This window comes from Leucopleurus acutus, assembly GCF_964270905.1.
Source record: "Leucopleurus acutus genome assembly, chromosome: 9".
NCBI classification, from domain to species: domain Eukaryota; kingdom Metazoa; phylum Chordata; class Mammalia; order Artiodactyla; family Delphinidae; genus Leucopleurus; species Leucopleurus acutus.
In genome coordinates, this window is record NC_139144.1 from 104154423 (window position 1) to 104442780 (window position 288358).

Here is a 288358-nt window from a genome sequence, read left to right on the forward strand (position 1 = left end):
TCAGGGACTTCCCTGGTGGTCCAGCAGTTAAGACTCCGCGCTCCCAATGCAGGGAGCCTCGGTTCGATTCCTGATCAGGGAACTAGATCCCGAGTGCTGCAACTAAAAGCCCGCATGCCACAACTAAAGATCCCACTCAGGACAATGGAGATCCCGCATTCTGCGACTAAGACCCGGCACAGCCGAATAAATAAATATTTTTTAAAAAAAAAAAAAAAGGAAGGGAATCAAGTATTTATCTTGCCTTTACAAACACGAGGGGGAAATTCTTTTCTACAAGGATCATGGCTAATACATGCCAAAGGAATGAAAACATTAGAATGTTACCACTTAGTAACCCCTTATGAAACAATCATTCTAGGCAATGATTATAAATGTCTGCTAAAACTATCAGGTAAAGTTAATGGGGGAACTTTGTAACGGATGCATCAGATTGACAACATTTGAACTCACTGATCAATTTTAACATCACTGAAACTGGACAGTTAGACATTTGTGCCTCCTGAGTAAAACGCAAAAGAAAGTTCATAGCACCACTTATAAAATATTCTTGGAAAAAAATCCAAACCTAATTCTCATGAAGCTTCTAGATTTTCCTGTGGATTTACAGAAAATATGGGGAACACATAAAAGAACACCTTGAGGGTACAATCTGCCGAACGTAGAACATGAAACTCTCTCCAGCAAATGGTTGCCTCAGTCACAACTACCTCGACTAGATCCTTGATTCATACAAACCCAAACGCAGTTTTGACGCACTGTGGAAATAGGAGCCTGCCTAGATACTGGGTGATATTAAGGAATTATTAGCTATTTTGTTGAGGGTAGTAATAGTTTTGTGGTTACACTTAAATATATATATTTATATTAGAATCATACACTAAAGCACTTATAAGTGAAATGAAGTCTGAGAGTTGCTTTAAAATACTCCGGTAAAAAAGAAAAAAAACCAAACAAACAGAGGTGGGGAATAGATTAAAAAGAATGGCAGTATGTAGAGAATTGTTTGATGGATGTATGGGCTTGTTATACTATTCCACTTCCGTGAATTTTTGAGAATTTCCATGATAGAGCTTTTTTTTTTTAATCCTGTTTCAGTTCCTCTATGAATTTCTGCTATAGAGCAGGGTTGTATAGTTCACTCCTTATCCTAAAGTATCTTTGGAGATAAAGTACTCCAAGCTTCTCAGCACAGTTTTCCAAAATAAAGATAAGCCATTGGTCCCAACACATGCCACACACAGCAGGAATTTTGCTAGGTCAAGCATCTTTGTGGAGCCCGGGACACTGGGGGTTAACAGCCCGTGCCCCGCAGCTGCGCGCTGAGCAGCCCCACAGCTGCCAGCAATTAGGCTAGCTGGCAGTCCCCTTAGGAAACTCCTGCTGCCTGATTAGGACTAATTGCTAGGCGGCATCTAAGTCCCCGATGGATAGAAATGGAAATCCATTAGGGAAAGGCCCAGCAGGGAGAGACTGCCTTCTGGTGAGTACACATGTACGAGGAGATGCAGGCGTATACACTGGGACTTACTGAGCGCTCCAAATGCACCCCACCCTGCCAGCGCTACTGGGAAACTACACTGTGAAACACTCTCATGGTTTTCTTTTGACCCCAAAAGACAGTCTTCTTTTCATAGGGAAGTCTCACTATGTGCTCTTAACTTGTTATTTACCTCAAATATAATCTAGAACAACTTTTTAAAGCACTTGAGTATTCATTTGCTTTAAAATCAGGTTCATTACAAATGATCCATTTATTAAAGAAAGTCAGACATCAACAACTCGTTGAAGTCTCTGTGCATATATGAAAGTAATAATTAACTGCATTTCTGTTAAAATAGTCTAAGATTCAGATTTTCCCAAAGTAATACTGTATTGCTGTTCAATTTACATTTGAGATGATTTCAAATGCCATAACCACATTATAAAGAAATCTTTAAAGTTCCTAGAGGGGGGGCTTCCCTGGTGGCACAGTGGTTAAGAATCCACCTGCCAATGCAAGGGACACAGGTTCGAGCCCTGGTCTGGGAAGATTCCACATGCCGCGGAGCAACTAAGCCTGTGCGCCACAGCTACTGAGCCTGCGAGCCACAACTACTGAGCCCGACCGCCACAACTACTGAAGCCCGCGTGCCTACAGCCTGTGCTCTGCAACAAGAGAAGCCACCCAATGAGAAGCCCACGCACCGCAAGGAAGAGTAGCCCCTGCTCGCCACAACCAGAGAAAAGCCCGCGCACAGCAACAAACACCCAACGCCGCCAAAAATAAAAATAAATAAATAAATAAATTTATTTTTAAAAAAAGTTCCTAAAGGGCCTTTTTTTTTTTTTTAAAGATGAAGTGCTGCAGAAGGGCACAGAAAGAGCCCAGGGGAAATGACCTGGATTATACATTACAGTTATGTCTCTAAGGTTACTGGTTATCAAAACTCTTCTCGTTTAGGAGACTGGTAGGAGGGAATTCTTACCATTGCTATGTGTTGCTGAATCGGCATGAGGTCATGCAGGAACCTGAAAGTGAAAGATAAATTTCAGTGACTGGGCTCAGGAAGTCATCATGAGAATAGAACGTGTCAGTGACTGGCAAATTTACTTTTTTTTAAGTATTATTTTTTTTTCAGAGTGTTTTCATAAAATAGCCCAATTATAGAGTAAGGAGACTGGTTTTATAAACTGCAAAGGAAAACAAATCTCATTGTTTTATGCTTAGAACTCATACTTAGTGATTTGACCCAAAGGAAGACAAGTATCTAATTATATGGGCCAGTAAAGCTGGAAGAAGGGAAGGAGAGTGATTTGCCCAAGACAACACAATTTACTAATAGCAGAGCTGGTCCTAGAATCTGATTCTCTCAGTTTCTACTCCACTGCTTATCCTTTGCTATTCTTTTGCTATTTTTTCCTAAACTTGTCTCTTTATTCTTTATTTGTTTTCCATTCCCTATTTATCTTTTATCTCAGCTGGATGCTTTTGATTTCTCCCCTCTACTTTTTCTTTTCTTTTCAATTATGTAAATTTCTGTAATCCAGAAATTGTTGATCTACCTGGAAATCTGGGTATGAGAAGGTGTTGACAAAGACATCAACAGATGTATCAGGTGTTACAGACTTTGCTACCTCAAAATTGCAGGGCAGTTTTACTCTTTAGTAACTAAAAATCCCATTTTAGGAACTAGAATATCATTCAAACTCGATATATTTGATTATGTTGAAGTTTTGTGCAATTAACAAGGAAGAACTCAAATAAAAATCTAGATCCTAAAAGGTCCTGATCTTAAACTTTCACATTCTATTTCTACCTAACTTTAAGGGAAGTCCTCGTGCTTCAGGAGCTCTGGAAATCTCAGTTTGAAGTGGACAACTCTGAAATCCAGCTGGTATTTAAATTGCCCCCTTCTTAGGAGTACTTCACCTAGTAGAGCAGGACTTGCTGGCTACTTGTTATTCTGCTTTGATTCCATTGTCCTTATTTGAACTCTTGTCATTCTAAGAATCCCAAAATCTTCCTTAAAGCCCTGGTTTCGTCTCACAGTGAATACGACTCTAGACTTAAAAACATCCAACCCAGTGTATGAGGTTAAGTCATAGCAGTAGACTCAGGAATTAATGGGAAACAAAGGATTAGAAGAATCGCACTAGATTCCATATATATGTGTTAGCGTACGGTATTTTTTTTCTCTTTCTGACTTACTTCACTCTGTATGACAGACTCTAGGTCCATCCACCTCATTACAAATATCTCAATTTTGTTTCTTTTTATGGCTGAGTAATATTCCATTGTATATATGTGCCACATCTTCTTTATCCATTCATCCGATGATGGACACTTAGGTTGCTTCCATGTCCTGGCTATTGTAAATAGAGCTGCAATGAACATTTTGGTACATGACTCTTTTTGAATTATGGTTTTCTCAGGGTATATGCCCAGTAATGGGATTGCTAGGTCGTATGGTAGTTCTATTTTTAGTTTTTTAAGGAACCTCCATACTGTTCTCCTAAGGAAAAAAAAAAAAAGGTCATGAAGAACCTAGGGGTAAGATGGGAATAAAGACACAGACCTACTAGAGAATGGACTTCAGGATATGGGGAGGGGGAAGGGTAAGCTGTGACAAAGCGAGAGAGTGGCATGGACATATATACACTACCAAACGTAAAATAGATAGCTAGTGGGAAGCAGCCGCATAGCACAGGGAGATCAGCTCGGTGCTTTGTGACCACCTAGAGGGGTGGGATAGGGACGGTGGGAGGGAGGGAGACGCAAGAGGGAAGAGATATGGGAACATATGTATATGTATAACTGATTCACTTTGTTATAAAACAGAAACTAACACACCATTGTAAAGCAATTATACTGCAATAAAGATGTTAAAAAAAAAAAAAAAAGGATCACACTAAAGTAACAAAGCAGAGAACTTGGGACCAAGCCCTGAGTGCTCTCAGACGAACACAAAGAGGATCTGAGTCCATCCTAGTAAAGGCAACTTCAACATCAAAAAACGGAAATCCTGGCAAAACACTCATCCTTCACATTTGAGTAAAGCGGGACACCGTTTAAAAATTAAGTAGTATCTTTCCACTGTTTAAACATTCTCATGTGGTATACTTTTATTTTCTTTTTTAACAGCTTTATAGAAATATCATTCACTCATTTAAAGTATACAATTCAATGGGCTTTAGTGTATTCACAGGGTTGTGCAACCATCATCACAATCAATTTTCATCAACCCAAAAAGGAAATTTCACACCCACTAGTAGTCACTGTCCATTTTCCCCCCACCTCCCACCCCTAGTCAATCACTAATCATTGTTGTTGTTGTTGTTTGGCCACACCGCGTGGTTTGCGGGATCTTAGTTCCCCAACCAGGGATGAAACCCGGGCCCTGGCAGTGAAAGCGCAGAGTCCTGACCACTGGACCGCAAGGAAATTCCCCAGTCAATCACTAGTCTCTTTCCTACCTTTCTAGATTTGCCCATTCTGGATATTTCATGTAAATGAAATTATACAATATGTGGCCTTTTGTGACTGGCTCTTTTCACTTAACATAATGTTTTCAAGGTTCCTCCAGTTTATAGTATGTATCAGTGCTATATAGGAAAAGTTCATTCCTTTTCATTGTCAAATAATATTACATTACGTGAATATACCACATTTTATTTATCCATTCATCAGCTGATGGACATTTGGGTTGTTTCCATTTTTTGGCTATTATGAATAATGCTGCCATAAACATCTGTGTACCGGTTTTTGTGTGGACGTATGTTTTTATTTCTCTCAGGTATAGTCTTAGGATTAGAATTGCTGTATCCTATGGTAACTCTACATTTAACCTTTTGAAGAACTGCCAGAGTGTTTCCCACAGCAGACGCAACATTCTACATTGCCACCTGCAATGTATGTGGGTTCCATTTTCTCCACTACAGTTGTGATTATCTACCTTTTTTTTTTTTTTTTTTTTTTTTTTTGCGGTACACGGGCCTCTCACTGTGTGGCCTCTCCCATTGCGGAGCACAGGCTCCGGACGCGCAGGCTCAGCGGTCATGGCTCACGGGCCCAGCTGCTCCGCGGCATGTGGGATCCTCCCGGACCGGGGCACGAACCCGCGTCCCCTGCATCGGCAGGTGGACTCTCAACCACTGCGCCACCAGGGAAGCCCCTGTGATTATCTACTTTTTGACGGGATGTGAAGTGCCATCTCACTGCAGTTTGACTGGCGTTTCCCTGACGGATAGTGACACTGAGCACGTTTTCATGAGGTTATTAGCCATTTTTTGGTGAAAGGTCTATTCAGATCCTTTGCCCATTTTAATTTATTTTTATTTTTATTTTCCAATTTGAAAGCAGTCACTGTTTATTAACTGACCAGATTACAAAAATAATCCTGGCAGATACTTTAGTTCATCCTTCTAATAAGCCTGTTGATCTGGTCTTCCCTGTTGCCAGCATCTCTACCTTCTACCAAATGGGCGGTCTTTTTCTTCATTCTGCTTCGTGGAGGAGACAATTTAAAGGACCACAGCAAGTTGTCTGCTTCTTTGAAATGCTTTCCAATGGTATAGATCTCATGAATCAGATCCTTCCTGCAGATGGTACCATACTTGCCAAGAGACGGAGCCACCAAGGCGTCACCTGTCAGGGCACTTCGCTTCTGTTGAGTTTGCCATAACCACGTTTGTAGGTCAGCTCACTTACTGACTTCAGGTTTGGGTGCCCCCCCGCGATGTACAGCTCCACAATTCTCAGCATGTTCATTAACATTCTGAGAATTCATAAAGATGCCATTGAGCTTCACAAAGGTGCCACTGAAGATCTGATGGAGGCTAAGAAGCTGCAACACTTTTCGAACCTTTGGGCTCACACCATTGACACCTCTGATCCTGATGACAAATGCCAACTTGGGTTCTGCAGGTACATAGAAGTTGCCGGCTTTTCTTGCCATCCTAGCCATTCGAATTTCTGTTCTGTACATCCGCCTGTATTCCTTGTAATAGTGATTAGCTTCTTCATAGATAAGCTTCCTCCTTGCCTTTCGAAGCATCTTTTGGGCAAACTTCTTTCTCAGGCACTTGGTCTTAAGCTCTGCAAAATTCTTTTGCTTTTTCTTAAGGGTTTCTGGCACAGCAGGAACCTTCTTTTTCTTCTCTTCTGCACCCTCCATGGTTCCAGCTGGGAAAGAGCTGCCCATTTTTAAATTGGGTTACTCATGTTTTTTAAATTATTGAGTTATAAGAATTTTTTATACAGTCTGGATACAAATCCTTCAGATACAGGATTTGCAAATATTTCTCCCATTTGGTGGGTTGTCCTTACGTTTTCTTGATGGTGTCTGTTAAAGCATAAAAAGTCTTAATTTTGATGAAGTCCAATTTATGTTTTTCTTTTGTTACTTGTGCTTTTGGTGTCGTACCTAAAAATTATTGCCTAATCCAAGGTCATGAAGGTATTTTCGGGTTTGTTTTCTTTTGAGTCTTATGGCTTTAACTCTTACAATTAGGTTTATGATCCTTAAAGTTAATTTCTGTATATGGTGTGAGGAAGGAGTCTACTTTCATTCTCTTGCCGGTGGCAGTCCAGTTGTCCTAGCACCATATGTTGAAAGACTATTCTTTCTCCATTGAATTGTCTTGGCACCCTGTCAGAATTCATTTGACCAAAAAGGTAAAGTACTGGCTTCTCAATTATATCTCATCGTTCTATATGTCTAATTCTAAAAATTCGTTTGTTGATTTGCAGTATTAATTCCAAAGGTTTGACATGGTGGGAAAGTAAGAAATTTCTCAGGATGGTGGAGTTGGAAGGTAATATTGCTTGGTGGCCAAGCTAAGATTTGTGAAGAATCAAACCAGTGTCCCGTTCTTTGCTCTGCATCAAAGTAAACTGTTGACAGGCAATGTTTTTACACAGGGTAATGGTTTCTTGGGCGGAGACTGAATAAGCTATTATGTTGTATTTCTGTAGGTATTTGGGTAGGCCTCATGTGGTTAGGAAGATTTTTTGGGTAAGGTTATGTGTGCCTCAGAACCAAGGAAACATGGAACAGCTGGGCCTCAGGAAGTCAAGGAGTTGTGACAGGGCTGTTCGTTGTACAAACTGCAGTTGGAAGGCCTTTTCTTTTTTTTTTTGGCCGCACCGCACATTTTGTGGGATCTTAGTTCCCCAACCAGGGATCAAACCTGGGCCCTTGGCAGTGGAAGCGCAGAGTCCTAACCATTGGACCGCTGGGGAAGTCCCTCTGGTCTCCCTTTTGATTGGTTTATTTTTCATTACCTCGAAGCTTCTCAGTTTTTCTTCTTTTTCCTTTAACAACCCCAATTTTGGACTTAAATGAATGATAGGTAAATTTCTGTCATGTTTGGATAGTTATACTTGTATATAAGTGACATATGACATTAGTTTCAGGTATACAACATAACGGTTTGATATTTGTATATACTGTGAGATGATCACCACAGTAAGTCTAGTTAATATCTGTCAACATAAACAGCTAAAAAAAATTTTTCTGTGATGAGAATTTGAGCTTTACTCTCTTAGCGATTTTCCAATCTCTAATGCAGTATTATCAACTACAGTCCCCACACAGCACATTGCCTCCTGTGACTTATTTATTTGGTACCTGGGTCTATGCCTTTCAACCCCCATTACCTATTCTGTCCGGCCCCCATTGCCATTTCTGGCAACCACCCATCTGTTCTGTTTCTTTGAGCTTGTTTGTGTGTGTGTGTTTTGTTTAGATTCCACATATAAGTGAGATCATAAAACATTTGTCTTTCTCTGTTTGACTTACTTCACTTAGCTTAATGCCCTCAGACTCCATCCGTGTTGTCACAAATAGCAAGATTTCATTATTTTTTTATGACTGAATAATATTTACATCACATGTTCTTTATCCATTCATCCATCAGTGGGAACTTAGATGTTTCCATATCTTGGCTATTATAAATAATGTTGCAATGAACATGAGGGTGCATGTATCTTTTTGAGTTAGTGTTTTCAGTTTCTTTCGATAAATACTAAAAGTGGAATTGCTGGGTCATATGGTAGTTCTAGTTTCAGTCTTTTGAGGAACTTCCATACTGTTTTCCATAGTGGCTGCACCAATTTACGTTCCCACCAACAGTGTATAAGGATTCCCCCAGTACCTGTTATTTCTTGTCTTTTTGATGATAGCCATTCTAACAGGTGTGAGGTGATATTTTATTTTAGTTTTGATTTGCATTTCCCTGATGATTAGTGATGTTGGATGTTGAGCACCTTTTCATGTACCTGTTGGCCACCTGTATGGCCATCTTTGGAAAAATGTCTACTTAGGTCTTCTGTCCATTTTTTAATCAGATTGTTTGGAGCTTTTGTTTGTTTTTTGCTATTGAGTTGTATGAATTCTTTATACATTTTGGATATTAACACCTTATCAGATATATGACTTGCAAATATTTTCTCCCATTCAGCAGCCTGCCTTTTCATTTTGTTGAAGGTTTCCTTTCCTGTGCAGAAGCTCTTTAGTTTGAGGTAGTCCCACTTGTTTATTTTTGCTTTTATTGCCTTTGCTTTTGGTGTCAGATTAAAAAAATCATCACCAAGACTGATGTCAAGGAGCTGACTGCTTATGCTTTCTTCTAGGAATTCTATGGTCTCAGGTCTTACATTCAGATCCTTAATCTATTTTGAGTTAATTTTTGTGTATGGTAATTTTTGTATATGGTATAAGATACTGGTCCAGTTTCATTCTTTTGCATGTAGCTGGTCAGTTTTCCCAACGCCATTTATTGAAGCGACTGTCCCTTACCCATTGTACATTCTTGACTTCTTTGTTGTAAGTTGATTGACCATATATGTGTGGGCTTATTTCTGGGCTCTCTATTCTGTTCCCTTGTTCTATGTGTCTGTTTTTATGCTAACCATACTGTTTTGATTACTATAGATTTGTAATATAGTTTCAAATCAGAGAGCATGATGCCTCCAGTGTTGTTCTTCTTTCTCATGATTGCTTTGGCTATTTGGGGTCTTTTGTGGTTCCATACAATTTTAAGGATTGTTCTATTTCTGTGAAAAATGCCATTGGAATTTTAATTGGGATTGCATTGAATCTGTAGATTGCTTTGTGTAGTATGTTTTTGGTGTACAGGTCTTTCACTTCCTTGGTTAAATTTATGCCTATATATTTTATTCTTTTTGCTGCAATTTTATTTTTTTAAATTAATTAATTAATTAATTTATTTTTGGCTGTGTTGGGTCTTTGTTTCTGTGCGAGGGCTTTCTCTAGTTGCGGCAAGCGGGGGCCACTCTTCATTGCGGTGTGCGGGACTCTCACTATCGCAGCCTCTCTTGCTGCGGAGCACAGGCTCCAGACGCGCAGGCTCAGTAATTGTGGCTCACGGACCTAGTTGCTCTGCGGCATGTGGGATCTTCTCAGACCAGGGCTCAAACCCGTATCCCCTGCATTGGCAGGCAGATTCTCAACCACTGTGCCACCAGGGAAACCCTGATGCAATTTTAAATGGGATTATTTTCTTACTTTCTCTTTCTGATAGTTTGTTGTCAGTGTATAGAAGATTTTTGTATCTTGATTTTGTATCCTGCAACTTTACTGAATTTACTAGTTCTAACAGGTTTTTTTAGTGGAATCTTTAGGGTTTTCTATATATAATATCATGTCATTTGCAAATAGTGACAGTTTTACTTCTTCCTTTCTGATACGGATTGCTTTTTATTTCCTTTTCTTGACCAGTTGCTCTGGCTAGGACTTCTAGCACTATGTCAAATAAAAGTGCTAAGAGTGGGTATCTTCTTGTTCCTGAAAGCTTTTCACCATTCAATTTGATGTTAGCTGTGGGCTTGTCATATATGTTCTTTATTACACTGAGTAATGGTCCCTCTATACCCACTTTGTTGAGTGTTTTTTTAAAATTAATTAATTAATTTATTTTTGGCTGCATTGGGTCTTCGTTGCTACGTGTGGGCTTTCTCTAGCTGCAGCGAGTGGGGGCTACTCTTCGTTGCGGTGTGCAGGCTTCTCATTGCAGTGGCTTCTTTTGTTGTGGAGCACAGGCTTTAGGCCCGTGGGCTTCAGTAGTTGTGGTGCGCGGGCTCTAGAGCGCAGGCTCAGTAGTTGTGGCACACAGGCTTAGTTGCTCTGCAGCATGTGGGACCTTTCCGGACCAGGGCTTGAACCCGTGTCCCCTGCATTGGCAGGTGGATTCTTAACCACTGTGCCACCATGGAAATCCCTGTTGAGAGTTTTTATCATGAATTGGATTTTGAATTTTGCCAAATGCTTTTTCTGCATCTGTTGAGATGATCATATGATTTTTATCCTTCATTTTATTTATTTATTTTTAAAGATTTGTTTTGATGTGGACCATTTTTAAACTCTTTATTCAATTTGTTACAATATTGCTTTTGCTTTATGTTTTGGTTTTTGGCCACGAGACGTGGGATCGTAGCTCCTTGACCAGGGATCAAACCCACACCCCCTGCATTGGAAGGCAAAGTCTCAACCGCTGGACTGCCAGGGAAGTCCCTATCCTCCATTTTATTAATGTGGTGTATCACATTGATTGACTTGAGGATGTTGAACCATCCTTGCACCCCTGGAATAAATTCCACTGGATCATGGTGTATGATCCTTTTAATGCATTGTTGAATTCAGTTTTCTAATTTTTGTTGAGGATTTTTCATCTATGTTCATCATGAATATTTGCCTGTAATTTCCTTTTCCTGCAGTGTCCTTGCCTAGTTTTTGTATATGAGGGTAAAGTTGGCCTCATAAAATGAGTATGGAAGTGTTCCCCCCTCTTCTGTTTTTTGGAAGAGTGTGAGGAATGGTATTAATTATTTAAATGTTTGGTAGAAGTGTTTGGGTTTTTTTTTTATGATTTCTATTTCCTTATTGATATTCTCCATTTGATTAGACAGTGTGATCATACTTTTCTTCAAATAGTTGATTTGATTTTTGCCTGCTAAATCCAATATTTGGCCCCTCTCATAGGCAATTTCTGTTGCCTGATTTTTTTTTTCCCATGTGTATGGTCACACTTTCCTGTTTCTTTGCATAACTGGTAATTTTTAAAAAATTTGACATTTTAGATAATATACTGTAGTAACTCCAGTGTTAATCCCCCCTCCCTCACACCAAAAGGACTGTTGTGTTTTGCTTATTTTTCTCAATAACTTGGCAGGGCTATTTTACTAAAATCTATTTTCCTTGGCTATGTGCACCCTCTGAAGTTGCTCATCAGGGGGTACAGCCTTAGGCATACATAGTCACCTCTTTTTCTGATCTTTTTTAAGTTGTCTGTCACTTTTGGTATCACACCCAGCTGTTAGTCTTCAATAATTGCAGGCAAATTGCTCTACTGTCTTTAGCAATGCCCTGGAGCATACATTTTGCCACATTCCGATTCAACTAAATTCAGGTCACTGCAGAAGTAGTCTTTAAGGCCAGTCTTTGGGTTTCGCTCTTATCCCAGTAGGCTCTTCTTAGCAGTCTCATTCTTTGGTTCCTTTTGGTAAACTTGCAGCTGGTTTATAATTTAACTTTTTGCTCTACTGAATCTGCCAGCCTCCTCTTCAGTGCTTACCACCAAACTTTCCTTTATTTTGGGGAGCACTCTTAGGCTTGAACTTCCTCACATTCTATTCCAAATAAGGTCAGATCCCTTTGGAGCTCTCCATTCTTTTTTTTTTTTTAACTTTTGGCCATGCCATGTGGCTTGTAGGAACTAGCTCCCTGACCAGGGATTGACCTGCACCCTTGGCAGCGAAAGCATGGAGTCCTAAGCACTGGACCGCCAGGGAACTCCCTGGAGCTCTCTATTCTTATACCTTGCCTCTGTACCACTACTCTGGAGCTTTTCTCAGAGCGACAGTGCCAGCTTCTCTTGGAGTGACAGGCATGACCTATAAGCAGGGTACTGGGTGGGGCAGTAGTCTCTGGTCTTCCTGGCTTTTCTCTCCTGGCATAAATCATCTGCACTTTATTTGAGCTGGGGTGAAGACTGTTGGAGTCCCAGTGTTCTTGGTCTATTGTGCCTGGGGGTAGAGTTTTCACCCTATGAGTGGGTACTAGGTAGAGAAGAAAGACCCAGATCTCTCAGCCACTTTTGCCAAGAATTAAGCTTCTTCAACATGTATTTGGGAGAAAATGAGAAATGCTGGTGCCTTGTCCTTCACAGAAAGATACCGTAGCTGATAGCTGGGAGGTGGGAGAGAAAGCCTTATGTTTTTGTCTGGATCTGCCCAGAGTAGAGCTTCATCGCACTGAGCTGGGCCAGGGAGGAGGGGGAAGGAAGTAGGTGGTACCTCAAGTGCTAAAGACTCTCCCTGCTCTCTTAGAAAGATTTAGATTTTCTTGGATCAATGTTTCTTCATTTGCTGTATGCCCTTAACACATTTCCGGAGACTTTAAAATAGTTGGTTTCTTAAAAGTAATTTTTACCTGTTAGAGTGGTTTCACTAGGAAAGGCTCCTCATATCATTATTCCAGAAATCATCTCCATGGATTAGATTTATTTTTATTTTTTTAAATCTTTTATTTATTTATTTTTTGGCCATGCTGCAAGGCTTGTGGGGATCTTAGTTCCTTGACCAGGGTTTGAACATGGGCCCTGGCAGTGAAAGCACTGAGTTCTAATCACTGGACCACCAGGGAACTCCCTTAGATTTATTTTTTATTTTTTGTGGTACGCAGGCCTCTCACTGTTGTGGCCTCTCCTGTTGCAGAGCACAGGCTCCGGACGCACAGGCTCAGCGGCCATGGCTCACGGGCCCAGCCACTCCGCGGCATGTGGGATCTTCCCGGACTGGGGCACGAACCCGTGTCCCCTGCATCGGCAGGCGGACTCTCAACCCCTGTGCCACCAGGGAAGCCCCTCCCCTAGATTTATTTTTAAATCTCATGTTCTATTTGGGATAAAATTGTATCTTTTATTATTATTATTTTTTTTACAACACAATGGTGTTTGTTATGTTTCTTACTTGGTATTTAAATTTTTTGACCTTTTCATCTCTCTATATATAGCTGAATATTTTTCATATAAAGAGGTATTTTAATGTAATGACAGAACTTTTATTCTTTTAAACCAGTTGTTCACCAAGTGTTTGGCAATTAAATCACTATTTTCTTCCCTCGTTCTTCCCTCCTTTATTCCTCTCTTTTTTTAATTCTTATTTTATATTGGAGTATAGTTGATTTACAATGTTGTGTTAGTTTCAGGTGTGCAGCAAAGTGATTCAGTTATATATATATACATACCTCTATTCTCTTTCAGGTTCTTCACTCATTTAGGTTATTACACTATATTGAATACAGTTCCCTGTGCTATACAGTAAGTCCTTGTTGATTATCTATTTTATATATAGTAGTGTGTATATGTTAATCCCAAACTCCTAATTTATCCCTCTTCCCCACCTTTCTCCTTTGGTAATCATAAGTTTGTTTTCTAAGTCTGTGAGTCTGTTTCTGTTTTGTAAATAAGTTCATTTGTATCATTTTTTTTTAAGATTCCACATATAAGTGATATCATGATATCTGTCTTTCTCTGTCTGGCTTACTTCACTTAGTATGGTAATCTCTAGGTCCATCCATGTTGCTGCATATGGCATTATTCATTCTTTTTTATGGCTGAGTAATATTCCATTGTATTTATGTACCACATCTTCTTTATCCATTCATCTGTCTATGGACATTTAGGTTGTTTCCATATCTTTGACTATTGTAAATAGTGCTGTTATGAACATAGGGGTGCATGTATCTTTTAAAGTTAGTGTTTTCATTTTCTCAAATTGTACCTTAAGATTTAGAAGGGACCTCTAATGTCAGTAAGGTCAACCTTTCAATCAATGAAGATATACCTAAATATCCTTGATTCATAGTTCTTTCATCTCTGCTTGCTGACAATTTATGATTTCCTACACAGGCAAATGGTTTGATGCTGGACAGCTTATGTTAAAAGGTCACTTTGACCTGAAATATGTCAGCAATTGATAACAGTTTTGAAAGCAAATAAATTGTCTAATCCTTCCTGTGTTAAACAGTTCTTCAAACATTTGAGACCAGGCATCAAATCTTCCTTTACTCTTCTCTTTTCAAAATTAATTTTTTTAATTAAAAATATTTATATATTTATTTGGCTGCATCAGGTCTTAGTTGCGGCAGGCAGGATCTTAGTTGTGGCGAGTGGGCTTCTCTCTAGTTGCAGCGCATGGGCTTAGTTGCAGGCTCAGTAGTTGCACCATGCAGGCTTATTTGCCCCGCAGCCTGTGGGGTCTTAGTTCCCTGACCAGGGATTGAACCCGCGTCCCCTGCATTGGAAGTCAGATTCGTAACCACTGGACCACGAGGGAAGTCCCTAAAATTAATTAGCCAATGTTTCATTTAAAAAAAAATATTTATTTATTTATTTGTTTATTTGGTTGCACCAGGTCTTAATTGTGGCTCCAGGGCTCCTTAGTTGCGGCACATGGGCTCCTTAGTTGTGGCATGCAAACTCTTAGTGGCAGCATGCAGGTGGGATCTAGTTCCCTGACCAGGGATCGAACCCAGCTTCCCTGCATTGGGAGCATGGAGTCTTTTTTTTTTATAAATTTATTTATTTTATTTATTTATTTTTGGCTGTGTTGGGTCTTCGTTGCTGCGCGCAGTCTTTCTCTAGTTGTGGCACACGGGCTCAGTAGTTGTGGCTCACGGGCTCTAGAGTGCAGGCTCAGTAGTTGTGGTGCACGGGCTTAGTTGCTCTGCGGCATGTGGGATCTTCCTGGACCAGGGACCGAACCCGTGTCCCGTGCACTGGCAGGCAGATTCCTAACCACTGCACCACCAGGGAAGTCCCACCAATGTTTCTTTAAATGAGGAAATTTCTGAAAGTCTAAACATCATGGCCGCTTTTAAAAAATGTCTCTTTTAAAATTGGTCTAAGTTAAATGCAAAAACCTAAGTGTGACCCAAATAATTCTGTGTATGAGACTATTATTTTCAGTACAGGGGTATAGGAAGTAAACAGATGGATAAATAGATCAATATACATGGACAGATAATTAGATTAATACCTTTCAAAAATACATTTGCTCAAACTGCAGAGGCCAGAATAGGAGAGAGAGTGAACATAATATTCAAAGTTGGAACTTGGGAAACTCGGCTCTCCAACAAACTCAATTTATCAACTCCTTCAAAAACCTCTGGGGGGCTTCCCTGCTGGCGCAGTGGTTGAGAGTCCGCCTACCGATGCAGGGGACACGGGTTCGTGCCCCTGTCCGGGAAGATCCCACATGCCACGGAGCGGCTGGGCCCGTGAGCCATGGCCGCTGAGCCTGCGCATCTAGAGTCTGTGCTCCGCGACGAGAGAGGCCACAGCAGTGAGAGGCCCGCGTACCAAAACAACAACAACAACAACAACAACAAAAAAAAAAACCTCTGGGGAAATGAAATGTGCCTCTCCCTTACTTGAGAAACGGTGTGAGGTGAGTCTGAGAGATGCCACCCACGAGAGCAGTGTCCACCTTGCACTGACACCAGCAGAAATGTGAATGTAACCTCTTTGGGTGTGTGCTCCTGAAAACTGTCTCAGTTAACAGAACTCAGACCAGCATCTTGTGGAGAGCTAACACAGGCACCATGTTGGGCAAAAGTGCTAATGTCTAGCCCTGGGGTTTGTATCCCATCAGAAGTGGACTGCCAAGTTCTTCTGGGAGGGCTTAGATTTAAATGAATTTATATTTGATTTTAACTCAATTTATTAGTTGCTGTTCTTGGATAAATAACTTAATTTCTGAACCTAAGACTGCCAACTATTAAAAGAGGGTATTGTTAGGACTTCCCTGGTGGCGCAGTGGTTAAGAATCCGCCTGCCAATGCAGGGGACGCGGTTTCCATCCCTGGTCCGGGAAGATCCCACATGCCGCGGAGCAACTAAGCCCGTGTGCCGCAACTACTGAGCCTGTGCTCTAGAGCCCGTGAGCCACAACTACTGAGCCCACGTGCCACAACTACGGAAGCCTGCACGCCTAGAGCCTGTGCTCCGCAACAAGAGAAGCCACCGCAATGAGAAGCCCGCGCACCGCAACGAAGAGCAGCCCCCGCTCGCCGCAACTAGGTTACTTTTAGCTTGGACGATGGCTATCTGAAGGGGGAAAGGATGTGAGTGGCTGCACGAGCAGGAGGAGGTGAGAGGAAGAGGTTAGAGGAGGAAGTGCAGCATGTACCAGTGCCACAGGCACAGTCATGCTCAGTCCTGGCCCTGTACAGGCCTGCAAGTAGAAAGATCTTGAACTTGTATGATGTGTCTCCACCTGTGGCAAATGCGTATCAAGCCTATTTTGTGCCAGGTCCAAGTCCTGTGTTTGGAAATGGCAAAGTAGAAGGATTTCATTTTACTAACTAATATCTTCTGGGTACTCTGTTCAATATGGCAATATGCCCCCAAGTAGTTCTAGAGTACCAGTGGAAACCAAAGAAGTACGAGGCCAGGTGAGGGGAGTTTTCTAGCGGAGAGTCCCAGTTCTTATTCAGGTGTTTCCTTATGTCAGTGCAAGAGCACTCTTAGCTTTCAATTTCTTTCCTTAGTAAAAACAAAAGAAGGATCACAGTGGAAACTACTCACAAAGTTTTCTAGGTCTTAGGTAACCGCGTAGCTCATAGGGAGGCTTAAAATTAAACCTGTATCCATGCAAGAAAGTATTTATTTAGCTGAAGGCTGTTTAGTGCTGTTCCTTCACTCTTTTGGTTTTTCTTCACTATCTCACATTAAAACATATTTGAGATTTATATTTGGAGCCAGAATTTTAAAGGGCATCAAGGAGGCTTTCCATTTGTATGTTATTGTAGTATGGTCGGAGTTATTTCCCAAATGAAAACCAGCAGATAAATAGTCCTCTGGTTACTATCCTACAAGGATTCCAATTTTCCATATGAAAAAAGCCATATTGTTGGACAAAATTTCAGCTTGATGTTTCATCCCAGTAACTGCAATTAACTTCTACTATGGGTTATAGGTAAATCCTTGTCTATGATGTAAAAGAGCCAACTGTTTTTTTTGAATAATCTCAAATACAGTGAATTCATGTCTGGGGAGCATCTGATACTTCACTTCCTAATCTTGCTCCATTTTTTCCATCACAAATAGCTCATTATTGAAAAGGAAGGGGGCTGGGCTTCCCCGGTGGAGCAGTGGTTAAGAATCCGCCTGCCAATGCAGGGGACATGGATTCGAGCTCTGGTCCGGGAAGACCCCACATGCCGCAGAGCAACTAAGCCCGTGTGCCACAACTACTGAAGCCCACGCACCTGGAGTCCGTGCTCTGCAACAAGAGAAGCCACCGCAACGAGAAGCCCGTGCACCACAATAAAGACCCAACGCAGCCAAAACTAAATAAATTAATTAATTTTTTTAAAAACAAGGAAGGGGGCTGAGTCCTATTTCGTGTTGGTGAAATAACAGGGATCACTGGTAGGGGGAAGTTATAATGGCCCTATGGGCTAGAACATGAAGAAGAGAAAAAGATAAAAGAGTTTCAGGAAGAGGGTAGATTCTAGGGCAGCAGCACTGAAGGGTCTGAAAGTCCCAGATTCTCTAAGGCAATGATTATCATAGTGCAATCCCAGACCAACACCAGTAGCACCACCTGGGAATTTATTAGACATAAAGAATCTCAGGCCTCACCCCAGACACACAGAATCAAAATCTGCATTTTAACAAAATCCTCTGGTAATTTGTATATAAAGTTTGAGAATCACTGGTTGAAAAACACCAAGAGTTTTATCCTTTTATGCCATAATATTCTTGCCTTATTTAGGACTTTTATTAGAGTCACCCTAAAATGTACTTGGACTTGGAAGAGGGTTCACGATCACAAAGGATAAAGTGGTCCCTTATGCTGTCCATGTGTTAGCTCACAGCTTACCCTAATGACTCAGTTAAGGAATTTTTAATAAACTCCTATGAGCAAAGTACTAAGATATGTGTTATGGAGGATATATACTCTTTACAAAACCTTAATTTTCATGACTGGGAGACAGGCTATCCTTAAAATAGGAAATAATCCACATATCCTGTTAGGGTCTACTCTAATTCTCTAATGTATTAGACTTTTAAGATTCTAACCAGCTGCCATGAGAAACAAGGCATGTGGCTTTAATAAATGTTTCATTCAATCAAATGTAAAATGCATGTTATTATATGGAATTAGATTTGTTCTCCCTGTGCACATCCTGCTCTTCATTAGATGAGTCAAATTTAAATACTACATTGCAAATTCAAGAGTAGTTTCATAAGCTCTCTGCTAAATAAATACAGCTCCAATTTTAAGCATAGTGCAGTATAAAGAAAACAGCAGTAATGGCTGTGGATCGTTAAGAAATGCTGTACAGCAGACTGCATGCATTACTTCAAGATCATTCAGAGAAATAAATGTATCATTTGCCAATGAATTTGGTTATCTTAAAAAAAAAAAAGTCAGGCTATAGCACTTTTTCTACCAACATTGGCCAAGAGTAATCTACTCTCCTATGAACCAACCAACAGCTACTGATTATTGAGTGGCTCTATATAACCAACATTGTGAAAGACATAAAAGTATAGGAAACAAAACTTGTTCCCCAGGAATTTATAGTCTAGACTGAGAGAAAAACTAGATGCACATAAAAATAATGGTCAAGACAGTATATAAGTCTCAAATGGGGGATACAAACAAGTGTGCAGAAGTTAACTCTGTCTTGGATGATCTCTGAAGCGTCACAGAGCACACAGGATTTGAGCTGGGCATTGAAGCTCAATCTAAGCTGAATAGGATGATAGAATTGATATTTGTCTGGAGGAAAACATTCTCCATCAGCCATAGTTCTCATAGTGCTTTTCTTAAAAGAAACATTTTCTTGTGACTCTCTCATATCAGAGGTCTGAGTCTAAGGTCCAAACGTGTTAGTCTTACTATCCATTCAGTTAAAAAAAAACCAACAACAGGGCTTCCCTGGTGGCGCAGTGGTTGAGGGTCCGCCTGCCGATGCAGGGGACACGGGTTCGTGCCCCGGTCCGGGAGGATCCCACATGCCGCGGAGCGGCTGGGCCCGTGAGCCATGGCCGCTGAGCCTGCGCGTCCGGAGCCTGTGCTCCGCAACGGGAGAGACCACAACAGTGAGAGACCCGCGTACCGCAAAAAACAAACAAAAAAAACCCAACAGCAAAATGACCATTTTTGAATGATAACTTAGCTAATGCTACATGGAACTTTGTTTATCTGGCAAAATGTTAATGTATTAGCCTCATCTCACCATCCTGGTGGATTTTTTTCCCTCATGCTTTGGCCGAGCAGGATTCTAGTTGAAAACAGTAACATGAAACTATGCAGCAACATCCCCCCTTTGACTGCATGTTCACTGTGTCCTACAGGGCCATGCTCTTCACACAGGGGGCTTAATAAATGTTGTTGGCAGATGGATTAACAAAAAGAACGGTCCTGGTGCAGCTCTCTAGTCCATCTTTCCTAGGTTACAGCAGAAGAAGCACTCAACAGTGAAAGAAGAAGGAAAAAAAAAGGCTGGCTGGGATTGGATACCAGCTGACTGGTTTCTGTCAGTAATAGTATATTTTTTTGTTTACCAAACAACCTAAACTACTTGGAAGCTAAAGTAAAAGTGAGGGTCTTAACATTATGCCAAAGAATAATTTTCAAAAGGCTAAAAACACGATCTCTCACGTATAAAATAAACGCGTGGTGAATGATTCTTTTCAACTCATTAGTTAATGAGGGAAACGGTAAAAGACTGGGTTCTAATGAGAAGTGGAGCAGCTAAGTGTTAATAAATTAAAAAGGAATGTTATGATAGGATTACTAGGTTAGCTACAAAACTAGTTAACGTCCCACAGGGCCACAACCTACAACCTCTAGGATTACCTTTGCCACTGGACAGAAATTATTTGTATCTCTAACCAGACAAAAATCTACAAGTTAACCTCTCCTCCTACAGAGGTGTCAAATAACCTAGTCAACAGTCAAAGGGGGCTTCCCTGGTGGCACAGTGATTAAGAATCCGCCTACCAATGCAGGGAACACGGGTTCGAGCCCCGGCCCCGGAGCAACTAAGCCCATGCGCCACAGCTACTGAGCCTGCGCTCTAGAGCCCGCGAGCCACAACTACTGGAAGCCCGCGCGCCTAGAGCCCATGCTCCGCAACGAGAAGCCACTGCAATGAGAAGCCTGCGCACCACAACGAAGAGCAGGCCCCGCTCGCCGCAACTAGAAGAAAACCCGCACGCAACGAAGACCCAACGCAGCCAAAAATAAATAAAATATATAAATTAAACAGTCAAAGGTGCAAGCCCGGAAGGGCATTGGAAGAACACCCAGTAATCTCATCGCTTGTGTCGACACATTTCGAGTTTTGAATAATTGTTCTGACACTCAGAAGAGGCTCTCAAAAGGCAATGGCAAAGGTCCAATGTCATGCTAGAATAGTATGCAGATCTTTATAATGCATATGACATTGTACGAATTATAAAAGAACATTGTTAGGGCAGGTATTCATTCTATACAGTTTGACGTAACATGATTTGATTTATGTAATGACAAGACTCAGAGAAGTAGGGCACAAAAAAAATGTTCCAGTGAATATTAATGACCACAGAGTTCACATACAATGGCAACCTCCGTGATCTGGAACCTAGTTGGGAACCAACCTAGATATAAATTTAAAGGGTATTTAAGTCCAATTTTAGATTTAATTCTAACAGTCTTGCTTGTCTGGAGAATACTGGACACAGTCATAATTCAGCAGAGAGGTGCCTTTAGAGAGGAATACATAATCCAAAAGCACCTAGGGGCACTTAGTTATAGGCTGTAGCACTATAAACCTCTGAAGGCATCAGTGCCTTATATAGTAAAGTCCTATAAATCATCTTCATATAAGGGTCAGTTATCAAAAACCCTAAATTGTTTTTTAATAAGCTCTGCTGAAGAAAATGTGCAAATATAGAATTCAAAACTACTTCTATGAAAAATGTTTTAAAATGTAAAAGGGTTGGTATTTATAGAGTTAACAAATCAATTCAACCCCCAGTATTGAATATATATCATGTGCAGGATACCTTATTGGGCCCTGAGTTGTACTAAAAGGAATAAGATATCGTTCCTGCTTTCTAAAAGCTTACGACAGCGAGATATCTTTGCAAACATATTTAATACAAGAAAGTCTGAATGAAGTGTTAGTGCACATATCGAAACACAGGAAAGAAAGAGTGACTCAGACCTAAATTAGAGGAAGTCATGGAAGACTTTGTGGAGAAAGGGACATTTAGGTTGGGACTTGAAAGATTTAATATTCATTTGACTGGAAAATTCTCTAAAAGGAATGACTGTGAATAAATGAAGTGTTGCTATATTTTTTCTCAAAATGACTCCAATTATGTAGAAAAATACACGTGATACTGTAAACAAAGACAAGTGATAAATTGAGATGAAAACATCACAAAAGACAGACCCGTATTGTGGACAATTCACAAAAGAAACAGTAATGGCCATGAACATCCAAAATTGTATTTGATCTTGCTAATAACCAAAGAAATGCAAAGTAAATCAGATACACTTTTGCAGAGAGCAGCATGACAAACATTAAAGCGAGAGATAGTACTTGTGGTTGGTAAGTGTGTAAAGAATCTAGTGCCCTCGTGTACAGTTATTAAGAATTTAAACTGGTATAACCTTTCCTTTAGATAAAGGATTTATTCTATGAAAATAATTACCCAGTAGTACAAAGATTATATCCATATGAATGTCACCAAAACACATAACTTTCTTTTTTTTTTTTTGCGGTACGCTGGCCTCTCTCACTGTTGTGGCCTCTCCCGCTGCGGAGCACAGGCTCCGGACGCGCAGGCTCAGTGGCCATGGCTCACGGGCCCAGCCGCTCCGCGGCATGTGGGATCTTCCCGGACCGGGGCACGAACCCGTGTCCCCTGCATCGGCAGGCGGACTCTCAACCAGTGCGCCACCAGGGAAGCCCCATAACAATTTTTAAAAGGAAAAAGCAAAGAAAGAAATAGCCAACAGTTGAGAATTGGTTAATAAATTATGGATCCATGTTATATCATGTGGCATTAAAAACCGTAATCACATAAAATTTAATGATGTGGAAAAAATTACAAAATATTAAGTGAGAAAAACAAGCATGTTATAAAAGTCTGTCAGTCAATATGGTCCCAGTTTTGATTTTTAAAACACAAGAAAAAAAGGATCTTTGTTTTCCTGTTTGTTTCCAGATTATGCCTTTAGGTCTCATCTCCCACATTTAACAATGATCTAATTCTAAGCTGATACATTTTTTTTTCCTTATAAGAAACTCCGGAATCAACTAGTGAAATAATGTTTCTTAACTATTATAATGCTTAAGAAAATCTGAGAGAGTATATACACCAATAAAGTTAATATAACTTTTAATTTTCTTATTCTGTAAAATGTCTGTGATAACATATATTACTTTAAAATCAGAATAGCAAACATACAATTATTTACAAGCTGAAAAAAATGGCCTTATTTTATTTTTGGCATGGGATCTTAGTTCCCCGACCAGGGATCGAACCCGCGCCCTCAGCAGTGAAAGCGCTGAGTCCTAACCACTGGACCTCCAGGGAATTCCCATGGCCTTATTTTAAATAGCGTTAACACTTCTAGGAATTTAGTGTAAAGAATTAATCATAGGGCTTCCCTGGTAGCGCAGTGGTTGAGAGTCCGCCTGCCGATGCAGCGGACATGGGTTCGTGCCCCGGTCCGGGAAGATCCCACATGCCGCGGAGCGGCTGGCCTGTGAGCCATGGCCGCTGAGCCTGCGCGTCCGGAGCCTGTGCTCCACAACGGGAGAGGCCGCAGCAGTGAGAGGCCCGCGTACCGCAAAAAAAAAAAAAAGAATTAATCATAGATATACAGAAGAATGTTTGTACAGCACTGTCTTAGCCTGTGTTCCCCAGAAAAAGAACATGAGGCAAAGCGTACATACTAATAATTTATTAGTGAGGGGAAGGGGAGTCAGAAGAGCATATCCACGGGCACACGGCAAGCTTGCCATGGAACCCTAACAGTCAGCTTGGTCTCACAGGGTGTCTTCAGTGATATAAAGTGCTGTGTCTAGGAGCAGTCCATTCAGGGGGAGGAAGGGAAAATAACTCATATAACAGTTCCCTTCCTTTCGCGAACTCTCATTTGTCAGTCAGCCTCAGAGGACATTAAGGCCCCTCAATTTCCAGGTTGTGCTACCTGGCCTCTCCAGGCAGTTACTGGGGAGGCCAGTGGGCAGGCACGGCAGGTGGTCTTCATTGTCAAGTTGGTGGACGGAGCTCCTTGATTTGCAGGGCTATGGTGGAGGCAGCTGTTACTGGGTCCACAACCACGGAGAACTACGAGCCACTGCTAGTGTTGCTGTGTGTGTGTGTGTGTGTGTGTGTGTGTGTGTGTGTGTGTGTGTGTGTGTGTGTGTGTGTGTGTGTGTGTAAGGGGGTAGGGGGTAGTGGGGTGAAATAGGCATGGCTGTGCAGATTTTGGTTGGCACACCACAGCGTAAGATATAGTCAACCCCTTGCACCACTTGGACCTACTCATGTCCTCTTATGATATCCAGATCTCATACGAGAGCACGATGCCCTCACTTCCTCTCCAGAAGAAAGGAAAGAGTCATCTTAATGGTAATAGCCACTCATCTCCTTGAAGCACACCAAGACCCACTCTGCCGCTGTAGCTGGCCCCAAATTTGTAACTAGTATTGGTGTCATTTCCTGCCACCTATTCCAGATTGCTCTCCCTTTCAGCCAAGCGTTTTGGCTGTTCTGAGTTGCCTGCTGGACATAGTTTGAGCCCTTCGTTATCTTGTCCACGTTGGGTCATGGATGCTTCAATTGCTCATTTACAGTTATCGGTGGCATGGAAACATCACAAGATACTCTCATTTTATAGAATAGAGTGTACCTACTCATTTTACACAAGAAAGGCATACCTATCACCCATACCAAATCTTACTACGGTACACTGCTGAGGCACCTCCCCCCCCAAAAGAAGGCAAGTCAGCGGGTGGTGGTGGGGGATCAGTCTGAAATGCTGGTGTCTGTGAGGATTCCTTTAATCAAAGAACCATAAACCCACAGCAGGTTTTCATGCTTTCCCCTCTCTTATTCATTAATGGTGGGATAGCTTACAGAGTGCGTCAGTGGAGAAAACACAATTCTTCTAATGACCTAACTAACATCTCTGATTATTTAGAAGAAGGCATCACTTCTGAAGGAGAATACCCTGTGAGCAAAGAGGCATGTACACAAAATACTGAAGGCAGAGGATGCTCACTTCATCCAGGCAATAAAATGGCAAGGATTTATGTCCTCTACCTACTACCTACCTACCTGCCTACCTACCTACCTACCTACCTATCTATCCATCCAATAATTCAAATAGTCAAGATTTATAAACATCATCTTGGGAAATCCCAATCTGTTACAAAATGCACTTTCTCTGCATTTTCTGAGTTCTCGACAAGGGGAAGGAACTTCGGCCATGTGCTTGTCTCAGTTGTCTATTTCAAAGAAGAGGGATGAATATTTCCATGGTTACTTCTGACAGATGAACTGCCAATAAAAGAAACATATATTCAAGCTAAGTTAAACTTTCATATTACTGTTCTAATTTCACTAACTTTTAGATTACTGGATTTTAAAATCCATACTTATTTTTTAAATTGGGGCAAGTCTCCTTCCTGATGCTACCCATCAACTAATTCTGTTCATTTATTCAGAACTACTATGTACTTATAAAATGCAGATTCAACTTACACAGCTTATGAAGAAATACATTTCCAGCACATTTACTTTGTGTTACCCATTATTTATCAATATTTGAAATACATAGGTTGTTTCAACCAACTGTATTCTACTAAGAGCTGTAGTAATTATTCAGTTATTTAATACTTGGAACCTTAAGATCACAGGAGAAAATTGCTTCTAATTTAAATTTATATACATATTTTTGTTGCAGACACATGTGATCAGGTCAACAGTCAGTAATGGACTTTTAAATATGAAAAATATGTTAGATCAACTTCTGTAGGGGGAAGGAATTCAGGAAACTAGTAATGATGTAAAAATTTTGACTATTAAATAGAAGCTTTACTTTTAAATCTATTTTTAATTTAAAAACCGGCGGTAGGGCTTCCCTGGTGGACCAGTGGTTGAGAATCCGCCTGCCAATGCAGGGGACACCGGTGTGAGCCCTGGTCTGGGAAGATCCCACATGCTGCGGAGCAACTAAGCCCGCGTGACACAACCACTGAGCCTGCGCTCTACAACCTGCGAGCCACAACTACTGAGCCCGCCTGCTGCAACTACTGAAGCCTGCGTGCCTAGAGCCCATGCTCTGCGACAAGAGAAGCCACCGCAATGAGAAGCCCGTGCACCGCAACGAAGAGTAGCCCCGCTCACCACAACTAGAGAAAGCCTGTGTGCAGCAACAAAGACCCTATGCAGCCAAAAATAAGATAAATAAATAAATTTATTTTTAATAAAGGTGTTAAAATACACATAACATAAATTTACCATCTTAACTGTCATTAAGTGTACAGTGTAGTGTTAAGCACATTCACACAATCTCCAGAACTCTTTATCTTGCAAAACTGAAACTCTATAACCATTAAACAATTCCCCATCTCCCCCTCTCCCCAGCCCCTGACAACCACCCTTCTACTTTCTATGTATTTGATCACTCTACAAAACCCACATAAGTGGAATCACACAGCATTAATACAAGCTGTACTTTTGTATTTTAAAAAAGGGTGGTAGGTATAAAATTGCTATGATATGTAGATTTCATTGGATATATTTAATAAATATTTTATTTTAAAGTGTTAATATGTCAGAAATCAAACTTTTTGCCACTATCTAAACTTATGAATTAAAGTTCTGAAGGTCAATTCAAAAGGTGTAAGGCAATACTTAATTTTCCAAATTTCATTTAGGGAGTATGTAAGTAGAAAAGAAGCCCAGTAATCCCAATTTACTCTGTTTGTTTGTTTGCTTTTTTGGCCGCGGCCCCGTGGCTTGCGGGATCTTAGATCCCCCATCAGGGATTGAACCTGGGCCACTGAAGTGAAAGCACCAAGTCCTAACCACTAGACCACCAGGGAATTCCCTACTCTTTTTGTTTTATACACAAGAGATTAAATGATTTGCATATAGTCAAGACCTAGTTGACTGTAATTCATGACAGAACCTAAGACTCCTGATACCTAAGAGCCCCTTCGCACCACAGATTCTGTTGTCCATACATTCTATATATTTATTTCAATTTTAACCACACTATTCACATATAATCTGTGTGAATACTTAGTATAGTCAAGAATCCTTTGTAATAAAAAAATACCTTGTATCTCTAGCATAAGTTAGATTTTTTATATAATAAACTTAAATAGACGAATCTGTATTTGGTAATATGGTATTCTGTTTTAAGTAACTGTATCAACCTATAAATGATCAGTACACTAATATGGACTTACAGAGGTAGGATAGGCCTCAGAGGTCATCTAATCTGAAAAATACAGAATAAATTAAGGCACAGTGAAGTAAATTGCCCACAAATAGCCTTCAGGAAATTCTGAAACATATTTGAAATGTTAAAGACATGAGTTATGTGACTATCCATAAATATTTCTTAATCTTTTAAAAGGGATCCTTTAAGAAATTTCAAAATAAATGAATGAAATCCAATAATTTAAAACTCAAGTGCTGTTATTTCTACGAGATCTCGGATTATATGTTCATTTGTTCATTGGAAGAAAAATCACATTTTCATTTCTTATATTTTATTTATATTAGAGAGAGCACTTCAATATTCATTCAAATATCCATTAAATGCAAAAATGTTAATGCAATATTTAAAATGAAATTTAAATGAAAGCAAGGGGATATCACATTAAGGTTCCCATGGCAACTCTCACTACACTTTTCAGCTTCTGAATTGTAATATGGTCATTTATTACAGGCTCATATAAAATATAATTTTGCAAATATTTAAAGATATATAGGTTAATTCATGTCAATTTAAGGCTTCATATGCAATGTAATATAATACATCAGACTAAGAATACTCTAAATATTAACCCATATTCTTAATTTAGACATACTATATAAAAGATGCAAACTTCCTCAATTTTGAATAATCTGTTATTAAATAATTTGTGTTTTGAATAGCACTCACACGAATCATAGCATATTGCAGTTCCCATTATGGTTGAAATCTGAACTTCATGTTACGTAAATACGAATATAGGCGGGGTCAAGTGCCTCTCTCTTTAGCTTAGCAGGAGTTTGAAATTACAGATTACACACTTTGCCAGAGTAGGCAAAATGTAAATTCATTATTTCACACAGTTAAAAGTCCAGGAACTGAATTATGTAGAAGATCAAACGATACTGTCAGAGCCCTCCTGGCTCTGCTTTTTCTACAGCCTTCAGCAGTACACAGTAACGTACTGAGAACTCAAAAAAGTAACCATCTGTTAACCAAGCAATATCTCTTTATTTATCTAAAGGAAAAAATTGGACTACTACAAAGCTATATGTATAAGGATTTAGAAAAAAATGTAGACAATCTAAACATCCATCAATAGGGTAGGTTAAGCAAACTACGGTACACGGAGCTTTGACAATGATTAGATCAATATTGACGTGGAAAGGTGTCCATAGCACATTGTCAAGTAAACAAAGTATAAAACAGCATGTACAGTAAGGAAAAACCCAGAACAAATCGAAACAAAAAGCCAAACACTATCTCACAAACAATGTGTATACATATATAGAGAAAAGTCTAGAATGATATACTCCAAATATTAATAGTAGAGATCTCTGGGTGGTGGGATTATGACTACTCTATTTCTCGATATTATTTTTCTGAGTTTTTTAAAATGAATATAATTAGAAAATAAATATAAGGTGTAAATAAAGTAAATACTGTTATTGGTGTGAAGATACTGATATTCTTCTCCACTGAGAGCAGGAGTATGAATTGGAAAAAACCTTGAGATATTTGACATCGTGAAAACGTTGCAGCAAATCTATTTCTATATTCTATTTTTTTAAATATTCAGGAAATTGGAAACCACTCACATATTCAAGAATGATTATTATATATCTATAAGAGGGAATACTAAATATCATGTTGTAGAATACTTCTATGTGAAAATACTGTTGATAACATGTCAGATCAGGATGCCCTTAGGGGCAAGTAATAGAAAAAAAACCTGACTCAACGTACATTATAAAATTTCTGGGTCACCACAGTAATCGAACATACCCGTTTACTTCTAATTCCTCCTGAAACCAAACTGCAATGACAGAAAAGGGGAAAAAGCAAAAACTCAAAAAGACAAAGAGGGGGAAGAGACAATAGCAACACAATTTTTGAAGCTAGAAAGCTGGTGGATGGGGATGGGTCTGTGGACCCGGTAAGACAGGACGTGGACGGCTCAGCAGAGCCCAGAAGCAGGCTGATTTACCCAGCAGAACTCAAAAAATACTGAAGAAATGAACACATTTGCAAAGTGGGAGCACCATGGAGGAATTTATATGAGAAATGAAAAGAACCCAGGTCTCCCCCAGAAATCAAGACCTACTGGGGGTTTTAGAGGCTAGCGCCTCCCCCACACCCAACCATTGAACTTTTACAAAAGGTTGAGGCCAGAGCGCCCTACTCCTATGTGTTCGTGCGTATATGTGATAATTACGGTAACCTATGATAATGTTATGAGACGCATTAAAAATGAACCTTAGTGAACTGATTAGAACTTCCCCAAATCTCATTCTGCTGTCCCCTTCTTCTTCTAACTTTAGCATACAATAGTTTCGCTTGTCTTTGAACCCTTTATTTTTTTAAATACTTGGTTTATTTTTTATTTTTTGGCTGTGCCCACGCAGCACGTGGGATCTTAGCTCCCCAACCAGGGATGGAACCTGCACACCCCCCCGCAGTGGAAGCGCTGGCATCCCATCCACTGGGCCGCCAGGAAATTCCCTCTCTGAACCTTATTTTTTAAAGAATCTCCACATTAAAAATGTATGAGTGTTCACAGCAGCACTATTCATAATAGACCCAAATTGGAAGCAACCTAAATGTCTTTCAACGGACGGAATTTTTAAAAAGTGGTATATATTTCCATAATAGAATATTACATGGCAATAAAAAGGAATGAAGTACCGACACTTGCTGCAACAGGGAAGAATCTTGAAAACATTATCCTAAGTGACAGATGCCTCACAAAAGGCCACCTATTGTGTGATTTCATTTATAGGAAATGTCCAGAATAGGCAAATCTATAGAGTCAGAAAGTAGATTAGTGGTTGCCAGGGGCTGGGGAGAATGACTGATAGTGGATATGGAGTTTCTTTTGGGGATGATGAAAATTTTCTAAAATTAAAATAGTTGTACAACTCTAAATAAACTAAAACCCACAAGGGTATACTTTAAATGGGTGAAGTTTATGGTATGTGATTTATATCTTAATAAAGCTATCAAAAAGGTGTTATGCTGAAAGTATTCTTCTGCAATTTTTTTTTTAATTGTCCGTGCCATGTGTGGCATGTGGGATCTTAGTTCCCCAGCCAGGGATGGAACCTGTGCCCCCTGCATTGGGAGCGTGGAGTCTTAACCACCAGACTGCTAGGGAAGTCCTTCTGCAATCTTTTAAGAAAATTCAACATTATGTTTCTAAGATTTATCTAATGTTTATGCATCTTGCAGTAGTGCATTCATTTTTAATGCTGTTCAGGGCTTAATAGTAGGGATAAACTACCATTTGTTTATCCATTCTATGGTAAGTGGATGTTTTAGTTAATTCCAGCTTTTGCTGGTACAATGCTAGTATATTCATACATCTCTCCTGCTGCATAGGAGCAAGAATTTCTCAAGGGTATATGCCAGAAGAAAGGGGTATGTGTGTTACGTGCTGTTCCACACACAGCTGGCTTGCATTCCCACCAGCACTGAACTGGGCTTCCCTTTGTTGCCTACCTTCTTCAGCACTTAGTACTGCCAGCCTTCCAGTTTCTGTCAACCAGGTGTGTATGAAATGACATCTTAAGATCTTAACCTGTATTTCCAATTACCAATGAGATTGAACCTCATTTCATGTTTCTTTACTATTCCTGTTTCTCCTTCTGTGAAATGCCTCTAAATGTTTTGCCCATTTCCCTATGCATTAATTCTTCCTTATTGATTTGTGTGTACACCATATGTATACACAATTATAATGAATTAGAAAAGCTAATGAACAGAAAAAATTACAATGTGTATATTCATCTGTGTATATATTTAATTTGGTTTGGATATTAAACATGTTGTTCACATGGGTTGCAAATATACTTTCATACTTTCAGTTTGTAGCTTTTCACTATTTTTTTTTTTTTTTTTTTTGTGGTACGCGGGCCTCTCACTGCTGTGGCCTCTCCCGTTGCGGAGCACAGGCTCCGAACGCGCAGGCTCAGTGGCCATGACTCACAGGCCCAGCCGCTCTGCAGCATATGGGATCTTCCCAGACCGGGGCACAAACCCGTGTCCCCTGAATCAGCAGGCGGGCTCTCAACCACTGTGCCACCAGGGAAGCCCAAGCTTTTCACTATCTTTTGATGAATAAAAGTTCAAAGTTTTAATGTTGTCAAAATTTTTCTTTTCTATTATGGCTATTGATTGCTTTTTGTGTCTGTTTGAAGTACTTCCCTACTCCAAGATCACAAATATATTCTCATGTATAGTCTTCTGTAGTTTTTAATGTTTTGCTTTTACATTTATGTCTTTAACCATTGAAATGGATTTTTCAAATATATATATATAAAGGTCCAGTTTCATTTTTTTCCACATGTCATCCATCCTTGCTACAATGTGAACAGTCCATCCTTCCCACATTGATTTGCTACTTCTGACACGTATTAAGCTCCATACTTGGGTGGGTTTGTTCTGCTGCTCTATGCTGTTCTACTTGCTTATCCTTGTACCAATAAGACACAATCTTAATTACTTTAGCTATATAATATCTTTCCACATAATAGGGTAAGGCTCCCTACCTCAGTCTTCTTTCAGAACACAGAGCAGCATTAGAAGTGCACCACTCGGGGCTTCCCTGGTGGCGCAGTGGTTAAGAATCTGCCTGCCAATGCAGGGGGACACAGGTTCAAGCCCTGGTCCGGGAAGATCCCACATGCCGCAGAGTAACTAAGCCCACGCGCCACAACTACTGAGCCCGCACACCACAACTACTGAAGCCTGCATGCCTAGAGCCCATGCTCCACAAAAAGAGAAGCCCACGCACCCCAACAGAGTAGCCCCCGCTCACCGTAACTAGAGAAAGCCCATGCACAGCAACGAAGGCCTAATGCAGCCAAAGATAAATGATAATAAATAATTAAAAAAAAAAAAGAAGTACACCACTCAGATTTCCTTTGAGAGTGAATCTGCCACAATGGGTGGGGTTAGTTAACAGCCTCCCACTAAAGCATCTTCTGGATCTGCTGCAGCAATTGAGCCTGTCCTTCCCAGGCAGCTAACCAATGCCCGAGCAAGGCAGGAGTCCTAAGGACTGGCCCAATGTAGGACCCTCTACAGTCTTCACACCGGCGTTCCCTGTGGTCAGGCCAAGATTTTCTGGGCTGTGCAGCCAGTCTAAAGCTCTTCCTGCCAGTCCTTCCTTCCTTCCTCCACCCACAGGTGTCAGACCTGCAGCACACTCTGAAGGCTCTCCCTGCCTACTCCTGCTTCTTCTCTTTATCCTTTACATCTCACACTTCTAGCCACATTTTTGCATCTGTCTCCTAGAAGACCTGAACTGATACAAGGGTCTTGGCTGTCCTTGGTTCCTTGCTCTGCTAAATTTAAGAATCATTTAAGTTCCAAAATGAAAGAAAACAAAAATACTTTGTTAGGATTTTGACAGGAATTGCACTGGATCAATTAATCAGTGGCAGAATTGATGTCTTTATAATACTGAGTCTCTCAGTCTATGAACATGCTACCACTCTCCATTTGTTTAGGTTTTCTTTAGTTTCTTTCAATATAGCCTTGTGATTTTCTCCAAAAGGTCTTGCATATTTTTGTGAGATTTCTAGGTATCTTATATTTTTAGTTATGATTGAAATTGTGTACTTTTAAAATTCCATTTTTCTAATCCTGTTGCTGGTATTTAGAAATATTTAAATGTTGATCTTTTAACTAACACATTTGCTAAACTCTTAATTCTAATATCTATTTACAGATGGCTTTTGGGTTTCCATGTACACAACCGTACAATCTTACAATAATGACAACTTTGTTTCTTCCTGACGCCTTTTATTCATTTTCCGTGCCTTACTGTGTGGACCCTTTCAGTACAATGTCGAAAGTGACGGCAGACATTTTTGTCTTGTTCTTCATTTTAAAGGTAATGCTTCTACTGTTTCACTATTTAGTAATGTTTACTGTGGGGTTTTTGTAGATACCTTTTATCAGTTCCAGGAAATTCTCTTCTATTCTACAGGAAGACTTAATATTGTAAAAAGATGTTGAATTTTATTAAAGGCTTCTCTGTATCTACTGATGTACTCACATTAATTTTTACTTTAATCTCTTCGTGAGAAACTTACAGTGACTTATCATGAAATAACTGAATTTTATCAAACACTTTTTCTGCATTGTTTGGTATCTTAACTTTTCCCCCTTTAATCTAGTTTATGTGGCAAACTTTACCGATTTTCAAATGCTAGGCCCACCTTGAGTTCTGGGATAAACCCAACTTGGTCATGATGCTATTTACATTTAATTGAATTGTTTGTTGACTGTCTTTAGTGTTATATATATATATATATATATATATATATACACACACACACACACACACACACACATATATAAATATGTCTTTTTTCTTCCAGTTTTATTGAGATATATTTGACATACAGCACCGTGTAAGTTTAAGGTGTACAACATAATGATTTGACTTACATACACCATGAAATGATTACCTCAGTAAGTGTAGCAAACATCCATCATCTCATATAGATACAAAATTAAAGACACAGAAAAAATATTTTATCCTTGTGATGAGAACTCTCACCATTCACTCTCTTGACAACTTTCCTACACAACATCCAGCAGTGTTAATTAGTCATGTTGTATATTACACCCCTGGTACTTGTACCTGGAAGTTTGTACCTTTGACGGCCTTCATCCAGTTCCCCCCATGCCCACCCCCTACCTCTAGTAACCACAAGTATGACCTCTTTTTCTATGAGTTTGTTTTTGAAGTATAATTGGCCTACCACACTATGCTAGTTCCTGTTACACAACACAGTGATTTGATATTTCTATACATTTCAAAATGATCACCATGATAGGTTTAGTTACCACCCGTCACCAAAGATATTACATAATTATTGACTGTATTCCCCACACTGCACATTTCATACCTGTGACTCATTTATTTTGCAACTGGAAGTTTGTACCTCTTAACCTCCCTCACCTATTTCTCTCATCCCCCTAACCCTCTCCCCTCTGGTGACCACCTGTTTGTTCTGTTTTATGTTTGTTCATTTGTTTTTTTAGATTCCAGATATGAGTGAAATGATACAGTATTTGTCTTTGTCCCACTTATTTTACTTAACATAATAACCTCTAGGTCCATTCATGTTGTTACAAATGGCAAGATTTCAGGTTTTTTTTTTTTAAATAAAGTTATTTAATTTTGGCTGCATTGGGTCTTTGTTGCTGTGCGTGGGCTTTTCTCTAGTTGCAGCGAGTGGGGGCTACTATTCGTTGCGGTGCTCAGGCTTCTCACTGTGCTGGCTTCTCTTGCTGCGGAGCACAGGCTCTAGGTGCGTGGGCTTCAGTAGTTGTGGCACACGGGCTCAGTAGTTGTGGCTCGCGGGCTCTAGAGTGCAGGCTCAGTAGTTGTGGCGCACGGGCTTAGTTGCTCCGCAGCATGTGGGATCTTCCCAGACCAGGGCTCAAACCTGTGTCCCGTGCATTGGGAGGCAGATCCTTAACCACTGTGCCACCAGGGAAATCCAAGATTTCATTTGTTTTATGAGTAATATTCCATTTTGTGTGTGTGTGTGTGTGTGTGTGTGTGTGTGTGTGTGTGTGTGTGTATACATTCCACATCTTTATCCATTCATCTACTGATGGGCACTTAAGGTTGCTTCCGTATCATGGCTACTGTAAATAATGCAGCAATGAACATGGGGTGCAGCTATCTTTTCTAATTAGTGTTTTCATTTTCTTCAGGAGTGGAAATGCTGGATCATATGGTAGCTCTATTTTTAATTTTTTGAGGAATCTCCATACTGTTCTCCATAGTGGCTGCACCAATTTACATTCCCACCAGCAGTGCACTAGGGTTCCCCTTTCTCCACACCCTCACCAACGTTTGTTATTCGATGTCTTTTTATAACAGCCATTTTGACAGGTGTGAGGTGGCATCTCATTGTGGTTTTGATTTGGATTTCCCTGATAATTAGTGAGGTTGAGCATCTTTTCCTGTTGGCCATCTGTATGTCTTCTTTGGATGAATGTCTATTTAGATCCTCTGTCCATTTTTTAATTGGGTTGGTTTTTTGATGTTGTATGAGATCTTTGTATATTTTGGATATTAACCCCTCATCAGATATATCATTTGCAAATATCTTCTTCCATTCAGTAGGTGGCCTTTCTGTTTTGTTGCTAGTTTCCTTCACTGTGCAAAAGCTTTTTAATTTGATGTAGTACCATATGTTTATTCTTGCTTTTGTTTCCCTTGCCTGAGATGATATAACCAAAAAAAATATTACTAAGGCCACTGTGAAAGAGCATCCTGCCTGTTTTCTTCTAGAAGTTTTAGGAGTCTTACATTTAAGTCTTTAATCCATTTTGAATTTACCTTTGTGCATGCTGAAGAGAAAGTAGTCCAGTTTGAATTCTTTAGCATACAGCTGTCCAGTTTTCCCAATACCATTTATTGAAGAGGCTGTCTTTTCCCCATTGTATATTCTTGCCTCCTCTGTATTGGCTTTATTGATCCCTTATTACATTTTTCCCATTTTATTTATCTCTGCTTTTGTTATTACATTTCTTTTATTTGGGGAAGGGGATTTAATTTACTATTCATTTTCTTCTTTAAGGAAATGCTTATCTAGCTCCTTTTTTAGCCTTTCATCTGATGTAACAAAAGGGTTTAAGGCTATAAATTTCCCCCTAACTATTGTTTTAACAATACTCCTCATATATGATATAAATTTCATTAGTGAATTAAATATTTTCTTTTTCTATTGTGATATCTCCAATCTATTTTATTTTGAAGTTTATTCCTTACTTTTGAAATATATGCAGATTCTCTATGATCTTTTCGTTACTGATTTCTGGTGTAATTGTATCAGCACTGGAGAACTTACTCTGGGATTTCAATCCTTTGAATTTTGTTGACACAGCTTTATGGCCCACTATATGGTCCCTAAAAAGTGTTACAAGCATGCTGAAAGATAATGTATTCTGCACTTGATGAGTGGTGTGGTGTTTGTGGATCATCCTGTTCTATTTTTAGTATCCTTACTGATTTTGTTTTGTTTACTGTTTACCAATTACTCGGGTGTTAAAATCTCCAAACATAATTCTCAATGTCTCTATTCCCCTTGTATGTCTGTATTATCCTGGTGAATTGAAAGTTTTATCAACTCCACTTTTTCTTTACCTCTAGTAAAGATACCTTGTATCCTTACCTTAGTATCTTTTGTCTGGTATTACCGTACATATACCAGCCTTCTCTTAGTTCGCATTTAATGGAGGATTTTTGTCCATTCCTTTAATGTGAAAAATTATAACCTTTTTTTTCTATTCTTGAGTGGTTATTCTAGAAACCATAAGACGCAATCTCTTTATCAGTGTCTAACGTTGATACCTTTCCTTCTCCCAGACAATGTAAGGACCTTAGAACACCCACTCCATTTACCCGACTCCTGACTCATGGCGTTCCTCCCATGTATTCTTAGTCTGCATGAGTTGTGGATATGTTGATATATACATTCATGTCTGTGGGGGCGGGGGTGGTCATTTCTTTCTGCAGTTTCTCACCCATAGAGACCTGTCTTTTTGTGTGTCGTAATACCTTAGATTGTATTTTGGACACTGCACTTAAGAATTCACTTTTAAAAATAACTTGAGGCCTATGAATGATATTGTCATCCTCCAGAGAGGATCTGTTTTGGTAGCGACATATTCTGCTATTACTGGAAGTCCCCCTAAATGACTGTGGGGAGAGTTCAAATTACTGATTCAAGTCTTGTAATGATTACAGTATTTTTCAGGGACTTTTTTTGAGATTGTTTTGATGTGTCCACTGCCTCAGTTTTCAGATTTACTGATACCGGTTGTTACTGATATAAAGTCTCCGCTCTATTTACAGTCATGCCTTCCTGTTCGCTCTGAAAACTGTCTGAGCCCTTGCTCTTGGCAGTCATTTGACTTTGTTGCTTCTCTCGTGTCTTCTATTTCAGTAATTTCTACTCAGTTTTTCTCCTGTGTCCTTTGTGTTTATTCTTTTTCTAACAATTTGTATGTTAGTATTTTCTAATTGTGAATATGATTTCTTATGTGACCTATTGATTATTTAGAAATTTAAACTTTTTTCTAAATTCGGAAACTTTCTAGTTATCCTTTTTGTTGTCGACTTCTGACAAGTGCATTATAATGAAGAAAAATGATCTCCATGATACTGACTCTCTGAAATTTGATGTCTTCTCATAGCACATGATCAGTTTTCATAAATTTTCCTTTTGTGTTCAAGATATGCATTCTCATTTTGTCTGCAGAGTTCTACATACGTTTATTACATCAAGTTTGAGCTTGTGCTTAGATTCTCTCTCTTTAACTGATTTTTTAACTGCTTGGTCTCCCAGGTATATTAAAATGTCTACCATGATGGTGACTGTCAATTTCTCCTTGTAGTCTCTAAATTTTTGCTTTATGTTTTTGAAGTTATCTTACAAAGGACATATAAACTAAACCTGCTGTCATTAACCAGTTAAGACAGAAAATATCGCCACAGTTGAAGTCTGCTTGTGCGGCCCCAGGAGCTCCCTTTGATACTCTTCTGGTCTTTTTAATCTTCAGGCTCTCAGCATTTCTGTATCTTGGCTTTAGATGTATTTCCTTAAACAGCATGTAGCAGATTGTTAAAACTCTAGCCTAATTACCCAAGATTTTTCACAGAAGAGTTCAACACATTTATAACTGGATTTATCTCTACCGCATTATTTAGTGCTCATTTGTCCTATCCACTTTTTCTGTGTTTGTTCATTTTTTGTTTTTCTCTTTTCCCTTTTGCCTCAACATATACTACTGGAGCATATATTAATTTGTTTCTTTTGGAAGCAGCTCTTCAAATTGTCAAGTTAATACTTAAGTCTAAACTTGGTCCATATCTCTACTCTCCTTCAGAATAATACAAGCTATTTAGATTGATATAATTTCAATTACCTACCTTCTATGTACTAGGCTTATAGGCAATGGGATGCCTAGAATTGCTACTTTATATCGTTTCTTCCTCCCATAAATTGGATGTGGTTTTACACCATCAATATTTCTTTAGATTTCTCCAAGTGCTTACTATTTTCTCTACTCACTATTACTTCTTACATTTCAGGCTTTGGGATCATATTCTTCCTCCTTGAAGTCCATCTTTCAGAAGTTCCTTTAGTGAGGTAATTTTGGTGGTAAATTCTCAGTTTCTGTTCATCTGAAAATGTCTGTTTCATCCTCATTCTTAGATAATCCATACAGAAGAGTAGTCTGCATCAAAGTTTTCTGGAATGATATTAATAATCCAGCATTTGAGAGCTGAAAGCTGACAACTTTATACAATGGAAGTGATAAGGTGAGCACTGTCTTGACTTTCTGTAGCATTTATCAGATGAACATCTGAAACATCTTTCATATGCATGTTTTAAATGGTCTCCCTGAGAAGTGCACCTATAAGAAATGTATTTTATGATCCCCCCTTTTAAACAAGTAAATGGGATAACTATCCTAGGATCCGTAGTCCTCACTCCGGTTATTCCTCTGGTCCCATCCAGCATCCCCATTATCCGCCACCTGTGGCTCAGGATGTGCCGCTTCTACCCCTTTAAGGTTGGTTCTTTTTACAAGTATTAATTTTTCTACAGTGTTCAAGAAATCCCATTGGTATAACTTTTAGTTTAAAAGACTTTTTATTAGCCAGGATTAATTCCTTCCAACATGTTAGATAACAAATCTTTTTAAGATAACTAAGTCTTTGGTCTGACACATTAATACATAATTGATAATTTAAGTTAATATAAAAGTTCATTATTTTTTAATCATGTTCCTGAAGAATAAGTTATAAATCTGTGAATAACAGCCCATTAAATTAGCACTTCATTTATACAGAGGAGAAATGGAAATTCCTATCATAGCCAAGGCCAGAATTCTGCTAAGAGTCCCTAAGTTTTTCATAAACACGTGTAACACACACCCAGAGCTTGACAGGGAAGGTAGCAGAATTTTCACATCTCAACAGCTAAAAGGAGAAGTCCTCTTAATTACAGCAAGAGATTGTCACTCTTACTGATCACACACTCTTATGGGGGAAAAATAAGCATATTCCCTCAACATACAAATATTTATAAATTACTTATGTGTAACATGTATTGCATGTAATAACATACAGAAAAATATAAGCTGAAAAAGGATGAACTATGGATAAAATATGTAAATATTTAAAAGTATATTAATGGCAAGAGAACATTTATTAATGGCACACAGGTTAAGCGGGTATGAATGACAGTAATGTGATCCAATGTAATTTAACTTGACAGCCAATTAGAATGCCATCATTTTAAATTCCATAATGTGGCTAAAGAGCAAATACTGAGCCTAGAGGGGCTGTTAGTCTGACGCCTGCCGACAATTTGGTTCCCCCTCAACCCACAACAAAAGTAGTTCCTAGACAAGGATTTGCTCATTAGGGAGACAATCCCAGGAGCCCCATGAGAGTGGGGAAGTGAGAGGGAAGGATGGGAGGCAATAAACAGTGAGTTAATGGACAGATTATTGCTGTACGTGACTGGGAATCAGTCCTACCAGGGCCACCCTGAGAAATGCGTCGTTGTCCTCACTGAGGGGTGAGGAAGCAGGTGCATTCATCTACCGAATCCTGACCCTCACTGCTTAAGGACTGCCAGGTTTGGGCCCCATGCAGCAGGCTCTGGCGTCCAGAGACACCTTCAGAAGCCTTTGGGTTTGGGGAACTGCAGGTAAGCTCCAAGAGCTCCAGGTATGGACAGCACATGCTACATCTGCTATGCCTGCATTATGAAGATGATCCTTTAAGCCCTTATAAAGAATCTTCGTTAGATAAGTGAACGTACAGTTAATTTTAACTAAATAGGTTACATATAAATGAACATACCTGTGAGAACACCACTGTCCATTCTTTCCACTTTTCCCACAGGATACCTCAAATATACATGTGACATAAGGCAATCTGATATATAGGTTGAGTGAGTGCCAGGGTCAATCTGAATATCAAATATTGATATAATTTAATCTTTTCTTAGATTAAAATATATAAATCAAAGTTCTAAAATTTTCTTCCTCTTCCACAATACACTACCTTGTGTGCCCCTGGAGGTGCATGCTCCCCTTTCTGGTCATTACCGGGCCAAAGTATATACAGCCTTGTCCAGCTCTCAGCTGGAAACATTTCAATTCATTTCAGAGTATGTCTGAAGTATTCTAAATGGGTAAGAAAACACAAGTAACATATAGTTACTATATAGTTTTAGCATTTATCTATCACTTAACAAGAAAGATGAAAATTTCAATATTCACAGAACTCCCTGAATGGGTATCTTATTTCCCTGTGTTTTAAAAATTATACAGAAGCTCAAGCATAATGCAGCTCCATCTTTGAATTCAGTAAAACAGATCAAAGTGCTCTGACTTTCCATCGTCTTTGGTGTGAAAGGCAGATTGGGTAGGCTCCTTGTTTTCATCCTCTTTACAGAAATAACAGCTCTACAGAAACATTTTCCAAATTTACAGCTTCTTAAAGGAGTTACATATGAAAAATCAGAAATGCATTTCAACTTTCCTAAACAAGTATTTAACTGAATTCCAGAAATGTGACACAAAGTTAGAATATTCCACTTTATTTGGACTGAAATGTATATCTTATTTACTTAGTCTTAAAACAACTTAATATAGCTTAATTGTTATTATCACTTTGAATAATCTTCAACAACCTAGGGAAGAAGAGTCTAAGGTTCTACTGTACTAGTTTAAGAAATCCATTCTGTATAGAAACACGGTTATGTTAAGTTCCCTTAGAGTTTAAGAACTTTAGAATCAAACCCTTTTGGCCTATTAAAGACGTTTTAAAATTTGCATAATATCCTACAAAAAGACTATCTTATGATACATATCAACAAAACTCAACACCACTTTCTCCAATAATAAAAAAATGCTTTTTTAAGTTGTTACTTTTTAAATGACGTGAAACTAAAGAAAACTGGTTGCTCGTTTTGGAATCATCTTGTTTGGAGAAAAATATTCTATGCTTTACCACTTGTTGCCACGCCTTACACAGATAGGGTCTATAGTCTACACCCACATCACTCTGGCGATTAAAGACACAAGAAGGCCCTTCTGCTGAGCTTGAGGTTTTCTGCATTATACTTTGTGTTGTTGCAAAAAGAGCCAATCGGTACTCATTTACCAGCTTCTCTAAGAGTTGGGAACATTTCTTCAGAGTGGACTCCTGTAAGTGAACACTTTCTCCTCCATTGACACGGTCTATCCAATAAAAAGCTGACAGGCTATCTAAAATCAAAAGGCAGAGGGAGGGGTGGCTACAGAACATAGTTTCTAGTGAGTACAGTGTGAGGAGTAACTGGGTGCTACTACTGCAGTACACCAGAAAAAACCTCCCAAGGCAGTATTTGATTATTTCTTCAGAACTTTCCGATAGTCTGTGCTCAAGAATTGTAACAAGCCGAAGTATATCAAAGTGGTAATCTGTGTCAATAAACAAGACTTCTACTTCCAGTCCGCCTTCCGATTTTGGAAGTATACATCGTGCTGTTAAATGATAAAGCATTTCTGTTTTTCCTGTTCCTTCTGGGCCATGAAATTCAAGAATATCACCTGTGTAAAATTTAAAAATGTCAGTCAAAATGCAGCAGCATTTGATAGCCTACAATAATGACAGCCTACAAAATGAAAAGTGTGCAAAAATGTTTAAAAAGACATTTACTGAAATCTTTTCCTTTTGAAAGAAAATCTAAATCCATTTGCCAAAACGGATTTGTATAAGCAAATACAAATAAATACGGAAATAAAAAGTAAATCACTAAATTTCACCTCTGTGAAAGGTGTTGGCTATTAATTAGCACAAAGAAAATTTGAAAAACAAAATGACATGGTTGAATTAGGCCTAAGGGAATCTCCTGGTGAGGGGTCCACATACACTCACACTTAAATTGGTGACATTACAGCACTAAGAATGAAGTGCCACAGATCTAGGGTCTTTAAAAGCTACTGACTACTGCACACACCATTTCTGGTAGTTAGTTATCCCATATCCAGTTTCTCATTCTTCCTTAAGTATAAAACCCCAGTTTGGGGGGAAAGCAATGTGCCCAGCTTAAAAACGATTCTTCTCAGTTTTCCTTGCAACGAGAGGCCAGCAGGCAGCACAGCTGTAGCCAATGAGACACAGGTGGATGTCTGTTGGGGTTTCCAAGTTGTGCTGTCCTCACAAAGGCGCCACTTCTGTCTGCTCTGCCGCTCCCTCCTCTGAGATGACAGCGAAGATGACAGGTATACACTGAGGAGGGCAGACCCTAAAGAAGGTGGGGCAGGAAGAGAGGAGGCACCCAGGACGTGGATGACAATAAGGAACCTCGCACACCAGCCTGCCTCCATACCTGTGCGAGAAAAATAAGCCACTTGGCTGGACTTCTGCTACGTGCAAGTGAAACAGTTCCTAACTAGGGCTTCCCAAAATTGCTGGCATTATGGGTGGAACAGTTCTTGATGGTACAGTTTCACACATACAAGGCAGTAAGGACCCACAGCTTTCAGGCCCTAAGTGCCAACTGCATCCCTCAGGTGAAGACACCCCTGCACGTTTCCAAACTGCCTTCAGTTACCCTTTGCTGTATGAGTATCGCTTGATACTGTCTTGCTGAAATGACATCTGCACCGTGAATTATTTTCCTAGCATTATAAGTCAAAGTCAACGACTCTAAACTTTGAAGACCCCAAATCTCTTTCTATATAGTTTCCAATAACTCTCCTTCATTGAGGACAGCACAGGTAAAATAAAACACCTGGGGAAACTGTCCAGCCTCCAGAGCTTTTCAAAATCCACTCTAAACAGTGGCCTTCCAATTCTTGTTTGCTTGACATTTAATTAGTTTTTTAAAGATTTATTTATGGGGCTTCCCTGGTGGCGCAGTGGTTGAGAGTCCGCCTGCTGATGCAGGGGACACGGGTTCGTGCCCCGGTCTGGGAAGATCCCACATGCCCCGGAGCGGCTGGGCCCGTGAGCCATGGCCGCTGAGCCTGCGCGTCCGGAGCCTGTGCTCCACAACGGGAGAGGCCACAGCAGTGAGAGGCCCGCGTACCGAAAAAAAAAAAAAAAAAAAAAAAGATTTATTTATTATTTATTTATTTATTTTAGGTTGCATGGGGTCTTAGTTGTGGCATGCGGGCTCTTCGTTGTGGCGCATGGGCTTTTCTCTAGTTGTGGCGTGTGGGTTTTCTCTTCTCTAGTTGTGGTGCACAGGCTCCAGGGCATGTGGGCTCTGTAGCTGTGGCACGCGGGCTTAGTTGTCCCGCGGCATGTGGGATCTTAGTTCCCCGACCAGGGATCAAACCCGCGTCCCCTGCATTGGAAGGCGGATTCTTTACCACTGGACCACCAGGGAAGTCCCTGTTTGCCACTTAATTTATGGCTGAATCACATAATTGGAAACACTATGTTAAAAATGCAGATTATTAGGCCCTAAACAAACTACAAGTCGATCTGAGAATCCAGTTACTTTATCTCCTGCTATTCCTAACAAACCATTGTATGTTGGAACATTCACAAATAATGTGTAAGAAACCTAGCAATCTGTCACCATACCATATTTAAGGTAGTATAAAACTTCAGCCAATTTCCACTATAATCCTATATACAATCTGCAATTCAAAATTTTAATTAAAGACTCCCCCAAACCCCTGCCCCCAAGATTCCAGCCTCAAGGAGTAAAACTATTTTCATATTAACAATTGTTCATGGATGCTCTTATTAAAAGTTAACACAGTGACTAAAACTATATTCAATCCAGATGTTCCAGTTACTCTCTCCTGCTATATAACTGATGAGCTAAGTGGAAATCCTCCCTGCCCCCAAATAAAAATCTTCTACCGCCCTCTATTATAGAAAGAGAATAAGCTATACGCACTCGATGAAGAAACATTAACACCGAACCAATATTAATGATAGTGAAGGAAAGCTGAAAACACAGCTTAGCAAGATTAACCTGAAAGTGGTTTGGAGGACACGGAGGACCACGCAGAAACACGACGCGGAGACCGACAAGCAGGCCACACACAAGCACCTTCTCTCCTTTCCCCAGGAAAGGCAGCCTAAGAGGCTGAGAAGCAGTAACCAACCTTTTTATAGCGCTTTCCAAATGAAAAGGGACGGCTGCGTATCTCGCTGGATCCTAGTAACAACACTCTGAGGTAGGAAGAGCAAACTGTATCATCTTCTGTCATCACACTTAACATGCTATATCATTTTTGATGATTTGCTTGACTGATTCTATTTCTTGTTCACTACTTTAAGGTGGGGACTTGAATACACTATCCCCAGCACAAAGTACGGTATCTTTTGAATGCATTTCATCAGGTTACTTTCTTCTTAAGAATTTCTTAGAAGAAATCTAAATAATGAAAACGTAAGTTCTCATTTGGTGAAGAAAGTCAATTTTGGAACACGGCATTTTGAAAGGGAGCAGGTGTGGTAGGGAGTTACAGGTGGGGATGTGGGCTTTGGTTAGCAGAGTCGGCAGGTGTGAAGGCCAGCTGCCCTGGGCCCGAGTGTGCTGACACTTCATTTCTATCAAGTCTTCAGCCTCCTTCACTTAGAAGGTAAGGGTTAAACCTAAGGTAGTGATTTAAAAGTTCTCAGAGACAGGCTTGGAAGTGCTGTGTAAAAAAAAACACATAAGCAGAGATTTTTTTTTTTCTTTTTTTTACGGTACGCGGGCCTCTCACTGTTGTGGCCTCTCCGGTTGCGGAGCACAGGCTCAGCAGCCATGGCTCACAGGCCCAGCCGCTCCGCGGCATGTGGGATCTTCCCGGACAGGGGCACGAACCCGTGTCCTCTGCATCAGCAGGCAGACTCTCAACCACTGCGCCACCAGGGAAGCCCAGCAGAGATTTTTAATTCACATAATCATGTAAATATCCTAACAAGAATTTAGCTTTCAAAAAAAAAATTTTAGCTTTCAAAATGGTAAGTTACGATGTATCTCTAGGTGTCACAAATAAATATATCCTACAGCCACTACGATTTAAGATTCACAACAGTAATAAGAGGCTGGATATAGCAATCTGGGAATAAGTTACACAGAAACAGAGAACAGAAAACTCTTTGGGGGGTGGGAGTGAACCTAAAACTAAGATAGAGGGCCAAAACTCAATTCTTTGGATAGATCCACAGTTAAGAGAAGTCAGCATAAAGACAGATAAAACAGAAATTTAATAGAAATAGTACTAAATAATACTAAATGCAGCAGAAAAGTTCTAAAAATAAAAAAATGGCAGGGGAGGGTAGGAAACAGATCACTAAACTGGTCCTGGATAGTAACCTTATAGCAGTAAATGTGTAGCCTGCAAAAGCACATTTAATGTAAACATTTTATGAACCAAACTTTAAAAACTGAGATACTCAGAAGATAGGCTGAGGGACTTCCCTGGCGGTCCAGTGGTTAAGAATCCACCTTCCAATGAAGGGGACACGGGTTCGATCCCTGGTCGGGGAACTAAGATCCCACATGCCGCGGGGCAACTAAGCCCGTGCCCTCTAGAGCCTGTGTGCTGTAACTACTGAGCCCGTGTGCCACTAGAGAGAAGCCTGCGCGCCAAAACAAAGAGCCTGCACGCTGCAATGAAACCCCCCCGTCCTGAAACTAAGACCCAACACAGCCAAAAACGAATAAATAAATATATTTTTAAAGTATATTATTAAAAAAAAAGAAGTCAATAAGCTGAAAAGGCAGCACAGGGAGCAGTCACTGCCTCTAGAGCAAGAGCAAGGAGAGAAATCAGAGTGGGGGAAGGCAGGGACACATCAGGGACTAGAAAAGAACACAATGGTTTAGGCTCATTTAAAAAGTAAAAAATTCAGTAGCAGTTCCATGTGGCTGGAGAGTCAAATGAAGATAAATTAAGCTAAGAGAAATGTAACATATTCTGAAGTAAAAGAGGAGGGACTCCACAGAGAGCTAGAAATACTTGATATTGGTCAGAGGGTAACTGTGAGATATCTCTGGATATTTTCTGGATTCTTAGAACAGGGGAAAAAATGAAAAGTTTGCCAAGTATTTTCTTGGAGAGAGGGGTGGTGCTCGTGAACATTTTTCATCATAACACAAAAGAGAAAGGCTTTCCTACATGGTTTAACAAGGCTTTCTAAATCCATGTGTTAACGAAGGACTAGCTGGTGTGGTGTAAATATGGACTCCTTAGAGCCTTGGTTCAGCACAAGTTAAACTGAGGCAAAGTGTAAGGCTGGCTAAGAGATTATTAGGTAGATAGAAACCCTCCTATCCTTTTACAGATTACTAGCAAAGTGGGGGAAAAGGTCATTTATAACAACTGGGTAAGTAAAATCTGCAAACTTGGAAACTACACATGAATACTATTATTAGCTTCTTGAACTAGATTCCCTGCAAATATGTTTAATGATGAACTGAAATCAATTTCACCGATTTTTATAAACATTTACTATCTAATCATAAGATCAAAAATAATATTCAGGGACCTCCCTGGTGGCGCAGTGGTTAAGAATCTGCCTGCCAATGCAGGGGACACGGGTTTGATCCCTGGTCCCAGAAGACCCCACATGCTGCAGAGCAACTAAGCCTGTGAGCTACAACTACTGAGCCTGTGCTCTAGAGCCCTCGAGCCACAACTACTGAGCCCTTGCGCCGCAACTACTGAAGCCCACGTACTTAGAGCCTGTGCTCCGCAACAAGAGAAGCCACCGCAATAAGAAGCCCGTGCTCTGCAACGAAGAGTAGATCCCACTCGCTGCAACTAGAGAAAGCCCGCTTAACAGCAATGAAGACCCAATGCAGCCAAAAAAGTAATAATAATATTCAAACATTATGTTCTGTAGAGGAGACACGGTCCTTTTAACTGCATCTGAATCACTATCTCGTAAGTTTCTGTGAGCTGTCAAAAAAATCTCACCCTAGTCCAGGCAAACTACTGCATATTACAACTGGTAGTTAAAGGAAACAATCCCCCCAAAAGACCCCCCAAAAAATCACCTCTACAGTTTGACATTAGACAAATTAAACTAAATCAGAAAATCTGGATGGTTTGGCCTTGATAGTTACTTTCACAAATAGAATGAGTAAGGGGTTTGGGTAACAGATTGTGGGAGTAAGTTCACGAATTTAAAGAGCCTTCAAAATAAGTAAAAGAAAGAAAAGCCAAAAAAATACACCATCTAGGTACCAACCTACTAACTGTGTAACAAATATGTTGAATTTGTAGAGTACAATCATTATAGTACTGAAGAGGTAATGAGTCTGTATATGGTACTGAATAAGTACCATTCCAAAAAAGTATTAAAAATATGTTTTACAACAGCATTAGAGACCCCTGTAACAGCTAAATCGCTTACAGCTTCAACTTGAGCTTCCCTATAACAGTCTCTGATAAACTGCTGTTGTTGATAAATTACTCTTATAATCCCAGTCTTATGTATGCTGTTGCTCCCATGAATATTCATCTAACCAGTTCTTTTTTTCCATCTAACCAGTTTTATAGCTCTAAGAGCTATCATAGTTTTAAGTAAACTTTTTTGTTAGTGACTGAACATAATGGTGTTTTTAAAGTTTCTATAAATGTAATATTCAAATGTATAAGCTGTGCTTCAAACCTATTTTTTTTTTGTTTTCATTTTATTTATTTTTGGCTGCACTGGGTCTTCATTGCGGTGCACAAGCTTCTCATTGCGGTGGCTTTTCTTTGTTGGGGAGCACAGGCTCTAGGCGCACAGGCTTCAGTAGTTGTGGCACGTGGGCTCAGTAGTTGTGGCTCTCGGGCTCTAGAGCACAGGCTCAGTAGTTGTGGTACACGGGCTTAGTTGCTCTACGGCATGTGGGATCTTCCCGGACCAGGGTTTGAACCCGTGTCCCCTGCATTGGCAGGAGGGTTCTTAACCACTGCGCCACCAAGGAAGTCCTCGAACCTATGTTTTAATGTCAGTTTCGTAAGGTTCAACTTAATAATATCCTTTCTGATAGAATAAAAAGAGTTTAATCTTTTGTCTAACATGTTTGATCAAAATTTGTCATTTATTGTTGATAGTTTAGAATTTTTTTTTAACTAACAGATATGCTCTATAGGAAATACTAAAAGGAGTCCTTCAGGCTGCATGAAAGGACAGCAGTAGACAGTAACAAATCCAAATGAGTTAATAAAGAACATAGGACTACATAGGTAAATATAAAAGACAGTATAAGTGTTTTATATTTTTAATTATTTTTTCATCTGATTTAAGATTATTAAATTATTAAATAATTATTAAATTATTTTTATATTTTTAATTATTTTTTCATCTGATTTAAGAAACAACTGCATTAAGTAATTTTAATGATTTTAACTAAGCAAAATTTTAAGTGTGTTTAAGGGCATACCGTATATAAATATGTAATTTAAAACAGCACAAAGGAAGGGGACAGGAATGGAGCTATATGGTAGCAAAGTTTTTTATAAAATATTGAAATTAAGATGGTATTTAATCCAAACCAGATTGTTATAAATTAAGATGGTAATTGTAATCCTCAGGGCAATCACGAGGTAAATAACTCAAAGAAAAAAAAAAGTAAAAATAATGACAAGGAATTAAAATGCTACACTAGAAAATATCTATTTAACACAAAAGAAGACAGTAAAGGATGAACAGAGAAACGAAAGACGTAAGACACATATAAAACAGATAGCAAAATGGCAGTCATAAACCTTATCTTAACTAATAATAGGAATAAATGGATTAAACTGTCCAGACAAAAGGCAGATTGACAAAATGGAATAAAAAAACATGATCCAACTACAGGTTGTTTACAATGGGCACACTTTACATCTCATGTCACAAGGCTGATAGTAACCAAACAGTAACCAAAAGAGAGCTGAAGTGGCTAGCCTATTATCAGACAAAGTATACTTTAAGACAAAAATTGTTATTAGAGTCAAAGAAGAACATTTTGTTTTTTTATTGTGGTAAAAGATGCTTAACACCATTAGCCGTCAGCGAAATGTAAATCAAAACCACAATGAGGTATCACTTCATACTCACTAGGAAGGCTATAATCAAAAAGACAGACAGTAACATGTTTGCAGGAAGTGGGGAAATTGGAACCATTATACACTTCACTGGAACCACTGGAACCATTATACACTTCACTGATAGTGGCAAGTAAAATGTGGCAATTCCCAAGCAGCTACTTTGGAAAACAGTCTGGCAATTTTGCCAAAGGTTAAACACAGAGTTACCATACAACCTAGCAGTCCCTCTCAGAGGTATTATCCAAGGAAACTGAAAACATTTCCCCACAGAAAAACTCGTACACAAAATGATCATAGCAGCATTAGTCATAACAACCAAAAAGTAGAAACAACCCAAATGTACACACCAACTGATGAATGGGTACAATAGAATATTATTATTCAATAAAAAGGAATGAACTACTGATGCATGCTACAATATGACAAATCTTGAAAATATTAAGCAAAGTGGAAAAAGTCAGTGACAAAACACCACATACTGTATGATTCCAATTACATGAAATGTCCAGAAAAGGCAAATCTATAGAGGCGGAAAGTAGATTAGTGGTTGCCTAGAGCTAAGGGATGTGAAAGGAAATGGGTAGTGACTAGTAATAGGCAACGGTTTCTTTTTGGGGTGAAGAAAATGTTCTAGAATTGATTGTGCCGACAGATGCCTAAGTGTGCAAATTGTACACTTAAATGGGTGAACTGTATCTCTTTAAGGCTGTTATATTAAAAAAGAAGAAAACCACCTAAGCACACTACCTTCTTTCTAGTTCTCCCTAGTGTAGAGGGGCCAGTAAAACAAGTGGGTATTATTCTCCCTCTCGCAAAAATATTAACAGAGCTACCAAGTACCGAAGGACTTTCCCGTGATTCTCAAACTTGTAAAGAATAAAAATAAATAACAAAACTCCCATTAAATACTGTGCTGGGATAAAAGGTTTTCATACTGAAGACTTAACTGCAAATAAACCAAACCCCATCTCATCTGACACAGATAATGAAGGCTTAAAAGTGTCTCATAAAAAAAAAAAAAAAAGTGTCTCATCATCATCTTTCTCAGTTTTTAATTTCACAGTGTAACCTATATAGGCTGTTGCTAGAAGTGTGTGTATGTATATGAACATACGTGGAGGAAAAACTTGTTTTATAAAACTTAATTTATGACACTATATTTTGGCTCGAGATTGTGTTTTTACCATGCACAGGTGAATCTTCATCAGCAAACAGATGTGGTTCTATTTCTTTCAAGGAACTTCTACCTTCCAGTCGGGCAAGGAGCTTGCGAAAGGGAAAAAAAAGAGAAGGAAAACTCATTGTTTAAAAATATAAAATCCTAGAAATCGACATTTATTCAATTTTCCAAAAGTCTGTAAGAGACTTTTCAGCATTTTGAGGATCTGAAGGAAATTATGAAATAGAAAATACAGTCTAGGAGAAAAGTTGTGTTCATTTATTCAGAAAATACTTTATTTTTTGTTAATGTACCATATACAGTTGGTATAAAATGAGTCCCTGCCCTCAAAGAAGCTGATAGGGTCTTTGGGACACAGCACCAAACTGCTAATTGCAAAGTATTTACCTTCCTTACTCATTATAATTATCTTTCTCACTCTGCTCACCACACTTGTTAGCAGGTATCAGCTTTTAATCTGTCTGCCCATTATATCGCCAGCTCCTTATCTAGGGGAGGGGGGGGGGGACAGAGAGAAAGGTGGAGAAGAACTTCCCTGAGAAGCTCCCAGTGAATTTGTCAATTCGTGAACAGGGCACAAGCAGGCATACCTGGCAGATGGGACATCAGCACAGTGTGTGGGTAAACTATAAGAAGATTTGAATTGCTAGAGCTTGTGGCACGAAACTGGCAGGAGATAATGAAGTCCTAAAAGAACAGAAGTCAGATCACAAAGGGTCTTGGATGTCACCTTTAGGAGTTTGCTCTTTGGCTTGTAGATAAGAGCAAGGGGTTTTAGAAGCAGTCTAGAGCAGTTAAGAGTAGACAGCTAGGTCTTTGGGCCTGAGGCTTCTCACCAGTAAAGTGAGCAAAACAAACAGTAGTTCCCTCACAAGACTGTTGAGGATTCAGTGTGTTCCGAGAGTGCCTGGCACAGAGTAAGCATAAGCTATTATTATCTGCATTTCAAACAGATCATCTTGGTGGCTACCGAGGGGACGGATTTGAGAGCAAAGCCAGATGCGGAGAAAAGGCCCAAGTCCATCACACTAACCTGGAGAAGTGCCTGTACCAAGACAGAAGGAGCTAGAACTACAGGAAGCAAAATTCCAAGACAGACTGAAATGTCAGCGTGGGAAATATAATCAAAGTTGATTCTCAAGGTTCTAAGGAAACAGTACAGATTGGACAACCCTTCTAAACAACAAAAACGCGTATCACAAACGAAGAAAAGCAGTCATCCTTTGTGGGTTTTTTTTTTCTTTTAAACAGAAGCAAAAGTTTTTGAAAGAGTTCCTGCAGTGATGAAAAGGTTCTATATATTAATTTGGCAAATATTTACTGAATGTCTACTATGTACAAAGCACTATGGCAGGTAAAATGGAGACTACAGAAATGAAGATAATTAAGCTACCCTCAAAGAACCTGCAGTTAGGTCCTCTAGGAGATGAGATTTTATCACAAAACAAGCTAAAGACTGCTAACTACACTCAGGAGTGCTTTGAGTTAGAACAGAGCTTCTGGGGGCAAACCTGTGGTCAATTATTTTCATAAATATTAAGACATTATTTGTCTTTCTCACTATGCTGACACTTGCACTGATGGTGCAGCAGCAAAGGTGGGTAACACTGCTGGCACCCAGCACAATCAAGGCAGTGGCATCAAACCATATTAGTGCACACGGTACTCTTCACCACTCACAGAAGAACAAAGAAGCAAGCGAAACTATTTTTGCATAAGAATGTTTTTGATGTGGCAGTAAATAAGTATTGACTCCATATTAAATCATAATCTTTGAGTACTGTTGAAAATATTCCCTGTGATGACGTGGGAAACGTATTAGTAGGAAAGAATGTAACCTTGACCAAAGAGAGGTCTGGCCTTTGCCCTTGGCTCCTGGGAAATAATCTCTAAGCCTCTTGGAAAATCCTGCTGATAAAAGTGTCTTTGTTTACCTGGGGGCCCTGAGCCACACCAGATAGTCTCACAAGTATCTTCACCTAAAGGTGAGGGCTTTGGGTCAGCTCAACCTCTGCATAGTGGCTGCACACAGAGGCCAGCTCATTGGGGGGCTGACCATGTCTACATGACAAAGCCGCATAAACACTCTGGACACCAAAGTTCAGGGGAGCTTCCCTGGTTGGCATACTGTCCCCCACTGTTGCTGGGGACAGTTAGCACTGTCCACACTCCACTAGGACAGGACAATTGGAAGCTCCATATTTGGAATTCTGGATTTTGCCCCATTACGTCTCTTCCCTGGGCTGATTTTAATCTGTATCCTTTTGCTGTAGTAAACTATAACCATGACTAAGCTTTCAGCGTATTCTGTAAGTCCTTCCAGCAAATCACTAAACCTGAAGGTGGTCTTGGGGACCCCCAAACATGCAATTAATGTCAGAATGAGTGAGGTCACGAGAACCTGGAACTCTGCACTTGGTGTCTGAAGTGAAGGCAGTCTTGGGGACTTCCCCCAAGTTCACACACAGACAAGGAAAGCACTTTTGCTCCGAACTGAAATACAATGGTTTTTCTCTAGGAAAAGCACTTGTGTGATTACCTGAGCTGCATACTTTTTCATAAAACACCCTTTTATTTGAAAGAATGACTGACAGACAAATTAGGATTACACAGACTTTGTTATTTGGCAGACGTTTTACTGAAAACAAAGAAAGTCAGCTGGTCACTTTAAGGAAACTGACAGTATTTGTTGCCAATGATAAAATTTGAATTTTGGAAAACTTTTATCCACTACCGTGAGCTTGACAGCATCCCAATACTTAAAGCACTGGTGAAATCACTAAGTATTTTAAATTTCTCCATTTCACTGACAGATATAACCCACATAAACAACAACCTTTTGGTTACGGACGTTAACCGGAACTGCTGTGGTGACCATTTTGTACGACATACGAATACTGAACCATTTATTACGCTGTAACTCAGTCCTCAGGCCAAAAGTATGAGAACCACTGGGTTAGAAGGTTGAGGGTCCAAAAGAAGAAGACAGAGAAACTTTCGTGGACAAGATGGAACACATGAAATGACTATAAAATGTTTTTAAAAGCATGTATACAAATGACCAACATCCTCATCAGAATGATTAAAGTGAGAAGCTACTCCAACTGTTTACCCTTACTGTCACTGCTCAAGATATTTTAGAATCCTCCTCTGGAGAATTCCTTGTAAGACAGAATTCAGAAAAGGATTAGAATTGTATTGACAGGACTCTTAGATAAAAATGGTATTACTCCTCTTATCAAACTGGCTGACTTTGCCGATTTGCATCTGACTTTCCACTATTACTAAAAAGTCAAATTCATTTTCAAAGGATGAAAACTACCTATCAATGAGAAATTTCAAAACAGTGTTTTACAATGCCAGAAGCAGAGTATACCGAATACAGAGGAAGTGAAAGTACCTCCCAGAATTTGGAAATAGATTAACTCTGACAAAAATAGATAATATTAACAATTTATAGAAGTCACTTGATGGGATGAGATATCTTACAAACCTAAGCAGAAAATACCCTAAAAATTTGGCATTAACCTGACCATTATGTAAACTAAAATGAACTATGTTGTCCAGATTTGAGGAATAAGCTGAAAGAAGCAAGGTAGAATCAATCTAGAGTTTCAGAAGGGCAAAGAGTAAATTAAGCCAGGGTAAAGGGAACCAAAGTAAGTTCTGTTTGACATGATAGTTTAATCCTTTTAGGGAAGATTAACACATCAGGCAAACAAAGCAGGGTGATGGTAGCTATTAAGATAATTCAACTATTTCTCTTGATTCTCTAAGCAACCTTTCTGAGCGCAAATTTCCTAACTGGGAAAGAATACACAGTGGACACAACAATTTTACTCTATTTGGCAGTTCACTAATATTGTAAATTAATAGATTTGGCATTTGGTTTGTAAATCAGTATCTGCCAGGTTTTATTATCATAACAATAGCTAACTAATAATAGCTACTATTTGTACTTGCTGTGGTACATAATTTATATACATTATCTCTTTAATTATCACATTAACTCTATTTGTTATCATTCTATTTTTCAGATGAGAAAACTAGTAGACGCCAGAGTTGGGATTTAACTGAGCTCTCTGGCTCCCCAAGCCTGGAATTCTTCCCCTGTGCTACACAGCCTCAGAATCAGTATCACTGAGTCTGAAAAAATCTGAGTACAGGGATGACAGTTTTTGGACCTACTCAGCCGAAGATCAAACCAATCTGAGGTCCTGTCTAGGCAATTATCTGGTCTCTCTCAACCATCTCTCTTAGCACTCCCTCTAACACCACAAGGAGCCCCAAATGTTTTCAACAGCAACATCAATACTGGAGCTAGTATACGGTCTGCAAAAGGGGTAATACTCAATTATACAGATATTATTTGGTAAAAATTTCAAGCAAGTCAAGTGTATTCCAGGAACTGAGTAAGGTGCATAGATACAACACCTGACTTACATAGATACAACAGACACAGTTCCTATCCTCAAAGAATTTAATGAGGGAGAGTCAAAGGTTTAAAAAGTATGATAAAGTATGGTAGGTGCTATAATATCAATAGAAATAACATGGGGCTCTATGAAGGCATAAAAAAGGGACAGTCGATTCTAATCTGTGTGAGAGGCAACTTTAACTCTGAAAGAGAGATTTAGCATGTAGTTCTTTCAGGCACGTACAAAATATTCATTGATAGAGCAATGTCCTTTCCCTATTCTCTCAATTAAATGCTCTAAGGCCTAGACTATTGAATGAATGAAAATTCTACACATTCCTCAGGGCCAGCTCCTTCCATGAAGCTATTCCTATACTTAGGAACACATTACCTACCAGTCTCCCTCATCTGGATCTAAGAGCTTGAAAGGAACTGGCTCACCACCAATTCCAAAATGCTTTACATTTGGCAGAAACTTAGTAGCTACCTATTAAGTTGAAGGTAAACAGGTCACAGGTAGGTAGAATTGGGGGAGGATGGAGAGTAAAAAGAACCTCCAACTACATAGATTTTCACATGTTTGGACAATCTATGCAAACTTCTACTAAACAAAAGTCCTTGACTATTCTTACAGCTTTCATCAAAGTTCTTAACACTCATTAACAAAAGTCTGTTTTATAGACAATCATATAGCTTCAATGCCTGTTAAGTAGAACATGTACCATACAGATGTTTTAAAACATCATTTGGTTATGGAAAAGCTTACACTAGAGCAGGAAGGAGAGCTTAAAGATCAAATTAACCAGAAATGAATGCCATTAAGGCAAACATGTGTATGTAATTGTCATTTGGCTAAAGGCTCATTTCCCCTGACCTTTTGTGATTAAATCTGTTTACAGATGGACCCCAGCAGCAAGGTTTCAAACCAGTTAAGTACAAGAGTCTACCTAAAGAAGCAAACACTCTAAACCAAATATTCCCACCCCCGCCCTATAACAGGCCTGGATTTCCACTACAAACTGAATACAATTCTTAGTAGTTTTATTACATATATACAGAGGAAATTCACTCCAGGCAAATCTGTGTTAACTATAACATACAGAAAGTAAGAGAGGAGTTGGAATGTGTAGGATGGCAAGGGAAAGCAGCAGCTATGTTAACATGTATGTGATCAATGCAAAATTGGGCCCTTACCATGGTAGTCCCTTCAATTCATGGACTAATTCTTTTTCACTTGTGAAATTAGGCTCCTCTGCCACTTAGAAAATTCAATCGCCCTTCAGGGCAGAGTACTAGGCCTGGCTCTTAATAAAGCTTTCGTCTAAACTATATGGAAAAGACAATTGTTTGTCTTAAAAGACAATGGAAAATTCCATTGTTTCTAAGTATAGGCCCCAAAGAGCTGCTGCCTTTACAACTAATATTTTTTAAAAAGCAATCACCCTATAAGAAGGAAAAATAGATATATAAAAAGTCAAGCAAAAATTACTATATGTACCTAAGAAGCATTCACTTCTAGCAGAATTTATAAGGACTAAAATTTAAATTTATGACATCCTACCAGTTAGTAATTTCATTAAATGCATAGTTAAGATTTCACTAGGAAGTTATATCAGACTATGCTTCAAAATGTCATTTAGACAGAATAATCAACTATATGCAAGATCCCAGAAAGAGACAATAAAGCATAGAATCAAAACTGCAGAAGCTTAACACTGGAAGGACACTTACCCCTCCCCCACCTCCCTTGTATGTGAGGACCTCTACTGGAGAATACCTCTGGTGTATGCTCCCATCCTCCTGTTCTCTCTTCCCCAGGGAAGAAGAGGTTTTTCTAATGGGTTAATTTGAGAGCAGGAACTAGACACACATTGATTGGCCCCATCCTGGGTCCTGACAGCTTGCCTGCAGGAAGTGCATATTCTGCTGTTTCTAGTGTAGGAGGAGGGGTGCTCAGAAATGAGCATTTGGCAACATGAAGTTCGATGGTAACCCTGACAAGAGCACTTTTGGTGGAATATGGAGACAGAAGCCAGATAACAGTGGGCTGAAGAGTGAATGAGAGAAAAGTAGGCTCAGGCCAGAGCACAAGGGAGGAGGGCTCTACAGAGGAGGAAGGGAATGGGGCTGGTAGGGGCTGGTGTGTAGGGAGTCTTCTGGTTTGTTTTGTGTGGACTGCTTTATGTTAGGATACTGATAGAAGTGATTGGTAGAAAGAAGACTGCAGATGCAGAAGACAGAAAAAGTGGGGATACCTGCAGGAGTGATGTCCTTGAGGGAGTGGAGTGGGGTGGATGGAATTCATATCACAAGTGGAGAACCTGCCCTTTCTTAGAAGCAAAAATATTCTACTTTACAGGAAGGAATTCAGAGAAAATCAGTACATGTACTTTTTATCAATACAGACTTGATGAAAAACCAGGAATTGCTATATTACTACCCAATAAAGTAGACTTCAGAGCAAAGAAAATTACTAGAGACAAAGAGGGACACTACATAACGATAACAGGATCAATCCACTAGGAAGACATGTGATCCTAAATGTGTACGTATCAGACACATCTCAAAATACACGAAGCAAAACTCATACAGCTGAAAGGAGAAACAGACAAACTCACTAGTTGGGACTTCAACACCCACTTCTCAGAAACCAAAAGACTTACTAGAAGATCTGAACAACACACCAACAGGATCTAATTCATATACACAGAACATTTGACCCAACAATAGCTGAGTGTACATTTTTTTTCAAGTGCCCATGGAACGTTCATCAAGCTAGATCACACCCTGGGCCACAAAACAAACCTCAACAATCATAAAAGAACTGAAGTCATACAGAGTATGGTTTTTTTTGTTTTTTTTTTTTTTTTTCCTGCGGTACGCGGGCCTCTCACTGTTGTGGCCTCTCCCGTTGCGGAGCACAGGCTCCGGACGCGCAGGCTCAGCGGCCATGGCTCATGGGCCCAGCCGCTCCGCGGCATGTGGGAATCTTCCCGAACTGGGGCACGAACCCGTGTCCCCTGCATCGGCAGGCGGACTCTCAACCACTGCGCCACCAGGGAAGCCCCCACAGAGTATGTTTGACTATAATGGAAACAAACTAGAGATGAGTAACAGACAACAGGAAAAAATAAGGGAGTTCCTGTGATTTTTTTTGTTTTGTTTTCTCAATGACACATGAGGCAAGGCAGAAAGGAGAAGGAAGAGAAGGGAAGGCATGAAATTTATCATTAAACAATTATTGAGCACCTACTGTGGGCTAAATATTGTTCTAAACACTGAGACTTAAAGGAGTAATCCCAACAGAGAGCAGTCACCACCCTTCATTGGCAGGGGTGGGAGGTGGGGAGGAAGACAACATATAAACAATATAAGATGTCAGATGTGGTAAGTGTAAAGAAGAAAAAGAAACAGAGTAAAGGAATAAAGATTAACAGTAGGAAGGACCTCCTTATACTGGATGGAAAAGCTTCTCCTCTAAGAAACATGAAGCAAGTGAAGAGGCAAACCGTGTCAATTTCTGAAGGCACTGCAAAGGCCCTGAGGCTGAAGCACACTTGGCACATTCAGGGAACAGCAAAGACAACAGTGTGTCTGAAGAAGAGTGAGGGAGAGTGGAAGAGGAGATCAGAAAGGCAGGAGAAGAGATCCGAGGCGGGAATGAAGGGCAAATCATACGATCTGCAAATCATGCATCAGTGGAGGAAACAGGATTCTGGATATTACTATAAATGATACAGGAGCCTCTGGAAAACTTTGAACAGTAGAGTCTGCTTACATTTTGAATGGATCACCCTGGATACTATGTGGAAAATATGTTAGAATAAGTGTGAACAGGGTGGAGCAGAGCCGAGTTAGAAGGTTACCGTGATCAAGCAGGTGACAGTTCCTAGGAATAGGAATGGCTGCAGTAAAAAGCAGTGAAACATGGTCAAACCCATGACATATATTGAAGGTAGAGAAAACAGGATGTGCGAATGGATGTGGGCTGATATGAGAGGAAAAGAGGATTCAAGAATGACTTAGTTTTTGGCTTGAGCGACAGGTAGAACAAATTCACCATTTGACAAGATAGGGAAGCCCTGGGAGGAAGCAGGTTGGGGCTGGGTGTACATGTGTGGTGGTAAACCAAGACTGCAGTGTAGGGCATATTAAAATTTTTTTCATGTTTTCTCTGCATCCAGGAGTCAATCATGATGAGCATGTTAAGTCTGGGATGCCTATGAGACATCCATGTGGGTATGTCAAGAAGATACTAGAACACGTGTGTCTGGAATTCAGGCGTAAGGTTGGATTTGATGACAGGTGTTTTGTAGGGAGAAAGTGAATTACTTTCTAGAAAAACACAAGTGGACTGGGAGTCCACTTGAAGTTGATGGTTACAAATTTAAAATGAAATCAGTCGGCCTGGTTGTGATTTTCTTTAGCAATATTCAGCTGAGTGGGTAGACAGTGAAAGTAGACAGCTGGGTTTAACCGCAGTTAGGAAAGTAGGTTAGGATTGAAAGGGACAGGGAAGTTGAAAGTACTCATAATGGAGGAACGGTAATGATGGAGCACTGATTCTATTCTGGGTAAGAAGGGAAGCAAAGAGAGACGGGGACAGATGTTGTTCTAAGTCTACCATGCGAGACCAGAATATTATTAAATGCTAAATATTTTCTTATTTAATATTTGCCTCTGGCAAAAAGGCCACCCTGAACCTTTTCTAAGAAAAGAAAACCAGGGAATTCTCTGGTGGTCCAGTGGTCAGGACTCTGCACTTTCACTGCCATGGGCGTGGAGTCAATCCCTGGTCGGGGAACTAAGATCCCAGAAGCCGCACGGTGTGGCCAAAGAATAAATTAAAAAAAAGAAAAGCAGTCATTATTATTAATAAATAGTTATCAAGTGTTTACCGTGCAGGGAATACTGTGCTTAGGCGAAAGGACACACAGAAATATAGGGACCCACCTCCTAGGAGTACAGCTGAAAGACAACTGAGAAATCATCATCTACCGCCCTCCTTTTACAAAGGTAGAAGCCAAGGTTTAATAACTTATCCAAAATCATCCAGCTTGCTCCCGGCTGAGCCAAGACTACAGCCATGGTCCAGGGTTCTCTATCTCAGCCCCCAAAATGATGCCATTAGAAAACCTCTGGGAAAATGTGTAAAAATCCACCCTGAGAAATGATAATTGGGATGGAGAAGTTTCCTACTTTTCATTTCAGTACTACTGGAATTTTCTGTCATAAGCATGTACTACTTTAACATAAACTATTATAATAAGGTTAAAGAGAGGAAACAGTATGTTGTGCATGACAACCAAAACTGGACACTTTGAATCTATCCATTGATTACTTTTAAACGCCAAGGCATTTTCAGCATTTTTGAGAAAATGTAAAGTACACCAGGGGTCCCCAACCCCCGGGCCTCGGAGGGGTTTGGGCCCGAGGCCTGTTAGCAGCAAGTGAGCGGCGGGGGAGCGAAGCTTCATCTGCTGCTTCCCAACGCTTGCATTACCACCTGAACCAACACCCCTACCCCCATCCATGGACAAACTGTCTTCCACGAAACCGGTCCTTGATGCCCAAAAGGCTGCGGACCGCTTTAGGACACCACTACTTAACAAGGATGCGCAAATGAAGCCATTTGGTGGATGATACCAAAATACTGCCAAAATCTTTTCTAATACTGTCAGAGGAATGTAAAAGTAAAAAATGCCATTGTTACTGTGCAAAAGTAAGGTAAAGAACAGATTATTCTACTGTAAATTGCATTCCAATGTGTGTCTTCTTTAAATCAAGGGCTCCTTATATAAGTTTTCCACTCAGCTATCTGGCCTACCCTAAATTGCATCCCTAGAATCTGTTAAAGGAAAATAATTCTTTGCCACTGTTTTCTTGGAAGACCCTGTATGAAATGTCTCTTCCCTACTACTCACAAGATGTGGGAAAGGTTAGATATTTTATAAGGTGGTTATTCTTGTGAATTGAAAATCTAAAGTAGTTTATTTCAGGACTTCCCTGGTGATCCAGTGGGTAAGACTCCACGCTCCCAATGCAGGGGGCCTGGGTTCGATTCCTGGTCAGGGAACTAGATCCTGCATGTATGCCACAACTGAGTCCACATGCCACAACTAAAGATCCCGCATGCCGCAACTAAGACCTGGCGCAGCCAAAATAAATATATAAAATAATATTTTAAAAAAATAAAACAAATTAAGTAGTTTATTTCAGCTTCTTGGGATAATTTGTGACCTCAGATATCTTCCTCAACACAATGCCTCCAGGGAGGATCCATCTAGTAGACTGATGTACAAAGAAAGACAATAGAATCCAAAGAAATTAAGCCATGGCCATACAGAGCCCAGCACTTAAGGGAAAAGAGGGCTGCTTAGTTGGTTTTGATGACAAAGAGGAAAAAGAATGAAGCGGCACCAACCGCCCAGCTCCCTAATCTTCTCCCCTCCACCCCACTGTACTCCAAAGTAATATGAGTGAGCTAATCTTGCTTAGGATCCCCAGACAGCCGTGGCAGGCAAACGATATGATGCTAAATTCTTTATTCAGTGCGTCGACTGCACTGGGCTCTCATTTTCTGGATGTTAGGCTTGTTCTGATTGCAAAAGTCATCTGAGTTTAACCTGCGTTTCAAATTATCATTTCAATCAGTAAGGTTGTAACTGTAGCAGTTCTTACAACGAGCAGCGCCTCTACTCTGAAGGCCCAAGGGTTGGCAAACTATGGCCGGTGGGCCAAATCCTGAAGTTTAAAAAATAAAAGGTTTACTGGCACACAGCCATGCTCGTTTGTTTACACACCTCTGGCTGCCTCCACATTAGAACAGCAGAGCTGAATAGCTGTGACCGAGACCGAATGGCCCACAAAGCCTAAATATAGACTATCTACTCTAGTCCTTCACAGAAAGAGCCTGTTGATCGCTTAAGAAGGTATCGCTTCCCCTCCCTCCTCTGTATAAAAGATCCTCCATAACCTGCCTCTGCCTATTTCTCAGGGCTTACTTCCCAACACTGTTTCCCCACTAGCTTTGTCCGTCTACGGAGAACCACTTGCAGTTCCCTTAAATCAGTGACGCCCTTGCTCAAGGCAGAACCCACATACTTGCAACTCCCTGCCCCGAATGCCACCCCCTCCTTGCCAAGCCACCGACCATCCAAAGGTCCCTAAAAACCTCAGCTGTCCCCTCCTCCTCCCAGTTAGTCTTCCAGGCTGCCCGCCCCTCGACTGGACGGCACGATTTACCAACCGTCCTGTAATTTGCAGGCAGCCTCCCTCACTTGTCCTGCAAAAGCAGAAGCTGTTTCTTGCGTTTCTTAATCAGCGGTTAACACGTAGTAAGTGCTTGATACTTGCTGGCTGAATTCCTGAATAATCTTTGCGGACACCACATGGCTTGTGTGGCCCCGGACGCTCAGGCTGGAAATGTAAGCTGCGATAGCGAGGCTGAAGGCCCCAAGCAAAAGATGTACAGAACAGAGGCAACAGGTGGAGCCACCTACTCAGATACCACTGTTCTAGAAAAGTCTATGAGCACTCCGCCTGGCGATCCCCTGCTTTTCCTAGCCTCTCTTGCACACCGTACCAAGTCTGACTGGTTCACGCATGACAGGTTTGGCCCGTAATGCTAGCGGTCTCGGGGGCCGGCTCCGGGGACACAGGTTTGGGGGCGGGGCTCTAGGCTCGCCGGCGTCCGGGCCCCGCGCGCCTCCCCCTCCCCGGGGCGCCCCGGCCTCCCGCGCCCTCGGGGCTCCCTCGCCCGCCCAGGGCCCTGTTCTCGTCTCCCTAGCTCCCACCTCGGCAGCTCTCACCTCCGTCCCAGACTCAGACCTATGGAAGTCACTACACATCGCCCCGGAAGCTCGGCGCAACAGCCGCTCAACTTTCCCGCCAGCGTCACCATTTACTGCGCGGCCTCGGCCCCGCAGCCAGTCAGAGACGCTAACCCGCTGACCCGGGCGCGAGCATGCGCACTGCGCCCGCCCTCGGCCGGGGAGCCGGCGGGCATGCGCAGCAGGGCGTGCGACCGCCCCCCGCCCCGCTCACTGACGTCAGACCACGTCTCCTAGGAGACCGGGAGGTAACTGGGGATTTTCTTTTCTTCCCTCTCATGAATTTCCATTTGTTTTTATTGGGTAGAACTAGAAGCATGTATTTTTTTTTTAAGTATTAACAGAACACTTACTGAGCAAACGGGCCTTTTTGTTCATTCTTGGGTTAAAAGCCTCTGGCTGGCTGTGGGTGTAGTTTATGGTTGATTCTGAATAAACGAAAAAAGTATACTAAATTTAAACGAATTTTTAGAATAAAGAGAGCCGGCAGATATATCCAGTTCTTTTTGGAGGTAGAATAATTCTATTACTGTTTGTTACCCAGTTCCTATCCATTAAGATAGATAAATATTAGATGGACAGATGATAGAAGATAGATGGATGTTGAGTATTTGCTCTATGCCAGACCTTGTGCCGAGCTCTGGGAACAGAACAAAGAATAAGAGACATGCATGAATGGGGTTTACAGCCTATTAAGCCATTTACTGGAATGTGTCCTTAAAAAATTCGCTTTCCAATAGCTGTAGCTGTTGTTTAGTTGGGCAAAACCGTGAGGTTGTCAGTGTAGGGTTCTCTTTTTCTTATCCTTACGCTTGCAGCTGTGTAAGAAACGATTATAATATTAGTAATGATAGGTAACACTTCCAGAGCGTATTATGTGCCAGGCACTGTCCTAAGGTCTTTATATATAATAATCCATTTAATCTCCACAGTCCTGAGGTGGGTATTGTTATTATCCTTATTTTAGAGATGAGAAAACTGAGGCACCAATTTTGGCCCATTTTACTTTGTTGTAGTGATTGTGGTGGGTCGACATTTTAATGGGAAATAGGAAGCAAAGACCATGAATACAGACAGTTCTTCACAGAAGCTTGGCTGTGAAGGAAGGAAATAACATATTACACAGAAAAATATGTATAGGATAAAGGAAGAGTCATTTAAGGAGGCAAAGCCTGGTTCAAGTTTAAATGCTGATAGGAAAGAGCTGGTAGAGACTTAAAGGTTAAAGACACCATCTGAGAAAGGATACTTGATGGAGCTGGACTGGAAGAGGAAAGAGGGTGCTGGGTGTAGATATCAGCTCTAGATAGGGGAGGGCATCTCTTCAACAGGAGCAGGGGCAAGGAGTCAAGAATGGGTGCAGACTATTCACAGTAGCCAAGACACGGAAGCAACCTAAATGTCCATCAACAGGTGAGTGGATCAAGAAGATGTGGTACACACACACACACACAATGGAATACTACTCAGCCATAAAAAAGAACGAAATAACGCCATTTGCAGCAACATGGATGGACCTAGAGATTATCACACTAAGAGAAGTAAGTCAGACAGAGAAAGACAAATATCACATGATATCACTTATATGTGGAATCTAAAACATGACACAAATGAACCTATTTATGAAACAGAAACAGACTCACAGATATAGAGAACAGACTTGTGGTTGCCAGGAGGGAGGGCGGTGGGGGAGGGATGGGTTGGGAGTTTGGGGTTAGCAGATGCAAACTATTATATATAGAATGGATGGACAAGAAGGTCCTACTGTATAGCACAGGGAACTATATATTCAATATCCTGTGATAAACCATAAGGGAAAAGAATACAAAAAAGAATGTCTCTGTGTGTATAACTGATCGCTTTGCTATACGGCAGAAATTAACACAACATTGTAAATCAACGATACTTCAATTTTTAAAAAAGGGGTGCAAATGCCAGATACAGTTTGGGATGGGGAGCTCAAAGAGGTTGAGGAAGTTCTAGTCTGAGGACTTATGCTTTTTCTCTGAAGTAAAAAGCAAGGTAGTAGAAATGTAAGATTTGAGTTTAAATTCCTCTGGTGAAAATTAAAGTGCGCACCCGAGTCAAATCCCTAAACAAATGTTACCCACCTACGCACTCTGCTAAACCTTCCTCAGAAAACCATTCTTGGTCCACTTGAGTACACGGAGCAGTGGGTGATAGACCTAACTACTACCCTAGATTATGGCAGTAATTGTTCTAACTAGGGAAATTGTCCTGTAATTGTCTATAATCACATTTAATATTCAACATACATTAGTACTATTCTTTCATTGCACAGAGCTCTTCCCTGAGTTACAATGTTCTTGAATTCCAAGGTGAATTTTCTGAACTCACCATGGATTTTGATGTCAAAATTTTGAACCCGGTTCTGTCACTTACTACCATCATTTAAGTTACTTGCCCTTCTGGGCCTTAGTTAGTTAGAGCTGTGATGACTAAGGGAAACTGTGTACTAGCGCAGCACCTGACACAAAATATCGATTCCCTTCCTACCTCCCTACCTTTCTTAGATCAGCGCTTAACAGAGCACCAAAGATATAATAAATACTCAGTAGATAGCTCCTGTTCACCGTGATGGTAGTGATTAGGGCCAGATTAAGAGATGAACCTGTATGGCAGTAGTTCAGAGTGGCACATGATAAAGAGTGCAAAAACTTCTCTAGGCACTAAATTGCCGCAGAAATGTGATATGGAAAAACTCTTGTTTTTTGGCCGTGCCGTGAGGCTTGTGGGATCTTTGTTCCCTGACCAGGGATTGAACCAAAATTTGCTTCCTCTGCCTCTCCCCATCCACTCCCACCCATACACGCAGGATTATGAATCTCTAAAATTAGACCGAGAATTTTTTTGAATACAGTTTTTTTTTTTTTTTTGGTCGCACCACGTGGCTTGGGAGATCTTAGTTCCCTGATCAAGGATTGAACCCCTGCTGTGGAAGTGCCGAGCCCTAACCACCGGACCGCCAGGGACTTCCCTAGACAAATATTTTTAATATGCCAAATTATATTATTTGCTCCCCCAACCAAGTCCATAAATCTTAATCCAATTCGGATGGTATTGATGATGGTGATGACTTGAGCTATTACCCCTTTTGTACTGGGGTCCTGAATTTCCTATCTTAGACAAGTGAAGTCTGTTTTTTTTTTAATTCTACAGGATGTCAAAGTCATTTGTAGAGTGACCAGAGCAAAGTCAAGTTTACGCCCATTCTAAAAGATTTGGGCTCCCTAAGCTGAAGTTTCCTCTCCTGTAATGCAGCCCATTCCATGTGCGGGTGTGACCTCACCCTTCTCCCATTGCCCTGTGGCTACGAGGGCTCTGGGAAGCAGTGCAAGAAAATGCTGGTATTCTGCCTGCTGCTGTTACTGTGAGTCATAAAATCTTCCGTCTCGGACTTGGACTTTTGTGTGGTCTGTCAGCATCCATGAAACTGTGGTAGGCTGACTTGTTAGCTTGCAGGAAGAGTAAACTCCCAAGCTCTTTATAGGTCTTGACAACCCACACTAAACAATCTGTAACAGGATAAATTAACGGTTTTGAGTGAGCAAAGCAGAGGCTCCGAGAAGCGGGAATGTAATTGTCATTGAGAATGGCAGGAAGACTATTTCAAAATGGTGGGAAAGTGCAGCCGATATCGATGTATATGTCTTTCATTCTGACCTAAAGATGTTTCATGCCTTGTTAAACTTTCTTGATAAAGTTTTGAATCTAACTTCTAGGATTTGAGAACTACCAATTTAGACCTGGCAATATGAATCCCCACTTCAAGTTCTAAGAGGCAAGAATATGGAACTAGTATCATTGGCTGTTAATATCAAGATGACAAGCTGTTTTGTGGAATGAAAAAGCTTCATGCAAAGATATATATTTTTCTGGGTGGACAAGAGCTTACTGTATAGCACAGGGAACTAAATTCAATGTCCTGCGATAAACCATAATGGAAAAGAATATAAAAGAGTATGTATATATGTATAACTGAGTCACTTTGCTGTACAGCAGAAAGCAACACAACATTGTAAATCAACTATACTTCAATTAAAAAAAGATACAGAAATTTTTCACCCATCTATTCTTTGAAAAACCTAGGGGATGTCATGTACGTATGAAATATTTCTTATAGGTAATACTGAAGTTGCTCACTGTATAAATCAGGATGTTTTCTCTTTTAAAAAAGTGTTTGGGGCTTCCCTGGTGGCGCAGTGGTTAAGAATCCGCCTGCCAATGCAGGGGACACGGGTTCGAGCCCTGGGCCAGGAAGATCCCACATGCCGCGGAGCAACTAAGCCTGTGCACCACAGCTACTGAGGCTGCGCTCTAGAGCCCATGAGCCACAACTACTGAGCCTGCACACCTAAAGCCCGTGCTCTGCAACAAGAGAAGCCACCGCAGTGAGAAGCCCGCGCACCGCATCGAAGAATAGCCCCTGCTCGCCGCAACTAGAGAAAGCCCGTGCGCAGCAACGAAGACCCAACACAGCCAAAAATAATAAAATAAATGAAATAAATAAATAAATGGAAAAAAGTGTTCAAGGCACTCTCATAAATTTCTGGTAGAAATGCGAACACGTACAGTCTTTTGGGGGGTGGAATTTGGCAGTATCTAACAAAACTATACATTTATTAACTTTTTGACACAGCAATCTTACTTCTAGGAATTTATCCTAAAATCATACCTTCAATTCCAGTCCTAGGTATATACCCATGAAATCCATTTAAAAAGATTTTTTTTTTTTGGCCGTGCCACTCAGCTTGTGGGATCTAGCTCCCTGACCAGGGATTGAACCTGCACCATGGCAGTGACAGCACCAAGTCCTAACCACTGGACCGCCGGGGAATTCCGGATGATGGATTTTAAGTATCCATATTTAAAATCTATTTAGGGAATTCCCCAGCGGTCCAGTGGTTAGGAATCCATGTTCTCACTGCCGTGGCCTGGGCTCCATCCCTGATGGGGGAACTAAGGTCCCACAAGCTGAGTGGCACAGCCAAAAATAAATAAATAAAATAAAATCCGTAATCAACTCTGCTCTTCCTATAGGATCCTGGATATGCCTCCAACTTCCATGAGATGGTAGTGTCCATTCCTTCTCTGCGAAGTGAGGGATTTGGACTAGATGATAGCTCCCATTTATTGAAAGTCAACTGTGTCCCAGACACTCTGCTTACTGTTGTATGTGTATCGTTTCCAACCCTTCTCTGCAAGGTGTTTATTACACCCTGATTTTATAGGTGAGGATTTTGAGGTGCCAAGAGGTTTAGCAAGCACACAGTCCTCCCGCCAGTAAGAACCCAAGTCTCCCTGACTGTAAACCCTGTGGTCTTCCTAACACATTAAGTTCCTTCCAGAAGATGCAAAGGATATAAGTCCTTTTACAACTCTAGATTCTGTGATTCTTTGTTAAGAAGCAAGAAGGTAAGAATTGACATATCTGCTAAGGTGCTAATAATTCATGACCTAAATGTTCATTCCCTTTTTCTATTGGAATTAAACAACAGCTGGTATCACATTCCCTTACCCTACAGTCATTTTCAGCTCAACCTCTTTTTTATGTTCCTTGGTGTTAGTTACTTTTCGGTTTGTGAGCAGGTATCTTTCGGCTCCTGCAAAGCCCTGCTCTTGTTTCATTTATTTGTTTATTCCCTTTTAGCCCCATTTCGTACTCCCTGGTTCATCCCTGCATGGACAATTATTCTCGTGTGTTTTCTATGTGTCCCTCATTTTGTAGGTTCTTTGTGAAATAAGAAGTTTTTTTTGAATGTGTATGTATTTGTAATTTACATAAATAACTATGTGCTGGCTGGTGTCTTTTTTTTTTTTTTTTCGGTACGCGGGCCTCTCACTGCTGTGGCCTCTCCCATTGAGGAGCACAGGCTCCGGACACGCAGGCTCAGCGGCCATGGCTCACGGGCCCAGCCGCTCTGCGGCACATGCCTGGCTGGTGTCTTTGACTCTCAAATCCATTTCTTGTTCTTTCCGTGCTCTGCTTGGGATCACAGGGCAGTGCAGGGTGGTGTGACGTGGGGAGGTAGAGGTGGACTGACATCTGCAAGCAGCATTGCCAGGTTCCCTGGTCAGCCTCTGGCCGAGGTTAGCTAGTGGGGGGCACGGCAGGAGCTCTGAGGATGGGCGAAGGGAGAATAGGGTGCATGCTCCTCTGTCTCTCTTTTTTAGGATCTCCTGCAGCAGCTGTGTTTCCCCATAGCTCCAGCTCCCCCTGCCACGGGTCCAGCTTCTGCCCAATGACCTCAGCCCCTGGACTCAGGTCACATCATTTCATCCCCTTGTCCCTCCAACCTTGGATGGTGGTGATGACTTCCTGCTGTTGTGAACACCTAGGCTGCCTCACCTGTCCCTTGGTGGTTTCTCAAATATTCCATCACCTGTGTAACCAATTCCCCATATTAAATTCCCTGTCTGTTTTAAAATGCTTAAAATGTTTTCTGCTTTCCTGGTTAAATCCCCAGCTAATATATTTGGTTTTCCCCTTTTTTTGTGCAACACCGTATTTTAAGGTCTGTCTCTGTTCTTAGTTGCATATGTAGCTCTCTAACTGCTGAATAGTCAACTACCGTGTATCCACCACATTTTATTTATCCGTGTCCTCCGTAACAAGTGTCTCCAACTCCTGCCCCCCGCCCCACGGCACTTTGATGAACATTCTCATACATATGTTCCTTCGTGGATCTTTTCTGAGAATTATTCTGCAATATATACACTGGAATGGGATGGCTGGGTCATAAAGTAAACACATGTTTAACTTGACTAAGTTCTACCAGGTTGGTCAACAAAAGTTACTCTTTCCTCGTATCCCCAACACTTGGCATCATCCAACTTTCCCATTTTTGCCTTATTTAATTTCATAATAATACTACTATTAGATAACAGCACTAACTAGCATTCGTTGAGTGCTTTACTATATGCCATCCACTTTACATAGTTTCATCATTTGGTCTTTATCTCACTTCTGTGAGTAGGTGTCAGATGAATGAACAAAGGATCAGAGAGGTTAAGCAACTTGCCCAAGGTCACAGAGCTGAGAAGTTGTGGAGCTGGATTACAAATCCAGGCAGATCGGTTCCAGAACTCATGACTCTGACTGTTACAGCATATTGATCTTAGATAGGTGGTGATGTCCCATTTTATAGATGAAGAAACTGAGACTGGAGAGAGGAAATAAATTACACAATGAAGTTCACATGGCTGGGAAGAGTTAGAGATTATTTTGACCTTGGGTCTGACCCAAAGCCAGTGCTCTTGACTTCACACAGCGCTGCCTAATAGATTCTATGTCCAGGAGAACAGAGAACCAACTCAGCGAGCTTGTGACTACGCATGCGGCTTCTGAATTCTCTGGATCATGCTGACAGATAACAGGGTTATCAAAATGACCTACAGAAATAAAATTTCACTAAATTTAATTACTTAGGAGGTGAAACGGTTGAGGTTAGCATCCCCATTAGAATAAGAGTTTTAGGAATTTGGGCATCTAAAACCTGAGATGCTAGAATTTGCCGATTGCCAATCTTCATTTCCCAATGAAAAGACCACGAGAAACCAAAACCACAATGAGATGCCTCTTCACACCCACCAGAATGGCTAGAATTTTTTAAAAGGAAAATAACAAGCGTTGGTGAGGGTCTGGAGAAGTTAGAACCTTTGTGTGTTGTTAGTTAGAATGTAAAATGGCTCAGCCCCTGTGGAAAAGTCTGGCCGTTTGTCAAAATCTCAAACATAGAGTTACCATCTGGCCCAGCACTTCCACTCCTAGGTTTATACCCAAGAGAAATGAAAACCCATACTCACACAAACACTTGTCCACTCCTGTTCATAGCAGCATTTTTCATAAGAGCCATAAAGTGGAAACCACCCAAATACCCACCAGCTGATGAATGAATACCTAACATGTGGTATAGTCATACAATAGAATATTAGTTGGCAATAAAAAGAAATAAAATACTGACTCATGTTACATCTGTATGAACCTTGAAAACATGATGTTAAGTGAAAGAAGCCAGTCACAAAGGATGACATACTGCGTGATTCCATTTATAAGAAATGTCCAGAATAGGTGAATGTAGAGACAGGAAGTAGGTTAGCGGTTGCCAAGGGCTGGAGGGTGCGGGAGAGTTGAGGGGCGATGGCTAATGGGTACAGGATTTCCTTCTGGGGTAATGGAAATGTTCAGAAATTGATTGTGTGATGGACGCACGATTCTTAAATATGCTAAAAGCCATCTAATTATACACTATATGATATATGAATTATATTTCAGGAAGGCTGTTTAAAAAAAGGCTATGAGATTGTGACTTTACAGAAATGGGAGTTGGGAATAGACTAGGATGACATTATCCTCTTTTTTTTTTTTAAAGTAACATTTTAATTACTTTGACACACAATTATATACACTTCAGCTCATACCAGAAGAAATTTGTATTTCTCAGGGACAGATGTTTTACTCACGGGTATGTATTTTCTGGGTTCTATGGGATGGGGCTTCCAATTCCCTTTTCCTTTTTATTTATATTTATAGACATATAAGAGTTGTTATAATAAAAGCCTATGATATAGGTGAGGATGGAAATAGTAGATAGAATTTCCTCACCTTTGTGAGGTAAAAAAAATTCAAAAGAAGATGTAAGATCCAGACTGAATTTGAATAATCATTTTAGTGCAGCAGCTTTCAGAGATCTTGGGCTGAGGAGCCCTTTACACTCTTAAAAATTAAGGACCCCGAAGAGCTCTTGTTTAGGTGAATTATATCTATTGATATGTACTGTATTACAAATTAAATTGAAAAAAGTTTTGAATATATACTTATTCAACCCATTACATGTCAACGTCTTTTATTTTATTTTATATTGTAAAGTTTTTATTTTTATTTATTTGGCTGCGACAGGTCCCAGTTGTGGCACACGGGCTCTTCATTGCAGGCTTCTCTCTAGTTGTGGCACGTGGGCTCTAGAGTGCAGGCTCAGTAGTTACGGCACTCGGGCTTAATTGTCCTGCAGCACGTGGGATCTTAGTTCCCCGACCAGGGATGGAACCCACATTCCCTGCATTGGAAGGCGGATTCTTCACCACTGGACCACCAGGGAAGTCCCTCAATGTATTTCATTTAAAAAAAACTATTTTCTGAAATAAAAAATTAGTGAGGGGAGTAGCATCGGTCCACATTTTGCAAACTCTCTGTGACAGAATCTCATACCTGCTTCTGAATTCAATCTGTTGTGATGTGAGCACAGTGCAAATGTCAGCACCACGGAAAAGGAGAATGGCATCTTAGTTCTTTTGTGAAATAGTTTGGATCTCGTGAACCCCTGAAAGGTCTTGGGGTTCCCTGGGGCTCTTAGATCATACTGTGGGAACCAGGGGTTTAGTGCTCACTAAATTCCTGATAGCAGCTCCTTTGACTAGGTTCCACATTTCATTCTAATAGGATCATCATTTAATAATTACATCTCAAAATATGTGCACAGATGCCTGGGTATATGTACAAAGATTAAGTAATGAAGCTTCTGCCTCAAAACTAAACATTTACTTTCGCTCTGTGAAAATATGGAAACCATTTTGATCATGGAGGAGGAATGGCTAGCAGAAAAAGAAAATCCTGCTGAATGACCTGATGGTTTGCAGTCAACTACTCCACATATAGAGCACACTGCATTTCTACTCAACTTTGGACATGCTTTCTAGTAGAAGCCCAGAGGCTAGAACCAATGGTTTTCAGTCCTTGTGTGACAGATTGAAAATACAGCAGGAAAGAAGCAGATTTCAGTCCGGGCTAGTTCAGATGTTAATAATATAGGAGAAAACAGTGGAAACCCTTGTTCCGGTAATTCTTGGGACAAGACAACAGGGTTTAAATGAATCCGTATCCCTGTAACACGCGATATGCCACGTCCAGACCCTGGGTACTAAGCAAAGTGAACTTGGAATACATGAATATGGAAAATGGTCTTATAAAGTCACTGAGAATGAGCTATATCAAATTCATCATATGAATAAGAAAATAAGGGAGTACACTTTGTTCTAAAAAAAACATATTAAAAGAGAGATGACCTGGTACTTTCTATCCAAAACATATACACCTGTTGGGGAAATACACATTCTAGTAGGGAAATGGTGGAAAGCATTTGGGAAAGCAGAAATGAGGAAGGGGGTGCAGGAGGTATGCACCAGGAGGGAGACTACCAGACCACATGGAGAAAATGAGTCATGTGTTCCCCAAATGAGATGCAAAACCAGCACAAGAAACACAAAGAGGATTGAATTGTCTGTTCGTTGATGAAAAGTCTCATTCTGTTGAAAGTGGAGCATCAGATATGTCCTCAACTTTCTTGGTTGGAAATTAAACTGTTAACATTTATTTATTTATTTATTTGATGTTTGTTTAATTTGCTCAGGCTGCACAGCCTGCAGGATCTTTGTTCTCTGACCAGGGATCCAACCCAGACTCCAGCAGTGAAAGCGCCAAGTCCTAACCACTGAACCAGCAGGAAAGTCCCAAACTGCTCAAATTGAAACGTTAGATGAGAGTAACTGCTACACAAAGCTTAGTCCTGACCACGTGGGAGGGATGTAGTGGAAAATGACCACACTATCTTAGAGGAAATGCTGGGTCCAGTCAGATATGTCCTGAACCTAAGAATAGTAGAATTTTAGAGGAGGGAGAAAAAGCTATAACCCTGTGGTTTAAAAAGAGAATTTTAATTTAAAAGAGAATAAGACCAAAGGAAGATGTCTTCAAAAATAAGTCCCTTAGGTCGTGGAATTGTCATAGACATAACACTTTTTTTTTTTTTTTTTGCGGTACGCGGGCCTCTCACTGCTGTGGCCTCTCCCTTTGCGGAGCACAGGCTCTGGACGCGCAGGCTCAGCGGCCATGGCTCACAGGCCCAGCCACTCCGCGGCATGTGGGATCTTCCCAGACCGGGGCACGAACCCGTGTCCCCTGCATCGGCAGGCGGACTCTCAACCACTACGCCACCAGGGGAGCCCAGACGTAACACATTTTGATTAGACCAAGCATTTACTAGTTTGTGAATAAAGTAGAGAAATAAAATCTGACTGATAAAACAGCTTTTGTCAACTCTTTATCTCTGGGAGGCTGAAAGGAGTATGATCAGTACCCCTACACCTATTAATACCCCTGTAAGAATCTGTCCTCGAAAATACCAGTTAAGGTATATTTGCAAGGATAAATACTAGAGCTTTGCTTGTAATAGAGAAAAGTAAAATAATACAAATGTCTGTAAATAGGTTGTTAATTTAATAAATTATGGTGATTCACTCATAGTGGAAGGTAGCCTATATACAGACATGAAAAAGATATGAACACAATATTGTTCAGTAGGACAGCAAGAGGCAGAGCATGGCATGGTCAGAGGGTCTGAACTCCGACATGACAGCAGCTGAAACCACGAAGGGGGGCCTAGGAGGGGCAACAGGGAGGGCAGCTGGAGGTGGAGTCTGGGGCAGAGCCCAGACCCTCTAAAGGCAGAGAGAGATGGGAAGAAGGTGGATCCTGGGTGACATCATCTGAATCACTGCAATTAGCTCACCTGAATCCAGACCTCAACTTCCTGTTACATAAACCAAGCCAATTAAGTTTTGCTTTTCTTTACTTGTAAGCATCCCCCTCAAAAAAACTTAACACACACACATACATGCACACACACATACTGCATTGCCCATGGCTTTTTTTTGTTGCTGTTATTTTTAACTTTATTTTATATTGGAGTATAGTTGATTAACAATGTTTTGATAGTGTCAGGTGTACAGCAAGGTGATTCAGTTACACAGATACATGTATCTATTCTTTTTAAAATTCTTTTCCCATTTAGGTTGTTACATAATATTGAGTAGAGTTCCCTGTGCTGTACACTAGGTCCTTGTTGGTTATCCATTTTAAATATAGCAGTGTATCTAGAAACAATAAATGCTGGAAAGGGTGTGGTGAAAAGGGAACCGTCCTGCACTGTTGGTGGAAATGTAAATTGATACAAACACTATGGAGAACAGTATGGAGGTTCCTTAAAAAGCTAAAAATAGAACTACCACATGACCCAGCAGTTCCACTACTGGGCATATACACTGAGAAAACCATACTTCAAAAAGAGTCATGTACCACAATGTTCATTGCAACACTATTTACAACAGCCAGGACATGAAAGCAACCTAAATGTCCATCCACAGATGAATGGATAAAGATGTGGCACATATATACAATGGAATATTACTCAGCCATAAAAAGAAATGAAGTTGAGTTGTTTGTAGTGAGGTGGATGGACCTAGAGTCTGTCATACAGAGTGAATAAGTCAGAAAGAGAAAAACAAATACCATATGCTAACGCATGTATATGGAATTAAAAAAAAATGGTACTGATGAACCTAGTGGCAGAGCAGGAATAAAGACACAGACATAGAGAATGGACTTGAGGACATGGGGTGGGAGGGGGAAATTGGGGTGAAGTGAGAGTAGCATTGCGACATACATACACTACCAAATGTAAAATAGATAGCTAGTGGGAAGCAGCCACGTAGCACAGGGAGATCAGCTCGGTGCTTTGTGACCACCTAGAGGGGTGGGATAGGGAGGGTGGGAGGGAGGCTCAAGAGGAAGGGGATATGGGGATATATGTATGCTTATGGCTGACTCACTTTGTTGTACAACAGAAACTAACACAGCATTGTGAAGCAATTATACTCCAATAAAGATGCATTAAAAAATATATATATAGCAGTGTGTACATGTCACTCCCAAGACCATGCCTTTTTTATGTGGCTGAAATGTTTCAGTATGACCTGGTTGGAAGGAAGAGAACAGACATGAGTCCTCAGGGGCTTCAGGTCTTTTATTTTCATGCTCAGCTACGTAATGGTAGGCCTTGGGAACAGTGATTTCTTTGAAAGCCATAGCCAGTGCACATCTGGCAATCTGCGTCCTCCTGTCCTAGTCACTCATGATACACTGCTTTTCATTTATTGCTTAAAAAGCTTCTGTGAAAATGTATGGTAATCCAGCTTTAAAAATGCACGTGCAACTTCCTGTTTCATCTCCGACTTCTAAAGTTCTTGGAAGTCACCACGCTATCCCCACAGCAAGAAAAAAGCTGAATAAATTGAAAATCAATAACTTCTCCTAGACTCATGAAAGAACTAAAATATCAGGGGGAAATCACTCTGAAATCTGGAGAAACAGGTGAAACCAGAGGCACAGGTGAGATCTGCTTACTGGAACAGAAGCTGCTAGAGCCATAAACTCTGGTAATTTTGATGATTTGCTGGAGGCTGAGTGTGGACTAGTATGAAAATTAGAAACTCCAGGGTGCTGCAGTCTTAGAGGATGCCCACAGCTTTGTGGGTCTTACCTCCAGCAATTCCACTAGGTTCTCATAGCGCAGAACCAAGAAAGATCCCTTCTTGTTTGGGGGTCACAGCGGGTGGGGGGTAACCTTGTAAAATAACATATTCTCCATTACAAAGGCTTACTTTCCAGTGTAAAAGTCTTTACCAGAGCCTCATCCAGCCTTGGAAAAGGGTATTTCCCAGTTCCTCCCAGTTGTCTCACTAAGAAGCGGGGGGAAGCTAAAAAAAGATTTGTGAATATAGGTTCACTAAAGGACTAATATTTGGGAGTTCCCTGGAGGTCTGGTGGTTAGGTCTCCAGGCTTCCACTGCAGGGGCCAGGGGTTTGATCCCTGGTGGGGGAAGATCCCACATGCTGTATGGCCAAAAAAAAAAAAAAAAATATATATATATATATATATATAACTAAATATATATTTTAAATATATATATATGTTTTTAAAATATTTATAAAAAGGAGTCTCCAGGGAAACCCAAAATCAAAGACACTAGAGGAAACTGAAGACTCAGCCATGTACAACTATAGCAAGCATTGAACGAAGCCCATTCTTAGCCAGATTAACGTAAAAACCTCAAACTAAAGGCCTAATTAGCTCCATTCCTATTACCCAATACATCATGTCTCACTTTCAATGAAAAAGTACAAGGCATACTAAAAGGGAAGAAAAAACCCACAAGGTTGGAAGATCCCAGGAATGAATACAGATTATGACAAAAGAATCTAACTGAATTACAAATGTAGAAAACATCCTCACTGAAGGGGATGAGGGGAAATGTGCTGCACTTAGTAACTCTGGAAATGTCTTTAACACTAAAGCCAAAGGGAATTGCACTTAAGCATTGCAGTCTAGTTGATAAAGTTGTTTCCACTGGGGGCCTGAGGTATTGTGTATATACAGGAATTGAAAAATTAAGCATTAATAAATGGATGGTAGATGATGGTAGCTAGTTTTCTTATTGTTGGAATGATTGATGCGGTAATGCATTAGAATTGGAGACATTAGTAAGAACTCATGTTTAGCTTAATATAGATACAGATAGTAACATAGAGAAATATGAAATATAGAGAGACAGAGAGAGGCAGAGAGACAGAGAGATTAGTATACTCAAATACGAGGGTCTAAAAGAAATGACAAGGGAAATCTCTGGCAGTCCAGTGGTTGTGACTCCTTGCTTCCACTGCAGGGGGCATGGGTTCTATCCCTGGTTGGGGAGCTAAGAGCCCACATGCCACACGGCAAAAAAAAAAAAAAAAGAAAGAAAGAAAGAAAGAAATGACACTACAGTAGCACTGATCACACATATGTTGGTTTGTGAATAACATCTCCTATAAAAGGAACCAGGGCTCCTTGGAGAAATGGCTGATTCTGCGATTCTAGCAGGAAATATACAAAATGAGCCTGGAGCGGGACTTCACTGGTGGTCCAGCGATTAGGACTCTGTGCTCCCATGCTCCCAATGCAGGGATCACTGGTTCAAACGCTGGATGGGGAACTAAGATCCCACATGCTGCATGGTGCAGCCAAAAAAAAAAAAATTCTTAGTTGGTGGAGGGGTATCAAAGGTGCACAAAAGCCAACTGAAAGAGCTCCCAATGGCCAAAACTGGAACACATTTTTTTTACAGCTGTGTTTTAATTTTATTTATTTATATATTTTTATTATTATTATTTGGCTGCATTGGGTCTTTGTTGCTGTGCGCAGGCTTTCAAATAAATAAAATAAAATAAAATAAATAAATAAAATTTAAAATCTTAAAAAAATAATAATAATTTCCAGTGGAGAAACCTGACAAACACCACCTCAGCCATATGATCAAGGTCAACACCAACCGTGGTGAGCCATGTTGACAGTATGTATCCTTGATATGATGTGATGAGAAGGGCACTTTACCTCTGTGGTCTTCCTCCCAAAACCCACAAACTCAGTCCAACCACGAGAAAAACGTCAAGGACATTTCAATAGACGGGCGTCCTTCAACATACCAGACCAGTCCTATTCAAAACTGTTACGGTTACCCAGGAAAAGAAAGTCTGTAAACTGTTACAGCCAAGAGGAGCCTAAGGAGAGATGACAACTAAATTCAGCACGAGGGGGCTTTCCTGGTGGTCCCGTGGTTAAGAATCCGCCCTCCATGGGCTTCCCTGGTGGCGCAGTGGTTGAGAGTCCGCCTGCCGATGCAGGGGACACGGGTTCGTGCCCCGGTCCGGGAGGATCCCACATGCCGCGGAGAGGCTGGGCCCGTGAGCGATGGCCGCTGGGCCTGCGCGTCCGGAGCCTGTGCTCCGCGGCGGGAGAGGCCACAACAGTGAGAGGCCCGCGTATCAAAAAAAAAAAAAAAAAAAAAAAAGAATCCGCCCTCCAATGCAGAGGATGTGGGTTCCATCCCTGGTTGGGGAACTAGGATCCCACACGCCAGGAGGCAACTAAGCCCATGCACCGCAACTATTGAGCCTGCGCACTCTGGAGCCTGCACGCTACAACTAGAGAGCCCACGCGCCACCACGAAAGATCCCACATGCCGCAATGAAGATCCCACGTGCCGCAACTAAGACCCGACGCAGCCAAATCAATAAACAAATAAATTTTAAAGTAAATAAATCATTCTCCTTTAAAAAAATAAATAAATAAAATAAAATAAATTCAGCATGATTTCCTGGGTGGATCCTGGAACAGAAAAAGGACATTAGGGAAAAAACTAAGGAAATCCAAATAAAGTATATATTTTAGTTAATGATAATGTATTAATATTGATTTATTAAATGTAACAAGTATACCATACCAATTTAAGATGTTAATAATTGGTGAAAGTGGGTGCCAGGTACACGGGAACTCTTTGTATTAATACTATCTTCTCAATTTTCCTGTAAATTTAAAGTTACTTAAAAATATAAAGTCTATTGAAAAATGTATGGAGAATTCCCTGGTGGTCCAGTGGTTAGGACTCTGTGTTCTCATTGCTGAGAGCCTGGGTTTGATCCCTGGTCAAGGGAACTAAAATCCCACAGGCCATGCAGTCCAACCAAAAAAATATATATGTATACAAAAATGAGAAGTTCATGGATAAAAAGACCCTATTGAAGTGGCAATTTAGCATTTTTATTACCTTTTGAATTAAAACCAAAGAATCACAGTATGTGTACTAGGTGTATGAGAAAATCCCAATAACTCTCATGTTAAAAGACTAAAACACTCCATATAAAGTATAAGTTCCTCATAATTTATGTTTATTTTTAACTATTGGTGGCAAAGGAATAATCTTTGCCTTGTTTAGATAAAGTATAAGTGAACTGGGAAGCTCATTTTTTAAGACTTAAAACTCAAAAGTATTTTGTTCTTGCTAGTCTCCCAAAACCTCCTGTCAACCTGAAATATAGAACTTTTTTTTCATTTTTGGTCTTAGCATATTTAAGGGATAAATAATTGATTAGCACAGGAATTCTGGGAATATATTCAGCTTATGTTCAGCACTAAACTGTTTTTAAATGTCCTTAGGCATCAACCCAAAATGTACATCAAAAAGATGTCAGTTGGAATTGGGAAGTGAAGTGACACTGTGGATTAGAATTATGAAACTTGAAATGCAACAAGAGGAATAGCAGTTGTCAGTTTCACTGCCAGTTAAACAGTCAGTGTACCTTGCTATTTTCAAAAAAATTCCTTGAATGTCTCTCTGGTAAGACCATAGCCTCTTTGAGGATAGAATCTTCCTTTGTAATTTCAACAAAATCTGGTTGAGAGCAGAAACTTGAAAATGAATTGAAGAAAAAAGTATGATTTAAAATTTTATTATGATAACACTTAACAATGAGATCTAATAACAATAAAATTTTAAGTGTACAATACAGTATTTTTAAAATAAATTTATTTATTTATTTTTGGCTGCGTTGGGTCTTTGTTGCCGCGTGCGGGCTTTTTCTCGTTGTGGCGAGTGGGGCCTGCTCTTCGTTGAGGTGCGCGGTCTTCTCATTGCAGTTGGCTTCTCTTGTTGCGGAGCACGGGCTCTGTAGCACACGGGATCAATAGTTGTGGCTCACGGGCTCTACAGCGCAGGCTCAGTAGTTGTGGTGCCCGGGCTTAGTTGCTCTGCTGTATGTGGGATCTTCTCGAACCCCTGTCCCCTGCATTGGCAGGCGGATTCTTAACTACTGCGCCACCAGGGAAGTTCCTACAATGCAGTACTGTTAATTATAGGGACAATGTTGCAAGGCAGATCTCTAGAATTTATTCATCTTGCAAACTGACATTTTATGCCCATTGATTCACAATACACCCTTTTCCCCTTCCTGCAGCCTCTGACAACCACCATTCTACCCTCTGATGCTATGAGTTTGACTGTTTTGGGTGGTGTAAGTGCAACCATGCAGCATTTGTCCTGTCACTGGCATATTTCACTTAGCAGAACATCTTCAAGCTTCATCCATGTTGTCACAGATTCCGAATTTCCTTCTTTTTAAAGGTTGAATAATATTCCATTATATCATTTACTTTATCCATTCATCCATCCTGGACATTTAGGTTGTTTCCACATCTTGGCTATTGTGACTAATGCTGCAATGCTGCAATTCTGAATTCCCAGAATTCCTGTGCTAATCAGTTACTGATGTGCTGATATCTCTTCAAGATCCTGATTTTCCTTTGGCTAAATACCCAGAAGTAGAATTGCTGGATCAGATGGTACTTCTATTTAAATTTTTTTTGTAACCCCTCCACACTGTTTTTCCATAATGACTGCACTATTCTGCGTTCCCACTGGCAGTGTACAAGAGTTCCCTTTCTCTACATCCTCACCAACACTTATCTTTTTTTTTTTTAATGGCCATCCTAACAGGTATGAGGTAATATCTCATTTTGGCTTTGATTTGTATTTTCCTGATGATTAGTAATATTGAGCATCTTTTCGTATACTTATTGGCCATTTGTATGTCTTCTTTGGAAAAATGTCTACTCAACTCTTTAGCTCATTCTTTTTAAAGCTTCACAACATTGGTCTTGGCAATGACCTCTTGGATGTGACACCAAAAGCACAGGCAACAAAGCAAAAATAGACAAGTGGGATTACGTCAAACTGAAAAGCTTCTTCACAGCAAAGGAAACAATAAAATGCTGTGTCAACCTACAGAATGGGAGAAAATATTTGCAAACCATATGTCAGATAAGGGATAAATTTCCAAAATATGTAAGGAACTCCTATAACTCAATAGCAAAAAAAACTAATAATTTAAAAAAAAATTTAAATTTATTTATTTATCTTGGTTGTGTTGGGTCTTCGTTGCTGCACTCGGGCTTTCTCTGGTTGCGGTGAGCGGGGGTGACTCTTCGTTGTGGTGCATGGGCTTCTCATTGCAGTGGTTTCTCTTGTTGAGGAGCACGGGCTCTAGGTGCGTGGGCTTCAGCAGTTGTGGCATGTGGGCTCAGTAGTTGTGGTGCACAGGCTTCACTGCTCCGTGGCATGTGGGATCTTCCCAGACCAGGGCTCAAACCTGTGTCCCCTGCTCTGTGTCCTCTGCACAGGTGGATTCTTAACCACTGTGCCACCAGGGAAGTCCCAAAAAAGGATAATTTTTAAAACTTGAATTTCTATACATTTATGAAAGAGTGATCTCTGTCTGAAAATTTTTCCTTCATAAAATTATTTATTTTAATTATTTTATATTGGAGTATAGTTGATTAACAATGTTGTGTTAGTTTCAAGTATACAGCAAGGTGATTCAGTTATACATGTACATGTATTTACTCTTTTTCAAATTCTTTTCCTATTTAGGTTATTACAGAATATTGAGCAGAGTTCCCTGTGTTACACAGTAGGTCCTTGTTGGTTATCTATTTTAAATATAGCAGTGTGTATAGAACAATCCCAAACTCCCAGTCTATCCTTCCCCACCACCCAAAATTATTATTTCTCATCCGGAGCGAAAGGTCCCGGGCCCCACTCAGCGTGTAACTGAATTAACACTGTGAACATGAAGAGCCTCAGTTCCCATATGCTCATGAGACAACTCAGCACCTTTTATTCTCCCCAGCCCCACTCACTCCCCAGGGAATTTCTGGGATCCATCAGGGCTGGGTTATGTCCTTCTGCCCGGCTTTCTTCTGAGTTATCTCGCCCTGGCCTTTGCTGCTTGCACCCTTCTTGGGTACCCAGCTCGACTGGATCCTGCTGTCCTCTGCAGGTGGCTGCAATGGTCCATGGAAGACCAAATGTGCAGACCGTAGAGGATGGACCTCCCACCAGCTTTGTGATTCAGTCTGTCACCTGGTCCTTAGAGGCTCCCAGCTCTGCGACAGAGCCTTTGGGGAGCACATCTCTTCCCCTGTGGGGCCCTACCCCCTCAGTCAATAGTGACGGGGGTGGGGGGCGGAATAAACTGGGACTGACATACACACACTACTATATACAAAATAGATAACCAGTAAGGACCTACTGTACAGCACAGGGAACTCTACTCATTACTCTGTAATGACCTGTTTGGGAAAAGAATCTAAAAAAGAGTGTGTATATGTATAAGTATAACCCACTCACTTTGCTGTACACCTGAAACTAATGACGTTATAAATCAACTCTACTCCAATAAAAATTTAAAAAAATAGTGATGGTGACATGTGCTTACCCATCCTCACTCTTTATCCTCATTCTGCCCATTCTCCTCAGGCATCCACGCATCCCACCCTTCATCCCCCACCAGCCCCCAGACCAAGGTCTCTGTTCATACCAGTTCACGCCAATAGGGCACCTGGAGGAATACCCAGATGCCCATACTCCATACTCTGAGTTCTAGTTTGAGCTTAGCCAGGACCTACCATGTATTCCTACAGCAAAGTCTTACTTTCTAGTTATGCTGGAGGAAGACAGACTAGACTAGCTCATATCAGTGACCTGTACTCACCAATCACTAAGTCTGCACTGAGCCTGCCATACGTAGGATTTCACTGAAGGCACAGGGAGAGGTATGAAGACGGGAGGTCCCCGCCCAAGGCTTTCATAGTAACCGCTCAGCTTCTCAATCTTTCAGTCACTTTCTCAGGCATTAGCAGATGCCCTGGGACAACAGAAGGCCTACAGCTGGGTGCTCCTCCTTCAGTTCAATTGTTGTATAGATCTCAGCCCTGTAAGTCCATACTGTGCAGTTAGTCCCCCTGATGCCTGTAAGCAAAGTATTCTTACATTTTGTGCAGCTTTCCTAAATCTTCTCAGTGAAAGAGTTGTTCCCCATGATTTAGCCTGCCATTTTCAGAAGATATCCAAGTCAATCCTTAGTAAAATTCTACTCTTCCCACATAATCTAATAGTAAAAAACAAATGAACAAACAAACAAAAAAAGCTTCTGTCAAAAAAATGTCATTTTCTGTTTCTTTACTTATTGGTAAAGATGTTATTAAAACACTTTCTAAACAACTGAGAAGCAAGGCAGATGGCCAAACAAGATAAGGGAAAATATCTGGTTAATTCACAAACTGTAGAGTTAGTCTGAACAATGGGGATAAAAGGAACAGTCCCCGAATTAGGTTGAATAGACATTCTCCCTTTTAAAAGGCGATCCCATTTTCACCATTGTTATATATATATATATATATATATTTTTTTTTTTTTTTTTTTTTTTTTTTTGCGGTACGCGGGCCTCTCACTGTTGTGGCCTCTCCCGTTGCGGAGCACAGGCTCCGGACGCGCAGGCTCAGCAGCCATGGCTCACGGGCCCAGCCGCTCCGCGGCATGTGGGATCTTCCCGGACCGGGGCACGAACCCGTGTCCCCTGCATCGGCAGGTGGACTCTCAACCACTGCGCCACCAGGGAAGCCCTATATATATATATATATTTTTTTAATTAATTAATTAATTAAATTTTGGCTGCATTGGGTCTTCGTTGCTGCACGTAGGTCTCTCTAGTTGTGGTGAGCCGGGGGCTACTCTTCATTGCGGTGGCTTCTCTGGTTGCAGAGCACAGGCTCTAGGCACGTGGGCTTCAGTAGTTGTGGTGTGAGGGCTCAGTAGTTGTGGCACACGGGCTTAGTTGCTCCACGGCATGTAGGATCTTCCCGGACCAGGGCTCAACCCGTGTGCCCTGCATTGGCAGGCAGATTCGTAACCACTGCGCCACCAGGGAAGTCCAGCATTTATATATTATGTCCTCCCTGAAGCAAATTTCTCTTTATGCAAAGCATAAAGTAATCAGGTATTTCATCAAGAGGGAAAGAACTTGTTTTTCGCTTCCTCGATGACAAGTGGGTGTGCACACCATTTGACTCACAGGAGGCAGAGGTAGCACCAGGCTGAAGGTGCAAAGCCAGGAAGGTGACCTCATCAGAAAGATTATGGCCAAGTCAGGGATCAGTGCTAAATCCATCAGTCAACCTGGACAAGGGCAAGTCCATCAGAGTGGACACGAGCTAAGGATGTGAGATGGCCTTGGCAGTCAGCAGGCCATGGTGCCTGGGGGGAGGTCAGCAGACCTGGAGAAGGCCACAGCAGCTGCAAGGATCTGGTGAGACCTTGTAACTGGGGCAGTCTGCTTTAATTTCCTTCTTGTCCGGAGCCAGCCTCGTTCTCAATAGGACCAGCCCAGAGGAATGCAGGGGAAGAGAATTTCACACTGGTTTCTGTGGGCAGAGAGGGAAGTGGAATTTTATCCCTCTCCTGACAGAGGCAATTACAGCCTCCAGAAGCAAAGCCCAGGCGGTATTTCCCCAGAGCTGATCCTATTTCTCTCCCCGGGTTGACAACTACCTCAGGACAGGGATAATGGTTGTTGATAATATCTGCCACTGTGCTGATTTGAAACTAAAAGAGGGATTAAATGTTCAAGCAGAAAAGCATAAGGAAAAAAAAAATCAAGACAGGCTTGCAGGCTTCTGTCTGCCTCAGATAACCACTGCTGAGTCTGGGTTGTGCAACTGAGAGGCTAACACCCCTTCTCTCCTGGAGCCTGGAAGGAAATGGGGTAGATCAAGGGCTCCCCACTTTCCCGGGCTCCCTGCCTCAATTACCTCATTTGTAGCATCTCTAAATGAAAAGGCCAGGTATTGACCCTGTCATGAACTGGGCCTTACCCAAAGCAGGATTTCCAATTTTTTTTTTTTTTTGCGGTATGCGGGCCTCTCACTGTTGTGGCCTCTCCCGTTGCGGGCACAGGCTCCGGACGCACAGGCTCAGCAGCCATGGCTCACGGGCCCAGCCGCTCCGCGGCACGTGGGATCTTCCTGGATCAGGGCACGAACCCGCGTCAATTGCATCGGCAGGCGGACTCTCAACCACTGCGCCACCAGGGAAGCCCAGGAATTCCTTTTAAAGCATCAACTCATTGACAAGACTCTGCTTAAGTACCATCAATGTCAGGAAAACTGTTAGGGGGTTCCTTTTCATTTCATTTTACTCTGTATTAAAACACATGTAAGGGCTTCCCTGGTGGCGCAGTGGTTGAGAGTCCGCCTGCCGATGCAGGGGACACGGGTTCGTGCTCCGGTCCAGGAAGATCCCACGTGCCGCAGAGTGGCTGGGCCCGTGAGCCATGGCCGCTGAGCCTGCGCGTCCGGAGCCTGTGCTCCGCAATGGGAGAGGCAACAACAGTGAGAGAGGCCCACGTACCGCAAAAAAAAAAAAAAAAAAAAAAAAACACATGCATGGAATTCCCCGGAGGTCCAGCAGTTAGGTCTCGGCACTTTCACTGTCGAGGTCGCACGTTCAGTCCCTGGTCAGGGAACTAAGATCCCGCAAGCCACGCTGATCGGCCAAAAGGAACAAACAAACAACGACAACAACAACAAAAAACGTGTGCAGAACAAAAGAGCATGCTGAACAGGGTAATTCTCCATCCTACCTCAGTCTCCTTCCTGTGGAATCATTGTTGTATTTAAAAAATATTTATTTATTTTATTTTTGGCTGCGTTGGTTCTTCGTTGCTGCGCACGGGCTTTCTCTAGTTGCGGCGAGTGGGGGCTACTCTTCGTTGCTGTGTGCGGGCTTCTCCCTGCGGTGGCTTCTCTTGCTGCGGAGCACCAGCTCTAGGCGCGCGGGCTCAGTAGTTGTGGCTCGCGGGCTCTAAAGCACAGGCTCAGCAGTTGTGATGCACGGGCTTAGTTTCTCTGCGGTATGTGGGATCTTCCCGGACCAGGGCCCGAACCCATGTGCCCTGTATTGGCAGGCGGATTCCTAACCCCTGCACCACCAAGGAAGTCCTCCACTGTTGTATCGTAGCAGGAGGGTTTTGTACATGTGTTCATATGCGTGTAGCACCCTTCCTTAAACCAGCACCATACACACCTTTTTTTTTGTTTTTAATACATATGACAACATAGTTCTATATTAAGTTCCTTTTTGAGCACTCTAACTGACAGAAAGTTGTACCTAAAATTGAACTGGAATTTCTGCAGATTTCAAATGGTTAAGTCCTTATTTGGGCTTCTAGAACTTTACAGAATGAGTTGAACTCTTCTACTCAGTGATGGTTCTGCAAGAACATCAAGACAGCGATCTTCTCTCATTTATCTTCTCCAACCCTCTGTAAGCAGCTCCTTGCCCCTTTTGTGTTTGTTCATCCCTGTTTTCCTTAGATCTTAAGCATAAAGATGAGATCATTAGGCAACATTTAAGTTAGCTCCTGATTTCTGCTTTTCTAAATATACACAACACCTTGCCTAACCTGTCGATTCCTTTCCTGGATTAGAAGGAATAAGAATAAAGAATTGCTTCCCCGGCTTCTCCCCCAAAACGTGGGGTCGTCCTTCCTAGGCCAGAGGAGTGTCCATAAGGAGAGTTTCACCTTCTTGAAGATTAAAACCTAGCAGTTCTGAGCTATTCCCAGTCCAAATGTCTGCAAAATTGAGAGAGACATCAAAACTCCTTCCACAAACTTCAGGGGACCCTGACTGCATTCTGGTAATGAAGGTGGAAGAGGGAGGGCAGGCCTGTAATATGGTCTCCAGCCGCCACTGGAGCAGCTACTACAGCTCAGAGACCTACCGCCAGCGGTTCAGGCAGTTTGACTACCAGGAGTCACCTGGGCCCTGGGAGGCTCTGAGCTGGCTCCGCGAGCTGTGCTGTCAGTGACTGAGGCCAGAGGTGCACAGCAAGGAGCAGATCCTGGAGCTGCTGGTGCTGGAGCAGTTCCTGGCCATGTTGCCTGAGGAACTGCAGGCCTGGTTTCAAGAGAACCGACCAGAGAGTGGAGAGGAAGCCGTGGTGATGCTGGAGGAGCTGGAGAAAGAGCATGAGATGGTGGCTGAACAGGTCTTTCTTGGACAAAATGAGGACATGCTTGCAAAGAAGCTACCAACTTGTGAAATCACTCAGGAGACAACACGTAGCCAGCTTAAGCCCACAAAAAAGCAACTGCAGTGGGCATCAAAGGAGCTTCACACCTTAAGACAAAATGATAGAGACACCGGAACTATAAATGTGAAATCAGCTTCAAGGCGAAAGACTTCTTCAGGCAAAGAACTGCATTACAAAGTTTCTAACACTCTTCAAATGAATGCTTCCCAGAGTTTCACATTTAGAGAAACCTGTGAACAAGATAGAAAGTTTGAAAGAAGACAGGGAAACCATCCTCGGAAAAAACAACACAAGTGTGATGAATGTGGGAAAGTCTTTAGTCAGAGCTCAGCCCTTAATCTACATCAGAGGATCCACAGTGGAGAGAAACCTTATACATGTGACGTGTGTGCAAATACTTTCAGCCGAAGTGCAATCCTGATTCAACATCGAAGAATCCACACTGGGGAGAAACCCTTCAAATGTCATGAATGTGGGAAAGCCTTTAGTCAGAGCTCGAATCTTTTCAGACATAGGAAAAAACATGCTGGAGAAAAAGTCCCATCAGTGCTGTGAGGGAGTCAAAGCATTTACTGAGAACTTTTTCAACAGGGGAGCAGATACAAGGCACCAATACTCCTTTAGTATAAATTGGTAGTTTCAGTGGGCACCAATTTCCCTTCAAAGGTTGTAAAAGCCACAGGAGAGAATGTAGAATATTTTCTGTCAGCATTGTTTGCTTTTCTGCTTTTCAGTACAGTGTCAGTTCAGATGATTGAAATTCTAAAGCTTAAATTGGATTTCCATCCCTAGTGCAACTCTTGAAAAGACACTCTCAGACATGTTCTACTGTTTCCATTATTAACACAAATAATGAACTAGTATGTTCCTTTTTAGACAAGTACATTTTCCCTGTTGAGAAGGAGTGTGTGAGTTAGTATATAAGTGGGTATTCTCCATTTCGTTACTTGCACATTGGAGTTATTAGACCAAAGATTAAATCATTTTTTTAAAAAAATTACCTGGGAATTCTCTGGCAGTCCAGTGGTTAGGACTCCACGCTTTCACTGCTGCAGGCCTGGGTTCAATCCCTGATCAGGGAACTAATATCCTCCAAGTCACGTGGCGTGACCAAAAATAATAATAATAAAATAAATTTCCTGTTTTATTTTCTGTTACCAGATTGAAAATATGAGAATAGGATTGAGGAGACCCAAAAGAATATGTACCTCAAGACCTAAGCTGAAATGTCCAGGGTCATTGTTAGGAAGCAGGTGAGTAAAGGGACTTTACTCATCTCTTACGAAAACCTGAGAACCTTCATACTGTTCTGTTTCAATTTTTAAAATTGAGGTATAGTTGATGTATAATATCATCTATACATACTGTTGATGATACTAAGTAATTTCCTGTGTAGGAAAAAAAAATATCTCCTTTACAATTTATATTGGAAATATCTCAGTGAAAGCATTAATATTTGCTCTACATGTCTTCAGGAAGTGGCCTAAATATGATGAGTGTTCTAATAATGAATAGTTATCTGTGGGTGCTTATATAAAGTTGATGATCACCTTAACATAAAGAAATAAGGAAGATGAAGAAAAGACTGATGTTACCTGGTAAGTGCAGCACATAATGGAGAAGCGTACTTACCTGGAAATGGGAACCCTTACCAGCTGGTGACTATCCTTCAGAGTTCTTCATGGCCTCTGTTCTGGCATAAATCAGCTGTGAACATGTTTCAGGCATCACAGGACAACCTTTTCAGGGTCTTATGCATTCTTAGTAAATGAGTTTCTAGACAATTTATCATGATGTTAAGACCTTGCATTTTGATACTCTTATACAAATGAGAAAATCACTAAAGTTCGATTAAAAAAAAAAAAGAAAACCCCAGGAATAGTCATGAAAAAATAAGGAAAAAAAAAAAGAAGTGATGACACCGGTGAGTTCTAAGAAAATTTGGATTCTGGGCTCTGAGACTAAAATGCTCATCACAATCAGAAGTTGGACTACGATGGGCCATGCCAGAGAAAGCTCTACTAAGTCTCAGACTTCCCTGGTGGTGCAGTGGTTAAGAATATGCCTGCCAATGCAGGGGACTCGGGTTTGAGCCCTGGTCCACATGCCATGGAGCAACTAAGCCCGTGCGCCATAACTACTGAGCCTGCGAGCCACAACTACTGAGCCTGCGAGCCACAACTACTGAAGTCCACACACCTAGAGCCCATGCTCCACAACAAAAGGGGCCAACACAATGAGAAGCCCGCACACCGCAACGAAGAGTAGCCCCCGCTCGCTGAAACTAGAGAAAGCCCACGTGCAGCAATGAAGACCTAATGCAGCCAAAAATAAACAAAGTTAAAAATAAATAAATAAAATAAAAATTTAAAAAAAAAGCTCTGCTAAGTCTCTTCCTCTTGACCTTAAAAGTGTTTATTTTGACGTCACCAGGTTTCTCACAGGATCAAGATAATTATGATGCATGTGTGGTTCTATTATTTTGTGATAATATTTCTGAATTGAAAATATTTAGTAATCTATGTACAGATGTAAAGAGGGTGAAAACTTAGAAAAAACCAAATCTTTGGTTTCATTCGATTAGTATAAATGAGAGTAAAATTTTAAAAAAGGGAGATTGTCAAAATTATGTTGAACAGAGGATATTTTAAAAGGATGAATGTAATAAAATGTATTGGAGGGCTTGTAATCATGAAAATGTTAATAACAGGAAAACCTAAATGGGATTCATATAATTGTTGTTAGGTCAGGAACAGATCAAGTGAATTAAAATACCAGAAGAGTTAGTTAAATTAGGGAAACTGGAACCTCACAGGAACTTAGGTCTGGTGCCTTTTTTAGAAGTTCTAGGAATTCATGATTTGGGATATAGAACCATAATATCTAAGTTTATGGAATTGAGCCCTATAGTGTCTAGTGACACTCTTAACAGTAATAAAAAGATAATTTTTTCCCACATATTTTCTGATGAAATAAATAATATTAAAAAAAAGAAAGAGTCCACTGAGTTTAACCCACATTTAATTCAATCAGATTCTCTTGTTTAAAAAGTAAATGACTGGTATTTTTCTAAAGTATTCTGACAATATATAACATAATGTCCCCCTTTCCAGGGATTCTTAATAAAACTCTGTATGTATTACAAGAATACATGGATTGTCGTGTCTCCCATGGTGCCACCATTACCCAATATGGAGGCAACCATGAGAAATGGAAGTCCTTAGAAGGAGAAGGGAAGATAGGCCTCATGGTGAACTTCTTTGTTCCTCATGAAGTGTAAACATTTCATTATCTGAAAATCCAGTCATATCTAGTGCTTGGAGTAACTCCTGAGACAAATGTGGGATTACATGCTCTGCTTAGTTAGAATATTGATAAATATTAGATTAGTAAGGGGAGAGGAGAATACAAATTTTAATTTTAGAATTTTCTGATAGTGATTATACTTTGTAGCTCTAGTAAATATGAATAACTATTGAGTTTTGTACATTTTCATTTATTAAAAATGTAGGAGTCTTCTTATTTGGGTCTCATTCTTTTTGTAATTAAAGAGAGGAACAAGCCATCTATTAAAACAGCAAATGCCTCAAAAAAAAAAAAAAAGAATAAAGAATTAAGTTGTTAAAGAATGACTAACTCTCCTACCCTAGCTTCCCCTAAGTAAATTTGCAGGTGAAGCCTGAGGACGCAGGCGGATTACGTCGGCAAGAGAACAACCAGTTGCAGGCAGGCCACGTGAGCAAGACAGCGTGGCAAGGAAGACTAGGAGAAGTCAGCAGTCCTGCACGCAATGGAAAATTGACGCAGAATCTGACCTCCTGCCTTAACAATTAACTGAGATTTTTTTCCCTTTAAAAATTGTCATGGCTGGGCTTCCCTGGTGGCGCAGTGGTTGAGAGTCCGCCTGCCGATGCAGGGGACACAGGTTTGTGACCCGGTCCGGGAAGATCCCACATGCTGCGGAGCAGCTGGGCCCGTGAGCCATGGCCGCTGAGCCTGCGCGTCCGGAGCCTGTGCTCCGCAATGGGAGAGGCCACAACAGTGAGAGGCCCGCGTACCGCAAAAAAAAAAAAAAAAAAAAAAAAATTGTCATGGCTGAGCAGAATCTTTGGAGTTGGTCTCTGGACATAAGTCCGCCTTCTCCCCAGATCGCCGGCTTTTCTGAATAAAGCAACTTTCTTCTCTACTGAAGCTTGCCCCTCAATTTATTGGCTGTTGAGTGGCCAGCGGCAGAACCTGCATTTGGGTACACGTCTCTCTCTCCCATCACCCACCCCTTTATCACAGGATTCATTTCTGGCCAAAATATTTTGAGTTTCTCTATCCCTCATGTGGCATTGTAGAACTAAAATAATTGTACATATTTCTTGCCAAAGAAAAACATTCATAGTAGTAAGCTTGCTTGGAATTAAATAAAATGAGTTAATTTCTTTTGTGAAAGGTTTGTTTTTGCCATTATAACTTTATTATGCCATTACATAGCATATATTATGCTATCATAGCACTAGGTTATAGATGGTTACCTTCTGAAGACTCTATCTCAATTACCTGAGTTTCACTTGCATAAATAAGTCAAATACTCATGTGATTTTTTTGCAGCTGAAAAAGTAAACTTTCAAAATCAAGATAACTTAAAAACAAAGTGTACAGTGTATCTCTTAGAGCAGAAAAAAGTTTAAATATATTTTGTTCTACAGCATGTTTATAGATACTATCAAATTTTCTTATTGAAATGCAAATCAATGGATTCAACTGAAAGACAATTTAAATCCTCAGCTATATAAAATCTCTATGAACTGGAAATCATTTAACTGTAGGAATTAATTTGGCTCTCTTCCTCAGAGTTTTGAAAATGGAGCTTCGACAGGGTCTCTGTTTATGAAAGAATTTGTGCTTGAAAGAATTTGTGCTTCGACATAAAGATCAAAACACAAGATTGCAGGAAATATTTTAGGACTTTCCCAAATTCTTAAAATGTGTGTGCAAGGAAGAAAAACACTGGGTCTGAGTTAGAAGACTTTGGTTTGTATCCCAGATTTACCTCTTGTTAGTTTTTTATCTATTTGAGCTGCAATTTCCTCACAATACCATTATCTGCATCATAACATTATAACCAGTATTTAGTGAGCATTTACTATATGCCAGCCACCGTACTAAGTGCCTCACACAGAAGATCTAAGTAATCTACACATCAACCGCATGAGGATCATACTCTTATTAACCTGTGTTACAAATGAGCAACAGGCTCAGAGAGGTTAACTAGCTTGCCCAAGGTCACACAGCCCAAAGTGAGGGAGTGGGAATTCACAGGCAAACAGTCTGGGCTTCCCCACCCCCAACTCAGGGGTATTTGGGGGGATAATATTTTTTAAGTGCTTCCTTGCTTGTGTTTCCTTCATTCTATTCTACGCATCTTCCTTTAAGACACTTATGGAATCTTTCTTTGTTAAAAATCTCAACTGGCTCTTGATTTGCACATGTTAAACTCTGCATTTCTAACCTGGCATTCAGCATCTTTCAAATATGCTCCCACTCATCTCTCTAGACTATCTCATAGAGATGTACCCTTGTGCTGCTCCTTGAACCCGAGTTGTGCTTTTTCTACTGTTCCCTTTCCTCTGACCAAAAGGCCTTTCTCGAGGGCCATGATTTTGTGAAGCGAGATTATTCCTGTCTGGAGGGATTTCTTGCCACCATGCCTGGAAATCTTGTGGCAGGGACTGTGTAATTCATATTATTTCCTTAGATACACTATCACGTAGAGTTATTTGTGTACACGAATTGTCTCCTTTCATATCCTATAAGATGGTAGAAAACAATGTACAGCTCTTTCTATACCCATCACAGGAACTTGATGAGTGTTTCCAGAAGACAGGGATTGCTGGCTTTTTTGGGAAGTGGGATGGGGAGGGATTTGTGGCCCCAGTGGGGGTGAGTGAACAGCCTTAGACGTATCACTTCTGCTTTGTTTTGCCAACAAAGGAATGCTCTTAAGCCTCAGGCCATAAGGAATCACAAAGCCAGTCCTTGGGCTACATTGCATTCCAAGTTTACCTGGGGGCGTTGGCGGAGTGGGGTGGGAAGGTTGGGGGGAGGTAGAAAACCTGAGCTCTTCTCCAGTTCCAGGACTGTCATTCACTAGAATCTCTTTCAGCCCGTCTTCAAACCAGCATTTGACCCTGTGGTTTTAGGTCGAACGGTTTATGTAATCGAGTTAAAAACGGCACCCGGCAGTCAAAAGTACCCTTGCATTTTTGTTTTTTTTGCAGTACTCCTCATAAAGCTAATATATTTAAATTGCTGTGAAGTAGACAACTGAGTGTCCCGTCATCTCTTTACAATAAGGGTTCAGAGTCCTTTAGCAACTGGAGCGGAGACAGAAAAAAAAAAAATCCTTAAAATGTGGCCTCACACAGACAACACTGCCTCCTAGTGTCTAGCATAGGTACTGCCTCACATCCGCGGACGGGAAGCCACTGTGGATTGGAGACGGAGGTTTTGGAGCAGGTTTGAGTGGGTTTTTACCCGCCAGCAGAAACCTTAAGGACAGTGAAAGTTTCATCACAAAATGGATCCCAAGCAAGGAACTTCTGACTTTTCACAACCAAGATTCAAACCAGGTCTTCCAACTCATATCCCTTCCTGAGCCTGGCAGGTAGGGGTGCGACTGCAGGAGCTGTGGCAGAGGCATGCCCCTTATAAAGGCATTCACTTTTCTCAATGTTTAAAGTGTCATGGGAGCCCAAAAACACTTCAGAGGACCACATCAGACGCTAAGTCATCAGTTTGCACTTAAACGATTCTGCGTGGGAGAAAAGAGATTTTCTTTCTCTTGGAGTTTCTGTTTGATTAAGAAGTTCCCAGAGCCAGTGAACTGAGCTCCAGAGTTTGCAAATACAGGCTACTTGTTTTCCCAGTGCCTGTGCACCGCAGACACATGGCAGGGTTAGGGATACTGTGGTCTTGTAACCAGGATGCATGACTGGTACACACAGGGTTCCACACTTAGAAGGTCCCACACTTGGGTGCACATGCTGACGCTATCTTGAGATTCTTAATACTTTCGGAACCATGGCCCCCACCTTTTCATTTTGCACTGGGACCTGCAAGTTATGTAGCTCATCGTGCATTTGATAGAATTTTCTACTTTCTTTTCTCCCCATTTCTTGCCTCTACTCTATGTTCTTGGCACCATGCTACGCCCCAAGCCTTGCCAGGAGAAAGAGAAGAGTCTCGGTGATGGTAGTCTGGACCCATCTTTTGATTCTCAACCCCAGCCTCTGAGACTAGGAGTCTGTGTCTTCTTTTGAAGTGCACCTGCCACGGTCACCCCACAACACGGACAGTGAAGCTCAAACATCACAGTTTGGACCCATCATCTCTTATTAGACCCTGTCTGGCTACCATGTTTATTCTTGCTCCCCAGCTGTACCTTTAAACAGTCAATAACCATACTGGCAAACCTAGGTATCAGGTAAAGAAGCACCTGGGGCTGAATGCTCTTAGGCGCAGGCTACTATTCTGACGTAGCTCCTTTTTACAAAAAAAACTTTTTTTTTTTGCGGTACGCAGGCCTCTCACTGTTGTGGCCTCTCCCGTTGCGGAACACAGGCTCCAGACGCGCAGCCTCAGTGGCCATGGCTCACGGGCCCAGCCGCTCCGTGGCATGTGGGATCTTCCCAGACCGGGGCATGAACCCGTGTCCCCTGCATCGGCAGGCGGACTCTCAACCACTGCGCCACCAGGGAAGCCCGAAAAGACTTTTTAAATTTTATTGAAGTATAGTTGATTTACAATGTTGTGTTAATTTCTGCTGTACAGCGAAGTGATTCAGTTATACATATATATATATATACATTCTTTTCATATTCTTTTCCACTACAGTTTATCACAGGATATTGAATATAGTTCTCTGTGCTATACAGTAGGACCTTGTTGTTTATCCATTCTCTATATAATAGTTTGCACCTGCTAGTTGCAAACTCCCTATCCATCCCTCCCCCATCCCTCCTCCCCCTTGGTAATCACAAGTCTGTTCTCTACTAACGTATCTCCTTTATTTATTTATTTGTTTGTTTGTTTGTTTAGTTTTGGCTATGTTGGGTCTTCTTGCTGTGAGCGGGCTTTCTCTAGCTGTGGTGGGCCGGGGCTACTCTTCGTTGTGGTGTGTGGGCTTCTCATTGCAGTGGCTTCTCTTGTTGTGGAGCACGGGCTCTAGGTGCGCGGGCTTCAGTAGTTGCAGTGTGTGGTCTCAGTATTTGTGGCTCGCGGGCTCCAGAGCACAGGCTCAGTAGTTGTGGTGCATGGACTTAATTGCTCTGCAGCATGTGGGATCTTTCTGGACTAGGGCTTGAACCCGTGTCCCCTGCATTGGCAGGTAGATTCTTAACCACTGTGCCACCAGGGAAGCCCTCCTTTCGATCACAAATTTCCTTGTACAACTTGTCATATCCTCCTCCCTGCCCACATCTGGCAGGTTTCTGCTCTCCTGTGTGACTGTCTACTTACCTACCTACCAACATCCTATATTCCTCCTACCTACCTGCCTATAAGATCACACACCGAACACCACCTATGTACCAGGCACTACTAATAACTTATACACACATACCCTTCAGTCTTCAAGGTCAGTAGTTTATTTCTTCATTTTCCACTTGAGAAAACTGAAGCTGACAGAGAGGTTAGGTAATCTGATGGAGTTGGAAACATCTCAGATTCTTCTGAACCCAAAGCCCACACTTCTTCCTCTACACCAGCGGTTTTCAAAGTGTGGTCCCCAGAGCAGCACCTGGAAATTGGTTAGAAATGGAAATTCTAGGCCTCACCACCTCAAACCTATTGAATCTGAAACTCTGTGGGTGGGCCCAGAGTTTGAACAAACTGTGTCTGAACAAACCCTCAGGGTGACTCTGAGGGACACTCAAGTTTGAGAACCACCATGTTGTATCCCATTCCTGTCGGCCTTCTCTACATCCTGGAATTGGCAACCAAGATTCTGGACCCTCAGATGGTCCCTAAACTGAATCCTGCCCTCTTCACTCCAGATGCATTAGAATACGAACATCGCTGCAAAGGGCACATTGCATCCTGGCTCTGGGTCCCTGCCTTTCTGCCTTCTCTCTCCCTGTGCCTTTTCAAGTAGCATATCCCAAACCCAAATCATCTTTTCCTCTCCTCAAACATGGCCCTCCCTCACGTCTTCATTCTGGTTAATTATTTCACTTCTTTACCATATACTCAAGCGGAAGTCTGAAGTTCTCTTTACCTTTTGTTGCCTTTGCTACCCCATATATATCATCTTATACCATCTTTCATCCTGCTCTTCTAGCTGTAACACCAGTTTTCTCAGCTTCTTATTACTTCTAGCCTTTTAACTCTAGAATGTCTGTAAGAGTCATTCTAAAGAGCAGTTCCGGAGCCCACCCATCAGATATAAAAAAATCTCAGTCCTGGGGCTTCCCTGGTGGCGCAGTGGTTGAGAGTCCGCCTGCCGATGCAGGGGACGTGGGCTCGTGCCCCGGTCCGGGAAGATCCCACGTGCCGCGGAGCGGCTGGGCCCGTGAGCCATGGCCGCTGAGCCTGCGCGTCCGGAGCCTGTGCTCCGCAACGGGAGTGGCCACAGCAGGGAGAGGCCACAGCAGTGAGAGGCCCGCGTACCGCAAAAAAAAAAAAAAAAAAGAAAAGAAAAAAAATCTCAGTCCTTTGGCGCCTCCCCATCCCACGGCTCTTTACGAGTCTTTTATGGTACTTCCTTGAGCTGTAATAATTTGTGTGCTTGTCTGGAGCGATGGCACGGTAAGAAAATGAGACTGCTTTCCAGAAACCATTCAATATAATCAGCTTTAGTTTTTAGGTTTTTTTTTTTTCTTAATGTAGTCAATCAGCTGGCTGATTAGACATCTGCCATTGGAAGAGAATTTGATGGGCATCACCGACATTTTTGCAGACCAATAACGAACATCCCCAATGACCCGGAACAAACCCCCAGTAACCCAGAAACCACTTTTCAGTGACCACATTAAGAAAAGCTCTACAGTTGAAAGCAGAAAGCTTTTTAAATGACCATAGAATCACCTTTGGAAAAGTTGCCTTAGGGCCAATATCAGAGGTAGACAGATTCTCAGCATTAGGGCCCTAATGACACAATTACCACCACCCTCCTCATTTAGTCTGTTTCATTAAGCCCTTGGTTTCCATTAACTAAATCCAGTCCTTTTGTTGCTGGTTGAGGTAATTAATAGTGAATGGCACCTTTCTCCAGCCACCCATTTGATTAGCTTAAAATGACCTCATACTAGTTTTACATACTAGCATGACTCACACTGATGTCATTAGATCCTGCTAAGTGACTGTTGATTCCCCATGGCAATCAGCACCTTCCCAAAAGCTTCAGCAGAGAAGATTATTAAAAGCCTTTTGCTCTAACTTTTTTTTTTCGGACGTTGTACAATAAGATTTAGCCTTGTGGTAATTGTCTCTGTTGACATATTAAGTCTTTAATTTTTAGTGTCTTGCATGCAAACAACTTGTTGAGAATGAGCCACCCTTACATTTCCAGTTTTGAGTGAAAGCCATTTTCTAAGACTAAATGGAATAAAAAATCTAAATCCAAGAATCAGTTTTCTCTGGTTAGAGAATATTAGTCAGTGTTTCAGTTCATGAATTATTAATAATAACACCTGACATATGTATCACTCATTTCATCAAAACACTCTCATGTGTATTATCTCATTTGACCTCCCAATAATCCCTTCAGGTAGATGGGTAGGCATTGTTAGCTCCCCTGCTGACAGCAAGGATGAGTGAGTTGATCAGGGTCAATTAAGTAGCAGAAGGTCAAGTAAGCAGCAGAAGGAGAACTCCAGTCTTATGTCTACTTACGGAAGAGGTTGATACTAAGAAGTCTTTCTAATTATCAGTAAGCAATAACTTTAAAAATTTTTTTAAAGTGGACTGGTGATCCTAGGACATAGAGGAAATAGATAAGAATAGGAAGAATGAGGTGAAAGGGGAAGGAGAGACAATAAGGAGAAAATTTTCTATTAATGGACATCAAATCTCAAGCAGTTTTAAATTTACAGCCTCTTCTTTTTACAGAAGACTCCGGATTTAAATATTACCGTAGAGAAGAGCTAGAATTTAAATGGTGGAGATATTTTTTTTAAAGTTAAGAACTGTGAAATCAGAGAGATGAAAGCATGCATATGAGAAAAGAATATCTCTGTTGAACAGCCAGAGTCGAGCTGACCTTAATGGAAAAAGATTCCTCTGCTAAATGAGGTCCCACCCATGGTCTTTACATTACTCCTAGCTGCTCCCATCTCTTCCCTACTGGTATGAACCTGCTGTCGGGTGGAGAGGATAGCCTTCCACCCACACTTCAACTGTGCTTATTTCCCTCTGACATAATCCAGCCCATTCTGGCCTGTGACCCAGTTGAACAGATGGATCATGTGTTTGACTCTCATGTGAAGACTCTTTGTAAGGCTGATTTGGAAATTTAAACAAAGTCGACGATTCGGTACTGGTGTTGATGGTGAAATATTTTAAAATAATTTGTGGGACTTCCCTGGTGGTGCAGTGGTTAAGAATCCGCCTGCCAATGCAGCGAACATGGGTTCGATTCCCACTCTGGGAAGATCCCACATGCCGCGGAGCAACTAAGCCCGCGCGCCACAACTACTGAGCCTGCGCTCTAGAGCCCGTGAGCCACAATACTTAGGCCCGCGTGCCTAGAGCCCGTCCTCCGCAGCAAGAGAAGCCACTGCAATAAGTCTGCGCACCGCGTCGAAGAGTAGCCCCTGTTCGCCGCCAACTAGAGAAAGCCTGTGCACAGCAACGAAGACCCAACGCAACCAATAAATAAATTAATTAAAAAAATAAACCCAATCTGTTAACAAGTGCAGACTGCCAATTTAAAAATAAAATAGGGGAGGAGCTTCAAGATGGCGGAAGAGTAAGACGCGGAGATCACCTTCCTCCCCACGGATACACCAGAAATACATCTACACGTGGAACAACTCCTACAGAACACCTACTGAACGCTGGCAGAAGACCTCAGACCTCCCAAAAGGCAAGACACTCCCCACGTCCCTGGGTAGGGCAAAAGAAAAAAGGAAAAACAGAGACAAAAGAATAGGGACGGCACCTGCACCAGTGGGAGGGAGCTGTGAAGGAGGAAAAGTTTCCACACATTAGGAAGCCCCTTCGCGGGCGGAGACTGCGGGTGGCGGAGGGGGGAGCTTCGAAGCCGCGGAGGAGAGCGCAGCCACAGGGGTGCGCGGGGCAAAGCGGAGAGATTCCCGCACAGAGGATCAGGGCTGACCGGCACTCACCAGCCTGCTCCCCTGCCGGGGCGGGCGGGGCTGGGAGCTGAGGCTCGGGCTTTGGTCGGAGCGGAGCGCAGGGAGAGGACTGGGGTTGGCGGCGTGAACACAGCCTGCAGGGGGTTAGTGCCCCACGGCTAGCCGGGAGGGAGTCCGGGGAAAAGTCTGCACCTGCCGAAGAGGCAAGAAGACTTTTCCTTCCCTCTTTGTTTCCTGGTGCGTGAGGAGAGGGGATTAAGAGCGCCGCTTAAAGGAGCTCCAGAGACGGGCGCGAGCCGCGGCTAACAGCGCGGACCCCAGAGACGGGCGGGAGACGCTAAGGCCGCTGCTGCCGCCACCAAGAAGCCTGTGTGCGAGCACAGGTCACTCTCCACACACCCCTTCCGGAGCCTCTGTTTTCCGCCACTGCCAGGGTCCCGGGATCCAGGGACAACTCACCCGGGAGACCGCACGGCGGGCCTCAGGCTGATGCAACGTCACGCCGGCGCAACGTCAAGCCGGAGCAACGTCACGCCAGCCTCTGCCGCCGCAGCCCCGCCCCCAACTCCGTGCCCCTCCCCCTGCCCCGCCCCGCCTGAGTGAGCCAGAGCCCCCGAATCAGCGGCTCCTTTAACCCCGTCCTGTCTGAGCAAAAAACAGACGCCCTCCAGCGACCTACACGCAGAGGCGGGGCCAAATCCAAAGCTGAGCCCCGGGAGCTGTGGGAACAAAGAAGAGAAGGGAAATCTCTCCCAGCAGCCTCAGTGGCAGCGGATTAAATCTCCATAATCAACTTGATGTACCTGCATCTGTGGAATACATGAATAGACAATGAATCATCCCAAATTGAGGAGATGGACTTTGGGAGCAGAGATATATTATTTTTTCCCCTTTTTCTCTTTTTGTGAGTGTGTATGTGTATGCTTCTGTGTGAGATTTTGTCTGTATAGCTTTGCTTTTACCGTTTGTCCTAGGGTTTTGTCTGTCCGTTTTTCTTTTTTTATTACTTAAAAACATTTTTTCTTAATAATTTTAATAACTTTATTTTATTTTACTTTATTTTATTTTATCTTCTTCTTTCTTTTTTTTCTCCCTTTTATTCTGAGCCGTGTGGGTGACAGGCTCTTGGTGCTCCAGCCAGGCGTCAGGGCTGTGCCTCTGAGGTGGGAGAGCCAACTTCAGGACACTGGTCCACAAGAGACCTCCCAGCTCCGTGTAATATCAAATGGCGAAAATCTCCCAGAGATCTCCATCTCAACACCAAGACCCAGCTCTACTCAACGACCAACAAGCAACAGTGCTGCACACCCTATGCCAAACAACTAGCAAGACAGGAACAAAACCGCACCCATTAGCAGAGAGGCTGCCTAAAATCATGAGGCCACAGACACCCCAAAACACACCACCAGACGTGGACCTGCCCACCAGAAAGACAAGATCCAGCCTCATCCACCAGAACACAGCCACTAGTCCCCTCCACCAGGAAGCCTACACAACCCAATGAACCAACCTCAGCCACTGGGGACAGACACCAAAAACAACGGAAACCTGCAGCCTGCGAAAAGGAGACCCAAAACACAGTAAGTTAAGCAAAATGAGAAGACAGAGAAACACACAGCAGATGAAGGAGCAAGGCAAAAACCCACCAGACCTAACAAATGAAGAGGAAATAGGCAGTCTACCTGAAAAAGAATTCGGAATAATGATAGTAAAGATGATCCAAAATCTTGGAAACAGAATGGAGAAAATACAAGAAACGTTTAACAAGGACCTAGAAGAACTAAAGAGTAAACAAACAGAGATGAAGAACACAATAAATGAAATTAAAAATTATCTAGAAGGGATCAATAGCAGAATAACTGAGGCAGAAGAACGGATAAGTGACCTGAAGGTAAAAGAGTGGAAATAACTACTGCAGAGCAGAATAAAGAAAAAAAAAACGAAAAGAATTGAGGACAGTCTCAGAGACCTCTGGGACAACATTAAACACACCAACATTCAAATTATATGGGTCCCAGAAGAAGAAAAGAAAAAGAAAGGGACTGAGAAAATATTTGAAGAGATTATAGTTGAAAACTTCCCTAATATGGGAAAGGAAATAGTTAATCAAGTCCAGGAAGCACAGAGAGTCCATACAGGATAAATTCAAGGAGAAACACAACAAGACACATATTAATTAAACTATCAAAAATTAAATACAAAGAACAAATATTAAAAGCAGCAAGGGAAAAACAACAAGTAACACATAAGGGAATCCCCATAAGGTTAACAGCTGATCTTTCAGCAGAAACTCTGCAAGCCAGAAGGGAGTGGCAGGACATATTTAAAGTGATGAAAGAGAAAAACCTACAATGAAGATTACTCTACCCAGCAAGGATCTCATTCAGATTTGACAGAGAAATTAAAAGCTTTACAGACAAGCAAAAGCTAAGAGAATTCAGCACCACCAAACCAGCTTTACAACAAATGCTAAAGGAACTTCTCTAGGCAGGGAACACAAGAGAAGGAAAAGACCTACAATAATAAACCCAAAACAATTAAGAAAAAGGGAATAGGAACATACAGGTCGATAATTACCTTAAATGTAAATAGATTAAATGGTCCAACCAAAAGACATAGACTGGCTGAATGGATACAAAAACAAGACCCATATATATGCTGTCTACAAGAGACCCACTTCAGACCTAGGGACACATACAGACTGAAAGTGAGGGGATGGAAAAAGATACTCCATGCAAATGGAAATCAAAAGAAAGCTGGAGTAGCAATACTCATATCAGACACAATAGACTTTAAAATAAAGACTATTACAAGAGACAAAGAAGGACACTACATAATGATCAAGGGATGGATCCAAGAAGAAGATATAACAATTGTAAACATTTATGCACCCAACATAGGAGCACCTCAATACATAAGGCAAATACTAACAGCCATAAAAGGGGAAATCGACAGTAACACATTCATAGTAGGGGACTTTAACACCCCACTTTCATCAATGGACAGATCATCCAAAATGAAAATAAATAAGGAAACACAAGCTTTAAATGAGACATTAAACAAGATGGACTTAATTGATATTTATAGGATATTCAATCCAAAAACAACAGAATACACATTTTTCTCAAGTGCTCATGGAACATTCTCCAGGATAGATCATATCTTGGGTCACAAATCAAGCCTTGGTAAATTTAAGAAAATTGAAATTGTATCAAGTATCTTTTCCAACCACAACGCAATGAGACTAGATATCAATTACAGGAAAAGATCTGTAAAAAATACAAACACATGGAGGGTAAACAATACACTACTTAATAACGAAGTGATCACTGAAGAAATCAAAGACGAAATTAAAAAATACCTAGAAACAAATGACAATGGAGACACGACGACCCAAAACCTATGGGATGCAGCAAAAGCAGTTCTAAGAGGGAAGTTTATAGCTATACAAGCCTACCTTAAGAAACAAGAAACATTTCAAATAAACAACCTAACCTTACACCTAAAGCAATTAGAGAAAGAAGAACAAAAATACCCCAAAGTTAGCAGAAGGAAAGAAACCATAAAGATCAGATAAGAAATAAATGAAAAAGAAATGAAGGAAACGATAGCAAATATCAATAAAACTAAAAGCTGGTTCTTTGAAAAGATAACCAAAATTGATAAACCATTAGCCAGACTCATCAAGAAAAAAAGGGAGAAGACTCAAGTCAATAGAATTAGGAATGAAAAAGGAGAAGTAACAACTGACACTGCAGAAATACAAAGGATCATGAGAGATTACTACAAGCAACTCTATGCCAATAAAATGGACAACCTGGAAGAAATGGACAAATTCTTAGAAATGCACAACCTTCCAAGACTGAACCAGGAAGAAATAGAAAATATGAACAGACCAATCACAAGCACTGAAATCGAAACTGTGATTAAAAATCTTCCAACAAACAAAAGCCCAGGCAGATGGCTTCACAGGCTAATTCTATCAAACATTTAGAGAAGAGCTAACCCCTATTCTTCTCAAACTCTTCCAAAATATAGCAGAGGGAGGAACACTCCCAAACTCATTCTATGAGACCACCATCACTCTGATACCAAAACCAGACAAAGATGTCACAAAGAAAGAAAACTACAGGTCAATATCACTGATGAACATAGATGCAAAAATCCTCAACAAAATACTAGCAAACAGAATCCAACAGCACATTAAAAGGATCATACACCATGATCAAGTGGGGTTTATCCCAGGAATGCAAGGAGTCTTCAATATACGCAAATCAATCAATGTGATACACCATATTAACAAATTGAAGGAGAAAAACCATATGATCATCTCAATAGATGCAGAGAAAGCTTTTGAAAAAATTCAACAGCCATTTATGATAAAAACCCTTCAGAAAGTAGGCATAAAGGGAATTATCCTCAACATAATAACGGCCATATATGACAAACCCACAGCCAACATCGTCCTCAATGGTGAAAAACTGAAACCATTTCCACTAAGATCAGGAACAAGACAAGGTTGCCCACTCTCACCACTATTATTCAACATAGTTTTGGAAGTTTTAGCCACAACAATCAGAGAAGAAAAAGAAATAAAAGGAATCCAAATTGGAAAGGAAGAAGTAAAGTTGTCACTGTTTGCAGATGACATGATACTATACATAGAGAATCCTAAAATTGCTACCAGAAAACTACTAGAGCTAATCAATGAATTTGGTAAAGTAGAAGGATACAAAGTTAATGCACAGAAATCTCTTGCATTCCTATACACTAACGATGAAAAATCTGAAAGTGAAATTAAGAAAACACTCCCATTTACCATTGCAACAAAAAGAATAAAATATCTAGGAATAAACCTACCTAAGGAGACAAAAGACCTGTATGCAGAAAATTATAAGACACTGATGACAGAAATTAAAGATGATACAAATAGGTGGAGCAATACACCATTTTCTTGGATTGGAAGAATCAACACTGTAAAAATGACTCTACTACCCAAAGCAATCTACAGATTCAATGCAATCCCTATCAAACTACCACTGGCATTTTTCACAGAACTAGAACAAAAAATTTCACAATTTGTATGGAAACACAAAAGACCCCGAATAGACAAAGCAATCTTTTTTTGTTGTTTTTTTGGTTTTTTTTTGCGGTACGCAGGCCTCTCACCGCTGCGGCCTCTCCCGTTGCGGAGCACAGGCTCCGGACGCGCAGGCCCAGCGGCCATGGCCCACGGGCCCAGCCGCTCCACAGCACGCGGGATCCTCCCAGACCGGGGCACGAACCCACGTCCCCTGCATCGGCAGGCAGACTCCCAACCACTGCGCCACCAGGGAAGCCCCGACAAAGCAATCTTGAGGAAGAAAAACAGAGCTGGAAGAATCAGGCTCTCAGACTTCAGACTATACTACAAAGATATAGTAATCAAGACAGTATGGTACTGGCACAAAAACAGAAATATAGATCAATGGAACAGGATAGAAAGCCCAGAGGTAAACCCACGCACATATGGTCACCTTATCTTTGATTAAAGAGGCAAGAATACACAGTGGAGAAAAGACAGCCTCTTCAATAAGTGGTGCTGGGAAAACTGGACAGCTACTGTAAAGGAGTGAAATTAGAACACTCCCTAACACCATACACAAAAATAAACTTAAAATGGATTAAAGACCTAAATTTAAGGCCAGACACCATCAAACTCTTAGAGGAAAACATAGGAGAACACTCTATGACATAAATCACAGCAAGATCCTTTTTGACCCAACTCCTAGAGAAATGGAAATAAAAACAAAAATAAACAAATGGGACCTAATGAAACTTCAAAGCTTTTGCACAGCTAAGGAAACCATAAGCAAGACGAGAAGACAACCCTCAGAATGGGAGAAAATATTTGCTAATGAAGCAACGGACAAAGGATTAATCTCCAAAACGTACAAGTAGCTCATGCAGCTCAATATCAAAAAAACAAACAACCTACCCCAAAATGGGCAGAAGACCTAAATAGACATTTCTCCAAAGAAGATATACAGATTGCCAACAAACACATGAAAGAATGCTCAACATCATTAATCATTAGAGAAATGCAAATCAAAACTACAGTGAGATATTATCTCACACCAGTCAGAATGGCCATCATCAAAAAATCTAGAAACAATAAATGCTGGAGTGGGTGTGGAGAAAAGCGAACACTCTTGCACTGTTGGTGGGAATGTAAATTGATACAGCCACTATGGAGAACAGTATGGACGTTACTTAAAAAACTAAAAACAGAACTACCACCCCACCCAGCAATCCCACTACTGGGCATATACCCTGAGAAAACCATAATTCAAAAAGAGTCACGTACCAAAATGTTCACTGCAGCTCTATTTACAATAGCCAGGACATGGAAGCAACCTGAGTGCCCATCAACAGATGAATGGATAAATAAGATGTGGCACATATATACAATGGAATATTACTCAGCTATAAAAAGCAATGAAACTGAGTTATTTGTAGTGAGGTGGATGGACCTAGAGACTGTCATACAGAGTGAAGTAAGTCAGAAAGAGAAAAACAAATACCATATGCTAACACATATATATGGAATCTTTAAGAAAAAAAGAAAATGGTCACAAGAACCTAGGGGCAAGATGGGAATAAAGATGCAGACCTACTAGAGAATGACTTGAGGATACGGGGAGGGGGATGGTAAGCTGGGAAAAAGTGAGAGAGTGGTATGGACATATATACACTACCAAACGTAAAATAGATAGCTAGTGGGAAGCTGCTGCATAGCACAGGGAGATCAGCTCGGTGCTTTGTGACCACCTAGAGGGGTGGGATAGGGAAGGTGGGAGGGAGGGAGATGCAAGAGGGAAGAGATATGGGGTCACATGTGTGTGTATAACTGATTCACTTTGTTATAAAGCAGAAACTGACACACTATTGTAAAGCAATTATACTCTAATAAAGATGTTTAAAAAAATAAAAATAAAAATAATTTTTACGGAATATGTGTCTTTTTAGGGTTTCCTGAAGCAGCCTGGCAGGCTGGCAAGTAATTGTCAATCCATAATTCAACTGTTTATTGAGCATTTATTTTGTTTTCTGCACTGTGATAGGCACCAGTTATAAAAGCTTAACATTTGACAATTGCATCACTCGTTTCTAAAGCATGTTTGTGGCAGTGGGGAAGGCGGAGATAAATTAGGAGTTTGGGATTAACATATACACACTATTATATGTAAAATAGATAAACAACAAGGGCCTACTATAGAGCACAGGCAACTATATTCAATATCTTGTAATAAAGTATAATGAAAAAGAATATGAAATAGTATATATATATATTAATGTATAACTGAATCACTTTGCTTTACACTGGAAACTAACACAACATTGTAAATTAACTATATTTCAATGAAAAAAAACCGCTTAAAACATAAAGCATGTTCATACTCATTTTCCCCCTTACTCTCATAACCTCTGAGATGGATGGACAGCATAGATATTATTCTCTCCTTTTGGCATGTGAAGAAAGAGGTACACAAGGATGAAGGGACTTGGCTGAAGTCCCTATTTGCCAGTTAGTGACCAAGATATGCCAAGATATGACCATTTCTATCGACTTCCACTGCCTGGGTACTTCACCTAGAAATGTTGTTTTGTTTTTGCTTGGTTTGTGAGTCACGGAATCTTTATATATAAGGGGAATGGGGAGGAAATTGTGGACTCTTGTTTCAGAGTGAAAGACTGGATAAATTGTAACAGAACTTTAGCCCAATTTGTAGACAAATTTGTAGGGTAAATAGGAAATGATAATCTGAGAAATGAGTGAGACTATATTAGCATGGTTACTGAGGATTGGAAATTGTGGGAGTACATGTTTCAGTTTATTGTTTTTCATTTATACGTGCCTGTTTGTATATAACATACATTCAGTACAAACAGTTCAATGAATTTTTATAGTGTGTACAATGGAGTAATCACCACCCAAAACAAGATACAGACTATTTCCAACAACTGAGAATGTTCTCTTAGGTTCCGTCCCAGGCACTCCTCCACCCAGAGCTAGGAGCTATTCATAATTTTGTCACATGAGTTTTGTCTCTTCTTCACCTTCATATAAATGGAACCAGAGGGTTTATAATTTGGCTCAACACAATCCCTGTGAGATTCATCCAAGTTGTGTGCAGCAGTGGTTTGTCCTTGTTAACTGTTGTGTAGTATTCCATGAATGACTACACCATTATTAATTTATCCATTCCAAGGTAAATAGGCATTTGGGTTATTTCCAGTTTTGGGTTATTATAACAAAGCCACTATGAGTATTTTCATACATGTCTTTGGAGGATATATGTAGTATTAATCTTGGGTATATATATACTTGGGGATAGATAGAATTGTTGGGTCACCTGGTAGGCATACATTAACGTTAATCAATACTGTTAAACAGTTTTCCCAAGAGGCTGGACCATTGCACGCTCACACCAGCAATGTAGGAAATGTCTAGGTGTTGCACAGCCTCCCTACACTGGTTAGCGCAGCCAGAGGCTTTATCTCACTGAGCTGTGATCATTTCAGCAAGCCTGGGGGTGATGTTGTGTTCTTTCAACAAAACACACCTAGTTTCAAGTTTTCCTGATAGTAGTTTATCTGTGCCATTTATACTTGAGGGTCAGTTTTTCTAAATAGGTAATCTTTGGCTCACAAGAATTTACTCCATTTTCTTCTGGTATGAAGTGTTCCTTCCAGAAGTTTGATCATAATCTCATTTTATTTCTATTTCTTCTTTCATGTTAGCAGCCATTGATACACAATGCCAAGATCCCTTAATTTATTAGAGGTTGCAAAATAATGATATTCTAATTTTATCTTTCATTTTAATGGATAAGCAGAAATGATTTTATAAGAAAGCTACCCCTCATCTACTATTAAGTAACCCATTAATAAAGTTCATACAGGAAAGTGAGGGAAAATGTTTGATTATTTCCTTTTATTTACTGACTTTCCAAATAATGGTTTCCTGCCATCCTCAGATGATATCCTCGTCGGGTCTTCAATTCTGCGCGCGGGCTTTCTCTAGTTGCGGCGAGCGGGGGCTACTCTTCGTTGTGGTGCGCGTGCTTCCCATTGTGGTGGCTTCTCTTGTTGCGGAGCACGGGCTCTCGACGTGTGGGCGTCAGTAGTTGCAGCATGCGGGCTCAGTAGTTGTGGTGCACAGGCTTAGTTGCTCTGCAGCATCTGAGATCTTCCCGGACCAGGGATTGAACCCATGTCCCCTGCATTGGCAGGTGTATTCTTAACCACTGTGCCACCAGGGAAGTCCCCGTGTTTGAAATATGATCATGAACTCCTGGATTTAAGCATATTTGATGGGTTTTAATTTACTGTAGTTCTCATCTTTATTGAAACTCAAATCGTCCCACCTTTGGCCAGTGGGGGCCTCCTTAGGTTGACTCTTTTTTTTTTTTTGCTTTCAGCCATCTTTTTATTTACAGTTTGTGTTTAATGCAAATCAATTCCATAACAAGAGAAGTTACTATGAATCAAAGCATAAATACACAAACACAATATACAATCCAAAATAGATGTACAGCATTCAGGCATGAAACAAAAGAGAATGTTCATTCACACACACAGTAGCTTGAGATCTGTTGGATATGGTTGTTCCAGTGTAGATTTCTAAAGATGGAAAAAAAATGACTGGTTATCAAGACTACTGTGGCCATATTAGATTTCGGAACATCTAAGCATCAGTGTGTGACCATGCGAACAAAAGACTTTAGGGAGTGTCTATTTTTAAAAAGGTTTCTGTGCATCAAGGCAGTTGTGAAAAGATTTACTTTCCAAAATCAAGCCCATTTTAGGCTTAGGACCAGGTTCTAACTATCTAAAAATATTGAATGATAACATAAAGTGTTCCAAATGTGGCTATTCTGATTCAGTTTAAAAAGAAGTATTTACAGAAAAGAGTACAAAAGTTTTTCTGAATTTAATGTAAGCAAGCTTCCAGTCTTCCCTTGCCAAATATATTTGATTTATAGTTTAGCTCCTTCACATTGCCTTTTTAATTTCAAGATTTGTCAATCTTACCTTCAAAGCAGATCATTTTTTAAACTGTAAAAAGTATCCGACATATGCAGAAATAAAAAGCATTTTGAATTAGTTGAGATCAATGTAATTCTACTCTTTGTTATCTGTTTAGCTAAATGAATCTACTGCTCTTTTTGAATAATAGTCGATAAATATATAAGCAAAATGTACTCATTATGCTTGGATTTGGGGTAGATTCCAATCCATCATTGCCCTGGTACATATCAATGACTATATAAAAATTCAAATGCAATGTCAAACCCAAACCCCAAGGGAAAGAAAGAGTTCAGTTCCCAAGAGAACAGCGATAGCTTAACATAAAATTTTCTCTAGAGTACATCAGCATTAAATTAGTACTGCTGAAACAACACATTGAGGATTTACAGTAACACCTGGAAGTTCCTTCTAATGTACATATAAATAGAATCACAGAAGCTTTGTTTTACCTCATTGTTTTACGGCCTTATAAATTTAATGAACAAATGAAAACTGAATCTCTGTTCCACATCCCATTCTTTATCTCTAGGTAAGATAAAATCTATTCTCACTTTCAAGGTAGAGTTTTATGTGTCCATACTTCTTAAGCCACATTTAAGGAAATCATCTCTTAACTAATTTTGGATGTTGTCTCTCTTCATCTTGTAGAGGAGACTCCAGCAGATTTAATATTGGCATTCGTCATCTAGTCAAACCCTTCACATGCGCTCTTCAAACCAATCAAATTTGGGATCCTCAACAGTTTCTGTCAATAAAATAAGGTGTGGAACTAGCAGATTCATTCAATGAAGACCTGTTCTTTTTTCCCTTGTCACACTGGATGTCTGGATGCCATCTGAATTGGGTTTAGAGGATGGGAAGTACAGATGTTTCTTGGCCTGAGTCTCTTAACAGTAGAGATGTAGAAGGGAGAGCGAGATCACCAAGAGACCGGCTGTTGACTGCAGAGTACCGGCACTTGCCTTGGTGGTGGCATTCGCTGGATTGGGGGCAGCTGAGGTATGCTGGGAGGAATTACTTGGAGGCGTTACAACAGTTGTTTGATTTGAATAAATCTGCGTAGGTAAGAGCAGTGCCAGAAGCAGCAGCCCCAGTCCAAGCCTGGCCACCATCGCTTTGCCCATGTCCGCTCCGTCGGTGCGCAGCGCGTCTCACTGGATGCGAGGTACGTGAAGGACCGCTGGCTCCGGGCGGGCGCAGGCAAGGTGGCCTTAGGTTGACTCTTAAGTGCTTTGCCATAACTCTAAAGTCTTCGATAGCTTTTTTGCTTTCTAGTATGAGAAGATATTTGAGGCTTTTCTTATACCTTTCCTGACCCAGCCCTGAACCAGGCATTTCACCAAGAAGCTCAGATTTATTTTAACAGGGAATGGTTTTTCAAGACTATGATCTGAGAACGAGGCATGCTTTTTGCTGCTGGGTTGTTCAGTTTTTTACATTGGACAGATGTAGGAATTATATAAAGATAAAATACCTTATGAGTTCATATTGCTATTTCCAAATCAAATTCAGGACTATAGGGTTTTTCCTTAACCTCTTCTGTGTTGCATTTGTATTGTATTTCTTCCACAGTAAGAATTTTGATTCTCAAGGGAATATGGAATTGGAATATTCCTTACCGACTCATGGAATTAACACCTCTTAACTATACACAACATTCTCTAAAGAACAATAATTCCACTACCACCAATTATGATGAATAAAACAGTAAAAAATTTTGACATACACTATCCCAATAACCCCTCATATTTCTTCTTTTAAACTCACATTTAGTCTTAGTTCTACAACTAACTATATAATTAATGCTCACTATTTACTGCTATGTCTCTCTCTCTCTCTAGTTATTTTGTTGTTTGACACCCATTCTCTAGTGAATCCCTTAGGAAAGGCCAATGAAAACAATATTCTCCATCTGTGGCATGTATACTTGAGGGTTAGTTTTGCCAAATAAGAAATCCTTGGCTCACATGTACTCCATTTTCTTCTGATATGAAGTGTTACTGCCAAAAGTTTGATCATAATCTAATTCTATTTCTCTTATGTATATTTGTTTACCTAGCTGTTCAATGGATGTTTTTTCTTTAAAAAGTCCAGTTATTTTACTAAAATTTACTTATATTTATTTATTTATTTATTTTGGCTGTGCCAGGTCTTAGTTTTGACATGTGGCCTCTTAGTTGCGTCATGCATGTGGGATCTAGTTCCCCAACAAGGGATCAGCCTAGGCCCCCTGCATTGGGAGTGTGGAGTCTTACCCCCGGACCCGCAGGGAAGTCCCTTAAATATATATATTTATTTATTTAAAATAAGTTTATTTATTTATTTGTTTATTTTATTTTTGGCTGCGTTGGGTCTTCGTTGCTGCACGCGGCCTTTCTCTAGTTGCGGTGAGCAGGGGCTACTCTTCATTGTAGTGCACCAGCTTCTCATTGCGGTGGCTTTTCTTGTTGCGGAGCATGGGCTCTAGGAACGCGGGCTCAGTAGTTGTGGCTTGCGGGCTCAGGAGTTGTGGCACGTGGGCTCAGGAGTTGTGGCACTCGGGCTTAGTTGCTCCATGGCATGTAGGATCTTCCCAGACCAGGACTCGAACCCATGTCCCCTGCATTGGCAGGCGGATTCTTAACCACTGCGTCATCAGGGAAGCCCCATGTGTATCTTTATAAAAGGCAAAGAGGCAGAAGAAGATTTTATAAAGAGACACACAGAGGAGACGTGATGTAAAGATGGAACAGAGAGATGTGAAGATGCTGGTCTGAAGCTTGGTGGTGTTGCAGCCCCAGCCAAGGAGTGCCGGCAGCCACCAGAAACTGGAGGAGGGAAAGAACAGACTCTCCTCTAGGGCCTCCGGAGGGAGTGCAGCCCCGCTGACACCCCGATGTGGACCCAGTGATACTGATTTCAGGCTTCTGGTCTCTAAAACTGGGGGAGAATAAATTTCTGCTGTTTTAAGCCACCACGTTTGTCATTACAGCAGCCACAGGAAACAAATACAAAGATCAGTCAAGGTGATTCAGTGAATAGAGCGGCCCAAAGCGATTTAAGGAACTCACTGAACTTGAGTTGCGGAACTCTGAGTCAGCTGTGCACAAATCCTCCACCTTCCCCTCAGGAGAGGGATTGCACCTCGATTTACTTTCCCATAGGGCCAGCAGCTCATTTACTCTGACAGGACAAGGACCCACAAGTGGCCCCAATGTAAACGACAAAAAAGGGCGAAACCCACCCAATGATTATCACAGAATGTACTTCGTTTAGCTCATTGTTCACTAGCGACTGACGCTCCCAGACGTAAAGAAGTTACATGTTAACTTGTAGATTTTTGTCTGGTAGAGAGGCAAATAATTTCGGTCCAGTGGAAAAGAAAACCCTAAAGTTTATGTTTGATTGCCCTCTAGTGTATTAGCCAGTTTTTAATCCAATCCATCAATCCTATTCTAATGTTTCTTCATTAATTTACTTATACGTACCTACCTTCTCATTCCGTCTTTGCACCAGTATTAACATCTTACTATTTCCTGCATTAAGTAGTGAGTTGAATAATATATTTGGCAAATGTTCATTTTACATTTACATGACAGTCATGATTTTCTCATTTTGAAAATTATAATCTAGTAAAGTGCATGCAGGACATTGGGTATCTGACTCTGGTGACAGTGTGGAGAATGAGGATGGTCCGCCGAGAGAATATCTAGTTTGTTGATAAAGATAATAACATCTCTTTCTATGTGCTTGAACTTGAGGTGTCCTTGTGGTATCCAGAGGTAAATGTCTACTGACCTTCTTTCCTGGAGACAGGAAAGAACTTAGGGAGTGAGGCCACAGCAATTTTGGAAAGGCAGAGGCTCTAAATAAGTAACTGAGTGTGATGAGCGTTGGAGTGGTCTCTGCAAGTATACTTGCAGAGTATACACACGCATACACACACTCACACACACTCACAGGGGCAGGACAAAACTACTGCTAATTGCTAATTTGTTTTTTCATCAGAAAAATGGAGTGCTCCTCAAGCTTCATATGCTGAGATGGAGAGTCTACCAACTAATTTAAAAATCAAATTAAACAGCAGAATAATTACTTTCAATCCACAAATATTTTGAGAGTTTCATTGACAAATTAATATAACACTCTTGCTGCAACCATGCAACAATCAGACCAAACATAATGATACCAGCTTTTGCTTGTCGTCAAAAATAATCTTCGGATATTACTTGTTCACAAGGTGGGAGACTACTTAAAAAGTTATCCAGAACTTGGATATAGGGTCAAAAGGTGGGTGACATGTCCTTTCAAAGCCACAAAAAAGGTGAAAGCTCATTGAGGGTTTGTCCAAGAGGATGTACTTCGACTCGCTCTTCACTGTTGATTACAGGGAGAGGATACGGCACTGTAATAAACGTTTGGCACTTTGCGAGAATATGCACTTAAATTTTTTCTTCAGTTATAAGGTATCACTTTTTTTCACTCGTTAAATTTCCTGAACACTTAATTTAAAGCAGGAATTGATGGGGCACCTTCGATTAAGGAAACATTGTACTATTTTAGTTGAATTTTACTTATATCCTTGTAAGTATTCATGTTAACTAATCAAATCTTCTAACTTTCCATTTATCCACCTAAGACATTGACAGGAGAGTGATATCAATGGCTGACAGCCATCAATCAATCAGTTATAAAGCACAATTATGAGACTAAGACTCATTAGTCCCTTTTAATTTTCTTCTCCAATGGAGTACTGTTTTGATTGCTAGATACAGCAAAGCAAAAGACATGCTATATTTTGATTTTCATGGAGCACTTAAGTTTTATATTTTGAGTAACACCGTCATCAGCAGCTATAAATATAAAATATATAAAAATATAATATATATTCTATATATATATGTCTCTCTCTATATATACTATATATATATATGTCTCTGAGTACATATCTTTGTTCTAGATGTCACATCATTATAAAGTAAGGGGTGGGTGGGTAAATGGTCCCTTCATAGTTACACATCTTGATTAAGGCTTTTCATTTCTCTTCCTCTGAAGAGCCAGTGGGGTGAGAGTTTAAAATCATTGGGATTTCTGGGAATTCCCTGGTGGTCTGGTGGTTAGAAGTTAGTGCTTTCACTGCCGTGGCCTGGGTTCGATCCCTGGTTGGGGAACTGAGATTCCTCAAGCCTCACGGCATGGCCAAAAAGGAAACAAAAGTCATTAGGATTTCCACTTGAAGGTGAGCTGAGAAAATACAGTGACAGTAATGGGAAGTTAAACTAGTTCATCTTGCTGCCTTTTAATATTTCTGAGAACAGATGGTTATAATAAATGGTCAGTTAAAATACACGTGTCTCCCCCATCCCACGTTGGTAATGGAAAGTGAGCGGTAAGGTTGTACATGTCTGAACACAATCCTGGTAGAAGGGAACGTTTGACAAGACCTACTGTCCTTGCTCACTATTTATAGGCAGAAATGAAACAAATTATGGGAAGGTTTCTTCCAGAAGAGGATAAGACACTTCTGGAATATCTTTGTCCACATTTTCTCCAGTTTGTTTTTGCTCATCTGAGTGAGACGCTGTTGACATATCGAATTTCTAGGAACTTGTAGAATGTAAGATGTTGAAGGACACTAGTTGTTAGAAATCCAAAGGGGGGGAGAGCTGGAGCTGATAAATGCACTGGCTATATTTAGAAAATGAGGACAAAGGGTATAACTAGAGATTATAGTCCAGTCTACTTAATTTTAATTCTAAAAATATTCAGAAAGCCAGTTGCGAAAATCTCAAACATTGGCTTTGTAAAGGACACATTTTATCAGACCAATCCTAATTTTCTTCTACAATAGTGATTAACTACTAGAAGAGCTTAGAATGGGTATGAGACATTTCAATTTTAGGGAATTTTTGGCCTTTAAATTCTGAATAATACACGTCCTAGTAGGTTGTGAAATATTTGGCACTTACTAATATTAGGTTGATTTACATCACACACACACATAAAATGATTACCTGGGGGTTAGCATGAGCTACCACAGGGCTGTGATTCCTTGCAACAATTCTGAAGTTCAAAAGGGCTCTGAAAACAGAAGGGTTTTTGTTCAGTATGCGGCAAACTTTTTGGCTGTAAAACTTGACCTGAACCAACGTGAGGCTAGTTTTAGTCTTTATACTACTTAGTGTGAGAAGTCCTATGTTTCACTGCAGAAACGTTAGAATGATTGATTACAGCACGCTGCTCCGACCCCCTCTGGTGTTACCCGACGAGCTGTACCTGCACTATTTCCTTTCTGAGGCCTCGAAATTCTGAATTCTGAAATGCACCTGGAACTAAAGGCTGTGGATAAAGGACTGTAGAAAAGTATTAAATATTTTCTCTTAGCTTTTTAAAAAGAAAGGATTAAGAAGGCACAAATAATACGTATGAATGATACTAAATTTCCAGAAGTAGTTCACATTGGCCTCCTTTGTATTTCATAGAATTAAAAGACTTTTTGAGAAGGATCCCCTGGTCTAGCCTCTTCATCTCACACATGAGGCAGCTAAGATCTAGGGAGGCTACGTGCTTTGCTTAAGGTCCTGTATTTCAAAACCCATAGGAGGGGCTTCCCTGGCGGCACAGTGGTTAGGAACCCACCTGCCAAGGCAGGGGACATGGGTTCGAGCCCTGGTCCGGGAAGATCGCACATGCTACGGAGCAACTAAGCCCATGCACCACAACTACTGAGCCTGCGCTGTAGAGCTCGCGAGCCACAACTGCTGAGCCCGTGCGCCTAGAGCCCGTGCTCCGCAACAAGAGAGGCCACTGCAATGAGAAGCCTGCGCACCTCAATGAAGAGTAGCCCCCCCGCTCACTGCAACTAGAGAAAGCCCGTATGCAGCAATGAAGACCCAACGGAGCCAAAAATAACTAAATAAATTTATTAAAATCAAAACCAAGACCCATAGAGGACATTCAAAATGATTTTCTCAGCGACTTATTATCAATCAGGTCGCTGCCTATAAATGGCCCTGTCCAACTGCAGAATCGAACATCTGTAGCCTTTAGTTTGGTCCTGCCTACCCCCCCGAATTAATGAGAAAACAGCACAAAACAAAATAAAAAATGATTAGGATTCCCTTCATCCCCAGTGGGTGGGGTGAGGACTTGGTTTAGTTGCCATCACGCCTGCGACCTGGGACCTGGGACCCAGACCTGGGGCTCCGCGGTCAGGGCTCGGGGTTCGGCATCCACTCAGGAGCACCTGCTGGTTTACATGCCTGAAGCTTGGTGCACGGGGCCTTCACAGCCTGTCGAGAGCTTGTCACCTCCCTGGAGCTCGGACATCCAAGCTGGGTATATGTAAGAAAATCCATGAGGTTGCAAGGCACATAGAATTCTGATTGTATCTATTTTTTACATAGTCAGACACAAAGCTTTGCTGATATCTAAGAGCCTGGTGGCCAGGGGTCAGCACTGTAGCTGGTGATGTGACACTGCTGGAAAAGGAGGAAGAGGGGACACTCCAAGGGGCTGACACAACCCCTCCATGCCTCCTTGCTGTCAGCACATCGTGAAGACGGCAGTTTACCTGCACAGGGTTAAGTGGCTTTATACGTTGTAGTATCTTTAAATTTTTTAAAAAAATTTTTATCATTTTTTTATTAAAGTATAGTTAATTTGCAATGTTGTGTTAGTTTCAAGTGTGCAGCAAAGTGACTCAGTTATACACTATATATATATATACATATATTCTTTTTCAGATTCTTTTCCCTTATAGTTGATTACAAGATATTGAACATAGTTCCCTGTGCTATACAGTAGGTCCTTGCTGTTTATCTATTTTATATATATATATATATATATATTAGTTTGTATCTGCTAATCCCAAACTCCTCATTTATCCCTTCCTCACAGCTTTCCCCTTTAGTAACCATACTTTGTTTTCTGTCTGTGAGTCTATTTCTGTTTTGTAAACAAGTTCATTTGTATCATTTTTTTAGATTCCACAAATAATTGATATCATATGATATTTGTCTTTCTCTGTCTGACTTACTTCACTTAGTATGATAATCTCTAGGTCCATCCATGTTGCTGCAAATGGCATTATTTCAGTCGTTTTATGGCTGAGTAATATTCCAATTTATATATGTACCATGTATTATCTTAAATTGTGTGATCTTCACAAAAGTTTTGTAATGAGATGGGGAATGACCCTGGAAATATTTTGTACCACACATAGGTTCATTGGTCATTTCATCACAGAGTAGCTCAAAGAGTCTTCGAGTTTAAAGAGGAGCTATTCATTTCTTAGCTTTTGTGAAGTATCTTTTTCAGCAAGTTGGGCAAGGTTTAGTAATGAAGTGAGTACAGAAGGAAACCAAATTTGACATCAGACTTTAAATCAAGATCTTGTGAAATAAGCACAACTAATCACAAAGTAAAGTGTGTTTTGTTCCATTAATAGATGAAATAAAATTATTTAAAAATATTATTTATTTTTTTCTTTTACATTTAAATTTTGTATATGTTTTAGAATAATATTAATGCAGTAGCGTATATACAAAACAATATATATATGCACAGACACACACACACACACACACAAAGCAAGTTCAAACATTTTTTTTTTTTTTTTTTTTTTTTTGCGGTACGCGGGCCTCTCACTGTTGTGGCCTCTCCCGTTGCGGAGCACAGGCTCCGGACGCGCAGGCTCAGCAGCCATGGCTCACGGGCCCAGCTGCTCCGCGGCATGTGGGATCTTCCCGGACCGGGGCACGAACCCGTGTCCCCTGCATCGTCAGGCGGACTCTCAACCACTGCGCCACCAGGGAAGCCCTCAAACATTTTTTATAGCAGTGTATGATCAAGCATTTGGAGACCACTGCCCCAGGACCAGCTCCTGCCCTGTACCCTCAGCAGGTGTCCCTGGTTCTGACCCCATCTTGCCTTGGAATGATGATATCTGACCCTGATTCTCTATAGCTGGATTGAACGTTTTCGTTATTAACGCCAAAATACCAATCTGGAAAAAAATGCAAAAATATTCCCAGAGAGAGATGACAGTTTAATGGGTTTACATTTGCTAAAATGCATTAGCATTGTGAAGTGTGGGATGGGAGGGACCTATTCAAATTCCTACTCTGTTGCTCACCAGCCTTGTGCGCTTGGGCAATTTCTTAACCTCTCTGGGACTTGGCTCCCTCATTTATAAAGTGATGACAATGCATCTTCAGAGGGTTCTTGAAGTTTAGGTTCAAATAAGGTAGACTTTATGAAAAAACCGGAGTGTCTACTGCATCCTTAACACTCACTTCTCTCCATGGCTCCCACTCCTGAGAAAGGTCCTGCCCAACCTTTTTTTACATGTGGGCAACACTCCCACCTAGAGAGGCAATACACTCTGTGCAAAAGAGTGTTGTCTATTTTTGTTCATCACTGCTTCCCTGGAGCACAGCACAGGTGTGTGGAAGAACAGTTGAAGGAGCTATTAAATGTTTGCTGATCATTTAACTTTTCCAACTCTGTAAAGAGGGCATTTCGATATTCCAAAGTTGCAGATGAGGAAACTGAAACTAGAGGTTAAGTAACTTGTCCAAGACAGCGGAGCCGGTCAGTGGCAGAGCAGGGCTTGTAAACTGAGCTATTTAAGACTAGCATACGTAACCGTATGCTTTTCTGGAATAGCTTGTCATCCTTTGTGTTTTCCCCCTTATTTTCCAGTACCTTCTACTCCATGGACAAAGTAGCAAAGGCAAATACAAGAGGTGGCTGGGTTTTTGTTGTGGTTTGTTTGTTTTTTAACCTAGCAATTGATCTCACCGGCCCAACCAATTGAGCTTGAGAACTTGCATCATTTTTCTCTTTTGTCAACTGTAGGTAATCTCAGTGAGGGTTATAAATATAACTGCATCACTATGAGGATGGCTACTGCTATAGGCTTTGTGAAATGCTTCTGACCATCTGCCTGTTTGTATATTACTTGGGGGGGGGGGCGCGGTCACGGTGGGGATTCTAGGTAAGAATCCAGAGAAGAACTAGAAGGCATGATCTACCTCTACTGTTTTGGTGAAATCCTTGCAATTTCTTGGTAGATATTGCATATTTCCAGATACTCCAGAGCTTATATGTCTGCCGTCAAAGCAGGGATGGCAGACAGAGGAGTTATTGCCATTTATTGAATGCTTATGAAGTTCCAGGCACACTTTCTGTCAGTTTATTTAATCTTCACACCATTTCTACATGGTCGGCCTTGTTTCCCCCTCTTTTACAGATGAATGTATTAAGTTTCAGAGAGGGTGAGAACTTGTCCAGGGTAACTCAGATTGCATGTGGCAGAGTCAGAACTGGAACCCATGTCCACTTGGATCAAGATCCCCACCTTTAATCACTACTCACACCATCTCTTGTGAAGATAACACCCAGAACTGCCGGGCTGATTGACAAGATTTTCTTCTTTCCGGAATGAAAACCAGTGACTATCATTGAACACAAGTGTCTTGCCTGATGAGTGTGTCTGATTGCTGCCTCGGAATCCTGGATCCACCACTTAGTTCTAAACGTGCTTCCTTATCTACAAAATGAGCATATTAACAATAGCACCAACCTCCCAGAGCTGTTTTAGGGATTAAATAAAAGTACTCACGTAAAGCATTTAGCACAGTGATTAGTAAGTTTTTTTAAATGTTAGCTATTTTGCACAGGGAACTATATTCAATATCCTGTGATAAACCATAATGGAAAAGAATAAGAAAACGAATGTATATATGTAAAACTGAATCATTTTGCTGTACAGTAGAAATTAACACAACATTGTAAATTAACTATGTTTCAATAAAACAAAATTTTAAAATGATAGCTATTTTTATTATTAGACAGTTCCCCATGTAAATATGGATGGAGTTCCAAAAGTTCATTTTACATTCAGTTGTTTGGACTCAGAACATATGAAGAATATTAGATGTTCTATTTGATTACCCATAAATACTATTATTGTGTCGCTGGCAATGTATGGACTTAGATTTGCATCCCAGAAGCCGGGGCTCTGCAGGGTAAGGAAGGAGCACAGCACAATCTACTCTATCCCAGGGTTGTTCTCCTTGGGGGGCCAGGTCCTAGAGCCCTCAAGCTGCCTTAAGCCCTTCTTCTATGGTTCTATGAGGTTTTCTGCTTCGATATTATTCTCTTCCTGCAGTAGTAATTAAACATTCAGTGCCTCTGGCAGTTGTCCAAACCTTAAAAAAAACAAACAATCCTCTTCTCCCCGCCGCGCCTGCCCTCTGTGTCCTGCATCAAATATCCTATTTCCTCAGTAGCTGGCTCAGGAAAGCAACAGCTAATTTATGATGATCTGTGAAAGCCCTAAACCTCTTAACCACCCAGAGTTGTTTACATTTTTGAAGAAATGGAATCTAGAGTTTCAGGCAGCGACACAGAGAGCGATCCCAGAATCTGTAGCACTGGGATATTAATGATGCCCTTCCTACAATGTCGTTTTAAGAATGAAGTTCCCTCAGACAGGGGTAATGGGTCCACTATCTGTTTTCTTACATAATACCTGTATGACGGAAGGTACTTTGAGGCAGACCAGCTTAACCTGGAAGTTTGACCTGGGATCATCTCTCTTAAGCTGACCTTGTTTTCTTTATCACCTCTTTCCTTCTTCCATTCCTTAAACCAGTTTTTCTAAGAGCTCCTGGATTAAAAAAAAAAATAGTTGTAAGGTAGACGGACTCTAGTAAAAACTGGGACCTCTGATGGGGTATGTGCTTGTTCAGTGACTAAGAGATTGTTGCTGTGTTAGCGGAACACAAGAAGGATATGCAAACCAGTGACAGAGTGTGCGGGTGACAGATAGCTGAAGAGTAAGGTTCCTGTATTGTCCAAGCTAAAATTTAGGACACATGATCTAAGTACAAATAAATTTATGGAGACAATGGGACCAAATAATTGAAACTGGGATGCACGTCAAACTTATGATAGCTGAAAGAGCCGGGCAGATAACTGGAGAGAGTAGCCTTGTGGTGCAGTGGGAAGAGTTTTGACATTTCTATGTCCCTGTGCCATAGGCAAAGACAAAGATGAATAACCCAAAGCCCCACCTTGCCTCTTCCAAACATAACAGAGAGTTAGTGACATCCTTTTTATGGCACTGGAGGAATGAAGAGCATCTCCCCTCTCTGCTCAGCTCCAGACCAGCATTTCCAACTGCTTCCTGAGCATCTTTCCCTTGATGTCCAGGAAGTGCTTCAAAGGGAACCTGCTGGTCCTTCTTTGACCTCAGTTCATGGCTTCCCCATACACAGAACCATACAAGCTAAATATAGCAATTATTTTGTCTTCCTCTTCCTCACTTAAAAAAAAAAAGCCAACTGGTCCCTGAGACCTTTTATTTCCATATTTCTACCACTGAAATATCTTTTCTATTCCTACTGCCATCATGACCCTCTATTTCAACTACTTCATTGGTTCCTTAGTTAACATCCTTGCATTCAATCTCATCCTCTCTATTCCCTCGAGACACACACACACACACACACACACACACACACACACACACACACACACACTTTCCTCCTGCAAAATCTTTGGACATTTATTGTCTAGAATAAACTATAATGTCATACAATAGTGCTGAAGGTTTTGCCCAATTTGATTTCAGACTCTTCTTTCTAACTTCATCTCAACCAATGAACGTATCCTGCATTGGCTCACACTGGACTAGTCATTTCCTGGAATAAGCCTCTGTGCCTTTGCAAATGCTGTTCTTCTTTTCTCACTTTTCATTGTTTTATTTTTAGATGTCTCTCCCCCTGTGGAGCTTGTCTTAGGTCTCCTGATGAGAATTAATTCTTCTCTTCTTGGCGTTCCCTACAATGTCCCCATCTATCCTAGCATGTTCAGAGGCTGACATGTATACATTTCCTCCTCTACCCGTCCCCGCACAGGCGTTCATCTTTAGACCCCAATCACTTAGCCCACTGCCAGCATCTAAAAGGTATTTGCTAATAAATGCATAAAGTCAGAGCTGAAATTCAAACTAAGGGAATTTGGCTTCCAAGCCTGGACCTTTCACCAATACAGACTATTTAGCTCTGAATCACAAAATCTTTAGCACCATGACAATAAAGTGTCCTTGGTCACAAGGGAGAGCTGGTAAGAGGACATGAATGATTCAACATAGCTCATCTCCACTAATGGAAAAATGTCTCAAATCTTAAGTATTAGTGACGATAGGTCTATGTCAATCCTTTTTTTTTTAATCCCTTAGTTATAATCCAAATAGCTGGAACAGAGCTGTGATTGTGGCCACAAAAATCTAAGGTTAAGAGAATTACTAATCAGAGGAAAGCAGTCACTGAGAATCAGGGCAGTAATGATATTGAACACTTTACATGTTACAATGCCTGGTATTTTTATAAGCTAATTTGAAAACTCAGAAAAATCCTTCCTTACAGATAAGGCAACCAAAGCTTAGAGATGTTAAATAACTCATGCAGAAACATATTTAAGTTTCTAAGATGAGATCTGAACACAGTTCTGAAAGACTTCAAAATTTAGCCTCTTTCCATACTCCAATAAACAAGTAAATTTAATTTTATACATTTTTTTAGGTACAAACTAATACAACTAAAAATATCTGGATTAAGAATACAGTATAGGGCTTCCCTGGTGGCGCAGTGGTTGGGAGTCCGCCTGACGATGCAGGGGACGCGGGTTCGTGCCCCGGTCCGGGAGGATCCCGCGTGCTGTGGGGCGGCTCGGCCCGTGAGCCATGGCCGCTGGGCCTGCGCGTCATGAGCCTGTGCTCCGCAACGGGAGAGGCCACAGCGGTGAGAGGCCCGCGTACCGCTTAAAAAAAAAAAAAAAAAAAAGAATACAGTATAATTTTTATCTTAACTGATAGCTATTTCTTTTCTTTTTCTTTTTTTTTTTACATCTTCATTTGAGTATAATTGCTTCACAATGGTGTGTTAGTTTCTGCTTTATAACAAAGTGAATCAGTTATACATATACATATGTTCCCATATCTCTTCCCCCTTGTGTCTCCCTCCCTCCCACCCTCCCTATCCCACTCCTCTAGGTGGTCACAAACCACCGAGCTGATCTCCCTGTGCTATGCGGCTGCTTCCCATTAGCTACTGATAGCTATTTCTTATCAGTTATAATTATTGGGAACACAGTGACCAAATGTTTTTCTGCAAACTACTCTTGCTTAGAATTCATATTGTACGTTGATAAATAAGAAGCACAAGAAATAGTAAGATAAGACATGGAAACATTGTGGTTGTGTGTCCAGTTTCAGATACACTTTGTTGCAACCAGAGTTTCAGCTGGATGAAAAGACAAACTCAGCAGGTATGGGTTCTCACTTTGCACCCTCCTACCTGTCACTGTTCAGGTAGAAACTCTTTAAGTTTCCCCGCGCATCTTTTCCTGCCCAAAGGGACCAAGTCAATACCCAGTGAAGACATGTTGAAATGGAACAGTCTTGCTTCCTTTATTCCCTTATAATTATATGAGTTCTGTGATGCTTCTAAAAAATGTTCTAGAATGAGCATTAAAAAGGAAAGGAGAGGCCCCTGGGAAGACAACTCCTCCAAAACCTGTTGCTTGTGAGATTGCACAATGGCGAGAAACGTTTGTACTTAGAGCTCTTGGCAGTACATTCCGTCCAGATTGCTTGGCGTCCAATTCCGCTACTCAGCAGTTTCATTCCGATTGGCAAAAGAATTAGATTTTTATTGGATATTACTCAGTCTCTAGAACATAGTAATTGCCTAATGGGAGTTCATGGGCATTTGTTACTGGAAATAGAAAACATTCAAGGTGAAGAGCTCAAAAATTTCAAAGTGTTTTTGAAATTATCAAAGGACTGGGTTAGGCGGCTGAAGGACCAACTGCTGAGATTCCTTCTGGCTCTAACATATATTGAACCTATGCATACCAGATGCTGGCTTTGAACACTTTAGCATTTTCCTGTTTTCTCAAGGGCGCCTAAAGAAAGTGCCCAGAACAAAATTAAACTTTTAATATATCCTAATTTGAAAAGTACGAGTCTCCAGTTCTTTCTTTCAGAGAGGTTTTTATATCTCCTTCATGGGATTGTTACGAAGATTAAATGTGTGATGGAGTGAAAATGCTTTGTAAACTAAGATACTGTTATAATTTCGTTTTCTCCATGAGAAGTGGATAGGGAGTAGTTACAAATAAAACCATAAGACTGTTTAGTAGAGCAGAAGACCTCATTAAAATGCACATCTGCAGACTTCATCTGTAGACTCTGACATAGAATTGGTGATTGATTCTGACTAGAGCCGTGAGGAAGCACGCATCCTGTTTTGTTGAATGAATAAATGAAGTGGATTTGAACTGAAATTGGAAGGTCGAATGAGCTTTGAATGGAATGGATGTAGAGGATGGGGTAGGTAAAGAAGAATGTTCTAGACTGAGGAGCCTGCACGAAGACCAGACAGTAGCAGTGGTTTGGTCCGCGGTCGGCTGTGCCCAGACGCATCAAGGGCATCATGTGAGATGAGATTGGAAAGGTGACTTGGGAACAGATCATGGAGGGCCCTGAATGCCAGCTTGAGGGTTTGGATCAAGTTCCATAACAATAAGGAATCACTGAAGGCCGTGGGGAAGGGAGACTGACACGAGGTACAAACTGTCTGGGTTTTCCCATGTTGCTTCTCCTAGCAGCATAATTCACCCCAAGATGTCTTGGATGGGCAGAACATGGCGATAGGCTGGCTGGCAGGAAGCTATGGAGTAGTTTAGCAAGAGTGACAGTAGGAGAAAAAGCAGGGTCATAGACACAAGGGATTGAATGAACGGCACAGGAGGGGAGCAGGAAGAGGCGTAGGGGATGGAGTTTTCCAGTCGGAATCATTGCCACGGGTGGAGGCAGAAACAGCAGAGTTGATCTGAATAAGGTCAGCGCTTCAGGTGATTTCCTTACCAGTCTCGTGGTTTTATGTCTGTTACCAATTCAGCACACTCCGGCCAATCAACTCCAGCTTGGACCATTTTCTCACACTATTGCCAAGACCTCTGGGAGGTCCTTTGAGTGCAGTGACAGGCCCTTCCTCTTAAAGGAGAATGCCAGCTGCTTTCAAAGGAACGGGCCCTACTTTTTGGGTACTCCGTTCTCTATTTGTATGCTCATGGCAACAGAGAACACACAGATCGCTCCTACCCACAGCTCTGCAAATTAAGATTCACAGAGCTGCTAGGTGGGCAGTTTTTCAAGACAGCCTTTAGTTTTTGTGTTCTTTTCCCTTCTTGGCCCAGCACGACTAGTTAAATGCAGGAAATTAACATCACATTGTCCGAGTGTGCCCTGACTAAATTCCATTAGATTGACAATCTCTATAAGTCCTGATTATTTTGTTTTTAAGTTGTCTTCATATGCATAAAAATGCATTGTAACCACCATCAAAAGATGTTTATTAAAAGTTCATTTGAGAGTGATGCTGGGTTATGCAGCCCTCAGGAGAGTAGGAAACGGTCACATCATCTGCCACGGAAGTGATGCTGAATTCTGTACAGGAAGCATTCCAGTTCCCCTGTTTCTGCCTTTTTGGGGGTTGGGAGTAAAAGGCTATTGTTGGGTAGAAGCACCATAAAGAGATGCTCGTTCCTGCCACAGAAAGCCAGCTACTGATGAAACATTCCTCTCATTACAAGGAGACGGTAGAATTTTGCTAAGTATGTTGGAGGGAGCAAACCTTAGCAATATAATTAATAGAGACTGTACTTGAAGTGCTTCTTACAGAATGGGAGGTTTATTTCTCTGTTGGTGTTTTGGCCTTTGTCAAAAGGGATGCCATCAGTCTCTGATCTATAGGAGTTTATGATATAAGAAGAATAACACAGAAGAATGGGTTGTAATGTATAGAAAAAACAGTAAAAACACGAACACAGAAATTATTACATAACCTTTGCTTTTATTTGCTTTTGATGATGACAGCAAATAAAAGCAAGTGTCATGTATAATTGAGAGGCTTAAAAATTGCTGGATGACTTTCATTTATTCAATAGCCATTCACTGGGTGGCTACAAAAAGCCGGAAGTGTCCGATGAACTAGAGACATAAAATTATACGAGACATAGTTCTACTCTCAGAGAGCTCCTGGTGTACCAAGGGCTATGGAAGCATAACCATAATGATGCCATCAGATAAGTGAAAATGTGGAAAGATGTAGGAGGCTCTCTGGGAGCCCAGAGGAGAGAGCGATTACTCTTTCTGGAAGTTGAGGGAAAGCTTCAGAGAGGGGGCAGATCTCCACCTGGGTCAGCAAGGATGAATTATTTATTTATTTATTTATTTAATTTATATATTTTTTTGGCCACACCGCCCAGCATGGGGGATCTTAGTTCCCCGACCAGGGATCGAACCTGTGTCCCCTGCAGTGGAAGCACAGAGTCTGGAATGCACTGGACTGCCAGGAAGTCCCTAAGGATGAGTTATTTAAATGACAATTCCAAGCAGAGGCTAAAGGAGTGAAAAGGCATAGAATCAGTTAGAATATACGGTTTAATTAGGAAAATAGCGAGTGAGGCAGAGACTGTTGTCATTCCCCTTATTGCTCATTAAATCCCATTCCCATCAGGCATTGGTACCATATGCTTCTGAGGACTTGAGGCCCCATTCCAGCCCAAGAGTATGGTCTTTAATAGTCTAAACCAATCACAGTCTATCAGTTCCCCTTACCAATGACTGTTTTTGGCATAGGCTGGTGTTAATGAGTTGAACTGTCTCCCAAAAAGATATGTTGGAATCCTCACCCTGGTACCTGTAAATGTGATCATATATTTATTTTATTTTTTTGCGGTACGCGGGCCTCTCACTGTTGTGGCCTCTCCCGTTGCGGATCACAGGCTCCGGACGCGTAGGTTCAGCGGCCACAGCTCACAGGCCCAGCCGCTCCGCGGCACGTGGGATCCTCCCGGACCGGGGCACGAACCCGCGTCCTCTGCATCGGCAGGCGGACTCTCAACCACTGCGCCACCAGGGAAGCCCAATGTGATCATATTTGGAAACAAGGCCTTTGCAGATGGAATCGTGGTAAGATGAGGTCATTAGGGTGGGCCTTAATCCAACATGACTGGTCTTTATAAGAAGAGAACACCATCTGATGATGCAGAAACACACAGGGAGAACACCACGTCATGAAGAGGCAGAGACAGGAGAGATGCATCTATAAACTAAGGAACACCAGGGTTTTCTGACTTTCCTCCTAGAGTCTTTCGAGAGGGCTGGTCCTGCTGACATCTTTTTTTTTGTGGCCGCGTTGGGTCTTCGTTGCTGTGCGCGGGCTTTCTCTAGTTGCGGCAAGCGGGAGCTACTCTCCGTTGCTGTGTGCGGGCTTCTCACTGCGGAGGCTTCTCCTGTTGCGGAGCATGGGCTCTAGGCACACGGGCTTCAGTAGTTGTGGTGTTCAAGCTCAGTAGTTGTGGCTCGTGGGCTCTGGAGCACAGGCTCAGTAGTTGTGGTGCATGGGCTTGGTTGTTCTGCGGCATGTGGAATCTTCCTGGACCAGGGCTCGAACCCGTGTCCCCTGCATTGGCAGGCACATTCTTAACCACTGCAGCACCAGGGAAGCTCCCTGCTGACATCTTGATTTTGACCTTCTACTGTACTGTGAGATAATAAATGTCTGTTGTTTTAGGCTGCCCAGTTTGTGGTACTTTGTTACAGTAGCCCTGGGAAACTCATGGAGCTGGATAATGAAATGAGAGAAAGCAGCTAGGGACTTCTAGGGACACCTTCCTCCCTCTCCTTCTTAGAAAAGAGCCAAGATGGGGCATTTCTCCCTCTGTCTTTGCCCATTACAGTTATGGTGGATGGAGCGGCTATACCCATTTCCACAACAGCAAGGGGATCTGTCTGAGCACCAAGGCCAATCTGCAGAGTCTGGTAGAACAGAATGTACAGGCCCACAGTGATGTCATGGAATGGTTGAATTATCCTGGGATTTCTGGATTTTCTATTATATGAAATAATAAAATTTGCTATTTCCTGTGCCATCTTAAGGGAAAACACCTTAACTCATACATCAAGGGTTAGTGGTGTCTAGAGGAAATAATTGAAGTCAGGAAGTCTTTTGTTTACTACCAGCTACTGGCCATGGTCACCATTTCCAATAAGTCCTATGCAAAAGGGACACTCCCCAAAAAGGCACATCCTTTATTACGAGCCAGTTCCAAATTCCATTAAGGCTTCTTCCCTGGTGAAGGGGACGGGCCCATATATGAGTCTTGAGGTCCTCCAGGCCTTTGTATGTGTTTCCCATCCCAGAAACATTCTCCCACCCCACCCTCTCCACCATCAAGCTCTTCTCCACCCACCTTCTGGTTTTCAGCTTAGACACCATTGCTTTGAGAAGATTTCATTGACTCCCAAGACAGGTTTAGGTGCCCTGTTAATGGCTTTCTGGTCACCCTGGACTTGCGCCAACTTGGATTACACTGTATTGCAACTGCCTGTTTACTGTTGCTATCTCTCACTAGACTCTAAAGTCTTGGGGGCAGAGACTGTAAATGTCCCACTTACTGTTTCATACCCAATCTAATACAAGGCCTGTCTCATAGTAGGCACTTGATAAATATGTATTGAGAGAATGAAAGACGTGGCAGTGCTGGCAGTCTGCAGTCTAGAGTTTACAACATTCTGATGACGGCCATGGAAAAGTGGGGCTGGGCAGGGCTTTGGCAAAATACAAAGGAGTGAGCCTTTGCCCCCAGCCTCTGGGTCCTATACTGGGATTCCTCCACACTCCTGACCTTTCCTTTTCCTCCCACCTTCTACTTTTCTTTCTAGTTCCCTTAAAAAATTTCTAGATCTGGCTCTTATTTGAACTGAATAGGTTAAAAAAAAAAAAAGGAATGATCATGGGTTACCTAGCATGACCAACTAATCTACTACTTTTCCTAGGGAAAAAGCAGTTTAAAAGTGCTTTTAAGGGATTTAAAAGCTGCTGGTCCAGTGGTAGGACTCCACACTTCCACTGCACGGGACATGGGTTCCATCCCTGGTCGGGGGAACTAAGATTCCACAAGCCGTCTGGCAAGACCCTCCAAAAAAACAAAAAACAAGAAAAAAACCCACGTGCTTTTAATACCAGTTAAACTACATGGAACTATGTCTCCAGAAAGCTCCTAAAAAATAATGTCAGGAATTTATTATAGGGAGGGAGGAGGAAGGAAGTGGGACTTTCAGTACCTTTATAACATAGTCGGTAAGTGAGTGGTTGCCTACTTTGATCCCAGGGTTCCAGTAAGAACTTTTGGACATCATCCCATCTTTGATACTTGAAAACATTTTTCATAATGATCTTGGGGTAGTGTCAACCCAATCTAAGGTCATTCATTCCTAAAGGCTGACCATGCGTTTGTTTTATAGGTTTTTCTTTTATAGAGGAAGGCATGCAGTGTTCTGGTAGGTATAAGAATTCTAACGGCAATTTTTTTCTTTATTCATTCAAAAAACATTTGGGTGCCTCCCATGAATGCACCAAATACTGTGCTAAGCATCCGGTGATCAATGCTAAGATATTCAGGAGCCCTATCCTAGCGGAGTTTATATTCCAATGGGAGGACAGACTACAAATAAAAATATAAATTTGCTCCAAATGTTGTGAATGAAAGCAATAGATTGTTGAGATAAGAGAGTAAGGTGCAGGGAGGGCACCTAGTGGGTGATCACAGACAACTAATCTAAGAAGGTGACATTTAGGCGGAGACTTAAAGGATGAGAAGGAGTCAGCCTTCGGAAACGGGGTCACGTTCACCGTAAGTCAGTTAAAAATAGCCCGCAGGCTCTCCAGCAGCAAGATTGGACGTATCGGCAACGAGGCTCCGCCGCCAGCACTAAAGATGGCGGACAGGGGGCGGGGACGGGGGGGGACACGGGGCGTGCCCGCGCCGTGATTGGTCAGTCAGGAGAGGCGTCACGTGGGCTGAGGAGAGCATCCGGGCTCCCGGCAGAGGCGCTGCGGAGGCTCCCGGGAGCGGGCGGCGTGGGGTTAGCGCGGCAAGCGGACAGCGGCGGGACCTCCCGGGCAGCCGGCGTGGACGGAGCGGCGCGCGTGCCGAGCATGGCGGGCTCCCTGCCTCCCTGCGTGGTGGACTGCGGCACCGGGTAAGAGCTGCGGGCGCCCACCCCGCTCCAGCGCGGCCCCGCTCTAGCCCCGGCGCCGAGCACCTGCCCACGGCCCGCCCCCTCTCTCACCTGGAGGCGCTCCGCCCGGGGTCCGGGTCTCGGCCTACAGCTGGGCAGGTTCGGGGGGCCGGCCCGTCTCCGCGCCCCGCTCCTCTCCTCCACGCCCGCGAGGGCCACGCGCGGAGCTCGTTCCCCTTGATGCGAAGAGGACCGAGGGGAGGAGTCGGGCCGGCTCGCCTCGCCTCCCGCCTCCTCTCTCCGCGCTCGGCCGGGGCCTCCCGGGATGCCAGGTTTCAGGCAGGCGGCTGCAGACCCCGCTGCCGTCACTTGCCTTCTGCCTGCCTGACGGTGCCCCTACCTTTTCACGTTCTTAAAAGGGGCCCTCGTTTTGGGTTCGCAAACGCATGCCATTTCACCTTGCTCATGATTCTCACTTGTGGAGGTTTTTATATTCATCTACCAAGTTGACGCCTTTTTTTGCAGCCTACTCTGCTCTCTTCCAGGAGTGAATGGTTCTCTCGGGCTAAGCTCTTGCTTTAGTTTGCATAGTTGCCTTTTCACTTAAAAAAAAACCCCAAAAAGACTCCATTTTGAAAAACAGAAAGTCTAAATTTGGGAAAGCCTGTTCGTGGTATAGTTTTTATTTCGCATTACTTTTGGAGTGTGATTGTTTCTTTTGATGTTGTTGGGATATGCAAAAGAGACCTTAGGAAATTTCCTGTACTTTCTTTCAGTGGCCCCCGCTTCGCTGGTTTTAGGAAGGTGCTCACCGAATCCGTCTAGCTGGTGGTCTAGAAATTCAAGCTTGCCCGCTTGCAGTGTAGGTGAAGTACCTAATAAAGTAGCCTGGAAGTAAATTTAGCGCCTTAAAGATCTTTCAAGATGGGGTTTTAATCATTTTTTCCACAAAATATTCCATGGTATGTTCACCTTAGCCTTGATTCTTTTCTGTAGAGAAACGCACGTGGTTTAGTTTCCTTGACAACCTTGTAGGGGTGTCTTCTTTAATTTGCTTCAGTCCGTCTCCTACGGATCGTTCTTTCCTTTTGCTGCTGAAGCCACCGGTGGTGGTTACAGGCTGGAAAAAAACTGCCTCTTTGCTTGTACTAATTTTCCTTTTTGAAATACACATTTGTACCAGAAGTTCCAGGGCTCTTTATTTTAGAAGTTGTTTTGCTATCCAAAACCCAAGCCCAAACCAGTATTGATATTAACCCCCCGCCCAGTTGTTGGCTTCCTTATTCAACCCCTCCTCCCAGGAACTGGTGTTCACCCCACACCCACCTGAGGTCTGTTTGTATCAAGAGTGCAGGAAGCAGGTAAAAAGAATTTTTCCTTCTCACATTTGCACGTGAGATTTTTTGTTTTTGTGGTTTTGGTCTTGTAAAACTATTGAAATGCAAAGCATTTCTTGGCAGAAGCAGTAACATGTGCCCACAGGGTTTGTCATACCTCTACTAATAGTAAGCTGGGGACCTTACTCATCATTCTTGCTGTAAATATCTAAAATGTGGTGCTCAGTTTTGACCTTTTGAGGTAGATGGTATCTCACTTGGAGATGTAACTTCAGAATCTTTGTTTTATGGCCCAGTTATGTTATTGTCTTCAGGCCGTCGTAGGCTTTGGTGTCAGGACTTAGAAACAGTGGCCTGGAATCTTCCCAGTGGGTTTCACATGGACATGTTCTGTTGTGGAAACAACAGTGGTTAATTATAAATTTCCAGTGTCCAGTGTGTGGCCAGATGGAGCAGCGTGGAAGAGCCTAAATTTATTTAAGCTTGTTAGTAGCTCTTCTATTTCCCATAGAGCTAAGTGGTTTTTGGATTGACTTTTACCTCAGAATACAATAAAAAGGGTAAAATGCAGATTAAAAATAACTAGGACCAAGGAAAAGAATGGGCCTGGGGCATCACCCTAAACTGTAGACCAGTGGTGCAGCCGACCGGCCTCACATTTGGCCTTAGTTTTCCTGTCTGACAAAATTATAAGAGGGTCATCATCAGTTATGTAATTCCTGTCATCGGGAAGGAAGAGAAATACCTGTTTCTCAGGTGAAAAAACTTTTCCTAGTACTAAATTCTAACAGAAAAATTCACACTGAATTATACATAGTGGACCTTAATGATTGAGTAGACAGTGTACTAAATAGTATTTTTTAATTGCAAATAAATTTCATCCTGGGAGCCTGGCCTCCTCTAATGAGCCCTGAGACCAGCTCAGTGAGCACAGGTGAGCTGGGAGCCGCGATAATATGGACCACGGCTCTGCCTGCTCCGGAGATGAGGCTTCATTTACTTAAGTGAATTACTAGGCTGCTTAGTGTTCAGAGAATATCCCACAAAAACTATAGTGTTATTCTCTTAACTGAACTTTTCGTATTTTTGAAGATTTTTATATTTTTAAACTTACTTTGAAAACTGTCAGATCTACTGAAAAGCTGCAATAAGAGTACCAGAAAGCCGGCTGTATAGTCTCTATCCAGTTTACCAACTATTAACATTTGCTTTATTGTTCTCTATATACTATACACATTATTGTTTTCTGAACTGTTTGTAAGTCGCAGACATCGTGCTGTTTTATACCAAGATACTTCAGTGTATCCTTTATGAAAACAAAGACCTCCTCTCATATAGTCACAGACCAGTGATCAAAATCAGAAAATTTAACGTTTATGCAGTAGAGTTGTCTACTAAGTCTGGATCCCATGAATGGTCCCATTATGTCTCTGGACGTGCAGCTCTCTGCCCTCATCCGGCACCGTACACTGTGTTTGCCTGTCATCGTGTCTTTTTAGTCTCATTTCGCTGGACCAGTTCCTTAGCCTTTTTCTGTTTTTCAGGACAGCGACATTTTTGACAGTCAGTTGTTATGGATCATGTTCCTCAATTTAGGCTTGTCTGGTGTTTCTTTCTGACAGATACAGGGTGTGTATTTTTGTCAGGAGTACCACAGAAGTGATGTCAAAGCTTCTCAGTGCATCACATCAGAAGGCTTTTCCCCTCCAGCTTTATTGAGATGTACTTGACACACAACATTGCATAAGTTTAAGGTTACAACGTGTTGATTTGGTACATTTATATATTGCAAAATGATTATCACATTACGATACTAACACCTCCATCCCGTCACATAATTACCTTTTTTTTTTTTGTGGGGAGGATATTTAAGATCCACTTGTCTTGGCAACTTTCAAGTATAAAACATTATTATGAACTATAATCACTGTGTTGCCCATTAGCTCCCCAGAACTTACTCATCCCATCAGAAGGCTGAAGACAGTTGATGACATTCATTTGGATTATTTGGATACGGTGGTGTCGACTAGATTTCTTCATTGTACGGTTACTGTTTTCCCCTTTGTAATGTCATTTGTGGAGAGATATTATGAGATTATGCAAATGCCCTGTTCTTCCTTAAACTTTCAGCCATTAGTTTTAGTATCCATTGGTGGTGATTCTTCTTCTAATGGATTATTACAGTGATGGTTGCAATATTGTGGTTTTTTTTTTTTAAACTTCAGTATCTTGTACATTTATTAGTTAACATTTTACTATAAGGATGCACTTTTCTGTGGCTCCCATTTATTTATTTATCGTCTGTATGGGTTATTATCTTGTTCAAAGAGTTATTTATGTCATTCTTACTGTATTCAATGGATTATGATTTCTTATTGCCATTATTTGTTTTGATGCTTAAATTGTCCAGATGTGGCCAGCAGAAGCTCATTCAGGCTGTTTCTGGAGTTCTTTAGACATGTCCCCGTCATTTTTTGAGCATTTTGTTATTACCAAAAGACTGCAACGTAGCCAGTGCAGTGCATTTGTCTTTTTGCATTTTTTCTGGAGCATCTCTGAGATAGGTTTCTAGAAGTGGGATTTCTGGGTCAAAGGGTAAGTGCATGTGTAATTTTGCTAGACAGTGTCAAATCCCACTCAGTAGTGTGTGTCTTCACCAGCAACGTGTGAGAGTGCCTACGGCTTCTTACAGACTCACCAGCAGAGTAATTGCCAAATTAAATTTTTTTTTACCAATCTAGAAGGTAGGAAATGATATCTTATTGTACTTATAATTTGAATTTCTTGTATTATTATGTGGGAAGATGAGCATCTTTTTGTATGGTTAAGAGGCATTTGCGTTGCTGTTTTCTGTCTCTTCGTTTCTCTAGCCAGTTTTTCTGTGGGTTTTTAAGTCTTTTGCTTCTTTATTTTTAGAAGCTCTTTATGGATTGGGGTGTGGTGAGGGTCCCACAGACCACCCGCAGGTTCATTGATTTGCTAGGAACAGGAAACAGGATTTGCTAAGCACAGGATGGTAATGAAAAGGTAAAAGCAAGAACAGCCAAGGAAAAAGGCACATGAGGCAGAGTCTGGAGGAAACCAGGCGCAAGCATCCGGAATCCTTTCTCAGTGCCCAGAGTTTTTATTGGGGCTGGTCATGGCACCTCCTGCCTAGCACAGACCAGAATCCCAGAGTCCCAGAAGGAAGGCAGGTGTTCAGCATAAACTGTATTTGTGTTAATTTTATAATCTGCTACTTTACAAAATGCTCTTATTGTTTGTATGAATTTTTCCCTTGATCTTTAGGGTTTTCCAGATACAGAATTTTGTCATTGGCAAATAGAGATTGCTTTCCCTCTTCCTTTCTGTTTTTAGGAGCTCTGATTGCCTTTTCTTTTCTTTATTTTGACATACTGCAGTGGCCATTGCCTCCAAATAATGTTAAATAGGAGTGGAGTTAGTGGGCATTATCCTTTTGTTCCTTACTTTAGTGGAATAGTTTCTGGTGTTTCTAAAATAAGTAAGATGCTGGCTTTTGGGCTGCTGTGTGTATGTACATACTTACACACGTATACAAATATATGTTAAGAAAGTTATACAAATATGTTAAGAAAGTATCTGTCAACTGCTATACTTTGGAATGTTATAACATGAATGAGTGTTGCATGGTGTATGATTTCTTTATAATAAATGGAACATGTGGTTTTCTTCCTTAGCTAGTTAATACGGTGGATTTCCTAATATTGAACCACGCTTGCATTCTGTAATAATCCCCACTTGATCATGCTGCATCATTTTTTGATGTGTAGGTAGATTCTGTTAATATTTTATTTAGATTTTCATGTCAGTATTAGTATGAATTATAGTTTAGTTTTCTGGTGCATTCTTTGTCAGATTTCGGGATCAGTGTTACACTCTCTTCATAAAACAAATTAAGTTTTCTTTCTTTTTCTGTGCTCTGGAATAGCTTAAGTAATTTTGGGATTATCCGAGTTTTAAAGTCCTGGTAGAATTCCCCAGTGAAACTGTCTGAGCTTAGTGCTTTCTTGAGAGGAGAGTCCTGCTGCCCTTTACATTTCTTCTAAGGCTGGTTAGACTTCCTACCTCGAGTGGAATCAATTTTGGTATGTTGTATTTGTCTAAAGAAAAATGCTATTTCATCTAGATTTTTCAAATTTATGTATGTACTAGTCTCATGACTTTAAAACATCTTTGTTTTTATGGCTATTTTTCCCTTTGTTGCTCAAATTTATTTTGTTTTCATCCTTTTTTCTTTCTTTTTTTTTTTTTTTTTTTTGCGGTACGCGGGCCTCTCGCTGTTGTGGCCTCTCCCGTTGCGGAGCACAGGCTCCAGACGCGCAGGCTCAGCGGCCATGGCTCACGGGCCCAGCCGCTCCGCGGCACGTGGGATCTTCCCGGACCGGGGCACGAACCCGTGTCCCCTGCATCGGCAGGCGAACTCTCAACCGCTGCGCCACCAGGGAAGCCCCATCCTTTTTTCTTCATGGCTTACCTAATGATGTGCCTATTTTGTGGATCTTTTTTTTTTTAAAAGATAAGCTTTGGGGTTTATTTATTAGTTCTGTTATTTTTCTGTTTTTTTTTTTGCGGTACGCGGGCCTCTCACTGCCGTGGCCTCTCCCGCTGCGGAGCACAGGCTCCGGACGCGCAGGCTCAGTGGCCATGGCTTACGGGCCCAGCCGCTCCGCGGCATGTGGGATCTTCCCGGACCAGGGCACGAACCTGCATCTTCTGCACTGGCAGGCGGACTCTCAACCACTGCGCCACCAGGGAAGCCCTATTTTTCTGTTTTTTTATTCATTTCTACTTTTATTTCTTTCTTCTGCCTTCCTATTTTTTTTTTGTTTTTGAGTTGGATATTAAATTCATTTTAATTTTCCCTTTATATTGAAAAAGTATTTAATTTTGGCTGTTATGTCTTTAACTACATGTATTCCTTACGTACAGGGATTTGGGTATAGTTTCTCATTATCGTTTTCAAGACATTTCTGTATTTTTCTTTTGAATTTCTCTCTTAACTCAATATTTCTATACTAGTATGTTTTAAAAATTTCAGGTAAAATGGCCTTTTTGTTTTTAATTCTAGTTTTATTACATTATGGTCAGAGTGCTGTTTATATTCTGTTCTTTAGACTTCACTGTCTAAGGTATGGTCAATTTTGTGAATGTTCTGTATGTTCTTGGAAAGAGGAATATTCCCTATTGGTATGATAGGAGTTCAGTGTATATCTGTATGAGCTGTCTTATTAATGATGTTATTTAGGTCTTCCAGTTTTTTGTCCACTTACTCTTTAACTGAGAATGGTGTGTTAAGTGCTCCTATCACTAGTGTGTTTCTTGTTTATTTCTTCTTGCTTTGTGAAAGTTACTGCTGCCTTATTGAGTGCCTGCGTGTGTAGATTTGACTTACTGATTTTGAACTTCACCAGGGGTGATATAGGTGGGTTGTTTGTTGGGAAATCTCCTGGTCTTATGGTCTTTGGCTCTTTCCTTTTGAGCTGGTCATTTTCCCCAGAGGATATACTTCTGATCATCTGCTTGGAGGGTGGGGTCTGGGTGCTTGTGTTGTGTGTGAGAGCTGAGTTGGGGGCAGAGAAGGGCGTGGGAGAGGGCCTCTGAGCCGTCAGCTTTTTTCTGTATTCAGTCAGGTAACCCCTTTCTTTTCAGAATGGTTCCCGGACTCGCCCAGGCCAGGTGACTTGGGAGTCCAAAGGCCCTTGGCATTACACTCTCTAGAGTCTGCTTGTGGGAATGCGGGGATCAGGGAAGGGTGGTCACCCTGAGGTGTGGGGCGGGAGGGAGCAGTATCACCTCAGCTTCATGTTTTGGGCCCTTCAGTCCTGGTTCCACAGGTGCCTGTGCAGCCACCCATTCCGGGGCTTTTCGGGGTCCGGGGTGTGTTGGGCTGGTTCTCAGCTGTGCCCACTGCTGGATTTTATATACCTCCAAAGCCACTTACTACTGGTCCTCTGCTATCCAGGGCCAGAATTTTGCTGTTACCTCCTCTTCTTTTCTCCCTATTGTTGTGGTTTATATATCTTAAAAAAATCATTTTGCTTTGGTTTTAGTGGGGCTTCGGGACAGAGTGAAATTAGATCATGTTTAGTCCACTGTTTTACCTTGGAAGTCAGGGTTCACTTGATAATGCGCCAAACCCACAAGGAGGCCACACATCATGACCTTATATTTACTAGCCATAGGGCAAAGAATGCTGCTGTAGAAGAAGAAATGGACAGGTATATAGGGTAATGTAAAATTTACAGATCAAATAGAGAAAAAGAAAAGAAAGGATATTGGATTTAGGTAAAATAATTAATAAATTTGAACTTACATGTTTAACTGTGTCCTATAAACAAAGACTACCCTTTTCTGTATGACAGACAACCCAAGAAACGTTTGAAGAACTCGATCATGTGTTAATATACAGTGTACAGTGTGGGGAGCGTATATTATTTAGAACTCTATCATTAGGATCTGGGAGCAATTTTAGTTTTATCAAAATCATATTCTGGGGCTTCCCTGGTGGCTCAGTGGCTGAGAGTCCGCCTGCTGATGCAGGGGACACGGGTTCGTGCCCCGGTCCGGGAAGATCCCACATGCCGCGTGGCGGCTAGGCCTGTGAGCCATGGCTGCTGTGAGCCTGTGCGTCTGGAGCCTGTGCTCTGCAACGGGAGAGGCCACAACAGTGAGAGGCCCGCATACTGCAAAAACAAAAAAAAAAATCATATTCTGAGTCAGTGTAGTCACTTTTTTAAAAACTGAAAACATCTTAGGAGGGGGTAGAGCTATTCTGGTTGAAGTTGGGCGTTTGAGACTGGACCTCATAAGAGGTCTCAATCAAAAAAACCTCCCTGCAGGATACAGTTTCAAAAACATTGTTTTAAAATGTGACATTTCCACTTTCAAACATAAATTAATCGAGCTTACATTGTCACCTTCTGCTCTAGACACATGGTTGTAGGCGGGATATATATAAGTATGTTGAGTTGACGGTAGTCAGATTAATCCTCCTCACTGCAGGCAGTTACTGCTGTGGGCAGAGGGGCCTTTAACAAGAGGAGCGAAAGAAGTTTTGCACAAGGACCTTTTAAAATGTTTGGGGCAAATAAGGATATACTTTATTTACAGAAAGAGACATTGGAGGATACATGAGAATAGGATGGAAGGCGAAATGAGGTAGATGGGTGTAGGAGTGAGAGTGAGACTTTTTATAGGTACCTTTTTAGAGTGTTTGGAAGTTTGAACTATGAGAACATATTTGGTTAACAGGCAGAGTTGTAACTCTTGGTCTTGCTTTATGCAGCTATTGATCTGTTTCCGTATCTTCTGTCTGTCCTGATTTCCGTATGAGAGAAGGTCTCAGGTCAGGGGATGTGTGGAAGGTGGCACTGAGTTTGAGAATATGGCTGGCAGTCTGTAAGCTTAGTTTATGTATTTTTGAGAATGGTGCTTGCCCCCATCATGCTGGCTATCCTCTGGGAAGATGGTGTTCAAATAAACAAACCAAAAATCAAAGCCTTTTAATATAAAAGTTGTTGATCTTAATTCCTTATGTACACATGTTTGGGAAAATCTGATTGATGTGTCTCTTCATGTATCAGGTATATCAGATGTACACAGAACTGGAAGAGAAATGATACAGAATTTTAGTATAGGGAAAGACTTTCAAGGTAGAAACTGCAAAGGAAATTATTCAGGAAAATAACTGGCAGATTTGATCACCTAAATTGTTGAAACAATTATATATATATATAGATATATATATTTTTTTGTGGTACGTGGGCCTCTCACTGTTGTGGCCTCTCCCGTTGTGGAGCACAGGCTCCAGATGCGCAGGCTCAGTGGCCATGGCTCACGGGCCCAGCCGCCCCGTGGCATGTGGGATCTTCCCGGACCGGGGCATGAACCCGTGTCCCCTGCATCGGCAGGCGGACTCTCAACCACTGCGCCACCAGGGAAGCCCCTAAACAATTATATTTCAGAAAATGTATAACTGAAGGTAAACAACAAACTCAGAAAAATTAGTAATATATATGAGCAAGCATTAATATCCTCAGTATGTAAGAGTTTACACAAATTGATAAGATCCAAAAGTCTAGTAGAAAAATTATCAAGGACAATTCATGGAAGAAATACAGATCATGACTACACATCAGATAACATTCAGTAGTAAAATAAAATTATTGACTGTGAGATCCTTTTACTTTTTGAATTAGGAGGTATTTTCCAGAAATGGTAATGTTTAACATTGAAGTAGGGATTGTTATTACTCACCTTGTACCAATGAAGCAACTAAAATAGGAGGGATTAAAGTCACAGAGCTAGTGCTATGCTTTGAACCCAGCACTGTGGGCCCCATTAACTCCCTCACAATATGAAAATACACTGTTTTGCAACTATTTTTACTATGAACTTCCCTCTGGGAACTGCTTTTGCTGCATCCCATAGATTGTGTAAGATTGTGTTTTCACTGGCATTTGTCTCAAGGTATCTTTTAATTTCCTCTTTGGTTTCATTGTTGACCGATTGGTTTTTTAGCACAACTGTTTTCAAATTATACCTATATATGGCCAGTAACATAAGTCTGCTTCATTTTTGTTGGTTGTGTTGCATTTTATTGAATGATTGCAATATAGTTTATCCTCTGTTTATGGCATTTGAGTGTTTACAGTTTTTTCGTTGTTTTGCTGTTATAATGCTGTAGAGAACATTTTTTGTGCATATCTTTTCATACATGTAAAAGTGCTTCTGTGGGGTAAATACCTAGAAATGTGCTATTTGGACAGTAGGGTGTGTATGCATTTAAAACTATTTGGATAATATGGTATATGCATTTATAATGTTGATAGGTAATGTGAAACTTCTCTTTGTAATGACACTTCAGCCTTTTAATAACACCCATGTATAATTTACTACCACCTTCTTCCGTATTTGCCCAGATTTTGAATGCTTTTGCATTAAATTTATAGGTGAATTTAGTGATATGTGATGTTTCTTTTAAAACTCTTGACTCCTCCTGTATGAATAAGGTGTGTCTCTGTTTGTCTCCTTGTATATGGAGAGTTCTTCACATCATATGGTTTATTCTCAAGGGTAATATTTTTCTGTGTTGTTGCCATTGTGAATAGGATCTTTTTATCCAGTGTATAGTCTCACTTGTTACTGGTAGGAAAGTTGCTGATCTTTGCCTCTTCATTGAGTAACTGGCCATCTTGCTGAATTCCCTATTGCTTTTAGTTTTTCACTTAATTTCCTTTGATATTCCAGGTCTGTAATTATGATTTACAAATAAATTTTGCCTCCTCTTTCCCAGTACTGTTCCTTTTATTTAGTTCTTTGTGATTTGTATTATCTGGTTCTTCCAAAACAATGTTAAATGAGAGTTATGGTGGGTGGGTCTCCTTGGCTTCATTCTGTCTTCAATAGGAATGCTTCTAGTTTTTCACTGTCTTTTGGTTTGAGAGATTCCCGCCCCCCCATGATCTCTTCCTAAGGATTAACTATTTCTGTTTTGAGCCTTTTTTTTTTTTCCCACAACTAGATTGTTTTCATCACACCCTAATTACATATATAATTTGCATTGAAAAGCATTTCCTACATTTTTTTTTCCATAGAATACTTAAACACACAGTATTCTAAATAAGACAGACTCGGTACATCTGAGTCCTTTCTTCTGAGCCTCTAGCCAGTATTAAACTTCAACATTACAGGTACATTTTATCTGATAATGTGGTAGGTGTAGATGGTTTTGTTAGAACGTGAGCGTGAGGATGGGGAGCTTGCGTTACCTAAAAATTCACAGGTGATCGCATGTGGTACAGTTTAGTCAGTGATTCCTGGGCTGGTTGATCGTCAGAACCATGGCAGGGGAGGGGCAGGGGATGTTTAAAATATGGACGCCCAGGCTCCTTCTCTGTGATTCTGGGACAGGCCCTGGGAATGTGTATTTTCAGAAGCTTCCCAGGTGATCTGATCAGTCAGGCTTGGTACATTCTTTCTAGATGCCTACCCAGATGATCTTAAACTCACCTGCTAGATAATGTGGGCCATGCTACCATGAAAAACTCAAATCTGAAATCATGTTTCTAACAGGTGACCATTTTAAAAAAAGTATAATTCACATCATTTATTGTACGGCTTTCATTTATTTATTTTTACATTACATTTTTCTTTTTTTAAAATTGAAGTATAGTTGATTTACAATGTTGTGTTAGTTTCTGGTGTATGGCAAAGTGATTCAGTTATACATGTATACTTTTTCATTATAGATTATTACAAGATATTGAATATAGTTCTCTGTGCTATACAGTAGGACCTTGTTGTTTATCTGTTTTATATATAGTAGTAGTAGTAGTAGTAGGAACACTTGTTAGTTATATTTACAGTGTTCTGTTTAATAGGGTCTTGTTGAAGTTGTATATGAAACTGTATTGAAGATTTTGTTAATATTTGAATGTCTCAAAAAATATTGTTACATGTTCCTTACGTTGTGATTATTCAAAGTGAGAAAACCTAAGTGTATTTGATGCTATATAAAAAATAGCACAGGAAGATTCAGAGACATTAAATTACCATAAAGTGATCTGAGTAATTTCTGCTTTCGCCAGTGGTTTTAATTGTTTCAGTTTTGCTAGCAAAGGAAGGGAAGACCTCATAGTTAGTTGTTAGTACCTACAAATATTAATATAGTTTAATGTTAGTTTGCCTCAGTCATGAAGATCATTGTTTGCTGAATGTTACTGCTGCAAGGTAGTCATGTGATTCTGTGACAGAAAGCCTCCCTCCTGTGAAGGTTGTGCTGTCTCAGAACATGGTGACTTCAGAATCTGAACACTCTAGCAACTGATGCCAAGTGGCATGTGGTAGTGGCATCATCAGTATGTAGTTGAATTTTAGAGCTGTGGGCCTGAAAAGGGCCCCATGCACTTCTGCAGCCTGACCTTTTGCTGCTGTGGGCCATTGTTTATGATTTCAGGGCACAGAACTTGGGATGGAGTTGAGCCATGGTTGTTGAAGGACACGTGGTACTTTTAGTTTCACTGCCGGTGCAGTTTATCTCCATCACTTCACAAATTAGTTTGTGGTGTTTAGAGTGGGCATGGCAGAAAGACTGAGTAAGATTTGGGACACAGAACGTCCTGTTTTTTAAAAAAAATTTCAGGGACTTCCCTGGTGGCGCAGTGGTTAAGAATCTGCCTGCCAGCGTACGGGGTGTGGGTTCGATCCCTGGTCCGGGAAGATCCCACATGCTGCGGAGCAACTAAGCCCGTGCGCCACAACTACTGAGCCTGCACTCTAGAGCCTGCGAGCCACAACTACTGAGCCCATGTGCCACAACTACTGAAGCCCATGCGCCTAGAGCCCGTGCTCCGCGACAAGAGAAGCCACCACAATGAGAAGTCTGCGTACCGCAGCGAAGAGTAGCCCCCGCGTGCTGCAACTAGAGAAAGCCTGCGTGAAGCAACGAAGACCCAACTCAGCCAAAAGTAAATAAATAAATAAATAAATAAAAATTTTTTTTCCAAAAATTTAAATTAGGAAATATTTCAAAGATACAGAAAAATAATAGTAAAAAATAACTGAAACATATAGCTAACACTGTTGTAGTGCTCGTTCTATTTATCTTTTTAATATATTAACTCACTAATCCTAGAGGGTAGGTTGTATTATGATCCTCCTTTTAACAGATGGAGAAACTGAGATACAGATAGTTACACATTTGGCAAATAACAGAGCTGGGATTTGAACTTTGGCAGTCTGGTGCCAAAGTGCATGGTCACAACCAATACAATACACTCTGTTGCCTTTCAGAAATACTAAAAGTAATATAAAGGACATGAATGATACTTAGCGCCTAATTTTAATAAATGTTAGCATTTTTCTATACAGTTGACCCTTGAACAACAGTGGGGCTAGGGGCACCGACCCCCCCCCCCGCCCCACAGTTGAAAATTCGTGTATAACGTTTGACTCTCTCAAAACAACGACTAATAGCCTACTGTTGACCTTAATGACAACATAAACAGTCGATTAACACATATTTTGTTGTATGTATTATATGCTATATTCTTAAAGTAAGTTAGAGAAAAGAAAATCATAAGAGAAAATACATTTATAGCACTGTACTATATTTATTGGTACCATAAGTTTACATCATCTGTTTACAAGATGAATCATCTGTCAGTACCTACATCAGTATTATACAAAACACTGTAGATGTTATATGTGTTACTAACACTAGACATCAAAAATGAAAAGAAAATGTGAAAAAGGAATTCATATTTACTTACAATGCATTTCAAGCATTAATAACGAAGAGGCAGCAGTATGATGGAAACCTAGTGTAATTGATACATCTGCTTCTCGGTAGCCCAGCCTATATACACTGATGGATGAATTGTTATAGAATTTTTATGGTAAACAGTATTACAGTCATATTCATAATACAGTTTTGGAAACATTGTTGCATTTTAAACACCACCACTTACCTGTGATGATAGACTAGTGATCTGCAGGTTCTGCAAGTACTGGAGAGAGAGAGAGAGAGAGGGAGGCATACTGTAATGTAACTCTTTGAAAGCAAAGTAAGAAAATGAACACATTATTAATTTTATTTATTTTATTTATTTATTTTATTTTTTATTGAAGTATATAGTTGATTCATTTATTAATTTTATATTATATATCACTTAACCTTGCGCCTGTGTAAGGATAGGCTATCCAGTTCAGTGTAAGTCTTGCACACGATCTTCTACACATATATTTTTGTATATTTGTTGGAAAAAAATCCACACATAAGTAGGCCTGTGCAGTTCAAACGTGTGTTGTTCAGAGGGTCAGTGGTATTAATATTTGTTTCAGGTATATATATATATTTTTGAAATAACTCTATTAGACAAAACCAAGTGTGAGAGGTTGTATTAGACAATTGTCTTTGGTCTTTTCTTGTCCCATCAAATTGTTTTTCTGACTGTCAGCATCCCCCCCTTTCAAACACTGGTTCCTTCCCCAGCAGTTTGCCAGTGATTGCCTTTTCTTACACCTGGTAAGAACTCTTTCAGCAGATACTTATGGAGTGTCTGCCACAGCCAGGACTGTGCCAGGGTGGAGATAAAATCAAGAAGAAGGACCCTGGGGCTTCCCTGGTGGCGCAGTGGTTGAGAGTCCGCCTGCCGATGCAGGGGACACGGGTTCGTGGCCCGGTCCGGGAAGATCCCACATGCCGCGGAGCGGCTGGGCCCGTGAGCCATGGCCGCTGAACCTGCGCGTCTGGAACCTGTGCTCCGCAACGGGAGAGGCCACAACAGTGAGAGGCCCGCGTACCGCCAAAAAAAAAAAAAAAAAAAAGAAGGACCCTGTTCTGGTCATCCTGCAATTTATAATCTAACAGTGTGGGAGGGTGGGCTTCTTTAAGTACGAGGTGGGTGGTGTGGCTGGTGAGCGAAGTGGCCCCTGTTAAAAGCACAGACTTAGGTGCAGTGCAGTGATTCTAGTGATTTCTGGCCTGCTTGTTAGCTTCTCTGGACTTCTTTAGCTTTGGGTCAGTCATTCACTTCGTTTATATTTGTTATTTGGAATTTACTTCCAGAAAAATGGTTCAGTTGAAGATGATCCAGAATTCTTAAAGTTCAGTATATATTGCCTCCCCTGGACTGTGGGTTGGCTTCGACTCTGCTTTTGGGTCTGGCGAGCCCTGGAGTCGAGGACTTGTGGGTCCACTTGGTTTGTGTACTTCGGTAGAACTTGGGAGTGCCCTCAGATGGGTCTTGACTTTTATAAACTCCTTGCTGGGCCTGACGGGTCTCAGGTCCTGGCCTTGCCCAAACTCTTGTGACACCAAGACCTTAGTTCCTTGGAGGCTGAGCAGTAAGGCATGATTTAAGTGGACCCGACTTGCTTTTTTTGTTTCCCTAAATCTTATTTATTTAATGTGTGTTCAGAAACAGTAAAATTAGCATACGATTAAAATACATTTAAAAATCATAAAATTAATTTATTAGAACTTGGAATGTAATAATTACATCAAAAAATTTAGTATCAAGCATCTTGAAATAACTTGTAAAATAGCATGAATTAATAAAGTTGCTTTCAGCACTGCTGGGAAGCGTTTTTATTCCTCGGGAGCATTACTGCAGAATGATGGCTCCTTGTCTCGACCTGACCGCTTGGTACAGAGGGCCTGCTGAGAAGGGGGGCACTCAGGAGTCTTTCCAGGCTCACATTTCCAGCAGATGGTTCCGGGGGGTGGTCCCCACCCCACTTTTTTTTTTTTTTTTTAAATATAGGAGATAAGCAAATGCTTTTGGAACAGATGGTAGTATTTTGGCATTCATTTTAGTTAAGACTTTTGGAATCCATCATAAAGAGTATCTTGACAGAAGATGGGCTCATTCTGAAATGAGATGATAGAGAGCTGCTTCTGTCGGATACTCTCAGTACCTGGCAGTAGCTCTTCTAGACATGTGCCATGACACTTTAAGAAAATTATGGAATTCCCTAACCCCCCCAAAAGTTCGTGAAGTTTGGGAAGTAAGTACATTTTTTTGAGAGGCAGCTCTGGAATTGGAGCCTGCATATTTAGATTTGGGTTCTTTTTCTGTTCACTAGCTGTTTGGCTCTGGGCAGCTTAATTAACTTCTCAGTGCCTCAGTTTTCTCATCTGCAAAACAGGGATAATATTTACTTCCTTTGTAGGATTTTTGTAAAGATTAAAAGAATATGAAAGCACCTTAAAATTATTAGGGATACACAAATGTAATTCATGTGTTAATATATGAATTTTTCCAGTAGAAACAGGCATAATATTTTATGTTTTTGTAACTGCTTGCTTATCTGAAATTAGCGTTTGATTCTTAGTCATCAGGAGGTTTTTTTTTTTTTCTTTAATTTCACGGGCGTATTTTCAGTCTTGATATTTTAGGACTTGGAGAGCTTATAATAAAAGACATTAATGGGATATAGAGGAGAGTATTATTATCTAAACATGTGTTGATGACTTTGTGCTTTTAGGTATACCAAGCTTGGCTACGCAGGCAACACTGAGCCACAGTTCATTATTCCTTCATGTAAGTAAAGCTCCACCCTCGGTTTATAAAGGATTGTGTTTCTTATAATTGTTCTAAACATTCTAATTCTGTTTTTCACGGTATATGAATTTACTTGCCGTCTTCTTTTAGATGATTGTTCTGGTTACTGGGGAGTTATTTATGTTGCCATCTGGCTGCTGAGTATTGCTATTGGCCGTAGCTGTCACCTAAACCCTCCCAACTTTCTAGTCCTTTGATTCTCTTCTGATACAGTCCTTTGTCACAGTCATTGGAGTTTCAGCTTGGGTGGTTGGCAGAGGCCTTCATTCAGTCATACATGTCTCAGCTACTTAAAAGACGTATATGTGGTTCCTTAAGGTTAATTTGTAATTTTAAGTAAGTACATTTTTATTAACTTAGCACTTTGGTGGACTATCTATTGTATTACACTATTCACTTTATTGAAAGATATTTTATTTTTTTTGAAAGGAGAGGCCTGTTTTATTATGTTCTGAAGTGTTCTGTTTTTGTTTAAATGTTAGTCAGTAGAGCATAATAAGGGAAGAAATGTCCACATTTTGGCCAGAGTGCATCCTGCCCACTCTTTATTCGCAGGAGACCCCAAGGTCAGGTTGGTTGTCCACAGGGTAGAATTCTTCTCTGAAACTGTTTAACTTCCGGGTTATTTTTTGGAGACCGTTTACCAAAGAGGCAGGTATGTCAGTCAAGAGTGGAGTGAAGTTCTGTCTCCTAAATGTAGCCCTTGTAAGATAAGTCACGATCTTAGAAACTGTAAGCTGTCGTGGGCGCAGGGACTTCTGAGCAACAGGCTGCTTGACCCCGGTAGAGCGTGAGCAGCCTCGCAGAGTGACGGGGAAGGAGCTGAGTTCTTAGTATTCGTTCAAGGGAGACCAAAGCCTTTCTGGTGGATACGGGTATTCAGATTGCTAGAAAGTGCGCCCTCATTCCTTGAGAACATTTAACTCACCTCATTCCAGGTCCTTGCTTGCTGGATAACTGATCATGAACTTGATTTTCTAGGTCTAAATACTTGGTTACTATGATGGGGTGTCCTTGACAATAGGCACGCTTGGTCTGCTGGTCCTCGTTTTAAATTCATGATTTGTTGTATTAGTCTGGTAGGGCTGCCATAACAAAATACCGTAGACTGGATGTCTTAACCAACAGACATTAATTTTATCACAGAATAGAAGCTTGAAGTCCAAGATCAAGGTGCCGTCAGGGTTGGTTTCTGGTGAGGCCTCTCTCCTTGGCTTGTGGATGGTGCCTTCTCACTGTGTCCTCACATGGCCTTTTCTTGTGTGTGTGCGTGGCTGAGAGAGAGACCTCTGGTATCTCTTCTCTTCTTATAAGGACCCTAGTCCTGTGGAACTGAGGCTCTACCCTTATGACCTCATTTAACCTGAGAGGTCCCATCTCCAAATACAGTCACATTGCGGGTTAGGACTTCAACATAGGAATTTTGAGGGGACACAGTTCAATCCATAACAATTGGCATTCTGTAGGGTAGATCAGTCTTCTGTGAATTTTATATTGTGAATGCCAGAGAACTGGATCATTCCATGCTGAATTGGTAAATTGGAATTGGACTTTCTGATTTTTCAAAGCAGATTAGTTTTAACTTTGTGAAGTGCAGCAGCTCTAAGAGGATTACCTTGCACCTCTTGCTTTAATACAGTTGTTGGCAGCATTCAGTTGGCTGCACCACTTCACCTGTCATCATTAACAGAGAGGGGATTGAAGTCAGCTATTAGCAGGATTCCATTCACTGTCAGCAGGCGCGGCAGCTCTCACATTGGTGCTGAGAACAGCAGTGGTGGAAGCTAGAAAGAAAAAGGTCAAGGAGGCAGGAGTAAAGGAAGAGTTATACCCTTGGCTGAATTTATTGCAAGAGTTAGAGAAGCCGTGGGGGACAGAAGGGAGTGCGTTGGGACAGGTGGGCAGAGGGCCTCGGGTACCTTGGGCAGCAGGCCTGCTGCACTCTCAGTCCTGGCAACCGAACCCTGTTGGTCGTTACAGAGGCTCTGTTCACAAGGTGAAGTTCAAGATGCAAAGTGGCTTCCAAAGAGAGAAGGGAGCTTGTCTGTACGTGTGTGGCTGTGTGGAGAGTGCCAGGACAGGGCCTTTCTGGTTCTGGTGGGCACAGAGGGGAGGCACCCCCCAGGCAGAGCGTGGTGGGAGAGCGGGCTGGGAACGTGGAGAAGTGCCAGCACTTGTATCTTAAGGAATTGTCATTTTATTTTGCAAATGGGGAACCTTCGCATTGTTTCCCAGGCTCCCTCAGGGGCCTTGTCCCAGACTAGAGAGTCGCCGGGCCCTGTCCTGGTCCACCAGGGCAGCCTTGCCTGTATCTTATTTATTTGAGCTTCTGTGCAGAATTTGCTTGATTGTTTGAAGAAAGGTTTTCTCTACCTATTTTTTTTTTTCCTTTAAGTTGTTGGAGAAAGTTGAGAGTCATTGAAAAGTTTCAGGCAGAGGAGTGTATGTGTGGTGATCACATCCATAGAAAGAGAATGTGGGAGGGGTCAGGAGAAAGTAAGTACATTTTAGACAGTTAATGTTTGAAGAGTTCAGGTGTAAACGTCCTGTAGGCAACTGGGTAAAAGGTTTGATGCTCTGGGGAAAGGTCTAGACTGGAGACAGGGATTGAGCCCAGAGATGCTTTTGTTTCTGAATGTCTTTTAAATCTTTATTTTGGAAAACAAAAGAAAGAAAGGTAATATAACAAAGACCCATTTACCTACCACCCAGAATGAACGAATGTTAACACAATTGCATCTTGTAAGTGCCGTAATACAGGCATACATCCCTGTGAGTGCCAGCCCCCTTTCCTCTCCTCCAGTCCTTCCCCGCTCTCCCTCCTTTGCTGGACATTAGCTGTATTCAGTCCACGCTTCATCCTTACGTTACAGATGCAGGATACAATGACAGCATGTAGTATTTTGTGAATTTAAACATTTCAAAAATGATAATTATACTGTAAATAACTTTCTGCATTGTTTTTTTTTGAATCCTCAATATTTTGTTTTTAAGATATATCAGTGTTGCTATATACAGATCTAGATCAAAAATCTAATACGTGAATCTACATTTGGGCATTTTCCAGTTTTTTCTCTGTTGTACAAAACGATACAGTAAGTATCTTCTTAGCCACATGTGCTAGTTTCCCAAGAGAAAATATGAGAAATGGGGTTGTTTCATCACTCAGGTATGCACCTCTTCAGCCTTGTCAGGTATTGCCAAACGGCTTTTCCAAGCGCCTCGACTGATTTAAATGCCCATCAGTAGTGGATGGGAGTTTCTGATTCTGCACATCCTTGACGACAGTTGATCTTATTTGACTTAAATTTTTGCCAGTCTAATGAATGTAAAATGATGTCTTATTTTATAAGTCTGCGTTTCTCTGATTACTAGGAAGGTTGAGCACCTTTCATTGTCTGTGTATTTGCCCATTTTTCTGTTGCATTTTTTTGTCTTTTTTATGGAGTTACAGAAACTCTGTGTATACTTTGAATACTAGTGTCTTGTAAATATCCTCTTCTATTTTATTTATTTATTTATAATTAATTAATTTATTTTTGGCTGTGTTGGGTCTTCGTTGCTGTGCGTGGGCTTTCTCTAGTTGTGGCGAGCGGGGGCTACTCTTCGTTGCGGTGCGCGGGCTTCTTATTGTGGTGGCTTCTCTTGTTGCAGAGCACAGGCTCTAGGTGTGCAGGCTTCAGTAGTTGTGGCACGTGGGCTCGGTAGTTGTGTCTCTGGGCTGTAGAACGCTGGCTCAGTAGTTGTGATGCACGGGCTTAGCTGCTCCGCGGCATGTGGGATCTTCCCGGACCAGGGCTCAAGCCTGTGTCCCCTGCATTGGCAGGGGCATTCTTAACAACTGCGCCACCAGGGAAGTCCCTCTTCTCCTATTTTAAGATGTCTTTAAAATTATTATTATTATTTTTTTTTTTTTTGCGGTACGTGGGCCTCTCACTGTTGTGGCCACTCCCGTTGCGGAGCACAGGCTCCGGACGCGCAGGCTCAGCGGCCATGGCTCACGGGCCCAGCCGCTCCGCGGCATGTGGGATCTTCCCGGACTGGGGCACGAACCCGCGTCCCCTGCATCGGCAGGCGGACTCTCAACCACTGCGCCACCAGGGAAGCCCTAAAATTATTTTTTAATCCCAGAAGTTTAAAAGTTTCATGTAGTTCAGTTTTTCAGTCTTACCTTTTTTATAATTTATTTCTATTAAAAAATGCATTTATAGTCTAAAGTCATAAAGACTGTCTGTATTTTCTTCTAAGAAAAAAGTTTTTTTTTTATGGTGTGGGAGAGAGTTAATTTAATTGTTTTCCAAATGGAAGGCCAGTTGCCCCAGCACCACTTATTGGAGGGTGCCTCTTCAATCATATTGAGGCTCTGTATATGGTCTGTATATGGTTGGGAATATTTCTGTTGCAAATTCATACTGTATTAAATACTATTACTTTGGCATGTCTCTTTATATCCAGTGGGTCTGGTTCCTTCTCCTTTTTCTTTCTCAGAGTAGCTTTGGCTATTCTTAGGCCCTTACTCTTTATCATAAATTTTAGAATCAGTTTAAGGTCAGTGAAAAATTATGATGGGATTTTGATTAGATTAATTTGATTTTTTTGATTAGATTAATTTGAATTTGTAGATTAATTTGGGAAAAACTTGGTATCTTGGGGCTTCCATGGTGGTCCAGTGGGTAAGACTCCACACTCCCAATGCAGGGTGCCTGAGTTCGATCCCTGGTCAGGGAACTAGATCCCGCATGCATGCAGCAACTAAAGATCCTGCATGCCGCAACGAAGACACGGCGCAGCCTAAATAAATAAATATTAAAAAAATTTTGATATCTTTATGAATTGAATTTTCCTATCCAGGAATATGGTATATATGTTTTATTTATTCATGTTTCTTATGTTTTTCAGTAATGTTTTTCAGTATTCTTTAAAAAGCTCATACATACCTTTTGCCATATTTATTTTTAGGTACCTTTATGGTTTTTTGCTGTTGTGAATTTTTTTAAATTAAATTTTCTACTTGTCGCCACCATAGTAGGAATGCTGCTGAATTTTTAAAGTTGTTTTTGAATCCAACAGTCCTGCTGCCCTGTCTTATTTGTTCGAGTAGCTTGCAGGTTCTCTTAAGTTTTCTATGCAAGCTATTGTATTAACTGCAAATAATGGTTATTTTGTCTCTTCCAACCCCAATACTTCATATTTTTTCCCTTGATCCGGCTGCCCTGGTTAGAACTTCTATCAGTGACTAGAACTGGGGATAGCTGGTGCTTTTGTCTTTCTGATTTTAAAAAGAATGATTTTACTGTTTCACTAGTGATTGCTGTAGGTTTTTGTGGAAATGCTTTTTCAGGTTAATACAGTGCTCTTGTATCCCTAGGTTACTAAGAGGTTTTTAAAAATTTTTTAAAAATTATGAATAGATGTTGACATTTAAGGCTTTTTGTGTATCTCTTGAGATGATTATGTGGTTTTGACATTTAGGCTCCAAATATGAATTACATTGATATATTTTTCAAATGTTGAACAGTCTTATTTTATTCTTGAGATAAACCCTACTTAGTTATGAAATATCAAGTACATGCTCAATTGTATTTGCAAATATTTGGGATTTTTCTATCAATGTTCAAAAGTGAGATTAGTGTATAATTTTCTTTATTTTGTACCAGTTTTGTTTGGTTTGTACATCAAAATTATACTGGCTTTATGAAATGAGGTTGTTAGCTTTCTTTTCTGTTCTTTGGAATGGTTTATATAAGTTAGGAATTATTGTTTGAAGGTTTAGTAAAATGTTTGACATTCTTCTGAGAAATATACTGGATATTTTTATTTTAAAAATTACTGTTGTCGGGATTTCCCTAGTGGTCCAGTGGCTAAGGCTCTGCTCTCCCAATGCAGGGGGCCCGGGTTTGATCCTTGGTCAGGGAACTAGATCCCACATGCCGCAACTAAGAGTTTGCATGCTGCAACTAAAGTTTCCACATGCTGCAACTAAAAGATCCTGCATGCCACATCTAAAGATCCTGCATGCCGCAACGAAGATCCCACATGCAGCAACAAAGATCCTGTGTGTGACAACTAAGACCTGGCACAGCCAAACAAACAAACAAATAAATAAATAAATGTTAAAAAATAATTACTGTTGTCTGTCAACTGCTGTAGCAAGTGTTCTTGAGATATAGAATTTTTATCTAAATCTTTAGGTGTATTCTTCCTTAGATATACTCTCCCTGATAATCTTCCTTAGATTGCCTTCCGATGACTTTTTAGCACTTGGAGAATAGCCTATGTCTTCTGGTTATACACATTCTATACCCATATATATATATTTTTGATCTGCAGAACTTTTACATTGTTCTTTAAGTTTAATCTTCTTAGTTTTGATTCATCATTATAGCTAACTGAGGTGTTTTATTTTTTAATTTGTTTAAATAATTTACAAGCTCATACATACCTTACAACTATATTTTATTTGTGTTTAAAATATTTTATTTTGAAATATAGAGTCACAGGAAGTTGTAAAGAGAGTTTAGAGAGGTTCTGTGTACCCTTTTTCCTGTTCCCTCCACAGGTTACATCTTACACAATCATAGTACAATATCAAAACCAGGAGTTTGACATTGGAACAGTGTAAGTGCAGTTCTCTGTCATTTTATCCCATGTGTAGATGCCTGTAACCACCACTGCAGTCACGGTATAGAATTATTTCATCACCACAAAGATGTGTTATTTCTTTATAATTACACGTATTATTATTTTATAATTACACGTGTTATTTCCCATGTTATTTCTTTATAATTACACGTATATCCCTCCCCTCCACCGTCCTTGCCCACTGACCACCACTAATCTGTTTCCGTCCCCATAATTTTGCTGTTTAGAGGATGTTATAGAGATGGAGTGATACAGTATATGTGTCCTTTTGAGATTAGCTTGCTCATTTGGCATAAAGCCCTTGGGTGCCATCCGGGTTGTTGCATGTATCAGTAGATTGTCCCTTTTTATTGCTGAGTGGTATTGTTCCAGTGTGTGGATGTGTACCACAGATGTTTAAACATTCTTCTTTTGAGGGGCATCTTGGTTATTTCCAGTTTTTAGCTATTACAAATATAGCTGCTATGAACAGTTGTGTACAGGTCTTTGTGTGGACATAATTTTTCATTTCTCTGGTTAAATCCTGTGCATAGCGCAAGTTGTATGGCAAGTTTGTGTTTAGTGTTTTTCAGTAACTACCAGAGTGCTTTCCACAGTGGCTGTGTCATTTTGCACTCCCACCAGCTATGTATGAGACAGCCAGCTTCACCTTGACAGCGTTTGCCATTGTCACTGGTTTACTTCATCTGTTCCAGTAAGTATGCAGTGATGTCTCATTCTCCTCCTTATTTTCGTTTCCCTAACGGCCAGTGATGGCAAACATCTTTTCATGTGCTTATTTGCCATCTGCATATCATCTTTGAAATGTCTCTTCGTGTCTTTTGCTCATTTTTTAATAGTGTTGCTTGTATTTTTACTGTTAAGTTTTCAGGGTTCTTTGTATATACTAGATATGAGTCGTTTGTCAGATATGTGGTTTGCAAGTAATTTCTCCCATCATTTAGCTTGTCTTTTCATCCTCTTCACAGGGTCTTTTGCAGAGCAAAAGTTTTAACTTCGATGAATCAGCTTTTTGATTCATTGGTTTTCCTCTATTTTTCTGTTTCAAATTTCACTAATTTCTGCTCTTTATTTCCTTCCATTTTCTTGCTTTGGGTTTATTTTACTCTCCTTGGTTCTTAAGGTGGGAACTTAGATTATTGATTTGAGACTTCTTTTTTCTAATGTAAGCATGTAGTGTTAAAAATTTCCTTCTTAGCACCTCTTTAGCTATGTCCCACACATTTTAATATTTTGTATTTTAATTTTCATTCTGTTCATGCAGTTTTTAGTTTCCCTGAGACTTCCTCTTTGATCCATGGATTATTCAGAACTATGTTGTTTAGTTTCCAAGTATTTGGGGGATTTTCTCATTATCTTTCTGTTATTGATTTCTGAGTTAATTCCATTGTAGTCAGAAAGCACACTTTTATGGTTTTAATTCTTTTAAACTTGTTGAGGTTCGTTTTATGGTCCAGTATTAGATTTATTTTGGTCCCATGTGCACTTGAAAACAATGTGTGTTCTGCTCTTGTTGGGTGGAATGTTCTCTTCATGTCGGTTGGATCCTGTAGGTTGATGGTGTTGAGTTCTTCTGTATCCTTGCTGATTTTCTCTCTACTTGTTCCATCACTAGTTGAGAGAGAGGTAGAGTCTATATCTATAATTGTGGACTTGTCTTTTTCTCCTTTGAGTTTTTGTTTCATATTTTGCAGCATTCTTTGGTACATACACATTTAGGAGTGCTCTGTCTTGACAGATTGACTATTGCTATTTAATGTCCCTTTCTATCAGTGGCAATTTTCTTTGCTATAAAGTGTACTTTTTCTGATAGCAGTATGGCCACTCATACTTTCTTTGATTAATATTTTTGTGGAGTATCTTTTTCCATCTTTCTAGTTTTAACCTGCATACAGGCATACCTTGGAGATGTTGTGGGTTTGGTTCTAGACCACTGCAATAAAGTGAATATCACAATAAAGCGAGTTACACGAAATTTTGGTTTCCCAGTCGATTTTAAAGTTATGTTTACACTGTACTGCCATCTGTTAAGTGTGCAATAGCATATGTCTAAAAAAACAGTGTATGTACCTTAATTAAAAAAATACTTTATTGCTAAAAAATGCTAACCGTCATCTGAGCCTTCAGCAAGTCATAGTGGTAACATCAAAGATCACTGATCACAGATCCCCTTAACAAATATAATAATGATGAAAAAGTTTGAAATATAGTGAGAATTACCAAAATATGGCACAGAGACATGAAGTGGGCAAATGCTGTTGGAAAAGTGGCACCAGTAGACTTGCTCGACTCAGGGTTGCTAGAAACCTTCAATTTGTAAAAAAAAGACTAAATAAAAGCAAAACACAGTAAAACCAGGTGTGCCTGTATATTGTTATATTTGAAGAGAGTTTCTCGTAGACAATGTAGAGTTCAGTCACGTTTTTTTAACCCACTCTACCAATATCTGTCTTTTAACTGGTGTGTTTAGACCGTTACTTTTATTGTGATTATTGATTAGTTCTTTTTCTGTTTGTTCTTTCTGTTTTTCATTTCTTTGTTTTGTTTTACCTAACTTCCTGTGGATTACTTGAGTATGTTTTAGAATTTCATTTTGAGTTACCTGTGGTGTCTTATTTATTTATTTATTTAGGTTGCGCTGGATCTTAGCTGTGGCACGCAGGATCTTTGTTGTGGCATACAGGCTTTTAGTTGCAGCACATGGGAATCTAGTTCCCTGACCAGGGATCGAACCCAGGCCCCCTGCATTGGGAGTGCAGAGTCCCAACCACCGGACCACCAGGGAAGTCCCATATCCGTGGTGTTTTGAGTGCTTCTCTCTGTGTAGCTTTTTAAGTGGTTGGTCTAGTTATTATCTTATATGTACATAGCTTTTCTTAGTCTGTGGTGGCAGCATTTACCAGTTTCAGTGACATGTAGAAACCTTATCTCCCTTTATGTCCCTTTACCCTCCTCCCTTTCTGTTTTAATTGAGGTTATACATTGAGAAGCACATTAGCATTATAATTTTTGCTTTAACTGCCAAACATAATTTAGCAAACACAAGAGGAGAAGGAAAGTAATTGTAATTTCCATATTTTTGCTCTTGTTCTTCCTTCCTTCCTGATGTTCCAGGATTCCTTCTTTTATCATTTCCTCTCTGTTTAGAGAACTTTCTTTAGCCAGTCTTTTACAGTAGATATGTTGGTGACAAATTCTGTTAGTTTTTGTTCATCTGAGAATGTCTAGATTTGCTCCTCATTTTTGAAGGAAATTTTGCTGAATATAGAATTCTGAGTGGGCAGTTCTCGCAACACTTGAAAATATGCAACTTCCTTTTGGGCTACCTGATTTCTGATGAGAAATTTGCTGGAGGCATTCAGAATTTTTTCTTTGCTCTTTAGTTTTTGGATTTTTTTGGGGGTTTATCCTCTTTAGAGTTTATTCAACCTTGAATTTATAGGTTTCTTTTATTTTTTTTGCCAAATTTGCCAAATTTTTTTTTTCTTTCTCACCACGCAGCTTGCAGGATCTTAGTTCCCCAACCAGGGATCGAACCCAGGTCCCCTGCAGTGGAAGCACGGAGTACTAACCACTGGCCCACCAGGGAATTCCCAAATTTGACAAATTTTTAACCGTAATTTCTTTGGATGATTTTCCAGCCCTACCTCCTTTCTCCTCTCATCTGGGACTCGGAATACATGAATATCAGATGTGCTGTTGTCCAGCCCACGTGTCCCTGGAGCCCTGTTCATTTGTTTTTCAGTCTGTTTTCTCTTTGTCGTTCAGGTTGGGTTATTTCTGTTGCTGTCTTCAAGTTCATTGACTCTTTCCCCTGTCGTTTTCTGCTGCTGAGCTCATCCATTGACATTTTAATTTCAGGTATTGTGTTTTCTGGTTCTAAAATTTCTGTGGGTTTTGTCTTTATATCTTTTATCTTTGCTGTGACTTTGTGTTCCTTTGCTGACTTCCTTTTAGTTTTCATTTGTTTCAGGTGCATTTGTAGTTGCTCATTGAAGCATTTTATGCTGGCTCCTAAAATCTTGTTTGGTAATTCTGTTATCTGTGTCATCTCAGTGTTGCTATCTATTGATCATCTTTTCTCATTTCACTTGAGATATTCCTGGTTCTTGCTATGGTGAGAGTTTTTTTTTTTTTCTATTGAAACTTGGACATTTTGGGTATTATATTATGAGATTCCAGATCTTATTTAAATCTAAAGCTTTGGCAAGTCATTTCTGATATCGCTCCAGCAGGGGAAGGGGGATACCCTTTGTTAATGCCAGTTTGGGGCTGAAGTTCAGGTTTTCCTCTTGGCCTTTGTTGACACTCATTTGGGGAGGGGCTCCATGTTGCTGCTGATTGTGGGCGGGGGATCAGACCCCTGACTAGGCCTCTGCAGGTACCATCCGCCGGAAGGGTGAGGGGTGGAAGTGCTGACTTTCCACCAGGCCTCCTCTGGCAGGACCCCGGTGTGGAGGCAGAGGGGTGGGATGAGTCCTGGCTCCTGCGTGGTGTCTACACTGCATGTGGGGGGTTTGTTTTTCTGTCGTGTTTGATTGGAGTCGGGCAGTTGTATGTTTTCACTGCCCCTTTCACCTCCTTTGGCTGGAGACAGCAGGCTTTTGGGGACTGTGTTTGTTTGTTCCCACTGGTGTTTCTGGGTTGTTGGCTTCCCTGGCAGCCAGTGTAGGACACATGAAACAAACGAAAACCTGGAAGGCACCAGCGTGTTGTTCCTTGGGTCCTGAGGTCCCTAGCCAGTCTGCTGCTTTCTCTTCACCTCTCAGCATTTTATGTTTCTTTCAAATATAAAGTCCAGGGATTCTAGCTGTGCTTAGTGAGAGGAGTAGAGAAAAGTATGTTTACTCCATCTTTCCAGAAGCAGAAGTCCAAATTTAATTAACTTTGAATAGGTAATACATTCATGTGACATACAAATTAAATGCTGTAAAAAGATGTACAGCGAAAATTAACTCTCTACCACCCAGTTCCCCTCTTAGATGGCAGCTACAGTTTCTGGTTTCTTCCTTCCTGAGGTAACTGTGCATGTGCCGGCGAATGTACACAGACGTGTTTTACCTGAGTGGTGGCGCACCACGGGCACCATTTTGCACCTTGCTCTTTTCCTCCGGACGCTCCATCTCTGAGAACGTTGTGGGTCACTTCGTGAACTCCTGTATTGCTTTTCGTGGCCTCATGCTATTCCATTGCATGGAGATGCCACATGTATGTAAGCAGTTGGAATGTTTAGGTGCTGATCCTGTTACCTGTTATATTTGTCGTCCTTTCCATCTTAATGTTCTCCGCACACTTGTCTTTGTTTACACCTGAGTCAGGGTCCTGTAGGAAGCTGTGGTGTGCTGGAGAAAGCTGCGGGTGATTTGGATCTGTGTCCTACAGTGAGTCATGTGCATACTCCGTGAATACTCAGAGGTGCTCACTGATAGCTACTCTTTAGACACATTTCTCCATCATGTTCGCAAGGACTATTTGGACCACATCTTGCTTTTCATAGGTATGAACAAAAGGTTTTGAATATAAGCTCTATAAAGCTTTACTCTCTTTCATGGCTGTAGTTGCTTCCGTGTAATAGTTAAAAGAAGCACGCTTTATGGTTTGTCGCTGCTGCTGCTGCTAAAGGCCACTAAAACATACATCTCCTGTGATTTGGGGTCAGAGTACTTACGTCTCCCTTTTGGGAGGGATAAGGTTTACTTTGTTCTCAGGTGAATTTTTGAGCGTGGTAGCTTCATTCTCACTAAGGTTAGCATTGTTTTCTTTAAGGTGGTGAGTTTTCACTTGGGTCGATACATTGCCCTCAAATTTTTGGCAAACTTGAATGAAGTCATGAATTGAAGGATCTTTTTGTCTTTGTCTCTTTACAGTCTTTTAAGTTGACTTGGCAGTTTAATTCTAAATTCGGGCATAGTTAAGTTTGGTCTGCCCAGAGGGTGGAATCTGGCACTGCCACACTGCGAGGAGTTTTGAGGTCTGCTGCAAGCCCTCTCTCCAGGGGCCCTTGAAATGCTGCCTGGCGCATCGGATGATTCTGTGTCAGTGCCCCACTGGATGGCATGGTTGGTGTTCAGAGATGGGTTGTGTTTGTTTCCACAGGTTGCCTTAGTAAGTGTTGGCCCTCCTTTTCTGGCCCCATCCTTAGCCTCATGGCCCTGATGGGCTCACTGCTTCCGACAGGGATGCTTTCTCTAGGCTCAGCCCCTAGCATTTCCTGCAGAAATTCTGTCCTTTAGATTTGTGCCACCTTTCGTAACTTGAAAGCTTCGAGACTAAATGTGGCAATGAGTTGGAGTGAGAAAAGGAGATGGGCAAAGTGATTTCTGTCCTTTTTTTTTTTCCACCTCTTTAGCCTGTTACTTAAAGATAGCTTTCTGAGAAAAAGGATTAAAATTCACTCCCGTAGCTTTCTTGCTATTCTTCATTTGTAATAAATTGGGGATTTCAGATAATCTACCTTTAAAAATAATTGTATTTGTTTACTAATTTGTTCTGGAATAAATTTGATGAAGAGTAGTTTTTAGGAACTCAGAGTTTAACCAGGGGTTAGGAGTTTAAATGGAAAATTGAATCTTTGTGAAGCTTTCCACATTTCATTAGATGTTAATTCTGGAGTTAAGTTTTATATGATTATTTACTGCTAAGTATATTCCTAAGTATCAAGGTTAAGCTCTTATTAAAATAATGTTTCAAAAAAGCCATTAATATTTTTACATAATACAATTGTTTGATTATTGTACTTTTCTTTTTGTCAGATACTAGTCAGCAACCTCTTAGTTTTTCTTTTAATGGGAAATCAGGTTTTTTTTTTTTGGTAACAAGACTAAAAATATGTTTTAAATCTGACAGTTTCATGAAAATGACATGAGGCATTTTTCAGTTTACTCTTTTCTTCTGTATTATATTTTAAATTTTGTCTCCTATTTTATATTGTAAAATTTGTAATCTATTTGATACTCCATGGGCATTTCACTTACCATCTTGAGGAATTTTTTTCAGATGAAACTGAGAAATTTAGTAATGTAGCTTTTGTCAGCATTAAAAGCAGACCAGCTGAGTTCTTTTGTGCCATGCTGAAAATAATGCTGGAACATGGTAACTTGTTTCTGTGTTACTTTACCTACTCATTGGTAGAGTCTTTTCTATGAACACACTCGACTCCAAATAAAACCGTAATATTGAAAATTTACTTGTCCATACATAGGGATTTTATCATCCTCTCTTGACCATTAAAATGAATGAGTATGGTGATGGGCTCTTTGTATTGTTTTTCCTAAGGTATTGCCATCAGAGAGTCTGCAAAGGTGGTCGACCAAGCCCAGAGGAGGGTGTTGAGGGGTGTCGACGACCTGGACTTCTTCATAGGGGACGAAGCCATAGATAAACCCACGTATGCCACAAAGGTAAACGCCTGCTGGGATTCGCTTCTGTAAGTGCACAGCCAAGAGCAGAGCAGCAGGAGGAGTGATGCAAAGTGGCGCTTTATGTAGAAACTGTACTTGTGAGTTGTAGAATATATTTTATTCTTATGTTTGAAAAGAGGCTTTGTTGTTGTTTTTGATGAGGGTACTTTTGATGTGGGGAATCAAGTGAATTTACAAATGCAGAGTTGACTCAGGGACCGCTGGGTTATGTGGAAAGCAAGGTCTGCTCCTGTGGAAACCTGCAGGTTGACTAATTGACCTGTCATATGTGGAGAGTTGCAGATTGATCAGTTGAAAAGAAGCACTAAAGTTATTTAACTAGACATTTGTTCTAAAAAAAAACCACTCCCCAAACTCCAGATCGAATGGTATTGTGGATTAGCTCTGCGTTTCCATCTGTTACCCCATTGTTAAGACGATTCTTTGTGCTTAGAAATGGGTGGAGTGGAATATAAACAGTAATGTCACGGACCCTTTCTGGTAAAGTGCCTGTTGTTTCTTTCTATAAATTAACATTCACTCCGTGCAGAGGGACACTGTCCAGCAGCTCGCTGTCTTCCATCTCTTCCGGGCCAGTGCTGTTGTTAAACTGTTGCTCTTACCGGTGTGAACTGGAGCTTGATGTAGTTTGGTTTCTCTTGCTTTAGTGGCCAATAAGACACGGAATAATTGAAGACTGGGATCTAATGGAAAGGTTCATGGAACAAGTGATTTTTAAATATCTTCGAGCTGAGCCTGAGGATCATTATTTTTTAATGGTGAGTAACTGGACCTAAGAAGAGTATATCCCTGTCAATTCCAAGTTGCGTAGATTTTAAACCCAAGGGGTTCTTCCCTGAGGAGTTTCTAATGCCTGCTAAAGCTGTTTGTATGAATGGGGGTGCTTTTTGGGCAAATAACAGAAAGCTCAACAAAAATGCTTGAAAGCCAAAAGGGACTTATTATCTCATGAAACAGAAAGGCCAGAGTCAGGCCGCTCCAGGGCTCGTTATTTCAGCAGCTCAGGGACGGAGGCAAGGACCAGCCTAGTTCAGTAGTTTGGCCTCTTGTGTTGGTTCCCCTCAAGCCCCAGGATGGCTGCCCAAGTTCCTTTACCACCTCTTGGTGTATTTGCTGTCAGAGGTAGAAGCACTTTTTAGGAATTAGGAATCCCTTTCCTAGAAACCTTCCCAGCAGATTTACCCCATCCGTCCATGCCTAGCCTGGTGCCTTGCAAGGGGAATGGAATTCCCTTGACAGGTTTAGATTGATCAAGATTCTCTCCCTTGGGCTGGTGAGGGGACGATGTCTGACCACCTGGCCCCAAGAGGGTAGGTACCTAAACAGGCCTCTAACAGCAAGGAAGGTGGAGGGAGGAATGGATTTGGGTAGGAAACCAACTGTGCACTTGGATGTCCTCGAGAAGTAACCGGATGACTCTGATTTTTGCTTCTTTTATAGCAGAGGAAACCGAGTCAAGATGATATTTTGCCAGCGTTTAAATCGCACTCTAAAATAAAATTGAGCTGAGTTATGGGCCCTGATATTGTGGTACTTAATTGATCTTGTTCAAACAAAACAAAGCATTACAGAGAAATGAAAAGAAATATCTCTTGGTTATGGAATCTGTTCTGATTGTTCGACTCAACTTCACGGTTCCTTCCATGAAATGTTCTTTTTAAGTTAAAATTAATTACATGTACAGAACACTTGCTTTGTGGAGAGCAATTGCACATAGCATAAGCTGCACATTACAACCTCCATAATTTAGCTTTGGATTTTTTCCATGCAAGTATATTGTCAAAAGGTCCCTGATCCCCAATTATATAGTTCTTTCTAATGTTAAATATGGAGTGTTCTTTAGAATTATCTGGCTTAAAATATGTTAACTACAAGGCTATTATGGTAGTTAGTGGAATCTGTATATTTAAAATCTATTACAACAAGTTCTTGAAAGTGCCCTGATCTTTTTCTCTGGCTATATCGCCGTAACTAGGAATTGCCAAGTGTGAATACTGTGTTTTACAGGCCACCATGTGTGTTCTCTCCTGTGCGTCTGCAGTGGTTTATGTAAAATAAATGGAACCAGGAAACTGACGGTGTGTCTGAGTGGCTTTGTCTTTAAAGCCTCAGCAGATCACAGATTCCTACCTGTCCCATTTGGCGTCTTTCCATCTCTCGCGCATTGTGTACCAACCTGTTGGACAGGACTGCAGGAGTGCATGCCGCCCAGCAGCTTCCTTCTGTCCACCTCAGCTTCCCATGCCAGGTGGTGCCCTCTCGCTTCACTCAGAGGGACGCTTAGTCCTAGCCTGTGGAGCAGACACACACCACCAGGACACAGCCCACAGGAATTGTTTCCTACAGGAAATTATTTTCTGCTTTCGCTGGCATTATAGGCTAGTAAGATAAAACCACTTTCTCGGAAGGAGTTGGAGGAGTTTGGTGTGAATATGGAAAAGTCCATTTGCCAAAAATGAGTACCTGTAATGAATATTCAGAAATAATCAAGTTTATTAAATTAAACACAGAAGATATTGTGTTCTGTGTATTGTGCTTTGAATTTTGCAAGGTCAGTTCATTGCATGATGTGATTGAGGAAGTAATGAGAATGGTACATTGCTTTCAGGTTTATGCCCTTAGTCGTCAGTTAATGGAATAGTTCAAGGGGAGTAAAGCAGGTATAGAGATTTATGGCCGAGGCTAGAAGTCAGTTGAAGACATTTACTGAACTGCTGTATCAGATAATGCTTTTTGGTATAAGAGAGTCTAAAGGGGTTAAATTAAAGGTCCCTCAGTAGCCCCCCAAATTGTTCTTTCTGGCTGCGGTGAACAGATGCCTGAGCATATAGGTGAGAATGAGCTCATTACGGCTCATGTTTTTCAAGACGTTTCGGAGACTTGGCTGTATCGGTCATGTGGATTGAGCAGATAGCAAATGGGAATCCTACTCTTTTCTCCAACACTGAAGTGCCCAGAGTTCAAAACAGAAGCATATATTTTAAAGAATTGCAGTGCTCTTGAGTGGAAATCGAGTTACACCTTTAGAAGAGATTGGCAGCCTGAATATGAATCAAGGAGGAAGAGCAAGCAGCACGTGCTGATCAAGAATGCCTGAGAGCCAGGAGCTGCAAAGACGGACATCCCAGCTTAGAGAGAGGAGAGCCGCCCTTCCTTCGTCTTCTGTTCCATTCGGGTCCTCAGTGGCTCAGGTGACACCCGCCCATATTGGTGAAGGCGTGTCTCTGTTCTCAGTCCGCTGAATGCTAATCTCTTCCAGCGACACCCTCACAGACACACCCAGAAATGATGTTGTACCAGCTCTCCGGGTGTCCCTTAGCCTAGTCAAGCTGACCATGACATGTGGTCCATGACATGTGGTAAGTCCTGACTCGCCGTGATAGTTGCCTTCTTGGCTCTTGAGAATGAAGTAGACCCGCTGTGTCCAGTATGGAAGCCACCAGCCAGTGCGAAGGTTGACAGCCCTGGGTATGCTAAGTCCGTCACCCCTGGCCCATGTGCTTTCCACCTTACAGTACCTTATCTCCTCTCCTGGTCTCCCTCCCTTCAGGATTTATATTTTTAAAAAGGTTTCTTTACTGCAGTTATAGAGAGGCTTGGGGGTGGAACAGTATTAGGTACATGTGTTCAGTTTGCTATCTTTATCCAGAAATATGGATTGGTTTTATGGAACGGATTAATTTTATTTTTGAATTCATACCAGATGATGTTTCACCATTATTATGAATAAATTTGTTTGTGTAACTTGCATTCATGTGATGTTTTAATCATATGCTTCAGTATTAAAAAAAAATAAGAAAAACTTGATATCTCCTATTTAGATCTTGTTGTAAATAATGGTTTGGGGAAAGTTTCATTTAAATTGGTCTCCTAAAGGAACAGTTACTGGTGGTAAACATAAAAGAAATGGAGGATTGAGGAAAAAATGGGTTTATGATTATGATTCTCAGAACCCATAAGAATATGCCTTTAATAATGCTGAATTTGATTCAGGAGCCAGGAGAGCCTAATTACACTGTAAACATTCCCTTAAATAGAAGTATGTAGGTTTTAATGTAAATTCTTCACAGATGGTGAATCGTTTGGCAGCAAGTAATTAAATATTGGTTTTAGCAAGTTAAGGGTTTTATTTTCCTTACATACATGTGTAGTAGGGAGGGCAGTGCTGGCAGGGCAGCATCCTGGTGTCTGTCATTAGCGGTCTCTGTGCTCTAGTATCTCTAGCGTATGGCTTTCATTCCACGGTTACCTGGTGACCCCACGCTGGCTCCTGCAGCTCCATCATCACCTCTGCATTCCAGGAAAGAAGGCATTAAGAGCAAGCAGAAGCGAGTCTACTGCTTGAGTCTGCCTTCACCCCTGTAAGGAGCTTTCCTAGAAGCCACATCCATCAGCTTTTGCTTCTTATTGGCCAGAACTTACTCACTTAGCCACCCCTGTCCATGAGGAAGTCTGGGAAATGCTTTTCCTCTGGGCCTGTGATTGATCAGTGGTCTGTCATTAAGGCAGAAGGGAGAATGGGTACAGGGTAGGCAAGTTGCAGTGCCTTCCATAATGATGTGACTACAGGTATGAAGACAGTGGCAAGACGAGAATTCATTCAGCTGTCTTCACAACTCTGGCTGGATGTGGCGAGTGTCATCCCCATCGGCAGCCAGAAGGCCAGGAAAGCCATGTCGAGATGCAGCTGCTTCTGCTCTGTGTTGCCGTCTTGCCTCTGTGAGTTTCTCCGTCTGGATAAATAGATCAGGAAGTTGTATTGGGAGTTTCTGTGGTCTTTACACACAGGCTGTAACCCAGGGTTTCACAACTCTTGTAAAGATTTTTTTTATTATAGAACTGTAAGTGTGATTTAGAAAATTTGAAAGATATCTGTGGGACTTTTTACGTCCCATTAACATAAATATTAACGTTTAGTATATCTTCATATAATCTTTTCACCCATGTTTTTGTATGACTTTGCATTCAATATTGTGTCCTCTGTCCCTCTTCCCCCATTTTCTTACACTCTTTTCATAATCCTCATTTTAATGGCTATACAATCCTCTATCCAGTGAATATTTCCTGTTTAGCAGTTTCACTATTTTTAGATGTTTACTTTTGTTTCCAATTTCTTGGTTTTCTAAGAAGTAATATGAAGTAATCTTTGCACAGTGGTTTCTATATTAGCATTTTTTATATTAAAAGTATAAAAATTATATATAATTTGGGGGTACAGAAGTATTAATAATTTTGAATCTTTAGCATACCATTTCACGCTGAAATCTGCAGTGTACTAGAGGCCACATTGTTAGAACTCTTGTCAGTATTGATTAATATTTTTGATTATTTGTTGTCAACTTGCATTTTTTTTTTTTTTTTTTTGCGGTACACGGACCTCTCACTGTTGTGGCCTCTCCCGTTGCGGAGCACAGACTCCGGACGCGCAGGCTCAGCGGCCATGGCTCACGGGCCCAGCCGCTCCGCGGCATGTGGGATCTTCCCGGACCGGGTCACGAACCCGTGTCCCCTGCATTGGCAGGCGGACTCTCAACCACTGCGCCACCAGGGAAGCCCTCAACTTGCATTTTTAATAACTGACCTTAAACATTTTTTCATGGGTTTATTAGCTGTATTTTCTCTTTTGTGAATTGCCTATTCATGTCCTGTGTTTTGTACATATCAGTGTTTTATTGCTTTTCCTATTGCTGTGATTTCTATGATCTTTTTTTTTACCTAAAAGTTTCTTTTGTGATAAAATGTACATAAAATTTACCATTTTAACCATTTTTGAACGTACAGTTTGATGAATTGAGTACATTCACATTGCTGTGCACCCGTTACCACCATCCGTCTCCAGAACTTTCTCGTCTTCCAAACTGAAACTCTGACCCCATTGAAGAATAGCTCCCTCTTCCTGCTTCCTCCAGCCCCTGGCACCGCCCCCCCCATCCTACTTTCTGTGTCTATGACTGTAACTATTCTAGATCCTCATATAAGTGGAATCCTACAGTATTTTTCCTTTTGTGACTGGCGTATTTCACTTAGTATAATGTCTTCAGGGTTCAGCCACATTGTAGCATGTGTCAGAATTTCCTTCTTTTCAGGGCTGAATAATATTCTGTTTTATATGTATCACACTTTGTTTATACTGTGAACTCTTCCTTATAATAGACAGGAAGCTTTTGTCAGGAGCAGATACTTTTTTTCTCAATTGATTTTTTTTTCCCTTTGTAGATTATGTTTTTGAATCTGTAAGTTTTTATGTAGTAAACCTGTTTTCCTTTGATGTTTATACATAATTTTCATCCATTTGGGATATATTTGGAACTTCATTTGACACTGGACTTAAACCCGGAAGAATCCAGGAGTCAGGGTCAATCTACTTCTTGCTGGGAATGTCTCCTGTAGGCTCACTTTTTGCTTCAAACCAAATAGGCAGCTCTTAGCCAGCGGGGAAGAAATGTTCCTCGACTGTGCTCACACTTTTCATGCCTTTTTAGTCTTTTTCTCTTGATCCTTTTTTCCCCTCTGCTCAGTTTAAATGCTTTGTTTCTAAAGTTAACTTATTAAGGTGCTTGCATTTCTCTTCATGGTGAGAAAAGATTTTATAGATCTCTGTAGCTAATATATATAATTTCTTCTGGTGTTAATTACATTATTGATGGCATAGCTGACATTTATTCAGCGCTTGCTATGTGCCCTGCCCCTCCCCTCACCAAGTATTTACATGTATTCACTCATTTATTTAATCCCACCAACAACCCTGGGAGGGGGTAGTTATTAGGCCTGTTTTTCAGATGGACAGGAGGTGCTTTAAGGAGATACATTGTAGCCAGTACTGTTGGAAGGTGCAGCTGTTATTCATGTGCTTTAAATGCAAGAAATCTAAAATAGTAATCATAACACAGTGCCAGCTATGTGCTGGGCGCTTTAAGGTATTAACAAATTTAATCTCAACCCCCTGAGGTAGGAATGTTAAAATAAGTTATGTTGTTGATGGGTGACTTTCAGATCCCTTATTAACAATCTGCTTTTGATGACTTTATTATTTCTCACATATGTCTTAAGATTGCTTTCTCTCTCCCATCCGGGGAATATTATATATTGATTCTAATCACAGTAATTAAAACTTACTTGGGGCGCTGCGTTTGAGCTTTCCATCATTGCTATACAAGAGTCTAAGCTAAAGGCCCCAGCGAGCTGACAGCCAGACTTGCTTATTTGTTTGAAGCGATGACATGCACAGCACAGAATTCAAAAGGTGCAGAAGGATTTCCAGTGCACGTGTGTCTCCTTCCCAGCTCTGTGCTGCCCCCCAGATCCCCTTCCTGGAGGAAAACACCTTTACCGGTTCTTAACCAGAGATAATTGTGTGCAGGCATATGGATTATACATAATCCATAATCTTGTTTTATAAAATGGTAATGAAATACACATGTGGTGGTAACCTTGGTTTTTATTGTAAAACCTTTAAAAATTGTGATTAAAAACATATGAAATTTACTCCCTTAACCTTTTTTTTTTTTTTTTTTTTTTTTGCGGTACGCGGGCCTCTCACTGTTGTGGCCTCTCCCGTTGCGGAGCACAGGCTCCGGACGCGCAGGCTCAGCGGCCATGGCTCACGGGCCCCGCCGCTCCGCGGCATGTGGGATCCTCCCAGACCAGGGCACGAACCCGTGTCCCCTGCATCGGCAGGCGGACTCTCAATCACTGCGCCACCAGGGAAGCCCCCCTTAACCTTTTTTAAGTGTGTAGTTCAGAGTGTTACCTGTATTCGCATTGTTGTGTGACAGGTCTCTAGAACCTTCGCATCCTGCAGAACTGAAGCTCTGCCCATTGAACAGCTCCCTATTCCTCGCCCCCATACACCTTGATTTTTTATAAAAAAGTTGTTGATACAGAAGAACATTTAAGGATGTGTAAAGTGTGGAGATGCCTTTCTCTTTTCACTTAACTGTTTATCATAGAGATTGTTTCATACCAGCACGCAAAAAGCTCATCCTTTTTAATTGCTGCAAAGTGTAGCGTTTTATGGATGTGGCATAATTTGTTTAATCAGTTCCTAGTGAGTGGGCATTTAGGTTTTTCTTTTTTAATATTTTATTTATTTATTTGGCTGTGCCGGGTCTTGGTTGCGGCATGTGGGCTCCTTAGTTGCAGCTTGCGGGCTCCTTAATTGCGGCACGCACGTGAGATCTAGTTCTCTGACTAGGGATCGAACCCGGGCCGCCTGCGTTGGGAGCATGGAGTCCTAATCACTGGACAACCAGGGAAGTCCCAAGGTTTTTTCTGATCTTGGAAGCAATGCTGACTTTGGACCTCTCTGAGGCACCTTGTTTTTTCTTGCCTAGAGAATGTAATTTGATTTTGTTTCATGGTCTTAGCTAAGAGACTTTAGTCTTTAGTGAGTTTCTCACTGGTACTTGCTGATGATTTTAGTAACAGTAACTCACCACATGCTGTGTGCTGCCATGAGCACTTTATTTAGACTCCTGTGAGGTCAGTGCTCATTACACACTGAGACAGGAAATCACTTTCTAAACTTAGTAAAATTGAAGGTGGGACAAGCTCTCCTTTTAACCGGGCTGGTGTGGCCTGCCACTGTGCGACAGGTGTGTGTGGCCTTAGTTCAGCTGTTCTACTATATGCTTTGCTTTCTGGTTTTAATGTGTTTTATTTATGTATTAGTATTTTAAGACTTATTATTTATAAAAATAATTCATAATAATTCATTAAAACTATTTTAATGTAACTATCCTTCTGTATAATATATTTACCTGTGTTTGTTTAGGTGTGATTACTTCCTACTGTGCTTAGTGATCAAGTTGGTACATTTCCACATTTTCTTACCTTTTCTTTCTTCCTCTGTCACCTGCTTTTGATTGATCATGTTACTAAACTTATTCTGCTATTTACAACTTTAGGTTTACTGATGTCTCTGATACTCTATAATAAGACAATTATCTTTTGATTCCATGGTACGAGGATATCAATGTCTATATTCTCTCCTTCCATCTATACCTCTCCTTCCATCTGTACCTCCCAACTTGATGCTGGTTCTGCTGTTGTAATTTATAATGTTTGCATTCTGTTCTATAGCTGTTATTCCCTGGAAAGAAAAATCTTTATTCCTACATCTTAAATGGATTAATTGCTCACTGTGAGTCTTTGGCCATACTTTCTGCATTCTTCTAATAGTTAATTCATGAAGGCTTCATAGGAACCAAATTCTCCCACGTTCTTATATGTTTAAAGGTCCTTTGTTTTTGCAACATACTTGATTGGCAGTGTGGCCAGATGTAGAATTCTTGGGTCACACCTTCCTGCCCTGAAGACTCTGTAAGTGTGGCCCCATGTGTCCCAGTGCTACAAATGTATCTGTTGATGGCCAAGGCTGGCTGTACTTTTCCTGCTTTCAGGGTGTTTTAGGTGCTCAAACTAAGCATAACAAAATCCCACAGGCTGAGTGGCTTACACAGCCGACATTTGTTTTCTCACAGTTCTGGAGGCTTTAGGTCTGAGATCAGCGTGCTGTCAGGGTTGGTTTCTGGTGAGACCCTCCTTCCTGGTGTGCAGATGGCCGCCTTCCCGCTGTGTCCTCATGTGGTCTTTCCTCTGTGCGTGTGCGAGAGAGAGCTCTCTGGTGTCTCTTCCTTTTCTGACAAAGAAAGACATTGGTCCTCTCGAATTAGGGCTTCCCCCATGACCTCATTTAACCTTGATTACCTCCCCAGAGGCTTCGTCCCCAGATGCGGTCACACTGGGGGTTGGGCTTCAACTTAGGTATTTTGGGAGACACAGCTCAGTCTATAACAAAGGGTAATGTGGGAGTTTTTGCCAAAAGGTCCAGAGAATTTTTATTTATTCTTTTTTTCTTTCTTTGTTTTGCAGCTTAAATATGTGATGTATAACCATATTTATTGACATGGAAAAATGTTCACAACCTATTGCTGAATGACAAAAAAGCAGGTTTATTTATTCTTTTTATCTTTCTGTAATCCTGTTAATTTCCTCCTATTTGATAATGGTTATTATTTTAAAATAGATATTTGAATTTTTTGAAATGTCTTTATCATGATTTTCATCTGCTGTATTTTTACATTTTTCTGGGTACACGTTTTTTTGCCTGCCATTTGTTTTTCCTGTTACTTTCCCCTCTTCCCTCTCTTTTTCTTTCAGTGTCTTTATATGGTCTTTGGCTGGTTTCTTTGTGTTCTTTCCTCATCTTTGAATGAGGGGAATTCTTCCTGGACAGGCTGTGTGTGTGAGTTGAGGCCGGGCGGGGGGCAGTGTCTGGGTGAAGCTGCTTCTGCCCAGCTTTTTCTGCCTCGCAGCTGATGGCAAAGATGCTTCGTCTAACCTTGCGGCCTGTGCTCTGATGGCAGGTGGGGCTTGTGGAGGGAGGCTTCTCAGCTGTTCTGCTCAAACTGGTCTTTTTCCAAGCAAGGCTCACTGCTTTTCCTCCCTCTGGAGACCTGTGTAGCTTGCCTGGGGTCTGAAGTCACCGGTGTTCCCTCTTGGCATCCTCACTCATCTTGGTGGGGTTATTACTACCCTTGGCAACTTGCTGCCGGGCTCTTCAGTTTCAGGGTGTTTGGCTGTTATGTTATTGAAGGTAGAGTTCCCTTTTCTCTAACTTGTTCCTGTTTTGGGGTGGTTAATAAGAGCAGAAGTGTTCAGAGAAGGCTTTACTCTGCTGTGTCAAAGCTTTTTTTTTCTGCGGTACGTGGGCCTCTCACTGTTGTGGCCTCTCCCGTTGCGGAGCACAGGCTCCAGACGCGCAGGCTCAGTGGCCATGGCTCACGGGCCCAGCCGCTCCGCGGCACGTGGGATCTTCCCGGACCGGGGCACGATCCCATGTCCCCTGCATTGGCAGGTGAATTCTCAACCACTGCGCCACCAGGGAAGCCCTGTGTCAAAGCTTTTAAGCCCCGCAGCCAAAGTTCTTTAAGACAATTTCTTTAAGTACAAATTTCTTTAGAGTACGCTCTGGGTGTGCGCTACCTGTCAAATCAGGAAGTTGTACAGCATCCTAATTATAACATGCTTTTAGGTTAACTTTTTTAAGATTCTGATATAGTTACATGAAATTTGGGTGAACACTAAATACAGTGAATGTTTTCTTACAGACAGAACCTCCACTGAACACACCAGAAAACAGAGAATATCTTGCAGAAATTATGTTTGAATCGTTTAATGTACCAGGACTCTACATTGCAGTTCAGGTAAAAACAAAGTGATTTTTATGATTCCCAAATGACCTTAGCTGTCTAACAGTGGAAGAAATGGTGATTCTCAAGGCCTCTGTTGTAAGATTGTGCTGTGCGTTCTTCCTTTTCCACACCGTACACAGACACCACACCCACCCCATTCAGGTTTGAACTCAAACACTGTACAGACCATGTTCTGTGATTTATATCTTCATGTTTGTACTGCTGGTATAGAGCTTGTCCAGCTTTTGTCTTTTTACATGCTTTAGAATCTAACGTATTCTTCTCTGGATGACAAGATTGATATGATGGTTCTTTTTTGGCTTCTTTCACTTCTGATCATAAAAAAGGAAAGATACTATAATATCTGCTAAAAAACAAAGCATATGTTTCTAGAGGGTTCTGCCTTTGGGGTTTGGGCTCCTGTGGTTCCATGAGCTTGTAGGACTTCCTTTGAAGCTACTTGTTCTTAGTGTGGGGATTTTTGTTGGTTTTGGATGTCGTTATTTATCTGCCACCCTGTATAAGGGAATTGACTGGGATCTTGGGGAATAAATTTTAAAAAAGTATCTCCTAAAATGTCTTCTGCATATTCCAGTCCCTTCTAAGAAAAAGGAGAAGGAGTTGCATAGAAAATTAATTTGGGAGATAGCACAGGCTATTGCCTCTGGTGATTCTCTCCGGCTTTTCTTTGCAAAACTTTGATTTATTTTATTGAAAACTTGACCCCTCCAGATGAAGTATACAAAATTTGCGTGTTAGTTGTTCAATTTGGAATTTGAATTCTGGGGGGAAGATGGAGGATAGGGAAGGGAAAGAGTTACTCATAAGAAAGGTCTTATTGATTGAACCTGAGAACAATCAGGTGCAGTCCTTGGGAAGAGTTTCCCCGAATGCTGATGGTCTCCGTGTCTTTGGTGCAGGCAGTGCTGGCCTTAGCAGCGTCCTGGACCTCGCGACAAGTGGGCGAACGTACGTTAACGGGGATCGTCATCGACAGTGGGGATGGGGTCACCCATGCTATCCCAGTGGTAAGCAGAGTGTTCAGTGCTTCACTTTCTGTAGGCCTCCCCCGACTGGAGGTAAGGGGAGAGATTAAAGGAAAAAACCCTTCTGTAATTAAAATACCACTTTAGAAACCGTAACTGTACTTAGCAAAGGTAACAAGAGTCTTTAAACTCAGGTATGTGAGAAAGAAGAAGAAAACCAGTGTCTTCGGTGCTGGCAAGTTGGGATTCATGCTGGGAAATTTCTGCAGTCAGGATGTCAGCAGTCATTCGGGGTCTCCAGGGCTCTGCTTGATCACCAGGGGTACATCACCAGGAGGGCCTTCCTGGCTTACGTTCTGAGCTGTCAGCTTGGGTATCAGTAGGTGTGGTGCACGACCGCTCTGAAGGATGAGCCCTGTGTTCTGTGACAAGATGTGGACGGCTTTACCCAGCTCATGCTTTAGAGAAATCGCTTCTTATTTTTCAAAATTTATTTAAGAGCCAAGAAGGGGAGATTGTTCCTTTTGACTTGCAGAATGCTCTGCAGTGTCACTTTTTAGTTTTAATTTTCAAAATATTAGAGAAGTGATTCCTAATTCAGGTTCAAGAGACAATGTCTATATTTTTCTTTCAGTCCAGTGGACTATTTAAATGAATTATTTGAAGTTTGCTTTTTTTTTTTTTTGCGGTACGCGGGGCTCTCACTGTTGTGGCCTCTCCCGTTGCGGAGCACAGGCTCCGGACGCGCAGGCTCAGCGGCCATGGCTCACGGGCCCAGCCGCTCCGCGGCATGTGGGATCTTCCTGGACCGGGGCACGAACCCGTGTCTCCTGCATCGGCAGGCGGACTCTCAACCACTGCGCCACCAGGGAAGCCCCTGAAGTTTGCTTTTTTGAAGATGAATCGAAGCTGCCTGCAACGGGACACACGGTGGACAGTCAGACCTCCTCTTCCTTCTCATCTTCCTCCTCCAGGCCCCCTGCTCAGAGAGCCCTGTTACTAGTTATTTATGTATATTTCAGGCATATTTTCTGCACATATGGGGTGTGTGTGTGTGTGTGTATAGCTCCTTTTAAAAGGTGTGGGCCCTCGGGCCAAGCTGCGGGCCGTGGGCAAAGAGCTGTAGCTCCCTTCCTGGCGCTGGCAGGGGGCGGCCCAGCAAGAGGATCGCAGCTCCTCCCAGCGTGGTCTCACACGGCAGAGCATTTGGGTGAACTGGCCAGAATCACTCCTAACAAGTGCCGCTCTTTGTATAGTAAACGGGACCATTTATTGAGTACCTAACTACTGGTCCCAAACAGGGCTGTGAGCTGGACTTACTCTGTTTCATGAATTCTGTATTATAAACCCCGTTTGCCCCATATTATGGATGAAGGAACTGAGGATGAAACATGTTGCCAGATGTGTCCACGGTCACTCAGCCCACAGACGTGGAACCGGATTGAGTCCAGGTTGTTAGAAGCCGTGTCCTGCCTGCTAACCAAATTGTTGACTTTTAAATACAGGTCGATTTATAGTCGTTTTAATGATTTTATAGATAAACTTCTTCTTTTCTGTTAGAGGAAGAAAAAAATGATGATCCATTGTTCTGACAAACGGCAGTACTTTTTGGAAATGAACCATTTCATGTGGTTTTTCTCTTCACATTCCTGACGAAGACGTCATTTTGGTGGCTTAGGGCATCTCCGGTTCTACTAACGGAATTGTGCCTGCGGTTGTTTGAAAAGACCTCCAGGCCTGAGCTGTGCACAGAGTGGGGACTCAGTAAATGCAGTGACGCGGGCGGGGCGGGAGACTGACTTAGCGCCCAGGGAGCCCTTCTCTCCTGGAGTCGCTCACACACCGTCTGTCTCCTCTTCTTCCTAGGCAGAAGGGTATGTCATTGGGAGCTGCATCAAACACATCCCTATCGCAGGGAGAGATATTACGTATTTCATGCAACAGCTGCTGAGGGAGCGGGAGGTGGGGATTCCTCCGGAGCAGTCGCTGGAGACTGCCAAAGCCATCAAGGTAAGAGCAGGAGCAAACGGGGCTGGCTTGCGGGTGAGAGAGGTGCTTGGGTGCTTCCCTTGCTGCCGAGACCCCCCGCCCTCACCTTCCTTCCTCCCCACTCCCCACGAATGTGGGTCTCGATCTGTTTACGCTTGTGGAGCTTCCAGCTGCACATGAGAACAGCCCGGTCGCTGGGATTGAGCGCCCTACACAGTACAGCATCGTTTCATTGGCGCCTGAGCAGGTAGAACCTTCAGTTAGCTGGACGTGTCTCCCGCGTCTCCCTTCAAGTTCATTTCTAGAATAAGGAACAGGCAGCAGCAGCAGCGACCGTTAGGAATCCTGTGAGGTCAGCCAGTATTCACACTAACTCCCAGTACCTGTAGTCTGTGGTTCTGTGCCCTGTGAATTACCATTCAGAGTAATGCTGTTCTAGGGTGGGATCGTAGAGCAGAATCCACATGTAGTTTCCAGACTGTAATTACCATGCCGGAAAAGTTACAGGAGGTTTTAAAATTAAATCCGTAAGAGCAGAAGAAAAATGGCTCATTGTTCCTTTTTAAAATGGCTGCTTGACCCGATCCATCAGTCTGGTCTTTGTACGACTCTGTATGTAGCAGTTGACAGACCCTGTTGAAAGGAGCTTTCTTTTCAGGTTGCAAAATTAGGAGAAATTATTGTGTTTTTTTAAAACCAAAATGCAAGAGATTCTTAGTAATACAAGCGTGATCTTCATATAGATGAGGAGCAAGGGTTTTGTTTGCTTCTGGAGAAGAATTTAAATGTGGGGACGACACATGGCCTTGAGCATACACTTAGCTTCTGAGCCGCAGGGGAGTCTAGCCTGTTCTCCCGCACCCCCCGTTGCTGCTCCCTGGCTTCCTCGCACTAAGCACCCTGGACCGGCCTGGCTAAAAGGAAAGGAAGCATGGGGCGGGGGCGGGACTCCCGCGTTTCACCCGCCACTCCTGGTGAACACAGGTGTTTTGAGCCCAGGCGCACTGGCAGTGGTCAGGGCTCCTGTGAGGAGGGGCCTGCTGCCCCGTGTGCCCCGGACGGGAGCACCTCGAATGCCCAGCCAAGGCATCAGGGCCCGTCCTTTCCTTCTGGTGGGAAGGTTATAGAAGCAACATAAGACTTTCTTTTTAGAATAAAATATTTCCCCAACTTGCCCTCTTCCTCTCCTTGCCTTTTTTCAAGGAAAGAGATTTGGATCTCTGATCCAGGTTCCCTCACCACGCCCTCTTTCACAAATGGGACCCGACCCTCGGGGTGGACGTGGGGTGAGCAGAGCCCTGAGTGTGATGATCGGGAGGCATTTCCTTCACTTGCTGGCTCTCTGGGGTCCGGTTCTGGCCCTGATCCCGGAGCTGGCCCAGTCCGGCCCTGACAGTGTGTCGCTCAGCTGTGAAGGTCGGGCGTGCGAGAGACTCCTGTGTTCTCGCAGGTGAGCTGCCCCGACCCTGCTGTTCGTTCTCGCCTCACTTCTCTCTGTGATGGAGGAGATCCTGGAAAGGGTGGTTAGAGCCCCTGCATCCTGTCACTCCCAGGGTCACAGGTGGGCCTGAGGCTGGTGGGCTCTGGCACACACTGTCCTTGCAGCGGGAGTCCAGAACTTCGGGCTGACGGGGCTGCTCTCCGTCCAGCTTCAAGGAGGCGTTTCATGCCATCAGTTGAGCCAGCTGAGGTGCCCTAAGAAGTTGACCAGGCCTCTTGAGGCAGTGTAATGTTTCTGTCTCCAGTCTGTAGATTTGAAGTCATGTGGACTGACTTGCTCTGTTGTCAGTGAGCAGGGTTGTGTAGCTTATAATTCGACAAAGTATATCAAGGATGGTATTAGGATCTGTTTCAGGGATTCTCAGAAACTTTAAACTTAATATCATGAAAAGACCTTCAGAGGTCCTTCTAAAATGTGTAGTGAGCTCCAGCTGTGTGCCTGGTGTTGGGCAAAGCCCACCTTGCCCACAGGCAGCTTGCTTCCAGAATCTGCCACCCAAGTGCCACCTGCTGCTTTGCTGAGGTTAGCTCTCAGGACAGGTGATCGACCCAGAGATCCCCAGTCGAGCGTCACCAGATGCTGAGGAGACACTTTCCACCTGTCAGGCTGGTCCGGTGCTGGGGTGGAAACCACGAGTGGCTTCCCGTGTATGGGCGTACGGCAGCTCCATCCTGCCTAAGTGGACCTTTTCTTTTGTCCGTGGTACCTGCCGCCTTCTAGCGTGCTGTGTCACTTACGTATCACGGCTGTCACTTTACTCTCTTGACTTAGCCAGAGCATATGCTCCAGTGGGCAGGGGTCTGTGTGTGTTTTGTTCACTTGCGCATCCCGTGTGCCTAGGCAGTCAGTGAATACTGTCGTGGAGCTGATGACCGTGCTGTGTCGGGCTGCACAGCAGGTTCACGACCCGCCGGTGGGCCGTGGTAGGCATGGGGGTGAGATCCACCGCATTCATCGTGGGGAATGCGGTCTACTGGTGCAGGGTGGATGGCGGTGTGTGCCCGGCCAGGCGCTGTGTAGGAGCCCAGGAGGAATAAGGAAAGCGGAGAGGGATACCTTTAGACATCACTTCAGATGATATGCAGCAAAATTTGATAGGGTAAGGCTGAGGTTCATAGCCGAGCTGCAAAGGAAGCAGATTTACAAGTCCAGAGCATAGTCATGAAAAGTCTGTGAGGCTTGGCCACACGTCCATACTGGAGTTGTGTGTGTGTGGGACTCATTTCAGGGTGTTTGATGCTGGGTACTTGTCAGAGGGCAGACTCTGGAGACATCTCTTTGTGTGTGTCTGCAGGAGAAATACTGTTACATTTGCCCTGATATCGTCAAGGAATTTGCCAAGTATGATGTGGATCCTCAGAAGTGGATCAAACAGTACACGGGGATCAATGCAGTCAACCAGAAGAAGTTCATTATAGATGTTGGCTACGAAAGGTTCCTGGGCCCTGAGATTTTCTTTCACCCGGAGGTAAGATGTTAGCTTTTTGAGTGTGAGGTATGGCACATGTGGAGCGATACTGCCACCTCATGTGTGTACGGAGAGTCCCCAGTGGGGTTTCCTGAGCAGCTCTCAGGCCGCCTGTCGTGAGGACGCTGGGATACACGCTGCACCCTCTGCAGCTCTTACAGCCCCTGTGCAGGTTGCCTGCTTGACTGATGCCCCTCTTTAGACTTGGTTCTCCGTTAGAGATAATGAGTGATTAGGGAGAAGCTTTAAGAGCAATAGAAGATAATGGAAATGAAATTAATCCATAGTAATATGAAAACTAGTTAATCCCGGGGACCGAATGCAATCTGCCTTTGTATGGGAGTAGGGTAACATGTAACATGTAACCTTTCCATCCTTGGTGATGGTCCATCCTAGTTGCAGCTTTTAACCCCAGACAGTTGGTCCTGCTGTGTTCCCTGCTGCAAGTTAGTTAAAGCTTCTGTCTGAGGACTAACCTTTCCATTAGTTAGATGGGCTTTAGGAATTACAGATATCATCATTTTAACTATAGTCACAAAGAATTATTATTACTTTTGCAGAAGCAGTCATTAAGAGGCAACATTTTAAGGTTTAAATAAAGTGGATTTTATTTGTATTTTGGTATATTTTTCTGCCTAATTCAGTTTACATTTGATAGGTAGGTTACAAGCTGCTGCCTGTTTTTAGATGTGTATGACCATTTTGTATAGGGAAATGGCACACAATGTATGCCTTACTATAATCTAATAATCATGCCTTTGATATTACTGATTTAAAATAGACATAAAACCGAAAATGTCCAGTGAACAGCTGGTGAGCAACTGGGTGTTACCTTCTTCCCCTTGAGTACGTTAAAGCTTTCCTTGATTTTTAAAGTGTATTTAAAGTTTTTTTAAGTTGAATTATTTATACTTTAACTTATTTAACTTACAGAATTGAATCCAAGACTGTTTACTCAGTGACATGATTGCTACCATATTGACTGTTTCATTTAAAAGCCACCCCCCCCGAACCCTCCCCAGGCTTCTAGCTCAGGTTTACAGTGTGATCTTTCATTGACTGTGTTTTTTTCTTATATCATGGCTAGTTTTATCATGATGTTAATATTCATAAGTGGTATACTTATTGTGTATTTGTGGCGTTTTCATTACATGTCACATACATCATGCACACGCGTTTCACACTCTGACAGCAGGATTCACCGTGTGTCCTAATGCAGAGCTGGTCTGTTTTTGCTACTCTTTGATGTTTTCCCCTTGCTGACCCCACACATGTCATCTCCTGAGGGCACGTGTCACCATCACCCCATGCACAGTCACTTGGGTTCTTCTGACATATGAACATTTGACGTAATCATTCCAGTGTGATGGTTTTAACGGTATAGTACATTTTGTATTTGTTAGTTACTTCTTAAAAAGGTTATTGAGAGAAATGTGTAATGTTTCTTTTATATTTATATGAAATTCAGTTTGCCAACCCAGACTTTATGGAGTCCATCTCGGACGTTGTTGATGAAGTCATTCAGAGCTGCCCCATCGATGTCCGTCGTCCGCTGTATAAGGTATAAGCTTATACCTTATAAGGGTAAGGTGCTCGGGTTCATTGCACAGTTAAAGGCCCAGCGTTCTTGGAATAATAGGTTCTTAACGTCAGTATGCAGATGTTCCTGTTTCACTCCTGTCTTACAGGATTTGTTAAAGGCCAGCATACTGGCCAAATATTTTTCTTGGAGTGGAGATGACTTAAATGTTTGGAAATAGTACTCAGCTCACCAGAAGTGTTTAAGTATCCTCATGGCTGTATTCTTACCTGGCCAGCTGTATTTTAAACTGGACAGTTTTAACCTTATGTATTGATGGAAAGATGAAGGGTATCCTTCCCCTCATGGTTTCCATGAATTCACTGGTCTTGCTTCATGCATATTTAGGTTTGTGCCAAATGTGCTGTTGCCAGGAAGAGGTCAGAGCCTGAAATGAAGCAGTCAGGTAGAAAATACTCATGTAATTTTCAGCCCTCAGCCTCTGCCCTGTCTTACCTTCTCAGCACAGGGACTTGAGTTTAAAGAGGAGCATATCAGGCTCAGGAGTGAGGGCTTAATAAATTTTGTTTCATCTACACAATGGGATACTACGCAGTCTTTAAAAAGAATGAGGTGAATCAGTGTAAATTGAAATGAAAAGATGTCTGTAGTATACATTGTTAAGTGAAAAAGCAAGCTGTAAAGTTCACACGTAGTATTATTTTATTTAAAAATATAGTTTGCATATATATATTGAAAAGGTTTTGAATGAATGCTAAACTCTTAAAGAAAATAACATATCTTTGGGGGTAGAAGATGCATAACTTTTACCTTCTACTTCTTGTGTTTTAAGATTGAAATTTTAGAGTTAACAAATGTTATTCTTATTATTGGAAAACATTTTCCTATGTAGACAACTTTTTATGGGTGAAAACAAATTATAATTCTATTTTTATTGTTACATGTGCTTAATTAAACAGCTCTGTCCTCCAACAAAATGTGCAAGAAAGGGAAACTAGAGACAGGTGGGGGTATTAGTAAGTTTAGTAAAATACATGCCTTGCTCTCCCTACTTCTTAAATCTCACTTAACATCAGCTGTGTCTTCTTGTCCATGAAAGCAAGGAACAGGTGTGCACTCTTTAGTTTTTTTTGTGTGTGTGTGTGTTACGCGGGCCTCTCACTGTTGTGGCCTCTCCCGTTGTAGAGCACAGGCTCCGGACGCGCAGGCCCAGCGGCCATGGCTCATGGGCCCAGCCGCTCTGCGGCATGTGGGATCTTCCCAGACCAGGGCACGGAACCTGTGTCCCCTGCATAGGCAGGTGGACTCCCAACCACTGTGCCACCAGGGAAGCCCCACTCTTTAGTCTTTTTTTCATCCTAACGGAAAAGAAACTTCTGCCAGCAGTTACAGATTGTTCATGGGTGAGATTTTTTCTCATCAGACAGTTTAGTTCACTTTCAGTACATTTCCAGGAAGTAGAGATGGCCTTGTAACCTGGGCTCCTTGTTTAATAGATGATGGCCCTGAGCCCCAGAGATGGGAAAAGGAGGCAAAACTAGAGGGACCTGGGTCAACTGGAGCAAACTGGTCTTGGACTTCTAAAAAAAATTATTGAGGTATAGTTGATGTACAATATTATGTAAGTTTTAGGTGTACAACCTAGTGATTTTCAATTTTTAAAGGCTATATTCCATTCCTAGTTGTTATAAAATATTGGCCATATTCCCTGTTTTTGTACAGTATATCCTTGTACCCTGTTTATTTTATACATAGTAGTTTGTACCTCTTAATCCCCTACTCCTGTCTTGCCCCTCGCCCCTTCCCTCTCCCCACTGGTAACCATTAGTTTGTTCTGTATGTCTGTGAGTCTGCTTTGTTTTTGTTATGTTCACTGGTTTGTTTTCTTTTTAAGATTCCACATATAAGTGAGCTCATATAGTATTTGTCTTTCTCTGATTTGTTTCACTTAGCATAATACCCTCCAAGTCCATCCATGTTGCTGCAAATGGCAACATTTCATTCTTATTTATGGCTGAGTAATATTCCCTTGTGTATGTGTGTATGTATGTATATGTGTGTGTGTGTATATATATATATATATATATATATACATACATACACCACATTTTCTTTATCCATTCATCTGTTGATGGTCGCTTAGGTTGCTTCCGTATCTTGGCAATTGTAAGTAATGCTGCTATGAACTTAGGGGTGCATATATCTTTTTGAGTTAAGTGTTTTCATTTTTTTTTTTTTTTTTGCGGTACGCGGGCCTCTCACTGTTGTGGCCTCTCCCGTTGCGGAGCACAGGCTCCGGACGCGCAGGCCCAGCGGCCACGGCTCACGGGCCCAGCCGCTCCACGGCATGTGGGATCCTCCCGGACCGGGGCACGAACCCGTGTCCCCTGCATCGGCAGGCAGACTCCCAACCACTGCGCCACCAGGGGAGCCCCAAGTGTTTTCATTTTTTTTGGATAAATACCCAGAAGTGGAATTGCTGGATCATTAGGTAGCTCTATTTTTAGCTTTTCGAGAAACCTCCATACTGTTCTCCACAGTGGCTGCACCAATTCACATTCCCACCAACAGTGCACAAGGGTTCCCTTTTCTCCACACCCTCTCCAGCATTTGTTTTTGTGGTATTTTTGATGATAGCCATTCTGACAGGTGTGAGGTGACAGCTCATTGTGGTTTTAATTTGCATTTCTCTGATGATTAACGGTGTTGAGAAACTTTTCACGTGCCTTTTGGCCATCTGTATGTCTTCTTTGGAAAAACGTCTGTTCAGATCCTCTGCCCATTTTTTGATTGGGTCGTTTGTTTTTTCTCATGTTGAGTTGTATGAGCTGTTTATATATTTTGGATATTAACCCCTTATCAGTCGTATCATTTGCAAATATTTTCTTCCATTCAATCGGTTGTCTTTTCGTTTTATTGATGGTTTCCTTTGCTGTGCAAACGTTTTAAGTTTAATTAGGTCCCATTTGTTTATTTTTGCTTTTATTTTCTTTGCTTTAGGAGACGGATCCAAAAAATATTGCTATGATTTATGTCAAAGAGTGCTCTGCCTGTGTTTTCTTCTAGAAGTTTTATGGCCTCTGGTCTTACATTTATGTCTTTAATCCATTTTGAGTTGGTTTTTGTACATGGGATTAGAGAGTGTTATAATTTCATTCTTTTATATGTAGCTGTCCAACAGACAGTTGAGTTTTGAGAGGGGTTAAGCTCCGGGTAGGATCACTTCGCTAAGTGGCAGGGTTGGATTTTGAGTCCACTTGCCACACCTTTGAAAACTCGTGCTTTTTCCACCACATCACACTGAAGATTATGTAAAATGTGGCAGGAAGACGATTCCTCAAAGAGGGAAACCCTGTCTCGACTGCTTCACCCCCTGGAAAAGTCATTTCTTCCCTGAGGCGTTCGAGGGCTTTCTGCTTGGCCCTGGTTGCCTGGCCCTGCTCCGCCGGCCGTGTTAGTGCTTCTGTGCGGGACCTTGGCCGAGTTACGGTAGGCTTGCGAGTGGTTTAGGATCTCAGTAGGCTTGGTGGGGGGCTGACTGGGGGTGGGCCGTGTTTTTCTCCTTTGTTGGGCTCTGTACCCCGTGGGGAAGGAGGGACACAGCGGGGCCCGGTCTGCGCTGCCACCCAGCAGGTGAGAAGCTAACCCTGGCGTCTCGGTGCTCGCAGCACACGTTCACTTGTGTGTTCACGGACTGTCCCCTGTGAGGCGGCTCCCCTGGAGTGTCACGCTGGTGGTCACCCCTGCGTGGGAGCCGGCTGGCAGGCACCTGGCTCCCGCCTGTGGCCCGTCGCTGCCACGTGGCCCAGCCACACTGCCAGCCCTGGGCGTGGGGAGGGTGAGGACTGTCTGCTGGCACCTCCGCCACGGCCACCACGAAAGGGACTTGTTTCCAGAACAAAGGGCTTGATGAGTGAATGCAGGTGTAACATCGAAGCCTAAACATGCCCTTTCCTGCGTGCTTGCCTGCTAGGTAATAATGGCTGTCGTCATGCTTTTCCCCGTGGTGGTTTTAGACCAGGGGTTGGCCAGCTCTTTCTGCAAAGGGCCAGATGGTAAGTATTTTCAGCTTTGTGGGCCATTCGGTCTGTGTTGCTGCCAGAGAACACGTGAGTGACCAGGAGGGGCTGTGTTCCCAGGAACTTTGTATATGAAAACAGGCGTTGGGGATGTAGGTGGGAAGCGCGATTCTCACACTTTCCGGCTCAGGCCTCACGCACTCATTCGCTGACTGCAGCCAGGGCTGCTGTTGGGAAAGGCTCCTCTCACCGCAGGGCCTTGTGGCCCCCGCCGGCCACTGCTCTGCCCCCTCGTGTCCAGAGGCCGTCACCGCGTGTTCCGGGCTCCGGGGGCAGCATCCCGGGCGGGCGGCCTTGTTCTTCGGATTCGCTGTGAACTTTTGGTCCCGCTTTCCTCCTCCCCCTCCAGAGTTTAGCCGTGAGCTTGCTGTGGAAAGAACCTTCCACCGTGACATCTGTGTTCATGAAGTGCACAGATGTACAGTTTGTGGGATTTTGAAAGTAATTAGAGACATACTACATACAAGTGCTTCTGCAGAGCACGTGGGCGTCTCGCTCTGGAGAGCTGTGTTCACGTGTCTTTAGGTAGCACGTCTTTCCTCTCCAGTCTTACCGTTACTTTGTCATTCCCTCCTCTGTTACCGATGTTTCTTCCTACCTGCTGGGCCCCCTTTTGTCAGTGTCCCAGACACGTGCCGTGGGGCTTAAAAAGTACTCAGTAACCACTAAAGAAGTAGGAAGCAGGTTCGTACCCAAAGAAACTCATGATTGCCCACGGGAAGCAGCCCGTCTGCTGTGCCCTGCTGGATTCCGTGCCCGGGCAAGGTGCCCCTCCAGGAGGCTGGTTTCCTGACTCCTGCCTCGGTGCACTGTCCGCGCAGTGCCCACAGGCTCAGACGGGCGGCCGAGGTGGCCGAACCAGCCAGAGGGGAAGCCACAGGCCCCACGGGAAGGGCTCTGCTTCTCAGCCTCAGAGGAAGGGGTCTCCCCGTTGCCTCACCTTCTCCCAAAGGCGCTGTCTGGACCAGTCGGGCCTGGACCTCTTATGTTTCCCAGGCTCAGTCTTGGGAACTGTAGGTGGAGTTGCTTACGGAGAAGCGGGCAGAGGAAGCACCCGAGACCTTCTTGGTCCTGAGTTAACACCTTCCTCAGGCTGGTGCACAAGCGAAAGAAGTCGGTGGAGAATGAAATGTGACTTTGAAAATTTAGAATCTTCAAAAACGTAAAACAGTTTTTTTGGACAAAAGGAGTTATAATCTAATTTTTATTTCAGTCTGGCCTGTAGATCAGAAGGGTATTCACATGCCCCCTTTTTCTGTTCAGTCTCTAAGTTTGATGGAGGTTGGGTCTGGAGGGGACGCGTGTGTGAGAGCCAAGTCTGGGAGGCCTGATTTCCCCATGAAGCCAAGTCATTGCAAGCAGCCGGTGCTGCTTGAAACAAGACGTTTTCGGCCCTGGCTGTCCATGGGCGTCACCCCAGCAGCATTAAAATATACTGATGTCTGGGTCCCACCCCCAGAGATTCTGATGTAACTGTTTTGGGCATCCGGATTTTAAAAGCTTCCCAGATGATTTTAATGTGCAGCTAAATTGAGAACCACTGTTAGCAACTAGTTCGCTCTGGGGTTAGTCAGCGTTTAGTAGCTTTCATGCTTTACTCGAGGGCAAAGCCAATTTTGAGTTGCTTTGTAATGCAGCTGGGTCTCTACTAAATACAAGACACTATTGTTGTTAACTTAGAGGATTTAAGTATGTATGAGAGATGGATCTTGTCTTCAAGAGCTTATAAAAACGCTAAAAATAATACCGAAATAATTCTCACGGGAACCACCACAAGCTAAATGTCGTTTATTGAGGTGTCATGGAAATTTAATGAGAGGGGTCAAGGAGGGCTTGGAGAAGGTGGCAGGGAGCTGGTCTGAGGGCTCGGCCTGCAGAGATGAGGTGGGGGTGCAAGCCACTTGGCATAGGTGGGAGCGCGGGCGCAGGGCAGAGGCTGCAGAACCCTGCTCCGGGTGGAGCCCAGAGTGGTACTGAAGGTGGTGGGCACCAAGTCCAGGAGGGAGAGCGGGGCTGGCAAATAAATATTTTTAGACCTGCTTTGGCAGTGGGCTGGGGGTTGTTAAAACATCTCATTCGTTGTGTTTGTCAAGCAGACGTGACTGCATCTTGATGTGGTTCAAGGAATTATTTTTCTGGAACAGATTGCTTGAATTGGGTTCTATGTAAGTATGTTAATACCTTTTAAATCGGAGGAGCTATTGCAAAGTGAGTTATATATGTATTTTTATTCTTAATGGTGAACGAGTTGAAATATCTTTAATACTTGAGAGAGCGAAATACACATTTTAAGACGTTATTGGTTTGTTCAACCCTTTTCACAGTAGGCCTTCTATTCAGGTGAGATTCCCAAGTGCAGTGTGACGTGTGAGCAGATGAGCCGGTGGTTTGGGGCCAGGTGGTGGACAGAGCAGGCCCAGGGCTTGCTGGTCCAGCCCCGGCTCCACGCGCACCCCCGTAGTTGATGCTTCCTGCCCAGGTGTCCAGGAATGGCGGGATCCTTATGCTGCTGGGGAGGGAAGAGTGATATCACAGCTGAGCACTGACCTGCCAGGTGGAGAGGAACTTCCAGAGGCTTATTGTTATGAGAGAGTGAGGAGGGGCCGATGGTGACTGTTTTGACACCGTTTTGACAACGTTGAGCAAATGTGCACTGAGCCTCCAAGGAGGGCCCGGCCTCACGTGGGCACCGGGATAGACCCTGACAGGAGTGTGTCGGGCTTGAGGCCAGCGCCTCATTCTTGCGCCCAGGGCCTCTGGCTCCTTGGAAGAGGCCCAATCCGCGTTAGGGGGGAAGCTCTTAGCATTGACCACATCTGCAAAGTACCTTCACAGCGACACCGAGGTTGCCGTGTGCGTCGGTCATTGGGTGCTGTGGCCAGACCAAGCTGACACACAGAGTTAACCATCCAAGAAGCCAGGAAGGAGCAGTCGAAGAGAGAAGAGAAAGAACACTCTGGGAGTCAAGGGGAGACAGCTGCCATCAGCTGTGTCAGGTGACGCCCAGAGGTCACCCAGGACGAGGGTCGAGGTGAGGATGCGGGCAGAGGCCAGGTTACAGCAGCTGAGGGGAGAAGAGGAGTAACCGGGGGAGGAGACACGCAGGTAATTCTCGGAAGACATTTGTCGTCGGTTGTTACGTCTCCTACGGTCAGGCAGCCGTTTCGAGCCAGCTTGGAGTTGGATTTCCTCTAGGACAGGGCGGGGCATCATACGGCCCACCTTTGAGAAGTAAGTTTGTTCAAACTTTGCTGGGATTGCAGTCTTTGGGTTCCATCTAAGAGTAAAAAAGCTCTTGTGCCATCCGGTGCTTAAGAATCCGTGTTGCAACGCAGGGGACGCCGGTTCGATCCCTGGTTGGGGACTAAGATCCTACATGCCGTGGGGCAACTAAGCCCTCGCGCCGCAACTACTGAGCCCACGCGCCACAACTAGAGAGCCCGCGTGCCACAACTAAGACCTAACGTGGCCAAAAATAAATATTTAAAAAAAAGTTTGAGAACTGCTGTAACAGAGTAAGTTGCATGCTTCCCTAAAAAGCTGTGAATTTTTTTATTTTAAAAAAAGCTCTTGTCCCTAAAGAGGTACAAGCCTTCAAAATTTCCACGTAGGGGTGGTTGCCGGGAGAGTTGTCATAACCTGTAGCGAGCAGTGGGGGTGGAGACTTCGCTGTGAGCATCTTACTTTGTGCCTCTGGTTAACGGAGGAATAGCGTGGTGGGTAGGGGCACGGCGTGTCTGTCAGACAGGACTAAGAGTACGAATAGAGTCTCCAGCACAGAATACACTTAGCGTCACAGGACTGGCAGTTTTTGTTATTTTTAATACTATATAAGGTATTGAATGAGCTTATTATTAACATAGACTTTGTCTTTCTGGCTTAGTCAGGTGGCTAACAGGCTGTGTGTAGTGTTCATGATGATGTGTGCTAGGATGTTCTTTACTAGCATAAAGACAGGGCCTTTGCTTTTGTAGAGGTAGTTTACGATTGAGGCTTTTATTTGACATCATGGGATAAACAGTTACGCAGCAGAGTAAGCTGCAGTCTGTAGAAGAACCCAGTCCACACGGTGGTCTGGGTAAGCAGATAGCACAAGCCGCACTGAGTGAGGAGGTGCTGTGCAAATTGGGCTCCGCGGCCCTTCAGCAGGTCAGCGGACAGCACCATAAAACACCGTCTTAGTGTAGGAAACGTAGACTCTACAGGTGAGAGAGGATGATCGTTTCTGGCTTAAAATGCATTTAGAAAATTTGAGAAGTGCCAAAGTCTTTAAGAAAGAAAACAGTAACCACTGACTTTATAAAAACGACTGAACTTTTCCCAAAGTGGTTGTATCATTCATACTTCCACCAGCGATGTGCAAGAGTTTCATTTGTTTGTATTTTAACCTAAACTTGGTGTGTAATGGATTTGGTTTGTATGATCCTGATTACAAATGCTGTTGCCTCTCTTTTCACGTACTTATCGGTCATGTGTGCATCTTCTTTTGTGAAATGTCTGCTTGAATCTTTTGCCCATTTTTCAATTGGCTTGTTTATATTATCATTGAGTTGTAAGAGTTCTTTTTATATTCTGGATATAAGTTCTTTGTTAGACGTATGTATTGCAGATACTTTTTCCTAGTCTGTGGCTTGTCTTTTCATTTCCTTAGTGGTATCTTTTGAAGAACAGAAGTTTTCATTTTATAAAGTTCAATTTATCAGTTTTTATTTTTTTATGGTTCACGCTTTTTATGTCCGATCAAAGACATCTTTGCCTACATCATAGGCATGAAGACTTTAAGAAAATATTTTCTTCTAGAAGCTCTGTAAGTTTTAGCCCTTGCATTTAAATCTGTGATCCATATTGAGTTAAATTGTGTGTGTGAAGTAAGGTAAGTAAGCAAATGTTCATTTCTCCTCTGTGGATATTAATTATTCAGCATCATTTGTTGCAAAGACTATTTTTCCTGTTGTAGTATCTTGGCTACTTTGTCTAAAATCATCTGACCACGTATACACAGTGTATACACGGCACCGTTTTTTTAAAAAAATTTTTATTTATTTATTTTTGGCTGTGTTGGGTCTTCGTTTCTGTGCGAGGGCTTTCTCTAGTTGCAGCGAGCGGGGGCCACTCTTCATCGCGGCGCATGGGCCTCTCACTGTCACGGCCTCTCCCTTTGTGGAGCATAGGCTCCAGATGCACAGTCTCAGTAGTTGTGGCTCATGGGCTTAGTTGCTCCGTGGCATGTGGGATCTTCCCAGACCAGGGCTCGAACCCGTGTCCCCTGCATTGGCAGGCAGATTCTTAACCACTGCACCACCAGGGAAGCCCCACAGCACAGTTTTTATTGTTGTGTGAATGAATGAAAAAATGAATCTTATGTGTTACACCTTTGAAAGCAACGCAATGCTTCTGATCTTAATGAACAATCGTTTTCATACCCTGGTGAGTTAATTTTTAAATTAAAAAATCCATTACAGAGATATGAGAAGTAATTGCAGCAACTGACCCAAGACTGTATCCTGGACTGGAGAGAAGAATGCTAGAAAGGGTGCTAGCAGTGCAGGTGACAGAATTGGAAGAGCAGTGATGGATTTAGATAAAGTTTTTTTATCAATATAATTTATGAAGTCGAGAATTGAACTGTGAGGCTTATTCTAAGATATGATGCCCAGAATATCAAGAATGCTTTTAAATGGTGATTCTCAGTAGCAAACAGATACACAGTTTATGTGAAGGTGTTAGCAGGTGAAGACACCTGTCTCTTCAAGAAGGTGGGGATCAGAATGCCCTTGTTTTACTCTAGTAAGGTTGCCACCTGACCTGTCCGGGACTTGGTCCTGGTTCTCTCAGCTCCTGGCCAGGTCGAGGAGGAGTGTCGGTGAGCAGGGGTGACCCGAGAGCAGCATGGGTTGGTGGCCCCTTGACTCTGGTAGGAGCCGAGCTGTCTCCTGTTGTTTCTGAGCGATTTCTCCACGGGTTGACCGGGTGCAGCAGTGATTATTCGTGATGTTGATCCTGGGGCAGGATGTTGTCTGAAAGATCTAGATTTGCAGTTTGTCAAGAGAAAACGGGGAGGGGTGTTGGTAGAAGATGGCCCTTTGAGAAATGGAACAGGCAGTGTGTTTTCACTTGGTTATAATTGAGGAGGAGCACCAAGAGAAAGAATTTGTGACACAGGAAGAAAAGTACAGTTTATACTTTCTCGATAGCATTAGCTCTGCTTCGGTGATCATCTTTTCACATAGATTGAAGTGTGTTATTCAAACAAGCGATTGGGCGCGTGGGGTGTGTCGTGGGCAGGTCACTAGGCCAGCGTGGGCGGGTGATTTCATGCAAGGAAACCTCTGCTTTGTGTCTTTTAGAATGTCGTTCTTTCGGGGGGCTCGACGATGTTCAGGGACTTTGGACGTCGCCTGCAGAGAGACTTAAAAAGGGTGGTGGACGCCAGACTGAGACTCAGCGAGGAGCTCAGTGGCGGCAGAATAAAGGTGAGGCCCGTCGCCAGCACAGGCCGGCGGGCGTGCCCGTCTGGGCAGCGAGGGAGAAATGCAAGTTGCAGCCACTCTCAGCCACCGTGTGAAGTGACGTTCAGAGGTTTGTCACCTGGACTCACCCCAGGTGTGCGGTCAGGGCGGCTCCGGACCTCGTGAGGCAGCTGCGCATCTCTACAGTGCCCACCGACCCACGCACGCCAGCAGTTTCCTTTGTGTAAGAGGTCAGGTGTGTAGTTGTAGTGTAATGACCAGCATCCCAAGGAGATGGGTCAGTTCACAGTGAGGAACTTTGACGTCCTTTGGGAACATTCTCATTAAACTCAGATAACTAACACGAGCAGGGCGTTCATGCTGTGTTCCTCCAAGATGATAATTCTTAGCTAGCTGGTGAATTTACTCAGTTTACCCAAGCAAGCTTGGGCTTTGGTGTGGGGTGAATGGGAGCTAACCTGTGTGTCCTCACCTAGTGGGATCACACTGTTGGCAAAGTGTAATTTTTATAGTATTTTTGGGACACTTAGTGTTATTTGGAATTCTCTCTAAATGCTACAACATCTAATTTGTTTAGTTAAAAAAAAGCAGTTGGGTTATTTGCTTGGATATTTTACTTTTTAAAATGCCTTTAGATAGAGGTAACCTGCCCTTGACTTGTGTACTTTGTTCTTTGCACCTCCTGGGGCCGGGCGGGGGTGGGGGGTGGGAGGGGGCTGGGGGCTGGGGGCCAGGTGGATTTGGCAGCAGGAGCGGCTGAGAACCTTCCTTTTAGGGCGGAGTGCAGAGGTGCTTGAACCTGAGGGCAGGGCTTGCGGGATGGGAGGAGGCCCTCAGAGTGGAGCCCCGTCCAGTAGGTGGAAGGGCGTCAGGGTGTGGAAGGGCATCTGCACAGGTGAGTCAGCACACATCACTTCCCCTTCCAGCCCAAGCCCGTGGAGGTCCAGGTGATAACACATCATATGCAGCGCTATGCGGTGTGGTTCGGAGGCTCGATGCTGGCCTCAACTGTAAGTCCTTTTCTAGATTGTGCTGTCTTTTCATCTCTGTGTTCTCTGCTGAGTTTGAATAAATACTGTCTTTTGGAGGTTAAATTATGTGTGTTCTAATTGTGTGTGGCTCTAAACAGCCGCACGTTTAATTCTGCGATAGAAGAAATAACTTTAATGACCATTCAAACTGCACAGCTAATTCGTAGGCATCCTTGCCAATTAGGGGTTACAGAGAATATGGATAAGAGAATCCAAAAATAACCTAAAACATCTTGCATTAATCATTAGTTCCAGTGACTTTTCCGAGTAATTACTACTTTCTTACCTCAAATTTGGGACTAGCTAACAAACTGCTGATTTAGGGCGAGCATGTAGTTGTTCCTAAATAGAAGCTGAATAAGTTTGGAAAAAATGGAATAAGCTCCCGCTTTGAAGAGGTCAGAATCTGTGACAGAGGCCATCGGGGAGAGGATGGAGGTTTGGGGTGAGGAGAGTTTCTCATTTGCTTGGTCGTTGACTTGGTTTCATTTCCCTTCTGGAGCATTTATGCTCCTTCTGCTGGTTGCCTCTCGCAGCCGGAGTTCTTCCAGGTCTGTCACACCAAGAAGGGCTACGAGGAGTACGGCCCCAGCATCTGCCGCCACAACCCCGTCTTTGGAGTCATGTCTTAGTGGCGGCTTTGACACCGCCCTTCCAGTGGTGTCGCGGCAGGTGCGCAAGTGTCCTTCAGACCCGGAGGAGACCGGCTCCTGTACATAGCGCGCGTGCCGTGGTGCCGGGCAGCCCAGCAAAGCCATCTCCGCGCCCAGCCTCCCCCCGCCCCCCCGCCCCGCTCTCCTCTCCACCCGAGCTTCGAGTCCACAGATCCAATTCCGGAGGAATTCAGCTGCGACTCTCAGATTTGTTACGGAAAACCCTAGAACATGGCGCAAAATAGCTCCCCACCCAGGGCAGAGTATGGGGCTCTCAACCCTTTTCCTCCCAGACTATTTTTGTAAATAAAATGTTATAAACTTGAAATACAAATTGATGTTTATATTTCCTATCATTTTGTATTTTATGGTATTTGGTACAACTGGCTGATCCCGAGCACGCGTAGATGTCCATGTCATGGAGTGTTGTCATAAAACGTTTCTAATTGTGAGGCATGTTCTGATGTGTGTGTAGGCAAACAAAATAAAGCAGAGCACACTTTTCTGGTCACGTGTTTGCTAGGAAATGGTTACGCTTTATTGGAGGATGGGGAGGTTAAACACTAAGCAGTGTTGTGTGACAATTAGTATAGACAACGTATCCTTTCATTTTCTTGTTTGAACTTTCTGGAATTGTTTTATAGAAGATGCCGGTTTGCTGTTGGTGAGTGTTCGATGAAATACTACCTTGCACCATTGTAATAAAAGCAGTTAGACTCTTTATAAAGATCTCCTCTTGTGCTGTAGTGGTCTTTTGGCTTTCCCCTTTGTGCCTGAACTTCTTTCAAAGAATACTGAAATTTGTTTCACGTCTGTGGAGGCTCTGATGATTGACACCAAGTTTTGGGGAGGAAGTTTCCTAAAGTGATGTGGATTGCCTGTCCTGCAGTGACCACTCGGCCGCCGGAAGTGGTGTGGATGGGCCTGTGAGCGTCGGGGGCCGGGTGGAGGGACGCGCCTCGTGGTTCCCACCGCCCCTTCCTGGGAATTCAGAATTCATGGCTTTAAGCTTTGAGTAGTTACTCTGACATCTGCTGAGTGGATTGCTGGCTTGAAAGGTAATTTCCTAAATTAGGAGATTTAGTTTCACCCCATTCTTCATATAATACTTAGGTTACTTTTTAAACTATTATTTATGGTATTTCTTCAAGGTCATGAAGTATGTTTTATTCTCTGAAAATTTGCCTTTGTAAAGAAACATTTGGTTTTACTTTTTTTTTTTTTTTTTTGCGGTACGCAGGCCTCTCACTGCTGTGGCCTCTCCCGTTGCGGAGCACAGGTTCCCGACGCGCAGGCTCAGCGGCCATGGCTCACGGGCCCAGCCGCTCTGCGGCATGTGGGATCTTCCCGGACCGGGGCACGAGCCCGTGTCCCCTGCATCGGCAGGCGGACTCTCAACCACTGCGCCACCAGGGAAGCCCGGTTTTACTTTTTAAGGTTAAGAAGTTTGGGGTGATACAGGAATCTTTCCGCTCAGTGTTGTGAAATCGGTTTCCCCGGGCCGTAGGCAGGCCCTGCCACTTGCACCTGATGCTCAGCAGCCCCAGGCCCTCCAGCTCCGTGGTGGAGAGTCTCAGGCCACTGGGTTCTTCCTTTGTCCAAACTCTGCTTTGGACCCCACTGGGGTCTGCTCTGCTCAGGGCCCCGGGGCCGGGTTGCTTCCTCCTGGTATTCCAGCCCCTGTATCCCAACTCTCCCAACTCCCATGCAGGCGCCCTGTGCACCCTGCGTGTTGGCAGGACTCACCTCCCCTAACACCGCTTCCGCCGCCTTCCTCTTCTGTTCAGGAACCGTGGGGCCCTCGGGGCCCCTCCTGTCTCCCGTCTTGGTGGGCATCTTCCCACTGGGGCTCTTTGCCTCCCCAGCTTCACCGTCTCTGCGCTTCTCACAGAGAACGCACTGTTTCTGCCTCTGCTTGGTCCCGCCTTGCTTTGATTGGCCAGGTGCCTTGCTGGCAGGTGCATTTCCCCCAAACTCCTAGAGCAATGCGCTCCTGTGTGCCAGTGCCGGCCCCGGGCTTCAGAGGGGTCGTGCCCACTTCCTGTTTTAGCTGCCCCTCAAATGACCCTGTGTCGGGAGCCCAGCATCACCCACGTCGGCTAAGCTAGAACTACTGTAACCCGTCCTTCAACCACAGAACTTGTAAAGCTCCCGTTGCCCTTGTTTGGGACAAGATTATCTTTGAGACTGTACTTTTGTTTCTCGTCTTACAGAATCTTCATCAGAGCATTTTGTTTTAACATAACATTGGTGGGACAGAGTCGTACATGAGAACGTGACTGGTGTGATGAGGGGCCCTCAACTCCGGCCAAGACCCCTCCCAGGTCACATGCATCAGGATGCAGGGAGAGGGAGGGAACAAGGAAGGCATTCATTTTTCACTTTCTGTTTTTAAGCCCTTAGGTGATGCCCGTCTGTAGCTGGGGCTGAAAACCCTGGTGAGCAGAGGAAGGACTTTTGAATCTGAAAGATCTGAATCTAAATTCTGGCTGTTCCTTATGCAGATGGTTTCTCTTCTGTTTCCTCATCTAGCTGAGAATTGCAGTGGCCTCGTTGCTGTTAGTAGATTGGAGTTATAATTTTTTTGGTTTTTTCAATAAACCTGCCAGATACTGTATGTAGAAATGGGATGTGATTCTGCAATGTGCATTGGTCATTCTATAAGGAGGAAAAATGCTTAGAGTTGTTAGTAATTTTAAGAAAATCTACACATACCTCTTCTTCAGATTGAATTAGCACTAGATCATAAGGTAGCAATGAGTTAAGTATTAATGGAGTCGATGGGTAAGATCAACCTTCTGTGATGCCTTATAAATGCCTTATAACTCTCAGCGAACAGTTTTCTATAAAAAATTTCAACCAATGCACACTTTAACAAAACATCCTAAAATTACAGGTCAGTAGTTTTTACAACTATTAAACCTGTAGATACGACAAGAAGTCACTTTGTCCCATTTGACAGATGTAAACATAACTTTATGATGATAAGAATACGACAGGAACGCCTTACTTAAGGAAAACCTGGTTAACTGGTGTGTGAGTATCTGCCCACGTTCCCTTTCTAACAAGACGCGGTGGCTGGCTCTGGATTGCTCTTTACAGCCCACCTGTGGGAACGGCCTCTCAGTTTTTGCGGAGGGAGCATTATCACCTCCTCCTGAGGGCTTCCACTTCTGCTTTGATTAACTTTCTAGCCAAGACTGGATCAAAGAACATGAGGCTTATGATTTTTTTCCTAAATGTGTGAGGGGTAGGGAGGGAAAACAGGAGAGGGAAGTTCAAGATACCAGTGGGGAGGCTTCCCTGGTGGCGCAGTGGTTAAGAATCCGCCTGCCAATGCAGAGGACATGGGTTCGAGCCCTGGTCTGGGAAGATCCCACATGCCGCGGAGCAGCTGAGCCCATGCACCACAACTACTGAACCTGTGCTCTAGAGCCCGTGAGCCACAACTAATGAGCCCACGTTCCACAACTACTGAAGCCCACGCGCCTAGAGCTCGTGCTCCACAACAAGAGAAGCCACTGCGATGAGAAGCCCGCACACCGCAACGAAGAGTAGCCCCTGCTCACCGCAACTAGAGGAAGCCCACGCGCAGCAGCGAAGACCCAATGCAGCCAAAAAAAAAAAAACCAAAAAAGATACCAATGGGGGAGGGGTAGGTAACTCCTTGATCAAGGTTCTCGCAGAGGCGGGAGATGATGTGGTCCAGAGTTGAGGGGAGGAGAGGCCCAGGATGCACCCGATCCTTCTAGTGGAACAAATCCACAGGGCAGGCAGGGGACGCCCTTCAGTGGAACTTCCATGGAGCCCGGACAGAAGAGGCAGGAAGGCAGCGAGTTGGCTTCCTTAGGGGTGGGGTTTTGCTGGGCAAGTGTGGCGACAGGGTAGGTGTCCTGGGGCTTCTCTGTCCTTGAAGTCTATGAAGTCCGGGTGGGTGGGGAATAAAGGGAAGGGAGTATTGAAGGTCCTGAGTTTCAAGGTCAGGGGGGTAGGCTCATAGGGAAGATGTAAGTGTTTAAGATTTCAGAGGTAGAGCACTTCTCAGTGAGAACAGGATCACTGAAGTGAGTGGTCATGGTGTAGAGGCCATTGGAAATGGGAGAGATGAGGGAATTTTGAGATGAGCGTGTTGGATAGATTGGTGCGTGCTGGCATCATCCAGGTGGGGTGGGGCCTTGGAGATGAGAGCAAGATTGTGACCCAGTCGCCAAAGTCCCGAGTCCATTTGGGTTGTGGCCCCGAGCTGAGCACAGTGTGTGGGGAACTTGGCCAAGTGCTGAGTGCACGTGACCTTATTTAATCTTAGCAGCCTGTGAAGTTGGCATTACTATTATGCCCCCATTTTCCAGGTTAAAAACTATGGCTCAAAGAGATTTAATCACATGCTCGAGACCACACAGTTAGGAAGCAGAGAAGTCATTATTTGATCTAAAGTATGCATTCACTGAAATCATGCCATTTGCAGCAACATGGATGGACCTAGAGATTATCATACTAAGTGAAGTAAGAGGAAGACAAATATCACATGATACCACTCATATGCGGAAACTAAAAATATGATACAAATGAACTGATTTACAAAACAGAAGCAGACTCACAGACAGAAAACAAATTTATGATTACCAAACGGGAAAGGGTGGGGAGGGATCAATTAGGAGTTTGGGATTAACAGGTGCACCCTACACCTGGCTCTGTGCTGGGAGCTGCTGCTGTATGGCCAGTGTGAGGATGCCTCAGTTTTGGCTATGCGTGTTCCATAGACATGCTTTAGTTGAACACACTGGGATCTGAAAGTTCCCCTTTGGTATCACGGTGTTATTTCAAGGGGAGGTTGGTGCACAGCATCCTGAAGGGATCAGCCCCAGAAGGGGTTTCTTTCCCTGAGTGCTCTCGCCCTCGGCTCCAGCATCATCGATGTGTGAAGCCTTCTTGGACCTTCCCCACCGAGTCAGCCTCTTCTTACCCACGCACCAGCTATGCCCTCTGTCCCTCACCTGGCTGAGGTTCTGGAAAACGGGACTGATTTTTGTGCCCCCAGGACCTTTGCAGTGCCTGGCACGTGGTGGGTGCCCGTTAAATATTGAATTAAATTTCTATTCACACGAAGACTCCATCCCTGGTTTTTCCAGGCTGGGTATGCTGTATAGTGAGAAGTGTTGTGTGTTTGGGTATCCTTGGATGAAAGCTGGGTTTTGGGTGTCTGGGGTATTACCCATCATGACTTTAAGACTTTTTAACGATATAACATGTATCTCTTGAATGGATAAAGAAGATGTGGTACATATATAAAATGGAATATTACTCTGCCATAAAAAATAATGAAATAATGCCATTTGCAGCGACATGGATGGACCTAGAGATTATCATACTAAGTGAAGTAAGGCAGACAGAGAAAGACAAATATCATATGATATCGCTTATATGTGGAATCTAAAAAAATGGTACAAATGAACCTATTTACAAAATGGAAATAGAGTCACAGATGTAGAAAACAAACTTATGGGGGAAAGGGGAGAGGGATAAATTGAAAGATTAGGTTCGACATATACACACTACTATATATAAAATAAATAACTAATAAGAACCTGCTGTATAGCACAGGGAACTCTATTCAATACTCTGTAATGACCTATATAGGAGTAGAATCTAAAAAAGAGTGGATATATGTATAACAATCACTTTCCTGTGCACCTGAAACTAACACAATATTGTAAATCAACTATACTCCAATAAAAATTTTTTAAAAAGATAAAAAATAAAATTGTACACAACATCCTTCCCCCAATCTAGCTCTTATATCAAATAGATCAGTGGTCGCCTGGGAGAGGGTTGGGGGGTGGGGAAGGTTAGGAGGAAATGTACCTACCAATAGGTACGGGGTTTCTTTCTGGGAGGAGTAAAGTGTCCAAGGTTGATCCTAGTGAGGATTGTACAGCTCTGGGAATACACTAAAAGCCATTGAATTATACACACTAAGTAGGTGAATTCTGTAGCAAGTTAATTTTATCTCAGTAAAGCTGTTAAGAACTTAGTAGGTTTCTGAAAAAAAAAATCTGGCTCTTAAGCCATGACTCCAGTAGGTGTTCCGTATACCTGACAGGTGGGTGTGCGAGGCCGTAGCACACGTGTGTGAGAGGACCTCCCTCCGCTGTGTCACCGTCTGCAGTGTGGTCAGCGGGAGAGCCCAGCGGAAGAAACGACCCCGCAGGAATCTTGAAGACGTAAGTATGTTTTATGGTAGCGATGGCCAGTTCATTCTCCAACTTAACTAATACGCCTGACGAGCTCTCGTGTGACTGCAGTACCGACAGTTTTGTGATGAATTCATTTTTTATGATCCCTGCGTTTTATCCCATTTGTAAAAAGTATGATTGTGCTGAACAGGCTTGTGAGGTCAATCAAGCGTGTAGCTTATTTCAAACTGCAAGAGAGCGCCATTAAGAATATTTATCTGTTAAAAAAAAAAAGAATATTTATCTGTTAAAGAATTCTTTACTTGATTGAAGACTATTTCATAATGTTTCTTTTAAAAGTAACTGTCACGCTTGTTAAATAGAAATATAAATTGATTGGCAAAATAATTGTGTGGGGATCTAACTGGCAGTTATATCAATTTCACTTGGTCGGATGGAAATAAATCTTGTTTAAAAGGAGGAAAAGACCTATCGCTTGATATTGGTATCACGGAAGGATTTTTCTCATGTTAAAATATTCGTTCTTTCTACCCTGTCTTATGTCTCAAAAGTAAGCAGCTGTTTATTCTCTGAAGATTAATTTCTCAGGTTTTACCCCCTTGTTTTTAGCTTGGGATGCGACAGATTATTTCTGGTTATGTGTGTGTGTGTACAATCATATATATATAAGTTAATAGTATTTGCTACTAAGAATTGCAAAAATTTTTGATTGATAAAAGAGGAATATAGCTATACATTGTTAAAAATTAATAATTACAAACCCAAGAGTTTAAGATGGCCAATAAAATTTAAATGATAGGGCATTGGCTATATTTTCAATATTAAGGGGTCAGATCAGCTGTAGTAATTGATCAGAGCGCCATTTAAGTCACTCGTGGCTGCACTAGCACCTACTGCAGATACAGTTTTAATGGTTTCCCATCAGACACACTTTGGCCTGAGTAGTCTGTCCTCGTGCTTATAGCTAATTTGGCCGTGGTGACCAGATGAGAACGAGTTCTGAGGGGTGCCTTTGGTGTCCCTCTTCACGGCAGTGTGGCTGAACTTGGCGACTGAGCAGAGAACGGGCCAGCTGAAATCCTGCCTTCAGACCCTGGCATTGCTGTCGGCTTGTTGCTGGTCCTTGTTAATATCAGTTCATTTCTTTCTTCTGCTCACCTGCTGATGGGGGTTATGTGCTCCAGGGGAGCCAGTGGCCGCAGGATCCCACCTTACTGGACAACTCCGATGACCAGAGTTCCTGGAAAGATGAGCTAGGAGGGGATGGGGACATTGTCAAGGAAACCACAGGAGGCTGTGGTCTAGCTCTCACTGCACCTCTCAGACTGTAGTCTATAGAACCACACCCTCTGGGTTTGTGCGGTTGCCTCCGGTTTTTGTTTTTTTAAACTGGGAAAAGCCATCATTTGTCGAGTGCTTGCTGGGTTCTGGGTACTGTGCTAAGTCCCCGTTCCATCAACGCACGTTTGCTAAGTGCCTGTTAGCCCCAGGATGTGCCAGTCTGAGGTGGAGTCTCCTTTCCAGTGGGAGAGCTGTGCATTAAGCAGATAATCGCAGATTATCACAGACTGTGGAAGGGCCACGAGAGAAAGAAGTGCGGGGTGCGCTGAGACACACCACAGGGGCCCTGGGTGGCGTCGCAGCTTCCCGAGCAAGTGACACCCAGCTGAGACCACGAGAGACGCCAGCCGGGTGGAGGTGTGGGGAAGCAGCCAGAAGGGGCTGATATGGCAATGAAATGCCTCACTAACACACAGGCCCGGTATGGATGGAGTAGAGGCATCCAAGGTGGGGCTGGGTGCAGAACTCGGTCTTTCTCTGGAGAACAAAGTCCTCAGGCACGTGAAGCAATTTTAAACATGAGCGTGGATGGTCAGGTTGGTACAGCCGTGCCTGGAAGTTTCAGCCAAGAGCTGTAGCTTTTCTCTAGAGTCTGAGCAGACGTGGAAGAAAAGAGGAGAGTCAGCCAGACGCGAGCGCTGCTCTGGAGTGTTCTCTTGGGAAAGCTGTCTCGTGAGACCAGACGGTCTGGCAGAGGCAGCCAGGGAAGACTGGCAGAAAGTTCGAGCCTTACCCTGTGGAACAGTGGGCAAAAGGAATCAGAGCAGCCAGCGCCTACGATCTTCAGATGAAGGTGGGGAGTGGGTTTTTGGGGTTTTAGCATAATAGAATATACGGCCAGTGGATGCAGTTAGTTTTCAGTTTTAAAACTGAAAGACAATTGGTCCTGCTGAATTTAGAAGTAGTAGGTGTTTTCTTTCACTCTTCTTAGCTCTGTGCTTTGTTTCTTTTGTAGAAAAAGAGCTCCTATGATTTGTCCATAATCAGTGGTATTTGAGAGCTGTTATAGAAGGACTTATGATACAGCACAGCGTAGAAAAAGTGCTCTAAATAGTAATTAGAAATAAGCCATCAAGAGAAATGTTTGTGAGCTATAAAGGTACAGGTGACTGGTGTTTTCCACTGACATGCCTCATCTTAATTAGGGTGGTGTGCTGAACTTGCATTTCTGATTATGCAGTCATTTTCTTGAGCTGAATTAGTATGTTTTAACATTGATTCATTAGCTCTTAGTCTATGATAAATTAAACGCTATAGGTAATCGAAACATTATTGCGTGATAGCATTACAGTGCTCTGAATTAGAGTGTAAGAACGTTATTACAATAGTATATGTAACTTAAACGTCCCCTACTGGCAAAGATGAATAGCATTATGAACTTCCTGGTGATATGCCGTTCATGTCCGGGTTCATTTACAGTTGAGTAACTTTTAAGAACTGACAGCACTTGTGCCGAGCCTTTATGAACAGTGTCCCTTCCAAGGAGGAAGCCATCCTCTGTGATTTGGTGGTGATCACTAAACCACTCATAATGATATGTGTACTAAGGTTGTCGTGCCAGTGCCCTGAGAAGTTGTTATATTCATGGCATAGTAAAGTAGGTGCCTGGTTTCACAATGTCACATTAGGAAATCAGCTACATAAAAACGGAATAATGATGTCGATAGGGCTTAAAAACCACACCTGGGGATAGTTTTTCAGGATTTTGTTTTTTCTTAAAAAAAAGAAAAAATCACTGATACATTCACACAAAGGGATATACATTTTTGAGCGTATGTATTTTTTCTTAAATCTTAAACTCTGCCATTCCAGTGGACTGCTCTAGAAAGCCTTGGGGCTGTAAATACTGGACGTCTGCTTCTTCAGTTCCTTACCCAAGGGGGATACTTGTTGCCGGTGTGAATAGAATGGGAAAGGGACTTGGTGTTCTTTCCCCAACATCAGAGATGGGTTTGTGGGGATGAGAGTTACAGACCTTTAGACCAAGCAGTTTTCCTCTCCCCGGCCTCCCCACGACCAGGTCCTCTTGACCACGTGGGATGAGAGTGACTGATGATGAGCAGAATTCCGGTCTGTGTCCACCACACAGAGTTGGGCTTGCTGGATGACACAGGACTTGAACCAGAGACCCCATGGAGACCAACAAAAATTACTCAGGCCTGCTCACAAGTGAACTGTGGCTTAATACCAAGCAACTGCTTCCGATGTGCTTGTTATAGCAGAGAGATGAAAAACAAGTTCCAAGCTCAGATATATTTAGGAAACCTTGTGTTAAAGAAAGCACATTTCTTTTTTCTTTTTTTTTGGAAAGCATCTTTCTTTACTCAGTTGACGAGAGCTTTTGATATGCTGGGATGCGTCGTGTCCTTCTGAGCACAATGTAGTGCACTGCGTTCCGTGTCTACACCCTGGCCCCCAAAACAGGAACACCTCGCGGCACCAGTGGTCCAGAGGACAGAGTTTGGGGGATCCGTCCTACTGGGATCCCCCAGGGAGAGCCGCCTTCGGATCGGGTTGTCGGAGGAGGGCCCTCTCTCATCTTGCTCTTGGTAGACTGAGGGAAATTGAGGTTTCTAAAAAGGATTTTTTTGTTTTTACTTTGGAATAATTACTTTTATTTTACTGTGAACTGAAGAGAAATGGTAATTGTGCTTCTGATGGTCATTGGTGATAAAAAAATTAAGGAAGGTTGAAGTTACAGCAAGTATTTTGGTATAATTTGCAGGAAGATTGTAATTAAGAAAATGGGCTGTTGGGCATTTCTTTCCGTAATTTTTCATTTCTTATGCTCTCATTCATCATCTGAGAGGATGCACGCGTTCAGTGTGTTACAGTCTGCAGGCTGCATTTATGCAGTTTTTATGCAAGGACATAATTCCTATCCATTGGAGTTTGATTTCAAATATGAACAAAATCCCTGACAGGAAGAGATTGAGAGATGCCAGGGGTTCCTACAGTGCTAACTGGGGTGGGGGTGGGGGATTGATAGTGTGCTGGTCACTGGGACAACAATTTTTATTTTTTAGGGAAAACAGATTCCTTTTAACGAGTATGATAAAAATAAGAACGATATGATGTTATGCCGACATCCTTTGTTCTTGAGTGAGATCCCCCAGTTTTTTTTAATCTCCAGTCACAATTGTGTGCTTTGGGGAATATTCTTTTTTTTTCGGGGGGGGGGTGGATATTCTTAAAGAGGAAAATAATTTTTATTCATTTTAATAGTTTTAGTGGCCATCCTATTTGTGGTTAGGGCAAAGAGTTTCTAAAGGTCATTTACTTTCAGACGTTTTTGGTTCAGAACTTTGGAGACTGTGGTCAGCCTTCCATCGCGTGGGCTCTGCCCATTCGTTATCCAGGGGGGACTGTGATTGTCCCCCTGCCCTGCCCTCCGGCTGTTTTTCATGGCAGCACCTCTTCTGGAGAATGTAGAGGAAAATTAAAGATGAAAACGGCTTTCCTTTTAGTTGTGGGAAAAATAATTGGTGGTAAAGAAGATAAAACTTTGTTGTATGGAAATAAATGAAGAACCACATAAGTAAGAGGCTGCTTACTTAGCGCTGGTGGAGCGCAGGGGTCCATCCAGGGGAAGGGGGCTCCGGGGCGCCCTGGTGGAGGCTATGGGCGCGGGGGACCTAGGGCGGCCAGCTTCCCCACGTGATTGGTTAGGGGAGCATGTTGGGTTTTCCCCAGTTGGTCCTGAGCTGGAAGTGGGGTCAGAAATCAGGGAAGCTGTCCGTTATCGATAGAGTCCTGGCTGTCTGGGGCTGGTTGCTGCTCGTGCGGTTTGGCTTCCTGGGCTGATGATGCTTGTCGATGAAAAATTAATCAGTCGATCTCAGAAAGAATTGGAAAATTTTATCTGAGCCAAATTTGAGGATGATAACCCGGGAAGAGCATCTCAGAAAGCTCTGAGAACTGTTCTGCCCTTTACAAGTCACGGCATGGTTATAGAAGCGTTTTCTTGAGACAGAGCAGAGTGTACATTAAATGATGTATTATCGACAGCCTGCGTAATCCAGATCTGAGTGCCATCGCGGGGGGTCACGTGACCCTTACGAGCTCAAGGAGGAACGTTCTCTTTTAAGGGGTTGTCTTGGTGCTGGGAGAATGTGGCTCTTTTTGGTTGAGCAGGTATTTCTGCTGATGGGGGAGGTTTGATCGATGCGTAGTGCAGGTACACAGTGCACAGTGTGGGGAGAGAGGAGGCCAAAGGGCAGAGAAGAGTTTTCATGTTTAAATTTTTCTTGTCTTGCCATAAAACATGAATTTTATTTCACACGCTGCAGGTTGTGGGTCCGAGGCAGGTTGTCACATGTGGTCTGGCTGCTGTCTGTTCACATATTTAGTCTCTCAATTGGAAAAATGAAATTTTGAGTGATGTGTGAATGATCCAGACTAGATTTTTTTTAAGTTTTTTCTTTCTTTTTTTTTTTTTTTTTAAAGAATACATATGCTTTATTTATTTAAATTTTTGGCTGTGCTGCGCGGCATGCGAGATCTTAGTTCCCCGACCAGGGATCGAACCCACACCCCCTGCATTGGAAGCACAGAGTCTTAACCACTGGGCCTCCAGGGAAGTCCCATCTACATTTTTCCATTCCCCAAAGCACAAAAGCCCCAACCCTGAGTCTATGCTGCTGTGCTGCTGTCACTTTATTTCAATAAAACCTTTGAAGTATTTCTACCACCGAATACATTTTTCCTTAGAAGACTTCAAGTGATGGTGAAAAGAACCTCAGACGTAGTTGCTGTGCCAGTGTTCTGGTCCCTGCTCTGTTCCTGCTGTGCTGTGTGGTCCCTGTGAGTCCCTGGGCCTCCAGTGGCCTTGGCGTGGATATGATGAGGTCCCACGACTCTCTCTGGGGTGTTGTGAAGATACAGTGAAGCCCTGGAAACAGTTGAGGAGACCTGTATCAGTTTTCCAGAGCTGCAGTAACAAAGTACCAAAAACAGGGGGGCTTAAATTTAGCAACAGAAATTCACTGTCTCACGGTCTGGAGGCCGGAAGTCCGAGATCAGGGTGTTGGCAGGGCCGTACTTGTGGCAGCAGAACTCTGGTCTCCATGGCCTGCTCCCTCTGTGCGCGTCTGGGTCCACCTTTTCCCTGTTTTTAAGGACACCAGTCATCTCAGAGGAGGGGCCCACCCTGCTCCAGGGTGACCATCACAACTACTTACATCCTCAAAACTACTTATTCCCTGGGACTTCCCTGGTGATGCAGTGATTAAGACTCTACGCTCCCACTGTGGGGGGCACAGGTTCGATCCCTAGTAGGGGAACTAAGATCCCGCACGCCGCATGGCGTGGCCCAAAAAACTGAAAAACACAAAGCTGCTTAATTCCAAATAGGTCGCGTTCCGAGGTACTGTGGGTTAGGACTACGACATGCAGGTTTGTGGGGAGGCCATTCAATGCATAACGAGACCCTGTGAACACACAGGCCTTGGGTTCCTTGGAGCTGATAGGTATCCACAGTGCTCCTGGGGTCTCAGTGGGCAGCGGTGAGCTTGGTACCCAATCCGTTTCCTCACCTGTAAGAGGAGGGTCGTGATGCATACCTCGTGTGGTTGGAAGGATTAAAAGAGGGAATACATGGAAAGGAAAGGGCTCAGCACAATTCCTGGGACAGAATAGCTGTTAGAAATGTAACCAGGGACTTCCCTGGTGGTCCAATGGTAAAGAATCTGCCTTACAATGCACGGGACGCGGATTCGATCCCTGGTCAGGGAACTAAGATCCCACATGCTGCGGGGCAACTAAGGCCGCGCGCCACAACTACTGAGCTCGTGGGCCTCAGTGAGAGAGCCCACGTGCTGCAAACTACAGAGCCAAAGTGCCCTGGAGCCTGCGAGCCACAACCGGAGAAGAGAAAACCCGCACGCCACAACTAGAGAGAAGCCTGCGCACCACAAGGAAAGACCCCGTTCGCCTCAGTGAAGATCCTGCAAGCCGTGACTAAGACCCGACGCAGCCAAAAATAAATAAATAAATAATAAATAAATGTTAAAAAAAAAAAAAAGAAATGTAACCAGGAGCCCCTCGGTCTGCAGGAATGCAGAGATCTGCATGAGGAGAAAGGGAACAGCGTGCCTCTCACTAAGGGACTGGGTGTCCAGGTTCAGGGGAGAACCTGCCTCCTTCAGCCTGCGTTCTCAGCCAGTCTGACTTTTGCAGACACGGAAGGCCCAGCTCAGGGCTCGCTTTTCCTCGAAGCAGTTGGCAATCTTCCTGTGTTCCTTCGGCCCAAGGACTTACTGCTCCCCGACGCCCGGGGCTCTGTTCCTGAGGGCAGGGCCTCGCTGAGGCTCTTCTCTGCACACTGGACTCCGCGTCTCATCACCAGGCCCCTCGCTGACTGGTGGCAGGACCTCTGTGCGAAAATTATTCAGAATTTCAGGACGGCAGGCGTAGGTCTTTCTGCCTGGGTGAGGAGTCCTGTGTGATCACAGGGCTGTGTGGCTGTTTGTCCACGAAGCCGCCAGAGTTTCCCAGGAAGAGACATTCAAAGGACCACTGACATGCCGGGAAGCAGAGGTGCGCGCAGGAGGGAGAGGCGGCTGGATGTTGTGAGGACCGCCCACCTCGCAGGGGCCACCTGGAGGTGGAACCTGGAGGGGGAACCCCTCCCTGGAGGGAGAGGACGCTGCTGTTAACACGCCCTCCAGGTCCTTCGTTAAGGATGCCTCTTATTACAAGGCTGTGTCCCTCCCGGAGGAGCAGGTGGTGAGACAGCTCAGGGATGGACCTGCCACGGGGGGCCGGGCGTGGTGTTTATTGATTCATGAGTCTTCTTGTAAAGCAGAGGAGAAAAGAAACAGTTACGTGCCAGAAAACACATTTTGATTTCTTAAGGGCGTCCATTAAACTTTTACACTTGAATGGTAAATTAGAGCAGCCGCAGGGCTGCCTGGAAGGGCCTTCGGCTTTTCCCGCCCGCGCGTTGCTGTGGTATCCCTGGGTTCAGGGTTTAGGGGGAAGCTTGAGCGTGGTGGGCAGCCCGTGTGGCTTGTGGCTCAGCCCTGGGACAGAACAAGGACACTCCTGTTGACGGACCAGTTTGCTTCTCCACCTAATCTCCTTCTCCTTCTGGTCAAGCACAAACTGATTATCCAGCTTAAACCTGTTGTTTGTGTCAGACAAGTAAGAAAGTGGAGAATTAAAAAATTTGCAGAAAGGTGTCATGAGTATCATATGCTCAGCATAGTTGGCAGGGCCTCCGGTGGGCATAGACTGTGGGTATCACTTCCAAAGGGAGTCTCTCCTTGAAATGAAGCAAGCACAGGATTGTAAGAACAACCGTGTCCACAGATTTCATGCTCGAGTTGTTATAAACTATTGATCAATTCAAACAACATCTATCTTTCACTTTCTCAAGCTTGTCTTTTTTTCCCCCCAAAGTGTATTCTATTAATAAATGTTAGAGGTTGGCCAAATTGAGGTTGTCCTTCAGAACTGATTATTCTCGTTTTCCATTTGCAAAGCGTGTAGTTTACCTACAGATAGGATACATTGAAAACGAGATAAGTTATTTCAACAGAGTTAGGTTGGGAGGGGATTTTAAGAAATACCTGCATCAAAAATTGCTTCTGCTCTTGATACTTTCAAATTTAAATAATATTCAGCAGCAGAGAGCTTGAAGAATAATACATAGGTTTAGTATAGAATTCCTGAGGGAATGAGCAGGGGTTTGCATACAAAATACAGCATCCCAATGTTCCACTTTCCCATGTATCAGGGTTTTAGTTACAGACCACAGAATGCAAGTTCATTATTTATTTATATTAATTATTTTTTAATTGAAGTACAGTTGATTTACAATACTAGTTTCAGGTGTAAAACACAGTGATTCAATATTTTTATAGCGTATACTCCACTTAAAATTATTATAAAATATGGGCTTCCCTGGTGGTGCAGTGGTTGAGAGTCCGCCTGCTGATGCAGGGGACACGGGTTCATGTCTCGGTCCGGGAAGATCCCACATGCTGCGGAGCGGCTGGGCCTGTGAACCATGGCCGCTGAGCCTGCGCGTCTGGAGCCTGTGCTCCGCAACGGGAGAGGCCACAACGGTGAGAGGCCCAAGTACTGCAAAAAAAAAAAAAAAAAAAAAAAATTATTATAAAATAATGGCTGTACCAAGTTAGATTTTAAAAGAACGAGTGCTGGTGGCTTCAGAATACCCAGGAGGGCCAGAACACAATCATCAGGAGAAATGCCTGGAAGCCAACCAGAAATGCGGAAGCACTGGCCCAGCCCACCATGTAGCTCCTGCCCTTGCTGCTACAGCCTGAAAAAAACACAAGGCTGCAACCCTGTGCTGCCCAAGATGACTTCTCAGGATGGGGCTACTCCTTCCCATTGCTGCCTCCTGCCTGGGCAGACCCTGGTCACATGTGGAGCGCCAGCTGCAAGGCCATCTGGGAAAGGCCATCTGTGTCTGCCTGGGTGGATGCACGCTCTGGGGTAGACCTGTCATCTGGGGTAGACGTGTCCCCCTAGGTGGATGTCTCCTTCTGGGTAGACGTGTCCCCCTGGGTGGATGTGTCCCCCTGGGTGAATGTGTCCTCCTAGGTGGATGTGTCCCCCTGGGTGGATGTGTTCTCTGGGGTAGATGTGTCCCCCTGGGTGGACATGTCCCCCTGTGTGAATGTGTCATCCTGGGTGGATGTATCCTCAGGGGTGTATACATCCCTCTGGGTTGATGTGTCCTCCTGGGTGGATGTATCCCCCTGGGTAGATATGGCCTCCTGGGTGGACGTGTCCCCCTGGGTGGATGTGTCCTCCTGGGTGGATGCGTCCCCCTGGGTGGATGTGTCCCCCTGGGTGAATGTGTCCTCCTAGGTGGATGTGTCCCCCTGGGTGGATGTGTTCTCTGGGGTAGATGTGTCCCCCTGGGTGGACATGTCCCCCTGTGTGAATGTGTCATCCTGGGTGGATGTATCCTCAGGGGTGTATACATCCCTCTGGGTTGATGTGTCCTCCTGGGTGGATGTGTCCCCCTGGGTAGATATGGCCTCCTGGGTGGACGTGTCCCCCTGGGTAGATATGTCCTCCTGGGTGGACGTGTCCCCCTGGGTGGATGTGTCCTCCTGGGTGGATGTGTCCTCCGGGGTGAATGTGTCCCCCTGGGTGGACACGTCCCCCTGGGTGGATGTGTCCTGGGTGGGTGACTCATGCTGCTGTGTCTGGGAGAAGGCAGTTGCAATGCCCAGTTCACTTCAGGCTTCCTCAGACTCCAGCTCTTTTTCTCCGTACATGTGTTACCAGTCTGATCCTAAATATGGTGATTTATTTCCTTCGTCGGTGCATCTGAACTCTGTCTCTGAAGCTGTTAAAATGAAAGCAAATTGAGTTCCTCTCCGGAAGCAGCACATATGTGGAAGAGGCTGAACTCAGGGACCAAAGAACTGAAAGAACAAGAGAAACGATTGTGTGGGAAGGACATGCTGGACCCTCTGTCCCCTTTGTGAGAAGATGCAAGGACATAGATTTGCTAGTTTCAAATTTGGTAAAGTTGTATTTTTAATAGGATCAAATTCTTTTAATCACTTTAGAAATGACAATGTTATCCAGTAACGAAGAACTGGGAGCAGAAGCTCCCCAGGTTAGCTGAAGACAGAGGCTCGATTTTACTATTAGATTGGAACATGAGATGTACTAAGGATAAGAGCAGGGAAGAAACAGAAAGAATTTAAACTGCTCTTGTAGTAGCTCTATGACTTCTTCTTCAGGGTGAATAATGATTCCCGTCAGGCAAGTAAGAAAATATTCCCATTTCATGCATCTAATTATCTACAAACAAGATTTCAGGGGTAGAGGAGGTTGGTTAAAAATACTTAGTGTAGGGACTTCCCTGGCGGTCCAGTGGTTAAGACTTCGCCTTCCATTGCAGGGGGTGCGGGCTTGATCCCTGGTCGGGGAGCTAAGATCCCACATGCCTCGGGGTCAAAACACCAAAACATAAAACAGAAGCAATACTGTAACAAATTCAATAAAGATTAAAAAAATGGTCCACATCAAAAAATCTTAAAAAACCCCCACAACTTAGTGTAGAAGCCTCTTTTCTTCCCCTTCATATCTTTATCGGTCTAATGTAAGAGTGGAGCTTTTATTTGTAAATAAAAGGATCTACTTACTTTGACTGCTTGTGGAAAAAACCAGTATCACTAGTAGTTTCAATACATAAGGTTTTATTTTCTCCTGTAGGCAGGCCCTCCATGGCTGGCATCATGATTTCCCTGAGGGCCTCGGGGACATGCTCCTCCAAACGTTCTGGCCTACAGTCCCTAGACTGTGGCCCTGGTCCTCATAGCCCAAAGTAGTGGCTGGAGCGCCAGCTGACACACATGCTCTCCAGCCAGCAGGAAGAAGAAAGTGGCTAGAAAGGGAGTGACTCCTCCCTCTTCAGGATATTTCACGGAAGCACCATCCAGCACTTTCTTGAACTTGATTGCGTGGCAATAACCACCTGCCAGCGACGGTGGTAAATGGAGTCGTGTGGCTGGGGGACAGTGGGCTCAGCTAAAAATCAGTGTTCCATGACTAAAAAATAGGAGAGTGGATGTTGGGCATTGATGAGCAGTCTCTGTCACAGCTGAGCCGAAGGATCAGTTTTTATAGATTTCTTTTTAAAAAGGGTGGACTGATGCTTCAAGGACAGTAGGGCCTCCTCTCCTGGCCTGAGTGCTTCAGAGCTGCCCCTGCCCCGAGATCCCACATGTGCTGACATCAATCTCCATTTCCCAAGAGTCAGGTTGGTCGCTTCAAGGAGCACCGACGGGGTTTTCAGGCCTCTTTTCTTTGATCTTAGCCTAAGGAAATAGGACACTTTCCCGGAAGATGCTTGTTGCTGGCTTTTAATTCCCCATGAACACAGACGATTCTGTCTTATTCGGCCCGTTGAGACTAGGAATGAGGTGATAGAAATAACAAGAAGAATCCTTCATTTTTATCTTATACTATCAGTCTCCTTCCTTATTCCCCTTTCCCTCTGCCTACTGTTTAAAGCAAATAAAACAAATTAAAACAAAGCGCCTGTGTGAGTCTCCCAGGGCTGCTGGCACAAACTATCACAAACTGGGTTGATTAAAGAACAGACATCTCTTCTTTCCCAGTTCTGGAGGCTGGAAGTCCAAGATCAAGGTGTTGGCAGGGCCAGGCTCCCTCTTCTGGCTTCTGGTGGTGGCCATCGTCCTTGGCCTTTCTTGGGTCGCAGCTGCATCACCCCAGCCTCTGTCTCTGCCACCCCATGGCCACCTGCCCTCTGGTGTCTGTCTTCACATGGCTTTCTCCTGCGTCTCTTCTCCTTTTCTTTTTTTTTGCTGAGCTGTGCGGCTTGTGAGATCTTAGTTCCCCGACCAGGGATTGAACCCGGGGCCATGGCAAAGAAAGCACTGAGTCCTAACCACTGGACCACCAGGGAATTCCCTCTTCTCCCCTTTTTTTTTCCTTTCTTTCTTTTTTATTGATGTATAGTTGACTTACAATATTATATAAGTTACAGGTGTACAATATAGGGATATACAATTTTTTTGGTCAATCCCAAACTCTCTATCCCTCCCCCTGACCCTTCCCCCCAGTAACCATAAGTTCTCTGAATCTGCGAGTCTGTTTCTGTTTTGTAAATAAGTTCATTTGTATTATTATTATTTTTAGATTCTGCATATAAGTGATATCATATGATATGTCTATTTCTCTGTCTGACTTACTTCACTCAGTATGACAATCTCTAGGTCCATCCATGTTGCTGCCAATGGCATTATTTCATTCTTTTTAATGGCTGAGTAATATTCCATTGTATATATATATACCACAACTTCTTTATCCATTCCTCTGTCGATGGACATTTAGGTTGCTTCCATGTCTTGGTTATTGTAAACAGCGCTGCAATGAACATTGGGGTGCATGTATCCTTTCAGACCGTGTTTTTCTCTGGATATATGTCCAGGAGTGGACAGGACTGCAGGATCATATGGTAGCTCTATTTTTAGTTTTTTAAGGAACCTCCATACTGTTCTCCACAGTGGCTGTACCAACTTACATTCCCACCAACAGTGTAGGAGGGTTCCCTTCTCTCCACACCCTCTCCAGCATTTGTTGTTTGTAGATTTTTTGATGATGGCCATTCTGACCGGTGTGAGGTGATACCTCATTGTAGCTTTGATTTGCATGTCTCTAATAATTAGCGATGTTGACCATCTTTTCATGTGCCTCTTGGCCTTCTGTATGTCTTCTTTGGAGAAACGTCTGTTTAGGTCTTCTGCCCATGTTTTGCTTGGGTTGTTTGTTTTGGTGATATTAAGCCTCATGAGCTGTTTGTAAATTTTGGAGACTAATCCCTTGTCGGTCACATCATTTGAAAATATTTTCTCCCAATCTGTGGGTTGTCTTTTCCTTTTGTTTATGGTTTCCTTTGCTGTGCAAAAGCTTTTGAGTTTAATTAGGTCCCATTCATTTATTTTTGCTTTTACTTCCATTACTCTGGGAGGTGGATCAAAAAAGGTATTGCTGCGATTTATGTCAGAGAGCGTTCTGCCTATGTTTTCCTCCAAGAGTTTTATAGTGTCTGGTCTCACATTTAGGTCTTTAATCAATTTTGAGTTTACTTGTGTGTATGGGGTTAAAGAATGTTCTAATTTCATTTTTTTACATGTAGCTGTGCAGTTTTCCAGCACCGTCTGTAACTGAAGACATGAGAGATTCAGTTTCCTGTTGACCACATGAGAAATGAAGTCACTTACGTTACAGGGATGTGGGGAGAATCGAATAAGGGAACACGTAGAAGTGCTCTGTTGGCCGTCTGCACAATCACTGTTGTTATGATGGTGTCTAAAATTTTGCAGACGTCTGTGTAAAGGAGCATCATTCATGGAGCATTTGTTGGCCACAGTAGTGGGTGGTAAGATGTGGCTGCTGTTCTAAACATTTGCAGTTCTGATGCAGGGACAAGACATCCACATGACATCGTAAGTAACACAAGGTCATGTGTAAGTGCTGGAGGATGCTAGGGGTCAGGCGCTCCAGTCAGCCCGGGCTGAGCATCTGTGGCGATCTGCAAGGGTGACCTAATCGTTCAGACCCAATGGGAGGGGTATCAGAGGACTCACCAGGAAGACTGGGTGCACAGATTTGATCGAGAAGATTAGAACACGATGGAGGAGTGGGTAATCAGTTTCTCTGAAATTCTAATTAGGGGCAGCAATTGGGATCTGTAGTTTTTTCTTCTGTGCCGTCTCGACAAAACCAATTAAGTCTTATTGCATCTATACATCACCACGTGTACAGGCCATAAGCAGGAGAAGGCCTATTTAACTTGTTGCCTCTTGGCTTTTAATGGAACATCCATTTATTCCTGTGTATTAAGCTCTTAGTGCGTATTGGATATTACCTTCCATTTTTCCGTCAAATCCCTCTCCCACTTCCCCTTTCTCAGGCATCAGGGAGGAGTCTCTTGTGACCTTAAAAATGGTGAACGTGGGACCTCCAGGAGGTAGAGGAATGAACCAGGTGCTCACTAGACGTATGTTGGACCCTCCCAGAGCTTTCCGATTGAGTTATTAAATTCCTCAAGGTTTTAAAATTCTACAATCAAGCATCAACTTTATTAATTCCACAGTTTGTTAAGAAGTGGTCCCATTTAGGAATATTACTCAGCCATAAAAAAGAATGAAATAATGCCGTTTGCAGCTCCATGGATGGACCTAGAGATGATCGTACTAAGTGAAGTAAGTCAGACAGAGAAAGACAAATATCATACAATGCCACTTATGTGTGGAATCTAAAATAAGACACAGATGAACTTATCTATGAAACAGAATCAGACTCACAGACAGAGAACAGACTTGCGGTTGCCAAGTGGGAGAGGGGCTGGGGGAGGCATGGGGTGGGAGTTTGGCGTTAGCAGTTGCAAACTGTTATATAGAGAATGGATAAACAACAAGGTCCTACTGGAGAGCACAGGGAACTACATTCAATATCCTGTGATAAACCATAATGGAAAAGAATATAAAAATAGAATGTATATATATGTTTAACTGAATCACCTTGCTGTGCAGCAGAAATTAGCAGAACATTGTAAATCAACTACACTCAGTAAAAAAATAAACAAAGATGTCAGACCCAAAAGAAATGGTCCCATTGAGAACCTAATGGCGTAAGCCTTGTTCAAAGCGTACCCAAAGGCATTGGCAGATTAGATGAGCAGCCTTTCTAAAACAGGGAAGGAAGAGTCATGGTACCTGTGATGGTTATTTTATGTGTCCACTTGGTTGGCCTCTGGTGCCCAGTTGTTTGGCCGAACACTAGTCTAGATGTTACCATGAAGGTGTTTTGTAGATGTGATTCACATCTACGATCAGCTGACATTAAAGAGATCACCCTCCCTGATGTGGTTGGGCTGCATCCCATCAACTGACGGCTTTACGAGCAAAAACTGAGGGTTTCTGGGGAAGAAGGAATTCTGCCGCAAGCCTGTTAACATAGACGTCCTGCCTGAGTTTCCAGCTAGCCTGGCTGCCCTGCAGATTTCAGACTCAAGACTGTAACACCAACTCTTTCCTGACTTCCTAAATGGTCAGCCAACACTCTTAAGTTTCAGATGTGCGACGTCCCTCCAGTCATGTGAGCCAGTTCCTTAAAATAAATCCCTCTCTGGCCCCCGCCCTCACGTCCATGCACATCTCCTGTTGGACCTGCTATTGGAGCCCCGACTGACACACCTGACCTCCAACCCCCTCTCTCGGGCTCAGGGCATCCTGGGAAATTGCCGGCAATGCTTTCCTCCCGAGCCCGGACCCGGCCTCAGAATCACCCAGAGGATGCTAGAGAGGGAACCTGTTTGCTTTTCTAATTGTAGGAGACATTCTTCATGGATGTTGACTAATAAATCAGTAATTGCTCTCTTATTAAGCACCAGTTAATTAAGTTTTCAGCTAATGTTTGTGGGCTTCTGATGCCACAGTACTCTGTTTAAGGGAAAAGAGATGGACAAGGTACAGAGCATGGAAAGATCTGGGCTGAGCTGGGAACTCCTGGGGGCAGAGGCAAGGGAGTGGCCAGGGCAGGGAGGCATCACCAGTTCCCATGACCTCCACCACCTGCTACCTTTGATAAACTGCAGGTACGGGAGGGAGGCAAGGCGGGATGCATGATGGGCAGAGGGAGGGGACCGCGTAGGCACCTGTGAGCTTGAAGCCAGAGAAGCCTGGGTTCACAGCGTCAGAGGACGCGCCTACCCCATCCCCCTTTTTAATGCTAGTGATCGTCAAATGACCTCTTCGAGCCAACTGGATATTTCGTGACGGCAGTCACTGGGTGATGAGGGAGTCAAGTCTTTAAGCAGAAAGGACAGCGGGCCAAGGAGGGTGTAGAAAGCAGTGATCGTGTTGTGCTCTGGCGTGTGGGAGGCTGTGGAGGTTGGGGGGTCTGACTGAAATAACAAATGATGCCTTTAATAAAGGAGGAGGAGCTTTGAAATGAATAGCAGCCCAAGATTGGAGATTAATTTTTTAAGTGTTTTCTAACACGAAAAATGTAGCAAATCAATTCCGACCATTAGGAATTCGTGAAGACCTTCTAAGAAGAGCTCATTGCCAAAGGCAGATAAGGGAATTCGTGGTGGCTCTGAAGGCCTGGATACATGTGTCTCCAGGCATTAAGGGATTGGCTTGCTTGCCTTTTGAACCCAAGTCGTCGTCTTTGAAATACCTCAGGGAACGTGCAGAGAAAGCCAATCTGGGTGAGGAAGCTGCATTCCCACACCCACTGCGCCCTCACCCGGCCCAGCCCGGCGGCTCTGATGGGGCATCTAGGGGCGTGTGGTAACGGGCTGGGTCTGTGTCCCTCCGATGCTCCTGGGACATGCTGACCTCCTGGATGGTGGCTGCTGACCACTGGCAGATGTGATGGGGCCGCTGCAGATGTGGACAGGAAGCAAAGGACTCGGGAGCCTGGACACACGGGGAGTTCCTGGGACTGGAGAAAGTGAACAGTGGGTCTCGGATCATCACACATCACAAACCAGGACCATTCGGACCGTGGGCTGCTGGCTCCTGTGGGGTTTTGGATCTAAAGCACAAACTCATGAAAAGTCCCCCTTAATCTTTCTTTTCCTTGGTAATTTTTTTTTCATTTTTAAATAATATTTTTTATTGAAGTCTAGTTGATTTACAGTGTTGTGTTAATTTCTGCTGTACAGCAAAGTGACTCAGCTATACATATATATATATATACACATTCTTTTTCATATTCTTTTCCATGATGGTTTATCACAGGATATTGAACATAGTTCCCTGTGTTCTACAGTAGGACCTTGTTGTTTATCCATACTACTTATAATAGTTTGCATCTGCTAATCCCAACCTCACACTCCATCCTTCCCCCAACCTCCTCCCCCCTTCCCCTTAATCTTAAGTTGTTCAAGCACACCGTTTAAACATGGGTAAAGGACCTTGGCCTCTAGCTTTGATGTCCTCAGACCCCTTCCTCTTCAGCACAAATCCTGCTTCAGCTCCTGGACCCCTGACATTGATGCTGGTCCCTCGTCATGGCCATCTCTGCCTGATTCACCTTCCTGTGGGTTTACTGCTCAACTCTCGAGCTGTATGTTAAACGCCTTGATGGTTGCAATCGTACTCTACTTTGTAAAATTCAATAATAAGTAGTAATGATGGCCATAGGTAGCATTTACAGTGTGCCAGGTCCGGACGTGGATCCATTTAATCCTATTATAAGTGAGGACAGGCCCTGCATGTATTGAATGTTTGCTGTGTGCCAGGCACTGAACCAGGCCATTCACTGTAGTTTGATTATATCATCCTCAGATCTACCGAAGGCCTAGTGTGTTGTTTTTTTAAAAATTGAAGTAAAGTTGATTTACAATGTTTACAATGTTGTGCTAGTTTCAGGTGTACAGCAGAGTGATTCAGTTATACATATATGTACACATATCAATTTTTTCAGATTCTTTTCCATTATAGGTTATTACAAAATATTGAGTATAGTTCCCTGTGCTATACAGTAAGTCCTTGCTGTTTATCTGTTTTATATATAGTAGTCTGTGTATATGTTAATCCCAAACTCCTAATTTATTCCTCCCCCCCCTTTCCCCTTTGGGAACCGTAAGTGTGGGTCTATTTCTGTTTTGTATATAAGTTCACTTGTATCTTTTTTATTTTTAGTTTTTAGATTCCACATCTAAGCGATATCATATGATATTTATCTTTCTTTGTCTGGGCCTAGTGTTCTTATTCTCACGGGGGGCTGGGGGTGGGACCCCGTCAAGTAGGGAGCAAGTGGGGGAAGAGGAGGACTTAAATATACCAGGTCCTCGACCCGGAATCACAGACCGCCGGTTCCCAGGGACCTCCAGAACGGGAAGACCACGCATTGCTGTCGTGCGATCCCCTCAGTCTGAGGTACTTTGTTACGAGAGCCCTAGCAAACGAATACAGCATTCATGGTTCAGATGCTCAGAAACGCTGGTGCCTCCAAACCACCCCCAACGGCCTGTGTGCTGACTTTGACCACAGCAGCCTGTGATCCGTGGAGTCACATGCCGGGCTGCTTCGTAGAGCCTTCCATGAACTTTCTCCTTGAATTGACCGGCGATCCTGGGGGTGGAGGGTTCTCAATATCTGCCCAACTAGCTTGGAAAAGAGGGAGAAGACTGGGACTGTGCTTAAGCCTAGAACAAGTATCTTCCCTTGGATGTCATCTGAGGCCTTTTATTAAAAATTTTTTTTGGCTTTATTTTTTTATTTTTAATATAATTTTAAAGGGTACACTCCATTTACAGTAATTACAAAATATTGGCTCTATTCCCCGTGTTGTACAGTACATCCTCGTAGCCTGTCTTTCACTCAGTAGTTTGCGCGTCCCACTCCCCCATCCCTATGTTGCCCCTCCCCCTCCCTCTCCCCACCTTTAGCCACTAGTTTGTTCTCCATATCTGTGAGTCCTGCTGCTTTTTCGTCATATTCACTGGTTGGTTGTATTTTTTAGAGTCCACATATAAGTGATGTCATACAGTGTTTGTCTTTCTCTGTCTGACTTATTTCACGTAGCACAACACCAATAATAATAATAATAATGACATGGATTGGTTTAAGCACTTATACTCTGCCAGGCACGGTTCTAAATGCTTTCTGTGATCAATTCCTCTAATTCTGACAAAACCTTGTGAATTGCTATTGTCATGGCCAAACAGAAGCATGAAGAGGCACTTCCTGACTAGCATATACTTTAATAAACAACGTTGATTTTAGTTTTTTGCACCTGAAAGGCCTTAAAGATTAGTATTTGGTTTTTGTTTTCACTATTCAGATAAAATAATTCTGGCCCTCATCTCCAAAATTTGTGGGAGGTTTGGCATGTCATTGATATTTTGGTGATTTTGTGGGCCGAGGGGGATATATACTCACATTTTTCCATGCATAGAAGTTGAAAATACTTATTTTAAAATTAGGGATGGTGATAGAAAGGAAGCTGGGTGGAGACAAATCAATTAAGAACTTGGAAAGCCAGCTCAAGTCATCTGCCGTATTCATATTCTTCAGTACCTTGCCCCAGCAAAAACATAAGCTATGCTGTACGTAATGAGATACTGTTCACATTTGGATTAAGGGATGGGTTTGCCAGGAACCTGACTGGGGTGCTGATCTAGAATATATATTTAGACAATATTTAAGTACCCGCTTCCCCGTATCCTGACATAATGAACAAAATGTAAATTATTAGCCCCATTCATGTGATAATAGACTCATAAAAAAATTCATTGCCGTCCACTCCAAATAGGGTAAAATGTTATATGATGCTCAAGGCATTTAATGAATGTCTTATTTGGAACATAAAGAGATATAATATGTTTACTAATAGAAAAGTCATTTCTTTCCACCTTTGCTAAATATACACTGGTCGAATGTTAAAGACTTGCTCTGAAGGGGCATCATAGTCCTAATTTTCTGGACAGAACTTCATTTCTCTGTCTAGCTCTGTTTTACAGTGCACTGGGCTGGCCCCCAGCAGTGTCTGTGTTGATGTGCCCTCTTAACCTCTCTTTCTGTACACCTTCCACATTCTGAGACCCCCCCATTGCTATTCCTCACATACCTGGCTTCCTAAAGCTGCTTTTGTGACCCTGAAGATTGCCCCAGTCAGCTTTCAAATGGGGTCACCAGAAAAAAATACAGGACACCCAGTTAAATGGAAATTTCTGATAAACAACAAATAATTTTTTAGCATAACTATGTCCCATGCAATATTTGCAGCACATTCCAAACATTGAATGGGACAAACTTACACTAGAACGTTATTCATTGTTTACCTTAAACTTTGTTGCATTTGGCAACTTTCCTTGCCCTGGTAGACCTCAGTAGTGATTTTGAGTAATTTCTTGGTAGAAAGGTGGGTGTGTGTATGTGTGTTTGTGGTGGAAGTGTATAAATGACTGCTTGGTTGGGTAAGTTAATCTTTGGTTTATAATTTAACAACAAAATCATCTCTTAGTGAAAACAAGAATATGAACGGTAAGCCCACTGTACAGAATGCTGTCCTGTACACGACATCGCTGGACACTTTGACGGTGCTTGTGAGAGGCGTGTCTCTTTTCCTTTATCAGTGAGCACACAAGAAGGTCAAGTGCCTGTCCTCCACATCCTGCTTCTCCAAACCATAGGAAGCTTTCTTTTGGTGCAATCCACTCATGCCTTCCATTAATTAGTACATAACGGTGTTTAAAAGACCTGAGCTGAAAATCTGGAGGCCAAGATTTCAATCCTGGGTCCTCACTTATTGTGTGAACCTCAGTGTATTTATTTATTTATTTATTTTTTGCGGTACGCGGGCCTCTCACTGTTGTGGCCTCTCCCGTTGCGGAGCACAGGCTCCGGACGCGCAGGCTCAGTGGCCATGGCTCACGGGCCCAGCCGCTCCGTGGCATGTGGGATCTTCCCGGACCGGGGCACGAACCCGTGTCCCCTGCATCGGCAGGCGGACTCTCAACCACTGCGCCACCAGGGAAGCCCCTCAGTGTATTTCTTAACCTTGACCCTCAGTTTCCTGGTCCCCAAACGGAGGATGTAAATTGAGCTGTCGAGTTTGCCGGGAGGGGGAAAGCTGATAGGGATGCAAGAGTGTGAGATGGGCCATCTCTGGGTACTTGGTCCTTCGCTCTCTTCCCTACCTTTGCTTTCCGACTGCTTAGGTTTCCGGGGGTTGGGGGAGCGTCACCCGTCAAGATGTGTGATTCCGGATGCCCGCGGTCAGTTTGACCCTTGGAAGCAGGTTTCCAGGCCGCGTGTCCCATAGGCGGACACCAGAGGGCGTCCTAGCACCGCCGTCCGCTCTGGTCCTGGGCGGCTCGCGGATTCTGGTTCCGGGCTGAGCGCCGAGTGTGCGGGGGCCCGCGTGGCTGCAAAGTGCTGCGCTCACGATCCATCCTCAGAGGGCAGTTCCGAGCTGAAATCTGAGGGAAGGGAGGACAGATTACATGCATTAACGCTTCCAGAACCTTATCACAGCACGGAGTGGTAATGAACCAAATGGGATTTGGGTGACAGAGAGCAAACTATTTTACGATTTTACCTTCAGAGACAGTGTGCCCCTAAAACCCTCTTGGCTCTTTGGAAACAAGAACTCAGAGCCATGGGCCAAGCCTGGGTCCAAGGGCCCCCCCTCTCCCTGCTGGCCGCACACCCAACTTTCTCACTGTGTGGAATTCGCCCGGGAGGTGGACCCAGATGCCTGAACCCAGGAGGGCTGAGGTGACTGTCACCAAATCCTCGTGCTGGGGGGTCCAGGAGCCTCCCTGTCTCAGGGCTACAATTTTTTTTCTCTCTTTCTATCTCTCTCACCACCCCCACCCCCCTGTGACTCACCCACCAGAAGCCACAACTCACAGGGGGGCAAGGGGCTGCACCCCAACTGTAGGATTGACCCCGATGGTGAGGAAGGTCAGCTCAGCACAGGAGTTCGTATGCACGATGGCGATTCTGAATAAGGAAGAGGGTAGAGGGTCAGTACTCACTGCTTAAGAAGGCATGAAGGTGTGTCATCCATTTAAGAAAGCTTTTAGCTTAAAATGGATAAAATAAGGTTTTGGTGAATGAATAAATGGAACTAATTGAGTCATCTAGAAATTTTACGTAAGGGACCATAGCTGAGAAGTTGCTGTGTTGATTCGTAAAGACAAAGGTCCTCTGTACTTTGCCGCCTTTAATGGATGGTAAGGATGAAACCGTTTCCGCAGTGCCTCTGGGAGTGAGTGTTATCAGGGAGTGGGCACAGGTGGGTGCGTGGGGATGGAGAGAGGGCAGGAGGGTCCCTCCCCTCCATCCGCCCGAGTTGCTTCCCCCTCCTCTCCCTTCTCCATCCATCCCGTTTCTAACATCCGCTTTGCACTGTGGTGTGTGAGCCTGGATCATAGAAACCCCATCCTTCACTTGCTACACCCAAGGTGCCCACCGCCGCACTGATGGGCTGGAGCTGCCTTACCATCTCACCTTGAATGCGCAGGTGCCCAGAAGGAAATATTCAGCACCTTCTCGACCCTTCAGATTTTGTAGTCTTATTAGGAAAACTATATACGTTAATATGTGATCGAGGTTAAGCCTCTGATCTATCTACAAATGCTGCAGGATTTCAGAGGAGAAGTGAGAGTGAAAAGATGGTATTTGGCTGGGCTTTCGCTGTCAGGTGAAATATTTTGGAGGGGAGCCCAGGTGGGGTGCTGGAGCTGGCATTATTCTCAGTTGGAGAGATTGGGGGTGAGCCGCAGTGCACCCCACCAGCAGGATGATGTAGAGAAATGACCTTCTTTTACATAAGGCAGTTTTTATCCGACAGGAGAGCTGAGAACGCAAACACCACTTCTCAGAGAACAGACCAGTGCGCCAAGGTATAGGACTGTGATCCCACCTGGCTGTTTCACTTGTCTTCATAGGAGTCTAAGATTGACCAGCAGATTTAACTGAAGTTCTTTCAAAAGAGCATACCAGGTTTTAAATACGAAAACCAGAACATTTAGTGGGCTATATTCTATGGACTTTATGCTGTATACACATCTTAGGCACAGAGCTATGGCTTTTGAAATACATACAGCACTGCCTGATCTATGCCCTTGGGTTGTGCAGTCTTGTCCTTGGCGATCTGGAGAAATTGGAAGGTTCTTCATCACCAGCAGGCTGTGGTCAGCACTGGAGATAAGAGGTCGCAAAGCTCCTTGAGGCCACAGGGGACACGTTGGACGGCGGGATGGAGTAGTAGTTCTATTGTCCTAAAAATAATAGAACTTGTTAGATGCCCTTTCTAGAGATAGTGTGCCTAGTAATGAGTGAGAGTTGGACTGTTCCCTCAGGGAGTGTGGTGGATGCTGCGATGCACCACATACATCCCCCTCCCGCCCGCCCCCAGTGATGAAGGTCTTAGCTCCAGCAGACACCTCTCAGCCGGCAGCCCCTATGGGGACGCCTGGGCTGCAGCCTCCCCAAGGTCACATCCATTTCATGGACCCCTGTTCTCCCGCCCAGTCCCCCTCCAGTGACTCGCTGAAGTGGGGGGAGGGAGGTAACAGAGTCACTGCCCTCTGGCTTCAACTTGGATCAACTCTGAAGGGTGGTCCCTGGCTCACAGCCTCCACGCAGGGTCAGCTGAAGTCTTCTTTAGACTGCATCCGGCTTGACCCCTCCCTCTTGACAGTGCTCCCTTCCCCTCCCCTTTCCTCCACTTCCCTTCCTTTCTCTCCCCTTCCCTCCCCAACCCCAACCCCAACCCCATCCCCATCCCCATCCCCAACCCCATCCCCATCCCCACCCCCACCCCCATCCCCAACCCCAGCCCCCCCAGCCCCACCCCCACGCCCATCCCCACCCCATCCCCATCCCCATCCTCACCCCATCCCCACCCCCACCCCCACCGCCACCCCATCCCCACCGCCACCCCCATCCCCCCCCACCCCCATTCCCCACCCCACCCCCACCCCACCCCCACCTCCATCCCCACCCCCATCCCCACCCCACCCCCACCCCCACACCCACCGCCACCCCCATCCCCCCACCCCATCCCCACCACCACCCCCTCCCCCCACCCCCATCCCCACCCCCATCCACATCCCCACCCCATCCCCACCGCAACCCCCATCCCCACCGCAACCCCCATCCCCACCGCCACCCCAATCCCCCCACCCCCATCCCCGTCCCCACCCCCACCCCCATCCTCACCCCCATCCCCCCCCACCCCCACCCCATCTCTATCCCCACCGCATCCCCACCCCCATCCCCCCCACCGCCACCCCATCCCCATCCCCACCCCCACCCCCACCCCGTCCCCATCCCCACACCCACCCCCACCCCCATCCCCACACCCACCCCCACCCCCACCCCATACCCACCCCTACCCCATTCCCATCCCCATCCCCATCACATCCCCACCCCCACCCCCACCCCCATCCCCCCCACCGCCACCCCCATCCCCATCCCCATCCCCATCCCCATCCCCATCTCTATCTCTATCTCAGAGTTGGCCTCCCAGGACCCATTCTGACAAAGTGGCTTATGGTTTCACAAAGGTGACAGCTCTGTGATCACGTGATGGCTGTGTGGTCTGCTAGTGCAGAGGTGTGCATGCCAGAAAATAGGGAGAGAGGATTTTCCCCTCTTGGGGGGGGGTGGTCACATCAATCTGAATGGGACTTTATTATTTTTAAGGATGTAGGAGTTCCCCAGGTGGCCTGGAATGAAGAGGCAAAGGCACAGAGACTGGTGTGCAGAGGGAGGTGAGCACTGCAGCCAGAGGTTGGGATGGCCCGGCACGGGTGTGGAGAGACCAGGCAGGACCCATGGAGCCTTGGCTGCCATGCTCGGGGCTTCACCCTGGAGCCAGTGGAGGCCATGGAAGGACTGCAAGCAGCAGAGGAATGTGAGCATATTTGTCTGCAAGAAAGGCCATTATTGTAGCACAGCGTCAACTGGGGGTGGGAAGGCAGGGTTCCCACCGAGAGCTGGAGGTCCAGATCGCTCCTCTCTGCTGATTCAAATGCCTCCAGGCCTCTAAGATACAACTGGGATGCTATCTCCTGTGAATGGATGTCTCCTTTCCTTAATGCTACCAGACCCCCTGGTGTGTATCACAAAACTCCACGCGTTCTCCTGTGGATTCCTATACAGCCCCTGTAAGTCCATCAGTCATGGGGTGTGCCATTGGTCATAGGATATGCCACTGGCTATAGGTTGTGCCAGTGGTTATAAGGTATGCCTCGGTCATAGGGTATGCCAGTTGTTCTAGGGTGCGCCATATTTGAGGCTGTCTCTGTTCTCTGGACCAGATCACACTTTGACTTCTTTTAATCACAGAGAGAAATTTTAAGACACCAAGATATAGAAACTGGCTCATGTGTTTGGAAGGCCCTATATGTTCTACCAAGGGCAGTGGTCGGAGAGTTTCCAGCTTGTTCTGCTTCTCGGCCCTGCCTCTGGTGGCGGGGGGTGGGGACCTTAGACTTGTCTGAGCAGGGACTTCCCTGGCGGTCCAGTGGTTAGGACTTCGCCTTCCAACGCAGACGGTGCGGGTTCGATCCCTGCTCGGGGGGCTAAGATCCCACATGCCTCGTGGCCAAAAAACCAAAACATAAAACAGAAGCAGTATTGTAACAGATTCAATAAGACTTTTAAAATGGTCCACATAAAAAAAAATCTTTAAAAAAGAATTGTCTGAGCGGTGCTTTGCCCTGGGGGTGCACGCAGAGGCACACAGAGCAACGGCAGAGGGGCTTCCCACAGGACGGGCAGACAGAAGCCTGGCCCCCTCACCAGCAGCACCACAGAGGGGTTCTCTCCATTTCTGTCGTGGTTTTAGCCATTAGAGACTTGAGGTGAAAACCAAGGACAACCTCTTTACCTTATTCAGAGCACAAAGGGTGCATCTCTCCCTAATCTGTGACTTCTCAGGGGAGGGATTGTCGATGTTGGAGAAATCCAATTACCGCTTTCTTTTCTCTCTAATCTGTATATATCAGAAAGAGCATGTAAGCAGGGTTTCCTTCCTCAGGGCCGGTAATTAGGAGATAAGCATGTGTTCGTATTTTCCATTGGATGAGGGCCTGTCTTCCTGGAGAAGGCTGGCACCTGGGTGGACCTTGCCATCAGCTCTGTTGGTGTCACTTGCTCCAGGAGGGAGGAAAAAGGATTACGTAGTAGTTGGGGGTTCCGTCCCTTTTGGGAGTTTTCCAAGTAGTTACCATTATATGATTTATTTCATCCTCAAATTTTATTGAGGGCCTATTATATGCCAGTGTATCAGTCTTCTAGGCCTGCCACAAAAAACTACCACAGACTGGGTGGTTTAAACAACTCAGATTTCTTGTCTCCTGGTTCTAGAGGTGGGAAGTCCCAGATCAAGGTGTCTGCTGGGTTGGTTCCTTCAGAGGCCTCTCACTTCTCAGCTTGTAGACACGTGTCTTGATCGCCACATAAATGCATGTCTGCCTGTCTTGTATGCACGTCTGACTCTGTGTTCGAATTTCCGCCTTTGATAAGGACACCAGCCATCTTGGATGAGGGCTCCCCTACTGACCTCATTTTAACTTGATTTGCTCTGTAAAGACCCTATTTCCAAATAAGACCATGTCATGAGGTACTGGGGTCAGGGCTCCGAAATACGCATTTCAGGGAGGACCCAGTTTGATCTCCAACAGTTGGCGGGGTGTGAAGTCCTTCTTTCCCCTTTGCCCCATGTTTGAGGGTGTCTTGGTCTATATTTATATGCCTAAATCCCTATAATTTGCAAGAGCGTATGCATGCTTCCCCAAACCATGCAAGAGACATGTGGAATTTCATTCCTGTAACAGGTCAGCATTGTGACCCATAAGCCCAGGAAGAGAGAAGCGGAGTCTGGGTGGCCAGCACTGCCAGGCTGCTGGCCTGGCCTCTGCCCACAGATGCACATGCACGGCCAGAGTCTCCCTCATAAAGGACGTCCCTCCCTTGGACCTTAATTTCTCTCCGGAGCTGGAGGCCCCGTACTCAGCGCCTCTGCTCCAAGCTCTTAAGCACGACCCAGATCACTCTTTTGTGTCCTTTCCAGAATTAAAAGAAACTTCTTGGTCAAGCCTGCAGTCAATGACATCTTTTCTGGTGGAAAAAAGTAAACCACGTCTAACATCTGTGATTCTAACGCGCGCTCTGTGCCGTGCAGCCCCTCCCCCGCCTTCTCCAGGGAGCCCGCTTGGGGCTGAGCCACCCGGCTCCCCAGCGAGGACCCAGCGTGGACCGGGCTTCCCCACAGATCTCCCCCACGGGAGGGGGAGGGAGTGGGGGGCAGCTGCCGAAGGCGAGGGGCGCGTGGAGCTTTAGGGATAAGTTGCGGGTTTTCTTGCAGACATTTGGCAACTGTCTGCCAGTGTAACTTAAATGGTTTTCTTTTCTTCTTTTTTAAAATTTATTTATTTATGGCTGCGTTGGGTTTTCGTCGCTGCGCGCGGGCTTTCTCTAGTTGTGGAGAGTGGGGGCTGCTCTTCGTTGTGGTGCGCGGGCTTCTCTTCGTTTAGGTGTGCGGGCTTCTTATTGCTGTGGCTTCTCTTGTTGTGGAGCACGGGCTCTAGGCATGCGGGCTTCAGTAGTTGTGGCACGCGGCTCAGTAGTTGCGGCTCATGGGCTCTAGAGCGCAGGCTCAGTAGTTATGGCATGTGGGCTCAGTAGTTGTGGCACATGAGCTCAGTAGTTGTGGCATGTGGGCTCAGTAGTTGTGGATCGCGGGCTCTAGAGTGCAGGCTCAGTAATTGTGGTGCACGGGCTTAGTTGCTCCACGGCCTGTGGGATCTTTCTGGACCAGGGATCGAACCCGTGTCCCCTGCATCGGCAGGCGGACTCTCAACCACTGCGCAACCAGGGAAGCCCCTAAACTGTTTTAAAAAATTAAATTCTGTCCAAAGTTTCCAGTTTAGAGCCGCAGACGGTGTGTTGGTTTTAAGCTGTTTTCAGGATGATCTACTCAGAACTGGATCTGTAAGAAGCAGCCGGGCCGAGCTGGGAGGGCAGGCCAGGCGTGGGAGTGGAGTCAGCCGTGTGTGCCTAGCTCCCGCCCCATCCGTCACCCGCAGCCCCGGGACCCTGGGGACCACTGGCAGTATCAGAGAAGCTCACAGAGTCTGTGTTTCGGACCAGACTGTGCATCTACTTGACCAGCTCTCAGATAAGACAACCGTGCAGCTTCCTTGTGGAATTACAGCCTTCTAGCATTTTCTATTGGAAATCTCTGAAGAGATTCTGAGAACAAACAGCTTCTTGGTGCAAAGATTCTCATCAGACGGTTTATTCTCTCTCTCCCCATGAAGTATGTCGGGAGTAAAATTAGAGCCGATCATGTGTCTGGCTACAGTCACCTGGTTAAAGCGCTCAGTCACTGGGCAGTTGTCACTCAGAAGGTGGTTTCAGAGACCCTCCCCCTGCCCCAGACAAAGCCACCAAAGAGCATGTTTCCCACTGCCCCCTCTTGTGCGTTCGTTATTTTATTTATGTCCCTAAAAATGGCCACCAGTTTCCCTGAGTCCCCATCACTGTATTTGCTTCTACTCTTGGGGAGGGAGAGGGACAGTGTGATGGGGGAAGCAGAGGTCGGCGGGGGGAGGAGGCGATCTGAAAGTGGCGGTGTGAGATGGAGAAGGCCTCGGGACACCTGGTGGTGAGGGATGTGTCCTGGGAACCAGTGATTGCTCAGGAGGCAGGAGGGGCAGGGCTGGTAGGGGAGGGAATGGGGGAGGGCGGGTGCCCAGGGGAGGTCGAGCCCTGCCACCCTCCGGGTGGGGAGATGGGCCTTGGGGAATCTGCAGGCAGCTGCGGGGCAGGGGATGGGAGGACGGGGTTGAGGGGCTCGTGGTGATGTGGTGAAGAAAGGGAGGGTTTTCTCCAGCTTTGGCCCTGCCGGAGCTCCTGGACCCTCGCTGGGTGGCCGGGCACGGGGCTCCTGGCTGCGGGCGGGTCAGCGTGTCCCCCATGCATGGGGCCTCCTTTTAAGTGCTCATGTATTCTAGGACGTCACGTTCAAAGCAGGCATGGACCACCATTCCGAAAATATAGTCCATGGATTCCCTTACTTTTGGGGAGCAGTCATACCCCATTGTGAGTTTGTGGCCTGTTATGAATGACGTGGAACGTGGTGGCTCCTCTCGATGGACCCCATGCCCTGAGCGACCCTGACATTCCCCACCCCAGGCCCCGGCTGGCTTACCTCCTCCAGGTCTTCTCCATCACCTTTTCTTCCAAACCCACCTGTCCCCTGTCCCCCGAGGATGTTGCGAGGTGGGTAGTTAGCCGTCTGACAGACTCAGGGCAACACTGACCTTCTGATCTGGGGTTATGGCATCAGGATGGTGACTTTGGACGTCAGCCCGACTGCAAATTGGCTTGGTTTCTCTGTATTTCAATTGTCGTGTGCCGTGTCAGCCAACGCCTGGCTATTCCAACAGTCCAGTGTTGCCGGGTCTGTCTCCGTAACAGGGCCCTGGCTGGCCCTGACCTGCAGGGTGGCCATGGGGCTGAAACGCAGACACAGCTGGTCCTTGCTTTACGAGACAGGCGTGTTCCTGGAAAGCCACACATTGCAGCAGATTTTCCCATGAAAAGTAATGGCAGGTGAGGCGGTCCTAGGTGTGTCCCTCTGCATGTTTCTACTAACAATCAATATAACATTTCCCACTATTATTTGTAACAATAGCATACATTAAGTGACAATGAAAATACATAACACACAGTGTGGGCGCTAAGAGGTGGGGTTCAGGAGTGGGGCTGGGATCAAATTCCAACCTTTTGTTTTCTGGTCAAGAAATCTTTGGTGAGTTATTTCACCTCCTCTGTGCCTCACTTTCCCACCTGTCAGATGGAGGTCCTAATAGTTGCTGCTTCATAGGGTTGTCTGAGAATTCAAAAGGTGTACATTCCTGGCTCATTGTAAGTGCTCGATAACTTTTAGTTAAAGGTGTTCCCTATAAAATGAAAGGGATAAAGAAATATGCGTGTGGCTTCTTTTGGTTGTAGAGGTCTGTAGGGCTTGCTGGAAAGAAACAGACGACCCTGGGGAAGACAGAGGGGTGACTGGTGGTGGATGAAGGAAAACATCACAGAGAAAGGAAGGGGGAATCGAAGGAGAGAAGGGCCACTGTGACATCACTGACACATCACGATGACATCATCAAACAGTGGTGTTGCACTGTTGGTGGGAATGTAAATTGGTGCAGCCACTATGGAGAACAGTATGGAGGCTCCTGAAATAACTAAAATTAGAGCTACCATGTGACCCAGCAATCCCACTCCTGGGCACATATCCAGACAAAACTGTAATTCAGAAAGACACATGCACCCCTATGTTCATAGCAACACTGTTCACAATAGCCAGGACATGGAAACAACCTAAATGTCCATTGACAGATGAATGGATAAAGGAGAAGTGGTACATATCTACAATGGAATATAAAAAAAGAATGAAATATTGCCATTTGCAGCATCATAGATGCAACTAGAAATTATCATACTAAGTGAAGCAAGTCAAAGAGTAAAAGACAAATACCATATGATACCACTTATATGTGGAATCTAAAATATGACAGAAATGAACATATTTACAAAACAGAAACAGACTCATAAACACAGAGAACAGACTTGTGGTTGCCAAGGGGGAAGGGAGAGGAGGAGGGATGGATTGGGAGTTTGGGATTAGCAGATGCAAACTATTATACAGAGAATGGATAAACAACAAGGTCCTACTGTATAGCACAGGGAACTGCATTCAATATCCTGTGATAAACCATAACGATAAAGAATCTGAAGGGCTTCCCTGGTGGCGCAGTGGTTGGTTGAGAGTCCGCCTGCTGATGCAGGGACACGGGTTCGTGCCCCGGTCCGGGAAGATCCCCCATGCCGCGGAGCGGCTGCGCCCGTGAGCCGTGGCCGCTGAGCCTGCGCGTCCGGAGCCTGTTCTCCCGCAACGGGAGAGGCCACAATGGTGAGAGGCCCGCGTACAGCCAAAAAAAAAAATAATAAAAAAAAAAAATAAAGAATCTGAAAAAGAATGTGTGTATACGTACACCGGAACCAGTTTGCTACACACCAGAAATTAACACAACATTGTAAATCAACTGTACTTCAAAAAAACAGCTGTGCTGCAGAAGGAGATGGTGCTGTGACTCCTTGCAGCTCCGACGCACCCACAGAGCAGAGATGAGGCCCAGTCTCCTCATCACGTGACTCCCAGCAAAGGCTGCCCGATTGATTTCTCCTTGCTCACATCTCTTTATAACATCAAATTTAAATCAAAGAGAAAACCTTGTGTAATTTCCTGGAACCAGAGCTTCCTGATGATCTCCTGACTTTTTCTCAGGCAGGCAGCAGGACAGGAGAGAAGCCAGTCCCACTGCGCAGCACTGGGAATCCCAGGGAGCCGGGGACCACAGGAGCTGGGGGTCTCGCAGGGGTGAGGGCACACCCAGGAGTGTTGTCGCGCCCTAAGCACTGCAGCCCGGGCAGCTCCCTGCCGTCCCACGGATCAGCCCACGTGCACGGGCTTCAGAGGATTCCAAAGCTTAAATGAAAACTGCCCAACAGGTGGAGGACTCTTTACCATCCGATTCAAATGCCTCTGCCAGGGGCCTGTTGGCAAGGTGTGAGCTGTGAAGAATAGTTCCCACTGCTTTCCAAAATGAGTGCTCACACTTCCATTTTAGCTTTACTTGCATAGCTGGCAAGAAGAAAGATCTAGACCCGTAATAGGAGAGATTTTGTAAGCTAGCAAGAGAATGGATTCAGTTTACATAGAGGCAATGTTACTTGGAAGAGATCAGTTAGGTCAAAATTACTGGGTTAATTATAGGAAGTTGGTAAGTGAATTCAATTTTCTATGCAAACATTGTTCCTAACTCTAAGGGGACAGGCATGATTTTCTGCAAAAGCCTATTCTAAGATTTCTTCTAACAAACGTTTAAGGGGATCTTGAGTTAATCTAGGTTTAAGGTTATAGGTAGGTAATGAGGACAAATTCTCTGAAGATGGAGGCTGATAATGACCAGACACATAGAGCATGTCCAATTTGACCTTAAAGGAAACTTTGTCCGCCTTGGCAGGGAATATCTTTTGTTCTGCTGCAAAGCATGTGGCTGTAACAATGAATGAACAAAGTGCAAGCGGCCGACAGAAGAGTGTTTTCCATCTCGTGCAGAAGTCACTGTTTTTATCCGTGATTTTTCCTAGCGTGCAAACTAGTAAAAGAAGAGCATGGGAAGCTCCAGCTAAGCAGATGAAAAGGGAACGATAAAGATAAGAACGGAAATCAGCGACCTAGACGGCAGATAAACGAGAGAGAAAATCAGTGACACTGGAAGTTGCTTCTTGGAAAAGGTCAACCAAATTGATAAATCTCTAGCAAGACTGATTGGGAAATAAAGAGATAAGGCCCAAATTACCAGTGTCAGGGATAAAAGGGAAATATCCTACATGATAAGGATAAGAGAAGGTTTTGAACAATTTATGCCAAAAACATCCACAAATTCCACAACTTAGATAAAAATGGGTAAATTTCTTGAAAGACAAACTATCAAAACTCACCCAAGAAGGAGTAGATATACTGAATCACCCTGCGTTTATTAAAAAATTGAATTTGTAGTTAAAAACCTTCACATAAAGGAAACTATAGCCTTAGTGGTGAAGTCTACCAAAATTTAAGGAAGATGTAATACCAATTCTTAACAAACTTTCAGAAAACTGAAGAGGAGAGAATACTTTCCAAATCATTCTCAAAGTCCAGTATTACATTGCTACCCGAACCAGAAAAAGACAATACAAGAAAATAAAACCACAGACCAATAGACATGATGAACTCAGATGTTCTTAACACAACTTTAGCAGTTTGAATCTAAAAATATATAAATATATAATACATCATGGCCAAAAGGGATTTATCCCAGGAATGTGAGATTGGCATTTAAAAATCAACATAATCCTATTTGTTTCTTTTTTTCTTTTTCTTTTTTTTTTGCAGTACGCGGGCCTCTCACTGTTGTGGCCTCTCCCGCTGTGGAGCACAGGCTCCGGACACGCAGGCTCAGCGGCCATGGCTCACGGGCTCAGCCGCTCCGCGGCATGTGGGATCTTCCCAGACCGAAGCACAAACCCATGTCCCCTGCACCAGCAGGTGGACTCTCAACCACTGCACCACCAGGGAAGCCCTATTTTTGCTTTTATTTCCTTTGCTTTAGGAGACAGGTAAAAAAAAAAAATTGCTATGATTTATGCCAAAAGTGTTCTGCCTCTGTTCTATTCTAGAAGTTTTATGGTTTCAGGTCTTACATTTAGGTCTTTAATCCATAATAAAATCTCCTTGCAAGCTCAGGGGAGAAGTGTGGAAGGCTGAATAACGCCTGCCAAAGATGCCCAGCTCCTAATCCCTGGAACCTGTGGATGTTAACCTTATATGGCAAAAGGGACATTACAGATACGATTAAGTTAAGATCTTAAAATGGGGCAGTTACCGTGGATAATCCAGGTGGGCCCTAAATGTATCCCAAACGTCCTTGTAAGGAGGAGCCAGAGGGAGCCTGTTAGGTTGCAGGAGAAGGCAACGTGACGGTGGAAGCAGGTGCTATGCTGCTTGCTTTGACGCTGAAGGCAGTTGCTGTGGCTCATTCCAGAAGGAATGAGCCTTGAAGCTGGAGAAGGCAAGGGAAAGATTCTCCCCTAGAGCCCTGGATACAGCATGGCTTTAGCAGCACCTTGATTTGACCCAGTCCTGGTTTTTGACTTCTAAACTCCAGAACCGTAAAAGAAGCTATGTGTGTTGTTTTAATTCACCGTTTGTGATAATTTGTTACAGGAGCCATAGGAAACTCATACAGGGAGAAAACTTGATATGAGAAAAAGCATCTGTCCAAGGCGGGGACCCTGCAGTAGACATCCTAGCTGTGTTGGTTTGCTAGGTGGACAGGGTGGCTTACACGAGAGGATTTGTCTTACAGGTCTGGAGGCTGAGCTCGAGGTGTTGGCAGGGCTGGTTTCTGAGGCTGGTTGGGAGAAGCTGTTCCAGGCCCATCTCCTGGCTGCTGGTAGTTCGCTGGCAATCTTTGCTGTTCTTTGCCTTGTAGGTGTGCTGCCTGGACTACATGACAGACCCGATAAAACCCTGGACACCACGGCACAGGTGAGCTTCCCTGGTTGGCAACACTTTGCATGCGTTGTGTTGTCACACACTTGCTGGGAGTTGTGTGTTCCCCTGTAACTGCACTGGGAGAGACACCTGCAAGCTTGGGGCTGGTTCCTCCAACCACGACCTTTTCTCATTGCTGGTTTTAATCTGTATCTTTTCTTTATCATAAACCATAGCCACGAGGATACCAGCTTTTCCTGAGTCCTGTGGGTCCTTTTAGTGAATCATCAAGTTCGAGAGTAGTCTTGGGGACCCACTGACACGGATATATCACATAGACCCCCACACACATCTTGGGTGAAAATGGAGTTCTATAGGCAATGATGAACGTGTATAGTCTTTGCTTGGGTAGTGCATGATAATAATGTGTTTTGGGTGCTGAGAATGGAATGGGAGTGTCAAGAGAATTGGCCTTGGGTGCATCAGCTCTATGGTCCAGGTGATGCTCTGTCTTGGTCCTGCAGCAGAGGAAGAATGAGAGGGCTGAGATTTGTTTCCCTGGTGATGGTGGCCACGTGGTCGTCTATCAATGGGCTATAGGTATCTCTCTTCCTGTCCTGTGATAGTGGGCACAGGGGGAGGTAACATCCAAGGCTTGGAGCTGACCAATGGATCCATAGAGAATTTGGTTCCTTCCCCCACTTCAGAACTCTGATGAGGTGCCAGGCTGTGGACGTGAGATCTGTCTTCCCCCGTGGCTGCCCAGAAGTGCTGGTGACACAGCCTTGATGCGTGAGGAGAAAATGCCCCGTGGGATGACTTTGATCAACGAGGGAAGGTACATGCAAGGAGCCAGCATCCTCCCACTTCCTTCCCAGATGAATGGTTCCGAGATGCAGAGGTTCTAGACATTCCCATAACATCTCTTATGACTAAGCAGCTAGGTGTGTTTTTCGTGAAAGTGTAGGCAGCTCTGAAAAGCATGACCTTTTATCTTCTTTCCCCTCTTCGCTACCTCGTTCTCCTTTCCCTGTCGCTCTTGCTTTCTTAAGGTTGCACCTGCAATCAAACGTGAGCACATCATCTTTGCTCAGGCTGTGTTATAGGGAATCCTGGCTAACACAGCATGCTATGATAATGGGATAGATTAAAGGAAGTTGCGATGAATGGAATTTTGCAGAACAACTTGCCTTCCTCGAGAGACATGGCTCTGTTGTCCGAGTCATCACAGAATGAGTGCTACAGGGGTAACCTGGGCTTGGCAAGTGGCTCAATGCTTCCCAGCTCTTCAGGGTATGAGGACACTTTTTAACGTAAAGAAGTGTGTAGGTGCTCACATAATGACAGATGAATGTTTAACATCAGTGCCAAAGTTCTTCTTTGCCTCTCCAGACACACTCTCTGGCCTTCTGCATCTGTTCTGAGCCCTGAGAGGTTGCCCTATATTGACTCACCAGGTCCTGGGCCCTAGGCTCCCCGTGGGGGTGGGGAGAGCCCAGAGGAGGATGAGGTCATGGTGCTAATTTCTCTGACCCCTTCAGCTGTGGAGCTGCGACTGGCTACAGCCCCTCCGCTGCCCCCTCATCTAGAGGTGGAAGGCTCTCCACTCCTCCGAGCTCTGGGGAGCATCACCGTCTTTTCCTGATTTCCCTGGATTAATAGTCCTCTGAGTAAACTCCTCAATCACCCCCTTTGAGTGTCCATTTATTTCCTTCTGGGACTTTGACTGATATAGTCTATCTTGAGCCAACTCATAAAGTCAGAAATATTGTAGGAATGTGTTTAGTGCATCACAATAGCGTCACATATATTCCCCAAATTGTATGCACAATCATTACTACTTATTCAGTGTTCAATCAATGCTTGGTGTGAGTACAGATCTGTAGGCCCCTTGTAATGATTTCCCAGGCTCCCAGCAAGGATCCAGAGCTCTGAGCTTGGGAACCCCTGTCATAGATCATTGGAAATTGAGGCATCAATCACCCTTGCCTTGAAAACTACTTGTGACTTAAATGTCATGGTCCCCAACCTGGCTATAACAGAACCACCTTCTGAGTTTCACCCCTGACGATCAGTGACGTTTGCGATCAAGGATTTAAGTAACTGAGAGTTCCCCTACGAGGACTAGGGAGTTTGAGTCATAAAACGTTGGCTTTTGGAAATAAAGTTCAGCAATGGGAGTGAACGGTTTACTAATGGTACCTTACATACCATCAGGGCGCACAGAAGTTTCAGCACTTCCTCTCTTCCTGGATACACAGGAAATGTTTCCCAGCCCCATGGCAATAACTAATCCCGGCCGCTGGGCTGGGAGCAGACGTGGTCTGGGTCACCTGGGGGAAGCAGGTAAAGCTGCTGGGGGTTCCCCATGGGCTCTTCCCCTGATGCAGGGACTCTGATATCACAGTCAGGTTGTGTCACAGTGAGTGAGCTATCCAGACCCTCAGTGGACTTGGAGTGAGCACAGGATAAACCTCATTGGGATAGTCTGGGATTGATTCCAATCACAACGAAACCGAGCTTCTCCTAACTGATTTGCCATTGTTGAGATATTGCTCAACCATAATTACTTATAATTCTGAAACTATACTGCATCTTGGGAAAAGGCTTATAATACAAGGTTAAGTAAAACAATCAGGCTACAAAATTGCATGCAGTTGATATATAGTCATAGAAAAATGTACACGTGGCCCACACTGGATAGAAATGTATAAAAGTGAAAATACTTGTCTAAAGGTGATGGGGATGATGAGTCATTCCAATGAAAAAAAAAACTTTGTCTTTGGGCTTCCCTGGTGGCGCAGTGGTTGAGAGTCCGCCTGCCGATGCAGGGGACACGGGTTCATGCCCCGGTCCGGGCAGATCCCACATGCCGCGGAGTGGCTGGGCCCATGGGCCATGGCCGCTGAGCCTGCGCGTCCGGAGCCTGTGCTCCGCAACGGGAGAGGCCACAACAGTGAGAGGCCTGTGTACCGCAAAAAACAAACAAACAAACAAAAACAACTGCTTTGAAATGTCTTTAAAATCTTTGAATTGATTCTAATAGTTTCCTCTTTCTTCTTCTCCTTCTTCGCCTCTTCCTCCTATTTTATTTTTGCAAGAACTGGGAAGTAGGCATTTCTTTATGGCAACGGCAAGATGAGTGGAATCTGCTGATCTCGTGGGTGGAGATGGAGCTGGAAGGAGGGACCCCGCCAGGCTGTGCAGCCCGAGCTGGTGGCAGCTGCCCCGGAAGAAGGCTGTTTGGGTGCCGTGCAGTTCTTGGAGGATTTGAATGAGGTACTTAGAGTGTAAATCTAGACTTTCAGATTGGTTATTTTCATGCTGTTCACATTTTCCATAATTATTATGTTTTTTTAAAATCACTTTTGGCTATGTTCCATTTGATAACAATACGCCTACAGCGTTGGTTCTCAACCAGGGACAGTCTTGCCTCGGGGGACATCTAGCCACGTTGGGAGATGTTTTTGGCTGTTATGACTGGTTGGGGGGTGTTATCTTGGTGGGTAGAGGCTGGGGATGTGCCCACACCCTACAAGGCACAGGCAAGCCCGCAACCAAGAGCTGTCGGGCTTGTGTGCCAGCAGTGCTACGGGAGCCTGGCCTGAGGGTAAAGGAGGAAGGGTTTCTGTCCCGGGAGCCCACGACCTCAGGAAGGCACAGTTCGAGACCTCCAAGGGAAAGTGAAGGCTCGGGTGACCCCCATGTGTGCAGCCAGCTCCCCATCCCCAGCGACCCTCCCTCTGCTGCAAAGGGTTGCACTTGCTTTCACAGGAGCTCGCTCTTCATTCCTCCCAGCGATCACATCTTTCTTCGGTGACAGGCAGGACTGGGGGTACCTGGGAATGGCACGTTCCTGGGGAACAAGCAGAAAAGCTCATCATTTAAAAAAAAATTTATTGAAGTCTAGTTGATTTACAATGTTGTGTTAATTTCTGCTGTATAGCAAAGTGACTCAGTTATACACATATATATTCTTTTTCATTATGCTATATCATAGGATATTGAATATAGTTCCCCATGCTATACAGTAGGGCCTTGTTGTTTATCCAGCCTACATATAGTAGTTTGCATCAGCTCATCCCCAAATTCCAATCCGTCCTTTCGCCACCCCCTCTTCCCCTTGGCAACCGCGAGTCTGTTGTCTATGTCTGTGAGTCTGTTTCTGTTTCATAGATAGGTCTAAAATATGACTTATATGTCATATTTTATTATTTTAAATTAATTAATTAATTTTGGCTGCATTGGGTCTTTGTTGCTGTGCGCAGGCTTTCTCTAGTTGCAGCGAGCGGAGGCTACTCTTCATTGCGGTGCGCGGGCTTCTCATTGCAGTGGCTTCTCTTGTTGCAGAGCACGGGCTCTTAGGCACGCGGGCTTCAGTAGTTGTGGCGCACGGGCTTAGTTACTCCACGACAAGTGGGATCTTCCTGGACCAGGGCTCGAACCCATGTCCCCTGAATTGGCAGGAGGATTCTTAACCAGTGTGCCACCAGGGAAGTCCCATATGTCATATTTTAGATTCGACGTATAAGTGGTATCATATGGCATTTGTCAGGAAAGCTTAGCTTGACCTTGATCTAAATCCCACCCACCAGGAGAGCATCTGCAGCATTCTCCTTGTAGATGATAAGGTCAACAGGGGAGGGAATTGCTAGAGAAATTCCTGGAGAGAGCCTCATTAGAGGGAGTGGAGCTGGGGTGTATTTTGTGTATTTTGTAGGGGGGCGTGGAGGTGGCCAGCCGGTCCCCCTTCGTGGGGGGGAATCCTGCAGCCCCAGATGCTGGGAGGCCTTCAGGACCTATCTTGCCCACAGAGCTGCCTCAACTGCCGTCCTGGGTACCACCTCCATGTGGGGCAGGGATGTGGAAGCTCGCCAGCGGGCCCTGTGGGGCAACTCTGCAGCATCATGCCCTCCACAGGCGTTCACGCCTGCCAGGTACCCCTGCTCAGACTCCATCACAGCATCGGCTCTGGGGAAGCCAGCTGTGATGGGGAAGAGAGGATTCCGGAGGCTCAACACCCAAGGGCTTCCAGAAGGGACTGGAATGCAGGACTTACCTACAGAAAGGCTGCTCAGGAATGGAAATGTCAAGGCAGTTTGACACAGAGGCACTGCCAGCTGATGAGATGTGAGGGCTTCTTGGGCAGTGATTCACAGCGGGCTATCTATTTTCCTGGCTGTGCTACCGCTGACAAGATGAAGTGCATTCCTGACGTCCAGAATTTCCCAGGAAAGATTTCATTGTCTCGTTCTCCTGTGAGAAGTGAGAAGTGAACTTGATATTTCTCTGTTCAACCTTCATCAATAAAAAATTTTTCTGGTTGGCTTATTCCTGTTGATTCTTAATGAAGTGGTGCTTTATGAGATGCCATTCATTTCTAAACTTCAGAGAGAGTCAGGGACATACATGGCATGGTAGAGTGGATGCGTTAAACGTCGAAATGTATATTAATGGCTGTGTGCATACATAACGCGGTGAAATAAATACACAGTTATTAGGGATTTAATGCATGTCATCCAGAAAGGGATATATCACACATTAAAACATAATTACTGGCTTGAAATGGAAATAGATCATCTGCTAAAGCAGATTCATCAGCCTGACTCCAATACATCACCCACTGAACCAGAGAGAACACACACCGGGTCTGACACCGCACTGCCTCGCCCGGGCCCACGGCCACTGATTTAGACCCAAAGCGCTAGTGTACTAAATGGGTGACCACCCCTTGCCTGAAATGTATTGTCACCTAGTGAAGAATATCTCTGTGATGGAGCTCATTGACTGAGAATGAAATCCACTCGGTCAGGGCCACCCCGAGCAGGCGGCTGTTGGCGGGAGGCCGGGCCCGCAGGAGAAAGCAGCTGGGGTCTGTGAGTCACTCGGTGATGGGCCAGCTCTCGTCCAGGGACATAGAGGAGGTGGCCTCCCTCCCTGTGGTTTGGGCTGGCTCCCCATCTGGCCGCAGGGCCTGGGGGCAGGAGGCTAGCTGCAAAGGGGGACAAGCTTCACTGTGTATTTTGTGTATACATTCAGCTATGTCAGCCCCCTTCTCTGATCTCCAAACACCATCGTGTGCGGGGTGTGCAGAGGCGTGGAAAACCCTTTCTGTGTGCTTCCTTAGGGCTGCTCTGTAGAGGTCTGCCTTCCCCCAGATCACTCGTGCGGCCCACTTTCACCAGAGGGACGTGTGCGTGCATGATGGTATGTGTGTGTAGGTGGTGTGTCAATTGGGGTGTGTGTGTGTGTGTGAAGGTATGTGTGTGTGAGGTTTGCTTCAGGCTGTGGGTTAGTGTAGCCGCTGACGCGGAGCTGGGGGCTGGAGTGAGGGGCAGGGGTGCAGAGGACGCCGGCCCATCATCGTTTACGGGCTGCCCTAAAGAGGGTCATGACTCGGCCGTGGGCCTGACTGTCTGTGGAGAACCCAGCCCTCCTGCCTCTTAGGTCCCTCTCAGGAGGGGCTGCACCTCCACTGAGAATCGACGGTGCCCAGGGCGCAGGCAGCAGCGGGGCCTCCGCGTGAGATGGGGCTGGTGCTGGACCACAGGGTGAGAGGGCTTCGTTTTGTGAGAAACCCCCGTGTGGTCTTCCCAGTTGGCTGCGTCGTGTTGCGTTCCCACCAGCAACGATGTGAGTTCCTGTTGCTCCCCGTGCTCGCCAGCATCTGGTGTGTCGTGACAGCTCATTGTTGCCAAAGGCAGTTTTAAAGAAATCTAGGTGCGGTTCTCCTTCTCACCTGTTCCCCTCTTTCCTTGCACCTCATTTCACCTCCCAGCCCATTTCCCTCCCAGCCCACACAGCCCCGGGACCCTCGGGACACCGTAAGGGTCTGCCGACCCCTGGAGAGTCTCCACTCAGGCTGGTGGTCATGAGAGGGGCCCTGTGCTCTAGGGAGATGCTCCCCCACCCAGACCCCCTTCCATCCATGCAGTTGTTTTGGGGGCTGTTAGAAAGGAAGGGTCTCAGTTTGCTCAATTCACAGAAATGTTAATGGACTGATAACCCCCGAATTCTCTAGATACTCCCATTCTGAAAGTACGGGTCTCTCATTTGTTCAGTGTGGATTTTGCTGCTAAAGACCCAAATTCATTTAAACCCAGAATCCCTAGATCTCTTAGTATCTCTGCTTCCTCCCTGTAAAATGTTCCTGTTGAACTCTAAGGATGAATATCTAAAGTCCTATTGACCAAAGTGATTAAAGGTGAGAAAACATTGAGTAGATCTGGCAGAGTTTTGGCAGTCGTAGGGGTGGGTGATGGGTGCTGGCCACAGAGCAGGCTGGCATTGCCTTTGCCTGTTCTGTGCTTGGCCTCTGAACCACGTTTGCTTTTCAACTTCTTCCCATCTTTCTCCTCTAAAACAACAGGGTCTCTAAAAGTTCCCTCTGACCTTTATTCTCAAACCCACAGAGGCTCCCCAGCAGCAGCATAAAGAGGCCCGTGGTTGGAAGTGGGGGCAGAACAGCCATAGCCGCTCATATATGGGCTGCTGTTAAATCAGGGGCTGACAAGGGACACTCGGGTAACTAAGTCACTCTTATAAAGGGCTCCATTGCTCTGTGAGCAAGTGACACGGCAGCCCCAGCCTGCCTGTGACATACCCAGCAGTTCCCAAAATCAAACTGTGCAGGGTGGTCGCCTGGAGGGGGGAAGAGAGGCTTGTTGAACATTCAGCTTACTGGGTCCCACCCCCATGGGCTCTGATTCTATGGGCCTCGATGGGGCCCAGGAATCTGTGTTTTTATTAAGCACTTGCTATGGACTGAATTGTGTCTCCCCTAAATTCATATGTTGGAGCCCTAGCCACCCACTGTTTTTGGAGATAGGGCCCTCAAGGAAGTAATTAAGGATAAATGAGGTCAAAAGGGTGGGGCCCTGATCAGATGGGATTAGTAGCCTTAGAAGAAAAGACATGAGATGGTTTGTTCTCTCTCCACCATGGGAGGACACAGTGAGAAGGCTGCCATGTGCAAGCCAGGAAGAGGGCCCTCACCAGAACCCAAATTGGCCAGCACCTTGATCTTGCAATTCCAGTGTCCAGAGCTGTGAGAAAATACAGTTCTGTATTTAAGCCACCTTGTTTATGGTTTTCTTTTATGGCAGCCAGAGCTGACTGGTACAGCACCACAAGTGGTTCTGGTGCAGGGTCATTTATAGGCAAAGAATCAAGGATATCACAGCTAATTATGTTGTCAGAATCCATAGGTGAACCTTGGTGTGTGGCCCGGGTTCTTTCACTGAGTCATTCCGCCTTTGTGCTGATCCAACACTGGGTTTGCCCTTCTCACTGGGGATGGAAGGAGGTCAGGAGCCTGCACGGTGCCCACAAGTGCCCAGGGCTGTGCAAGTGCTTTGCGTGTATTATCTCATGTCAGCCTCATGCCATTCTTCACACTGTCTGCTACGGTAGGTCCTCTTACTCCTGTTTTACAGACCAGCACTGTGAGGGTCAGGAACATTGCAGGCTGCAGGGCACCCGGCTGGAGAAAGGCAGAGTCAGGATACTTCGGATCCGAGTCAGTCTTCCTCTTTTTATCATGCTAGGCGACCTTGGACTTGGATATGGCCAGGTACCTTCCTGAGTCTCCAGAATGGCTCCTCTGCTTTGCTATCGTCTGTGAGTGTTTGTGGTCAGAGCCTGGGGCATGTCTGGGCACACAGTTTGCCTTTTCTGAGGCTCAGAGGGTCATCTGGTGGTGACATCCCTGAATTTACTGGGTCCCTTTTGTCCGTCTCCCTCTTCACTTACTTCTGGTTTTTGGAAGTCAGAAAGTAGCGTCTTCCCAGGACCATGGGCTCAGTGATATTTTACCAAGACTGTTTCTTGGATCTTCCTCTGCGGTTGTTAGACTGTTCTTTTACCTTAAGACGGAGAACCCATTCTGGGAAGGTACATATATTTTTTTCCAATTGATTTCTTGTCAGGTCTAACAAGATCGATCAAATCGTACGGGCAATACAACTGATTTAGCACTCATAAAGTCCCACGACATCTCATATGTGCCAAGAATGAATGACGAGGTAAAGCTTCTCTGTGTCTCTTCACCCTCCTGGTCCCAGGAGGACACCTAATCCATAGGCTCACCTTCTAAGGCTCCCTCCCCACCCAGCAGACAGCTGCCAGGGAGACCTAGGGCAGGCAGGTCCTTAGTGGGCAGGAGGAAACAAAGCTGCAGATAGGGCAGAAGGATAGATTTTATCCATGAACTAGCAGGAGGAAGAAAGCAGAAAATGGTCTGATGGTGCCAATGGAGAGGAGGTATCTGAAATGTCCAGGAAAAACATAATTGGGAACGTGAGTAGGTTCCATTTCGACTTTGAATTGGGAAGTTCTGTTGCAAATCCCCATCTACCGCCTGATGAAGAGGTGTGCCTGCACAGCTGTGTTTGGACCATGCGACCTGGCCCTCCCGGGTCATGGCTGCTTGGTCAAGGATGGTCACTGGGTCTAAGATGGGCCTGAAGAGTCCTCCCTTTGGAATCTGAAAGTGGGCACTTAGAATCAAGCAACACCCACAGTGTAGCCTGTCCCACTAGAGTGAGGCTCTGGGCTGAAGGCTTACAGAACCCTTCTCCTGAGGTCCCTGGGGGTGTCCCGGCCCCATTTCTTCAGCTTTTCTTGGGATCCCTGAAACCCACAACTTACAATATATTTTCCTTTCTGGAGCGAGCCGTCTTGGATTTATATTCCTGACAACCAAATATATCTTGATTAAAACATAAAACAGATTTTTTATGGGACGTAAAACAGATTTCTTTAGGGGATGATCTGCCCTACCTCATATAGAGCTTGGAATTGAGAAATTTTATGTAAAGTGGGCTTTAGAGACCACGTGGTCCTAGGGTTGCTGATTTGTAGCCTGCAGGAGTGTTTCTTGTGGATTGCATATACAATTTTTGGAATATTTTTAGATGCCCATGCAGGCTCTCCAGGCCCTGCTGTTCCCTTGTGTCTTACACCTTGACTATACGAGCGTCGTTCCTTTCCAGCCTTTGAGGACATTCAGCCTGTGACTCCTGATTGAGCCCTACCCTTGAACTTTTCAGAGAGGTGAAATGACTTTCCCAAGGCCACACAGTTAAGTATCATCACGACTGGGGCCAGAATCACGTTCCTCCGATTTCCAAGAAGAGTAGAAATGGCATACTAGCTGTGGTTAATTTTCCCCCCAAGTTTATTGAAATATAATTGCCATATGACATTGTGTAAGTTTAGGGTGTACAAGGTGCTGATTTGGTGCACATAAATGTTACAAAGTGACTTTCACAATAAGGTTAGTTAACACACTGTGGTGGTTATTTTTATGTGTCAACTTGAGTGAGCTAAGGGGTTCCCATAGAGCTGGCAAACCATTATTTCTGGGCGTGTCTGTGAGGGTGTTTCTGGAAGAGATTAGCATTTGAATCAGCGGACTGAGAACTTGGGGAGACTGTGGTTTCTGACACAGATTGAGACAGAGGGCATTTAAGGTTTGCTGGAGGGTCCTCTTTACCCCAACGCTTGGTGGGAGCTGGCATGGAGTCCTTTCTGGGGCCTCTGCAGTCACATCACCTGGGTGGGTACTGCCCTAGGGCCGTGCTCGTTCACAGACGTTGACAACTGGAGTCCCGCAGAGCATCCCAGGAAACAAACTCAGCACCTGGCTCTTCTGCTTTGCTGGTGTCACTGGCAGGAAGAGACAGGCTATCTCAGGCCTCCCGTGCCTGTGTGCTATGTTTGATCTTGATGGTCACCATCTGTGTGCCCTGCCTGTTTTGAATCTCCATACCTTCCAAGGAGTGGGCGTTCTGGGGATGACGAATTGTGTCCTTTTGTTGTCTGGCCGTCTGCCCTTGATCAGTGGCTGGGGCTCCTCACGGGAGCCATGCAAGTCAGCGATGGATCACAGCGAACCATCACCAGAATGGCTTGCCAGGATGAAGTGTGGCCGGCAGGCCTCAGGAGGTGTTGGCACTGCCAGGAGCTGCACGGTGTTTGGTTAAACCTGTGTGTGTGTGTGTGTGTGTGTGTGTGTGTGTGTGTGTGTGTGTGTGTGTGTGTGTGTGTGTGTGTATTCAGAGGTACCCAGGGGGAAAAACCCACACCCAGGACCAGAATTACGGAATCGTAAATGTGTAAGTGGGAGAAATCTCAGAAACTTGAAAGCTCTCTGCACTGTGACAGGTGACACCAGTCCACATGGGCAAATGATTCTGACTGATAAATGACCTATATGAGCTTTTGAAGGCCACCAACAGTAAAATATATGTTGCAGCACTTCCCAAGCAATGCCCCGTAACAAATAGCTATTGTTTGTGGCATCAACACCGTAGTAATTCTGTGACCACCCCCCCCCAACCCCAGGCTCAGGGCACGTGTCTTCAGCTGGTCCCTCAGAGGCAACCCTGCTTCCTGTGGACACCTCAGCACCTGGGGTTTCCAACCTGGGGTGAGTGAGTCCCACCTTCTGCTCGTGACTTTCTATTGCAAAGATCCAGGACCTTCTCACCTGCAGGCACCCCTGGGCAGGGGAAATAGAACCTGGGGAGATGCTAGTACTCACCTGGGCACACGTGGTATTACCAGACTTGCCAATTAAAGGAAAACCCAAAGAAAGTGGACCCCAGGGCAGAGTGAGGGGCTCACACACACACACGCTGTAGGTAACTCAAATGCTGATGTAGCTTTTCAGATTACAGGTATGCCCACAAGTGAGGGTCAATCCAACCTGAAAGTTTAATTCCCCAGGTGGTTAAAGGTAAGATTAAATTCTAGGTGAACGTTTTTCAGAGTAAGAGGCTGGAATTCTCACTCTGCGATGGGAGTTCAGAGCACGGGTGAAACAGAAGAGCTGCCATCCTGCCCACAGCCCATAGGGCTGTGAGCCAGCAGGGGCTGTGTGGGATCGGGGGGCATTGAAGTTGTGAGGTGATTTCCCCCTCAATGCACATGTGCCTGGAGGTGTCACGAATATGCTGGACCCAGGTGCCAGGTGCACTCACAGCTCTGTAGGGTTCTTCTGGGTGTGAGGTAGCGGGGGATGGGGAGAGGCCACCTGAGAGGCTGGGCCAGCTGTCCCCACCCTGTCTGGACGCCCGGATCCTCCACACAGTGAGAGGGGAGGAGCCACCGTGCATCCCCAGGGAGAGGAGAAAAGGATGGAATCCAGTGTTTTCCTGAGAGCAGTTTCTGCTGGAGGAAGGTGGGCAGGGGGAGACCACAAAGGCACTGAACACCCACGGAGAAGCAGGGTGGGTGCCATGGACTGAACGTTCGTTTCCCCCTAAATTCATATGTTCAGACCTAACACCCAAAGTGATGGTGTTAGGAGGTGGGGCCTTTGGGAGGTGATTAGGTCATGAGGGTGGAACCCTCACAAAAGGGATTCGTGCCCTAATAAAAGACACCCCACTGAGCTCCCTTCCACCCTGTGAGGACGTGGCCGAGAAGACGTCCATCAATGAACCAAGAACCAGGTTCTCACCAGACACCAAGTCTGCTGGTACCTTGACTTTGGACTTCCAGCTTCTAGACTGAGAAGTCCATTTCTTTGTTTATAACCACCCAGTCTGGAGTTCTGTTGTCGCAGCCCTGAGAGGACTAAGAGCCAGGGTGTGGGGAGGGGCAGGACCCGGTGGAGGGAGAGACCCCAAAACCAAGGGTCGTAGACACAGGAGGCAGGTGGCCCTGGGATCTGGGCGGGACCCTTGCAGCTTTGCACACACAGAGCAGATGCCTCATAAATATTTCCCGTTTGCCTGAATAATTTCACTGCTTTCAAGCCCCCCAGTGAAAAGCCTGTGAAGTGTTAAAACGAGGTGAAGAGGGGAGAAGTCGGAGCCTCTGATAGTAAATGCTCTGGTGAGATGAACTGGGAACGTGCCGGCTGTTAGGGGATGCAGAGTGCCGGTGGAGCAGATAAGAGCGTGCTGATAGATGAGGACTAAACATAAAATACAGGAGTGGATGCAGAACAGGAAGCTTTATGACGAGCTACTGCGTGGAGCCAAAGATTCAGAGACAGGCGGGGGAAAACCACCGCAGGAAGCCTGCAAGGGAGCAGTTTGTAACTTCGAGATTCGAGTGGGAGAGCAACACCTTCAGTATCAGAAATTGGGCCTGGGTGGGCTTAAGATCCCCACCCAGATTGTCAGCAATTCAAGGTTGGGTCACGTCTCTTCTTAACATTTCTTGTATCTTCTCTTGCCCAATATCATTCTCCCCCGCAGCCCCTATAATTGGTGGTTTTCACACAATCATCATAAATCCAGAATACTGAGGGCCAGTGGAGTGGTGTCTGTCTCTTCCCTGCTTCCTCCTGGGGCCGTGATTCTGAGCACATGTGTCCGGCCAGCATCATCTGGTCGCTGGTCTGAGCCACCAGCCAACTGCCCGGCTGTGAGAACCAAGGGCTGGGGGTTGGACAAGGGCACGGAGACCACGTCACAGCCAGGACCCTGGCTGGGATGACTCAGACGTGGGGAAGGAAGGACGGGACGTGGATGCTGGGGGCCAGCTGGTCCTCTGCAACGACATTCACTGGGCCACGGAGGCAGTGCCAGTGTGGTTTCCATACACCCTCCCATCCAGATTTCTTTGTATTTATGGAGTGTCAGGGAACTCAGAGCGAAGGTTTGTGTTGAATTTTGATAGATTTCCTCGGCCTCAGTTTTCTGGTAAAATCATTTTATTCTTTCATCTTCATTGAGTAGATTTTGTCATTTCCCCTTATTTGAATGATTTTCACTGTGTTCATGTCTTTTGTTAAAAGGCACCTCCAGCGTCTTTTGGGTGTGGGTACGGCTCATGAATGCTCTGATCCAGCCCACTGTTTGCTTCACTGTTGCCCCAAAAGTGCCTGATTCCCCTTGCTCCCCGTCTGAGGGGCCCTTCTCATCCTTCTCCATATCAGGGTTCCCCCTGTTTCCCTCAAATTCTCCATCCTGTGTCAGGGTTTCTCCTCGTACGGTGGACCCAGTGACCGGCCCGGCCTTTGGAAACTCTAACACTCCCTCTTCGACCTCCTCCTTTGATCCGCAGACACAAGTACCCTGCAGAGAACTAGAGAGAAGCTCTGCCACTGTTGCCACCTTTCCTAAGTGTCTGAGCTAGGTGCTAAGTTCCTGCAGTAGCATCACCTTAGATAGACCTGTATGTGAACATTGTTGAGACCCGTGATTCAGACCAACGAGGGTACAGCCAGAGGAATCTGTGCAGCCTGAGTTATAGCATTCATTTTTTTATTGAAGTATAGTTGATTTACAATATTATATTAGTTTCAGGTGTACAGCATGGTGATTCAAAATTTTTAGAGATTATACTCCATTTATGGTTATTATAAAGTATTGGCTATATTCCTTGTGCTATACAATATATCCTTGTAGCTTATTTATTTTATACATAGTGCTTTGTACCTCTTAATCCCCTACCCCATCCTGCCCCTGCCCCCTTCCCTCTCCACACTGGCAACCACTAGTTTATCCTCTGTATCTGTGATTCTGTTTCTTTTTTCTTATGTTCACTAGTTTGTATTATGTTTTAGGTTCCACATATAAGTGATAACAGTGTTTGTCTTTCTCTGTCTGACTTATCTCACTTAGCATAATACCTTCCAAGTCCATCCATGTTCTTGCAAATGACAAAATTTCATTTTTTGTGTGTGGCTGAGTAGTATTCCATCACAGCCTTCATTTAAAGCATTGTATCACCTTTGGTTTGCACAAAACACTAGTGAGATGAGGAAAATGTCATGTATTCATCATGCAAACTCCAAGGCTCTGTTTTAATGAATTAATGGATCATCCACCATAATTTGTATTTGATTTTAGCTTATTGTACGTTAACTACTCCTTCTAATATTCAAAAATAGTCTGTTCATTAAATTAGATAAATATGTTAATTATATGTTCATTATATGTCATATATAACATATAATAAAGTTAATTATTCTAACTAAAATATTAGTTAAATATGCATCCTGCAATCTTGCTCACACTATCTCTTAGCAAATTTCTTTCTTTATTTAAATACTATGCTTATAACTGTCAGAAAACTCAAAGCTAAGTTTAATATTTAATTTAATTTTTTTTTTTTTTTTTGCGGTACGCGGGCCTCTCACTGTTGTGGCCTCTCCCGTTGCGGAGCACAGGCTCCGGACGCGCAGGCTCAGCGGCCATGGCTCATGGGCCCAGCCCCTCCGCGGCACGTGGGATCTTCCCGGACCGGGGCATGAACCCGTGTCCCCTGCATCGGCAGGCGGACTCTCAACCACTGCGCCACCAGGGAAGCCCTAGTATTTAATTTTAAAATTAATGTTAGTATTTTAGCAGCCCCAGTTAAGGGCAATGATCAAAATGCCAAATGAGTCGGGTCTGAGAAATGAGAGCTTCTTTTTCTAGCTCTGGCTCTGGAAAAGGAGTTCCAGGTGGGAAGCCGGGACATTTGACTTCTGATTCTGTCCTGCCATCACTGCTCTGGCAGATTTCTCATTTCTACACTGAGCAGGTCTGATGACCGCTGAGCTGCCTTTGGGTCTATAAGTGGGAAAGGGTCTAAAGGGACCTTCCAGGAAGCAGGAACCCAAATCGCGGGGTGCTCCCAGGATTGCATAAACCTGGTTTAAGGCCGATCTCAAGGCTCCTTCTGCCCAAGTGGATCTCCTCATTTCGGGTGTCGTAACTGTGGCCCAGAAAACAACACCGGCGGTCTCAGTGAAGTGCTGTATCTTGCGCTCCCTGGTCTGTTGCAGCTGGAGAACAAACAGAAGATGCTGAGGCTAGTGAGGGATTGATGAGCACCCAATGCTGGCCCTTCATGCACAAGGCCTGAGTACTCCCAATGAAGTGGGGGGAGGGTCTTTATCTGACACAGTGACACACCGGCCACTTGATTATTTCCAAAGTGCCTCCTGAACAGCAGGAGCTGTGGGTGCCTTCCGTCCTCCGAAAGGCTCTTCTGTGGTTGAAATGAAATAGAGGCAATTAAATAAGAAATACAAACGACTGGCTCTTTGGGTGCTCCTGGGGTATTGATTCGAGTCCTAGAAGAGTAAATTGTCATCCTCTTTGACTTATCTGGGGATTATATTTCACCACTAGTTAAAGTTCACCCGGGTTGTGTTCCTTTGACTATAAAGAACTCTCGGACTCTGGCAGATGCCAGAAACAGTCTCTTTGCCGAAGGAGAGTGAGGACCTCTTGCAACTGAAGCTCTCTGGTGATGCAAGACGCTTGCACTTGTGTGCTGTTGTAAGCGATGCTGTAGAAATTGCACGTTGCTGCCTTCTTTAGAATTCAAAAAAAACATGTAATCTAACAAAACGGACACAGCGTCCTTAAAGCAAAGGGAATTTTCCTGGCCCACTGTTGCTTGAAGTTGACTTCACTGCTGATAGAAAGCCCTGCCGCTGGATATTTTTTCTGTTAACGGTGTTGCAGTCATATCTAAATGGCAAATGCGATAAAGTCAGTAAAATTTGTGTTGACCACAGGCTGTCTCATTATTTGCAGGATACATTGCTTCAAAGAGCTGGGCTGGGAGAGTGTCACCCTCCATTTTGTAACATCGGTGATTGAGCCTTGATGAATTTTAATGCCATTTGGTTTAAATGCAAATGTTAAAATGAATAATTGCTTTGCTGCAGGCTGAAGTTGAGCAGCCTGAGAATATCTTCCTATTAAGCCCATGCATGAGATGGATGCTTTAAAGGAAAAGGTTGACGTGTTACCAATTATTTCATGTAGAAGAATTAACAGAAAAAATGCTTGTTATAGCAATTTCCTCTTCTCCAGTGGCACACTGGGAGGCCACTGTTCATCTGACTTGCAGAGCGCCGTGACTCCTCACGTGGATGGTGTTAAGAATGTTCTCACATTTAATACAGTTTCTTAGGGAAAATATTACTCCTCTGTGTGTGTTAGATGGTGAGCAGAGACCTTGCTTGATGGGGGGTGTGTGTGTGTGTGTGTTCTCTTTCTTCCCCACACCATGCCATCTTCTAGGCAATTTTAATTTCTATCTTCTGAATGTGTCTTTAACCTGCAGGCTTCCTATTTGCACAGATGGTGGGGAGGTGAGGCCCTCCAAGCCCACTCCATCGGGGCCCTTCCTCCGGATGGGGAAGACGTGCCAGACCATTCCCAAGGGAGGTGGTGGCAGAATTGTGCACTTAGCAAGACTCAGTACGAGAAAGTTCAGCACCATGCCGACCAATTTCCTCTTGACAAATCGCTTTCAGACAGTTGTTTTCTGGCCAAATGTTTACCTCTTCTTCCTTCCTGGCCGTTCACATACACGTGCACACATACGCCCGTGACCACACACACACACACACACACACACACGCACACACGAACTCTGGTCTGCTGGCTCCTGACTCACTCCCCTCTGTAGCCATGCCGTGCTCAGACTGTTCCAGAGCATCTCCCGCTTCTGACTTGGTCCGAGGACTCTCTTGAGTTGCCCCCAGGGAGCCCTTGGCAGGTGTCGTGGTGCTCCGAGGACCCAGCCCCGTTCCTGCCGCAGGGAGCAAAGTGCGGGTATCTGACGGTAAAATAGGAAGGCCGGGTCTGAGCTGGACCTGCCCTGGAGACCTTGACTTAGGGGAGTGCCCGATGACACCTAAATGCAGATAGACTGGGAGGCTACGACTGCTACTGCCATCACCACTACAACTCCTAGGACTACTGCCACCACCACTAGTGCTGTAGTACTATTACTACAATATTACTACTGCTACCGTTACCACTCCCACTATTATGATTACTACCACCACTGCTACTGTTTCCACCACCACTCTACCATTACTACTACCGCTATCACTATTACCACCACCCCTCTACCGTTACTACTACCACCATCACTATTACTACCACCACTGCTACTGTTACCACCACCACTCTACCGTTACTACTCCCACTATTATGATTACTACCACCACTGCTACTGTTTCCACCACCACTCTACTGTTACTACTCCCACTATTACTATTACCACCACCACTCTACTGTTACTACTACCACTATCACTATTACTACCACCACTGCTACTGTTTCCACCACCACTCTACCGTTACTACTACCACTATTACTATTACTACCACCACTGCTACTGTTACCACCACCACTCTACCATTACTACTACCACTATTACTATTACCACCACCACTCTACCGCTACTACTACCACCATCACTATTACTACCACCACTGCTACAGTTACCACCACCACTCTACCATTACTACTACCACTATCACTATTACCACCACCACTCTACCGTTACTACTACCACTACCACTATTACTACCACCACTGCTACTGTTTCCACCACCACTCTACTGTTACTACTACCACTACCACTATTACTACCACCACTGCCTCTACTGTTATCACCACTGTTGCCAGTACTACTGCCATCACTATCACAATGACCACCCCCACCACCATTACTCCTTGTCCCCGCATAACCACCACCAGTTTTATTATGAGTCAAACACTCTGCTAAACATCTAAGTATCATGTTTACTCCTCCATGCAACCCCGTAGTAAACTTTCCTGGTTTACTTAACTTAAACCTTAACTTTCCCGGTTAAGGTTGAGGAATCCAAGGTCTCAAGAACTGCTCGTGGGCTCAGCAGCCTTCCTGCTGGTTCCACTCTGACCCTGATCCCCGGCAGCTGACTTCCTATCTTACTCCCTGGGCTGGTTCCCTCCATTCCTCGGTTTACAGGTTCACTTCTCCATCCATCCACTGCCCCATCCTTCACGCAGGGCTGGTAGCATGCCTGCAATGTGCAGACTCTGTGTGAGCTCCGCGAGCCTCTGTCTGGAGGGAAAGTCTAGTGGGAGGAAGACTTGGCAGGACAATGACCACAGACCCCAACAAGTAACAACAGAACAGGCGTGAGGGGCTCCACCTGGCTCCCCAGTCACTGCGTGCCTTGCCTGTACTCTAGTCTTTTGGGGGAACTGATTTCTCTCAGTGACTGAGCTTTCAGTGACTTTGAAGATTTCTGAATCCTTATCAACTTTCTGTCCTCATCACTGCCATTGGCTTGATGACTGAACCATCTCCTAGCTCTGCATCTGGAGCATAATATATATTAACAAGTGTCATTTCCAGTGAATGACTGCATGCTCCCACCTGGTTTTTATGGACACTGGGCATTGCATTTGTGGCTTGGGCTAGGATTCCTTGATTCCATTCTGCCCTTCTTCCCCGCCTGTTTTTGCACTGTATGTTCCCCACGTTCTTGGCCCCTTTGCTCCCCACATTATCCCCCTGCACGAACCCATCTTTATAATTTCTACATGCAAATCCCAACAATGACCAATGACTGGCCTTGCATGCATGCTCCAAAAACCTCATTCTGCCCAGGTTTGCATGATGCCTGACCTGGACATCGGGAGTCTGGAAACCCTCTCCCCTGTTCTTTTTAAAAATTAAAAAAAATTGTATTGAAGTATAGTTGATTGACAATGTTGTATTAATTTATCCTGCATAGCAAAGTGGCCCCCTCCCCTGTTCTGATGTGGCAAGGCTGAGGAAGAGAATGCTTTTTTGAAATATTTTGGTGGAAGAAACATTGCTCTCATCATGCAGCTATATTTCACAACAGTACGACATTTGGAATTATTTTCTTGTAGGTTTTTGGTTTGTTTTCAGTTGAATAGGTTGAAAACTAATGGGACAAGTGGGGATGCTTTTAAGTTTTGCTGCCGTCTGGAGGGAATTAATTTATCCCTTTGTAATTGAAGATTAGATCCAAAGATTATTTTTAGATGGAGGCTTTCTTAAGCCATGTAGAATTCTCGACAATCAAACATTTTGTGTTTCCCCCCCACTTTCTTGAATTTCTTTTTGTTATTTCCTGACTGGATTGAGGCACAAAGAGATGGAGTGTTTTCTAATGGTCTGGCTGATGCCTGAAAATATTATGACGGTGTTTTCTTCTCCTGAGTAATAAAAAAAATATCAAAATGTCTTTTACGAGTGGGATAATTTAACAGATCATTCTGAGTAAATAACCAAAGTCGCAGTTATTTAGAGGAGGTGCAGTAGATGGTGGTTAAGAGCAGACTCCATGGCCAGACTGTCTGGGCTTGAGTCTTTGCTGCTTATTAGCTGTGTGACCTTGGACAGGTTATTGAATTTCTCTGTTCTCAGGCTCCCTCATCTGTAAAATGAGGATAATAGTGAGACTTACCTCCTAGGCTTGTTTTGAAGATTAAAAATAATATTTATGACTCACTTAGAACAATGTGCTGGAACTTTGTAAACAGAATAATAATTCTTGTTTTGAGCATGTTATCTCTTTTCTGGGAAAGAGTACAATAACTTGGAGTAAGAGTCAAATTGCCATTTGGAACATTCCTGATGACTGAAGACGTGTGGGAGAGTAGGTCACTCACTCAGAAATTCGACCCTTACTGACGGTAACGGATGTGCACTGAGCACTTTCTGTGTGCCAGGCCCTTCCCCAGATACTCACAGGTATGATCCATTTCATCCTTACACCAGCCCAGAGAGGAAGATACTCTTCTTATTCACATTCTGTAGAGGAGGAAACTGAGGCTTAAAGGATGTGTCAATGGAAAAATGTTGCTGCCTTATCAGTAAGCAAGGATGTCGCAGCCATCGGACCATCACATTACAACCACCCAGATGGTGAGCCCTGATGGAACTCAGGATGGAAACAGGATGCCCACCATCTAGCAGCCACCCCGATGGTGCACCCTGAGGAGATTCAGGATGAGAGAGCACAGGATACTGGCCCCAGAGAGCTGAGGTGCAGATCAAAGGAATGATTTCAATGAGCCCAGACTCTTGCATCTTCCCATACATTGAAGAGTGCTAAATTCCTTAACTCGAGATGTCTGTTTCTTTTCAATTAACAGTAATCTTCTGAAGTTCCGACTACCTGGTCTTTGTTGCAAAAACTCCTCTATATCCTGGTTCCCCCCCTTACCTCTTCAGAGCAGCTCCTCAGAGATATCTGAGAGGGGCTGTGTCCCAGGCTTAGGTCCTCAGTTTTGCCCCCTGAATAAAACATGATTCTCAACTTTTAGGTTGTGCATTTTTTTTCCAGGCGACAGATGTAAGTGAATTTCCCAAGATGACAAACCTGGAAATGGCAGAGCCAGGATCAAACCCAGACTTGAATGACCTCAGTTGCTGATGGCAATGATCCCTACTGCCCCTTCTGTGTAGTCAACCACAGATGATCAACTGTTGAATTTAGAAATCAAAAGAAAAACATTTCCCAGCCTGACTTGGTCTCCAAGTTATGCCCTGTTCTCAGTCTAGTTAGGCTTAATTAAGGAAACCACAAAAAGGGATCCCATTTTTTTCCATTGGAATAATAAATGGTACAATCGGTGAGAAAATGGTGGCCTATTTATGTAGCATCCATTTATTCATTCATTAAGTAAACATTGACTCAACACCTGCTGAGTGTGAGCTCTGGCCTCAGGTCTGCAGGTGCAGGCAGAGAAGGATGAGCGTTGTCCCTCCTGTGGGACCTGCCACATGGTCAAAAATGTCTGCAGTAGAGGCCAGATTCTAATGAACTTGGGAGATAGGATTTTGCTTATATCTTTCTGAAGTACCACAACGTCAGCCAAGTTCCCCCAGAATTGCTCTCAACGTAGCCAGCTAACCGATTTCCCATTGGGCCTCTAAGTACAGAATTTCCTTTCCTTTCATTTTTTTAGGTTTCGGACTGAATAGCATTTCCTGATGGTTGGACGTGTTCCCTAAAGCAGAACCGCTTAAGGCTGCCTGAAGGCACTTACGCTGAAATAGTCCACACAGGAGCACCTTTTCCCTCTGAGGGAAGGTTTAACTGAGACCCCTAAGTCCTTAAGCTCAGAGCATAGCGAAGGATTCCCTCATGCTTTAGTTGTGGGTTTTAAAACAGATCTCCAGCTTCTGGAAATGCTAGAGCTTCTGGTTAGCTCACCCGTCCAGGCAGGACAAGGATGCTCCCAGGAGAGGTGGACAGCATTATGGGCTGGTCTGACCACCTTGAGAAGTGCTGTCTACAGTAAGGGCTGGCCTCAAAATGGGATATATCACACCATCCTAGGCCTAATGCCGCTCAGTCTACGGGCTGTATTTAAAAATATTCCGTTTGCAGTTTTCTTATCAAGGCTGATCATTTCATAAAGTGTTGGGAAGAACCGTGGACCATCAGTTTGTGAAAGTGTCTGAGACCGAGGTCCCAGAGGAAATCTGTCTTCAAAAATTCATGTCGGGCTTCCCTGGTGGCGCAGTGGTTGAGAATCTGCCTGCCAATGCAGGGGACACAGGTTCGAGCCCTGGTCTGGGAAGATCCCACATGCCGCGGAGCAACGAGGCCCATGAGCCACAACTACTGAGCCTGCGTGTCTGGAGCCTGTGCTCCGCAACAAGAGAGGCTGCGATAGTGAGAGGCCTGCGCACCGCGATGAAGAGTGGCCCCTGCTTGCCGCAACTAGAGAAAGCCCTCGCACAGAAACAAAGACGCAACACAGCAAAAATAAATAAATAAATAAAAAATTCATGTCAATTCAATGAACACAAGATGAGATGAAGAATTCTCAGCTGTTTTGATCTGACAGCGAGTGTAAGGCGGTCCTAAGTCATGAATTTGCTGAGAGGTGCTCCCAGTGAAGAGGGCACAAGCTCGAGTCAGATTTGGGGGAAACTTCCTTTATCTGATACTCTGTGGTCCAGCAGAGCCAGAGAGAAACTTCTGGAAAGTAAGCAAACGAAGATTCCAAGCCTGCAGTTTGAAAACATCCCCGTCAGATTTCACTTCCTTTGTCTCTTCCCTCCTTTCCTCCTATTTCCACCCAAACATACTCTTCCTATATTTTAGTCTCAGTGTTTCATTCATTCATTGGATAACAGGAGGGCAGAATTTATTTTCTGGTTGATGTGGCCTGAGCACTGTATTCCATCCCAGGTGATATTAATGGATGCCACACCAAAAAAAGTGTCCCATGGTCATATATATTTTAGAAACACCAGGTTAATTCCAGTTACATGAGTTTTTGCTGGAGGCTTCACGGAACCTTTAATATGCTGATGGCTAGTCTCTAAGAGGAGGATCTTTTTAAAATTAATTTTTATTGGAGTAGAGTTGATTTACAATGTTGTATTAGTTTCAGGTGTGCAGCAAAGTGAATCAGTTATACATATACATATATCCACTCTTTTTAAAATTCTTTTCCCATGTAGGTCTATATTATAGAGTATTGAGTAGAGTTCCCTGTGCTGTACAGTAGGTCCTTATTTGTTATCTATTTTATATATAGTTGTGTGTATACGTTGATCCTAATCTCCCCATTTATCCCTTCCCCCACCCCTTTCCCCCTGGAAACCATAAGTTTGTTTTCTGCATCTGTGACCCTATTTCTGTTTTGTAAATAGGTTCATTTGTAACATTTTTTAAGATTCCACATATAAGTGATATCATATGATATTTGTTTTTCTGTGTCTGACTTACTTCACTCAGTACGACAATCTCTAGGTCCATCTGTGTTGTTGCAAATGACATTATTTCATTCCTTTTTATGGCTGAGTAATATTCCGTTGTATATATGTGCCGCATATATATCCATTCCTCTGTCAATGGATATTTAGGTTGCTTCCATGTCCTGGCTCTTGTAAATAGTGCTGCTGTGGGTGCATGTATCTCTTTGAATTATGGTTTTCTCCAGGTGTATGCCCAGGAGTGGGATTGCAGGATCATATGGTGGTTAAGAGGAGGATTTTACACACCATTTTCCAAACCCATGGGGGTTTTCCCAAATCACAGGCCCACCATGGTATATACCCCTCAGGGCTGCCGGGCACATTGCAGTCTTGTGGTCAGTGTTCCTGGGGGCTTTGCTCATTTGTCCCTTATTTCTCAGCTTCTTTTTTTTTTTTTCGGTACGCGGGCCTCTCACTGCTGTGGCCTCTCCCGTTGCGGAGCACAGGCTCTGGACGCGCAGGCTCAGCGGCCATGGCTCACGGAGCCCAGCCGCTCCGTGGCATGTGGGATCTTCCCGGACAGGGCCACGAACCCGCGTCCCCTGCATCGGCAGGCGGACTCTCAACCACTGCGCCACCAGGGAAGCCCCTCAGCTTCCTTTGACTTGTTTTTTATTCTACCCCTATAACATGGACGTATATAATAAAAAGTGAAAGATCTGTTCACCTCCCTCCTTCAGTTCATTCCCAACATCCATACTGTCAATTCTGCTCTAATGGGACAGGCGTGTTCCTAAAAATTACCATGGTAGGCAAAGTTATGCACTAAAAGCCACAGGGCTTATGTGAAAAATGGGTTAGAGAACAAACACTCAAAACTTCCATCAGCAACCTATTAAGACAAATATTGGCATCTAATAAAAGCAGTCGCTCAGTTGTACACGTGTTAAATGGTTAGAAAGTACATCAGTACAACAACAGAAGTGGCACTTTGCCTTGACAAAGATCTGAATTTTGCTTGCGGATATGAACGTCAGAAAGATTGCCGCTGGTTCTGTACTGGGAAGCGGTGAAAAGAGGGTTATCTGAGGTTGAAGGAAAGTCCACCAGATGTGGGTGAGCGGAGCTTATCACACATGCGGTGATTGTAGGATCTGGTAGTCTCGAGGGGTGTGTGTGCGTGTGTGTGTTCCTACCGTGCTTGGCTAAGTTGGGGACAGACCTCTGCATTCACGTAATGTTTCTTGTGGACAAAAGTGCGAACAAACAAATGCAAAGTTCTCATTATGCTCAAATTTCTCCCCAATATGTTAAACACGGTTGGAACAAATATGTGTTTTTAAAACAAGCATTACATAGCAGAACTGACTATAATGTTAATAGTGTATTTTCTAATGCATGTTTTTCTGTGCAGATAACAAATCGACATCCACACACATACATAGCATTCTTTTTTTCCCTTAAATAGGATTACACCACACTTCTTGTGTGACTTTATTTTATTTATTTATCTACTTGTGGAGCGTGGTTTCTTCTTTCTCTGCCAGTATGTGTAGCTCTGTCTCAGTGTTTTCTGAGGTTTAGTTTTCCAGTGTCTGGAGATAACCTAATTCATTAAAATTTTTCCCTTTTGATGGTCACTGCAGTTTTTCCATTTATTTCTTTTCCTATTACAAGTTGTGATGAGCACTGTATTGTCTTCAGTGAAGACTCCCAGCTTTCACTCCAGATGTAGAAAGTTGGAGAGAACATTACCCCCACCTTTACAACAAAAAAGTTAATTGCTGGACGATTCCCAGACTCACAATGTTTCTTTTTTTTTTTAAATTTTATTTATATATTTTATTTATTTTTGGCTGTGTTGGGTCTTCGTTGCTGTGCATGGGCTTCTTCTGGTTGCGGCGAGCGGGGCCTACTCTTCGTTGCGGTGCGTGGGCTTCTCGTTGCAGTGTCTTCTCTTGTTGCGGAGCATGGGCTTTAGCAATGTGGGCTTCAGTAGTTGTGGCTCGCGGGCTCTAGAGCTCAGGATCAGTAGTTGTGGCTCACGGGCCTAGCCGCTCCGCAGCATGTGGGATCTTCCCGGACCAGGGCTCGAACCCGTGTCCCCTGCATCGGCAGGCAGACTCTTAACCACTGTGCCACCAGGGAAGCCCTCACAATGTTTGTTGAATTCATTAAAGAGCTAAAATCACAGGGCAACCAACTAACCTGAAGTCTGAGGAAATACTTGAGTGTCTTAAGAGGTGTGGGACGTGAACATGCGCTTACCTTGGGCGGATGCAACCAGATACCATACAAGCCAGTTAAAGGAAGTTAACTTAAATTTCTAATGAATCATTAAGGCCTAGCGTGGTCTAGCATGAGAATATACCCCCCTGGGAGCTGCAGGGACTTGCTCCTTCTCATGGACTTGGCTCCAGCGTCTTGTTCCCAAGACAGACTGGAGACACAGAGAGAATCTCCAGAAAGCCCCCTCGCAGTGCAGACCTGGAGGAAGAGGAGAAGATGCAACAGAGGCGTGGAGCCCTGCCTGGACCCTCCTCTGCTGTCTCCCCTGTGGACCAGAAGCCTTCAGCTTTGAGGGACACGCGGGAAACCCTGTCACCCCTGGAACACTGGCAAAGACCTGCATCTGGTGGAAGGGAATAGAAAGAAACCCTCATCCCCCGAGGGAGCGGCAGGAAGACATGGTGGGCTGAGACCATGGGAGACCTCCTGCTTCTGGGAGCAGGGCCACTGAGAAGACCCACCCCCCAGACCTAAGGATACAGTGCTCACCTAGGATTTAGGCTGAATCAGAGCAACAGAGATGGGCCCCTCTGCCTTCCCCTCCCCCACCAGCCAAGCAACCACTGAGTAATAGGCAAAGCCATCCAGTTCTGGGGGAGGGGACAGAGTGTGGAGGAGGCCAGTGGGCAAAAGAAGACCCAGAGATGGGAGTGGACACACATCAAAAAACCCCTCTGCTAACCCAGCCCTGACCCCAAACACAAGGTAGCGCTAGAGGAATTTGAAGCCTGTGCTGCACTGAGGGTAACCATAGTAACAAGAAAACCCCAACCCAGCTAAACCCCTAACTAGAGACTTTCTATGTAAGGTGTTCCTCAAATTGTGTTGCTATCGTCTTTCATTTTTTTTAAAGAAACACTTTGAAGTACTAAGGTTTCTAAGAAACTTGTTTTGAGACAAGTTGATTTCGAATTTTTTTTTTGAAAAATGGGTTTTCTTTATGTTTTTATTTTTTAAATTTTTATTGGGGTGTAGTCGATTTACAATGTTGTGTTAGTTTCAGGTGTACCGCAAAGTGAATCTGTTCTACATATACATATATCCACTCTTTTTTAGATTCTCTTCCCATATAGGCCATTACAGAGTATTGAGTAGAGGTCCCTGTGCTATACGGTAGGTCTTTATTAGCTATCTATTTTGTATATAGTACTGTGTATACATCAATCCCAATCTCCCAATTTATCCTCCCCCCCCCTTATCCCTGGTAACTATAAGTTTGCTTTCTACCTCTGTAACTCTATTTCTGTTTTGTAGATAAGTTCATTTGTAGCCGTTTTTAAGATTCCACATATTAGTGATATTGTATGGTATTTGTCTTTCTGTGTCTGACTTACTTCACTCAGTATGATAATCTCTAGGTCCATCCATGTTGCTGCAAACGAAGCAGATTTGATTTAAGGGAAACAGGCAGTGGCGGTGACTGTGATCTAGGCATAAGCATCATGTCGTTTAAATGCTATTGATTGGGTGCCTGCTGTGTCCACTGAACTGGGATATTTGGACAATAAGGTGTGAGAAAGTGCAGTTTTTGTAAATTGAATCAATTAAAATGCATGGGGAGGCATCACTATTAAAAACAGTTCTTTTTAAAAGTAAAATATATTCTAATAAAATAATCATTCTTTTGGGGGGCAAGTTACTAGTTATAACGTTGAAACCTGGTTTCTTAAAGAGGTCGTTATGGACTGAGTGTGTCCTGCCAAAATTCAATGTTGAAACACTAACTACCAGTGTGATGATGTTAGGAGGTGGGGCCTTTGGGAGGGGCTTAGGTCATGAGGGTGGAAACTTCATGAATGGGATTGGTGCCCTTGTGACAAGAGACAGGAGAGAGCTTGCTTCCTCTGCTCTCTGCCATGTGAGGACACAGTGGGAAGGTGGCCATCTACTCTCTCCAGAATCCTACCAAGCTGGCACCTTGATCCCAGACTTTCAGTTTCCAGAACTGTGAGACATGAATTTCTGTCCACCCAGCCCATGGTACTTTGTTATATAACAGCCCTAGTAGACTAAGACAGAGGGGTACTACTTTCTTAGATAGTATCTATCTTAGAGTTGTATCTATCTTACCAACTCCAGCCCTTGTGGAGGTGACGAATTGATGACATTATTATCCCGAGTAGCCTTTCTTCTGAAAAGACATTGGCTTAGTTTTCTATTGTTGACCGTGCCTAGAGCCGGAGTAGGTAAGAATCAGGGCCGTTATCCCTTTTTTCCAGGCTGAGAAACAAAAGCCCAGGACGGGCAAGTGGAGACGCTGGGATTGAATCCAAATTTCCTCTCCATCCAGCTGAGGGAGTTTTCCCACGAGGCTGATAAGGTCTGGGAACTCTTGATTCCATTGGAGTCTGGAGCAGCCGGCCTAGCAGACTGAGTTGAGCAGGCAATGCCAGGACATCTCTTCCTGATACCTCTAGAAAAGTGGCGCAGGGAGGGCTTCAGCAATTCAGCACGCTTAGCTGGGACAGTGGATGCTGGCAACTCAGCAGCTGTCTGCTGCACAGAGGGTCCTTGTGCCCCTTGCCTGCCTCTCTGCTCCTCTCCCAGATGCTTATTAACCTGACACGCTGCCCCTAGCTGGGCGGAAGAACTGCTCTGGACAGTGCAGGCTCAGAGCCTCCATCCACGCGGGGCAAACTCCTAGGCAGTGTTTGGAACGTTTGCAGAGATGGAAGACAAGCGAAATCTTGGCCTCTGAAGACACCTGGGGTGATGGTGATGGGGTTTGTCGCCTGGAAGAGGCTCCTGGGTGGGAAGGATTTCTGAGCAGTCATTTAGTTAGTTCACCTCCTGCTCCCACTGCAATTATAGTTCAAGTCATCAGCCACAAAGCGGGCTTTGCTGTGAAACTGGCTGCTATGCCTGCATCACGGGGGGGAAGTTGGCATCTTTTTGCTCTTCTTGCAAAATATAGTGGCCACCAGGATATGTGGAAATGAGGTCATTTTCTGTGGAATCAGGTGATACAGTTACTAATTCCAATTTTTTTCTCTTTAAGATGCTCTCCTTACTAAACAGTTTAATTTAGTGTAGAGCAGCTGACCACAGTAGCTTTTGAACTCTAGCCCATCTTTTAAATATTTCTAAACCAGAGAACACAGATCCTGGTAGTGTGAGTTGTATTCTCAAGGGTCCCTAAATTTTAGAAAATAATTAAAAAACATTTTTTTGTGTGGTTTCAATTGCAGTCTTAAAAAACGTGAGCATGTTCTGTATCATCTAGGTTACACTTTATAATCGCATCCAGTTGTGCAATTTTGGGACCTAGATTTGCCTAAATTTGAGTTTGTGTTAATACTAAGCCCAAGTGATTTAAGTTTTAAAAATTTGTATTGAGATATACATATAGCAAAGGGCACAAATCTTAAGTGGACAAGTTGACGAATTTTCACATTGTTTTACAAGATCAAGATAGAGGATGCTTCCAGAAGGCTCTCTAGGGCTGCTTTCCTAAGTCAATACTGTTGCTTCCTGCACATCCCTCAACTGGAGGTAACTAGCTTTCTGACTTCCACCGCCATTGATTAGTTTTACCTGGTGTTGAAGCTCCTATAAGTTGTGTCACGATGTGTGCAACTTTTGTGCATTGCCGTCTTTTGCTCATCATCATGTCTGTGAGATTCGTCCACGTTGTGCTTGGAGGAGTTGTTCATTTTTTTTCAATGCTGTGTGCTGTCCCAGTGAATAATTACACCAGAGTACTTTAAATCCACTCTACTGTTAATGGGCAGTTGGATTGTTTCCAGGTTTTGGATTTTAATAATAAGGCTGTGATACATTTTTTAAAAATTTATTTATTTTTATTTTTGACTATGTTGGGTCTTTGTGGCTGCGTGTGGGCTTTCTTTAGTTGCGGTGAGCGGGGGCTGCTCTTCGTTGCGGCGTGCGGGCTTCTCACTGCGGTGGCTTCTCTTGTTGCGGAGCTCGGGCTCTACGCATGCGGGCTTCAGTAGTTGTGGCACGTGGGCTCAGTAGTTGTGGCTCACAGGCTTTCGAGCTCAGGCTCAGGTGTAGCACACGGGCTTAGTTGCTCCGTGGCATGTGGGATCTTCCTGGACCAGGGCTTGAACCTGTGTCCCCTGCATTGGCAGGTGGATTCTTAACCACTGTGCCACCAGGAAGCCCTGTGATACATTTTTGGATGTATCTTTTGGTAGAAATATGTGCCAAAGTTGGGTGCTTACATATTTACCATTTTATATCCTTTTGACAAATTGACCCCTTTGTCATTAAATAATGACCATCTTGGGCTTCCTTGGTGGCGCAGTGGTTGAGAGTCCGCCTGCCGATGCAGGGGACACGGGTTCGTGACCTGGTCTGGGAGGATCCCACATGCCGCGGAGCGGCTGGGCCCGTGAGCCATGGCTGCCGAGCCTGCGCGTCCGGAGCCTGTGCTCCGCAACGGGAGAGGCCACAGCAGTGAGAGGCCCGCATACCGCAAACAAAAACAAAAACAAAAACAACAACAACAACAAAAATAATGACCATCTTGATTCTTGTGACAGTTTTTGACTATTTTGTCTATTTTTATTTATAGATAAGGCCTTACTATTGCCATTTTGTTGTTTTCTGATTATTTTGTAGTATTAAATTTCATCCTTTCATTCTTGATATCTACCTTTGTGATTTGATGATGATTTTTTTGTAGTGGTATGCTGTGATTCCTTTCTCTTTTGGGTCTGCTAGTTTGGTGATCAGCATGAGGCTTACAGAAGTATTTATAACAGTTGCAGAGGTAAGAAGATGAATTTGTTCTTACATGTTGAATTTGAGGTACCTGTGGATAAGTAGATGGAGATGTCATTGGGAACTTAGGAGAGAGAACTGTGGTACAATGATGGCCTAATATTGTAATCTTGACATTCAGGATAACCTGAATATTTAATCCTTAAAATAAGAGCTTAACACTGGAGACTTACAATATTCTTGGCCGGAGTAGAAGCAGCCATTGGTTATGAAAATGGACTTCCATCATGAGAGTGATTTTTCCTATAGCTGCAGAAATAGAAGAGACTTCTTCACCTCATGAATTTTCAGAATCTGTGTTGGCTCTAGCACTCTGCTTCATAACTGGCTTTGCCTGCCAGCTTGTTCTGTGTGGTCCCTTGGTCCGGCCAATTTGTGTCAGTTTGACGCATCTCAGTCTCTGGCTTCCGTCTTGTTCCATTTACTCTGGGCTTGGAAACTACCCCAGAACTTAGTGGTTTCAAAAATGAACCTATATTTTGCTAATGAATCTTCAGTTTGTGCAGGACTCTGTGGGGATAGCTGATGTTGACCCCACACAGCGTCAGCTGGTGTGGCTTGAAGTCTAAGGGCTAGAACCTTCTGAAGGTTTACTCACTCACTCACTCACATATCTGGTAGTTGATGCTGGATTTTGGCTCAAATCCTGAGTTGGATTCTTGGCTGGAACACCCTCCATGTGGCCTCTCCATGTGGAGGGAAGGAGTGGGGGTGGGGGGAGAGAGGGAGAGAGGGAGAGAGAGAATTTTACGATATCGTCTTTTACAGTAGCTTGGCAGGCATGTAGCATCACTTTCCCTGGCTTCTATTCATTGAGAGTCACAAGGTCCCTCCCAGGTTCAAGATACATAGACTTCCCCACTTGATGGGGCGTGGCAAGGTTGTGGAGGAGCAGGTGGGACTGGAAGTATTGCTGTCGGGGTTTTGGAGGATGCATTCTGCCACACGTGTATTTGTGGTTCCCGTCACTCCCTGAACCTGCTCTCCATCCTTCATCTCACCTCTCCTGGCACCTGCTGCCCTGCTCCTTCGTACACTGCTGACTGTGGCTCAGACTCACAGGAAGGATGGGGCATACGTTGTCCTTTTTTACATTCTCATGTCCAAACAAAGTGATCAAAGTGACAACATCAACTTGACAGCCACTGGAGGGGAATGCCAAAGCCAAGAAAAATGTCTGCAAAGTCTGGGGCTTCCAGATTTTCTTCTCTTGTCAGCAAAAACAGTTAGATTTAGGGACTTGTAGTTAGCAGTGAGATTTAAGATGTTTGGTCACACAAATCAAAAGCCGCAGGTCTTCTTGGGTTAGCCAGGACAAATTTATGATGGAGAATTATGCTTTTTAAAAAAACACTCTGTGAAATGAGCTAAGATTCCTTTGCCTGCAGGGCAATTTTTCCTTTTGAAATTTAAAATTTCTCATCAAGGTGAAAGGCACTGTTGATGACCTTGTTTATGACTGAGAAAGCAATATATATGCAAAGGGAAGGTCTTCCCAGGAAGTTAGTCTGTCCCTGACTTTTGTTGCAAAGCTGCTTTGATTTATCCACAAGCCAAACTTTCCCAGTAGTAGGGATGATTAAACTGGACAGCAATTGAAATATGATACAGGGTAATCTTGATTGGGAGAAGCCACATGACTGGGACAGATATTCTCTACCAGCATCTGGTGACCCTGGGCCAGGTGTTTTGAGAAAATTTATAGGATGAATGGAAAAACAAAGAAGATGGATGGAAATGGAAAAAATAAGTCCCTGTTCTGAAACCACAGAAAGCCAGACAGTTTGAAGGAAACTCTGAGATAAAAATGATTGCCTCACCAGCATCTTTCTAAGTGATTATGCAACACATGGTATAAAGCAAGTGACAAATTTGTATAAAAATGTGACCAAGCACTAGCCATGGGAACTCAAGAGTAATGGTCGTGATTGTAGAAGTATAGGTGTGTCAGTTAATGCATTCATTTAGCAAACTTTGTCGAGCCCTATTTATGTTATGAGGCACTGTACCAGGGTCCTGAAAAATAGAGTCTAAAAGGCTAGGCTTTCCCCTTAGGAGTTCATAGTCCATTAATATTGTTGTACAAGCACCACCACCATCCATCTCCATAACTCTTCTTATCTTGCAAAACTGAAACTCTGTATCCATTAAGCAATAACTCTCCATTCCCATTTCCCCTGCCCCTAGAATTTTCTTTTAGATCAGCTTTAGGTTTACAGAAAGATTGGGCAGGAAGGCCAGCAAGGTCCTGTGAACTTCCCCTCCCCCTGCATCTCATCTTTTCGAAGACATTGTAACTAGCAATTAAACTCAACACATGTAGGGTGGATGATGCATGCTACTCGGTGGAGGTGAGGATAGGTGAGCAGTCAGGAGGGGCTCTGCAGACTCACAGGTGGTGGCAGCTGTGCTGGGACCGTCACTCGGCAGATGGTGATCGTAGGGTCCTACGCAGTATACTAGGAGACTGCAGGACAGTGACGTTGTAGGACTATAAGCCATCTCGATTTCAGAGGTTGAGATGTTAAAAAAAGCATGCTTGTTGGTATCACTGCCTTTATTTACTGCCTTTGCTTAAGATGGTACAGTTTAAAATCCGAGTGTAGCATCTTTGTGAGCTGCTGACTGCAGGCGTTATTATTTACCATGTTATGAGTAAATGACAGCCTAGAAAGCATTGACCCTTGGCCCAGAGTCCGTAGGGCAATCATTCTTACTTTGTTTTCTTTCTTATTGTGGAGATAGATAGGATGCCTTGCAGCATGCCCCTTGTGATGGTTTTTGAGAAACAGAAGTCTGTGAGGACACATTTCACACAGGAAGACTCTTCATGTTGGCTCTGCATGGTTGATGATAACTGCCTAGGAAGCATTTACAGATGTAAATTTCAGTGGAACAGAAGAGGGTCTTCATGCGTTCAGTTCAGCATTTTCAAATGGTAATTGACTTTTTAGGCAGCTAAAGACAATGCTGTTTCCTTCCTTTACTCTCTCCTACTTGTTACTTTATCCTCAAATGTAATCCCCAGTAGGAATGGATCCCAGTTTTTTTTGGAAGGCCTTTAAAACACTTTCATTTAAAAATCTCATTTGCTGGAATGACTGCAAATGTAAACCCAAATATTCTTTTTTGAGGTCACAGAAATGTTCTAAAATTGTATTTTTTTTGTGGTTTACACAAAACTACATATTTACTAAAAGTTATTGAATCATGCACTCGAAAAAGATTGGATTTTATTTAAAATTTTATGTCATTAAAGTGGTTTAAAAAAAAAAAACCAAACCAAAAAAACCCTTCGTTTGCAAGTACTATTGATTGAATTAGCCTGAGGTCATTTGCTGGATTACTAACATCTCCGTGTTCTCTTCTGGAAGTGGAGAAGTGGAAATTTTGGTAGAAGGAGAGTTTATTAGCTCAGCTCCGGTGAACGGTTAAGGTCTCCCAGTGATGTCTACCCTGCTTTTCCATCCTTATTTAACTACTTAATCTGCTTGACGCCTATAGAAGGCACATAAATTATTGGTATGCACTGAAATACATGAAGTTCAGAAGAGACGGTGTCACAGGATACTACCGCTGCTCTTCCAGCTCATGGAGAAGTTGACTTTGGAGGCTTCATCCTGAATTAGCTGCAGCTTATTAAGAGGACTTGCATTCTCTAAAGATTTGAGTTGCTAAGTATATTAGTTTCCTAGGGCAGCCAAGGCAAAGCACCACAAAGTGGGCGGCTTGACACAACAGACATTTATTCTCTCCCAGTTCTTGAGGCCAGAAGTCTGAGTTCAAGGTGTTGGCTGGGCCATGCTCTCTCTGAAGGCTCTAGGGGAGGATCCTTTCTGGTCACTTGTAGCTTCTGGGGGTGGCCATTCATCCTTGTGTTCTTTGGCTCACAGCTGCATCGCTGCAATCTCAGCCTCCATTGTCACATGGCCCTTCCCCTGTGTGTGTGTGTTTCTGTCTCCAAATCTCCCTTTCCTTATGAGGTCACCAGTCATTGGATTTAGGGCCCACCCTAATCCAGTATGACCCCGTCTTAACTTGGTTACATCTGCAAAGCCCCTTAGCTATGCAAGGTAACGTGTTCACAGGTTCTGAGGATCAGGATGGGGATATCTTTGTGTGTGGGGACATCGTTTTGCTTACTGCACCGTCTAATAACGAAGTGGAGAAATACGGAAGGGCAGCAACATGGTGGCCATCATGGTGCCTTACCCATAGCGGACACTGGATGTATGTTTTCGAATTGAACTGGAATTTATACAGATCTATTGCTCTCAATTTCCCATCAGTAGGAGGAACGTTTGGTTGACCTTACTCCTGGGAAACGGTTGAGTGTGAGGCCATGTGGGTGTGGCCCATGGGCTGTGAGGTGGGAGCTGAGATTCCTAATGGAACAATGATGGAGGGCTTTGGGGAGAAAACCCAAGAATAGGTACAAAGCAGAGGGACAGCAGCTAAGGCAGCAAATACAGAACAAGTGAGGGCGGGAGTCCAGAGAAGGGCAGAGTCTGGAGAGGTTAATAATAATGTTAGTAATAATAATGTATTATTTAAACAATCATTCCATGCAGTACTATGTTAACTACTATAAATTATGATATTGAATTCTCACAGTAACTTTATGGGGTAGGTATGTTAATATCCTCATTAGACAGATGAGGAAACTGAGGCAGATAAAAATAAAATAATGCCAAAGATCAAGAGCTAGCAAGTGGGATGATTTAAACTGGGGTCAGTTCAACTCTGAGTGCATAAGATCAACCCACTTTCACATGCCTCAGTCACATTTCTGGTGTCCCGAGTCTTTGTATATAGTACCTGCAGCTTTTCCCATAGGCCAGGGCCCCAGAAAAGCAAGCCTGAGGGGGCTCAACCCCAAATGCTGGTTCTACCTGCACCAAATTCTAAACAACTGAGCTGACTACACTCAGCTCATTGAGAATAATAACTCATAACAATCAGTTCTTTTATTATTATTATTGTTATTTTCCACTGGCAAAACATCTCTTATAGCGTTATTTGCAGCTCTGATAAATCGATGGCTTCTAAATTAAGCCCAGTGCAGCCTGGCTGTTACGAATTCTCCTGGAGCTGCCCACTGCATTTTGTCAAGAGCACCCAACTGGGGCGAGCCCTGTATTAGCATTTTAATTGCTGGCTGATTGCTTTCCTGTTGCAAGACTCAGCCCACAAAGGTATAGCAAGCGAGTTTCAATTAGTTCTTATCCTTGATTTACTGGGCCTATAAGGAAGATCTCCCCGTAGCACTGGGACAGTAATACTCTTAATGTACTGAAAACAACACAGAACATTAAAGAAACAGAATTGCCTTTTTACCAAAGTACGGGCATCCAAGGTCCCAAGGAAAACTCCTGTTTGAATGATAGTAAATTTTCTTGGGTGGGTTCTCACTGAAACAAAACAAAACAAGCCAAAAACCAGGGGTCCTCTAAATTCCAGGCTGGATATTATCTCCTTAAGGCTAACACGGAGACATCACTACTGAGATTAAGTAAATTAAATTAAATTAATTAAATAAAATACAGCCTGGCCTGCTTTATTTCATAGGGGAGCTTGTTCGTCAAAACGACATCTGTTAAGCTCAGCGAATTTATACACAAGGTTTCTAGTTAATTGGAGTATTAGATCTAAGACTTGGAAGTTTGGCACCTTTTGGAAACATTGGATAGCTTGTTAAAAAGTGATTCCTGGGCCCAATCCACACAGATCTGGTTCGAGAGGTCTGGGGTGTGACCCGAGATGGCCTGCATGTTCCCTTCGGCTTGACTAAACTTGAGACAGATCTCTTCCTGACTCTTGGCCCCTGACTGCCCTTTCCTTACAGCATTTACTTTAGAAAACTTATAAATTATTTCTTTTCCCCTTGAGATGGAAATCTTCTTCCAGCCCCTTGCGAGTTTCACAATCCAAGAATGTCCTTCTTGAGGAGGGGGGAGCCATCCCTTTGAAATGGCATCATCTAGAAAGATATTTCCCTATTTCTCAGTCTCCCTGGGAGGGCAGGAGCCTAAGCACAGCAAGTGCAAATTAGCAAACACAGAGGCCTCATCACATTGACCACCCTCCTCCTAACTTCCTCCAGTACTTTTCCATTAGTTCATCCCAGGGCTTAAAAACTCTCCTGCCATGTTTCAGCTAAGTTGGTTCAATCTCTCTCCCCTACTGCAATAGTCTTGAATAAACTCTTCTTTGCTCATTTAGCTCTGTCCAGTGCAATTTTTCTTTGACTGTTTAGGCTGAATATCTGCGTTTCTGATAAGCTCCCAGGTGGTGGTGATGATGTTGGTCTATGGGCAACACTTTAAATCGCAGGAGTCCAGAGACAACGCAGAATGGGGGGGAAAACCGTGTAGTGTCCTGCTTGGCCCCTCTCTGCTGAATAAGGTATTATCTCTGTCATTGCATCCTGTGGCCAGTTTCCTGACAGTCTGGAGGTGGAGGTGAGCCTCTGTGGGAGCTGGGAGGAGACAGAGTTGAATGGGTGTCCTCCTTAAAAATGTTCTGTCTGAAAGCAGCTTGTTGGTCTAGAGAGATGGGAGAAACTGCCTGTAATCTGTGACAAGAGACAGATTTTGTAATGTGCAGGTTAGTCTCTCTTCTTCTAGAGAAATAGTTACCAGAGTTTAGGGAGGGAGATAACCAGTGATGCTGGGGTTTATAAAACCTTGGCCATACTTGCTCTAGAGTGGAGTTTCCCAAGAGGCATCCTTTGAATCACTGTTTCATAGAACCTTTTGAGAAAGGGTTTGTTGCCCAGAAAAAGTTGGAGATCATTAGATTAAATGGAATTTAAAAGGGTTTCTTTATTGCTGGATTCTACAGTTCTTATTTTGCTGATGTACGTTGTAAATCTGCAAAAGGAGGATGAGATAAGCGGCACTTTCCAAACTTATTTGAGTTTGCAGTCTCTTCTTCAATAGAAAATCGCCCACAGAACACAGTCTGGGAGAAAACGGTGCTCTGGAGAAGTGTAGATTACCTACACCTACTATCTGCATTTTGTAGTGTCAGCAGGGATCCTGGGACATCAGCAATGCCCTGGTTCCATCAAGATGGAACAATTTACCACAAAGTTCAGAGAGAATAGACTTCCCTAAAGAGAAGAATCCACACGGCACATAACTGCAAGAAGTGTCCTGTTTTGGTAAAAGGAATTTTCACCCATTTACCAAATCACCTAACGGCACTTCTGGACCTGGGCGAGTGTATCTATGGGTGTGCAAGGGTGGGTGACATTTCAGTGAGCATGTATGGTTTGTTGGAGTGCTCTGTTGTTTTCATCAGTACTTTCATTGTCGACACAGCCTCTTTTGACGTTGTGTAATAATTCCTCCATATTTGGGAGTCGTCTGTACACCTTGACTTTAATGGATACTATAAAGTTTCCTACCACCAAATCTCTCTCTCGCTACAACGTCTTCCGTCAAGCTCTTCTTGGGTTATCATTTCTAGAAGGCGTGTGGGAGGAGGCACCATTTAATACGAATGATTGACCAGGTTAGGCCAGGCAGCAGGCGGTGGCTCCGGTCATGCGAGACTCCTCCATGGAGCAGAAGGGGATATTGGGCAGATGGACCACCCCGCCCCCCCCCCCCCCCCGAAGCCTGGGACGGCAGCAGGGCTCCTGGTCCTTGAGGGAGGGGTCGGGCACGTCATCATCCATCTCCACCATCTTGCTCATCACCAGGCTCAGGCTCCCCCAGCTCCATGCTTCCGCTACGTCATCCCATGTGCAGAGGTCACCCTTTATCCACGTCCTACAAGAAATCTATTCTTGGCTTGTCATGCTTAAGCTTTGGGTCACGGAAGACCCATGGGTTGGGGAAGAGATACCAACTTCCTGCTCCTCTGCACCCTTCTTCCGCCAGCACCTGCCTCTCTAAAGAAGTGACTCAGGGGCTTCCCTGGTGGTGCAGTGGTTGAGAGTCCGCCTGCCGATGCAGGGGACACGGGTTCGTGCCCCGGTCCGGGAGGATCCCACGTGCCGCGGAGCGGCTGGGCCTGTGAGCCATGGCCGCTGAGCCTGCGCGTCCGGAGCCTGTGCTCCGCAATGGGAGAGGCCACAGCAGTGAGAGAGGCCCGCGTACCGCAAAAAAAAAAAAAAAAAAAAAGAGAAGTGACTCAGCCCACACGCCTGGCCTTGGCCATCTCACCTACTCCTCTAAGTACTTGTCAAGAATTTTTTTTCCCTCCAAGCAAATATTGTTCCTTTCCTACAAGCGTTTCCAGAGCCAGCTATTAAAAATGTGAATATTTCCTCCACTGTATCAGTTAGGATCAGCCAGAGGATGGAAGCACTTTAGATATTTAAAGTGGGAAGAGTCTTCGTGTAGAGAGAATTATAGGAGTAAACTTCCATTAGAAGGCTGAGGAGGTGAAGATTGGAGAGGTTATTTTCAGGAAATCTCCAAGTGCAGAGATTGCCGGAATTCTCACCTCCAATAGCATTAACGTGGAGATTGCTGGGAAACACAGACACAGACGTAGGGGTACTGGGGGGGAGGAGGGGGGTGGGATGAACTGGGAGACTGAGATTGACATATATACACACTGCTATATATAACATAGATAACTAAGGAGAACCTATGGTACAGCACAGGGAACTCTACTCGGTGCTCTTCGGTGACCTAGATGGGAAGGAAATCCAAAACAGAGGGGATATATGTATACGCATAGCTGATTCACTTTGCTGTACAGCAGAAACTAACACAACATTGTAAAGCAACTATACTCCAATAAAAATTACTAAAAGATAAAAAAATAAAAGACCTATAGCATCACTGTAAAAACAAAAGTGGAGGCTCCTGGGAGGACGCCCAGAGCTGCTGCTTGTGACCTCAGTATAGCACCAAAGAAAGGTGACCTCAAGGCCCCACTACTGTTAGTCTGACAAAGTACAAGCCACCGAGAATAATGGCTTTCTTTGCTTATTCTGCCAGCGAATTCTGCGTGAGTGCACCTCCTTGGAGGAATCAAACTGGAATCCACCCGGAAAGGGCGTCTGGGAAGTAGTCTCCAGTGTAGGGCGTGGCTTAGAAGGGGAGGGGGTGCTGTGGATTCATACACAATGGCCAGCACACCTACTCATTTACCCGTGGTTTCAGTCAGTGAGGGGAAGTGTGGGCAGGATCTGGGCAGGTAGAGTCAGGAGCACGGGAAAGCAAGGTGCGTCAGGCACCATGCTAATCTGATGGAGCTGAGGGTGCCTGTCTCAGGGGAGGGGGTTGAACTTCAGAGGGTGATCCGGGGCGGCTGTTGAATGCTACCCACTGGGTCCCGTGGAGACCCCGCAGAAGGAACCCATGTGATTGGAGGGGTCATGGGAAGATGCACCGCTGTAAGCCTCTGAGGGCTCCCTTCTCCAGGACTTGGCTTCTGGATCTGGAATATTCCCCCGGCACAGTCACTGGGGAGGTGACAACTTGAAGGAAGCAATGTCATCCTGGTGGGAGCTGTGAAGCCCTATGTGTTAATATTTGTGGACTTGTCACCAGTTCCACAGGGTCCTGAACAAGGTCAAAGGAAATAGTATCTCCCCCGCCCCCCTCCAATGAACTGCCGATGCACAATATCTGTTATTGTCATTGGCAAAATAAACCTGCTTTTATGAGCTATTTGCTTTCGAATGTGAAAGCTCTTGGAAATTACTTTTGGGTCAATTTTTCTGTTGCTCTTTAAACAGTGACTTTGAGTGTTTTGGGGATTGTTGCTTTCCCCATCGGGTCTTTGATTCTAACCCAACCAATCACCAATCAGTCAACTAGCCCATCCCACAAAGCTCAGAAGGGCGATGTTATCTTTGGGGATAAAGTGGGAGGAATCGAAGCCTGGAAGGTTTTGAATTTCTCGGCAATGAGATTGGGCTGAATTCTGATGTAGTGCTGAGGCTGAGGCTGCGGGCGTGGAGCGGGTGCGGGACACAGCTGTGTCAGTTGCTGTGTTAGAGTCGTCCGTGAATTCTCAGGAAAGACCCTTAACCGGCTGAGTGGCAGGAACCCAGCATCTGGCCCTGTGCATGACCTCCCTAAGTCTAATGCAGAAATGAAACAGGGCAGAAGTCCGTGTGCAAACAGTGATCGTGCTTTCCTTGATTGTTATTTTTAAATTGATATTGAGGTTGGAATTAGGAGACTTGAATTTGTTCTCAAAATATGTACCCCTCTGCACATGTGTGCACTCAATGGATTACCGATTGAATCTAAATTGTGGGTGATGAGTGTTACCTTAGAAACTATGGCTGAACATCCTCCCACTGTGAATGGTAGGTTTAAAAAGCCTTTACCTGTTGCTCACAGGTACAATGGGCCTATTAGTGAGACTGAGGTGTTGCCTTTAAGTTGATTAAATAAAAAGCCTATCAGCAGGCTTCCCTGGTGGCGCAGTGGTTGAGAGTCCGCCTGCCGATACAGGGGACACGGGTTCGTGCCCCGGTCCGGGAGGATCCCACATGCCGCGGAGCGGCTGGGCCCGTGAGCCATGGCTGCTGAGCTTGCGCGTCCGGAGCCTGTGCTCTGCGACAGGAGAGGCCACAACAGTGAGAGGCCCGCGTACTGCAAAACAAACAAAAAAAATAGCCACAGTCAGCAGCCCAGCAGCTCAATTCATTGGTGGGTACCTGCCCTGTGCGAGGCAATGTCCTCAGAGCTGGATGAAACCGGCAGAAACCCCGGCCATTATGGAGCTCGCGTTGTATTGAGACAGATGAGAGACTAGTAAACAGAGAAGTACTTGGTGTAAATAATTAAGTATATAAATAATTAGAAGTAGTTATATGGCAATAAACCCTATGGATAAGCAGGAGGCAGAGAAGAGGGCTAAAAATAGGATGATCAAGGCCTCTGAGTGGAGACCCAGAGGAGTGTGAATAGATGGCCACATGGATAGATGGGAAGGACCGTCCCAGGCAGAGTGAAGAGCAAGTGCAAAGGTCCTGAGGCAGGGCATGCTGGTCTGCTGCTCTAGGGATGGAAAGGGGGCCCAGGAGTTGGGGTGGACCAGGAGGGGTAGAGGATTGGCAGTGAGGTCAGAGAGAAGGAGGATTGATCATTTAGGGGTTACAGGGCTTTGTGAGAACGTGGGTGTTTCTCCTACATGGGAAGCCATGCCGGTTTCTGCCTGACTGACGCTGGAGCTGCCCCCTGCATGAGGGGGCCTCTGTCTACGGGACACTGAATAACTCAGACTCTGACCTGACCCAGTGGACAGGTCAGGCCGTGTTGTCTAGAGTCAGCAGTCCCAGTTTAAAATGTTGCCTCTGCCCCTTAGTAACTGTGTGATTTGGGGCAGATTCTTTTCCTCTCTGAGCCTGTTCCTTCACCTGTAAAGCAGGGATCATAATAGTATCTACTTGCAGGGTCATTCTTTCTGGCTGTTCAGCCTTCCTGAGTTTGGGAAATTCTCTTAGAGTTTTTCTTAGGATCCTTGAAAAAGAATCGAGCCTGCTTCCCCTTGTAGAAGAAAAATACCAGATGTTTGCTTTCAAGTCTTGCAGTCAGGTTGCAGGGAAGGGAGAGGTGTTCCATTGATGAGACACAGCAGCTGTGATGGCAGAGAAGGGTGTGTGTGTGCATGTGTTTACGTGGTGTGTCCCTTTGAATGTGGTGTATGTGTTCATGTGTTGGTGTGCATGTGCATATGTGTTTGTGTGTCTTCGTATGTGTGCACACCTGTGTGTATCTGTGGTGTGTGTGAATGTGTGCATGCGTTTGTTTGTGTGTGAGCCTGTGTCTTCCACAGCCCAGTCTCCACACTAGGTGCTGCCAGACTTCCCTTCAGGAAGATTGATCTGAATGTACCATTCTGCCTAAGAAGACATTAATGAAAGTATGTAAACAATTTGAGATGAAGATGGTCCCTGATCGGGGCTGTTCTTCAGCATGGCTCTCTCCTTACCTGACTTTTCCATCTCTGCAATGCTCTGTATTGTGGTTGTTTCTAGGTTGGGGTTTATAGATTGCTAAGGGAATTTCAAGTAAATTTTAGAATATGTGGGTCGAATTTAGTGAAATCTACTCATTGCAGACACATTTAGAAGTGCCCTGAGAATCCTGTCTATCCTCAAGTAATTGTAGCACACAATTTTCCCCATAAGATGCACTTGGGACGATAAATAGAGAGCAGAGAGCAGCAGCCAGTCAGCCACTGGAGAGCGTGGGTGCTGGGCAGCTGGACCGGCTCAGCCACCAGCCCAGTGCCTCAGTCTCTCCCCCAGCTTCTCAGTGTGAAAGATCCAAGTTGCCACCTCAGCAAAACCACAACTGAGTATTCCATGGATTTCTAGGTGTCCCCCTTTAATATTGGAAACCGGAATATCTAATCAGTGACTGCCACGGGGTCTACTGCAGCAAAAATGCTTCTGCAACTTAACTTTTGTTGAGGTTGAAAACCCTTGGAGGTATATTTGTGCTGTTTCATCTCCACATAGAGGACTCATCCTCTCTCTCACATCACAAGTCTATCGACCGTTCCAGGAAAACCATTTCCATTTCTGTCTTGGGACAACTTCTAGCCTTTGCTTGATTCATCCCATCATGCTTTAAAAGAAATAAAAATGCTGGAATTACACAAGTGGATGCAGCGGGAAATTTAGTAAAAATAGAAACAATTCAAGAGTAAAAGGTAAACTCCTTTATCTTGTGGTAGCTGTCATTTCTTTCTGTTATTTGTCTATATGAATGGTCACTTTGGGTTTCCTCACAAAAATATAATCCTTTCTGCCTCTAAAACTCACCTGCATACTTGTTCATCTTCGCCATGTGGCTTTCAAGGGAGTGTTTTCAGCCAGTGGGGCAGTTTTACTCTTAATAAAGATGAAGGCTATAAAGGTTATCTTGTACCGTATATGTTACCTCTGTACAATCCCCAAGTCTTGAAGGAAAGAAATGCAAGTAGTAAGAATTTATTGAAAGACTTTTTAAGGCCCTAATGGAAGACAAACACTTATTAGGAAGATATTTGCTATCCTAGCCCTAAGTCAAAGAACTGAAACTGAAAGGAAGGAATTCCAGACATTCACAGCAGGTATCTGGAGAATAGAGCATCTTTCCTCTAAATCACCCCATTGCCTCTAAAATCACCCCAGGGGGAGGGTTACAGAGTCAGAAGGCCAGGGTTAGGCAGACGAGCAAAGTAGTAATTAGAAGGGAGCTTCATCTGATTAGCTGCCATAGGTTCATGTCTTATAAGCTGGGCTGGACTCGGGCCTGGGGGGAGGTTTATACTCAGTGCTGGTTACAGTAGCTCCTGCACAAATATCACCCTTGCCCTCGGTGTCTTGTGAGTGTGCTCCTCCAGTATCTTACCACAGGTTAGGAGCCTGGAGGATCGGGGGCTGCTTATCCCAATACAAAGCTCTCCTGCTGAAGGGGTCTGGGGCTCCGGAGACCCCGCCCTGGAGAGGTGCCCCTCACAGGTTGGCCAGGACCACTTTTGGCACTCAGCACAGGGCTTCGCAGAAGGGCCAGCTGCTGCATTCCTTGGAAAGACTTGGCACGGGATATAAATGTCTCGTGTTCTAAAGTCAGAACTCTCTCCTTACTGCCCGCTGTCCAACACAGGATAGGGCCCAGCTCAGAGGTGGTGAAGATGGTCAGAGACACCTTTAACCTTGAACTGTGGGTCTCCACCCATTTCACGGAGGGACTTCACTTGGTGCCAGGCTCTGGGTCCTGATGCTCAGTCATGATTCTTGCCCTTTCTCTGTCTGCAAACCAGGACACAGATTGGCTCTCAGCCCTGGCTGCCTGCAAGAGACATGGGAGGAACTTAAAAAATGGGTGCCTGGATCTAACTCCAGACCAGGGAGATCAGAGCCTCTGGGGTTGGGGGGGGCGGAGTCCACGGTTAGTCTCTGGCTAAAGAAAGTCTGGAAATGACTGAATGCGTTTGCACACAACGTGCAGCTTAGTTTATGTATTTGCCCAGTGAAGCTGGGCTGTGAGGGACTGGGGCTGGGGCTAGTTACGTTTCCATGTGGGGATGGTTAGAGCTGGGCAGGAAGCAGCAAGTCCCTGACGTGAGGGGAAGAAGCTGTCCTGGAACAGGGGTGGACGAGCCGAGGGACGGAGGGGGCGCCCCGTGGACCAGGTGTGTCTGGATCACAATTTTCCCAGGGGAGGAGACCTGGCCATGTGATGCACCAGCTAGCATCTGAGCTAAAGGCGCTTCTCAACTATACTGCAATAAAAATTATAAAAAAATCATTAGGGAAATGCAAAATAAAACCATAACAAGATGTCACTATACACCCACTAAAAGGCCTAAATTAGAAAGATTGCCAATACCTGGTGTTGGTAAAGATGTGGAAAAATTGGAGCCCTCACACTGCTGATGGGAATGTAAAATACGCCAACTGCTTTAGGAGAAAAGAGGCACTTCTCCTTCTGTCCCTGCTGCCGGCCACGGTGCCCTGACTCAGTCGCTGCTCGTCAGTAAAGGGACAGAATAGGATGGAGTCACTCACCCAAGGATGGCTTTTTATAGAAAAGGAAATGCCTGTCATGGTTGTAGGACACTGGGATGTACCCTGGACCAGAATATCCATGTTCCTTGGCTCTTGACGTATGAGATCCTTTAATAGGGAGTCAGCTATTTCTTTCTTAATGAAAAATAAGGTGTAACTGGCAAATGTCCTTGGGAGGGGGGAATTATGGCTTCAGTTCACATACAGGACAGAGTGGCTAGTCTCAGATTCCCTCCTGAGCGTGGGCTTGGCTGCAAGGTGAGGAGGCCCAGGGCAGTCCCTCCTTCCCAGGGACATACTTGTAATTAACAGCAGCTCCCTGGGATCCCAGTGTCTTCACCAGTTCCGAGGCTCATGCGGACCAGGGGCCAAGGTGGATCTGGCCTTTGTGCTGTGTCACATGTCTCCTGCCTATATCAATGGAGGATTACAAACTCAATTCATTCTATCGGTGCTTTACTACCATCAAGTGAGAGAGAATTGCTGATGGAAAAGCACAGACTCCCCAACATGGCCTTGATGTCTGGATGGGTGGGAAACAGATCTAAACATTTGGCCCGAAGAGATGTCGCTACAATATTTTCAAGGTGAAAAGGAGTCTAGGCTTTTCCCACTGCCGGGACAAGGTTCTGCAGAAACTGGGACTCTGAAAGCTTTAACATTTAATGAGTTGTATCAGCAACTTAAAAAATAACCATCCATGACACGAGGAAGTGGGGATTCAGAGCAGGGAAGCAGCCAGTGACCTTTCGGAAGAGACTGCTGTGTGGTCTCCGGGCTGTCTTTTGAGCAGGACTTGGGAGCAGTGGATGTGTGAGGTAGCAGGTTTTAGCAGAAAACTCAAACAAGACATATTTTGGCATGTACTTGTTACACAGCAGATCGGAGGCCAGATAGCTAGTGTGTGTGTGTGTGTGTGTGTGTGTGTGTGGGGTCTGTAGGCAACAACTCCACTCATTCTTTTGTTCGTTTTTGCAGTAACACTGGAGATTTTTATTATCCCTGTAGGGACATCAGGTCACTGGCAATACCACGTCTCAAGCATATCCAAGACGTCTGTGGGCAACCGAATCCCCTTCTCTCATTGCAACATTTCTCCCCATTTCGGTGTCCCCCCAGTACCTCCACAGACCCCGTGGCATGGTGGGCGCGGAGAGAGTAACCCCAGGAGGGGCGTGAGGATGGAGGCGCCCATGTCACCCCGTTTGCAGTTGTCCATCTTCCTGCAAGGCCTTGGCATGTGCTCATCAGCCTGGAAGGACCCAGGCTGTGTCTCATGTCCTTACACGAAGGCCTGGCATGGAGCTCTTCCATCAGTGGCTCTAATGACCATCAAACATGTCCAGGCCCTAGACACTAACTAAGAGAGGGGAAGGTGCAGACGGTCTAATCAAGAAGAGAGAGCGGGGCTTCCCTGGTGGCGCAGTGGTTGAGAGTCCGCCTGCCGATGCAGGGGACACGGGTTCGTGCCCCGGTCCGGGAAGATCCCACGTGCCGCGGAGCGGCTGGGCCCGTGAGCCATGGCTGCTGAGCCTGCGCGTCCGGAGCCTGTGCTCCGCAATGGGAGAGGCCGCAGCAGTGAGAGGCCCGCGTACCGCAAAAAAAAAAAAAAAAAAGAAAAAAAGAGAGCGATGTGGGAGGATGGAGCCCGGGCCAGCGCTCCCTCCAGGGTCGCAGGGGCTGCCCGACTGCCCCATTCATCCTTTTATTCATTCATCCAGCCGATGCAGGTCATTCGAGGATCTCCTGTGAGGTGGGTGCTGTGTCAATGAGGAAATAGAGGCCCAGAGAGGCTGACTTGGATAAAATGAATTAAGCTGGGCTTTGAGACTCAGCTGTCATGCTGGGCATCTCTGTCTGTCCCTCTAGACTCATTCTTCTTTTTTTTTTTTTAATTGAAGTACAGTTGATTTACAATGTTGTGTTAATTACTGCTATACAGCAAAGTGATTCAGCTATACATATATATACATTCTTTTTTCTTTACATTCTTTTCCATTATGGTTTATCATAGGATATTGAATATAGTTCCCTGTGGTATACGTTAGGACCTTGTTGTTTATCCATCCTGTATATAAAAGCTTACATCTGCTCACCCTAACCTCCCACTCCACCCTCCTCCAACCACCTCCCCCTTGGCAACCACAAGTCTGTTCTCTATGTCCGTGAGTCTGTTTCTGTTTCATAGATAGGTTCATTTGTGTCATATTTTAGATTCCACATATTAGTGATATCATGTAGTGTCTGTTTTTCTCTTTCTGACTTACTTCCCTCAGTATGATAATCTCTAGTTGCATCCATGTTGCTGCAATGGCATTATTTTGTTCTTTTTTTAATGGCTGAGTAGTATTCCATTGTATATATACAGCACATCTTTTTTAAAAAAAATATTTATTTATTTATTTAGGGCTACGTCGGGTCTTAGTTGCAGCACATGGGATCTTTCACTGTGGCACGTGGGCTTCTCTCTAGTTGTGGAGCATGGGTTCCAGAGTGCATGGGCTCCGGGGTTAGTGGCACGTGGGCTCAGTTGTTGCAGCGTGTGGGCTTAGTTGCACCGCGGCACGTGGGATCTTAGTTCCCTGACCAGGGATTGAACTTGAGTCCCCTGCATTGGAAGACAGATTCTCAACCATTGGACCACCAGGGAAGTCCCCACATCTTCTTTATCCATTCATCTGTTGATGGACATTTAGGCTGCTTCCATATCTTGGCTATTGTGAATAGTGCTGCTATGACCATAGGGGTGCATGTATTTTTTTGAATTACAGTTTTGTCTGGATATATGTCCAGGAATGGGATTGCTGGGTCATATGGTAATTCTGTTTTTAGTTTTCTGAGGAACCTCCATACTGTTTTCCACGGTGGCTGCACCAACTTACATTCCCACCCACAGTATAGGAAGGTTCCCTTTTCTCCACACCCTCTCCAGCATTTATAATTTGTAGACTTGAAATGATGGCCATTCTGACAGGTGTGAGGTGGTACCTAATTGTAGTGCTGATTTGCATTTCTCTAATAATTAGCGATGATGAGCATCCTTTTATGTGCCTCTTGGCCATCTGTATTTCTTCTTTGGACCTGCACAAGTGTCCCAGTAGCCTGGCCTCTTTGGGTGGCCTCACAGGCTTTTTATCCTGTGGCTTCCAGGAGTATCCTGCCCATGGGAGGCACAGACAGGACATGGAAGGTGGGAGGAGAGGTCTGGCTAGTTCTTGCTCCAGGATATTCTCTGGTGTGTTTGCATTTCTCCACTTGAGGTTACAGCCCTTTCCTCCAGTGACAGCTCTCACTAGATTGAGAAAAACAACACCCCCTTTCCACTCAGGCTGAGCACCTGATGAAGTCACCTCCTGATGAAGTCAGTCTTGGGCTAATTCATCTTCTTTTGTTGACTTCTCTCAATCTTGCGGCCAACTTCGGGAATACCAATTCATTATACATCCTTCATTTAATTTTTTGGGGGGTGTCCTGTTTCCATCAGCATCCTGACTGGTGCAGTCACAGGTACCCAAAGTCTGGGGGGCAAGTAGAATCTCAAAAGGGGACCCTGGGATTGTGTGCTCATGCCTGGCTTGAAGCACAGATTAGTATCTCCTCTTGGTGAGAAAATGGCTTTGAACAGAAGTGGGACTACAGCTGAGCCCATGGGAAGGGCACACCAGACACCAGTTGGGCTGTTGCGTCAATTTATAATATTTTCAATGAGGATGTATAAAACATGAGAAAATCAAGGGAGGGCTATAAAAAGACCTTGTTTCATTCATTCTCAATGAGCTGTCTTAGCAATTCCTTAGGGGCATCTGGTCTCCAGGAAGGACCGTAGTACTTTGAGTCAGAAAAAGAGAGTTCTGGTTCCATTTCATCTAATAATTTACTCTGTGACCTTGGGAAATTACTCCATTCTAGCACGTTGAATGATACATGATTCTGTATGAATGGAAGTTATTTCTATTCTTATATTTCTCTCTCTTTAACTACTGCCCAACTTAAAAAGTATCTCTTTCTCAGTATTTCCTTAGACATATTTCAAAAGCTTTTTATGACTTATCAGAAACAATGCTATTACAGAATGAGAAACTGGAAAAGCCGCTGGCTTTCTCTGCTGGAGATGGTCGTACTTGGCACTTGGTGGTGATAGAATTAGGTCTGAGAAGCCAGCGAAACTCTGCACTCTGGACAAAACCAATTAGGTCCAGCCTCAGGCACATCGCCCACTGACACTAAGAGATGGTCCTCGTCAGCTCAAAGAGAGAAACGCCCCAGGGGCAGGTGTGACCGTGTGGTGTTCTGCCCCCTTCTGGTACCGTATATATTTGTATTATATATATATATGTATATATCCACTATATATATAGTGGGTATATATGCAGTAAGTATACATAGTAAATATATATATATAATAAATATGTATAATAAATATACTTAGTAAATATATATAGTGGGTATATATAGAGTAAATATACATAGAAATATATATAGTAAATATATAATAAATATAGAATATATAGTAAATATATATAGAGAGACGGTATATATATAATACATATATAGAGAGCAAATATACATAAGAAATACATATAGTAAGTAACATAGTAAATATATGTAGTAAACGTATATACTGCATATATATAGTAGATATATATATATATTATATATACGTATTTGCTTTGGTTTGTGAGAGTCGCTTTCTGTCACTTGGGTTGATGGGGATGAAGCCAGCGAGCTTCCGGTGGCCTGCAAGTCCTCCCTCAAATCTGGCCTCATCCCTCCGGCCCCATCTGTTGGCACACATCCCCTCCTCTGGAGTGAAGCCATTCTTCTCACCGCCCCTCAGCAATCGAAGGTCACGTGCATCTCTCTGCCTCTTTAGAATCGCCTTCTCATCATTCCGTTTCCTCTTGCCCAGCCTCACCTGAACTTCATGGTCCAGCTCAGCCCTCCCACCGGCCCCTCCTGGGTGCTTGCTTGGGCCACAGAGAGCGCCCTCCCAGGCCACTTCCTGGTCACTCTCCACGCAGGGCTTCGCATTCTGTCTGCTGCCTGGCTTAGTTCATTCGTCGCATCTTTCAGATTTCCGTTCACATTTCAGGCGCATACACCTGTTCTTTATGCTTAAACAACTTCAGTCTCATATTTATTTGCATGGTTATTGGGTAGCAGTTGTCTCCCCACTGCGCTGACACACACAGACACACGCATGGCACGTAGTAGTCATGCAGCTATTTGTGGATGAACAGAAGTTTGAATGAACAAATGCTTGAATGATGAATCAATGAGTGGATAGTGAATGTGACAATTTTGGCTTAAATGTTCAAATCCCTCATAAGGGGTCAAAATGGACGCTGTGAAGAAAGGGTGTTTGTATTTTGGACTCATTACCTCTTTATTTTCTACTCTGGTCTCTGAAAACTCCCTGCCCCTTTTCTTTTCCAAAGCTGCCTTTGGGTCATTTTTAAAAAAACAGATAACTTGAGATCTACCCTCTTAACACATTTTTTTTTTTTTTTTTTTTTTTTGCGGTACGCGGACCTCTCACCGCTGTGGCCTCTCCCGTTATGGAGCACAGGCTCCGGACGCGCAGGCTTAGCGGCCATGGCTCATGGGCCCAGCCGCTCCGCGGCATGTGGGATCTTCCCGGACCGGGGCACGAACCCGCATCCTCTGCATTGGCAGGCGGACTCTCAACCACTGCGCCACCAGGGAAGCCCGACACCAGATTTTTAATTTTATTATTCTTCTTATTATTTTGGTGGCACGGTGCGGCATGAGGGATCTTAATTCCCTGACCTGGGATCGAACCCATGCCCCCTGCATTGGGAGCTTGAAGTCTTAACCACTGGACCGCTAGGGAAGTCCCCCTCCTGCATCTTTTGTTCTCTTTTCTGCTTTCCACCTTCTCTCCCATTCTTGGCCCTCTCCCCTCTCTTCCTCCTCTTGACCCCTCACCTGCCATCCTGGCTCTGCTTCTCACAGCGCATGCCCTCCCGCTGACAGCCACAGCAGCCTGAAAACTCTGATTCCTCCTTTACCTTGCCACAGTGGAGGTGGTATGTTTCCAATCCCAGAAGGTCAAGGGTGTACATAAGTAGTAATCTTTGATTTCTGTAAGTACAGCCAAGACTAATGCCCAGTTTCAAACTGGTTCATGGAGTCCACATGTATTGTTCCCTGGCAGAAAGAGTGGTATATCTATGTGTCCTTAACTGTTTCCCCAGGTCACGGCACAATAAAAGTAGGGCAGCGGGGAATAAATTACAGGATGGATGGAAATGTATATAGGACCTCTGCGATTTTGTTGAATCAAATGCTAGCTTCTGATCAATATAATGTATTTTTTATTATTAAATAGCCCATTATAATATAATAGAGCCATAAATACTGTTAAAAGTGTTCCCAGTAAGTAATTCCTTTTGGAATAATGACTCTTTGATTATAGAATGATTTGGCTTTTAATTTACACCCACACTTAATGTGTTCCTCTTAACTTAATATTCTCCCAGTGCTGAGTGCAGCCCAAAGACAGTGATGAATATGCACCTCTGGGGAGCTTCATTAAGGAGCAGCTCTTTTGCGGGGGCCCCTCTGAGTCCCGTGGTCCGCAGGCTTCCAGATCGATCCAGAGTGAGCCTTGCTGCTGGGATTGCTGCTGGGCTCCGGCCAGGGCCCAGGGGCTGGAGTACCACGTGCTTCTGTGCACCTTCAACTTTTATTTTTGGCCGCATCTCGTGGCATGTTGGGATCCCCAACTGGGGATCGAACCCGTGCCCCCTGCGTTGCCGACCCAGAGTCTTAACTACTGGACCGCCAGGGAAGTCCCAAACCTTTAACTTTCTTCATCTGTGGACTCTGGATAACATAATTCCTGGGCATTCGGTCATTCAAAAGACCTTCTTTAAGAGCCTACTATGTAATAAGCATGCACTAAACACTATTTAAAGGAAGTGTTGAAAGAAAATAAACAAAAAAGCCAACTACAAAACAAGAATCCTAAAGGTGAATGGGATCTTGGAGAGGACAGCCATTCCCACTGGCATGTGATATGCTGCATCTGCAACCCACCCTTCTCTCTTTCCCTCCCACCCAGCTGCCCCTAGAGACCCCTTCCAGTTCCAAGGGTAGAGCAGGGTCTGGATCTCCTGTACCCAGTGTTCCGAGTGTTGGCCCAAGGCAGTCACTCCATTCTCTAGGACAGAAGAAAATGAGAATCGTCTAGCTAGAATCGCTATTTTCCTAAATGAATTGTAGACTAACTAGGCATTAAACATCGTCATTCTCAAACTCAAGATGTCGAAAGCTGAATTCACCATCTTCTCCCAAAACATTCTCTTCCTCTTCTCTTACCCATTTTTAGTAAAGCCTGCACCCAGGGGTGTGTGGGTAAATGTTTAACAATGGGCTCTCGGGAATTCCCTGGAGGTCCAGTGGTTAGGAGTTGGAGCTTTCACTGACTAGGGCCTGGGTTCAATCCCTGGTCAGGGAACTAAGATCCCACAAGCTGTGCAGCACGGTCAAAAAAGCAAAACAGCAACAACAACAACAAGAAAACAACCAAAAAAAGGGCTCTCAGAAAAAGAGTTCTGATATCACTGGTGTAAATACTTACACTAGGTCTGATTCCCAGCTTCCCATGTGGTGTCCTGATGGGGGGACGAGAGAGATGCTCCCATGGGCTCTTGGGTGCTGGCGCGAGCTGACCTCAGCTGACTGCTGGCTGCACGCCCTTCAAGCTGAAAATTAGAAAAAAAAAGCTGGAATTAGATTTTCAAGCTGAAAATCTAACCTGCAACTTTGAGGCTCTTTATTTCCCTTTGCTTCCAATGTCCAGCATCGGGAGAAAAGGCTGGCTTTCCCCTCTGTCCCAAGCCCTTTGATGGCCCTGGCACTCTCACGCAAGCTCGTTGCCAGGAGGGTGGGGTATCCGTCTCTCTAGTGTTGGTTTGGATTAGGGATTCACGATGGGGCTATTTTGGAATTTGGGGGAGCATTTCTGGTTGTCATCAGGAAGGGACCACCACCAGCATTCAGAGGATGAGATCCAGGGATGTTCTTGGGTGTCCTAGAAAGGACTGTCCAAGGAAGAGCTGTCTTGATCAGCATGGCTTTCCAAGTTCGTTCAAAAAGGTGGAAATTTTGTTTATAATTTCTGAGCCTAGAACCTAATTCCATTTTACTTATAAACATAGATTATTTATTATTTTTTAATTTTTAATATACTGATTTTATTTTTACTTTTAATATATTCTGGTGTCCTGTCTCTCTCTTTGGTTTCTCTGTACTTGTCAGAATGGCTTCTGATCTTATTTTTCTCCAGTCCAAACTTATTTATTATATGTACGTCCAGGACAATATAATTTATTATTATTTTTGAGGATAGTTGTGACCAAGCATGAAACATGTATCATTGTATTAGAAATTGTTTTCTTTTTATATCTCCTCTAATAAATTAAGGCAGTGTATATATTTTTGGAATTATATATGTATCTTATCTTTAAAATTCTCCAAGAGGACAGAAGATAGGACCTTGGGATTGTCAAATGTCATGGGACCAGCAGTAAATCATCACCCAGCTCTTCTACAACAGTCACAATCTGAAGCCATTCTGATTCTAGAAACATAAAGAAAACCATGCATATTTGTTCAAAACATATATTTCTGGACTTGATAAATTGACTTTTCTAAGGTGTGGAAAGAAAAGTTTTGTATAAACATACTTACATGTCAGAATTAACTTTTCCTGCTCCACTCTGCATCCTTTTAGGCTGGGCTGCTCTCATCTGTGTGATATAAATTAAAGCAGCACAGATGGCAGTGATACTAAAAACATTTAACTATCAGGGCAGCAGGGCATCCACCCATCAGAAAGGGCTCCACCGCAGCAGGAGGGCAGGTTCCCTGCTGGGCCAGGGCTAACCTTTTACTTGTTTGGTGGTGGTGAGGTTTACCAGGTCACAGATGAGGTCACAGGGTTGGGGGGCAGCAGGAAGGTCATTTGGGACCTTGGGGCTGTGGACATTTATCATCTGGTGTCTTAGTCCGTTCAGGCTGCTATAACAGGTACCACAGACTGTGGGGCTTAAACAGTAGACATCTATTTCTCACGGTCCGGAGGCTGGGTGTCCAAGATCAAGGTGCTGGCAGATTGGGTGTCTGGTGGTGAGGGCTCTCTTCCTAGTTTGGCAGACGGCTATCTTCTTGGAGAGACAGTGCTCTGGTCTCTCCAACCCATTATGAGGGCATGAATCCCATTCCTGAGGGCTCCACCCTATGACCTAATCACCCCTAAAGCCCCCACCTTCAAACACCATCACATTAGGGGTTAGTTTCAACATACAGATTTTGGGGGGGACATACACACTCAGTCCATAGCATCTGGTAGGGAACCAGTTCAATATTCTATCAACAGGTATGGCTGTGCAGGTGCTTATGGGCTGAATATAACCCTAAACTTGGCTCCTAACCCCAGATCTAGGACTGAGCTCTCGGGAGAGGCCCTGGGTTAGGCTTGGCTGTTGCCATAGATTCTAGGTGCTCACGCCCCACAGGGCCTTGCCCGCTGGGCACTACTGATACCCAGGTGTCCCCGAATCACCCATGCCATCTGGTTTGACTCCTGTTCCTATGGCACTGCCGTGCCTTCTGGGGATTTATGTTGCTGTGAGGTGCTGACTTATGGTTTTATTAAAATGTGATTAAGAGGTGCCAGGCGACGATGAATCACTCCCACCACTTGCCATCTAAACCCACAGAGCAGCTGCCCACCGTATGGAAAAAACACATGGAGCAGCGCTAAGCAGGCCTGGGCAGCAGGGGCCGCGGTGACAGGGTGGCTCTGTGGTCCCTCGAGGAGGTTCCGCCTCCATCCAGCCCTGACCTACAGGCTTCAACCCGACACACAGCTTCCGTGTGTGTCAATCGCACCATCTACCCGAAGATACTAGGATGTCATGCTAATCATCCGCGATGCTTTTCCTTTTATAAAAATATAATTTTAAAAACCAAAACAGTTCAGGATAGCAAATGGTAGGCATTTTTAAAAGGAGTATTTCTTTTTTTTTTAACATCTTTATTGGAGTATAATTGCTTTACAATGGAGTGTTAGTTTCTGCTTTATAACAAAGTGAGTCAGTTATACATATACATATGTCCCCATATCTCTTCCCTCTTGCATCTCCGTCCCTCCCACCCTCCCTATCCCACCCCTCTCGGTGGTCACAAAGCACCGAGCTGATCTCCCTGTGCTACGTGGCTGCTTCCCACTAGCCATCTATTTTACGTTTGGTAGTGTATACATGTCCATGCCACTCTCTCGCTTTGTCACAGCTCACCTAAAAGGAGTATTTCTTTAGATAAATATCCAAAGACATCTATTTCTTGGGTTCAGTTCTGTGTCTTTCTTTTAAAATTTTTTAAATGAATTAATTATTTCAGGCAAGGCTCTTTATTGGGGCCCCTGCTGCTGCAGGAGGGAGTGAGAACAAACCACAGGTTCCCTTGCTGTCTCGCTCCCTGCGTGGGGGGGAGCTTGTTCCTTATATGGGCTGAGGGTAGGGGTGTGTCCAAGGGTCGAGCCAGACGGGTGGCTTAGGTGTTTTGCCCTCCCCTTAAGTGGTGTTGCTGCAGGGGCAGGCGCAGTACCCTGCTTCTGATCCTGACGCCCAGTTTTTGCTCCAGGCTCTTCAGAATTGGAAGTTGGGTTTTTTTTT

The 288358-nt window shown here is 43.5% G+C and overlaps 3 protein-coding genes and 2 pseudogenes across 7 annotated transcripts; 2 read left to right on the forward strand and 3 right to left on the reverse strand.

The window, feature by feature from the left end:
* Positions 1-5891: 5891 nt before the first annotated feature.
* LOC309966247 (large ribosomal subunit protein uL30-like) lies at positions 5892-6665 on the reverse strand (annotated as a pseudogene). Its single transcript has one exon. The product of its transcript is annotated as a large ribosomal subunit protein uL30-like (transcript).
* A 34275-nt stretch (positions 6666-40940) lies between these two features.
* XRCC2 (X-ray repair cross complementing 2) lies at positions 40941-62543 on the reverse strand (the record flags this gene model as incomplete). The annotated part of the gene is made up of 3 exons (XM_082846309.1): positions 40941-41662; positions 50281-50362; positions 62505-62543. 3 exons carry the CDS (start codon positions 62541-62543, stop codon positions 40941-40943), a joined length of 843 nt encoding a protein of 280 aa, XP_082702435.1.
* A 24174-nt stretch (positions 62544-86717) lies between these two features.
* On the forward strand, positions 86718-87737 carry LOC309966348 (zinc finger protein 396-like; annotated as a pseudogene). The gene has a single exon. The product of its transcript is annotated as a zinc finger protein 396-like (transcript).
* A 21275-nt stretch (positions 87738-109012) lies between these two features.
* On the reverse strand, positions 109013-110731 carry LOC309966134 (signal transducer CD24-like). The gene has a single exon (XM_082846067.1). The coding sequence runs from the start codon at positions 110683-110685 to the stop codon at positions 110449-110451; it is 237 nt and encodes a 78-aa protein (XP_082702193.1). The 5' UTR covers positions 110686-110731; the 3' UTR covers positions 109013-110448.
* Positions 110732-130535: 19804 nt separating this feature from the next.
* On the forward strand, positions 130536-235971 carry ACTR3B (actin related protein 3B). Of its 3 annotated transcripts, none has more exons than XM_082846717.1 (12): positions 130536-130667; positions 146996-147051; positions 160990-161114; positions 161783-161893; positions 172247-172342; positions 173251-173358; positions 175183-175326; positions 178101-178274; positions 179743-179835; positions 232695-232750; positions 233404-233534; positions 235798-235971. In XM_082846717.1, exons 1-11 carry the CDS (start codon positions 130624-130626, stop codon positions 233483-233485), a joined length of 1089 nt encoding a protein of 362 aa, XP_082702843.1. In that variant the 5' UTR covers positions 130536-130623; the 3' UTR covers positions 233486-233534; positions 235798-235971. The 3 variants fall into 3 exon arrangements, with proteins under 3 accessions (XP_082702843.1, XP_082702845.1, XP_082702844.1); XM_082846719.1 differs by lacking the exons at positions 232695-232750; positions 233404-233534; positions 235798-235971 and adding exons at positions 190241-190366; positions 191290-191373; positions 191931-192625; XM_082846718.1 differs by lacking the exon at positions 233404-233534.
* The last annotated feature ends 52387 nt before the right edge of the window (positions 235972-288358 follow it).

Excerpts from the sequence above, each read along its gene's own strand:
- ACTR3B (XM_082846719.1), top strand. The coding sequence starts at position 130,624 with ATGGCGGGCTCCCTGCCTCCCTGCGTGGTGGACTGCGGCACCGG. Across the intron at positions 130,668-146,995 it reads GTGGTGGACTGCGGCACCGG|GTATACCAAGCTTGGCTACG; the intron begins GTAAGAGCTGCG and ends TTGTGCTTTTAG. Across the intron at positions 190,367-191,289 it reads TCAGTGGCGGCAGAATAAAG|CCCAAGCCCGTGGAGGTCCA; the intron begins GTGAGGCCCGTC and ends TTCCCCTTCCAG.
- LOC309966134 (XM_082846067.1), bottom strand. The coding sequence starts at position 110,685 with ATGGGCAAAGCGATGGTGGCCAGGCTTGGACTGGGGCTGCTGCTTCTG.